General features: G+C 41.3%; 24 protein-coding genes across 48 annotated transcripts; 4 read left to right on the top strand and 20 right to left on the bottom strand.

Moving 5' to 3' along the window:
• Window positions 1-24306: 24306 nt before the first annotated feature.
• mst1rb (macrophage stimulating 1 receptor b) lies at window positions 24307-43269 on the bottom strand. Its single transcript, XM_040116141.1, has 21 exons — window positions 43164-43269; window positions 38055-39361; window positions 35200-35376; window positions 34966-35088; window positions 33683-33853; window positions 33366-33526; window positions 31735-31870; window positions 31458-31594; window positions 30912-31091; window positions 30535-30634; window positions 30231-30449; window positions 29953-30099; window positions 29373-29526; window positions 29099-29188; window positions 28759-28971; window positions 28553-28633; window positions 28160-28341; window positions 27924-28033; window positions 27593-27758; window positions 26701-26837; window positions 24307-25527 (listed from the first exon to the last, which is right to left on the bottom strand). The coding sequence occupies exons 2-21, from the start codon at window positions 39258-39260 to the stop codon at window positions 25296-25298; spliced, it is 4122 nt and encodes a 1373-aa protein (XP_039972075.1). The 5' UTR covers window positions 39261-39361; window positions 43164-43269; the 3' UTR covers window positions 24307-25295.
• A 717-nt stretch (window positions 43270-43986) lies between these two features.
• On the bottom strand, window positions 43987-51241 carry mon1a (MON1 secretory trafficking family member A). Of its 2 annotated transcripts, XR_005706338.1 has the most exons (7): window positions 51088-51241; window positions 50463-50614; window positions 47301-47687; window positions 46432-47197; window positions 46026-46173; window positions 44902-45133; window positions 43988-44149 (listed from the first exon to the last, which is right to left on the bottom strand). XR_005706338.1 is itself a non-coding variant. In XM_040116483.1 (6 exons), the coding sequence occupies exons 2-6, from the start codon at window positions 50584-50586 to the stop codon at window positions 44993-44995; spliced, it is 1566 nt and encodes a 521-aa protein (XP_039972417.1). In that variant the 5' UTR covers window positions 50587-50614; window positions 51088-51241; the 3' UTR covers window positions 43987-44992. The 2 variants fall into 2 exon arrangements, 1 of the variants encoding a protein (XP_039972417.1); XM_040116483.1 differs by having other exon boundaries at window positions 43987-45133.
• Window positions 51242-51928: 687 nt separating this feature from the next.
• Window positions 51929-56881, top strand: LOC120782916 (TRAF-interacting protein). Its single transcript, XM_040115475.1, has 16 exons — window positions 51929-52140; window positions 52353-52471; window positions 52567-52624; window positions 52737-52820; window positions 52982-53021; window positions 53106-53233; window positions 53332-53426; window positions 53779-53892; window positions 54030-54117; window positions 54226-54315; window positions 54420-54508; window positions 54623-54778; window positions 54933-54978; window positions 55074-55178; window positions 55263-55313; window positions 56196-56881. Exons 2-16 carry the CDS (start codon window positions 52374-52376, stop codon window positions 56301-56303), a joined length of 1350 nt encoding a protein of 449 aa, XP_039971409.1. The 5' UTR covers window positions 51929-52140; window positions 52353-52373; the 3' UTR covers window positions 56304-56881.
• A 1378-nt stretch (window positions 56882-58259) lies between these two features.
• On the bottom strand, window positions 58260-69703 carry grm6b (glutamate receptor, metabotropic 6b). 2 transcript variants are annotated; one of them, XM_040159789.1, is made up of 10 exons: window positions 69140-69703; window positions 65427-65643; window positions 64535-64670; window positions 64242-64396; window positions 63727-63867; window positions 63424-63624; window positions 62508-62647; window positions 61331-61954; window positions 60945-61256; window positions 58260-58565 (listed from the first exon to the last, which is right to left on the bottom strand). In XM_040159789.1, exons 1-10 carry the CDS (start codon window positions 69674-69676, stop codon window positions 58326-58328), a joined length of 2703 nt encoding a protein of 900 aa, XP_040015723.1. In that variant the 5' UTR covers window positions 69677-69703; the 3' UTR covers window positions 58260-58325. The 2 variants fall into 2 exon arrangements, with proteins under 2 accessions (XP_040015723.1, XP_040015722.1); XM_040159788.1 differs by having other exon boundaries at window positions 65424-65643; window positions 69140-69676.
• A 2331-nt stretch (window positions 69704-72034) lies between these two features.
• comtb (catechol-O-methyltransferase b) lies at window positions 72035-77091 on the bottom strand. Of its 2 annotated transcripts, XM_040158703.1 has the most exons (7): window positions 76900-77091; window positions 76201-76227; window positions 75578-75749; window positions 73001-73118; window positions 72690-72883; window positions 72471-72602; window positions 72035-72386 (listed from the first exon to the last, which is right to left on the bottom strand). In XM_040158703.1, the coding sequence occupies exons 3-7, from the start codon at window positions 75746-75748 to the stop codon at window positions 72207-72209; spliced, it is 795 nt and encodes a 264-aa protein (XP_040014637.1). In that variant the 5' UTR covers window position 75749; window positions 76201-76227; window positions 76900-77091; the 3' UTR covers window positions 72035-72206. The 2 variants fall into 2 exon arrangements, with proteins under 2 accessions (XP_040014637.1, XP_040014636.1); XM_040158702.1 differs by lacking the exon at window positions 76201-76227 and having other exon boundaries at window positions 76900-77090.
• A 1917-nt stretch (window positions 77092-79008) lies between these two features.
• Window positions 79009-86965, bottom strand: LOC120783315 (SRSF protein kinase 2-like). 2 transcript variants are annotated; one of them, XM_040116215.1, is made up of 15 exons: window positions 86694-86965; window positions 85115-85407; window positions 84927-85035; window positions 84723-84810; window positions 84265-84352; window positions 83889-83995; window positions 83576-83741; window positions 83384-83409; window positions 83212-83268; window positions 82134-82500; window positions 81907-82004; window positions 80117-80224; window positions 79911-79980; window positions 79736-79828; window positions 79009-79512 (listed from the first exon to the last, which is right to left on the bottom strand). In XM_040116215.1, exons 2-15 carry the CDS (start codon window positions 85341-85343, stop codon window positions 79328-79330), a joined length of 1791 nt encoding a protein of 596 aa, XP_039972149.1. In that variant the 5' UTR covers window positions 85344-85407; window positions 86694-86965; the 3' UTR covers window positions 79009-79327. The 2 variants fall into 2 exon arrangements, with proteins under 2 accessions (XP_039972149.1, XP_039972150.1); XM_040116216.1 differs by lacking the exon at window positions 83212-83268 and having other exon boundaries at window positions 86694-86964.
• Window positions 86966-89901: 2936 nt separating this feature from the next.
• ccdc120b (coiled-coil domain containing 120b) lies at window positions 89902-104119 on the bottom strand. The gene is made up of 11 exons (XM_040116340.1): window positions 103930-104119; window positions 97321-97472; window positions 97135-97234; window positions 96049-96179; window positions 95150-95251; window positions 94934-95054; window positions 94761-94820; window positions 94321-94474; window positions 94061-94162; window positions 92714-93751; window positions 89902-91734 (listed from the first exon to the last, which is right to left on the bottom strand). Exons 3-11 carry the CDS (start codon window positions 97181-97183, stop codon window positions 91638-91640), a joined length of 1854 nt encoding a protein of 617 aa, XP_039972274.1. The 5' UTR covers window positions 97184-97234; window positions 97321-97472; window positions 103930-104119; the 3' UTR covers window positions 89902-91637.
• A 2459-nt stretch (window positions 104120-106578) lies between these two features.
• On the bottom strand, window positions 106579-120148 carry mbd1b (methyl-CpG binding domain protein 1b). 7 transcript variants are annotated; one of them, XM_040116334.1, is made up of 18 exons: window positions 119895-120148; window positions 117049-118902; window positions 116147-116745; window positions 115245-115385; window positions 113987-114128; window positions 113619-113905; window positions 113399-113481; window positions 113222-113265; window positions 112780-112920; window positions 112599-112682; window positions 112117-112137; window positions 111919-112011; window positions 110378-110539; window positions 110113-110292; window positions 109896-109973; window positions 109733-109816; window positions 107591-107692; window positions 106579-107490 (listed from the first exon to the last, which is right to left on the bottom strand). In XM_040116334.1, exons 3-18 carry the CDS (start codon window positions 116536-116538, stop codon window positions 107017-107019), a joined length of 2508 nt encoding a protein of 835 aa, XP_039972268.1. In that variant the 5' UTR covers window positions 116539-116745; window positions 117049-118902; window positions 119895-120148; the 3' UTR covers window positions 106579-107016. The 7 variants fall into 7 exon arrangements, with proteins under 7 accessions (XP_039972268.1, XP_039972270.1, XP_039972269.1 ...); XM_040116336.1 differs by having other exon boundaries at window positions 116147-116579; XM_040116335.1 differs by lacking the exon at window positions 117049-118902 and having other exon boundaries at window positions 116147-116579.
• Window positions 120149-121442: 1294 nt separating this feature from the next.
• cxxc1b (CXXC finger protein 1b) lies at window positions 121443-127201 on the bottom strand. Its single transcript, XM_040116341.1, has 14 exons — window positions 127013-127201; window positions 125913-126028; window positions 125708-125808; window positions 125455-125591; window positions 124697-124852; window positions 124317-124463; window positions 124084-124191; window positions 123786-123964; window positions 123000-123207; window positions 122720-122830; window positions 122561-122610; window positions 122386-122482; window positions 122056-122208; window positions 121443-121843 (listed from the first exon to the last, which is right to left on the bottom strand). Exons 1-14 carry the CDS (start codon window positions 127013-127015, stop codon window positions 121697-121699), a joined length of 1713 nt encoding a protein of 570 aa, XP_039972275.1. The 5' UTR covers window positions 127016-127201; the 3' UTR covers window positions 121443-121696.
• Window positions 127202-129628: 2427 nt separating this feature from the next.
• tfe3b (transcription factor binding to IGHM enhancer 3b) lies at window positions 129629-138414 on the bottom strand. The gene is made up of 9 exons (XM_040116342.1): window positions 138215-138414; window positions 135467-135692; window positions 135141-135365; window positions 134579-134674; window positions 133667-133778; window positions 133498-133554; window positions 133123-133198; window positions 132781-132928; window positions 129629-131918 (listed from the first exon to the last, which is right to left on the bottom strand). The coding sequence occupies exons 2-9, from the start codon at window positions 135656-135658 to the stop codon at window positions 131460-131462; spliced, it is 1365 nt and encodes a 454-aa protein (XP_039972276.1). The 5' UTR covers window positions 135659-135692; window positions 138215-138414; the 3' UTR covers window positions 129629-131459.
• A 444-nt stretch (window positions 138415-138858) lies between these two features.
• gnl3l (guanine nucleotide binding protein-like 3 (nucleolar)-like) lies at window positions 138859-143540 on the bottom strand. The gene is made up of 15 exons (XM_040158638.1): window positions 143438-143540; window positions 143300-143343; window positions 142459-142569; window positions 142241-142357; window positions 142054-142137; window positions 141775-141910; window positions 141534-141637; window positions 141256-141400; window positions 141075-141162; window positions 140808-140985; window positions 140576-140718; window positions 140347-140483; window positions 139669-139835; window positions 139366-139540; window positions 138859-138990 (listed from the first exon to the last, which is right to left on the bottom strand). Exons 1-15 carry the CDS (start codon window positions 143448-143450, stop codon window positions 138923-138925), a joined length of 1710 nt encoding a protein of 569 aa, XP_040014572.1. The 5' UTR covers window positions 143451-143540; the 3' UTR covers window positions 138859-138922.
• Window positions 143541-144184: 644 nt separating this feature from the next.
• Window positions 144185-146743, bottom strand: LOC120807286 (red-sensitive opsin-like). Its single transcript, XM_040159069.1, has 4 exons — window positions 146726-146743; window positions 146136-146375; window positions 145970-146031; window positions 144185-144197 (listed from the first exon to the last, which is right to left on the bottom strand). Exons 1-4 carry the CDS (start codon window positions 146741-146743, stop codon window positions 144185-144187), a joined length of 333 nt encoding a protein of 110 aa, XP_040015003.1.
• A 4775-nt stretch (window positions 146744-151518) lies between these two features.
• LOC120807490 (red-sensitive opsin) lies at window positions 151519-156128 on the bottom strand. Of its 2 annotated transcripts, XM_040159604.1 has the most exons (7): window positions 156104-156128; window positions 153653-153730; window positions 152614-152910; window positions 152315-152483; window positions 152051-152216; window positions 151727-151966; window positions 151519-151623 (listed from the first exon to the last, which is right to left on the bottom strand). In XM_040159604.1, exons 1-7 carry the CDS (start codon window positions 156126-156128, stop codon window positions 151525-151527), a joined length of 1074 nt encoding a protein of 357 aa, XP_040015538.1. In that variant the 3' UTR covers window positions 151519-151524. The 2 variants fall into 2 exon arrangements, with proteins under 2 accessions (XP_040015538.1, XP_040015537.1); XM_040159603.1 differs by lacking the exon at window positions 156104-156128 and having other exon boundaries at window positions 153653-153755.
• A 9544-nt stretch (window positions 156129-165672) lies between these two features.
• LOC120807146 (blue-sensitive opsin) lies at window positions 165673-168475 on the bottom strand. Its single transcript, XM_040158870.1, has 5 exons — window positions 168097-168475; window positions 166946-167114; window positions 166633-166798; window positions 166212-166451; window positions 165673-165777 (listed from the first exon to the last, which is right to left on the bottom strand). Exons 1-5 carry the CDS (start codon window positions 168473-168475, stop codon window positions 165673-165675), a joined length of 1059 nt encoding a protein of 352 aa, XP_040014804.1.
• A 7541-nt stretch (window positions 168476-176016) lies between these two features.
• LOC120807135 (blue-sensitive opsin-like) lies at window positions 176017-177932 on the bottom strand. The gene is made up of 5 exons (XM_040158852.1): window positions 177554-177932; window positions 177275-177443; window positions 177016-177181; window positions 176462-176701; window positions 176017-176118 (listed from the first exon to the last, which is right to left on the bottom strand). Exons 1-5 carry the CDS (start codon window positions 177930-177932, stop codon window positions 176017-176019), a joined length of 1056 nt encoding a protein of 351 aa, XP_040014786.1.
• A 1291-nt stretch (window positions 177933-179223) lies between these two features.
• Window positions 179224-185588, bottom strand: opn1sw2 (opsin 1 (cone pigments), short-wave-sensitive 2). 5 transcript variants are annotated; one of them, XM_040116250.1, is made up of 9 exons: window positions 185508-185588; window positions 184576-184691; window positions 183490-183523; window positions 182149-182295; window positions 181001-181373; window positions 180737-180905; window positions 180478-180643; window positions 179926-180165; window positions 179224-179445 (listed from the first exon to the last, which is right to left on the bottom strand). In XM_040116250.1, the coding sequence occupies exons 5-9, from the start codon at window positions 181359-181361 to the stop codon at window positions 179341-179343; spliced, it is 1041 nt and encodes a 346-aa protein (XP_039972184.1). In that variant the 5' UTR covers window positions 181362-181373; window positions 182149-182295; window positions 183490-183523; window positions 184576-184691; window positions 185508-185588; the 3' UTR covers window positions 179224-179340. The 5 variants fall into 5 exon arrangements, with proteins under 5 accessions (XP_039972184.1, XP_039972181.1, XP_039972180.1 ...); XM_040116247.1 differs by lacking the exon at window positions 183490-183523 and adding an exon at window positions 183524-183581 and having other exon boundaries at window positions 185436-185572; XM_040116246.1 differs by having other exon boundaries at window positions 185436-185572.
• Window positions 185589-186538: 950 nt separating this feature from the next.
• On the top strand, window positions 186539-200322 carry hcfc1a (host cell factor C1a). Of its 2 annotated transcripts, XM_040116243.1 has the most exons (28): window positions 186539-186670; window positions 187847-188047; window positions 188630-188778; window positions 190056-190216; window positions 190333-190541; window positions 190823-190907; window positions 191035-191141; window positions 191244-191423; window positions 191534-191776; window positions 191910-192058; window positions 192162-192344; window positions 192432-192656; window positions 193057-193161; window positions 193276-193492; window positions 193865-194001; window positions 194118-194265; window positions 194395-194615; window positions 194881-195793; window positions 196112-196260; window positions 196398-196532; window positions 196636-196843; window positions 197138-197413; window positions 197504-197610; window positions 197717-197851; window positions 197947-198132; window positions 198282-198579; window positions 198678-198741; window positions 198847-200322. In XM_040116243.1, exons 2-28 carry the CDS (start codon window positions 187852-187854, stop codon window positions 198884-198886), a joined length of 5226 nt encoding a protein of 1741 aa, XP_039972177.1. In that variant the 5' UTR covers window positions 186539-186670; window positions 187847-187851; the 3' UTR covers window positions 198887-200322. The 2 variants fall into 2 exon arrangements, with proteins under 2 accessions (XP_039972177.1, XP_039972178.1); XM_040116244.1 differs by lacking the exon at window positions 193057-193161.
• A 214-nt stretch (window positions 200323-200536) lies between these two features.
• On the bottom strand, window positions 200537-209255 carry si:dkey-13a21.4 (uncharacterized protein LOC494576 homolog). The gene is made up of 5 exons (XM_040116251.1): window positions 209167-209255; window positions 208716-208842; window positions 208368-208586; window positions 201383-201508; window positions 200537-201275 (listed from the first exon to the last, which is right to left on the bottom strand). Exons 1-5 carry the CDS (start codon window positions 209220-209222, stop codon window positions 201189-201191), a joined length of 615 nt encoding a protein of 204 aa, XP_039972185.1. The 5' UTR covers window positions 209223-209255; the 3' UTR covers window positions 200537-201188.
• Window positions 209256-214130: 4875 nt separating this feature from the next.
• On the top strand, window positions 214131-220858 carry gata1a (GATA binding protein 1a). 3 transcript variants are annotated; one of them, XM_040115950.1, is made up of 6 exons: window positions 214131-214244; window positions 216051-216281; window positions 216379-216882; window positions 217312-217457; window positions 217563-217688; window positions 217823-220858. In XM_040115950.1, the coding sequence occupies exons 2-6, from the start codon at window positions 216068-216070 to the stop codon at window positions 218108-218110; spliced, it is 1278 nt and encodes a 425-aa protein (XP_039971884.1). In that variant the 5' UTR covers window positions 214131-214244; window positions 216051-216067; the 3' UTR covers window positions 218111-220858. The 3 variants fall into 3 exon arrangements, with proteins under 3 accessions (XP_039971884.1, XP_039971883.1, XP_039971885.1); XM_040115949.1 differs by having other exon boundaries at window positions 215967-216281; XM_040115951.1 differs by having other exon boundaries at window positions 214131-216281.
• Window positions 220859-222530: 1672 nt separating this feature from the next.
• LOC120783176 (bcl-2-like protein 1) lies at window positions 222531-225668 on the bottom strand. 2 transcript variants are annotated; one of them, XM_040115958.1, is made up of 3 exons: window positions 225536-225668; window positions 224180-224836; window positions 222531-223179 (listed from the first exon to the last, which is right to left on the bottom strand). In XM_040115958.1, the coding sequence occupies exons 2-3, from the start codon at window positions 224702-224704 to the stop codon at window positions 223039-223041; spliced, it is 666 nt and encodes a 221-aa protein (XP_039971892.1). In that variant the 5' UTR covers window positions 224705-224836; window positions 225536-225668; the 3' UTR covers window positions 222531-223038. The 2 variants fall into 2 exon arrangements, with proteins under 2 accessions (XP_039971892.1, XP_039971893.1); XM_040115959.1 differs by lacking the exon at window positions 225536-225668 and adding an exon at window positions 225333-225514.
• A 716-nt stretch (window positions 225669-226384) lies between these two features.
• On the bottom strand, window positions 226385-230467 carry adnpa (activity-dependent neuroprotector homeobox a). Of its 2 annotated transcripts, none has more exons than XM_040115948.1 (4): window positions 230356-230467; window positions 229709-229821; window positions 229282-229374; window positions 226385-229180 (listed from the first exon to the last, which is right to left on the bottom strand). In XM_040115948.1, exons 2-4 carry the CDS (start codon window positions 229814-229816, stop codon window positions 226847-226849), a joined length of 2535 nt encoding a protein of 844 aa, XP_039971882.1. In that variant the 5' UTR covers window positions 229817-229821; window positions 230356-230467; the 3' UTR covers window positions 226385-226846. The 2 variants fall into 2 exon arrangements, with proteins under 2 accessions (XP_039971882.1, XP_039971881.1); XM_040115947.1 differs by lacking the exon at window positions 230356-230467 and adding an exon at window positions 229965-230051.
• On the top strand, window positions 230031-238603 carry mafbb (v-maf avian musculoaponeurotic fibrosarcoma oncogene homolog Bb). 5 transcript variants are annotated; one of them, XM_040115953.1, is made up of 4 exons: window positions 230691-230825; window positions 231106-231241; window positions 231341-231501; window positions 236530-238603. In XM_040115953.1, exon 4 carries the CDS (start codon window positions 236610-236612, stop codon window positions 237594-237596), a length of 987 nt encoding a protein of 328 aa, XP_039971887.1. In that variant the 5' UTR covers window positions 230691-230825; window positions 231106-231241; window positions 231341-231501; window positions 236530-236609; the 3' UTR covers window positions 237597-238603. The 5 variants fall into 5 exon arrangements, with proteins under 5 accessions (XP_039971891.1, XP_039971887.1, XP_039971889.1 ...); XM_040115955.1 differs by having other exon boundaries at window positions 231338-231501; XM_040115954.1 differs by lacking the exon at window positions 231341-231501 and having other exon boundaries at window positions 230693-230806.
• On the bottom strand, window positions 230929-233746 carry si:dkeyp-97e7.9 (DEP domain-containing mTOR-interacting protein). The gene is made up of 9 exons (XM_040115960.1): window positions 233661-233746; window positions 233334-233512; window positions 233076-233199; window positions 232690-232868; window positions 232267-232479; window positions 232048-232170; window positions 231856-231926; window positions 231327-231431; window positions 230929-231222 (listed from the first exon to the last, which is right to left on the bottom strand). Exons 1-9 carry the CDS (start codon window positions 233741-233743, stop codon window positions 231097-231099), a joined length of 1203 nt encoding a protein of 400 aa, XP_039971894.1. The 5' UTR covers window positions 233744-233746; the 3' UTR covers window positions 230929-231096.
• An 18702-nt stretch (window positions 238604-257305) lies between the features above and the next one.
• fam83d (family with sequence similarity 83 member D) lies at window positions 257306-261772 on the bottom strand. Its single transcript, XM_040116594.1, has 4 exons — window positions 260894-261772; window positions 259165-259332; window positions 258868-258992; window positions 257306-258695 (listed from the first exon to the last, which is right to left on the bottom strand). Exons 1-4 carry the CDS (start codon window positions 261380-261382, stop codon window positions 257798-257800), a joined length of 1680 nt encoding a protein of 559 aa, XP_039972528.1. The 5' UTR covers window positions 261383-261772; the 3' UTR covers window positions 257306-257797.
• Window positions 261773-262220: the final 448 nt, after the last annotated feature.

The raw sequence follows: 262220 nt of genomic DNA, 5'->3' as shown, positions 1-262220 counted from the left end.
TATATTACATTAGCATATTCCTCTTACCAAATCAAGTAAGCACTGGTTGATAAAAAATATTCATATTTTTCACAAATAATTGAAATGCATGTGTTTTTGAGGTATCTAAAATCTCCCACCCTTCCATCTGGATACATCTACTTTTTTCCAAGAATATCCCAAGAATAGATAATTTCAGGTAACATATTCCAAAATCATGTAGTCTGTTTTAGTGTAAGCTAGGTACGTATACTATTATTATCTACTATATGTCACTAGCCGGACTTCACAACAACAGGACGACCACATTTAGCATACAGACCTGAGTGGTGTTTTATGTAACTGTGTGGAATAACCTGAGTAATCCCGCTGTGGAGTCATTAAACTGACAAGTGCAATGAAGAGCCCCCACACCAACCCTCCCCCCTCCTGAAAAACCATTAGCACCACAATCACCACCTCCGCTCCACAGGTCTGCCTACCATCAGCTCCGGCATCCCACCCACCCACATGCCCACCCACCCCACACCTCTTGCACTTTTGACCCCGCTGACATCAGCTGTTTCCATGGCAGTGCACAATAAATTTCATGCAACCTGGATCTGTTGTTAGGGAATCGATTGATCCTCATCATCCTCATCCTCATGATCTTCATCATTACCATCATCATCATTGTCCTCTTCTCTTATTCTATATGTGGGCTCAAGAAGACACTCATCTCCTGTTGTTTTTGAGTGGCTACTTTATTATATGGGCTGATCTGAGAGCCTCTCTTGAACTGAGAAAATCATCAGTGAAAATTGATGCTTGGGAGAAGCTTTAGAGCCCTTGATTATGGATGCTTCTCCAGTGGTACAGCAGAGGTCATTGAGAAGAGCCGTTAAGTCCCTAGTTGGTCCAGTGAGTATAAAAGGGGCTGGAGGAGATGCCCAAATAAATGTTGTCCACCTATGCATAAAAAACATCAATGATTGTTAATGAGATTACTAGCCGCTGTATTTCAAGTTGTTTGTTGATAATAGAAACGTACAGTAAATGTTGATGGATACTGTGAGCTGGGAAACTGATTAAGCGTAAAAAGTTAAGAGAAGGGTTAAAAGTATTAAGGCCAGGGGTTAGGAATCATTACAGGTGAGATGCCTTTTAGTCCATTGTTCGAACAAGGCACTGATCTGTAACTAAATGTCTCCTGCTGTTATTCACATGGTCACCATTTTGAACACTCACAGTGGGAACACTCGCCAAAAGGCATATAAAAAATAAAGTAGGTTACACTGTAAGTGTTACTTTTATGCAGTTGTCAGATTGGCTTGCAGTCTCAGAAACAACTACTTAAATGATTCAGTCAAGTTAACTAGCTTAGAGGTTAGCAACCGACTGGCCTCGACCACAACCATGCCCAAAAAACGGAACATCTGGTTTGTTAGTGTAGCTAATAAGTATGTTTCCAAAGATGTCAAATTATTCTTTTAACAATGGCTATAGACCTTAACATACTATGAAAATACTGAGCAAAGTGAATCAAAATGTTAATTTTTAGCAGGAAGTAAATTATTTAAATCTGCACCATACTATCACTTCTGACCTGTACTTGAATAAGGCCAGCTCCTGAAAGGGAGCTGTTTTGCTTTTCCTTATTTTCTGTCATACTGTATATATATATATATATATATATATATAAAATGTAATGAGGTAAACAGAATGAGGTAAACATTTGTAAAAGTGAGACAAAAGCCCAGGCGTCAGACTGCTCTGAACGCTAGTTTTCTAACGGGTTTTTCTACTTCCGCGACGAGCTGACGTCAGCACGTCACAGATTTCTTTATACCATCATCTGCTCCAAGCACAGCTCGTCCTCCCAAAACAGTCTACTTGAGTAGTATTATGGGCATTTAAGTATCCACATTTTAGCAAATTTCCCACACGTACAACTATTAACAGGGGCATATATTGAAACATTTTATATAGGGATTACGCCACACAAAAGGGAAGGAAATGGGCGTAATATTTACAGAACAGAGACATCCTGATATAATCTCGCTGCAGATATTCGTGCTGCCCACTCTCATATTCCAGATCGGATCCAGGCTTGAACATCGATACATGGATTTGAAAAGTTGCCATTTCCAATCAATTATGCTGTTACCTAGTTTTAGTGACTAGTTACTTGGTTTTACGGTTTACTTTCAGAGCCTCCACAGAGGATGAGGCGTTGCTCACACACGCTGGCTGTGTTGCCCCTCGGCAGGCTTTCAGATGTTCAGCCAATCAGAAGAAAGCGGGCCTTTAAGGATGCCTGAGCTAATATTGTTTTTCACTGTTTCAGTGAGAGGCTCAGCTGAGGAGCTTTGTAACAGGCAGTTTGAGATAAATAAGGACTTTTTTGAACCATGAATCATGTAAAGCTACTCTAGTGGAGTTCCAGAATAAAAATATAGAGCTGGAAATGAGCGTAATGGGTTCCCTTTAATCACTGACACAATTGTTCTTATCCTCAGTCCTCATAATTTATGAATACTTGCACACAACAGTGCAACAAAGAAATTGTTACCAGTAAATTTCTAGGAATCCTCCAGTTTACTTTATCATTTTCTAATTTACACCACATTTGTGAGTAAAAATGCATTTCATGACCCAATGTAGCTTACATAACAACAGCATTTCAGAAGAGGTTCAATCTTGCCTGGGGTTCAGATTGTCCAAGCACACACAATATACAGTATGTCTCATACTGATCCTAATCCATTATTCACTACATTTCTTCTTCTCACAGAAGCAATCAGAACAGGTTTTTTGATCTGTTTTCAGAAGAAATTCCTTCACAAGTCAACTGACTTGGTTGCATGGTCTTACTATAACTGGAGCCATTTGTAATACATATCCATTTTTTAGCATATCTCTTGCAATGTGCAAGTAAAGCCTGGGTTATCTATATTGAACCAAATTCTGGCATTGCTTCTGGCATCCTACACATTCTCATTGTGAAAACAGCAGTTGCCTTGGCAACAAGCACACCACAATAAGGGCATCTTAGGAGACAAACAAATCATGCTGTGCCGTGGAGGCAGGGGCCGTGTGATAGATTTACGTAATCAAGGACATTTACTGTACAGCCACTCTTACCGTGATCCACAGCAACACTCTTGGAGGTTGTTCTGTTATACGGACACATCCCTGTCTCTAATGGTGCTTAGATCATAGAGATTTAATTCTCACTGACCAGGACAGCTTTAATTCAGTGGAACCTTTCCATAGTTTAACAAAATAAAAAATTATATAGTCAGTAGTATTGACTCTAACACATGTCATGACAAAGTTTCCTCAACAACGTAACTGCACATCAGTATTTTCCACGTGCATGTATGCCTGGAGTAATCTTGATGGGGGTAATTGGATGAGTTTGTTCACTTAACCCAACAGATGTTCCTCTGCAGTCACAGCTGTTAGCTTTATTTGGTAACTTAAGACTTTAGGGGAGATCGCAGAGCTGTTATCTCAACAGAAAAATGGTACAAATTCACACATCTGAATATCTTGCTTTGCTTCAATGGGCTGTGAAGAACTGCGATTTGCAGTTGTCACAGCCTGTACTCCTATGCTTTTGTTTTTGTGACATTTTGTTACATACTATTATCTGGAATTGTCTTTCTGGGTTTGGATCTGTCAGTGGTGGCAAGCAAGAAAGCTGCTCTGCTTTCTACTCACACCTGCTAAATGAGAGTACAGCTCTAGGACTACTGTCACATACATGCTGTATAGTGGGTTTCATTAGGGGACCAACACATAGGACTTTATGAGTGTAACTGTGCGTGTGTGTGTGTGTGTGTGTGTGTGTGTGTGTGTGTGTGTGTGTGTGTGTGTGTGTGTGTGTGTGTGTGTGTGTGTGTGTGTTCCAGTAAAAAGGGAGCCATGACAGTGGCCACTCACTAAAGAAACAAACCTTGGAAAAATGTTGATGACCTACATTCTGTGTGTCTGGAAGTAAAACAGTCATCCAAAATCTAATTACCACCAACCTTGCTCCTCTGTGTAGCAAATAAGATTTGGCCTGTGGCCACTCCATCACTGAGAAAGTTCATCTTCAGGCCATTATCATGTTCCTGCCACCAGGACTTTTTCTAGTTATTGGCATTTTTAACATAAGCTTTGTTATCTTTCTGTTATGTTGATGTCTGATGTTGCCCAAGAGGGATAAACAGGCAAATCACAGCATTACAGTGATGTCAATATTCGATTTTGCCTTCAATACAAATTATCGAACCATATTTGGGACTACGAGTCAGGGTACCACAGCCTCTCCTGCACAGAATTTAGCCGTTCCTTTTTTTAATACAACTCATTAAAGCTCTCGTTAATCCCCTGAACTTTACGAAAGTACAATACTAAATCCCTGGAGCACCAATTTAACAACTATTTGGTTGCTAGAACTACCCAGAAAATGTAGTTTTGTAGTACCGTTAAGTAAATAGCCATTAGTTTTTAATTATCCAGTGTCAGAGGTTTGCCAGATATTTCAGTCGAATCTCTGTTCTTGTCTATTGTGTAGACAATATGTTGTCAATGTTTGACTTTGAATGTGTCCATTACAGAACACCAAAAGATTTACCAGACACCTCTTGAGGTGCTTGGTCTCTGACACACACCAATAAAAGTCAATAAATCATCTAAATAAGGAAATTATATGATCATATTCATAGCTATGAAAATGACATATCAACAGTCAGTGCTATTAAATTGAAATGGATTTGTGTCTGACACATAGAGTCTGTCACACTCGAATGCATTTCACAATCCAAAGCTGTATCTCAGTAATCAGAAGTTTCCAGTCTGTGGAAGTGAAATGATTTACGGTCTAAGCCTCAGCCCCTGAAGACATGACTAAATTGGTTTTATGACAGTGACAACGTGTAGAATTACTCTGTCATAAAGCTGTCACCTAATACAATCATGTTGTGAGGCTACATACGGGTACGGTGCCCTGTCCATGCCACTAGGTACTAGGCACAAGATGTTTTTTCTGTTTGTTTTGCAAAGCTGAGTTGGATGTGATCCGGGACCAAGCACATTAGACTTAATACAGCCTGTTTGGGTGGTGGAGACACAATATTAGTGAGTAAGCCAACTTTCTCTGAAAGCACAACAGTGAGGAGATAATATAACTGAAAAAATATTGAAAATTGAGATTAAAGGTCATTGTTTGAAGATAAACTCTCTGTCAATATCTGACATGATATCGTCTTGGTGCTGCTAGGTCTATAAGAATCAAAATCTACATTATATTTGTGACCCTGTTTCTGTATTATTCTGTTATCACACTTCTCTGTCTTGATCTTTCCACTGAGTGACCTGTTGAAACTAACTCAGCAGACCATCATCTATAAAGTCACATTTTAAGTAAGCATATAGAGGAATATGAAAAAAAATAATAGCTTATCTGCTCAAACACAAAATGCATTAGGGAGTCTATGGGCAGTTTTCTATGTGAGTAAACATGGCAGCTGGTGGAGGGTTGAGTTTACTGGCTGGGATAAAGCAGCGTTTTAATTGGCTCATGTGGAGAACAACAACATTTTGTGAAAGCACAGTGAGCAGATTGAGTTAAAATACAAAAATGAGACTGAGCAGTCCTCTGTTCTTCTGTTTTGTTTATTACCTTCACGTACAGTCTTGGATAAAAGACATGTGGAGCTGTCCATTGTGCTGAACATGCTGCTGCTGCTGCTTCTGCTGAAAAAGAAATATCTGTTGGTTATATTATTGCATTTCCTGTAATGTAAAAAAAAAAAAATGTGAAAAGGGCATCACTGGAAAAACAGCATGAATTTCATGAATGTTAATTTGATTTGTTCTTTCAGTGAGATTTTCATTATCAATATCACGCCAGCTGCTCATTATGGGTTTTTCTGTAATTCATTCATTAGTCCAACTACAGGCGGTTAATGTGGACTTTCCTTCCTTGCTGAAGGAGATGCACCAACACTGAGTCTCTAAACAGACAAAATGATCACCTGAGCTGCTACCAATTACAGTAAAAGACAGTATTTATACTGCAGTGTCTGCACTGCATGAAGGCTTCTTGAAAGTGGCACATATGACTCGTCCAAGCAGTGAGCATCTCAGGCCACATGAAGATTTTATTATGAAAATATTTATTGTACACAGTCAATAAAGAAAAAAATCTCAAAGTTAGATGGAGAGACTTTAGATAGATAGCACACTGCAATGGAAGTAACAGATTGGGTCTGGAAATAGAGTTTTAAGCTCTGGCCTGCATGTCTTTCACTTGTTTAATCTTTTAAATAGAACATCAGAACAACCTTTGGATTTCCTCTAAACTCGAAAAAGAGATGATCTCTCGATACAACTTTCCATATTTCCATAATTTACAAAAGTAAAAAAGAGAGTGAAAATAAGAGAATGATAAGACAGAGAATAGTAAAATAGCAGAAAATGTGAGATAAGAGATCAAAGGAAAAAGATGAAAAATGGCTACTAACCACCTAAATACAAGCTGCCCATTGAGACAATGTTGACACTCCTCCCTTCAAAGTCTGTGCGTATCACTGTTTTGAACTAAAAGCTAAGAGATATTTAATAGTATTATCATTAAAAATAGTGTCATTCTAAATAGACAGGAGATCATCAAAGATTAGAGAAGATAGAGAGGAACCAAACAAGTCTGAAATCAATGAAGAGGTTATAAGGAATATGTTGAGATGACATTTGTATGTCCAAAGATATTCAGGAGATCTCTTCCAACGATCTGTCCTGCGGCGACAGCTGACTAGCAGCTCATCCCCTCCCATGATCTGACCTGCCAGACCTTCCTGCAATTTTAAGATGAAGAATCTTAGGACTGATTTCCATGGTTTTCTGAGCAGACCTTTTCAATTGAATTTATCATTTTCCCATAGAAATGTCATTTTATGGTGGAACTCGTTTGCCTTTTGTCTATCTAGCATTATCGCAAAATGAAATCTCATTTTCACCTCTGGTTATGAACCAGATTGTCTAGCATTAGTCTGCACTAAGCATCCAGATACACAGTTCTCATTATAGAATATAGGCCACACTTCAATATTGTGCAATGGCATGGAGGAGCTGTAATGCTGTAATACACTGTTATGAAAAGCTTAAATGTGATTCAGAATGACACATCAGGACCAAATCCACACCGAATATATTAAAGTTTTAGTTTAATTTATGCTTTTGGAAAATCCCTCCTGCATATATAGGTTTCCATGCCTCCACAAACTACAGTGTGTTATGTGAAACCTTTTAATATGTTGTTATTTAAGATGTATAATGCACCAGATACAGTTTTCAAACACAGAACTTTCTTATCGATAAGCATAATTTACAGTAATAAAATCTACAAATACTTAATGAAGTTCAGCTTTCTCCAGTTTAGCATATGATTTATTTCTGAAAGGCGGATTATGCTGTCAGTTTTTCTGTTACAATACCTAAGAGATAAGCAGTGTGTCTTAAAGGTAAAACATGCATGGTATGACTTCAAGTGATACCTAAGAGACTGCTTACTTTTTCAGTTTTTGGTGCGTCAGTGTCCTGATGGTTAATTAATGTTGGTTTTTGGTTTAGTAACTTGCCCAGTTTCCATAGCAAAATGGTCATTGACACCCATTACATCAATAGATTAGAAACTGCGGTTTTATTAATGCAGCAAGACTGTCCTCCCAAGAAAAAGGGCAGAATCAGTCATTTCAGCAAATGCACCAAAATGATATATGTTCACATTCAAGTTCTAAAGTCCTCTACCAGCCATAGGAATTATGACTCTTATCCAACAGGAGGAAAGGTGACATTGTTATAGCATGCATATAAAGTCCGCAGTGGGAAGCAGGGGTGGATGGATGGGTGAACAAAATGTTGGTCTTTAACATAAGAGACTGTTTTCCCATTTCTAACACTGGTTTCTTTTAAAGGTGCTATATGTAAGTTTTTGCTCTCACTACATAGCCAGCGCTAGCATTAACAGCTGTTTACTTAACAGTCTTGAAGAAACGTGGAGAGTTCAGCATCAAACTTCATTCCTTTACTCGCCAAGAGCTGTCTCCAGTGGTGGAAAGCAATGCCAATGTTAACTCTCAATGTTTCTCAAAACAGTTTTTCCTCTCTTGAAAAATGCATGTTTTCCAGCTCTTTGATTTTCAGTTGCCTTAAGCAGAATCCCAAGGCCCCATTTTTCCTCTCTGGAAGAAGAACCAGCAGCCAATTACTGCAGCACATTGACAAATGCAGAGCTCATCTTGTGACACACAGACAATATCAGTCACGCAATTTTATGACTCCAATCAGCAGCTAAAAAAACTCACAAACAAAACACATGTAGTGCCTTTCTTCTACTTCAAAATGCCTTTCTCTGAACTGTTACCTCACGAATTATATGTTTGTACCGCAGAAGAATTCTCATGAACGTCTGCTGCTCTGCCCAAGAGCTGATAAGCTTATGTGAAAGTGAAGCTATATTACATGCCTCTCCATTCCAGCAAACAATTTGAAGTGTAGTGACACCAAGGCACTTATGTGACAGCTCCAAGAAGCCAAAAGGAGTCAGGTTAGTGGGGACAGACAAACTTCTGGTAGTTTCATTTTCTTCTTGCAAGGCCGTTGCAAACTGAAGGTAGTTCACTGCACTGCATTATTGTTACACCTTCTTTTTCTTGTGTATTTTATTTATTAATTTTTTTTGGCTTGTGCAAGAGAGCAGGCTGGTAGATGAACACAAACTCCCAGTGCTCTGTAAGAAGCATATCAGCAGCCAGATTTACAAATTGTTTTGGTGAAGGAACAAAGTTGAGGAAAGTTGGCAGGTGTACAGTGTAAATCTAGTCTAGTCTAGAACATTATAACCTTCCTAAAGCTAGGATTTATTGCAGAACTGTTGTATTAGACAGCATTGGTTTTTTGCTAGGTGTTTCTAGTAAACAGGCAACTAAATATACATCTCTCCGATGTATTTTTCCTAGTAATATTTGTGATTGCCTGTCTGTTAACTGGTGCAAACCAAAACAATGAGCTGAAAGTTGCTAACATGCTTCATAGCACTAAAGGGAAACTGCAGAGTCAGATGATAATTCTCAGTGGGTTTGTCACTATGAGCAACCCCTTTCACATACTGTACATGCTGTAATTTGATCCATTGTTACCATAACAACAATGAGGGCATAACTTTGAATAATGTTTACAGAAAAAATTATTAATTGCAAAAGGGATTTATTAAGACTGCTAACCCTCGCACTGAAGACTAATTTTCACTTTTGTGCTTCACTTTTCCTGTCACTCTTTGGTATATCTACACTGATGCTAGGAGGGAAATTTACTTGCCGTATATCAAATTAAAGCTTCAAATCCTAAACGACCTTATAGTCACTTTGTTTTTGAGGAAGTAGGTGCTTAATAATAGCAATTTTTATAAAGCCAGAGTTATAAATACTTGCTCTCTGAATGAAGATGATTAATGGACCAAACATACACATGTAGACAAATCCTCTGCAATTACCATAAAAATAACCAGGGATGGACCTACTAAATAACTAACAACACTTGTCATCTTTGCCTAAATGTGAAAACCAAAAAGAAATGGTCTGAAACCGAGATTAGGAGGAACGATGTGGGATTTTTAGGTAGCTGTTGTTGCTGAGTGCCCAGCTGCTCGTCGTCTTGATGATTGACAGGAGGGTTTTCAGTGGGAGATAAGAAGCGAGACTGTGTGAAGCAAGGTGTCTGTGGAGCTGGAACAATAAGTGCAACGGAGATGGCAGAGGCAATGCTGCCAACACAGCACCCAAAAGAAAATGGAGCTGGAGTGTCTGTCTGTCCTGCTGTGCAGTTAAATAGGTGATGTTCACCAATTAATGTGAAACCATCTGGTGTCATCTGTAGCCTAAAATTAATGCCACTTGACTGAATGCTGCAAGAAGTGTTAGGTTCATGTGGTCAGTAATGGGGAACCAGAGTTCAACAGAGGTGTGTAAAATGGACCCACAAAGGACACACAGAATATTTACATGCTGACTCTCACTGTGCCCTTTAAGAACCACTGGAGAACAGATATGAGATTGTCATATTCAGCTGTGGAGTCAGCCTTCATGAAAAAGACCAATTCTGGCCTCCTGAGTCTCTACTGGGTGAACTGTAACCTCTGCCTCTACACCAATAATCTGTCCAAACTAGCAATGATAAACCTAGAAAGAAGCCATTGCTCTCTGATTCTTTAGGGCTGACAACTTCTTACATTTACTGGTGCTGTTTAAGGTAGCTCTTTTTCTCTGTTGTCAAGTTTTATTGTAGCTTGGCCTGGAATATGTGGTCCTGACATTGTGTTATCTACATTTGGCCAGCCATCTCAACCCTGTCTCCTAGAAATTACTTTTATATACAACTCATTTGCAACAGCAAATACATTTTTGAAGGAAATGTAATTGCAAATGGTTGCAAAAAATGTTGATACTGAGGCATATCAGTAGTATGTTCACAGACAACGTCTTTGTTTTCCACCAAAATGTCAGATCTTGCAGTACAACATCAACCTTGTAGTGACCACAGCATTATTAAACTTTTTTACGGTTATGTTTAGGCCCTCACAGCATTTGGTTAAGGTTAGAGAAAGATCGTGGTTTGGTTTGATACAGAAAAAACTTCACAGTGACTTAAGACACAATGGGTTTATTTACATTTAACCAAAACCACCATCTTTCCGTAACTCTAACCAATGTGCTTTTGGACGCGACTCCAGATCTGAGCCCTGTTCTCTGGTGTGACAGTCATGTTCTTTGTATGCCCAAAATCCACCCCAACCACCTCCCAGTGACTCCGCAGCCATTAATAAATGTACCCCTTCATTCGTTTAAAAAAAAAACCTTGGTTCTGAACACAAAGCAGCCATCTGTTACATTGCCACCACAACATCACTGTGAAAACAGTTAAGTAGTATATGAATGTCATTTCTAAGAGACAGGGTTGGCCATCTATATGGCGTAGTAAAAAATACACCACCAAGCGTGGTGTACTACGTTGATCTCATCCACACTTAAGGACATTTTTCTGTCGCTGTTTCTTGTCAATGTAGCTCGGAAGACTGAGTCCCAATTTATCGGCACAAAAACAGACCAATTCAAATCGATGAAAAAATGTGAGGTCTAGCTTCAATTGTTACTATTCATGTCACATCAGCCTCCAACTTGCGATTTTGAGTTGGCGATATCGGGAATTTCTGACACCGACTACATATCCCACTTGGCGAAAAGTACAGACAGATGTGTCAAAAAACTGCAGATGCACCACCGCTGGCCATTACATGAAAATAAAATCCAGTATCTCCACTAATACAAAGCAACACTAATACAATCCATAGTCTTAAGGCTAGCCATCTTGGAAGAATGTGTTCTTCCTATTCTGCCAACATTGCGCGAATGCAGCATAGAAATTATTGATTTGCATTATGGGAAGTGTAGGATCCAGCATCTGAGCCATACTCTGGTCTAAAAGTCTGGATATCTTGGCCTCTACTTCACTGATTTTAACAATTCTTTTTAATCTGTCTCTTGAGTCCTACAACTCTATTTAAGTGCAATATTAAATCACAGGAGTAAACTCCATTGTTACATGGACATCCCTCCAGACACATGTGGACAGCTATGGTAATCAAGTAGCAAAACAAAATGTGGAGGCTTGACTCTATTAGGAAGAAGCCAGAGCTATTTTTACTGTACGTTGAATTACACTTATTTAGCTGGTAGGGGTTTGTTTTGCTGTCCTCCCCCACTGTCTTTGCTATGTTGTAATTATTATGCAAATTGCCATCACAGGGATTGAGGAGCTTCAGGTTTTCATTAGTTTTGGAGATGAGTGCTAATTTTTTTAAGGGGTGGAAGCCTCACATAGCTAATCTTGTCTATAGATGGATCACAAATGGCTTTTTTCACACAGACGTGGGCAGGCAATGTTTCTTCCGAGGAGCAGAAAAAGCATCTACAATATGTATACGGCCCCCTGTCTTTAAGCTTGATGATGCAGCGGGCTTCACTGTGCGAGCACATAATGAATTTTTTAAAAGATGATGTCAGTGTTTGGCCACTGGTTGCGTGTAACTTTTGCTCTTGTCTAGTTTGACATCTCTATACAGCCAGGGAGGTAGAAGAAGCACAAACACACCAGGGCCCTTTGACAGGTCATTGCCTTTATCCTACCTTTCATGATGTCTGTCTCCATCCATCACCTGTTTCCATGACTCCCACTGCTGTCTCTTGTTCCCACTGCATTGGCTGGCACCTACAGTATTTTTGAAAGACATTCTTTTAATTACACTCTCTGTTTTGTGACTATCTTCTCTCCCAGTGGACTCGTTGTAGCACTGTCAGAGAGAGCCAGCTCCAGACTAAAGCATTTAAAACAAGCCTTAATGTGTCTAAATTGATGTATATGGTGCTGTTGATTACATATATATTTCATTTGTTTATAGTTCCCTACAGTCATCTCCTTAATCTATGTGGATCAATAAAATTATCTTTTTTTCATGGAGTCTTATTACTCTGGATATGAAATTAGTATTAAGTCCTAGGTAACCAGTTTACACTGTGGTGTTCTCATTTTGTATATTATTGTAAATTACTATGCTATGAAAATTGAGTATGATTAAGTATGATAAATTGGGGTAAATAGGCTTGAGGAAAAGAGTAAGAATTAAGAATTATCGTCCATCTAAACTAGTGATCATTTTAAATTTGGCCCATATGAAATATCATTATAAATACATAATAGCAAATAAGGAGTAGGGACACTATTTGCCTTCAGACGTGCTTCAGTGTCCCTGGTGCAGCTGCCACACAACATCCTCATCTGTGTGTAGTGGATGCTGGATCTTTCATCATAAAAAAACACTCCAGAGTCATCACCATGGTGTTCCTGGAAAACTACTTTTGCAGTTTGAATGGGACCATTATCATCTGAAAAATGGGACCATCATTCAGGAACAGCGTTTACACCCCAGGGTGCTACTGGGTGTGTAAAATGGCGTCATGTTCCTTGACTGATATACAACTATGCACAGCACTTATCAGACGTAAGAAGCCATAAGATGGCTCCCCATATCATAACAGATCCATTGCCAGGTTTAACTGCTGCAGACAGACATTGTGGGCTGGGCAGATCACGCTAAATGTAACATACACACACACACACACAACTAATTGAGATTCAACTTATTATTCTGCAATGCACACTTTATTATACTTAGTACCACAATAATTATTCTCAGGGATAGCCGATGACAACCATTGTGTCAGGTCATAACGTGTACTGTATTAGCTTTAAAGTGTGAAAGTAATAAACGTCATAACACTGCTGATACTCCAGAGCACTCTTGAAAACTTCTCTATTTGATGTCTTAGTGAGAGTTACATGAGAATATCAATATCAGTTTCATGTGTTTAGACTAGCTTAGCACATGGAAGCCGAAGTATTTTGATCAAAAGTGAAAAAGAAGCAAGGCAGAAGATTTAAAGCTGCAGTAATTAATATTCTAATATTAACTATGGTTTACATGACTACTTGTGTGTGACAATGGTTGCTCTTAGTGATGAACCCACAGGGAATTATTACCCCTCGTTGTTCACCTCGTATTTATTAAGCTTCATAGCATCTTTCAGGTCATTGTCTTGGTTTTCCAGCTCACAACTTTACTGTATAGGTTCATTGTCAACGCTCTAATCAGTTTCATTTTGGCCATAACAGGAAGCTGGAAAAAAAAAGAAAAGAAAAGAAAAAAAAAAAGCCGGAAAAACCTACTGTACACTACCTGCTCAGCACCAAACAGTAGACAGACAAAGTTAGCAACCAGCTGGTGAACACAACGGAGCAATCAGCAGCTAAAGTGACAGATATTTCCCTCAGGAGCCGGCCAAAACAGAGCTAAAAGTAAGCGTGGATATAGACTTAGATTCACCAGTTTAGGCAACTGTTTGCTAACATTTTCACCATATCAACTTAAAAGGTCACATCATGTCAGTGTTGTTTTCATAGCTTGTTTCCACTGCTCCCAAGTGCTCAAAAAAAAATCTGTCATTGTCATTATTGTAATCTGTTACAGTATTTTTTTTCATTACTCTATAGGGCACACTCAATCCAGCCTCAGATTATCATGCATCAGCTACACAGAACATTTTTCTGTCTTCACTGCATCATAGAACATAAAAAATACAAAATTGTGAATTGTATCTTAATACTAGTCCAGCATTTGATTTAAATGCAGAGTTACTGGGACATTTCATCTTTACTTTAAAGGAACTGCAGAAAAGTCAAAAATAATGCAAAAAAGCCTTTTTTCACAAAAGGTCTGCTGTATGACGGAGAAAGTAATTCGACGCAAAACTTGAGCCACCTGTATGCCAAAACTGCCACAAACAAGACAACAACCTAAAAGTAAAAGACCAGTTTCAGCCAGAAGAGCTAGATACTGAATAACAAAATGCAGTTAAAGACATTTCGAGAAAGAAATTCAAATTATTTGAAGTACTTGTTTGCATAATGTGGGAAAGAGAGGGCCTGTTGTGAATGCCTTATGTAATAGTTACCCAGCACTGCCACTCCACAGATGGTCCAGGAGAGGTAGGCAGTTGTACCAGCACATCTATTTCCACGTAGCAGCAGTAAGAGCTCTTATCCCTCTCTGCGAGCCCACACTCTGACAGGAGGCTGAGGCACTTGACGAGCAGCAGCGAGGCCAGATACCATGATTAAAAATGGATGCTGAAGCGAGAGGGAATGTCAGCATGATGCTGTCATAACACACTCTTATAAAAAAAAAAAGAAAGAAAAAAAAAAAGGCAGTCAGATTGCTGTCTCTGGATGTGGCGCTCATCGGTGGGCTATTGATTATGGTGAGTCAGTAGAGTTTGCTAAGAGACAGGCTGGTCCCAGGAGCAGATTTGCATGATTGATGCTTTCTTTACGAGGTTCGTACCCTGTGCTTGTCAACTAGTCAGCTCAGCATAAAAAAAGACATATACTGTACCTGATGATAAATGGGAGCTTGTTGAGATGCGATCTCTAAAATACTGAATACTTGTGCACCTACATATATTATATGGCAGGTATAAATAGCAAATAGTTCCTCATTATCAAAAGTTTCCATGTGTGACGTTTGAGGAGAGGAAAGCATTAGTTTCCATGCATGAGAATACAGCTGGTTCTGGCTGTTTGTGTATGCAGATCGCACACTCTCACACAAAGTTCAAATGATTAGAGAGAAACACCAGAAAATGTGCTGCAATGCTTGCTCAGATGAGCATTATACAAACTTCCAGAGATGTTTAACGTTTGCAGCACTGGCCTTAATGAGAAAAAAATCATAAGACTATTCCATGAATAAGGACTCATACACATCCAGAGGGGGAAAAAATATTTAGCTTCTTGCTTTTGTAAAAGTAGCATTAGTAAAGTGTAAAAACAATCCATTACAAAAACCCCTGCATTCAAAATACATTAGTTTTTGTTATGTAAAAGTACAGAAAAATTAACAGAAAAATGTACTCGAAGCAGCTATAATTAATATTTTTACAGTTACAGTGGATCAAATAACTACATGTGATATAAAAGGGATGAATTGTAGTAATGAACCAACAGAGATTTATCACCCAACTCTGCAGTTCCCCTCAGCTGTACAGAGCATTTTAGCTTGTTTCAGCTCATTGTTTTGGTAAATCTGGTCCACAATTTAACCCTTTTTTTGTTTGTTTGTTTGTTTGTTTGAACTCTAACTGCTCTCATAATGTTCGGTCATCATTTTCCACTGTTTCCAGGCATTGCAGTCCTATAGACTCACGATGGACAGTTTAAAATTCCCTTAGACCTGTAAACAGACTTTGATATGTAAAATCGGTGATTTAAATGATATAATGCGTCAGTGTTGTGTTTACAGCTTGTTTCTGCTGCCATCAAGAGGCCATAAAATCTATTAAAAATCCGATTTTGCAGGTTAAAGTATTAAAATTAAAAGTACTGATTATAAAGACTGGCTCCCTTAAATTTTAAGTAGCATTTTAATATTGTAGCTGGTTGAGGGGCAGCAAATTTTAATTATTTAATATATGGTGGGTAGCTATATCTATAACAACGTATCTTATTTTTTTAAGATGATCATATGTTTTGCATTTAGAATTTAATCAATAGCTGTCAAATTAATGTAGTAAAGAAAAAAGAATAATTCCCCATAGCCGATTGGAGATGCATAAGTAAACACATGTGAAGTCCTTGTATCTCAAATGTGTACTTTAGTATGTTTGTTAACTAAATGTTCTTAAGTGCTTTTCACCACCGCATCCACCTCCAAAATCCATGCAATCAGTGTCACTGGCTACATTTTAATTCACTCCACTATTTTCAGACCATTTCATTCAGTGTACTTTGCAATGCGTTTATGTTCAGCAAATAACATATCCCAATTCCTGATCCACAGCAACAGTTTAAATAAGCAAATACCAAGAGGCTGAATCCTATCCAATAGTCCTAAACCAGCCTAATAGCTTTACACATGCACCCTGCTGTCACTGATTAACTGCTATGATAATATGATTACTTGAGAAAATTGGGCTCTCTATCACATCATCATTTTCCTATAAGATAAAGGATACATAGTGAAAAGAACATTCCATCAAAGTCAGTAAAGAGGCACAATAGCTGAGAACCTCCATTACCAAGTGTGACAGTTATACAGATGAGTAAAATGTGTTCCCTCTCGTCTGCTATTGTGTTCCAGTGTTATCACCCTGGACACCCCTAGACACAAATTAGTGACACGGACGTCCAAAAAAGATGGGTTTATCATTAATTTTGCTATGTACTGAAGAAATACAATACAAGACTTAAGGAATAGAACTTGCACAAAGCCTGCTATAATTGAGCTCTGCCTCCAGCTGCTGGTACCAAACTATTGTCCCACTGGAGGCTATTCTTGATGACTTATTCCTATACTGGTGCCCAAACAAAGCACATCTTAGCCGTTTGGGTTGGTAAAAAAAAAAAAAAAAAAAAAAAAAAAGCGGTGAGATGTTGAATGGCTAAATGTTTAAGGGAAATATTTCTGGATGCTGTTTGGCTTGATACTCAAGCTCTTTCAGCTCCTCTACTTTGGTGTAGATGCTACTAAATGGGTTTCTTTAGAGAAGTGAGGAAGCAGAGATTTCATGAGAGGAATACAGATGGCAGTGTATTTTAGAGACAGCACTGTATCACATTATATGTGCAGTTGCAACCAAAGGGCATAAAAATTAAGTGGAATAAGTTTTAGCATGTGGGGAAAGGTTGAACTTTCCTTGACCCTGGAGATAGATGCAATGAGGTAAACACTGGCAGGCAGATCCTGCGGAGAATTAGAGGTTTAAATTTTCTCTATGTTGATCAATTCACTACCATTTGAGCTTGTGTTTTTCTTTTTTTTACAAACCACTTTGGCTAGAATGATAGGTTGTCTGTTATTGATAAGCCGAGCTTTATTGGTATTCTGTTTCTCGTTATCATAAGCAGAATCCCTCCTTTTACTATGCAGTCTTCGGGATAAGACAACCAAATGAGACGAAAAGATGAAGCTGCCTTAAACCAAAGTCAAGGTGGTCAAAGTATTGTTGATAACAGAACTCTTTAAACATCATCTGCTTTGGGCAAGGTATCTTTAATTCAATATGTTGCACAGACTGTGATGTATTATGCAAAACTTTTTCTCTATATTTATTTGCCCAGGGAAGATTTACTGTAGATGTTTTTTCAGCAGTCCCTTGTGTTCCGCTCCTCCAGCCTTCACAGATGCACAGGATGGCACTGCTCAACCGATGTTAACTTAGATGTACCTACTTATTCTGGTCAAGGACAGAGACATACTTATGCTGATACATATCCAGCAAGAGGCTCACCTCTGATCCTGGTTCAGTGCTCTCACACTGCACTGAACTGAACTTTATTACCTTCACCTTGGCTTTACTACTGTAAGTAGAAGCTACTTTACCTTCAGAAAAGCCTGAAGAGATGGGTTCGATGATTCGATGAGTTCCTGTATCTGTATATAGATATACAAATCACAACCACTCCTTTTTCAATATTCCTCAAGGTAATTTCTTCTTCGAAGGACAGCTGTAATGCATTTTTGAATATTACATGAAGTGCTAATGGAGAGGAGGAGACTTTAATCAACAACAGATTCAATAAATGTTTTGCTTGGGGCAATGAATTATTCAGAAACATGTTGACTTTGTCATGCTGACATTACATTTTTACAGATATTGAGTTTTGGGTGATAACAAGAGGTAGATACAGGTTTTTCACTCTCTTGTACCAGAAACCATTTTTAGATAATCACAGCTTAGTTTGGAACCCTAGTCTATACAACTAGAATCCAAGATAATGTAGGTCCTCAGGTGCAGACCAGACAGTTCAGTCAGGCTGTACCCACCCCTTCATGCCAGTTGGTGATCAGACTGGTTCCAAAAAATCCCCTTGAAACCATTTCTACCCATGACGTGAGCTGTACTGCAAAGAAAAGCACATAACCATCTGCAAGTCAACCCACATGTCAATACCATACATGTCCAGGGTAATATTTAGAATCATTTATTGATCTTATCTTTTCCTCCTGTAAATCCTAGGGTCACTGGTTTTGTCTTTGCTCAATTACAGCCTCCTCATGTTAACAGAACATCCATCAACTAGTATTTGAAACATGATTAATCAAGTAGAAATTAGCTGAGTAAAAGTCTAAAAGGTAAATAGCTCGCATAGCATAGCACAATTTTTCTTCCATGTTTTGAGATCATCTTCTTATGCAATTTTAACCAAATTGGTTGATACTACAGCTGTTGTTGAGCTTATTTAATGTGTAGCTACCCCACAGGCAGCAAAATCATGATGTAAACCCTCAATTGCTAGAATTATGTTAATGCAAACTGTACTGTCAGTAACAAATTATCACAGAGACAAAAAAAACCCCTTGAAAGACGTGAACATGGCAGTAGTACAAGACTGCAGGGCCTCACCAAGGAAGATACCAAGTGTCTGCTGATGTCTGTGGGCCGAGAGCTTTAGACAGTCCCAAACTGCAAAGGATTTGCAACCAGATATTAAATACGATGACTTAAAAGGTTCATCTTAATTTTCTCGGTTAATTCTGGTCAATACATGATTAAGCGTCTACAGCCATGCAGAAGGCTTTGTTGGGCTGTACAGTGGCGCTAAATGGTAATGTCAGCATGCTAACATGCTCACTGTGATAATGCTAATGCACTGATGTATAGCAGTTTACCATGTACACCATATTAGTTTAGCATGTTAGCATGCTAACATTTGCTAATTAGCACTACGCACAAAGAATAGATGAGGTGGAAGGGGAATGTCATTAGTTTTGCAAGTATTTGAAATTTTTACATGATGATGGCATTGGCATGGAACTGTTGTTGAGATAATATACTCAGAACTACAAACTAAATAGAACATCAAAGCCATCGGGCTATATCCTCCGAAGACCATGTCTAAATTTTGTTAGACATTTTTTTAAGCTATTCCACAGGACAACTGAAAAATTTCCTGCTGGTTTAAACTAACATTTAAACACCTCAAACTAAATCTTTGTTTCCTTCTCTAGTTAAATCTAGTATTTTGTCGGACTGCTTTGCATGATATACAAATTATAAAACTATAAAGGAGTAATTTTTTATTGTTGGTGCAACCAAAATGATCAGAGTAACCCAAGCCTGTATTCATTTATTAGTCATTTCTATATTTACGAGGGACCCTGACCACTTTAACGAACAGTTCACACTTCAACGATTTAATACACTCTGCACCGTAGCACAGAGGTGTGAATGGACTAAAAGGACACTCCTCTTTGCTTTCCTGTTTACAATTTACTACTATCTAGGGACAACTGGTAAGCCTGCCACAGCTTTATAAAGATTAACGGCGGCAGGAAATCATTAATCCCACCTCCATTTGATCAGGACACAGCTATAAGTATCACACCAAGTGCCTTAGAGTTGAGAAGTAGGGAGCAGTCCAAATTTATGTTATTTTTAAACTGTATTATTTTGGATTTTTTTATTAAAAAGAAGAGGTGAGTTGAAAACTGCTGAAGGAGCCTGGCACATTTTTCCCAAAGTATCATGTAGTATATTTATAAGCACTTGACAATAAATTGATGACCACAAGGAAGAGATCATTTAAATGAAATTTGCATCAGACTGAATTTGCTTGTGCTTATATTTTTCTAATATACCTTTTTTTGGCAAATGTGAACAAGTTGTTTAGAATTATTTGGAGATAGAAAGGACTTTCACACCCTTTACACAAGTTTCTCTCTTCACCTTCTTCAAATCTATGCAGAGTCCCCTCAGATAAAAAACATCAACAGTGTGCCTTGACCTAATATTCTACCTACTGGCTAAAATAAGTCAGGCATTATGCTGTAAAATCAATAGCTTTTAACATCACTATATTTCAAGCTCAGGTACTTGATCAATATCAGCTTAACAGAGTGCATATCCTCTCTGCTGTCAACAAGGGCTGGGGAGAATAATTTCGATTTCCCTTCTCTCTGTAAAAAAAAAAAAAAAGAAAAAAGGGTGTAAATTATTAATAGCTTGAATTAAAGATGCGGGACAGATCTCTCAAGGGAGTTAATTTTTTCCTTCCCGATACAGGACTAACATCGGCATAACAACAGTTTGCATTCTTCTCGTCTGCTGCAGCAGGCAGGGCCACCTTCAGCAGAGCCGGGCCTGATTTCTCAGAATGTGAGGCTACTGATGGATGTCTCATATCTACATTGTCAGGTTACAGGCAACATAACTACTGCAAGTCTCTTACACAGTCAACAAACAGGTCAGCAGCAAAAGGGCAGTTTCTAACGGCAGAGAAGAGAGTGTATTTGTTTTACTTAAGAAATTCCAATCAAGATCAAACCTACATGCAAATCCAGAGTCCTCTAAAAGCATAGCTTTTGGTAAATATTAGTGAGCATGTTTCAAATACCCACTGCTTCCAGTATGATGGTCCACAGGGATCCATACTTGGTCTACTCTTTTTATTTTCATTATACATGCCTCCACTAAGCCAGCACAATGTGTACTTTCATACCTATGTGGACGCCCAATGACCACAACACAACTGTATTAAAGATTTAAAATATATTACAGCTTGGATGTGCAACCACTATTTAGAACATTTTTTAAATTAAAAGTGGACCAAACCAAAATTATAGCTACTGATGGTGGTTCTATAAGAGGCAAAAATCTGTGGACTCAAAACCCTGGCAAAGCAGGCTCAGTATGAGGCAAAAAAGTTAGATGTCCTCATAGACAAGGATTTAACTCACAGTCATAACAGCATATTGACTATGTCAGTAAGACCATTTTTGCAACCTGAGCAAATTTGCAAAAGTTAGTCCTTATCTTGCTCTTTCTGATGCAAAGGAATGAACTTATGCGTTCTCTTTTCTGGACCATTGCAATACTCCTTTAACTGGACAAAAACACGTAAAAGAAAGCACATCACACCTGTGTTAGTATTTTTGTGTTGGCTTTCTGTCTCTTTTAGAACTGATTAAAAAAATGTACTGCTAGTTTACAAGCCTCTGAATGTTTTAGCATCTCACTTTGTCAACTGTTTCTCCCTGTATTCTCCCAGCTGCGAACACGACAGCTTTAAATGTATCACCAGGTAAGAAACATTTTAATTTGTTTATTTGATTAAATGTTTTTATGGTTTTTTCATACAATTTGATGTTAAGCACTTTGACCTGCATTGTACCTATGGCATACACCAAAAAAATTCAAGCTTATTATCATTATGTTATAATTAGGCACTATACAACAATTACAGGTGTTATTTGTGAGGTTTCTTGCCAGCTAAGGGGCTGGTCACTTACTTAAAGCTTCAGCCATCGTTGTGTTTACAAAACAAGAGGTTATAATACGCCCTATGAGCAGCACTACATCTTCAGGGCAGACCAGACAAGCCACCAGGGCCAGGGCTAGCTGGTTAGCATGCTAAACTCAGTAGAAGAAAAGAAGTGATAGAAGCAAAACAAGAGTTAACATTGGCATTGCTTTCCACCACAAGGAAGAGCTCTTGGCAAGTAAAGGAATGAAGTTTGATGCAGAAATTGCAGCGTTTCCTGTAAGCTGGTAAGTAAACAGCTTTCTAACGCTAACGTTGCCCATGTAGCAATAGCAAAACTTACAAATAGCCCCTTTAAATGTGCAAATAGTGCTCTAAACTATACATTTGGCCTGCAACAGAGAGCAGCAGCCTTGCTCACTTAGTGAGACATACTTTATTTTATTAATCTCATTTAGCAAGTGTAATTTATGGTGTGCAGTGTTTGGTCACAGGAAATCCTCTCAGCACACAGGAAGAAATAAAATGAGATATAGCAGCAAGTGCTCAGGGCAGGGAGGGAGGGATGCACCAGTTATGGCTGAACTACAAAAATATTTTCCTCTCAATGTCTACTGCTAAAAGCCACTACAAAACATTAAGGTCCAACGAACGTGCAGTTTAATAATGTTGAATGATTCCTCTGTAGCTCTCAGACAGAATGATTCCTCTGTAGCTCTCAGAAATTCACGTTTGTTGTTTGAGGCTGAAAGTGCAAGGTCGTATTATTTAACAGATTTTTACTTCCTCAGGTTCATTTTTAGTGTCTTTACAGACCCGTTTAAAGGAGAACAGTGCTAATCTTCAACTGAGATGGTTTTTCAAAAAATATGTCCAAAAATAGCTTTATCTCACCAACGTACCTGTAATGTCACGATGACACTATTCTGCAGAGGATGGATGGACTGAGGATGAATTAGAAAAGCAAAGAGGTGACTCAGACAGTATTCAAGCTATGTTTCTACAGTTCATGAGAGTAATACCGCTCTCATAAAATCAGCTATTTGAATGTAAATGCTCAATGTGGCCGAAAAGACATCTACTCCTAGTCATTTTAGCTGCTTCCGACTGCACATATGATGAGTCTTGCTTCACTGTTTCCATAGGGTTTAAACAGGAAGCCTTTTATGCCAGATCCTACTGGAACAGAATCCAAGAGCTCCCAGTTCTGCTCCCACACTTATTTGTGAGGGTCTGCCATCATCACATAGCAATGGAAATAATTAGCCTTCCACTTTCAAAAAATCTTGTTCAGATGGCCAATCTCACAGATTGCTTTTCCTCTTTCAGGACTTGACAGAGCACTTGAGCACTGGTTATTCATGTTCTCTCTGATGAGGCTGCCATATAACACATACGGTATACAAGCATAAATCGCGCACACTCCCTGCAATATGATCAACCAGCATAAGCCGTTTTATTTCATAGTCTCCGTATTTGTTTTGAAGTCCATATAAAGAATCCCAACAGGAGAAGGGAAGGAGAAAATGAATGTTAATGTGCGTGAGGTACCGTCAAAAGGCCTGCAGTTTGGAACATAATGGTGAGCCCATCTAAGGAGGAGAAAAGCTCCTCTGAGCTAACCAGGCTTGAGATGGTCTCACAGCTGATAGCAGCAGTCGTCACAGGTTCTGCACTTTTTATAGCCCAGATAATACAACAGGGAGCAAGAGACTTAGAGAGAAAAGGAGACAGAGAAAGAGGGGATCATGGCTGTCTTGATTCTTCTCTCCTGTCTATCTTGTTGGCTCTGCTCTGCAAAATGTGGCCTCACACACCAACACACACATATTTTGACAACGTAGGCTGGGCTCACTCTCTCTGCCTATATCAAAGGCCTACCACGAAGGGATTGACTTTTGTTCTTGGCAGCATGGAAAAAGAGAAAACTTTATGATGTTTATTTCCCTCTGGTTTTATTTGACTCCGGTTTTGTTGTGGGGGAAGTGTGCTCGATGTGTGTGACGTTTGTTTACACACAGTTGCTACTGTATGTTGGTGAGACTTTTGTTTGGTATATTGGTGAGATTGACAGACTGTTTGTCTATGTTGGCTGTTCCTTCAGCTCATTTAATTGCAATTGCAGTTATTTGCTCCTGCCAACTGTCTGAACGCAGAACCAATGAAAAAGAAGAAAAGAGAGATGCATCCATGTTGCTGGGAACATCCTCAGGAGCAGATCAGTGGCAATGCAGAGAACTTTTAACAAACGCTGCCCTCTAGTGGAGAACCTCAACAAAGATGAGTGAGCTCCGTTACTTTGCACAGCAGCTACAAAAAAAAAAAAGTTTGACCATGCAACATAAATTGACGGCAAATGGCGGACTTTGCACAACTTCTCATATTTACTCAAAGTCCATAGCATGAGAACAAATCTATAAACAAATAAATATTTTAATTTATTACACTATCGCAAAGACATTGTGTCAGAAACACACGCAACAGAGTGATTTCAGATTTGTTTCAGGACCTTGAGTTCGAAACTTTGCCTTACAGAAGTATGATACAATATACAGAACAATCACTATACTGCAAAAGAATTAAGCAAATATGGGGCACAGTACACTGTGTTGTAGGTGGTTAAAAAAAAAGCTAATGTGCCACTGAATTTCACAGATTTTACTTCATCATAGCTCTGCTTTTTGAGACTCCTCTCCTCAATAATGTAACCAACACTTTTAGCCATGGACATGGAAGATCTGACTCTACATTCATAATATCTACATTAATGCTAGCTGGGTGAGAAAAAAAACAACAACATCTGAAAAAGACTCCTGTAGTGTAGGAACAGGTCAGTTCTGCAATGAGTACAATTCGTTTCACTACTTAGCCTTGGTCAGTGCCTTTATTTGCACAATACTTAAGTGTTTGAAAACCCGTACTTTGCTTGATCTGAACTGACTCTGTTTTATTTACCATTGTCAGCTAGATAGCTAACCTGCAGGCTAACTGAACTGATTTAGTGTAATGCTAATTAGCTTCTAATGGGTAACAAGTGTTAACAAGACTTGTTTTGTTTGACTAGCTAACAAGCTAGTGCTACAAAAGTGATTACATGTATGATGATATTATCTGTTACCATTGAAAAATAACACAAAAACTAAATGTCTGTTAAATACTTTTAGTTTTCATGGCCAAGTGCTGTTTACAGTTAATTGTTGACAGAGTAACGAACCTCCAATATGGCTGCCTAAGTGTGTGCTAAGTCAGCTGAAACCATCTTACTACCACTTTCATACGCACATACAGTAGGCAGTATCTCTGTTTCACATGCTTTGTGGTAAAACACAACGCTGTGACCTAGCAGAGGTTTTTTTGTGCTCTTGCTGTTAGCACCAGTACTGGTTTAAAGTCGAGTGAGGGGGAGGAGGAGTGGATCAGGAGGAGACTGAGGCTGAGTCTTCAACATCTGTGGAGTCATATTCATCAGCAGACTCTGTGAGGGCTGGGTAGGGCCGCGGCTGGTCCAGGTTGACGTAGGTGACATTCAGACTGATGTAGTGTTCTCCCTCCAGGCCCGACAAAATGTTGGAGACGGCCGACACTAACGTAGCGAAGCCTGGCCTCAGCTCTGGCTCAGGGTCCCAGCACTGGAGCATTATGCTATACCTGGAGAACATGGACAGTCTGAGTGAAGAGCAAATGGCCAACTTTGTCACTATATTACAGGCTAGCACACATTTTTTTAACTCTTCATGCCAAATTATAACATTCTATAACGACTTTCATAATTAGTTACTGTGTTAAAATGATGAGATTCCTGACTTCATTTACTTTATAAACAAAATACTTTGTGTCCTGTTTCAGCCATTTTAAGCTGGAGCTCGCCACTCGGGGTGTTTTTGATCTGTCTGAAGGCTACTGGTTTCCTAAGATACTAAAAGTCGGGCACATAACCTGCATTAAAAAGTGAATTTTCTTTTTTACACTACTTTTGGTACAGATTAAACAAACAAGATATAACCTGTTATTTAGTGAGATTTAGAGGTGCTGGTGGGCAGATTTTGTGTCCTATGCCAGGCTAGCAGTTTCCCCACATTTACAGCCTTTATGGTGAGCTAAGCTAACTGGCTACTGGCTCAATCACCTAACGCTTGGCAATAAATTGAATGAGCTGATTTCCAGAAATGTCAAACTATTCGTCTAACTCCTTTAATTGTTCTACGTGGGCCCCTTTTTGACACTTCCATGAGCCCTTAACCTACGTTGGATGGGATGTGAGACAAGGCCTCAGTGGACAAGGTGTATGAATGGTTGATTTATTCTCCATCACTCTTTAAGTTATTGAGCAAAAGGGATTTATCATTAAAACAGCAAAAACATGTCAGCCTTTCCTTGTGCAGTCACACCAGCGTGTGTGTGTGTGTGTGTGTGTGTGTGTGTGTGTGTGTGTGTGTGTGTGTGTGTGTGTGTGTGTCTGTGTGTGTGCTTGTGTGAATGAGAGAAGTAATCTTCGATGTGTTTGGCAGACATACACATTAACTCCCAAACAGCATTGCTTAACCATGTTGGAATACCAACTAGTGGACAATTTACGGTTTTCACACTACTGAGTGACCATTCGAACATCTTGTTTTTACTTCTTGGACTTTGTGCCAGTACTTTTTTTCTTCTGCCTTATAAATCTGTGTCAGTGTTATCTAGTGTAGTGTGGTAATGATGCAGCCCTTAATTCTGGGAAGTTATACAGTTGCTTTATCCAAACTAAACAACACCATTAAATTTTAAATACAGTTATTCTTCAGACTGATCAAAAAGGTGACCAATATTCCTGCTACTTACAGAGGGTCAGGGCAGTACTGCGGCTGGGGAAGCCTCCTGCCCTTAAGTAAGTAATGTGTTATGTCATAAGGGTCGACCTCTGGGTAGGGGCTCGCTCCTCTGGTCAGCATCTCCCACATCAGCACACCAAAGGACCACTGAAAAGGATGAGAGGCGAAACTTATCCAGCAAGTACCAGCACACAGGTGCAGGCCTGAACTACCATTCAGTAGCTGTTGACTGGTGTGTCCCTGTGTTAGGATCTTGCTCATATTTAAACAAAAGTTTTAAAATGCTATATGTGAGTTTAAAGGTGTTATATGGAAAAACTTCACCCTGCTTAGTATCACCCTGCAAAAGGAGCGAGAAAAATAGTACAGCTTTGTACACACACAATAGGGCCCCTAATGAGGCTGGCTAACGTTGAGTTGAAAATGTGCCGTTGGGATGGTGAAACTGGAACAAATTTGTGAAACAATAATGTTTCCTGTATTGTACCTTTAAACCAAGATAGAAAATTTAGTGCAAAATAAAATCAAGAGGCAAACAAGTGGAGCTTTATTTCTGTCACTTTTTGGCTTATGACCCCTTATTATAAATTCATGTCTATTCGGAACCTCTTGGCATTACATAAGTCTACTGTTCAGTTGAACCAAAAAGTTATTTTTTCTTTTTTATTTGAGTAATGCTATATATTAAAATGGTAATGAATTGATGTTAAAAGGCAACACGTACTTTAACACCTCAAACATTGCTGAACTTTTGGGAAATTGACAAATACTTAGTCCCTTTACAGATAATACGAATTTTCACAATCTTACCTACAAAACAAATGTCCCATGCATTTAATATTGATTCCCATCCATTCTGTATGTTCTTTAGAACTAACAAAAAAAAATCTTTATTTGCTCACCACATCTGACTTGGAGGTGAATTTCTGGGTCTGCAGACTCTCAATAGCCATCCACTTGACAGGCAGCTTAGCCTTCCTGTGGTCCTGAACACTGTAGTATTCCTTATCAAAAACATCTCTGGCCATGCCAAAGTCTGCCACCTTCACTGTATATGACTCGTCCAGCCTAAAGATGGAAAAAGTAAGTGGATATCTTTGTTGCAAAACATAAGTACTGTGATTCAACCAACCCAAAATATTTTGTACCATGAAACATCACCCAACACTAAAACAAAGAGCACTTTAGGCCTAATGACACTGAATAAGTTCTCTGTATATCTCAGTGACTCACATGCAGTTGCGTGCTGCAAGATCTCTGTGCACAAACTTCTTCTGAGCCAAATACTCCATCCCTTTGGCAACCTGAAGCCCGAAGCCAATCAGATCCTTTACAGTGGGGTTCTAAACAAATCCCACAAATACAGACCAAAAACACTGAATTAAAACAGTTGTAAATGTTACATAGTTTGCTAGGTAGTAAACAGATGGTTGTACATAAAACATATGATCAATTTTCACTGCTTTAACCCTCTTCTCGCAGCGTATGAAGTGCCGCAGGTCCCCGTGTTTCATGTACGGCAACACCACTAGAGGGAGCCCTTCGTGCGGCAGGAGGATGCCCAGCAGAGAAAGGACATTGCTGTGGTGGAAACCCTTCATTATGATACCTTCCTTCAGAAACTGCTCCACCTCCTCAACATCTGTTATTCCTGATGACACACACACCCACAGAAACATTATGGACTCAGATCTAAAGGAAGAGAGAAACTGAAAACAAAATTTTGAAAAGCTTCTTTTAAAGGAACTCAAAAAATATCTTAGATCCTGTGGCAATTTCTTCAACTACAGAGGAAGTAAAGAGACTTTCTGGTGCATTCCTAAGCCATATAAATCGACTCTAAAGAAGCCGTTATCACTCACTGTTCAAAGACTTGACAGCACAGTGGATTTCTCTGTTGTTGTGGTCTGTGAAGTAGCCATGATAGACAGTGCCAAAATGACCTGCAGGAAAAACAACAAAGAACGAAAGACAGAGGACTACTGATGCCCCTCCAAAATATGATATAGCTTTCACAAGGCTCCATAGCAAGCTTTTCATTGCAGACAAAGACAGACAAATTTCTTACCCTTGCCTATGATCCGATGGTGCTGCACAATAAGCATCTCAGCAGGAATAAGAACATCCTTCACCTCCTCCAGCAGCTCTGGCCTGAAACTGGAGATGGAGATTTTTTCCGGAGGCATGAGCGGAGTGAGGGTCGGATCTATGCTGCCTGCAGCATAGGCGTGGCTGGGGAACACCACCGGGCCCACCAAGGGGGTGGGAGGACTCAGGGATACTACTCGTAAAAGTCCAGGGAGAGGGTTTTATCAATGACAATTACAAAGGAATGTGATTCAGAAGCAAATTAGCTATACAGAATAGCCCAACAGTGTAGTATGATAGGTGCTTAGCTAGACAGTCACCTCCCCTGTAGTCCCCAGCAGGTGACAGCTCCACATTATTTGTTCGAGAGTGGTTAGCACTGTGGGCCAAACGGGTCTCTACCATGGCGGCTGAAAAACATTTCACAACACTTATAATCATCAACCCTAGAGGAAGAACACACGTACATGGTACGCAACACTAGGGATGTTCTAGTTGAAAGATTTGTGTAATTCATCCCAAATTCCCATCCACAGCCGGTACCAGATGTACAAACAGGTCTCATCAATTTCCACATAAAAGAAAGGAGCCCACCTTTCTTCTTCTTCCTCAAGTGTTTCATAACAACAAAGGCCAGCACAGCTCCAGCCACCAGAGCCGCCAGGATCCCCAAAACAATCCCCACCATGTAGTGGTTACTCACTCTCACCACTGTGCCAACATTATGGACCTGCCCATTGATGGAGATCTGGAGAACAGAGTCCATCATAAACTGTGAATACCATCATTATGCAATATGAGACTTTTTCTTGTAACTGGCCATCTGGGAAAGCATGAACTTGTAAATTTCAAGCTGTTTAATTCTGACTGGCTGTGTTTTCTGTCACACATCGACCACTTTAGAACTCTGACGTCTGTTTGTGAAAGCAGATGGCTAACTGCCAAAAAATTCAAATTCAAAAAATTATTTACCATTATTATATTTATTTGTTTTGACTATGATTTGACCATCCTATCTCATGGCTGCTTGACAATTTAGTTGCAAAATGTACAGGTAGTGATCACTGGCCAAGCAGGGGGACCATATGACATGCATGACTGGGGCCACCTGTTAGATGTTGCATCCAGATAAGTCAGTCAGTTAATCTTCATCTAGACCACCAGCCTGACTAACCTTCACTGGAATTCCCTCACTGGGGATGGTCATGTTTTTAGGGATCCTGCAGGTGATCTCATTATCCAGGACTTTAGCATCACAATCAACGCCTGCCACTGTCATTGTGATGGTCATACAGGAGCTCACCAGGTTCAGCTTTTGGTGCTGTGGACAGAGAGGTCAAATCAAGACATGAGATATAAAATCAGTTATTTAAAAATCTGTAATAAATATTACAAATTCACACGTATTTTGTCATGAATTCAAATGCAAATACTCTCAGAGCTATCTCTTACATGTAGTGACACTTCATCAAACCCAGAGTACAAACTCAGCACGTGTCCTTCTGTTTCAAAAGGTATGGGCTCGCCGTAGGGGTGGTAGGAGAACTCTTTGTTCCAAAGTCCCAACGCTCCGTCCATGTCAAACGAGAGCACTCCCTCCTCTGTCTCATCCCTGTGGAACATAGGAGTGATACACTCCATCCTTGTGGGCAACGATTTGCCAATGCACTCCTGAAACCAAACAGTCGGGTAATTCTAAAACTCTACACTGATTAAAAAATTATTTTTCTTTTGTAAATTACAATGAACAATGTACCCTTGTCACAGGTTTTAGGTGGCTCTCATTGGGTTTAAAGCGGATGATGGTGCGATAAACAGAATCCAGGTTCTCCCCTTCAATTACAATCTTTGACCCCCTACAGTTGAGACAAATGTCAGAGACGGTTACATATTCATCATCATTCATCATGGGCAAAGGAAATAATTTCCTCCAACAACTGAGTATGTCACATGTTAGGAAAAAATGAGAATGTGTAATGTAAATACAGTATTTATCCAAATATAGTTCCTTTGTCTTGATAAAATGCATTGAATTCCAGATCAAAATCAAACTAAATTAATCACCAATGTCACTGTAGAATAAAAGAGAGGACAACACACAAGCTGTTTGTGCTGGAGGTCTCGCTGGCCTACCTGTCAAAGCTACAGTCAGGCAGGACAGCTGTAATCTTTGGCTTTTCTTTGTAGTAAAACACCTTTGTGGTGAGGACAGGAGACTTGTCAATGAAAACACTCAGAGGAACATCCCTCACCTCTGAGATGGGCTGGGACAGACAGATGATGGAAGACACATTGCCTTTAGGCTTTGTGACTCTGGAGAGAGACAGAGGTATGTCAATTACATGCCATAACAGATAAACTGTAGTAGATCAAAAAGCTTCATGCCTTTAAGTATATTTTGCATGTTCAGTAAGATAACATTTACAGAAGGAAAAAATTCAGATCTGGGTCAATCTTTGGATGCAAAGACCGGTATTTTCCCAAACCATAATTATTCTACACGTAAATTGGAACATGTTTGCTTAATAGGTCATGGCAATAAAAATGTTCTAAGCAGCAACTCATCTTCCTAATCTCTACAGAGTAGGGGAAGTACACAAGGCTGTATGCAAACAGTTTGCTTAAAAAGAATTTTAGGGTAAGTTTTATGAAAAAAGATGAGGAAATGTATATCCAGACCTCTTTATGGGACAGAGCACGTCATTGAGAGTGACTTTCCTGGTCTTCCCAGCATCCAAGTGAGGTCCAGTCACTGTGATGAGTGTGCCCCCAACACGAGGTCCAAAGTTGGGCTGGATATCTGTGATGTTGGGAATCTGGAGCGACAGTTAATCAGAGTATTTTGATTAAAAAAAAAGTTTGAGGAAAAAGTGGTTTTGACACTCAGTGGATGAAATGAACAATACTTTCAGCTTGTGATGTTGTAATGATCATGATATAAAATAGCTAAGATTACCACAAATGTGAACCCTGGCATTTCTGCCTTCCCGTCAATAGAGTAGCGTCCCTCCACCTTGCCCTCATGCACTTCCACTGTAATGTTGACTGGTTTGGACAGCTCAGTGGCCCCAGAGCGAATCTTACACACCAGGCTAAAGAGCAGCGCAAAAAAACACTGGTGTCAGCATGTCTATGGCAAATACAGTTACCGCAACACCAGTGCAATTAAATTTCACGGTGGATTAAAATTGGTGGACTTTAAACAACGGTGGGAGACACAAAAATAGCATTTGGTTACTTTTGCCGCTAAAATGCAGCTATCAAGTTAAATCAATCCACTGCTTATGAATGAGGTTGTCACTATAGAATAGAAGAAAAAAGTCTGCTCTTACATGTCTTGGCACTTTTTAGCAAGGATAGCCACATAATTTGACTTTGTCTGAAAATAATGATGGTAACATCAGTCTCAGCTGTACTTTTGTGTTCATTGCTAATTATTATGCTTATACGCTAAACTAAGATCTTGTAAACATATATGTAAAATTGAAAAATGGTACAAATGAACACTTTATTTTATGGTTCCTGTATTTTCAGTTAATTTCTCGGAAACATTCCTCATAGCATCCCTAAAAATTAGCTGGAATGGTATGTAAATTACTAGGATATTTCCATGAAAGGTCTACACAATTTGGTACCACTTATAAGGGAAATAGAGAACGTATTGCTCACTACAGGTATTAAGTACTATAATATCATTATATTCAAGTTTTCATGAAAAAAAAAACTAGGTTATGACTTAATAGTTAAGTTAAAAATAATTGTTGAGTTTCCTAGAAAGACTAACAAAAAATTTTAATTTTGATTCTTCATGACTTTGAACTGCAGTACTTTATAGATAATTTTAAGCTGCATATTGGTTGAATTGCATGCAAGTGTTTGAGTTTCTCTGTTGGTCGTTGCTCTTCCAAAACGAATTGGTGAAAACAGTTTCTGTTGCGTCATCAGGGTGGTGTTTAACGGCAGTGTTGCCGACTTAGCGCCTATAGCTGGTAATAGCTGGTAAAGTACAGGACCCGTGAAATAAACCAAATTAACTGCTAAACATGAGCATGTTAGCATTGTCATTGTCATGGTCATTATGAGAGTATTAGCATGCTGACATAAGCATTTAGCTCAAAACACTGCTGTACCTAAGCAAAGCCACACAGAGCCGCTAGCATGGCTGTAGATTTTTAGTCTTGTTTACACGTTAGTTACGTAGCCTGGAAAATGTTAACTACATGCTGTTAGCATTGAGATATTTTGACACCATCTGTAATAAAGTATCATAGGGCACACACCACGTTTTGGTCGGTCCATTAAAGTCTAGATTCATTACTTTGAACTAAATATCAACTGTCAGATGTTGTGAAGGAGTTTAAGATACCAATTTCTCCACAAACAACAGCCTCAATAGACCAGATCACAGTGCAGAAAAGACATGCTCTGTTTTTCTCACTTTCGCGGAGGGCTTCTGGAAAAGAAAATACAGGCCTTTAATTTTCTTTTTCAAGCAAAAGAAAATCCTAAGGGTGGATTTTCCAAAAAATGACTATCGTATGAACAGACTTAACTTGGAAACAGAGCAAGTCCTGGATGGTAACTCACTGTGTGTTGTTGCTTTTGACCGGAAGCACAGTACAGGCGGTCTGTCCCAGTCGGACCTGGTGGGTTCTAGAGGTGATGGCAGGTCTTACGGGCGATTGGAACTCCCATCCACACACCGTTACCTCTGTTTGACCATCAGGAGGAGCAGTCCGTGGAAAGAACTGCGTCAATAAAGCAGAATATAAACCGATCAGCCACAACATTAAAACCAGCTACCAGTTTGTGGCTGATCGGTGTATAGTACCAGCTTGAAATGAAATTTTTCTATAAGTTGCACAAAGAGATGTTTGTATCCTGGATTACAGAACAAACCTCACCCCAGTGATCCCAGGTGGGCAGGATTCATTCCTCCAGGAACTGTGACACTCACTCTCCCAGGAGCACACTCCAGAGCACCAACCACAGCCCATAAACTTAGGGGCTGTCAGACACATGGCGCAAGTCAGGAAGTGTTGACAGCCCGGCCCTCTCTGGGGCACCTGAATCATCTGGAACAGAGATAACCATTTTTAAGGTCACATATTCAAGAAAGATCACCAGCTGCTCTGCTATTTCATATTAATGTGGCTATTTATATATGATAGATGGTGATACTGGAGTCTTGCCCATTCGCAATTTACTTCTTGCCTTCCCATCCCTGTCGCATTTGTCATTGCTGGTAATCATACACATGATAACATTCAAAACAACTGTAAGGTGATAATGTAAATTGTACAAAGGGATTCTCACATAGTGGCATGTGAGCCAATAAATAAAATTTAAAATTTTCAGAAATTTAGATGCAAGAAAAGAAATATGCAGCTCTTTTAAATCCTGTTGTAAAGCCTGAATTTGCTACTTAATAATTGATTCTTTCAATGCAGACGGAAACACGTAAACTGATATTGGGCCTCATTCAGCATCAGGCTGTCTAACAACTGCCATGGATAGCTCCTGGTGTTGAACTGAGGTCTAATAAACTTATGTGATTACTAACAGATGAATAGTAAAACTATTTAATTTCAAATTAAACTATGTTTTATCGCTTTAATCCAGACACCACAGCATTATGAGATATTATACTGATGCCTGCTTGATTACGCATTAACCAGACATCTTTCAACCTATTTTTTATTAACCACTGTTTATCTGCACAGCTTTGAAGGATTTTAAGAAAAGGTGTTCCATTTTCTGGGAGGGAATGCTTTGACTGTAGCCTTGCTTAACCAGAATCCTGAAAAGATGATAAAATCGCTGTGCCCTGGAGTTTTCAGAAGAGCTTCATTTTCCTGTTGTGTCAAAATCTCTATCACAGAACGTTATTGGTCCTTACATCCCACAGGAGTACCGTGAGATCCATGTTATTACTGATCAAGTGCCAGCCTCTCTTATCCACTCTGCCCCAAACTACGAGTAGCATGAAGTTTATCGATTTTCTTTTGCCACTTATTCATTCTCAGGGTCATGGGGGTCTCACCAGATCCCAGAATGTAGGCAGGAAAGCACCCTCTCTAGAGCATCACAGGGTCATAGAGGGGCAATCGGTCACACTGCCAACTCATTTGTCACTGTAATGTAACCTGACCTGCATGTCTTTGATCTCTTGGGATTGCTGCCGTACCTTGTCTCCAACCACGAAAAGAAGATACTCTGATGAGTAAACAGCAGCAATGGACGAGACTCTCTGGTTCTCCTCCAAAGAGTAATTGGCAAAAATAATAGGACTGGATCTTGTCAACACAAGCTGCCAACACAGACACAACTGATTATTATTAGTAGCGGATCATACACAATTGTAAAGTGAAGACTGATACCAAAAATAGAACTCATACATTTTTTAAATCTTGCTGTATACCTGTAGCAGGCGTCCAGTCGAAGTGCCAATATGGGCTACAGTCTTGTTCTCTATGGTTGTGACCAGCAGAGACGTGAGCAGGACATTAGTCATCTGCCTGTTGAAGAGGTCCACTCTGTAGTAGGGCTTTGACACCATGGTAGGATGGTCTCTGCATGTGGCGTTGTTCTCCATGCTCTGGTACCAAGGCCACAGGCAGCAAAAGGACAAGGAAATTAAATAATGAGGAGAAGAAAGTTGAGGCAGAAAAGATAATCAACATTGTTTAAACTAGTATTATTATACTTCTTTTAACTAGGTTGACAGTAATGTCTACAAGAGGTGGCTAGGCCTTCAGATACAGTAAAGCAGACAGAAGACTGAGGAGTATGATTTCCTGTAATGCTGTTGTTTCAGCGTATCGAAAATTCTGTAATGTGCAAGGTAAAAAAAAAATAAACATAATTTATATCATGCATCTAAGTTTATTCTTGACCTTTGAAATCCGAACTCAAGGTCTCAAGTAGTAGACAAAACAATCCCATCTAAAATCCATTTATTAGGTTTTTCCAAAGCTTTCAACTATATTACACAGTCTTCAGAAGCGGATGAAGTTCGCCTTGTTGTAATGAAGATGGATCTTTAGGAAAGAGCTAGTAAGGGTTTTGTCAAATAAGGTCAAGAATGAACTTCCATGCTTCACATAACTTACTTGTCAACACAGACATCATAGAAGTGCTATGGATGAAATCCTAACAGCTACTGAGTTCACTTGTTGGCAGATCCACCTTCAGGACAACTGAGCAAACTCCATGTGCAGCTGAAAGTCATGTCAAAATTCCAGCATCCAATCTCATTTATAAGGCATCTCAAACTATTGCTCAACTAATTCCAGATAACACAGTAATAGTTACAGACAGGACATGTTAGGAGCTGCACTGGTCACCAGGATAACCACGAGGAACAAACTCAGTGGCAAATCAGAAGCACAAAGTTAATCTGTTATGATAATAAGATCATTTCATAATTTAAGAAGCCCTTGGCAGATGATTGCCTTGTAACTATAGACACAGAGCAGGGTAGATCACTGTTTGATTTAAGACAGTCTTCATGTAAACACCGGCTTTTATCCATAAAGCCAAGATTTAAAACCAAAGAAACAACACTTTATACTCAGTTACTTGTCAGAAAATCCAATCCAATGAACCTCCAATGTCTAAATAATTTGATTCCGTATTCAAAATATTAGTATTTATCAGGCAGAGACGAAGTTATTGGCAGTACAGGCGTTTTGATCTGCTGAGGAATGGAAGAACCAGGACTTCAGATTGTTGGACAATTCCACTAACAGGTTACTCAACACTTAGACCTGCAGCCAAAAGCAACAAAACAGCAAATGCCTCGGAAACAGAGGTCCCTAGTCCAAGTAGAAAGAACTACTCTGAAGGAAAATAGAGGAAACAGCCCCTAAAACAGATAGTGTTCTGCCAAACTTTATAAAAAATGCTTAGCTTATTTCAACTAGCCCCAAATCTTCATCAACTGCGAATGTAACTGCTGAAATAAAAATGGTGTTCATCACTTAGTTTTTATTGTTCTTACCTGACCTCGCCGTATTGTGTCTTAGTCACAGCATCTGTTTTCTTATCAAAAGTCTAAAGACACAAAACCAAACTATGAAATCATAGCTGCAACTTCAACACCAGCTTCTCAATTCTGGGAAATTATGGGGTCATACTTTCCAGATGATGTGCACGTTCTCAACCTGGAATCTGATTTACAGTTAGTAAATAGGGAATAGGAGGTCTTACTGCAGGCCTCCTACTGCCCAACTCTCACTCAAGCAGCCGAAAGGTGGCTAACTCACCATAACAAAAAGAATATTATGAGAAATATGTATGGGTTAGGGAAATACATAGCAGTTTTCCCCATAAAATTAACACAAGAAAGCACATATAAAAACTTAAATCCAGATGTATACTATGGCATTAAAAGCATACTGAGTACACTCACACAAGGAAGAAATGAGGCCAACTTTGTTTGACTGGTGTGGGATGAACTCTTGAGTTATTTAAAATATCCTCTTCCTCTCTGACCCAAGAAATTCATTCAACTGATGCAGAAAACAAGTCATAACGGCAGCTGCCCTGACTTCCCCTTGGCACCTGTCCAGTTTTTCTGAATAAGGACAAGTGCAAAAGCTGACTTTTCCATAATTATTTTTCGATCCAAACAGAAATTTCCTTCAAAATCCTTAAAGTTTAATTCATATTTCTGATGATGGTGGTTTCACTCTAACCTTTCATCTTACACAATAATCCACAGACAGATTTATCTGAGAAAGCAGTGAGTCACACAAACATCATGCATCTGGAGCTATCTCTGTGCTATGATAAAACCTTTTTACATTTTGTTTTTGGTTTCATTGCTTTAGTCATGTTTGGCTCTTTCTACCGCACAATAATAGTGATCCTGCCAGTATTGTGAGCAGAGTGTTGCTCTGTTTAGGGGTTTACACGATTTCATAAATGGATACTTCTCCAAAAATAAAACACATGCCTAAGGTATACAATTTGTCATTATCATTTTGGAACAACACCATTCCTCCAGGGAAGAACTGTACATACTTATTTACTTACCTCTGGCCTTCCCCTGTTCAGGTACAGACTGGCACATGGTAATATTTTTAACACCCCTATCAATATAACTGCACCCTGAGTCAGCCAATAGTTATATACATGACTGGGTGAAGGAAATTACCTTTGGTGTTTTCTATTTTAAGTGAGTTTACATTCTGACAATTAGTAAGTTATGCTGGGAATACTCACTTTACGTACTTTGACTTTTGCTCTGTGTCAGTGAACTGATGAGCTCACCTCGTGTGGACAGCTCTCACAGGGCTGGAAATGGCAGAGTCCTCTAGAGAGCTGCTCTGGTCCAGACTCACAGCAGTCATCCACCCCATCAACGATTGCTTTGTTCACATTGTCCATTGGGAAGGCGCACAGGGCCGAGTCATGCTCTGTGACGCCGTTGTCATCAGTAACCGCAAAAACCCCGTAGAGGATGTCATCCTCCTCCTCTGCCCCTAACTCCTCTGCAAGCTCCCTGCCTGCCTTGCCAAAATGGGCTGCCTGGACCACGTTGTACACCACATCCTTATAGGGTTCACTGGCTACATTCCTCCTCCGGCGTTTTGGTTCAAACCGACACTCCAGGATAACCTCACGATACCTCTTCATCTCCCATTCATTCCGTGGGAGGCGACCCAGACGGGTCTGAAACGGAGATGAGTCCTGATCGGGGCTCTCTCTCTGCACTGAGAGGAAGTAGACAAACTCCTGAGTGAAAAAGCTGTAGACATATTCAATATGGTACGTCCTCCGCAGGCCAGGAAGGACAGTTAAGCCACGTACATCACTGTAGAAACCATCTTCAGTGGCCAGTGGTCGACGAACTGATATAGACTTCCTGCCGTAACGCTGGGTCACACTCTCATTTACAGTGGTGGCAACAAAGAAGTAGACAGTTTGACCCTCTTCAACCATGGTGACTTTGGTTCCAAGAGGGCTTGCCACACAGTCAGGACAGTAGGCAGCAGAGTTGGAATCCTTTCTGAACAAACACTTAGAAAGAGAAGGCGGCTCTCCATTCGAGTTCAGTTGGTGGAAATAGCACACACCATACTGAGAACTTCCACATGAATATAAATACATAAAGAGAGTATCCAGCAACAAGATCTGATTGTTTGTATCTTCCAGGAAGTTGGGGTCTTTGTCAATGTCACACAAATTACATATCTGACACTCTGGGCTTCCCACCGGCCCAGTGCGGAGCTCCCACACCTTCTCCAAGCTTCTGTTCACAGCTTCGATCACATTCTGAGAGGCTACATACACCTCCTGGTAAAACGAGTTGTTGACAATGTTCTGGATGGGACCCCGGGCCTGGAAGAAGGGCATGGTGTAAACCACAGAGTAGTTGACAGGACTTGGGGCCAGTGAGCGACAGTTGGCCAAGGCAAAGGCCAGCAGAGTCTGGATCCAGACACATGTCCCCCACTGTGTGGTCCAGTGGACCATTTCCACTCCGAGGTGCACGACGGGCAACAGAACAGACAACGTGGGGTTACCTCCAGGTCTGATGTTGGGACCAAAGCATCTTAAGCACCAGCCAATGATACCTGGATTAGAGGAAATGACAGAATAGGGTAAGTCATTCAGTCATTAAGAAATTATCATCTTCAACATAAATGTGACTGAAGCCACAGTGTGAAAATTCATTTTGGAACTTGAAAGCAGTTTTGAAAAAAAATCTTAAAGAAAATGTTCAACATTTTGGAAAAGACACTTCTTTTCTTTCTTACTGAGATTTAGATGGGAAGATGAATACCACTCTCATATCTGTTTGGTTATTATGAAGCTGGAGCTAGTAGACCGTTAGCATAGCTTAGCATAAAGCCTGGACGGAACACAGCTTGTTTAATTTGTCGAAACTAACCGCCACAATTAACCGGCACCTCTAAATATCTAAAGAGCACAAACTGTAACATACTATTTTGGAGTATTAGAGATGCTGGTAACCCTTTTTTTTTTTTTTACCTTTGGAGAAAGAAGGAAGAATGCTAAAAAGCACATATCCCAAAATGTCAAACTATTCCTTCAACTAAAGTTTCACATGCTAGTTTTTTTGGAGCTTTTCATTCAACCACATCTCATGGTCTTTTTGTTAAAACATTATTTTTGAATCAAACTCCATCCACTGAGAAAAAGCAAGGCAAGGCTGAATTAACAACTGAGTGAAGCGGACAACTGCCCACAGGCCCCAGACTGGGCAGACTCCTGGGGGCCCAAAAATTTCTAAAAAATATTATTATTCACAAATTTGTTAGAAATTTTCACCACTGAAGAAGAATATTAGCTATGACAGATCCTCCATCTTGTAGCCTTATCTTGTAGATGGGCCCTGTCCCGTTTAGTTTTAAGACCTTTCCTCTTTTACTTTATATTCTGGTAGTTTGTTGTAAAGTTGTGTTTTCAAACAGCTTCCATTTTTCTGTCATTAACACTATTCCAACACAGGAAAACTGTAAGTGTACAATTATTTTCATTATCAATGCATCTGACAATAATTTTCTTACATAACTGACTGATTTTTCAGTTTATAAAAAGGCCCATCATTATTCCCAGAAGCCCAGGTGAACATATTTAAATTGTCTTTTTGACCAACAGTCAAAAATACAAAGATGTTGAGTTTACTATCATAGAAAACTGGGAAACTAGCAAAACATAATACATTCAATAAGCTGGTACCAGTGAATTTTTTGGCATTTTTGCTTAAAAAATTATTCAAACAATTAATCAATTATCAAAATTGTTGCCAATTAATTTTATGTTAATTGATTAATCAACTAATCATTTTGGTTCTGGAGTAGTGGTTGATTTCTAGGTGACTGGGGAAATAATGAAACTTCCATGTACAGTGGGGGTCAGTAGGGCCCCGACAAAAGATTTTGCCAAAAAGATTTTGTGCAAATAATGCACAGTCTTACGTAGCATCATGAAGAAACTTAAAAATCAGTATCAATCTGCTTAATTATGCTCTATATTGAATCCTAATAGAACTAAGGTGACAAACATCATCATCTTGGTTGAGCCAGATGATGATAAAAGTACATGTGGTCATAAAGATAAAGGCCTCCTCTGACTCTCCACAATCACTGAGAGGAGGGGTCTATATAATCAAAGAGAGATCTGTGTTGGTAGTGCACCACAGATGTAAACAGTGGATAAGACTACTTTGATTGCAAGTTGCAGCACAGGTCATTCATATCTGTCTGGTCAAGTTTATTCTTGTTAATCTGCTATCCCATTTTCTTTTCTCCAAATATGATTCATGTTCTTTTATGCAAGAGAAATGCTGGTAACAAACCAAGTTACGTCTTTGGTTCAACTTCGGTGCAACAAATTTATCAAGTAAAATTGAGCATTTTCCATAGCTCATCCAGATTGATCCCTCAACAATAACCAGCAAAATGGAACCATGTTTCAAACTCCGAGCCTTGTCTTCATCCCCAACGGACGTTTGTTTGGTGGATCATTAACTAGACACATAACAGTAAGGCTGTATTCAAAAACCCCAGGCCCCTCTACTTTGCATTCCTGTCACAACCACTACGTGCCTTTCAGGGGGAAAGATGTGCATGGACTGATGGTCATAAAACGACATGTGCCTTCTTAGGGCCCAGGTGAAGAAGAAACTGCTCATCTGCTCGTGCCAGAGAATCTCATCAACTCTGACTATTTTATTTAACAGCAGAGGAAGTTCTTTTTGACCAAATCTCTTTTAAGAAAACAGAAATTATCATTGCTTTAAGCACTCATATGGAAAAGTTTGAAGTCGAGAGTCTGGTGTCTTTACATCAATAATTTATAGATGTTGTGTTACATTTTAACATTTGCGGCTCCATGTGAAACTGAGGTTAAGGTTAGAGGACATGGGTGCACATAGTAATGGCACTGATTGACTTTGTTCATGTTCATGGTTAATAAAGCAAATGGTTGAAATTGAGTTTCCATTCATTGTGCTATTGCGCTATTTACACGCCGGTCAGCATGCAGGTTTTTACTGAGTGTATTCCCTCACGGGGGACTTAAAGGTGCAGTTATACTAAAACACCTACCTCCTTGGTTCTGTTGTCAGGACAGTATCAAACCAGCGACATTATATAAAATTCCGATTCACAATCAGCGTGTTATGTTCACACACATTTATCTTCCCTTTCCCGGCTTTCGTATTTTTATCTTGGCGTCTCATTTTTCAAATAGACAATGCAAAGTTACCCCACAACAACAATGACCAGTGGGACCACAGTGAGAGGCATGCAAACATTGTATTGGCTGCAGCATACCACAACTTCAATGGATCAGTGCCTAACTCACAGGCACTTTGACAGCAGTTGATCAGAGCAGGGAAGAGCACCCCTCTGCCATTAATCACTGCACAGATATCCAGAGAGATTTAAAGATCCAAGCTGCGGTGCAAACACAATTGAGGAAACTTATTGCCCCCCAAGGACACACTGAATTGATTCAGAGAGGCAAGCAATGGATCCCAAGCTCTTCGGTGTGGAGAGATGTTAGGTCTGCATTTATTTTATTTTGAAACACCTTTATTCCAATATTTGACTTTATTCTTCAAAAACAATCTGAGATGAATCCAAGTTGTTGAACATGGTTCAAGACCTGAATCAATTTTGTAAACATGTGGTACACAGAAGCAGCTTCCTTTTCAGCCCGTGTCTGAGCTTGCTTCTTGTCCTTCTTTATCTTTTTGGACGGAATTTTTTTTTTTTCTTTAATCTTGCGTTCACGTTCATGCTCCTGCTACACACTCTCGGAGTTGTGCTTAAAACCTCGGTGGAATCGTGCCAAAGCGTTCCAATCCACATGTAAGATGTTGTTTGACTCCAACAGCTGCACAAAACCTGAAAGGTTAGACGGGACCGCACCTTGCTCGGTGAGCTTTACGGGTGATTAGAGTCAGGCAGAGTTGTCTATTGAGTTGTAAATGTAAATGTAGCACTTCATAATATCTCTCTCACATTATAAATGTAGTAGTCAGTGAAAATGGATCCCCCACCCTTATGTTATCAGTGTTCAACACACCCTTCTCATTAATCATCACACATACACAGCGCACATCACACAATTAACGGCAGTTTCGACACCATAGCCTATCTGATAATTAACACTCTTACCAAAAACACTGAGATTGATGAGACTTTAACAGTTGTACACGGCAACACACTCGGCTGAACTCACTTACGCGCACTTGACGACATTTTAATTTCCTTTTATAGTATCACTGTATGATTCTCTTCGGCTCCAGCTGAAAGGCTTCGCACCGTCAGGAGTATAGTTCTTCCCTTATCTGTTGATAAATATCTCTGGCACGTGCAGCTGTTGATGTTACGACAAGCTTACCTGCCCAGGTTAGTCCCCGCGCTCTTCGGCCAGCTTCGGGTCCCGCTCCGACTGCGGGACGGCGCAGGGATGACCGTTCTGTCCCCAAGACAGTTTGGAAGATGGCACGAAGCAGCTGAGTTTCTGCTCAAAGGGAGAGCCCGCCTCTCCTCGCAAAGAGCGCCGGGACGCGGAGACCGTGTTGATTTCGGGTTTGACTTCGGCTCCCGGTATGAGTCGGTCTTCCTTGCGTCAGTGGAGCCCCCGCTCGCTCCTCCCCTCGCCGCGCCGGGCCGACGGATACCAGCGACGAACCCAACTGACTCGCGTTGCGCTGGCTTACGCACCTTTCGCGGAGGCGCGCGTCGACTTCAGCTGATGTCGGCCGCATGTGAAGGCGCGCTTTTCACGAACTCATTTCTGTTTGCAGCCTGCTGCTGCCTGTTGCTTTTCGTCCTGGCAGCCAATTCAAAGTGACCCGCTGTGCGACGCCCGTTTCACCGTACACTTCCTCACTTGAGCATCAAAGCCGCGTGCGCTATTTTCGCCGGGCGAGTGGTGCGGTTCACTGTTTAGGCAACAGACCAGCGTGTGTACAGGTGTGTCTCCAGAAATATGATGGTACTCGTGAAATACACTGGGGGGAAAAAAAGCAACAACAACACTAAGATAAAGTAAAAGTAAACAATAATAACTGTAAAATTATTATACTGGGACCATAATAAGGTTGTTCAAACTGGTTAATTTGACAACTAGATACAAACTACTAAGTCTAATGTTAGAATCAAGCGTGACAAAGAATCTGATTAGGAGTCTGTTTTATTACTAATCATTTATTAATATTATATATATATATAAAATCGTTTTCAAGCTGTGCGGCAGCAGTAAATCTGCACTGTTACAACCTCAAATTGGCTTTGCAGCATGACCATTAGTTAAGGCATGATTCCTGGAGGCAGATTTGGCATCGTAGATTCCTTAAGCACAGTCCGTGAAATACAATGAACCTTTATGGTAAGACACAAGCAGAAAAGAACAAATCACACAACACGTTTCTTGGTATTGATTTGTCCATATTATGGTAAATGCAATACTTGAGGAAAATGCTATTTGGCCAGTGGGGGAGTAAGAGACTTACATTACACTGACAATAACAATACATGTGAACACAAAAACTGACAGCAGTAAACATGTTACACACTCATGAACACATTTCTTAGAGTGCTTTCTGCATAAAGAAAGTGCGTAGAGGTAAAATGACAATGGTTATTACAGTTATTGGTCATCATGTAAAGCGAAAACACAACAGGGATGTTGGTAACTATATTTTGACAATATGTCATAATAATACATTGTACTGCAGGTCTTGGAAAAATATTCCAGTTTTTAAAATTCAAATTTTATTCTTGATTTTTTTTAAAGATTTTTTTTTTAAGAGTTGATAGCATTAAAAAAAAAAAGACAACATTTATCTTATTCTGAGTTGCATAAGGGGTCTGTTACAATAAAACAATTATTTATGGAACAACTTCAGCAGCATACAGACACCGCAAGGTTTTGTTATTAATGGTGCTGATGTTACTTTCATCTGTTGTTGTTATCCAAATCAAAATTTATATATAAAAAAAATAATAATAATAATCTAGCCAGCTCTAATTTACCTTCCTTGCACAACCTAATTCATTACTGGATCAGAGGAACCCAGAAGCACAAAATGTATAGCTTCGACAATCATACAGTATGTGGACACTGAACTGACCACTGCTTCATCCACAGCTGTTGTTAGCACCAGGCCAGTCGGCGTTCAAGGTGCAATTTTCGTTCCAGCAGGTTAGGCTGGCAGCGAGGGCTCAGTATGTGAGAGGACTCAGGATGAAGAGGCGATCCTCCTCCTTCCTGATCCACTTCAGCAGTTTGTTGACAGCAGAGACCGCCAAGGCCTTGGTCCCCAGCGGACTGAAGCAGAGGTAGAGCTCGAAGCCACTTGTCACCTGCAGGAAAGAAAACCAGAACAAGACAAGGCGCCTCATGAGCCCCTTCCAGGTGGTAACGTAGTATTTCGAGATTGATTTGGCTCAGTTTTGGTGTGCAAAACTCAAAGAGCCAAACTGGCTTGCTTAATTCTTACCTTTAAACACAACATGCTGTCCTTACATACAAGGTGCAAAACACTAAATGTCACGTCTAGTCCTCAGGATACAGACTACAGAAGTTTCAATGCTCCTCACTAAGCTTACACCAGCGATCACTGAATCTTTGCAGCGTGTTTTGCAAAAATGCCGTTCCTTTCTTTTGATTATAGTCAAAATGTTGCAATATACTTAGGCATCTGTTACAACAGTGTAAATTGTGGTTTCATATTTTATGCTCTCCCGCATTACATGATTACCACACCTTACTATATTTTTGATTATTAAACATACAAGTGCTTGAAATATCTAATGTTTAATGTCTTGAGTAAATACAGACTCTGTATTTATGCAGTAAAGTACAGTCACAATCATTGTTTTACCTTGCATGAATGAAGGATTTACTGTACTGTAAAGTCAGACTCTGCTTTCAAAGTCAAGTTTCCAAACATCATTCTTATTCTACATCATTTCAAATACTGACTTCTGCATAAGATGCACATTTTTTTCCTATCACTATTTTTATAATATTGAGGAACTGACGATTGTGCACTGTTTGGATGAGAAGCAGTTACTTTTAGACTGCATTTTTTGATTATGACCGTTTTATTGTTTACAAAACTCAGAGATGAATACAAACAATGTTGAGATGCTTTGATAAACTTTGAAAAACGGAGATTCTATTATGAAAATTGAGAAATTGTAAAATACTTTAAAAGACCACAGGCATCACATCTCACAATGGCAGGCTTACCCAGGCCAGCAGGTTTTCAGTTTCACTACAGCGGTAGAAGGAACGGAGGGGTCTGGTTGGATGGTGCAAGCAGCTGTGGAGGTCCTGGTACAAACCCATCAGCCTTTCCTGCTCTTCATCAGACTGGTACGCCACAGGAAACTCTGGACTGGAGGAGGAGAAAGATGAGTATCTTGTCAAGTGCAACACCTGAGGATTTGCACTGATAGAGATTTGTAATGAGCCAGAAGCCAAAAGTTAAAGAAAATAATGTAAACATTCACTCAACATTCACTGTTTTAAGGACTTGAGTGTTAGAGTGTTTGTTACATTATTCTCTTCTCTCATTTCTTGAAGCAAAAACACAATAAAATAAATTCCAACACTAGTGTAACTATTAAAATCTTTCTGCAGGCATCCTACCCACCTGGTGTACAGGCCCGAGCTCTTTGATTTGTACAGGAAGTGCCTGAGCTCTGGGATGCCAACCTGCGCCACAGAATAACTAGGACATTTAAGCGCCTCCTTCAGAGCCTGGTACGCATTGCGCTTACTCAGCCTCTCCAGGAACCGTTGCTTGCAGTCAGACATGTTAAAGAAGTCCTCTCTGTCTGTTGAGACCAGAATGAGGCAGAGCTCCGATGCAGGTTGCAGGTAAGAAATGTGAGCGTGGAAAAATCCCGCAGTGTTAAACTTTGGCAGGCAGATAGGCGTCCAGCCTTCACCCTCTCGGAAGGACGAGGAGGAGCCGACAAGGTTGAAGACCAGGTGCAAGTCTATGTGGTGCAGGAACTGGTCCTTTTTTCTCACCAGGGTAACCAGTCGGTCCCCCGCCAGCAGGATGGAGAACACCAGGTTCTTGGCTTTTGCGGCCTGCAGGCTCGATGAGACCACATCCCTGGCGGAGCTGGCCAGCGGCAGGCAGGTGACGGCGCTGAGCAGCAGGCCGGGGTCTCGGTCCAGCCGATGCAGCAGGTTGTCGGTGAGATACTCGGAGCCGGCCAGCAGGCGGCGCAGGTCGTAGTTCTGCTTGTGCTGGAAGATGTGGTTGAGCTGAGTGAGGGTGAGCAGGCTGACGATCTGGTAGTAGATGTACTGCAGCTCGCGCAGCAGCTCCTTGTCTGACTGACAGGTCCGAGACACGCCCACCAGGACCAGAGGGCTCTTGGTGAGGAAAACCACTTTACAGCCATCTGAAACAAAAGATGTAAACAAAGATTTCATTAACTGCACTTTTGACCCATTTATTTTTACTTATGAAACATACTGTATACTAGAGCCAAAGTATATTCTGACCAGCATGGATGGAGCGGATGATGTTCTTCTCAGCCTCTACAAAGGAGACGAGGGCCATCATCACTCCCATGGTGCTGGACAGAGCCTCCTCTGTGCCGTAGCGGGTGTAGATCGGCTTTCCAGCCTCGCTCAGCACGAACACGTGTTTTCTGTGGCTCCTCCACGCCTCACTGGACACATCCTCCTCCTTAGACCTGAACACTGACGAAGTGTTGTTGTTGCGTTGCTCCTCTATGGTTTTCTCCCCCACCAGCACCTTGAGCTCCTCTGCACACTCCCCTTCCGATTTGTCCAGATCAGTGTCCGTCCGAGCCGCTTCCTCAGCCTCCGCAGTCAGATCCTCGAAAGACTGTGCATGGACAAACATAGCACTCTTCTGACCGGCACCTGCATTGATGTAGGGATAAATGATGGTAAGATGTTTGGATGATGCATGGGTGTGTAAGGAATGAATAAGTAAGCCTATAAAACAATAAGGCCTGTTGGAGGCTGTCTTTTTTTTTAGTTGTTTTGCATCTTTTGGCCTTGCCCCGTTCAGGACTGTTTAAGCCACTGTGTCGGAGACAGCCCTGAACAAAATCTCAGGGAAGCTTGTAAATGTAAAAAGCATTGCTTGAGTCTGTTTTTATGTGCGATGTCTTCTTCGCATTATTGGAACACAAACTTCAACAAGCAACACAAATGTAAGCTTTTTACTTTCCTGGAAGTATTTTCAAACATTTTTTTTCGCTTTTACAAGAGAAAGGACTTCAGTTCTGAAAACTAACTGCTTAGTTTGACAAATGCACATCTGGTAAACCGCCCCATCCCAACTGTGATAACCACACACCCATTTCCTTGAGCTTTTCTTCTGGAACCATCCAGGACTGTCTCCCACACCGTGGGTGACACAGTCAGGAACATGTCTTTTTTGAACAGTGACTGATGTTAACCCCAGTCCAGAATCAGCAGCAATAACACTTTGACTTGGTCTGGTAAGGAACATTTTATTAGTGAAAAAAAAAAACAAGCATAGTCCTATTCTAAGCTGCCGCTTTTCAGGGAAGCCACAGTAGAGGAAAAGAACAACCTCCGGTCACGGCTTATTTAAAGGTACATTCAGCGATTCTAATCTAATACACTTTTTGTCAAATTCAGCGAATATATCTTCAGCTTTGAGCTGAGCTGTGAGTATCCCTGTCTGCAGCTGGTGTGCTGGAAACTGTCTCGTCCTCTCGGCTATGCCAGGTAAAGTTACCTTCCTTTACCTGGCATAGTTAGCTTAGCTTGTTAGCTTAGCTTGTTAGCTTAGCTACAAACCTACGGCCCTCTCTTCTTTCACTGTAGTTTTTTAAAACCAACCGAAGCAATTAATTCTTGCTCGTTTTTACTCCTTTGTGTTTTGGATGCTGTGTTTTTGTGCATGTCCTTTGTTTGATGACATTTTATGTTATAAGGTTTGTTCTGCTTCAATTATGAGAAACAGTATCCACTTCCACGCAATATATGATGCTCTGGATTCCACCATATTTCTCTTTTGGCCAGCTAGCCCAGTTGTTTACGTCGTTGCTGTTGCAGTGTGCGCCCATGTATTTTGGGGGGTCGGAGCTTCTGAAGGAGCACTGAAGGGAGGGGTGTATTTGTTTTGATATTGAGTTCAAATATCCACAGTCTTCTCTCAGAATCGCTTACTCCATCTTTAATTTAGATAAGGAAAAGTAGGAGAAGAATAGGACAACTGTGATAATGAGTCAGCCAGATAACACTGCAAAAATGTCCTGTTTATCTCCAGATTGGAAAGAGCAAATCCTGACAATGTTACATCATTTCTCCTGTCAGAGTTGGATTTATTAAAGCTGGATGTGACAGATGTGAGCTGCTGCAGAAAATTCCTTCTCCACATGCCAGTCAGGAGATGTCTGTATTATTACGGTTCTTGCAAAAGAATATGGCAGCGTTTCCTTCCTACATTGTTGTTATGACAATTTACTCCTAATGCACTAGTTTTTTTAAATCACATTAAGATAAAGAGATTATTACTATTATTACAGTCTAGTCTCATAGAGCCAAAACTGCAGTAAAAAAAAATGTCCAATTTCATCACAAGACCATTTCCCTAAAACAACAAAATCGCTGTTTGAGTGATATGCAGATTACAAAAGACACATTATTGTGATCATAATGTATTTTCAACACTTCTTTCCACAAACAGGATGTGGATATTCATGCTGTCACAGATGCAAACACGCAGCGCTCAGTATGAGTCCTAACCCTGATGTTGCATGGTTATAAAAATGTCAAATGGAGAACTTTTTAATTTAAAAACGGTTTCATTTCCAGATAAAAACAGGTCATTCTGGTGTTTGTGCCCAAATGTTGCCTAGCAACTACTGGTCAGCAGGATGTCTACTCACGGATCACTTTTCACCCATGAGGGAAGTTACAGAAAAGTATTACTCTCGCGCTTTAAGCATGCTCTGCTCATGGTACAATTATGTATCCATTAAAAATCATTATTATTGCAGGCACTGACCACTACAAAGATTTTCTCTTTCTATTTTTTTTTTTTTTTTTAATATGGTTGATTCAAGCAGCAGTCATAGAACCTACATTTTTCAGCGTAGCGCCATCATTGCATCATTGCATCTGTTGCAAAATGAGGAAATAACTGAAGGTTCAGTTACGTATCAATGACACTTTGCAGAAGAGCTATTACTTAGGATTAATGGCAGACGGTCTTATCCACAGACTGATGCATGATCAGCTCACATGGGGGCCGTTTCTTTGTACAAGGGACACTGGTGTACTGTAAACGTTATCCTCGTGTACTGTAAACGCGTTTGATGTTCTGTAAGATAATTCCATGAGGGATGGGCCACAAGATGGCATGACAGTTACATTAAATTACATGAAAACACAGAGTTTATTGATCCACTTATCCAAGCCCCAAGGCGTCCACGCAGGTCTACAGTCTTTGAAATAAGAGAAAGAACAAATGGTGGCAAAAATCCCATTAATTGTGGGATTGACTTGGTGCCGCAACTAAGGGTGGAAAGCGCCTGCAAGTGGGAGCTCACATACAACACAATTTCAGCATATTTGAGCTTTGGAAAGTTACACTGTAGATCTGCCTGAACATTTACTGACTCTCTGCAGAAAGTGCTGAATGTGGACCAGTCTCACCTGGTTCAGTTCCCTCCACCAGACCTGGTGTGGGGCTGTCCGCCCTCTCTGAGCGAAGGCGGTCCACAGGAGCCAGAGTACCATTCTCCCATGACACAGTCGCCCTTTGGGCTTCTCCGTCCATCACTGCTACTTAGGGCAGGGAGACACACCTGACAGGACAGACAGACAGACAGGGAGCTATGGGATCAAAGGTCAACAGCTTCATGCTTGTGGCTATGATTTAAGATCAAACTGGTTATGCTGCGTGTCTCATTCAAATTTTATGGTCCGACTTTAACCCTTTTTTTTTTTTTTCAGACAAGCTTCAGAGCTAAAGCTGAGTCTCCCTCTTGTTGCTACATGCAGTGACTGTTGCCAAACTAACTCCGAAAACAAAATGAGAGACTCCTGTGAGAGTGTAACCGTTCTCCTTCATGTTTACGCCCTCTTCTTTTCATAAATCATATGTCTTTTCCGGGTTCACACGTCTGGTTACACGTCTGACATGCAGATGCAGGACTTGAAAGGCTACTTTCGTTGCTAACTTTAGCAGATAATCGACAGCATCTAAAGCTAGCTGGGTTCGCTCTGACCGCCTTCACCCTGACACAGAGCTCTCCTTAAATGATTTCCAGATGATTACCTTTCATCTCCGGAGCTGTGTGCATTTGGCCGCTGTGCTCCACAAGTCGCTTGTCAGAGTCACTGCAGCTGGCTAACTAGCAGAGACAAGACAAGGGTACTTCTTGCTAGTCAACATAATACCCTGATCGCCTGCGGAAGTAGGAATTATGGGATATGAAGTTCTCTTCCAGAGCATGGCTCTAGAGTAGTAAACAGAGTAGTAAATTGGTCGATTTGATTGGAAATTAATAAAAATGAATAAAAAATTGGGTAAATTAATTAATTGGGAAATTAAAAAATAGGTCTTCGAATATTCCTGTATGTTACAAATTGCATTATGTAATAAGCGCTGTTAAATAGCCTGGTTCCTTATTTGATCTTGATGGTTAATTCTTCATCGAACCACGAAGCTTGTTCATTACCGAGATAAGTAAATTAATAGATGCCATTCGAGAAATACTTAATTTATTAATTCTAAAGGTTGCCTAATCTCTGAGGAACAACGGAACCCAGGGAAAAAAATTCTCTTTGGTCTGAAAATGACAATGCCGTTGGAATTAATTACGAAATTGTAAAAAAAAAAAAAAAAATTAAATATCTATAAAACTGTTTTCTTCTTTCATATATCCCTTCATAGTGAGTGTGCATGTGTGAGATATATAGGGATGGAAACTAAATTTTATTTCTAGCAAATGAATCGTGATAAATATGTCAGTCCCTGCTAAATGTTAGCTACTCTAATGAAAATGTAATTAGTTTCTGAATAAAGGGTTTGTTGTGACCCTTGAAAAAACGTATCGTCACAAAATTCCTCATAGTGTAACGAAAAGTGAACGACAAAGCTGACATGTTGGAGGAAATGTGGCTGCACCTGAACGCCGCGCTAGGGGCGGCGCTTGTGTTTGAACGTGCAGCGGGGAAACGGAGCAGCGATGTATTGTGTTTGTGCTAGCTAGCGAGGTTCTGTCCCAGACTATCGCTTTAACTGGGTTAAAATTACACACTGCGGATAAGATTGGGGATGTTTCACCTTATAAAGAAGATCTGCGCAGTAACTTAACGTCTTCGTTTGGTACGTATGGCGGCTGTAGAGAAGTCTAACGTTAGCATTACGTTTAGCTAACTAGCGTAGCTGTAAGTTACGGGCCACTATCGTTGCCTTTAGAGCTGTAGCCGAGTACTTTTATGTAACGTTACGAACACACGTATGGTTAGAGAGCATATAACGATGTTTGAGCGTTAAGTGTGTAGTTTATTTAATTTGGTTTTCTGTATTCATTACAGGATGATCTTTGTGACATTACGATGCCTATCCGAGCATATTGTACAATTTGCTCCGATTTCTTCGATCACTCCAAGGATGTCGCTGCCATCCACTGCGGACACACTTTCCACTACGAATGGTAACTTGATAAAGAAAGTCACGTCTTTAACAGCACTCTCTTTTCCGACGCACTTTAACCCCGGCTAATTGATCCCCCTCCCCGTCTCCTCTCAGTCTTCTCCAGTGGTTCCAGACAGCCCCCACGAAAACCTGCCCACAGTGTAGGAAACAGGTACAGTAGCTTACTCTCCCAGAAATCGCTAGTGCGTCTTACCTCAGACTGACCCAACCTGCCAAACGGGGGGGGGAACATAAACCTAAGTGCTGCGCTGCTCTGTGTGTAGGTCAGCACCCGACACATTATCAACAGGCTCTACTTTGACATTGCCGGAGAGGGAGAGGCCACAGCGGACCCAGAGAGCTTGCAGGTACCACACTTCCAACACCTTTATAGTGAGAGATTGTTTGAGAAAAGGTGCCGGAGATAATCTTTTACTCAGACTGATGCCACAGATAGTCCTCCTTGCCATTACATCATCTGGACTTAGGGTCATATTTTTTGCTCACACTGTGTTTCTCTCTTCCATAGAATGAGCTCGATAAAATGAAGGCACTTTTAAGCTCTAAAGGTAAGAGACTATGTTGGGTTATGGTGGCGCTTGATTGTTAAAAGTAGGCAGTGTTAGCTAACTATCGGTCTGCTCAATTTGCAGAGCGGGACTGGCGGGACAAACAGAAGGTGGTGGACAATTTGAAGGAGACTGTGGACAAGCAGAGGAGAGACTTGGACAGTGTGCGCAAGGAGATTGTGGAAAAGGAGATGCTCTGCTCTGCTCTCAGAGTACGCCGTCTTTTTCTTCATGGCTTAAACGCATTGTCTATACTGACTCTCACTGTCTCCGTTATTATGTGGTTACACAATATTTTGACGTCCCACAGAAACAGATGACATACTTGGAGACCCAACAGAATGAAGTTCAGGCTGCCAAGGAGGAGGTCCGGAGACTCAGGATTAAAATGAAAACTTTTGAAAGGTTTCTGCAGTCACATAATCATATATAGGCTTCTAGGGCCCCATTTGGATAATCCCAATATTGACTATGCTGCAAGTGTGAAAAGGGTTTTAGATGGTCTTGAGTACCTCCGTATTGTAAAGTATGGTATTTTGGATATGTCTATGAGCATAAATGTTCATAAGTTGAATTTGGAGTGGTTGGTTGGAAAAAATCATCTGTATTAGTAATTTGGATACACAAGCATGCAAAGAAGAGACATTCATTGTTAATTTACCTCAGCTTGCAAGATCTGCATGGTACCGTGTCTTGTTTCATGGTAAAGAAAAAGTCATACTCATACTGTGCACTAACACTGCCGGTTTGTCTCCAGCCTGGATGTGTTGTTACAGGGTCAGAGAGCAGAGGTGGACTCCATGATCACAGATATGGGTGTCAGTCAGGCAGCAGTGGAGCAGCTCTCCATCTACTGCATCTCTCTCAAAAAGTAAGGAGGCCAGTTTCTGTCAGTGGCGTCACTAAGCGACAGCTCGTTTTCTCACCACGTCATTTCGAGCCTCAGTCCTAATAACTGCAGTTCCCCTGTCTTCATTCCCTGTACGTTTATCCTCTCTCCTTTTTCAGAGAGTATGATAATCTAAAAGGAAACCTGAAGTCTTCAAATGAGCTGTGCGAGAAGCTGAAGAGAGAATTGCTCTCCTCAAACAACAAGGTAACTTTATGTTAGTGACTAATCAGCATCCAAAGGAATCGAGACATGAATGAGAAAACTCTAAATTTATTATGGTTTTTTTTTGTGTGTGTGTGCGTTTATATTTAGTCACAAAAAGCCTCAATGGAGGCGAATAAGACCAAAGAGGACATGAAGTCTCTGCAGAATGATCTGGCCAACGCTGACAAAGAGATCTCTGTAAGCAAATCCACCAAATTTGCTTTTCGTTTTATAATAATAGAAGTCCTTTTGGTTTTTTTTTTTTTTTTTTTAATGATGCATACATGCGTGTCTTTCCACAGAGTCTTAAGAAGAGAGTGCAATTTCTTCAGAAGACACTGAGCACGCCGACACGGACAAACGAAACCCTCAGCCGGCTCGTCTTTGAAAGGTGTGTGTCACCCAGCCACTGGACTAAAAATCTCCTCACACTTTGATGCATTTTTCAGGAAAACATAAGCCCTGTGTGATTTACCAATGAGGTATCTCTCTGTTCACCTGTCAGCCCGGCCCCTGTGGAGTTGAAGCATCCTCGCCTCCACCAACCTGCAGATAGCGAGGACGTTGACCTCAATATGACCTATGACATCACCACACCAGAAGATGTGGCCAAGAAACCAACACAGGTCCCATCCAAGAAGATGCGTCTTGACCCTCCATTGTAAGTTTTGTGTCATTCATGTGTGTTTAACTGTTCTAAGGAGGTTGTGGAAGCTAAAGTTGGTTAGTTGTTAGCCACATGTTGATAACATAGTGTGTCTTATACTGCTTGTTTTGTATCCTCAAATTGTATGTAAAATGTTTTACTTTTTCAGAACATCCATGTCCAAACACAATGAGAAAAGTTCATCTTTAACCAAGGTAGGTTTGTGAAAGTCACTTCTTAAGGTCCATTTCCAAATCGTGTGCGTGCGAGCGCCAGTCATTAAATGTGTTTTTTTTTTTTTGTACTTCAGGCACGAGATGAGGACAGATCCATGGATCTGTTTTTGAGGAACTCCCTCCTCTTCAGAAAGAAGACTTTTGGTAGCATGTTGGACCCTCAGAGGAAGCCGGGAGCTGTACGTGCAACACAACCATCTGCTGAAAGTCGTATTTCGTAGTTCTTTTATTGGGTTGATGAAAGAAAATATTTCTCGTTTCAGGTGAGAACTGGTTATGACGGATTGGGAGGACGAACCAAATTCATCCAACCTGTATCCTTTTTTCTGTTGTGGAATATTTGTGTTTACTAGATGTTTTTTTTAGTTGAATTACTTAATCATTAAGTTAATCATTGGTAGAAGAGTTTTTTTTAACTGGGTTAGTGTTTAATACAAATACACTAACCCATGGCTAATATTCCACATACTTAAGTGGAATACTAGCCCAAATAAAGTCCCTATTTATGGTGCACTGCAATAGCACCGTAAATATGCCTGAGGACGTTCAAACCTATCATTCAACAGAATTTAAAGCTGCACTAATTAACAATGAGCATCTTTTACTGCATTGTTTTGGCTTTTGGCCCCCAACTTGCCTCTTATCAACCCCTTTTTTAGCAGCAGCATTCATCTGTTTTCAGCAAAAAAGCTCTGATAGACCCACTGTACACTACCTGCTCAGAACCAAACAGCAGACAGACACAACCGACTAGCTGGTAAAGTTAGTCGTAAATTTAGCAGCTAAAGAGCAGGTTATTTTCCTCCGGAGTTGATGAAAATCAAAATGGGGTTTAAAGATAAGTAAATACTGGACTTAAAGTACATTTGTCAGTTGGCATAAACAACCTAAAATGAATGCTAATGTTGCTCCGTATCTGCTGGATGTGCAAACAGGCAGATACAGTATTTGCTAACACATTTCCCGTAACAGTATATAAATTTACACCTGAGTGTTGTTTTAACTTTGTGCCACTGATCCCATTTGACAAAAAGAAAAAATAATGCAGCTTTAATTAAAAATACATTTGGATTATATTATTTTTGGACATTTTTAGGTGCCAGAGAATAGTAATGGAAAAAGATAAAAGGCGGAACAGAAAAAAACATCAGTGTAAACCCGACTGCAACAATCCTTAACCAAGCGCTCCACTCCAGTCTCCTTTATCAGAGATTCGCCCAATGATGAAGGTTAGAAGGAAGAAGGTGACCCGGCCTCCGCCCAAGATTGCAACTTGCCTGACTCTGGACAGCTACCTGGAGTAAATTTCAGCATCCCCTTCCCTTGAAGTGGAGTCAGAGGTCAGGATGCTGCATGTGAAGTAACGTGTTGGTGCTGCTCTGGCGCAGAGAAACCAGCCTGGCAGCGGTTCTGCCACTCAGCACCAAACAGGACTTTCTGATTGAACTCTATTTAAAAGCAGTAACTGACCTCCCACTTGACAACTGATGCTGAGCCTTTAGTAACGTCAGGACACCTGCTGTACATTTTTTTTTTTTTTTGTCTGTGTGTGTTGGTGTCGACATGAACATGTATGTGGAGACTGTGTGTTGCCCAGCCTTTGCTTTGGAGCCTTTTCTTGTAGTTTTTATGTGGGTGTGTGTGTGTGTGTGTGTATGTGCATAAGAAACAAAACCATTCGAATGTCTCTGCTCTGCATTGTCCTTGATGATCACTGACATATCTATTTTCCATAAGCTCAAAAAAATTATTTTTTGTACATACTTAAAATCCATCTCCATGAACGCCTACATGTGGATATAATGTCGGTATTTTTTTAGTTTTAATAGTCTTGCCCGATGTAAACCCAACTCAAATAATAAACATTTTTTTTATTAAGGTTTGTGTGGGGTCTACAACCAATTCCCTCGTGCCTGTGCTTTTCATTCACAAACATTTCACTGAGGTGTGCTCTCCTGCAGAGGGCAGTACAGTGTTTTCTCACATGAGGACATGAATCTCACAGCCCTCCTGCACTGTGAGGGGATAATGCACTGCACGAATCAATTTGTATTGAAAAGGCTGCACCAGTACAGAGGGTAATCCTCAAGAAAAAACGTTAGTCAAAACACCTTCAGTAAAACCTGAGTTGTACATCGTGATCAAGTAACAAAAAGTACACTGCAAATAATATACAGGCAAATAGGGGACTGTTGTTAATTTTAGGAGTTGCCCCATGCTAGCTGTATTATAAAGTTTGCAGAAATGGGAATTTGCTTTGATAGAAGAGCTTTCATGGCACAAAATCAAATATAAGTGATGCAGTGCAGCTTTCTGACGACGTTCTCATGCATGGACATAACAGCAGTTTGTCTGGGATTTTGGCATGTTGCCAAACAGACTGACCCTTGATCAGATTTGCTGATATTTTGATGAACAATATGGGGAAAAGCCAAAGATTGTTTTCCACTGAGGAAAAGTAAAAGGACCAGTTAGAAGGTAAATATCCTGTTCTTTTACTTGTATCCTGTTTTCACCCATGAATTAACATTTTCCAGAGTGAAAATCAGTTTGTATCTCTGATCTTATACATAACACTAATTTAAGTCGATTGTTTTGTTGTATTAGAGATTGGATATTGAATGATTCTGCAGCGGGTGGTCATATTTTAGTGATTTTCTTTTTAGAAATAGTAACATTGACATGGTGGTGCATTTTAAAAGCTACTTCCTTCCAGTGCAATCAGAAGAAAAAGTCACGATACCCCATACAAACAATTTTTTCAGAACATTCATGTACACGTAAAACACACAATCCATGCAGTGCTTTTAGAGCCAGTTAACAACATTTCATTGATCCCGAGGGATTCCACATAAATGTACATCTTCCTGTGGGGCAAAGGTCGCCATTTGCGCTTAACTTATTTTTTCCTAAACAGCATTTCCCAGGGAGAGTTAAAACTAACAACGGCTCTTTGTCAGTTTGAGGTGTATATGTGGATACGACATCCAAAAAAAATCATAATTTTGCTTGCAGTCCATTCAGGATGGGTCAACATCCTCTCAGTCCTCGTGTAAGCGTACTCAAAAGTTGTCCATTTTAAGGGGGTGCATTTCTGTTTCCTTTAGTGCTTCATTCCAGGTTTAGTAGTTCTGAGGAATCTACATAAGTGCGAAACGAAACCAGGAGCGTCTCTGCTGGTGTTTCAAGCCATAGTTAAGGAAGAGAAGAAAAAAAACAAATCCAGTCAACAACAAGAGTAAATGCTGACTTTTCACTGATCATCAACCGGCTCATTGTGGGCTTGTTACGTGATGTGATGAAACATGGACCCATTGTGCTTCATTTCACTGTGATCTGTCCGGCTCGATCTTGGACTCTCCGTTCTGTTTGTCGTTGGACTTCTGGGACAGGTGCGTGGACACAGTGGCAGCCTGCACCACAGCTTTGAAGCTGCGCTTTCTCTTCTGGACGTTCTGCTCCGGATGGAAGATAATGACGTACACCTTGGGGATGTAGAGCATGCCCAGGGACACAGTGGCGCTCAGGCTCATGGACACCGTCAGGGTGGTGGTCTGGATGAACATCTGTGACAGAGAAACGGCAGGTCAGAAGAATTGCCATACAGTTGTGGTTATTACCACTGAACAAAGTATCGATTAATTTAAGCAAATTTCCTAAAGTATCCATCAGTGTGCAGTTAATAATTGATTCTATCATTACGCAGGATGAATAAAATACGCTATATGTAATCTCATAGGTTGTCACAATGCAGTCTTTACGATTTTCATCTCAAAGCACAGGCGGCTGTGTTTTTCCCCTGCTGAATGATTTATGAGCTGGTATATGTAGTCAGGAGAGGAGGCTCTATTTATGGACTTTGACCACGACTGCTCCTCGCTGCTCTTCGTCCTATGGCAAATACAACGGTAACAATCAGAAGTGACTTCTCCCGAGATCTGCCTCCAATAAATTATGAACTCATTATTCAAGCAAACTGTACAGGTCATAAATAAATCAAAACATAGGTGCCATAAATAAGATATATTTGTGCCATAAATAAATCATAAATTGTACACTATCCTCAGCAGCAGCACATCCTGCTGTCTCACACGCTGATGTCCACACAACAAAACTTCTATTATCATCTTACTTTTTATCTTGCCCCTCTCTCATTGACCTCTCCCTTTCAAAAACAAGCTGTGGTGATTTGTGAGTTAAATGGATCGTGTTTATGTGCCGGGCCGGAGGCGAGCAGACAACCTGACTCAGAATCAGTGAATGGTTCCTCCATAGCTACACACAGACGTCGAGCAGGTAAATCACCTCCTCCTACACGTGGTCCTACACATGATGGGAGGATAACAGCCGCTATTTTCATGAGCCAGACAAAAGTTAGAGTCTATATTTAGCTCTTTTTCTAACTGATGATTAATTAAATGGGTAGGCTGAATTGGTCTATGAGGGGCTCTTCCCATCCCTCAGCTCATCTGACCTCCTTTCTTTCCCTCCCTCCCTTTTCTTAATTCACATCAGTTCCATTCGGAGGAGGTGAAAAGACGTTGAAAGCACCTCGGGCTTTAATTGTTTCAGCCTGGGTGATTCATAATACGGCTCTCTATTAGTCAAAGCGTATCTCTGTTTTTCAAATATTCCCCCAACAGTCTCGTACTTTGTGACAGCAGAAAATAGCCCACAAGCTCAATTAAACTCTGAGTACAGTGGAGGCAGGATGTCCTGGGAGTACAGCAGGAAGCAAATATGAAATGACAGGCAACAAACTCAGATTTCTGAGGGATTTACTCTTTTACTACCAGTGCGTCTTATTTTGAATTGAATAATTTGATTCAATTCATTATTTAAACACTTCCGTCAATCCTGAGGATCCATTGTAAAGAGGAAGAAATTAATGTTCTAACAAACACCTCTACAAATGGATTAACTTATCCAAATTAAATCATTATTTAATGCAAAAATTGTTTATTAACATACGTGTTATATCCCATTGCAGAAATGTAAAGGTTTGGATAACACAACCCCAGAGTAGCACATACAGTACATAGAGGATAAACAAAGAACAAAAATGTCTTTTAATTTCCGCTTCAAAAACTGAACTCAACTTACTTTACTTGTGAATTCAACTATTTATTTCTCTTTTAAAAACAGCACTGTCAAATGTATCAACATACAATTTTTTAGGTAGAAATCTGTTTCAAAATTCCCTTAATATTTTTATATAGTTATTATTGGACACATTTTTTCATAAATTCCTTTTTTTATTTTCAAATTAAATCAGCTGATTTTTAAAAATGTATCCATCTTTTTATTGGCCAGTTAAATATTAGGTAATCGCTTGGCAGTTCATTCTTGATCATGGAAGCAGCTGACAAAACTAGAGCAAAAATGATTTACTGATTTACTCCTCTGACAGAAAATGAACCTGCATCTATTTTAATAATCAATTAAATTTTTATTATGTGATAGTAAACTGAATATCTGAGTTTTGGTCCGTTGATCGGGCAAAATAAGCAACATGAGGACGTCACTTGGGCTTAAGGAAATTGTGAAGGGTAGTGGTCGCCATTTTATAGAATGGACAAAATGATTAATTGAGACAACAATTAAGATTAATCAAGATTGCCAACGATCATTAGTTGCAGCCCCACAGAAAAAAATTTCAAGACAGGGTCAAGCCACTCACTTTTCCTAGAGTTTTCGAGCATATCACATGGCCTTCGTCAGCAGAAAGAGTTTGTTCAGTTATCATGGAATTGTAGGGATTGAAACTTTCCATCATTTTGAGCACTTTCAGGTCTAGACAAGCACTAGGACTAGGTTGAGAGCTCTAGAACAAGCGATAAAGTTGAGCTGAAAATGTACTTTATAATTTAAATCATTTTAAAGAATCTGGAGGTCAATCCCAATAATAGAACCTGTAAAGCCTGTGAAAATGTCGAATTTCCCACCTTCTCAGTCGACTGCGCTGTACCAAAGAAGATGGGTACGAAAGCCAGCCAGATGATGCAGGTTGTGTACATCGTAAAGCCAATGGGCTTGGCCTCATTGAAGGTCTCAGGAACTCCTCTGCTCTTGATGGCATACACCGTGCAGGTGATCATCAGTACAATACTGTAGCTCAGACATAAGATGAGGGACAGGTCGGACATGTCACACTTCAGGACTCCGCGGGCAAACTCGGGGTTTGGAGGCTTCTGCTCCTCGTAGTCGATGATGGTGTGGGGAGGCATCACACCAAACCAGATGAACACCCCAAGTAACTGCAGAGAAAGGAGCGTTAGAGTGGTACAAAGTATCCTGGCTATCTATGTAAAAGATGAATATGCACACTTACCTGCACTGAGATGAGTATAAAGGTGATGATCAGCTGAGAGGTGGGGCTGATGAATTTTGGGGGCGTGACCGACTTTTTGCCCTGTTCAAAGATGCGGTAGATCCGATTGGTCTTGGTAAGCATGGCAGCATAGCTGATGCACATGCCGAGCCCCAGCAGCAGCCTGCGGAAGGCACACACGGCCACACTGGGCTCAGCTATCATGAGAAAGGTGATGAGGTAGATGAGGAAGATGCCCGTCAGCAACACGTAGCTGAGCTCTCTGCCAGAGGCCCGGACAATGGGCGTGTCGTTGAAGCGGATGAAGGTGACAATGACTCCAGTGGTGGCCAGGATGCCCAGGATGGCCAGGAAGACGGGGATGATGGCCCAAGGAGAGCTCCACTCCAGCTTGATGATGGGCGTGGGCCGGCAGCCCGTCCGGTTCTTTAAGGGCCTCATGTCAAAGGGGCACATGTCACAGGTGAACTCGTCCAGAAGGTACTGGTAGCCGTCACAGAGCTCACAGTGCCAGCAGCAGGGCACACCCTTCACCATCTTCTTCCTCTCACCAGGCTCGCAGGGGAAACTGCACACTGACTCGGGGATCTTACGGTCACCACCTGACCACTGCATCTCCTCTGGCTAGGGTGGATGTACAAACACATGCATTATCTTAATTTACTTGAAGTAAGCAATGGCTAAGACTTTGTACAAGACTAAGAACTTCTGCCACTAGAGGAAACACAATCTATGAGAAGAAGGAACATGCTAAATCAATCATTTTATAGGCATAGTTTGACATTTTGGGAAATACAGTTAGCTGAGAAGACAGATACCACTCTCATATCTGTGTGCTAACTATGTAGCTAGAGCTAGCAGACACGTAGCATAGCTTAGCATAAAGACTGGAGTCGAGAAATCTGCTAGCCTGGCGCTTGCCAAAGGTAACACAATCTGTCTGCTAGGACCTTTAAAAACTTTGGTTTTTGTACACATCAGAAAACAAGATATTTAGATGTTTATTAGTGATCTTTAGGGCTGTTGGTAGACTGGCTGCTGGCTTTAGCTACATAGTTGGCCGAAAGACATGAGAGTGGTATCAGTCTCATCAAACTATCCGCAAGAAGGAAAATAAGTGTATTTTTAAAAAGTCCAACAATTAGTAGAAGTCAAATGGACCAAAACAAATATTTACATTGAGGCGCAGGTGGTTTGTCCATTGTCCGATATCTTGGTAACCAGGGTTGCTGACATTAGACAGTTGGTACTGGAAAATGTCATACCGACCAGGAGCATCTCCATTCTCATTGAACATCACTCCAGTTCCTGCGCTGCCTGTTTGATTGAGACAGAGTTTTAATGATCCATGCGCTATCAAAAAAACAGCAATAGAGTCAGAGGAGACGAGTACTTCGAGCTCTCTATGCTGGAGATATGCCCCCATCTTTAGTGGCAGGGAAAATACCCAAACAGCGATGAGTACAGCTTGTGTTTGCTTTCTCCAGACTTGTGCAATCATGTGAAAGCTGAGTGCAGGATTCTCTTTAATGAAGACAGTCCTCCATGCGTACAGTCTTTCAGTGCACTCTGCTCTGTTGCCCTAACGCGATTGAATGAATTTTCCTCTCAGGTCCCTGCAGGCGCTCAATCGGAAAATCTTCCATACAAGCCAAGGTCATCCAGAACAGTAAATAGGATGCTTTCATAGAACATTTTTTTCTTATTCCAAGCTGACTTTTTCATGAAAGAAGAGGATGAAAAGCGGAAGCGTTGTGTATAGGGAAGAGCAAGGACGCAGCCCTAGGGAGGGGACGTGTTTTGAAGAAATGTGCTGTGTTCTGTAGGAAGGTACATTAGCAGAAACATCTCAAGGCTTCCATCTTCAAGCTGACCTCCCTTCTACTGTTTTCTTTTCTAAATTTGCTTCTTTTCAAACCTTCTGCTTTGACAGAGAGCAGCAGTGGAAAAGCAAAGGTTTTGCCATCACGAATCTCATATAACTAAGGGTTTCTTGCCTAGTTTGGCCAAAGACATTAAATTCTTTTTAATCTAAATCATCACACGTTATGTGGTAAAGGAGAAAAATCACAGATTAAATGCTGAAAGCTCACCATTGAAGTTGACAGAGCGAATGTATTGTAGGAGCATCCGTCCTTCCACAGGGTCCATCTTCTCACAGACACCCATGGAGCCAGGGCAGAGGTCGAGGTGCATGCTGTGTAAGGCATGGGCCATGGCATACACAGCATCAATCACAAACTGCACCTTGCCCTCCTGTTCGTACTGAGAGTCTCGACTGATTCTTTCTTCCCCTGGCAGACAACAAAAGTGTCACACAAGGAAAAAGTGCTGGCACAGAAAATATTTAAAATTCCATATTCAAGGTCTTCCCTGTATGTTAAACTGTATCATACCTGTACATTTTCTTCTACCAGGTTCATATTTTATACCAGGGCGAGTTAGTTTGCACTTGAAATCGTCCTCCCAGAATTCTGCAAACCAGATGTTTCTCCTGTTGTTTTCTAGAGATCTTGAAGTGAAGTACTGGTCAAACCCTGAATTGTTTCACAAACCAGAATTCATTCATGTTTCATAAAAATGTCACACATCCTTTGAAATAACAGCACTCTGACTGATATGGTGGAGTATCAATAATTATACTGTGCTAAAATCGTTTAAAAAAAATCCCATTTTTGCACAACGGAATTTGGCTCACTTTACTCAATCTTTAGCGGCAGAGCGGAAATATCACTATCAGACTTGTCAGTCCCTCCTTTCCTTCATTTGTGCAGTGGTATTAGACTCATCCATCAACGTCGAATGTCAAAGGCTGTCTTAGATATTCCTATTGCACACAGCTGGTTTAGATGTAAGATGTAATATATATGTAATGTTAGATGTAATAATCTGATTTTATAAGTTGCCCTACCATCAATAGAGGCTCTTTTTGGAAGGATGGTGACGGCGCCCTCAGCCACCTCCTCCTGGTCTTGAATCGGGGAGTTTTTGGCCCCCCAGCTGTCGGAGCCAACAAACAGGAAGTGTCCTGTCAGGTTGGCCTTTTTGGCAGCCTGCAACACCCGCCTGAAAGAGGACAGAATATACTTCATAACACACTTTTGTACTTTATTCCTCTGCTAGCGGCCAAGTATGATTTTTTTCATTTTATTTATCTGGCTGATTTCCTTTGTCTGATACGGCATGCAGCAGAGCTTGACTCACTTGATGTCGTCCTCATTGGCAAAAATAATGACCCCACGAGCGTTGGAGGTTTCCATCAGTCTTTTGATGATTTTATCAAACTCCCCTGGTCTGGGCTCTCTGGGAATCTTTATGGACTGTGCAATACACAGCCCTCCTGTGTCAGACACATTGGAAATATGTTAGCATTACTGTACATTCCTGTTTTTCTCCTCACTGCAAAAAAAAAAAAAAATTATATGTATAATACTTCTAATAATCAGTATGATAATTGAAACCTGAAAAAGTGTACATTAATTTATCAAAAGGATGATTAGCATTAGGGTGCTATTACATAAACGTGGATATTCATGTTCCCCCGGAGGATGGATGGTGAAGAACTTCCATGCTAGCAGCTTTTTGAGGTTGTATTATGACACGGTGGTGCTTGCAGCTAAATGCTAATTTTAAACGGACAAATTGAGATTTTGACCTGATGATGGCGCTAAATGCAATTTAGGAGTAAACTGAAGTTATTAAAATTAATTCTGATGGGAACATGAATGTTTATCAAATTTAATGGCAATTCATCTAATAGTTGTCAAAGCATATTACTCAAAACCACAAATGTCAATCTCATGGTGGTACTAGGGGAAAGGTAAGGGGATCACCAACGTCATTAGGATGCATCCTCAGGCGACCATATAGGCCTGTACAGAACTTTGATAATATGAAATCTGAACCCTCATAATATCATTTGAGCTTTTAAACCCATATGATGCGTTCTTCTCTTTGCCCTGTTAGTCATTGTGTATTAAAGGATTTTTCTGTCCTATTTCCATTTTTTAATGAGTGAGGACAACATGGCTTGATAAATGAGTAATCCCTTATTGTCTGAGCAGTGAATTCACATTCATACAGCCAGAGACACGACCTGCTTCTCTGGATATCTGGAGGAAGGCATCAACGCCACTCTCTCCATAGTTCCCCTCAGAGGCCAACGTAGAGACGTAGTTCCAGCCCATGGCTTTGACGATGTCCACCATGGCCTGGGCCTGGTAGGAATCAGGAGGCACCACACGGGAGAAGAACTCGTAGCGGCTGTTGTCGCTTAGCTCCGGGGCAGTGGAGGCATAGCTGATCTGAGGGATCTGAGACACACGGGTGGGTCAGTGGTGACGAAAGAGTCGGGTCAAGTGGAAAACATGAGCAGCGCTGATCATTAGGCCAATAGCGAATTCAAAGGTAAAAGGAAGGGCAAGAGGAGGCGGTGAACCATGTCAGAGGATGATGAACCACTTACTCACAGACAAAACCTTTAACAGTGTCTAAATGTAGGCCTTCCACATTAATAATGAGAAGTTGTAGTGCATTCAAATCCCAAAATTGGACTATCATAGAAAGTTCATCTCCTGGACAGCCTGTGTTCTCAGTAATTCTCAGAACTGAGGCAATTTCACAGTGCGATCTGCTCAGAGATGGCTTGTGCTGAAGATATAGCCAACGCCACAGTGAAATACAGATGGTAGGAGCCACAGCTGTAAAAGCATTTGTTTTGGGGAAAAAAATAGATGAGAAGATTAATTTACTGGTGTGCTACTTCTTTAATGACACAGTTTATGTCGACGGCATCAACCCTGACCCTGCTAATGCTGGTCCCCCGGCGTGGCTTAACGTTGGGTCCTCTGGAGGGGACGAGGAGAAAAAGGTAGACACAAGGGGTAGTGAAGGGAGAAGGAGAGAGGAGCGAGAGAACCATTTCACAGATTATCTGGAAGGATTATAGGGGTTTTAGTCAAATTATGTTAAGCACAGACGGAGAGACAGAGATCAAGAGACTAGAAAAAGGTTAGCATTTCTCAGCTGTAAGCCATACAATATATTTAATTCTGATTGCCACATGCAGCTAAATTTGCTGCTCTGTGTTAACCACATCGTGATCAAATGTACTGGACATCCTCCATATTACAGAGCACACCTTCGACCAGGGTTGAACTTTCTCCGAGACAGAACTCTTCTACAGCTGCATGTAAGCGTGTAAGTGAGAGACATATGACATCAGTGTCCAGAAGAGTCTGAGTCAGCAGAGTGATTCAAAGGTTTGCATGCAAATTTGTAATGAACAAGACAACACATAATCCTCTCAAAATTAATCCCACAGAAGCATCTGCACCAATTTGCTCTCTAAAATCAATGAGCCGTATCAGTAACACAGGAAGTATCCTGTTACAGTCCAGTCCTGCTGAAGTCCTCTCACGTTCAGTAGGTGATTGAAACTGTTCACAGTATTCATGGAGCCAACCCAAGGCAATGTGAATGTAGATTAGCACTGACATAACGTTGCACTTAAACTTTACTAAACACTGAACAGACTTCTGCTGGGGCACAAGATAAAGAGATTGTGAAAAGCATGGATTTTAGATGCATGTATTTTTATAATCCTCAAGAATGAGTTACTAGAGAATGGACGGATGTGCATGCATTCCAAGAGGGTCAGGAGTGTTTTCTGATTAATATATTTTTATTACCTTACTGCAAACTTGAATTATTAAGGTAAAAGAAAATAACATTTAACTGATTTAACTGTGCATTTGCTGGGATTGGAATTATGGACAGTGCGTTGAAATACTAGATGATACAAAATTAAAGGGGATTATTAGGAATTGGGAAGCAACTAATCACTATTTTCCCTCTCGGTTAATCTATCGAGTACCTTTTCGATTAACTGATTAAGCGTTTAGGCTATAAAATGTCAAAAAAAAAGTCGTACAAAATTTCCCTTAAAATTTCCAAGAGACCAAAGTGTATCATCAGTATGGTTAATGTGGTCGGGGCAGAGGTCCAAAACCGACAGATATTGCATTTCCAGAGATGTAAAACAGAAAAGTAGCAAATTCTCACATTTAACTTGCTGCGAAACCAAAGGAATAACTGTCAGTGATAGATGCTGAAACATCTCCGGCTCTGGCTAAGAGCTAAGAGCATCAGTCGGAAGCATCCGCAGTCCGGAGAGCAGCACATATGGACAGTAGGCAGAAACACATCATTTAGCTAAATCTACTCCACACCGGCCACAAGTTACTGTTTGAACCAATGTCATCCCGCTGCCCTGATGCTCTATTTTCAGCCCAGGGTCCTGAGCTGCTGAGAGGGGCTTAGTGGAGGTTGGGATCTATAATTCTGTAGTTAACATCTGCCCTGTATACAAGCTTCCCCTCCTTGGCTCTCAACTCAACATCCTCGTCTAAAGAATGCTGCAACATGTAGCGTCCAAGCCAGTAGAAATGACATTTTTTTGGAAAATAAATTTGGCCAATTTGACTCAGGCTGGTGTTTATTTTTAGACATTTCTAGGTTTCTGGCAGACTCTGTCAGTCAGTCGATGAGAACATGACGTAATGTGGGGTTTACACAGACTCAGTGTCCCATCATCGCCATAAGCAGTGTAATCAATTATCAAAGGTCAATCATCCGTCAAAAAGCAACTGTACACTGAACACGTAACATGGATTAGCCTGCAGAGGCCACCCATGACAATGGATTCACAATCCTGTCAAGTGTACCTACCATCAATACAGAAACTCGTCCAAATTATTCAGGCTTCTTAAATGACTTGTTTCAAACTCGTATCAAGTTGAATGTGTGTCTGTACAGCAGCAATATAATATAATGTTATGTGCAATATTATCAATCCAAGTATCCAACCAGAATGAGACGATGTTATTAAATGTGAGGAGTACTCTGAATTAGGTTTGTAAAATCCTTAACTGAACTGCAACTGAACTGAACCACTTTCATGCTGCAGAAATAGACAAAACAATACCAAAACTCAATGACGACCAAGTACGCCATTCATCATCTGAGAGTGGTCTTAGAGTAAAATGAATAAGGCCTACATGTGCACCTTTACCTCTTAACTAGATCTGTTGTCAGCTAATTTAACGGTACAAACAAGCAGAGATAAGTTGATAAGTTCAGTCAGAGAAAACAGAAGTTGTGCTAGTTTGAGCCATAAGTCAACTTCAAAAGTGTGTGTGTTGTGGTCCTCTTTCTGAGCACAGCTGCTCACTGAAATACGTTACAAGATACTGATAGTTGCACCCACTTCGGCACAGTCTCAGCTGACTCCCAGCTTGAAAATCATTCTCTTAGTCAGTGATTCCTAATCTTTTTCCTAATCACTAATCAGATGTAATGGCCTTAGTGTGGACATGAGCTGGCGGCTGTTTAACCGAAAAAGGGATCCCCCCCCCCCCTTAAATTGTCTTATTTGGAGGATTTTTAGAGGCCTAATGAGGTGAAAGTATGCAGTAATTCATAGAAAATTGGAGAAAAGTCAGAAAAAAATAACCTAATTTGTTAGTTTTTGCTTTGTTTGGTTTCTTTACAATCCCTTTAATCATCTTTGGGATCCCTCAAAATGATCTTGGGGCCCAATGAGGGATCCCGATCCCCAGGTTGGGAACTACTGCTCAACTAATGTGGCTGTTTTCTCCTGTGAATAGATTAAAAAAGAGAAATCAGTGAGGGATAATGGCTTTCAGCTGGGTTTCACCTCATCAGCTTACTTTACTGAAAAGAGGGTCTGCCCCAAATATTCTTGCCATTTCAGTGTTTAATGAAGAGAGTTAGTAAAAGAAAGCTCACCGCGAACAGTCTGAGCACGTTGGCCACCATGATGGACACCGAGCTGCCAGATGCTCCAATCACCCCAACCACCCGCTCGGGTTTGGGGATGATGGGAGGCTCTCCATTTGAGCAGCGAACATCTGAGGTGTCCTTCTGGATGAGGGCCTGGACAAAAGTGAGTGACTGCTCCAGGGCGTAGGTGTCTCTGGAGCAGGTGTCCAGGATCCGGGCCCCCAGAGTGATGTTAGGCAGCAGGTCCGGGTCGCTGTTGATCTGGTCCATGGCATACAGCATGGCCTCCAGTCGGTGGATCCCCTTTTCTCTCTTAATCTCCCCGCAGGGCACCCCGGCAGGCCCTCGAGAGTGCACCGGGAACAGCCCGCCCAGGGTGATGTCGCCCTCAATTTTGATGGACTGGGGCTGGGTGCCCTGCTGGGCCCACGAGACCGGGCTGATAGCCACCAGCAGCACCCACAGCAGCCCAGACCATGTCCTGTATCCGGATGGTGAACCGAGCCAGGAGCACTGATGCGATGAGCGAGCCTCTGATGTCATGATGATGACCAGCAGAGGTACTGACAGCACCAGGCCACTCCCTCTACCTTTGACACCTAGGGACAGTTACAGAGGGGGCTTTAGGGTTCGGATCATCTTCTCATCATAATTCAGTATCATTTCAGTGGTCCCAGTCTTTTTACTGAGAAGAAGATTGCTACAAACTGCCAGTGCTGTTTACCCTATTGAACCTTTATCAATATCCCTTTTAAGTTTACTCTTAGGAGTTTTAAAGTCAGGTAAAAAATGTTTTCCACAATTTGACCACATTACATTATTTTTTGTATTTTTGTTTGGTTTTGACACACCACTGAAGGTATATAACAGTAAATCACTTGGTGAAAGAAAGATTTGAACGATTTTGCAGCTTTTCAAGCTTTTAAAACGTTTATTTAGGTTTGAACATTGCATCTATGCATAACATGATATTGTAATTGTAGACCTGCCAATGGGTCTGTGGAGTTGATAAGGTCGGTGCTTAAAACAATTCCCTTATCAGGAAACCCTTCTCAGTTCATAGATGCAGTTGGACCTCCAGAATTTTTGTTGAACCGCACCTGTAGTCCGACATCTGTTTTGGTGAATAGAATCAGAACAAAGAAAACATAGGAAAAGACAAAATATAGGCTAAATGTACACACTTTGAGAAAAGCTATGGCTGAAGAGAACATTTTAGGCAGCATGCAGGATGACACAGAGTGAATATTGGAAGCTTTTATCACAGAGAGCCGAGAGGCAGTGATGGAAAACATTATAAATTTTGCAAAACAGAAAACATCAACTGAACCTTTGCAGCATTTCATGCTCCAAAAGCTGGGGCAGGTTAATTATATCTTCATGAGGATCAGTGATCAACTGAGCTTAAAGAACCCACAGAGTGTAAACATGTTATGAGTGTAAATATATTTGTTGTTTCAAGGCAGAATTTGGACGCTAGAAAATATTTATGAGGCAACTTCATTTTGTTAAAATCTTGGTATTGAATTCAAACGTCTAACATGAATTAAACCTAAATAATACGTTTGCCTGCTTACATATTTTTATTCTTTCAAACTGCAATATGTACATATTATTAAAACTTAAACTCACATTTGTGATGCTGCATCTATTTTTCTGCACTGAGTGTGAAGTTTAATTCATGTAAAATACTTGAAAAATATTCTCAAAATCTATAAGAGCACAATGTGAATCAAATATAAGCTGCATAAATACCACAACCATTGCAGACAAATTTTCCCCTTTGAAAATACCATCACAGGAATGATGCAAGTAGAGGAATTCCTTCGTGTAAAGGCGCTGCTTACCTGCCCATTCTTCATCGACCAGTCTTTATTTTATCCATGACATGAGCTCTTCCACACAGGCCTCTGTCCATGGTCCAGAATGTGATTATATATCTAGAGGCAGAGCTCTCCTCACCCAAGGTAAATCCTCTATCATCTCAGACAGCCGCTGTACACTCCCAAAAATAACCACAACACAGTAAAAACAATGGTTTGAAAAGAAGTAATTGTGATTTATAAAGACAAAAGGAAAACACTGACTTTTGAGGCTTTAGGGTATAGTATCATGGCAGAGTCTGGGAAAAGTGATGAAAAAGTGCAACATTACAGCAGTGAGATTCTACAAATCACTGCCAAATCCCTTAAAAGCTCTCCCTCTCTCTCTCGTTCTTTTTCCTCTGTGTGCATCTCTGTCCAGGCACACACACACACCCCCCTGTCTCTGTCTCTCTCTCTCTCTGTTGAACCCTCTCCTCACTCGTTCTCTCAGTGCACTAATGGCCACAGATTGGGATTATCATGCAGGCGTCTGTGAAGAAAGCACTACGTGGACTAGCCTATTTTTTTTTTTTTTTTTTTTTTCAAACGGCTGAACCAAATGCAGACCCACCCACCCCCCTTTCCTGCCCCCAGTATGATGGAACTCTGTCACTTTGAGAGATTAGATGAGCAGCAATTTGATTCATACTCTCTCTCTCTCACACACACACACACACACACACACACACACACACACACACACACACACACACACACACACACACACACACACACACACACACACACACACACACACCACACATTGACTCTCTCCTTCACACACCTGTCAACACCGGCACAATGGTAGAGAATATCAGAGCAGAAAATCACAGAATGCAGCTGGATTAGATTTATTATTGATTTCAGTTGATGCTCTGGGAAAAGCAGCCCCCGGATCAGTTTGCAGCTCATCATCTGTCAATTAGGAGCTCGAACATAGCACCACTACCGCCGCCTACTGTACCAGTATATACAGACATGTCGAGTGCATCAACTTCCATCATTTGGTGTTATGAAAAATAAAGCACACAGAACAATTTATTTGTTTTCCCTTCAAATGTTATTTTTAATTTCAAGATAACACGCTCTATGACATATTAGAAAACCAGATTTAACTCCTGATTCTTAGTCTGCTCAGTGGACCCAAGATAACAGAGGTCTGAGGTTTTACTAATACCTGTGTAAAAGACGACACCATCTGTTAAAAACTACCCTAAGAAGACAGACTTCTCTAAGCCATCCTCCACTTTGGTGTACTCCAGGTGAGACTTGAAGTACCGGCTTTTGTATCGCGGGCTGCTACGGACGTACTCCAGGTAGTCAGGAGTTCCAGGGCAAATGACGTTGTCTGCCACCAGGACGCTGCCTTTCCTGAGGAGCCCACACTCCTGACAATAAAAGCAAAGTGAGTGTCACGGCAGAACAATCAAGAGTTTGATCAGTACAAAATGACTAAAACATCTAAAACTTGCCTCTATCAGTTTTGTGTCAGGAAGGTAGCAGTCCTTCCAGTGATCCAGGAAAACCATATCAAATGTTTGAATCCCAAACTGCTCCTTCATTCTGGGAATCCAGTCACCAGATGCCCCTTCGACCAACTGGACCTAGAAAGAAGAAAGACACCATCTTCCAACCTGTACACACTATGTAAACCATTCTTTTTCTGTTTACGTGGAGACATCAGATTTAACCTTTTCTTCTAGTCCTGCCCAAGCAATGACTTGACGAGCAACTGCAGCATAGTCGGGGTTAAATTCAAGAGTGATGAGTTTGGCGTGAGGGGGAAGCAGGCTGGCGATCCGCACGGTGGAGTAGCCACAGTAGGTTCCCAGCTCCAACACAGTTGCTGGGTTTACCTCAGACACCAACGAGTCAAGAATGCAGCCTGTGCCAAAAAAAAAAAAGTGAATGGAAAAAGAAAGTAGGCACCAAAAAAAAAACATCGAGAAAAAAGAGGATTTCACACATAAAAGCAAACGGCCATAGAATGAGAAATCAGTACCTTTCTCATCCCCCACATTCATGGCCCACTCCTTGTGTCTGCAGAAGTGATCAACGGCTTTGACCACGCTGCGAGGGTCTCCTCTAGTGGCGTTCTTCTTTACTGCACTCAGGAGCCGCTGAGTAGAGGGAAAATAATACGGTACCACTTTAGAATAGGGTACTTTTATAATCGGTGTCACTGAGCACTCATTGTTAATAATTCATCCATTTATACCTAAGAACTTTTGAGTTGCCATGTCATGACCCCAGAAGTAAGTGACAGGCCCCGTTGGTTGGTGTCTGTCGTCTTGTTCTTCGAACTCTTTTAATTTGGACATTCCAAAGAAGAATCAAAAGGATAGCATTAAGGAGCAATAATACTGTATGTAAAGCATTCTGTACATTTTTTCCTGCTTCCAACTCCGCCCGATGCCTCATCCTTTTTCCCGTTCAACTGTCACCCAGAACTCTGCTGGCAAGATAAACCAAACCTGGCCTTCCTCAGGCAAATGCATAACAACCTTTACCAAAGATTACGGATGTGATGCGATTCATCGCTTTCTCTCTCTCAGTCTCTCTGTTCCTTCATGTGTGTTTCTGCCTAAAGGAGACTGGTCGATGTCAAAATGTACCCAGTGAATCCCATTTTACATGAGAGCTATGATTCCAGCGTGAGGCCGTTTGTATCCAGGACCTGTCCCACTGAGCTTTGTGTGGATGGGAACACCCCCACTTTGATACAAATTTAGTCATTAACTGCAGTCATGGCAAGAAGGTGATGGATAATGGAAAAGTGGTATTTATCTTTTCAATTTAATTTCATTAAATGTGTTGATAATTCTAGGAAATACATTTATTTTCACGTTTCATAGATATTTGTTTTCTTATATAACAGTATGACCAGTAACTGAGTATTTTAAAAGATTTAAAATATCCCACATACAATGGGAAAATATTTCATGGCAAAATGTATGGTACTGACCTGCCTACAAATGTTAGTCTGGATATAAAAAGTAGAATTAGGGTTTGTAATTTTTCTGCTGTTATCATCTGTTCATTTGCTAAGCCACATTTCGTGCATGTTGTGATCATAAGACAAAGCCTAGGGCTTTTATTTTTATCCTATTTATTTATTTTTGCTTTCATTAAGGGCAGATGAAAAAATATCAGCCCAAATTAATTAGTAGAAAGAAAAGAAAGTTCTCCTCAGGAAACAATAAACAAGTGTGGATTCACACATTTGTACCTATGCATGTCTGCCTATTGGGTGTATGGGTGTATGCATGTGTCACAAGATTGTTATCTGCCCCTCCTTTTATAGTGTGTACTTTATATACACGTTGTCTTATTCACATAGCGTAGCAGTCATGTACATTTCAAAATCTACCTCTCCACCACCCTGGCATGTTTATTGCTGAAACCCATATGCCTTGCACTGTTCACTGTCAGATGCAAGAGTTGACCTCAGTCAGTGTTCATGAGAACAGATTTTTTTTTTTGCCCACCAGTATGTTAAAGGCTTTTGGTTCGACATAGCAGGAAAACCACAGGTGCAACTAATAACATTAACAATGGCTCGCTTACAGTCAAGTATCCCAGTGAGCCAGCATGCACAATAGTAAGGCAGTGGAACACTTAGATAATTACTATGAATGCTAACAGTTACAGGTGTGAAAGGTTTTATTGTTTCGTTTTAAATCTATTCCCGACCTACACCTGACTTGTTCTCTCAAAAGCCATCTGATTAGGAGTTCTTACATCGCTGTGTGAAAATGGAATCAAAGCTCAACAATGTCTTTCTTGTCGAACAAGAGATCATGTTTTCAAACATGCCAGATTTCATTTTTCTTTCTCAGTAAAAATGCAGCTTTTACTTGGTCACATTTTATTACATTCATGTAACATTACAATATCCCAGCAATTATTGGATGGAGTTTTGTGATTTTTTTTTTTAAACAATCATTCCTAGTCCCCAGAGGAAGAATCTCTCTAACCTTGGTGATCCCCTGACTCCATGCCCCTCTCAGGTGGAATTGTAATCACTTTGGTGATACCTTTACTCTTCATATGGGGCAATCATCAGGCCAAAGGTTTCATTTGTCAAATAAGTCCTGTGAAAATTATGACACTCCCAGCTGTACTTTGTGTTTAGTGCTAATTAGCAAAGGTTAGCATGCTAACACACTAAAATAAGATATATCTGCTAAACATCATGTCAGTGTGAGCACGTTAGCATTATGATGTTAGCATTTAGCTCAAAGCACCGCTGTGCCTGAATACAATCTCACAAAGCCTTGCAGAGCTGTAGACTTTTGGTTTTTTGTTAACGTATAAATGATTGAGGGTAAATTGGATTTTTGTAAGAGCATTTATAAAGATGCTTAGTTTATTTGAACTACCTTTACAGTGTACAACACAAATGCATGTACATGTACATACCTATACTTCAGTGTTACTGACATTTGACCAATGTGTAGGTTCCTCTGTTTGTTTGCGAAGCATTTTTTTCTGTCATCGTTACCATCATATAGTCGCTGGTCATTAGTGTGTTAGGGTTTCACTTGTGAGAGGTGAGTTTTCTATAGTGAAGGCACACCTGAGGACGAGTGGACTGGGTCAGGGTGTCCAGCATCCGCTCCACAATGACGTCATGCCAAATCAATGCCAATCCTCCATGATACTGCACAGCGGCGGGGATCACCCATCTGTACAAAGCATATAGAAGAGCTGCTCCACCGGTGCAACTGTAAAGAAGAGTCAGCCACATCCTGCGACCAAGACAGAGAAGATAAACATCAGTTCAGCATGGTGATATGGTGCTGGGCTACGGTGAAGCTTTGATAAACGAAGCACACACAACGGACAATAAGAACACATCTGCATGAGATTAATGAAAGCTCTAATATCGCCCCTCACTCTCTCTCTCCCTTTGTGTCAGGCTAATGATATGGGTGTTTACTATGCAGTGTACAATACTGTTATTGCTCCTGTTTTCATTATCAGCTGCTGCTGCTGCCAGGTCCAATCTGCACACCCACACGTCTCAAAGTCATATCACTGTAGGATAGCATTTAATATCAACTGCAATAAGCACTGGTAAACACACAACACAGCGCGTCGGGTGCAGCTTTCCATCTCTCAGAAGCAATTAGTCTGTTTAGATATTTCAAGCACAGTTGAAGCTGGAAGAAGAAAGCAAAAAGAAGAGGAGAGACTCACAGCCAGAGTCCTAAACAGGGGCTCCGTCTGTGGGAAAGCACAGAAGAGCAAGGCTGGAAACGACTCTACCTTGCACTAATAATGGAACTGTGAAAGACCAGTAGTGGTTGAGGTAATTCCTTTTGATTTGGAGTTTTGAGTTGCATGGCAACTAGCTGAGGGTTAAGAGCTGTGTCACAAAAGGTAGGACACTGGGACTTTAACCTTTCATTTGGCTTACTTATGCGTTCAACAGGAGATTCAGAAGCTGAAGTGCAGAATAGTCTTGGCACTGTTTGATAAATGAATCTTTTACCATTGTAGAGAGACACATCTGTGCAATACCATGTTACATGGCGTGCATGCTACCTAACTGAATTTTTCCATATTCAAATCACATCATAAAGAGCTCTCGAATAAAAGAACGGGAAGGAGACGGGAAGGAGAACAAGAATATTAGCATTATTAGAATATCCAAAACTTGCTTATTATTGAAGCTGTAATACTATATTTGGTATGAAACATGCATGACTGAGGAGTAGTGCAGTAATGTCAGTTTGGGAATAAATCTAATCTTTGCTCTTCCCATATTTCACAATACTATGAGTGCACACACTCTTCAACACAAGAGCAAACACTTGTAAGGCATAAAAAGAAAGAAAACACCTCATATATTCTTAAAGGGTCTCTCATTAAAATCTAACAGAAAATAAGACTTACGTGTTCAAGCAGTCGCTGCTCCCTGTGATCAGAAAATCAGTGAGTTTTCCAACAGCCGGACATATGCCTGCCTTCACATGAGACTAACTCCTCCCTCGTCTTCCTTCCATCCCCCTCTCAGAGCTCTGGTGAATGTGAGCATGCAAGGAATGCACAACCGACCAAATCGCAATGGTCAACACACACACACACACACACACACACACACACACACACACACACACACACACACACACACACACACACACACTCTCAGTCGGCGATTGCAAAAAAGGACTAAGTCCTGCTTGGTATTTAATGATTTGTTAGGGTTAACTCTCAGTTCTGCTTTAACCACTACAATGAATTATGTCTAGCTGTTTAAACTGATATTTTGGTGATTTGAGGATTCCAAATTCTAAATATCTCATTTCCATTGTGATTACATTTCCACCTAAAATGAGGTTACTGTCACAGGGCTGCTTTTTAATAAACCAAGATTATAACTGCTTTTTTCTCATACTCTTCGTCGATCCATCTCATACTTCAGACTGGTTTGCTGCAACCTTTCCCACATAGTTTAATACGTATTTCTTCAAGGTGATGTGCTCATTTACAGTGGTTTCAGAAAGTATTCAGACCCCTTCACTTTTTGTACACTTTATTGAGCTGTAGATTTTAATATTAAACTGATAAATCTGCCATTTTGTCAATCTACAAGTGAAAACATATTTTTAGAATTTTTTTTAAATTTATTAAAAATCAAAAATTGAAATCTCTCATTTACAAAAGTATTCAGACCCTATATGTTGTGACATTCCAAATTGTAGTCAGGTGCATCCTCTTTGCTTTAATATTTCTTGAGATGTGTCCAGAACTTTATTGGAGTCCACCTGTGGACAACTGAATGGATTGGACATGGTTTAAAAAAGGCCCACACCTGTGTATCTAAGGTCCCACAGTTCACTGCATGTCAGGACAAAATCCAAGCCATGATGCTCAAGGAACTCTCTATAGACCTCTGCGATAAAATTGTGCCAATGCATAGATCATGGCAAAGGTATAAAACTATCTGTAAAGCTTTGAGTGTTCTCAGGAGCACAGTGGCCTCGATAATTGTGAAACGGAAGAAATTTTGAACCACCAGGACCCTTCCCAGAGTTGGCCAGCTGGCCAGACTGAGTAACTGGGCAAGAAGGGCTTTGATCAGGGAGATGACCAAGAACCCCATGGTCATTCTCACAGAGCTTCAGAAGTCTTCTGCAGAGATGGGAGAATCTACCAGAAGGATGGCCATCTCGTTATGATAGAGTGGCAAGATGAAAGATACTTTGAGTAAAAGGCATGTGACAGCCTGCTTGGCAGCAAGCAAGAGGAAAAAGAGTCCCGGGTCTGATGAGACAGAAATTGAACTCCGATCACTATTTCTTGCAAACAGGACCTGCATCATCACCTGACTAATACGATCCCTCAGTGGCCGTGACCGGGAGACTGGTTAAGATTGAGGGAAGGATGAATGCAGCCAAATACAGAGGAGGTCCTTGAAGAAAACCTGCTCCAGGGTGCACGCAACCTGAGACTGGAGCGACGGTTCACCTTTCAGCGCGACAATGACCTGAAGCAAACAGCCCAGAAAATGCTTGAGTGGCTTCGGGACAAGTCTCTGACTGTCCTTGAGTGGCCCAGCCAAAACCCAGACTTAAACCCCATAGAACATCTGTGGAGAGATCTGAAGATGGCAGTTCACAGAAGCCTCCCATCCCATCTGACGGAGCTTGAGAGGATCTACGGGGAAGGGGGATTGGGATAAACAGCCCAAATCCAGGTTTGCAAAGCTTGTAGAGACTCAAGAAGACTCGAGGCTGTACTTGCTGCCAAAGGGGCTTCTACAGTGTGCTGAATTAAAGGTCTGAATATTTTTGTAAATGAGAGATTTTAGTTTTTTAGTTTTAATAAATTTGCACAAAAATCTAAACATGTTTTCACTTTGTCATTATGGGTTATTGAGTGTAGACTGATGGGCAAAAATGGCAATTTTATCCATTTACAATTAAAACAACACAAAAAAGTGAAGGGGTCTGAATACTTTCTGAAGCCACTGTACCCGTCTTATAAATAACGACTGGAGAATAAAAGCAATCTCATGTCAGTTTATTGAAATTCAAGAACTTTGTGATCATGTTTAAAAGGCAATTTTCCAGTAAGACAAAACTTCTCTTTGGTCATTGCTGTGCCTGAATTAGATGTGATGGCCGTTTAATCCAAGCAATCCAACTGGGGAAAGGCTCTTAGTCAGGCTAATAAATATTTATGAAAGTTGTGCTCATGATGCCAGCACCAGACTACTCCCACAGCCGACCCAAGTCCCATGTCACATCCGATATGTCTGAGTCTGCTCCTGAACAGAGAGCTAGTCCCCTGGGCTCTGAACGATACAGGGCTGGTTTGTCTAGGAGGCGATCCAGGGGTGTTTCAGACACTGGGCAGCTGTGGCTCTTTTCTCTGGCAGCAGCTCCAACATGGTCAAGAGGAAAGAGCTGAACTGGACAGCTTCCTCCCGCGGCCACTCGTACTTATCTCGTAGGATTTCAAACAAGCTCCATGGCTTGAGCTTTGAGATGTGTTGCAGTTGTCCTGGACAAGGTAAAAAATAGACTGATACACCGCTTTTGTCTTCTTTTAATTATTAAACTGTTTTTGCAAATAAATTGTTAATATAAAGTTCCTTACCATTGAACAAGTGTTAGAGAAAATATGCAAACTATATTCTGAGTATTGGAAAAGTGTCTGAGACCAAATATTAGATGCCGGTCACTGGGCAGCTTCACTTTCTTTTGACTAATTTATTACACTTTACCTTTACGGTTGAAGTATCGCTTGGAATTTCTCCCTGAGAGGGCAAACTGGGATGGGAGAGGTCCCAGCAGCTCAATGATGTGGGCAATGTGATCTGAGGGGACACGGGCAGGTACTGTATTATCAGTTCATTTGGTCTAATCAAGGACAAAAGGGACGTAGTGACCAGAACAAACCTTCCGCTCGGGAGAATGTGGCTCCTGATTGGGGGTCGAACAGATAGTCCCCTGTGGCCAGCTCAAAGGCCTACAGAACACACGGAGATGACAAATCTAGTAATGGCAATGTTGGAATGAAACTTTTTTTTTTTAAAAGAGATGAAAAACTTTTACATTTTTTTTCCTTTTTCAAAAACACACATCCATGCAGGCGTTTGTCTCACCATGCAGGCGGTGCTCCAGATATCAGCTGGAGTGTTGTAGTCAGCACCAATCAGGACCTCCACAGAACGGTACTGACATGTCTGGATGTCTTCAGTGAAGTGTTTGTGCTGACAAGAGAGATGTGATTTTAATGTTTTACTATTAAATGACCTGCATCTATTACTATTGCTTTAACAGTAAACAAAATGGATCTTTATTCTTGTTCAGCTCAGTGCAAATTAACTAAACTTGTATAACTTTCTACATGAAATTACAGACTTTTTACTCTTAATTACAGTATGTGCGTTATCTTAGCCAAAATTGCCAATGTTGGTACATGATATAATCTCAATAACTATTATATGTAATTGTAAAATATTACCTAAGTATGTCTTTAATGACCACAAAGCTACACAAATTAAAACGTATTTCTAATGACCACACTAAGAGTCCACAGCCATGCCAACAGCTCTTTGAGGTTGTACATAGGAAAATCTGACGCTTTAAGCTGAATACTAATGTCGGCATGCTAAAATGCTTACAGTGACAATGCTAATATACTGATTTTAAGAAGGTATAATGTTAATCGTATTCACCATCTTAGTTTAGTATGTCAGCATGCAAACATTTGCTAATTACCACGAAAAAACAAAAAACAAAGTACAGCTGATGCTGATAGGAATGCCATTAATTTTGTAGGTGTTTGATCGTAGACCAGTGAAATTTTGATCTGATGGAAGATGGGCTGGATGAAAGGAAGATCACTAAAGTGGTTACAATTCATCCTGAGGGGGACATTGATGTTTGTACCAAAGTGCAAATGCATGCTGCTAAAAAGTTGTTATAAATTATATTAAAATAACACCACTTTCTCTCTCTCACTCTGACAAATGAAACTAGAGGCATAACAACCAGCACTGGGTTTCACTGAAATGCACAAAATAATATTGTACATCTCGCTCAAGCTACATTTCAAATCAGCCCACACAGTTTCGTCTCAGTGGAAACATATGGCAGCTGTGATTCACTGGAGTGCATGGTAAATATGGCTATCATACTCTGCTCTACAGAAAGCACCTGTCGTACTGACTTCTGTAAAAATGAAGGGTTAGCAGTGTTTTATAAACAAGACACATTTACTAAACAGTTTGCAGTTAGCTTCGTAGCTCTGACAACCATGAGGCATAAAAGCAAAGCTGAACATTAATTTGAGACAAATCTTTCAAGATAGGCCCATACCATTTTTTTTACAGATATTGATTTTATTTAGATTTTTTTTTTTTTTGCTTGATTTGCTTTTTTTCCCCACCAGTCCTCCCAGAAATGTCATCAATTCTTCACTAATTGTGGTACATAACATATTTTGATTAACCTGAAAATAAATACATTCATTTGTACTGTTTTGTTTTGTTCTATAAGCAGCAAGCAGCTCTTGTAGCTTGGCCTTTCTGATGTAACACGTGAACCCAGTTAGCAGTTGCAGCTTCATTACGATGACATAAACACGTCACCTCCAAGCAATCCTGCAAAGTCTGATGGCATGATAAATATAAAAGGATATAACTCAGAGTCTGATGTGAGAATCTTGGCCAGTTACCATTCTCACTATTTGTATTGGGATGCGTAAATAAAGATGTGGATGGCGATTGAAAAATGCTCCATTCTCAAAATAAATTATGAATTGATGAGGATTACAAAGTCACGGAGGGGATATGCACTTACTGGGAGCGTTCTAGTTTGAGGATGAAACTATTTCATTGAAATTCTAAAGTTTTTCATGTTTAGTTTGCTTGTTGAATAAATCACTCACCACCCAACAGGCATTGCCCAGGTCAGCAATCTTGATGAGGATTTTATCAGCATTCTGTGGCTTCAGTAGGTCCAACAGTACGTCAGAGTCACTGATGCCTGAAATACATTGAAGAATTTGACACCTAAGAGGATCAGACTACTGTGGGATAAACTTCACACACAGTGTCATAAAAATCAAAGTTTACGGAGGTGGGGGAACAACTACACAAATGTTATGAGACTAACCATGGGGAGAGGATGGTGTAGGTGGGGGTGGCTCTTTGTCTGCAGTCTGATGTAACAACACTGATCTAGAGCCGGAAACAGGAGCATCTGTGTTGAGGTCTGGCCACGAGCAGAGGGAGTCTCTGTGGCTGTGCGGAGCCAAGTCCAGTCTGTCCTCCAACAGCAGGGTCTGCCTCCTTAACAGGAGGTCAGGACCTGTGAGCTTAGAGTGACAGGTGGAGCTATGGGTGCTAGAGGGAGGACTGGCGTCAGAAGATGACACAAGAGGTTTGTCTCTTTCTTTGTGGTCAGATGCGTTCTCCTGACCTCGTCGACTCCTGTCTTTCCTCGTCACTTGGTTAATTCGGCTCCTTGAGACCTTCCTGGACTGCAGGATGTAGACAGGTGGGGGACAAAATCGGAAGTGAGCATGGAATGAAAAAAAATGTATCCTAAAAAATGTTCAATGCATTATCACAACACTTTCATGCCTGTCTTGAAAGTGAAGCATATCATGCAAATTAAAGCAACTTTGAGTGAGATTGGAAAACATCTGACTTTGGTGTCCCCCACTGTTAGTATCAAAAAAAGCACTGTGGCAGACAGCAATTCATCCATGCTACTGCACTGTAATTCATATTCATACATCAAAAACATATTAAGAACCAGTATGTACTCTGACATTTCTTCAGCTTCTTTTCGGACATATGTTATATGGAGCTACAGACCAAAATCAGAAAATCTTAGCATGTTTGAGCCATGGACTCCAAATTTTCATTGTTTTTTTTCCCAATAGTTGTTTTTATGCACATGGTCTGTAGTTACTATAAGCCAACAGAGTTTTGCATGAAATCCATTTATTAATATCTAAATGTATTTTGGATCTGTTTTCTCTACACGTTGTGAAGCAGTAGGGTGCAACAAGAGGCTATGTTGAAACTACAGTGGGGGTTGTTGGAAGGACATCAAAATCTGAGGTCACGTCCCGGCCCCGGTCTCCTCTCTTTTCACAATCTGACATGTCCTCTAGTTTGTTCCAAGCTTTAGGTGTAGTCAAGATGCAATCAAGTGCAAAAACCCAACACAACATCTATCTTACCCACTCCCCAAGAGTGTGGAAAACTCCAGTCAGCTTCCCCAAAAAGTTGGACAAACTCTTAAGAAGTCATAGCAGGAAGGCACAGATCATAATGTGATTGTGAAAGAAATACAAACGTCTTAATAAAAGGAATTAAATAATAAAGAAAAGAGCACATATTCAGGTTACGCACCTGCTTTTCTCTGGAGCCTCTGTTTACTGGTAGAAAGGGAGTGGGGAAGGAAGCACAGAATGTTAAAAATACAAAAACAAGAAATATGTGAATATGTGTCAGATTACACTTATTCCCCTATAATTTAACCTTGACATATTGTACAGAGAATCAGTATCAAACCTATGTGATGTCTAACATAGCATCACTAACCTGGGGAGCTGTTGATGGAAGGGGACACTGGCAGCTGCCACAGCTTGGTGTTGGCCGCCAGTTTCTCTATATAAACCTCCTCCACTCTCAGGAGGATGTTTTCCGGCTTGATGTCAGTGTGGATGATCTTGCATTTAGTGTGCAAGTAATCTAAACCCTGCAGCACCTGTGATAAGGAATGAAAACGGAGTCACTGTCAATGCACGTCATGCCAACGAGGAGCAAAAATAGAAGATAATCTGTTCACAAAAGGAGCTCCGTCAGCGGTGAAAGACAGGGAGGATGATCTAAGATGGGACAAAGGGCACAACACCTGTGTGAGGATGCTCTTAACGCAGGGCAGGGGGAGGCCAGTGTAGTTGGATTTGATGATCCACCTCAGCAGCTGGTGGCCAAGCACCTCCAGAACCATGCACACATCTGGTGAGCAATTAAGGACCTTGTTTCATACGGTACGCATCCAGTATTCAGAGATTATTTGGAGAAATCTAAAACACATTGACATGATCCATATATTTTAAGTCCCACCACTTTGGTACAAGGTCTGCCTGTCTCTGTGTAGGCCCACTTGTAAACAGGAGGATTTAAAAACAACTTGATAGAAAAGCCATACATGCACAACGAGGTACAGCATAGGTGATTACAGCAGGACATTATGTGGCTTAACACTTTTTCCCTGTAGAGGATACGCTCTCCGTTCGCTCCACAGATCCTGAAGTCATCGATGAGGTGCACAATCCTCTCGCGTTTAGGATCTTTGGGGTCGCTGTCCCTTACCTAATGAGCATAGATTGAACGTATCACAATATAAACAAAAAGGTGGAATGCGTAAAAATGATAAAGACAATCGCACTGTAATCAAATGACGTCATAAATTTGATTTAAAATTTTGATTTAATGAATATAGTATAAGCCACAGTCAGAGATGCTGGTTGAGTCATACTGACGTGTACTTAAAAATGACGGAATAGGCTGAAAATTGCTTTTCATTCCACCATTAGTATTTTCTTTGTGTTGACCAGACACTCACATGCATTAACAACACTCTAGTTAGGTCCACAGCATATCTATTGTAAGAGTACCATAATATTACAAAAACAATTATTGAGTGCATAGCTAAAAAGAAAAGCCACGTGGTCACACTGACACATTTCAGAAGTTTGATCTCATCCAGTGCCGTCTCTGTGAATGTTTGAGCACTCTTCACCACCTTCAGTGCCACAAAACGCCTCTTCCTGCATGCAAACAATCAGGGTAGTTAGCCACTATTATGTTTATAATATATTATATAATAACTATACTATGGTATTATGTTATTTATGAAAGGTCCAACGACCAAACCACTACTTACACCATATCCCAGCAGAGCCACACAGTAGAGAAGTGACCCCATCCCAACTTTCTGACCACTTGGTAACGGTCAACAAAAATCTCTCCAATCTCAACGAGGTAATACCCACCTGCAACACAATGTGCCACCTGTATCAAAGAAAAGATCTCAACCAGCGTGTTGGTGTTTGGCATTGGCCCGCTGCCTACCTATGCCATAGTCTTCAGGGTTCTCCTGTTGCTCCTCATAAGATCCCAGAGCCTCAGGAGCTTGAGGATGTATCTGTACAGCTGGAGGATGGTGAGGGGGTTTGATGGGCTGGGGGGAGGGTTTAGAACTCCTCGCTGTGCCTGGGAAGGGGTGAGGGCTGGGTTTGACGGGTTTAGAAGAGCTGGTTGAGAGGAGGGCCGATATAGCGGCAGCATATGACGAAGACATGTTTAACTGGAGCCTGAGCACAGCTGCAGATGGGCCCAGATGACAGCAGCATTCATGGAGGAAGCTACGACAAAAATGCATTTGGACACTTCAAAATGGAAGGAGGTCTTGAGTCATGGCAACATGTCTGAAACAAGAGTTCACTGGCTGTTTGTCTCTGGCAGCAAGTTTGGGTTGATTGCAGTAACTTGTTTGCAATGACATTTCAAAGGTGCCAGTGAATCTGTATGTTTATTTTTAGCTGGATGAATGGCATGTCAACGTAAATAGCTCCTCACACTGACCCCGCTTGCAAATGAACTCTTCCTGAAACTGCATGAACTGCTACAGTGTGGGCACCACAGTTGTAAAAATGAAGAGCTGACAATTCAAAATTAATTCACCGTTTCAAGGGCCAGATATCCCTTATGTTTATGTTCCTGGCACTTATTTTGTTAAGACATTAAAGTGACTAGAAATAAGCAGTCTTTCAGACAGCTCTCACTGCCCTCAACAACTAGTAGGGTGCCCTTACTTTCCTGTGGTTGTTCACTTTATATGTTGGAAATGTCAAGAGGTACTAAAGTCTACAAGAGATCAAGTCATCTGACATTGAGTAAAAGAAATGGCAAGTATTACCGGCACTTCTAAATAAAAGTCCAGCCGTAAATCAGTCTTGGTAAGCTAGAAAAAAAAAACTCAGTGTGGCAGTCTTATCCTGTCACGTATTAACTGACAGTCTAGCTGGTAGCTCCTTTGTTTGCATATTTTTAGCCTTGCTAACTAAATGCTCCCGTTGCCAGTTTTTTTGCCGTCTTTTCCATTTAATGGAAAAGAGTTAATGAACATTTTAGAACTTCTTCCATATCTTTGGCACCAAACGACCGACTTTTGACAAACGACATGGCAAGGGAGCACTACGGAGGGGCATGCGGCCCAGTTTTTGCACCTAGGCTGGTTAACGGGTCGTGGTTATAGATCGCTCCTTCGATGTAGCTTTGTTTTTTACTTTGTCAGCTGTTAAGCCAACGTGTTTGTCCACTGTTTTCTGACACTTTACGGCTCTATCGCCAGCTAAACCGTGTACATTCTTCTGCGTCACTTGACAGTGAAGTCTTTTAATGTTTCCATTTCTTGTCTTATAAAATGTACCTCGTATACTGCCTATACCTGCCATTTCTCCGTTGACTTCTATCGCCTTTTGCGCCCGCATCCACACCGAGTCAAACATAGTATTATTTTGAAGGTTTTGGCAGGAAGTCTCGTTTATCCTAGTCCGGGACCACATGTTGCTTGTCTTGACGTTGACGATGGGTCACACAAAAACAGCGAGCCTTATTCGCTCCTAAGAAATACTCAATAACTACTTACCCCTTTGAGTGATATGCCCAATTTTAACATTTGCGACTCGGGAAACAAGACGAGCCGGGCACTCTCTGACTTTCAGGGTGGGCGGATCGATCCCAAAATACCGACCCTACAGTCCCTCTCTCCTCTGTGTTGCACTTATTTCATCAAAGAATTGGACTGTCTGTGTGAACAGTTTCGTTGTCGAGGGCGCACGCAAACGTAGGGGCAGCCGCCGCTTCTCCAGCGCAGTTGTGGTGTCGTGTGCACTCAAACACGAACACGGGGCACGCTCGCTCGCGCGCGCGCGCGCGCGCAGGACTCGACCGCGCGCCAGTCCGGCACGTGAATGGCCGAGAGAGAGAGTTGCCGCTACTGGGGCAACTCCGATGAGACCCCCCACTGTGAGCACCAACAGGGTACAATGGCACCGGGGTCTCTTCAGAGAGGCGAGGAATAGCCAGGTATATTGGTTAAATTAATATTGTAGTCAAATGGGATCTTCAGTATCGGTGTATGTTACATTTTCAAACTGTAATTGGTCATAATCTGATTAAAGCCCGATTAAATATTGACTATATTCAGACATCCAAATAATGATATCTAATTATTCATAATTATTTTAATATGATTGAAAAAGAATATACCTTGTGTATGTATTAAAATTTTGCCTATTGATGATGCATATCCTACTAATAAGTGGAGAAATCTGTCTGTGTTTCTGTCTGTCCTTCGATTTTCTCGACAACCGCTCATCTGATCGACTTCAAGCTTCACGTGCGCATTGTGTAGGACCCAAGGAAGTGCTGTGTCGACTGTGAAGGTCTTTGGATGAGCGGCTCTCGAGAAACATAAAATAACACACCCAGGTAACCGGCGTCATCGATTAAGACAACTGCGCGTCGCAAAGATGGCGGCGCCCAGTCAAAGGATGTCCCGCGGAAAACAACCTGCAGCTAAAAAACTTCGTTAATGCACCGCCGCTGTTACGATAATGTAACGTTACACCATGCCTCATCTAACCTGTATTTTCTGTTTCCTTTAACGGCCATGTATGAGTTAGAAAATGGCTTAAACTAATTTAAATCGTTTCAAATATTTTCCTTGCTGATGTGCAAAAATACATTTGCCAGTGATTTTCTTAACTGCAGATTACTCCAGTGATTAAATAAATCCATGTCATACCCACTTTAACTTTTAAATTAAGTTCTTCAGTAAAAATACCCCCTCCAGTTCAGGGAAGGGGTTACTAAAGCACACAGTGATTAAATTATACTACACTCACTTGCCAGTTTATTAGGTACACCTAGATAAAACTAATGCCGTATAATTCAACAACAGGCCTGCGATATATCCTCCCTTCATGAGGATTATAATGTTCAGTTTCTACTGAATCTGTTTGACAGAGGTGCTGAAGTATATTAACGGTCATTTTGGAGGCTGGAATTTGTGCTGCTGTTGAACTGAACTGGGTTATACTGAGAGGTGTTCCTAATATTTTGCCCATCCCATTAATATGAATTACGGTTGACAAAATACGAGGAACACCTCTCAGTATAACGCTGGCCCACTATTTCTTGGTATCAGGTCAAAAATAAATTTTGCGGTATCGCCCACCCCTATCTGAAAGACAGTCGGGTCCAGGAGTAGCAGGCCACTCTAATCTATTTATTTATTATTTATTTTATCTTTCACTGTCTTATAAAAACATTACTGTGTTGTGACGACAGGCCAGATTAAAAAACAAATAAAAAGATTATGTAATATAACTACTTTAAAGGTAACTCAACGTACCTCAAAATACCACAGATCACTACGAAAGAATTATGGCAAGAATGACAATATTAACTTACTCTTGTGTAGTACCATTACAGTTAAACTACACAAGATTTTTTTAAAATCATACATTAAAAAAAAATGTAAAATTGCCTCTGAGATTATAATAAGATTAGCAATTCTTAATTTAAGGACCACAATAAGGACTTCAAACAAACAAACAAAAAAAGCTTTTAGCCCCTTCATACCCAGGGTCCACCAACAGCTGTTTTCATGTTGACTGATCAGGCCTCCTCTCAGGACTGTATGGACTCATCCTGTTAGATTGTTGCATCTGTTGGTGTGGGACAACTGAAACCTTTATCATTTTTAACAGTACATGGTTTGCTGACATCACACAATTCACAGAATATGTCATTTTCTCTGTATTTAAGTATTTTCATGTATTTATTACAGACAGTAGAGACCGGATAGGACAACAGAGATGTAACAAAAGGCTCCTGGCTGCACTTCAACCAGGGATGTTGTGGCAGAAATTTTGAATTATCATGACACAAAAAAAACAAACGCACAGGTTTAATAAATAATATTTATAAGGGCTACGCTTCGCTTAGTTCAACTAGTTTCAGGGCTCTGCAGCTGTGTATGTTGGCTCACTGACATGGCTTACTGATGCTCGTAAACGGAGCAGAGCCATCATTAACAGTATTAATCACACCCGCGCATTTCCTGCCACGCTGTGAAAAAGCCGAATGTATGAAAACAAACATGTCTGACACATTCTGTGTTGACTGCAACATGACACTTTATTTAGTAGAATGAATGCACAATCTCATACATACAGTATAGGGCAGGCCTATTTAGCCTTATTTCATCGGCCTTATTATAAAGAGAGTGACAGAGAAAACAGCTGCACTCAAATATCTTAAAAAAAAAAAAAAGAAAGAGAAAGAAACAAATAAACCTGAATAATCAAATATTAACACGTCACACTGCTGAATGAAATGGTTTCAACATACATTACCAATTCCCGAACTGGTGAGAAAGAGCTACAGTAGATAGCTACAAAATGTTATAGGTTCATAAATATAGTATAGTTTGAATAAATTTATATCATGAGCTAAATTTATATCATTTATTTTAAACTTACAGAGTACATTATATGAAAAATACATTTATGACCCCCAGTGCACAGCAGTTTGGTCTTTAATTTCAGGTTTGAACCAGCTGGAAGAAGCTCTATGAAGCTGGATACTGAGAGGATGTGAACACATCAGACAGCAGAAGAAACCAGGTAACATTCCATGGTGTGCTACAGGTTGTAACACGGTGGATAACATCAATTACGACGCACGTAAAGAATTACATTAAAAATGAGTCGTAAGATCGCTAAAGATCAAGTACATGAAATGGAAAAAAAAAAAAAAAAAAAACCTTAAAAATATGTTAAGTTCTGTCTACACCAAGAAAAGAATTTTCAGTCTCCTTGAAGATTTTATTTCTTAATCTGATTTTTTCTCAGGTTTACAATGCAGAATGCTACACTCTGATTACAAAAACTCAGAGATATATTATGATGCATAACTGTTCTGATTTTTTATAAAAAATGCAAAGTTATTTTTTTGAAACAACACAAAAACCAAACACATGAAATGAGTTGAAATGATTACAAATACAAAAAACAGCCAGCATGGATTCTAATAAACAAATGTACTGGTATGAGACCTGCTCACACCGTCATTCACTACTGCAGCAGCCCTATTCTCTTCACACCATCAACCTCACTTTTTAAAACCAATTAAATAGTGCTCACTTGGGGGCGGAAGGACTGGGGGAGGTTATTGTGATTAAATACTTATTATGTGGTTAGTTTAAAAATTACACCGTTAGTATGGGAATAAAATATCAGCTTGAAACTCATCAGTACGATCCACACTATATACAGACTAACACTCAGATAGACCTTCAGCAGACGTTGACTTTCCTCACTTTCTTTAAGCTCGCCCCATTATAAACCCTGTCTGAACCTGTCATCTCTCATGGTGACAATTTCATAGGGAATTAAGGCTTAAGATGTTGATAAAGTGCCCTGTATGTCACTCCAATTTTCCACAAGTAAATGCAGAAAAAAAAAGATTTGATATGAGTAAATTATTGTCATACAGTCATGTGCTACTGCCATACAGTAGGTCTCGTAACAGCCCTCAGGTTTCTCTTAAAACTGGTCTAATTATTCTGGCAGGATCAGCACAGAGAAAGGTACATTTATCAGCCAGCACCGAGCTCAATCTAGAAAACAAAACTGAAAAAAATCACAATATATATATATGACATCATTCCAAATACCCTAATTTAGTGACATCGTGACCTGCTCTCAGTTTTTGATTAGACTAAGCTTACAGAAGCGTAATGCTAGCATTTTCGGTCATTAGAAAGTATTTTAAGGTTTTCTAACCAAGGTTTTGTTTTGAGATGAAAACATTTAGACACTCCCGTCCTGCTACACCCGTACGCTACAGTTCGTGATTTGTTTCATTCATCAAACATGAAAAACACAAATGGCTGTGAAATTAACGGCAGACGAGGACTGAAGCATGTTTTTACGTTTTCTAAAGTTTACAAACACACATTCACCGGCATGTATTGATACTTTTCAAATGTCGTGAGCTCATGTAACATGTTTGTATATCCCACGATTAATGAGCAATAAATTACCTCTTTAATATAACTGTTCTTTATATCTCAGAAGATACAAAATAGTGATTTAGAGTTGTATATATTCTGTAAAAAAGTATATCTTGGGAGATTTTTCAGGGTTATCGGGACGGATTTCACTGCTCGTGTTGAACCAGAGATATCGATATATGAAGTACCGCATGACCATATTGTTGTTAGATACTCCGGAAGTCAGCACCAGTGCAAATCCACGAGAACGCTGGGTTCGAATATCATACTGGTAGATTCAGTTATAACCCGGGGAACTGGCCAAGACTTTTTCACACTGCACAGCTACAGTTTGTCATTTATTCCAGTCTCTTTCTGCTGAGGTTGCCGTGTTTTGCTTTGCAATTGAGGTCACATTGTATCAGTTTGTCTGTGTAAGTTTGTGACTACATGAGTGAGTTAGTTTGTGTATCAGGCTACAGTGTTTTTGCTCAGATAATGTAGCCTGTGTATGTGTGTTCTGCTGCGTCAGACCAGGGTGCCTGGGTCTGCGCTGGGTTCCTTTGTTGTCACCTCTTGCATCTGTGGATGAGGAGTCTCCTGATAGAGAGAGAACTCCATCGACCTGTTGGGGAGGCAAGACAAATTAAAAGAGCATTTCACACACAAGAGGCATGCAGTGAAGCGTAAAACCACAGTGGGAATACATCTTCAAGAAATGAACAGTATGAATCATGGTCGGAGTATGACGGAGCTCAGAGAGGGGTGCCCTTGAAAGTCATAAAATTCCTATGAAATTAAAGAGAAATAAAAAATCCTGTCATAATTAAGGCCCCCATTAATGCATGTTCACATTTACATGTGTAAATGTGACTGTAGTTCTTTGTGGGCAACTGTAGGTAATTCATGGAGGCCTATGAGTAGTATCTGAGGGAGATGGAGTGTGTTTTTCATCAAGAAAACAAGCAAGAGCCTGGATGTTGGCATGATGTAGCCAACAGCGGGAAATAATGCTGACCATTCAAAAGAAAAACAAACATAAAACAGCCGCGATTGTAAAAGTCACAGGATGATGGTTGGATTGGTTGGGGAGAGGGTGAGAATAATGGAACTATCCTCTGTTGGAAGACTTGCTGCCAGCTTCCAGAGAGAAACATGAGTCAGACAAATCTCAGTAGTGCAAAGTGATTGAGTGACTGCCCTTGCAAACATGCATGTTGGGATTTGTAGACCAATAAAATGTATTCTTACATAGCCTCTAAAACATACAAAATGCCCCTTGAAATCAGACGAAATCACCTCTCTCAAAGTGATTGTCATATACAATACAACGAATGTCTGCGAAGATTCTCAGTCACCCAGGTCATGGTCTTCTGTAAGTTCTATGTGAAGGAAACTGGATTTGCATGAAGTTCTTGAAGACGTTTCGCCTCTCATCCATACCCTCATCCGGAAGATGAGGGTATGGATATATGAATGTATGTATGGTTTCCAGCTCACAACACTGTGATGATTTCCACCAACAGACATACGGGTGTAAAAGAGGTAAAGCATAAAGATTTAAAGAAAAAAAAACAAAAACAAAAAAAAACAAACGTACTGACCTTCCATGCAGTGGGAGACCATGGAAGCTGGCTGACTGGGGTATCTGAGACCTGTGGAGGTTGGCTACTTCACCTTGAACGGACTGGGCCTGGTGCACCAGCGGGTGGGGGTGTGAGAGGCGAGAGATCCCTGCCTCGTGGCCCTTTGAGGCAGCAGGTGGATACCCGAGGGCGTTCCTCATGTACCAGTCCCTCAGTCCCTCCAGAGCCAGGGCTTTATGCAGGCTTCTGGTTGAGTCTTCTGGGGTGGGGAGAGAGAACTGTGGTGGTCTGCAACTGAAGGAGGTGCTAGACATCTCAGTCTGGTAGGGGTGCAGGTTGGGGATAGAGGTGGTGGTGGTGCCGGATGCAGGAAGGGGAGACTCGTATGCTGATAATAGGATTGCATCCTGGGGATGTTGCTGCAAAGGAATAAAGGGTCCACAAGATTTGGTTCTGGTTACTTTGACCCTGCGCAGCTCGGCTTGGGACCCTCGGAGGACCATGGGGCTGTAAGGAGGTGCAGCGCTGGGGAGATGCACCTGGGAATGAGAAAAGCCGTTGGCATGGGGGGGCACCACTGCTGTGGAAGAGCGAGAAGAGGACATGTCCTGCCAGATCCTGCCTGTGGACTGGTACAGGTGGTGCTGCACTTGCATCCTCTGCTGTTTCCCCCAGATATAGTCCATTAATAGCTCATTGTAGCCTCCCCCAGCCCCTCTGCCGCCCATTGAGAGACGCATTTTGGCCTGTTCCACAGAGCTGTCCACATGTCTTTCAGGGCTGCCCAGGTGAATGTGTCGCAGTTTGCCATCAGTCAGTGTCTCTGAGCTCTTGTAGGGCCCTCCTCGGGGGGGCATCCCGTTTCTGGGCGCTGGATCATCAGGAAGGCTTGATCTATCCAACAGGGCCTCTGAGCTGTTACTGCGCCTGGCCCGGGAGCTGTACGGGCAGCCTCGGCGGTCAGAGGAAGAGCCCTCCTGGGCGAGTGGAATCATATATGGCACATCCAGACTGCCAGACCACTGCTTCAACCCATTACCCCCCGATGCGTCCGACCTAAGGCAGAGATGGGAGCACAACAACAGCTTATGTTAAGAGAGGACTCTGAGCGCTATGGATAAAGAGTGAGTGAAGGCAATTTTAATAAAAAACCATGTCACTGCATTTCACAGAAAATCACTTTAGAAGGGACAAAAATTTTATGCTTCAAGACCAAATGATAAGCTTGAGCACTTGCTGGTATCTAAATATGACACTAATTGTTGTTACAACTCTGACTCTATGTCTGCATTAAGCATTTTCGAACCCCACGGTTATCACAGTGGGAGAGAGCTGTAGTTCTGCAGCGTCAGTATCACAGATTACCTGACATGAACACTGATTGGAGCTGTTCGGGCCAAGAGAGGAGTCGCTGGAACACTTCTACCTTCAATGTTAGATGCACTTCTTGGTAAAGAGTGAGTTGGGCTGTGAGAAACAACAACGAGGAGGACATGGATGCGTTTCTGATTTATCACCCATACATAAAAACAATCATGAGCATGCGCGCACAATAATATGTAGAGTCTAAGACAGATCAATCAGACTGCGCAGCCTGTAGCATAAGGTCACTTTAAGATAAGTACCTAACAGAACTTGTGACAGAGTTGCGGCGTGTCCTCATCTCATAGTAGATCTCAACTGGAGACAGTTTCCTACTGATCCTGTGTTCAGGGCTGCCCACAGTGAGCCGGGGCTGAGACAGAGAGCGCTGGTCAGCGGCCACGCTGGGAGAAGACTCTTTTGGGGGAAGAAGAACAAGGAAATGATTTTTTTAGTGAAGCCCACTCACAGATGACAAAAACTGATCACCTTCATTTAGAGCACAACAAGCCATGTGTGCCCTTTTGGCAGAAATGTGTATGCGTATTCTTATCTGGTGTCTTAACACCAGAAGTGAAAATGAGCTTCCCACCCACTACGTGTGAGTGTTGAATATGAAAAGAATAACACAGGCAAATACATTCAGCTACTCACACCAGAGGCAGAGAGAGTTGTTGGAAGAGTTTGTATGCGGGTGACTCACCATTGTCATGGGATGTTGAATCGGATATGGAGCTGGTACTCTCTGACATGACAGTGTCCTCTGAAAGACAACAACCATTCAGGTCACAGACAACACGGCAGGACATTTGATGTCTTTGCTAAACCCAAGTCAAAAAATGTTTCTGTTGTGTGAGTGTTGCTGTGTATTTATACCTGTGTGACATCCCCGATGAACTGTCCTCTTGCTATTCGGGACATTTCGGTCTGATTCTGAGTGTCTGTACAGAGCACCAGTGAAGATGGCTTTCATCTGCTTTCTTTGGGCAGCCTCATCCTGCAGCCAGGGGTAGCCGCCCATGTTAGACCCCAAGTACACACAGCAATACAGCTGCTGCGTAAACACAATTGATATTCAAGGTGTTGACTTACCTCTGCCTTGGTGTTAGGCGCCAGGCCAGCTCTGCGCTGCACCAGTGGGGGTTTCTCTCCCGTCTCCAGGGGGAAAGCACGTGGCAACTTCCCAGTCAGCTCCTGTAGAGGACATTCATTAGCCTCTAGCTACTAAAATCTTTCTCACTGGCCTGCGAGCTCTTAAGTGTTACATAAAATGATACCACTTCACAGATTACCCTAAGGCTCAATAAAACCCTCTGACAAGTTGACTGCATTGAAATTGATATGCCAAATACAAGGTTGCTATCATAATTTAAAGAAAAAACAGGATAACACCAAATTAGATACACTAACAACAGCGTAGGCAATCAACACATGATAAACCTGTGCACGGCTGCATGCTCATTCACCTGCCAGGGGGCTGAGCTAGAGCAGGAAAATTGCTGAAAGATTCATACATTAGAAATTCCAGCACACACAAGGTATGTCTAGATCGTCGTCATTTATTAATTCTCGTGCATGATTAGAAATCAAATTACGAGGACAGAGTAAACAACGTGTGAATCAGAGAATAAAGCCCACAGAGACAGAGTGAGGCACTATACATCCAGTGGAAATCATAAGGATGTGTTAAACAGCTGTTAATGAAAAACTGTGGCAGCTGTGGCTTCATTAAGATGTGCTGACAAGTTCTCCAGAGCAGTGGAGCAAATATTAATATGCAACCCATTGTGTATGAGAAAAAAGATATCACTGATTCTCAACAAGTTTTCCGTTGCATCTAAGATTAGAGGTTCTCTTATTTTTGGATTTTACACATCATAAAAATATACTGTATTTAACACCATAAATGAAAAAACAAAATACAGTTATCATCTAAACACTTGAGGTTTATGGAGTGAGAATGTTGTACCCTGAACCGTGAAGCTACTCACCGCTTCCTGCAGACAGACTTGTTTGAGTTCTCCCACTCTGGTGTTGAGGAGAGCCTCCAGGGCCTGCTTCCTCTCTTGCAAAGCTGCAATTCTCTCAGCCTGCAGCTTGTTGTCCTGGCTGCCTTGAACATCTACATGTCACAGAACATGTAACCCATCAGAAAAAAATTGAGGAATTAAAGGATATGGCTGGATATATATATATATATATTTTATTTTTTTTTATTGTGAACACATCCCATGTCAGTTGTTGTCTAAAACCTATTAAAACACATCTGTGAGCCACACCATAGCACTAGGTGAAATGTTCCTTCATTACCTTGTATCTTGAACTGTAGTTTATTTTGAGTCACTCCGACATACATGGTCCTGCTTGTGTTAATATTCTTTAGAATACAAAATATATATTCATCCACAGCTACAAATAGTCCCCAACAAATACAGAACTTTTTAAGTAAAATTCACTAAAAACTACAGTGTGCATTTGTGGGAAATGATTTTTTTTTTAAATTAAACTTTATATTTATGACTTGTTTTTAAAGATTGACATCTTAAAGAAGCACTGACAATTTTGAGAGACAGACTAGCACATTGTTGGTTGTTGTCTTGTCATGGGATTTGTTGACCGTGAGAAAATTGTAGAAAAATGCCAGATTTCTTCTTTAACAAACGGAGACTGGCTATTTTAGGCCAAATCACTGGAATTGAGATGTGAAGGAATCAAACTAAGAAATGTTACTATTTAAAACAGTCTCATTAAGTTAAAAATTTAATCTTTTGGTAATGTTTCACTGTTTCACCATGGTTACATTTTAAAGTGTCCGTATCAAACAATATGCTGCCTGTTCACAGTAATTCAGTGCTCTGATAAGATTATCTGAGAGCTGTGGTGACAGCATGTGAACAAAAGGCCTTCACACATACAGCTGTTTTTTCAGATGGCTGTTCCCTTGAGAAAAACACTTTTGCTTTCCTTCTGTTGAACTGTCAGAAAAAACACAAGCTGAGAGATTTGCCAGACCGTTTCAGGCTTGTCCAGACAGGAAAGTGTGCATCTTTACACTGTGAGAAGTCATTATGACTCACCAGGAGCCCCCAAACCCATGGATGTGATCAGATGTCCTTTGACCTCCATGTTTTGTAATTCTGGGGACTTCACAACTCACACTCCCAACCACGCCTTCACCTGATGGAAAAGAAACTGAGGTTTAACTGCTGTTGAGACGCATCAACAAACTATATTCGGGCTTAGGTGTTTTTTTCCTCTCTAACCTTGCAGCCATATGTTGTCTTGAGGCGGAGAGTCAGTTGTTGCATTTCTAGCAAGTCAGCAGTAGATGAGCATGGGTGTCTCCTAGATCAGATTACGGCAGGTACCATCAGGGGGAGCACTGCACCTTTGCTCAGGTATCTAGAGATGAATCCTTGAAAAGATTATTTTAAAAAAAGTTACTAATTCAGCTTAATAAGAAAAGAATCATGTGACTTTGTAGTAAAGCAGTAACAATTGCTATTTCCTGCATTACAATTAAAAGCACTACAAACCCAGATTTGACTATACATATAAAACCATATTTAGGTTTATGTTTCCATCTGTGCCTGCTCATTTGTGTGTTTGTCAGCAGGATTACACAAAAATGACTCAACTAATTTGGACTGAACTTGGACTTGGTGGAGGGATAGGGCATGGGCCAGGGAAGAACCCATTAAATTTTGGGGCAGATCCAGATACTTTACTATGGATTTTAATTTTTTTTTCTCTGGAGTCTGGTGTATGTTGTTGGACATTGGCCTTGGCAGAGGTCTATGCTCTCTGAGTGCCTTTCTAGTTGAAATATGCAGTCTGTTAGCCTGTTTTATAGAACCTTTTTAAAATATCAGAAGTTCAACAAAAGTTTCATCACAACTTAACTTGCACCTTAAGGCATTTTGAAAGTGAGTAATAGTCTAAATTTAGCTCACAGACGTAATTAGTAACCAATTCATTTGCAAAGAGAACGAAAAATGAGACAGGATAAGTAACATTAATAATGTATGGAGAAAAATGGAATGAGAGAAACCTGTGTTTTATTTCTCAATAGCTCAACGGCTACGACTGCAAAAAAGAGAGGGAGCCAGAGGAACAGAGCCAGAAGCAAAGTGATGGAAAAAATAACAGAAGCGAGGAATAAATGCAACATTCAGTGGAGCTTCCCCTTCGCTGCTGTCATAAAAATCATGGTTTACATGACAATCATTTTGTAGACAATTACCTTTACTATATGTTATAGCTTTTACATATCTGATTATATTGGATAATTCTATAGAGAATTTAAAAAAAATTAACTGTTGCTGAAAACTGAATATAATGCTATTTTTTTACAATCTGAGACAAACAATACTGCTTCCCCCCAACTGTAACAAGTGAGCAATGTTTCATGTGCACTTTTCCGCACATAATGGAGGTTCATTACAAACAAAGCCCTCTCCCTAATACCAAACAGAGACTTGACATCCAAAAATAGCGATAGCGAGTTCTGCCAAAAGCCTCTCACTCAACGGTGCTCTCAAATCGCTGCCATAAACAAGCATCTTGCTGTCTCCTTGCCAGTCGAGTAAATCATAAAACAACTCCGTTCAACCCAAAAATCTAGATGGAAGGCCTCAAGGGCTGAATCAAATTTACCCATCCATGTGATGCTGGCTTCTGCCAGCATCACATCTTTCAAACAGAAACACTTATCTATCAGTTAGTCTGAGCAGCTGTCTCAAAGCTCTGCTCACAACTGACCAGCTTTTTGCTTTTTTGGGTCAGTAAGACATGGTGTTCTGTTTTCCTCACTCAAACAACATAAAGAATGAGGCTCGCTTTGTGTGAAGGCATACTTGAAATAGTTCTACTGAGTTTGCGTTGGCTCCTGTCCTGGAACTGAACCGGTAGCTGCCGTTTGGTCCTGTACGCGTGAAAACCCCCAGCATGCTTGACCTCCCACTGACAGACAAGTAGGAGCCTTTCACACAAACAAGTGGCAGACTTAGGACCGCTCAGACAAAAGCTCATCACATGAATCCTGTTACACAAAACCGAGCACATGATGATCAGATTTTAAGTTAATCTAATATACTGAGAAGGATTTTCACCTGGGAAAGTACATGCAGTGTCATGTCTGCGATCTGTTGAACAGTGGACTAGTACACCCACAGAGGAAAGCAGTCAAGACAAGACAGAGACATTTGGTAATCATCTGGACCGTCGCTGGGCAGCTCAATGCTGGAGCCAAAAGGCAACCATGCCTCTTAAGAATGGCTTTGTCCGGCAACCAAAACAGTTGCTTGGAAACATGGTGCTATCCTTTTCAGTTACTAAAATGTACCGTTTATCTCTTTATAAAACTAACAATCCTTTGACCATATTGCTCTGGGTTAACTAACGATGCCTAATTTTTGCTACTAAAACTGATATAGTCATTTAAAGCGAAGCAGTGTAACTTTGAAGAAATGAACCACAAATTCTTCCTCTTACAAATAAACATTGAAATTCAGCAACCATAAAACCCACCTTTTTTCATTTCAGTACACTCAGTGGTTTTGCTGCTACAGCCTTCCTTGTTTTGGTATGACCTGTAGCCAATGACGCTAATGTTAGCAAACGAATCTGACTTTACTAGGTCTGACTGAATCTTAATGACTCTCTTCTGGGTACCTCTCTACATGACAACACACATCAGTTGCGTCTAACTGCAACGTGTCGGGATGCGCTACTGTCCTATTTCCCAGAGTCGACACACAACCACTCTGTAGAAAAGCAGCTATTTTATTACATTTAAAACATCCTCACTTACCTTGACTACTACTTCTGCCTGTATGCGTACAGTGTGGTACTAGCCGTTCCATGACATGGCTGGTGTGTGCAGCATTTGATACTATGTTCTAGCATTTGCCATTATCCCGTTGCACTTGCACTGTGTATCTTACTTTAGATACATTAAAGTTGTATTGTAGTGTGACCTACAGTGTATCCAGTTCCTAACATTTACATTTGCTACTTGAAACATTATGTTAGGTCTTTCTGTGGAAAATTTTCCAACAATAGCTGTTGCTTTTTGTTTGGAATTAACAGGAAAGGGATTTAGTAAAGAGCTAGTAGCAATAGTTATAACAGCTAAATTGAAACAGAAACGGTGCCAGTTGTAGAAAGAAAAATGGGTCAAAATGCAATTCCAGAAGAAAATAAAAATAAAAATACGGAGAGACATTTCAATATGAGCCACAATCTCATCAATGACAATCAGCTGCAACACATCACCCTCTAACCACTAAGTCTAACAAATAGCACACCTGAAAGGATCAGCGGTCTCACTGGTTGAAGTCAAGCGTTGACTTCTTAAACATCTGCTGCGCAGATGTGTGCTGAGGTACAGGTACAACAACACAAGACTGTATCACATTCCAGAAAGAAGCCTGCGGTAGAGACGGCGGGACAATGAAGAACCAGATAAACAGAGAGCCGCGAAGAAGGGCATCAAAGGAAGGATCAGAGAAGATATGAATACGAGAAATGTGAACGCAACACGATCATCCAACACATGTTGACACAGCATGTGTAGGGGGGATGAGGCACAGGCTCTGGATGGTAGTGTAGATAGCGCTGAGGGACCCATGCTGATTAAAACATAAGCTGTGCATTGAGAGTGAGCTGCCCCTGTGCAGCTTGCATCACACGAATGCAAATCAGCGAGGAGTTTAATATTCAAGTCCGACAGGCTAAACACTGAAGCCTGTAGGGTCCAATCCTACCGTGTCCCAACAAGGAACTGCACTGCTCTATCCTCAGCTTAAAAGTCATACATTTTAAATCGCAGCATTCATAGCAATGCTACATTTCAGAATTTTCAGAAAAGGAAGGCTTCCAGCTCTTAAAGAGAGATTCACTCTTTGTGCCTTCAGCGTTTATCTGGCCCAAGGTCCCAGGAACAGGCTGCTGTTGTTAACAGCATTTACATAAATAACAGAAATATTCAAGACTTACAACTGAGTGTGTCTTAATATGTTACAGTGAACGCTTCGGCACCAACCTCATTTCCGTTGAAAATGGCTATGGATGCAAATTATGTAGGTTAGTCTCTTTCGACAGGCAATACAGAGCAGCTGAGATGTAAGAGAGCAGCTGAAATATCACCTCCGGCTCACCATGGACAGGTGAGGCTGGCAGCCCTCATGTTGACTGTTGGTGTTGACACAGCTGCTGCTGTTGTCAACTTACACATGGTAACCAGAGCTGGGTTACAACTACACAGCTCCTGTTAGACAAGCATGAAGGTCCCAAAACGAGTCACAACCAGGTCAATAGTATGACAGACTGTGTAGCTTTAATATTTCATATCACACGTTGCAAGTTTGACTCTCACAATGCCTTCAGTGACGTGCAACGATAACACTTCCGGTGGATCTTCCTGATGCGTCCGACCTCTGAAACCAGCTCTGTTCATTTGTAAAAGAACAGCAATGTGACCTTTATCTGCACGCCCTCTCTGCCGTTCAACATAAAACTCCAAGGATGTTATACAACCATTGCTAAGATGTGATGATGAGGATCAGGAACAGAAATGTCAGTGTCATGTTTTTAACCTAAAGAAAAAATAAAAACAAAAATCAAGGCATGCAATTCAGGTTTCATTTGAAAAAGAGATCAGTCAGCATCACTTACAGCTGATTCAAAGAAGAGGATTTACCACTGGACTACCTCCACCTGACCAACCCCAACCAGAGACCTGTCGAGGGCTTACGGAAGGTCAGGTGACCCCTCCCCCTACCCCCTACACTAATATGATCTCTTCATGTGCTCTCTATAAACCATGAAATACTGATTTATAACACGCTTATCAGCACACGGCAGGACAGCTTAGCTCGGACTCACCAATCGTATGGCTCACCGTTTCTCCTCCCTGGCCTTGACGCTCACCTTTGCACATTTGACACAAGTACCACGGGTGAAACAAAGCAATCTTAGTGATTACTATCCACCTGGATTCTGCTAAAATGAGGTGGGGGGAGTAATAAAGAAAGGAATGTGGCTCTAACATCCAATGGGATTATTCCTATACATTTTCCCTTTGCTCTGTAACACCTGGAGGGATTTCTGTATGTATTCCAGAGTCGTTTTCATGTTCCACTGTGGCTGTAATCTGTTTTTGTTGATTTTGGAGGGATTTTAGATCTGCTTATGATGTGCAACCACAGCCGTGCAGTTACATTCATTACTCTACAAACACTACAGCCTGATCCGACTCTTCTGTGCCCTTCAAGTTCTTTATAACTGAGCAAATGTGGGTGAATTCTCTCTCCTATCCATGGCACTACTGCTCTGGTGTATTTTCAACACTTGATAAGGTCTGGAACTTGATTCCCTGAGCTCACACACTAAACACCAAGACCCTTTAGATGAAGCCAGAAGCATACTGTCATTTTAAATCCACGCAAATGTCCAGGTAAAAGGGTTTGCTGAGAGATCCGAGATCTGGACCTGGGAGGCGAGTGTGTGACTTTACACACTGCCCACTAAACGTACATGTTTGTCGGTCAACTACTACTGAACCAGATGCTCAAATCATGTCAGTCCACGTCTTTAGGGTATCATAAAAGGAGCAGTGTCACCTTGACGAAACAAAGTGGCAGAAGAATACTATTGTATTTGATCTGGGACAAGGTCCAATTTTATAGTGTTTGATTGAATTGAACACTCAAAGCAGCATGAAAACTAAAGGGGAGCTCTTAATAGAAAAGTAGAGTGACACGCTACCGATTTGAAGACAACAGCGAACAGATAAGAGTGAAAGCAAACACCAAAATGTGTCAAAATCCCCCTGATCAAGACAAAACCAAGCATGAATGGTCTCTTGACCTCCCCTGCAATAAAACAGCTAAACCAAACCTCTCTGCTAATGGCCTAATGAGCCATGATTTCAAAGCCTCTGTAAAGACAAGAACCCAAACATAGGAACAATCAGCACTTTCAGAAATGCGTGGCAGCAAAAAGGAGAATCCTCTTCTGAAAACAGAGAGGTGTTTCCCAGAATCACCCTGAAGGCACTGACCGACCCACACAACCCATTTGGATGCGTTTTTGTTTTTTTTCCCCCCAGATCCAGACAGACAACCTTGTTCAGGAATCTGTTAATAATAGGGCTTAGCACTGCTGCATGAGAACAAGCAGCATTTATAAATGAGAACAGTGAAATCAATAAGGCCCAGCAGGCAGCAGTAGAAACATGCTTCTGCCTTTTTTGCTCCATAACATTGCAGCAACAGGGAGAAGTTGTGTATTCCCAAGAAGCATGACACAGATTTTTACTCCTTTAAAGCTGCCCGTTGAATCCACGCAGATGCGGCGGCCACCCTGGCATCCCCTGCCTTTCAATGAACGTCCCACACAAAACCATACGTCCTTGTTTACACGCGCAAACGCAAAACACACAATGGCTCTCATTTCACAACAGCCCTCGCATTACAGTCTACGGGCGTGTTACTGAACTCAGTGTGGAAGGCATGAAGCATGTGTTCCCACAATAAGCCCGGCTTCTGAGTCAGCCACCCTGCATCTGCATAGCCGTTGCAGACGGCGGCACCGGCTGGTAATGAAACACGCTGGACTGATTAACGGAAGCAATAACGTATCGCAGGAGCGTCACGAACTGACACGATGACAAACTCGGTTTTTAGGTGAATGCCCGTCACAGAAATAATAGATACAGTAGAAAAACAACGTCTAGTTGAGTCTTCCGTAGGCCAACCTATTTTTTTATTTTTTTTTAAACAGAGAAGATAGGTTGTGTCCACGGCTACTCATTAGTACGCCCATTTAGGATGAGAAGGACATCTTGGGGAAAAAAAACCCCGTCTTACCAGAGAGCATGACCGATGCCTTCGGAGGTCTCCATGGTCCTCTGTCGCACAACCAAGCCGAGGAAAATCATTCCTGCGTCGGATCACGGGCTGAAGTCATCCCAGGAACACAGCTCTTAATTAATGAAACCTGCGGCAATTCGTATTACAGGATAAAAGCCTCTCGTTCATGGTGGCTTCGTGTCCCAATTGTGATTCACCAGCAGCCTCGCGACCTCCGCTGCGTCGGAGCCCTGCGCATCTCAGCAGACCTGCTCCGAGAAAGCCGAAAGGTTTCCCTTCTGCACCGGATGAAAACACAGCCAACTGACTCAACGCTGTCACAGCAGTCCTGCCCCTCCCAGATGTTACATGCCTTCAGTGGGCAACACTTAATCCGGTCACACGAATATTGTTGCCCGGTTGCTGCACAGGCACGCGCGCAATGACGCTTAATAGTAAAAAAAAAAAAAAAAAAAAAGATTAGCATGGATTACTGTGTGTAGCACTCAAACGGTTCTTCCTCTGAGGCTTAGCTAACCAACTGTTTCTCTCAAGACAATTTAAAATAGTTATATATTTAGTGTAGTTGCAGGAAATTTTTATCTACTTGAGAGGCTATAACTCTCAGACTCTCATACTAACGTGTATGAAATAGTCCAAAACAGTAAAAATTAGCTTTCTGGCTAATAGCAACATTCACAGAAATGTTGATTAAAGTGCGTCGTCCTTATACATCCACAAAAATGAAGTGTCCATATTTATTAAGCTAAATTAGTTAGATTAACTTAGTCATTAAAAAGAATATTTTAAAAATTCTATTTAAAAAAACAACTATCTGTTTCTGTTCCCCGTGCATGCTAGCATACACAATGCAAGCCTTGTTAAAATAACAAACAAAAAAAAAGCACGGTTCTGGCCACAGGAAATACACCACGAAATAAAAAATACAAGTAAACATGATAAAACATTTTAGCGCTTAATTCTATAACAAAATTAAAAGCATTTCCTAGAGTGACCTGCCCTTTTGCTCGGGACCCCAATTCATAATGAATTTTTATGCCACGTAACAAGCTACTGAAAGTCAACTTAACTAACCTCGGGGGAATCAGAGATGCTTCACTTCAAACACGCAGGCCATGATGGACCACAGATCTTCTCAGGACGTGTCTCATGTGTCTACATTTTATAGATATCATGAAAAAGGAGTCAGCGAGAAAAGTTTATTTGCACACTGCCTTCACAAAGACAAAAGACAGGAAATAAACATATCTGTGTCATTTCATTAAAACACGTTTTAATTCAAAGACTAAATAACAAGTTTTAAAAAGAATAATCAACAGATCCCAGACATTTCAAAGGTTGCATTTACTTTAGGAAACCAAGATAACAAAAATAAATCTGATATATGTTAAGAATGCATAACCTTTCACATTGTTAATCGTCGGGGGGGTTATTATACAAGTAAACCTGCACAATTAAAACAAAATCCATCAAAAGTTTTAAAATACAATATAAACTACCATCATACTACTCAACACCAGAAATGGAAAGACGAAGCAAGTACTTTTGCCCACAACACCAGTTTTCTCCAGCTATCTTTTTGGAAAATACATTTAAGCATAGTTAAGATACTGTACCTGCCGATCAAAACCAGCCTATGTCTTGCTAAGTGCAAAAGCAACTGTCACAGCCACAGAATGATGATGGATGTGACCTTTTTCTTGGGTTTGTGCTTAGAAACAAGTCGTGTCTAAAACAGATTTATTAATTTTATCATGTTTCTTAGTTGTAACAAGAGCTTTACTGGCTGTTACAGTGCCTTTAAAACGCACGCCACCCTTTTCCAACCCAATTCCTAAAGCATAGGGTGAGATTGGACATCGGCTTTTGACAGGGATGATCTGAAAAATATTCAAATCCAAATATATAACACAAATTAACAATTCACTCCTGTCGAGTCAAAACTATGTAGAGGTACTTATCATTCTGTGCAAAACTCACCCTCTGTCAGGTTATGTGTGGAGCTGTAAATGTTGGCGAGAACTGATGTCTGGGCTTCAGGAGCCCATCAGTAAAAAACAGAACCTTCATTCACTTGCTCTCAATCTCCCATATGTCTTCTGGCAATCACCACCTCAAATGTCTTGAGTTGTTTTTTTCTTAACACTGTCTTTCTCTTAGCCTCTGACATAAAGCTGCAACTGCTGACGCAACAGTTGTTGTCTGAACACTGTCTCCCATCTCAGCAATGGAGTCATGTGGCTCATCATGACGGACCTTTATGCTCCCTGGGATATTGAATGCACTGAAAATACTCTTCTAGCCTTCTCAATTGGTACTGTTCAGTGTCTCTGCTGTTGATACCGTTTGTTATGTTATATTGTGTGACCTTTGGAACCAACTGGATACCCCTCTGATGAATATTAATGATAAAATGGGGAAAAAAAAAAAAAAAAAAAAAAAGGGGTGTATGGGTTTTTTACGCACTGTAATCAGTCTAATGAAATCAAAGTACAGTAATACAAGGTATATTTCATAGTCTCCTTTTTTAATTCTTTTACCTGAATATACTGACAGACAATAATTTAGAGGTTTTAAACATTAAGTTAGTGCCAGTATTTCACAGAAAATTATCAAAATTGTTGCTAAATGAACAGGACAAACATAAAACAAAATCACCCAGAAGTTTATTAACAGTGAAGGGGGTGAGGAATATTTATTTTTCAATTGACAGTGTGGCTCACACATGGATTTCAGCTCTATCCATCACACTGCCCGAACTCTGACATAACAGTCATGAAAAAAAAAAGCCCTACAGCAACCAACAACGAAAGACATCTGACAAGAAACAGGTCTGGTTTATAACGTCACAGCTCCTGGAATACCTTTGGTGATTCTTCAAAAATAATCAAATTATGCCAATACACTCCAGAGGTAAATCTGTAGAATGTCATATATATATTCCCACGTAAAACTAAAAACCTGAATGTAAAAAAAAAAAAAAAAATCTACACCAGAACAAAAAGAAATTAAATGGCACACGGTTGTACCAGAGAATCAGTGGTCTCCGCTGTGGTCAGAGATTTTCTCCTGTTTGTGCTGAAGTTAAAGTCCTTGCAGTGCTCTGCAGTTTGTACAGATGCTCACATTCCTCTTGACCAACAAATCACATGTTGATGCCCGCTCCAGTATGATTGGGTCTTTATTAGGAATTGGCTCTTTGGGGGGCAGTCCCTGGCACACAACATATTTCTCCAAGCCCAAAAGCAGATTGACCACCTCAGTTACCGAGGTTAAGCGTGCTGGGTAGTTGTCGTAAAGTGGGTGGGTTGGGAGCAGCGGCTGCTTTTGGACGGTGACCTGATAGCAGAAGCCTGGGTCGATCAGCACCATGGTGTCGGTCATGCTGGATTGTTTCGAACACTGGATAAGCTGTAGCTGTGGGCCCTCCACCATAATGGCATACCATAGGATTGGCAGTACAGAGGAGCGCAAAGAATGCAGCAGTTTCATTAGCTGGTTTTCTACGTCGGCTCCACTTCCTGCTGGGTTATCAGCCAAACTGAAGATCTGTGTGATCTGCAGACAACAACAGTATGAAAACCAACATACACACATGTTTACGCTCTCTGTTGTTATCCAGAGAACTAACCATGAAACGTCTCGGCAGGATACTTACCATGGGCAACTCTTCTTCCTCTTCTTCATTATCATCTTCAACATACCTTTGGCCATCTCTGCCTACGTGCGATCTCTCTGGATCCCATCTGCTTAGCAGGTCCTGGGTCAAAAAGGGTGAAATCATGAGCAAAACTTTCAACTACAACTACAGTCAGTATAAACTCAATCTGTACTTCATGTATAATTACCAAATGATATTCGAACCTAAGATGGACTAAAATACACAGCTGCATCAAATTGCATGAAATCACCTTTGAACTGCAGAATATGAGATAAAATGTATCTATTATTTTTGTTAGATTATGAACCATGTATCAAAATCATGAAATAAATTAAAAACCTCTAATATCAACCCATTGGCAATGTATAGAACTCAACAGCTACCAAGGTAACACAAGAGTAAGTGACATCTATCAGCAACACTTGCAAGCCCTTACTCTTAAACTCCACGCCTTTCATGCTTACTTGGACATGGAGGTGAAGCGGGGATTCTAGTGGTCAACATGGGAAAGTGGTCAGAACAGAAAGAAAATGAAGAGAAGATCAAGATGATTTACAAGGATTTGCTAGCCGCTGGGTAGCAAGCAAGTTTGGATCTCATCAGCCTGAAGTGGGTTTAGGATTGGATTTTTTAGGATTTAGAAGAGGATTTTTTTTTTTTTTGCTCAATTTAAAATCACCAAACTAAGTGTCTTTATGTTTCTGCCTCAGCAGCATTTAAAACATTGTATTTGATGCAATTACTAGAGGAAGAATTTGTGCACCGTCAGTAGAACAAAGAATATGAGGCTTAATTCCACAGCTTTTGCCTGCATACTATACTAAACAACACATACACTGCAGTTTTGTATTTGCAAGAGGCGGTGGGGCATTTTGCAAGAACCACTTAATCTCTTCCTAATATTATATACTGCAGATATTACAAAGTCAAGCTGTATAGCTAGACATAGTTCACACCAGCAAAACTTTATTTCAATTTTTAGTGGAGACACCCAAGTTTCCAAAGATAGCAAATATGTCAGGCTAAAGTTTGGGGAAATGTATACAAAAGTATGCACAACATATTTAGAGCATAGAATGGTTAAGCCATAAAAAACATTAGTCTTTGCATCATATAGCTTTAATAAAAAATGGCAACAAGCTGATACAGAATATATTCATGATACTGTCAGACAGTGTGAAACAAGAAGATTGTTTTTAAGCTTAGAGTTACTGAAAAGGAAATAAAAGGAAAAACTGATCAACTAAAGTACTGGCAATGTGTCTTGAAGCATCAGATATTTTCATCTGATCAAGTGAAAGGCAAAACAAGTGATCACAAGAACAAACTGAGGGACAGCCAAGAAGAAAGGGGTGACAATTAGAGAGAGCAAACAGATGGGCAGCGATATGCATCCATTACAAGAATATCAAATTAACTTTTGTGGGTGGCCTGGTGCTAAGTGGTTAAGACGCATGCCATATAAGTGCAACATCCCTAGTTCGATGTCGTCCATGGGCCATCGTTGTACATCATACCCCTCTATCTTTCTCTCTTCACGTTTCCTGTCTGCATCTACACTGTAAAACTGTCCAATAAAGGCAAAAATGTCCCAAAAAATGTACTTGTGTGCTGTCACATGCCACTCTACCTTGAGGCAAGACAAAAGAAATCTGCAAAAGAACACCCAATGCAAAAACATTCATCAGCCCTGAATGGAGCACTCAGATATGCAGATGGCATCACCGTACACTGGTTTAAAAAAAAAAAAAAAAAAAGTGGTCAAACAGAGTTTGGATCCAGGCCCCGTGGAATCACTGAACACAGCCAGAGCCCCGGGCCAAAGAACAGCATGACAACAGATATGTAAGGAAATGGACAAGGTGCCAGAAGCGTTTGTGAGGGAAAGTGTAAACAGACAGCCATGATGGCTCATGATCAGTCAAGCCTAGTGCAATTAAGCAGTGGGCAGCAAGAACTTTTCCACCATCAGCCAGAAAAGTGCAAATATCTACACCAGAGCAGTGGGACACGTAAAGCAGAAGGCTACTGAACTGAAAACACAAGACACACTACTGCCAATCACGAAAACATTTTTCCTAATGCAGAAATAATGTGCATTAATACTAAAACAAAAGAGAAAGAAGAATGTAAACTTACTAGTTGATAGTTGTTATGGTTGCTGATGTAAGGGACTCTGTCAGGCAGTCCATTCCGCTGTGCGAAATTTGAATAATTCAGCTGCTGAAAAACAAAATTAAGATGACATTCTGTTTGGGTATGAGATGAGCTTTAGCTGACGGATAAGAATCTATTTTCAAACCTGCATAAATGAGTGATGGTTTCTCGCGTTCAGTTCATTGTATCTGCTACCGCTGGCAGGCTCCAAGCTCCAACTCATCTAAAGCAGTAAAACATAAGCAAATGAACCTTTTACCAAAGTTTTGTCTGCAGGAGAGTACAACTTTCTTTAAAAACACTCACTACAAGCAAAGAGGAACAACAAAAAGATTTTGACAACAAAGGCATTTTGCACTCACTGCGTGTAAGTTACTGTCATCATCTTCATTGTCGGTGAAGTCCAAGCTTACTTGTGGTCCTTTGTTTTTTTTAAAATTTGACTTGCGGCTGTACGTGTAGTGAGGTCTGGGCCTGCCCGGCAGCACCGTGCCATCTGGCCCATAGTCTCCTTGTCCCATCTGGAAGGGCAGTAGGTGTCTCTATCAAATATAAGCACAGGAATCCAACACTATCACATCATTAGTGCAAGGAGCAACAAATTCATTAAAAACTGGTATGTCTTACCATTGCCTGTCTCTGACATTGCCGTAGACGACACTTCTGCCTCTTTTTGTTGCTGCCGCCAAACTTGGGTTTGTCTATACAGAAATCACATGTGCCGCAGTCTTTCCTGCAGAGACAGGCTTTGCATTCTCCACAGGAGCGTCGCTTCCGCTTCTTATGCCACTGTAAACAATAATAAAACGAGAACCTAGCACGAATATAAAGCAGGGTTTTCCCTTCCAATATAAGACTGGGGTGCTGCACCTAAACCGAATGAATGGAAAAAACTATGGTTCTCACCCGCTTTGGAGATAAAGGGTACCGTATTGGCCCTAATATAAGGCAATAGTAATTTCCTGAAACTTAGGTTTAAAAAAGTGGGAGTGGTCTTATATTTCAGAACTAGAAAATTACTTGTTGATTCATTACAAGAGATATTCTTTCTGAATGGAGAGAGTACAGGCGTAACTATGGTCTTTTAGAAAGTGTTGCATTATGGGTTACTCGTAGCCTTATTACGTTGCTAGGCTAATTAGTGTTTTCAAGTCCATCTACAGTGAGTCTTTCAGAGTTAATCAGCCTTAAAAGTGTTTGGTTAATCCAATTTAACCTGCAGGTGTTTCTGAAGGCTGATGTAACATGATCTGCTGCCACAGAGGAGATAAATTCATGACAAGTGAAAACGAGCTCTTAGTGTCTCCCGACGTCTTTACGACAGAAATAAACGAGGGAGAGAATCTGTTAAACAGCCAAGAGCTGAGCTGTCTATAGACGTTCAACTTTAATAAAAACTTTGGTAAGCAGCCAAACACTGTTATATTGTCAGACGGCTACAGGAGGATGAGAGAATTCCAGTTCAGAGAAAGTGGCCTCATGGTGAAGAGTTGGTAATTCAACTCAAAACCTTCTAAAATAAGTCTTCTAAACCTCAGAAAAATTCTGTATTAATACTGAAGAAAGAGATATTTTCTTAATTAATTAAACACTGCCTCTGGCAAAATTAATATTGATAATAGCAGGTGTGTGGGAACTTCTTTTGACAAACCACACACAACCATGGAAAAACTGAGAAGCCCAAATAATGTCTCTGAGTTAGCATAATAATCGCAACAGTATGTGCAACTTTTTGTCTATGAGAGAGTACTAAGGAAGGCGAGAGGGTCATTGTGACAAAACAGTTTTGGGGTATTCTGTATCGCTTTAAATAATGGTGTCTTCATTTCTGTAGGACAGTGGGTTTACAGGTGCTAAACTTCATTCCTTTACTCACCAGGAGCTCTTCCCAGCGGTGGAAAGCAACACCAATGCTAAGTTTTGTTTTGCTTCTATTCCTATCACTTAATTTTCTTCGACTTAAATTAGCATGCTAACCAGCCAGCCTTGGCCCGTCCCATCTCGCAATACCACTTTGCGATAGTGAGTCACTGTGGCGTATTCTAACCGCTTGTCTTTTAAACGGAATGATGGCTAAAGCTCTCGGTAAGCAAACAGCTGTTAATGCTAACGCTGGCTATGTAGCAATAGCCAAAAACTTACATATGGCACCTTTAAAAAACACTCACATCATCATCGTCGTCAGTTGACATATCATCCTCATCATCAACGTCCACGTTGACCGAAAAGTTCTCTGTGTCACTGCTTTTGAGACTCTGGAGCTGCGTCGATAAAACATTATAAGTGAGAGTGGGAAAAAGTCTATAACAATAATACTGAGGACTATGAATAAAGATATAATTTCATCTCATATTACAAAAAGTTACCTGTGAGTCTGCAACTTCACTCTGTAAAATAAAACAGTCGTTGTTAGAACTTAAATTAACTAAATGAATCTTTAAGTATCAAAGCCCCAGTGCATGATTATGCTGTTAACATTGTAATTACAACCCATGAAATGCAGTGCACACAGTCTGTATTTAAATTCAGACAATTTGGAATAACTGATCCTGACTGTAAACCTGTGGATAAATAGAATATTATTGACCAATAGTAGGTGTATTTTACAGATGTGTCCTTCTATAAATATAATTTCATTATAATCACATACAATAAATATTGAGATCTTAAGCAAGCAGTGGAAACTTTGCTTTAAATTCAACACAGAAGAAAATAGTTGTTGTGATATTATAAACAGGCAATTTACACGTGCAGTCTATGTGTTGTGAAAGCAGCACATGGAGATCTTGACGCTACAGCAAGCACAGTAAACATATACAATTAAATGGATTGTACAAGCTTTTCTTACCTGAAAACTCATGCACGTGTCATCAAAGATTTCAGGAATTTCATTATAAGGTCTCTGCTGCAGGAAACCTCCACTTCCAGGGCCCTGACGTAACATACAGAAACAAAAGGCATGAATGTAAAAGTAACAGAAACAATAAGCATCAACATAAACAATAACTATTATGTACCAGGCAGCTTACCTTGCGAATAGGACATATACATTTGCGTTTCCTGCATATGCGTTTCCGGGACTCGGGGCTCTGCAGTCCATGCTTGCAGTTGGCACACTGCCCGCAATTCACTGTGTTGTGGCATCCCACACACTGCCCACAAGGAATCCACTACAGTTGACATGAATAAAAATAAAGAGGCAGATTTTGTTTATATATCACTTTTAACACATCCATCAGCAGCCTGATTCTGGAGGAAACATACAGAAAACTTCTCTTCTTAGTGCTGGAGAATATAAATTTTCTTTTTGTTGAGATGAAAAAAAAAAAGTTGAAAAAAAAAAAATGTCTGAATTCATGGTCTCATTGCTCTATTCTGTTTCCAGTGGACCATATGCTGAAGTTTTGGCTAGTTAAAATGGCTAAAATTTAGCCGCTCATGCACACATCCTGTTCACAGAGAATGCTTTACCTTTCTGAAACGAATCATCGGATGCTCCTTTGTCTTTGAGGCTGCTGGAATTAAAAAGAAATAAACAGCATAGGATGAGTTAAACTGTTATTTCTATGATTTTTTTTTTTTTTTTTGTATTTCTGACACTGGTTTGGCCTAAGAATCATTATATAGCACATTCATGCCCTGACATACCCCAACAGGAGGGACAGCAGGGCCTCTTCCTTTGTTTGTCATACCATGTGCCTGTGAAGGAAATACCACATCTGGCACAGATCCTGCAGAGAAATAAGAGGAATATGATCATGTAAACCCTTATGATTAAATGGAAATACTCAAGTGTCCTGTTAGTTACATCAGTAGTTTTAATGATAAGGTTAAATAATAGAAATATGAACTGAAGTAATGGACTCACAGAGTACTGTCCTCTGACCCAATTTCTCCATTTATGGAGGGGAGCGGGAGCAGTTTGGATGATGAGGGAAAGGGAAGTTTAATTTTATCTTCCACTAGTGGCTCCTCATTGTAACAGACTTGGTTTGGAGTTCCCACTGTACTGTGCGAGGAGAAGCTTGACTGGTTGGAGTGGATGTTTTTGGGCCCCAGGCTGGGCGTGAGCCTGTGGTGAGAGTCAGGAGTGTCAGCCCCCTCTCCTCTCTCCATGAAGCTGGACTCTGAGGAAGAACGCTCCCGGATCCTTCTCTGGTGGATGAGACGGTGAGGAAAATGAACTGTAAGACATGCACGTCTTAAAAGTTTTTAAGTGATAAAAGATGCCAATACCTTCGCTCGGTTTCGAATTCTTGTGGGTGGTGCTTCGCCATCGTAGAACTTTCCTGTCTTGTATTCAAAGGCTGACAGGTCAAGAAGTCCCTCCAGCAATGAAGCCAGTTCTACTCTGCTTCTCACTCGATCACCTTGTGGACTGCAAGGGAGAAAAACAATGACAACTGCAAAGAGCTGGACAACCACCACTAAAAACACAACAACAACAAAATCCCTTTTGTTATCCACTCACATGCTTCTCTTTCTGAGGGCCTAATGCTAGTTACAAAATAATATTTATTTATTTTACCTTTTTTTTTTTTAATAGGGCTGCAACCAACAATAATTTTTATTGCTGATTGATCCGTTGTTGTTTTTTTGATTGATTGATTGCCTATAAAATATCAAAAGGGGGGCAAGAAGTGTCCAACACAAGTTCCCACATCAGTTAATGATATAAAAGAGAAAAAGAGCAGAAAATTCTGCCATTTGAGTACCTTTAATTGGCAAATATTTAGAAGTACATCCCTAACATGTATTATTATCAAAGTATGATTTGTGACAAATACGAACAGTTGTTATATTGATTATTTTTGTCAATTTACCAAGCCCTAACACACAAGGTTTTATGACTGCTACAAAATTACTAAGGTATAAATAGCAAAGACTAGACGCAGCGTCAGAAAGTGCTTAAAAAGCAGTAAAATCTCAACACTAAAATCTACATTGTTGAGCACCAGGTAGATATACACTCAGTGGCCATATTATTTGGTACAATCTATTGCAATCCAATACAACACCTCTGCCATAAATTCTACTTTTACCAAGTGTATAATGTTCAGTTTTTGTTGACATGGTCAGAAATGTGTAAATTCAATTAAATGTTCATTACTGATGTCATAGTTTAAGGTGTTGTTGTACTGGACTAAATTATATTGAGAGTTGTTTCTAATTTTTTCTTGCTTACCTATTTACATACATGAGGGGCGCAGAATATTAGAGGCACCTCTCAGTATAATGGCGTCCAGTACACCACCACCACACACTATGACCTCAATGCTAGAACATATTTGAATTAACACCTCTATGATAGTGTCAACAATAACTGAACATTATTGGCATCATAAAAGTTGACTTCATGGCAGAACAGCGTCGCAATACAGTACAGGTGTAACTAATAAAATGGAAAGAGTTTATGATAAAATAGCTTCTGCTCTCTGAATTGAAAACAACTCTACAATGGGATTTTTTATTTCTAATACTAGACTGTATTTACCTAAGGTAATACACATCCTTTTGGCCAATACTGCACCCTGAGCGCCGAACAACTTCTTTGCGTTTCCAGCCCTCTCCAAGTACTGGCCAGTCCTCCCATCCCTCGTCAGGATGTGATCGCTTACGGCGGGGAATATGAAGCCTGGATTTAAAAGAGGAGCTGGGAATTATACGTCACAAATCTTTATACTACCAGGGAAAAACAGACTGGGCAAGAAGCCATCCAAGAAAATGTTAACATAAGCTATGTTGTGTTTTGCGTTTGTTTTCTTTCAACAGATGGAGGCAAAGTTGCCTACAAGTCTGAGATGAGCGGATTCTTTCAGCAGAAGTTGAAACAAATAGCAAGAGCCCTCAAAAAAAGCCCTCTAACTTTTCACTGGCCGTTTTCTGAATATTGTTTAATATCATTATGTAACGTTTAAGAAAGATATTGTAGTAAAACTATGTGTGTGTATATATATATATATATATACACACACACACACACACGCGCACACACACATATACGTACACACGATATATACTCTATTTATTACCAAGCAGCTATCCACTGTAACCCCCCTGCTAGGTTGCTTTAACTAATTTCCTTTGATTAAAAACGCCCCCTGTTGAATTAACTCAGAGCATTTGTACAGCATCATAGCACTACACCACACTACTGCAGGCTCTATAATGGTAAAGGCAATGGTTATATGGTGATATCGTAGATGGTGATAATAATGTGCTTTGCACATGGTCATAAAAACCTACATCTAATCCTAAATTAATGCTGCTGATTATCAGGTTACAGTACAAGGGCTCTGCAGACAGCCAACATGTTAGAGGGAATTGTCTAAGTGACAGCAGATCGAAATATCATTTTAATGAACACACATTGGAGGAACACATTATTCAACCTACTGATATATCTTTTTGAAGGCCTTCTCGCTGCCCGCCACACTCTCATTAAGTTCACTTTCTCCTGCCAGACTTTCTTCCTCCGCATCATTCCTTCCAATGCTATTGGCATCATCATCATCATCCTCAAGGGGCTCAAACCAGTCAACAGCAGGGTCAATACCAAAGGCCTTCTCCTCCTCCTGGTCCTGGTCCTCCACTAGGGTTTCCTCTACCGGATCTGAGCTGTGGTTTGCTGTCGTATCAAGGCTGTCTGAGGGGGCCAAGGGCTCCTGTTTTGGTGCTTCCTCGGAGGTGTTTTCTTCTTTGCAGCTGAGCGTCTCTGTGCTTTGTCCCACATCTTCCTCCGCAGGCTCTTTGCCAGGGAGAGGGCTCTTAAGTGGTTCCTCGCTCATTGATGCACCAGTTCCGGCAACAAACGGCCCAAAGTATTTTCCTGGAGACAAATAAGATATCCTCTACAGTCGATCTTGCATCCCATTTAAAGTGGTGTAAAATTAGACTGTCCGTGGATATGGCCACTTAACCTTGGCCTCTGAGGTTTGGGCAAGCAGTGGAACCGTCAGAATGGTTCTCAACTGTTCAGTCTTTCATGACAGAGCCTGGAAACGAGGGTGTCATTTATAAACATAGATTGAACACGTCGTATGTCCAGTACAGTATGTCGTTAGCCTTGCTCAGTGTTGTGTTAGTATGGTGTTTTCTTTAAAAAAAACGAGCTGCTATTTTTACACGATGGCAATGACTGGGCGAGCAGACATTCAGCATTTACAACACAAACTAACTAAAGACACCGGGTGAGGCGTTATGCCCTCGTCTGGTAAACGCTAGTTAGCTTCCATAAATATATAGCTATCATTTTTACAGCAGTTAACTACCAGCACTGCGATGTCAGAACCACTTACGCAAGGTAGCTGGATTGGAAACAGAGTGAAAACGGGAGTATCGTTAGCCACCGTTAGCTATAGCGTCCCCCCTCCATGGTTCCTGTGCCACTATGCTGAAATGATTCCTCTGAGTTGAGAGCTGTGTTTCGCTACCACTTTACAAATGTATGCGGTTAGGTGGGCCAACAAACACACACACAGACACACACACACGGTTGGGTAATATTCCCCAGATGGTTCGCACTCTAATCACTACATGGACCACTTCACTTTACGAGGTAGAGCTAACTTAGCTAGCTCCCAAGCATCCAGCACTGACGGAAACGGTGGGAGGACAAAAGAAGGCAAGACACCAAAGATACAAATCCTTCTGGGCCATGGATGTAGGCTATGATCCCGCCTACAGACAGGACTACCAACATCAAGCATCACACAGCGCCGTTTGGATTTAACATATACTTTCCATTAATAGGTACAATGACTCAGTGACTTTTAATTTAAATGATTGTAGAATTATAATGCAACGGTAAATTTCAGGAACCACTAACATTTATTTTTAAAAACTCGGTTTTTGATGTCTCCAGTAAATTAATAACGTATTTATTTATTTCTGCTATAGATAGTTACTGCACACCATCGTATATATATCACCCATATAAGCCAGCAATACAGTATTTCCAGTATGCAACCGCTCAATGACACATTTTTGAATTCGAGTCGTTGTTCACTCATTTCAAACATTAATTCCACTTCTCTCATCTCATCCAAACATTCTGCTTGGAAACAAAAGTAAAAGAAAGATTCGGTCAATCAACATAACTGATCGTGGAGGCGAAGACACAAGGGGTGACATCTCTCATCCCCCTTTCACCCTCTTTGATAATCATCGTTGTCATTTAACTGCGATGCCTTCGCGGCTTATTAGAAAGAAGTGTGAGCGAACCACATCACTTGGAACGTGCAGTTCTTCGATGCTGATAGAAAACCCTGTGGTTGTCTTGGCAGCGTTGTTGTCAGTGCTTGACTTTAAAGGACCTATTTCAAAAATCGAGTTTCCCCCTGAGATGAGGGGAAACTGTTGGTTTTCCATTTCCTCAGCAAATCCTGGCACCAATTGCTTTTTTAGCTTAGGAAGGTTCCCGAGTGAAATGACCCAGAGGAACCTTAGTGGCGGCCAGTGTTACTTCACGATGTGAAGTAAACGGTTGACGACACGTAAGGGCCGCCATTTTGGACAGCTACTTCCGGTTTGGACCGTATTTTGCAAGTCAACAAATCACTGCATACTGTCGATCATAAAGCAAAGTTTATTTGGTTTCACGTGAATAAGCAGATGCTGGAGTCTAGCCAAATTTAAAGAACATTTGGGTAGCATACTGGATGATATAAAAGCATGGACCAACCTTCTTACATTCTTGAGTTTGGGGATTTTTGAAGAAAAGAGGATTTTTAATATAATATCGGCCAAACTCTCCTTCGATGTCACCATTTCAATCTGACACATAAAATATAATGTCATGATGATCCTGTAACACAAATTAATTAGCTCGTCTTCAACGCTCACATCGTTCTCTGTCTTAACAGGCAAATTAGGGGTGGATCGATGTCAAAATATCGATACTACAGATACTACGTCTCGTGTTTGAAGGTCGATTTTAGCGTCGATAGGACCGATACCAGCTTCAGTTTCTCGCTTCTATGTTGCACCCATTTCATCAAAGGGTAGAACTGTCTGTGCAAACAATGTTCCGATGTCATGAACACACATAAATCATGCATGCAGTCTTTGGCTGAATCCAAATGTCCTCCCTCCAGACCGGCAGACTGAGCCCTCCTGGGCCTCAGTTGTACGTACCGTCAATCACGTCCAGTCTGTGAGGGCGGGAGACCGCACGGCTTTATAAGCCACTGATAGACAGGCCTACAGGCTACACAAATTCTAATACAGGCAAGTTTGTAGATAAGGACCAGACTAAATAAATTGGGTATTTCTTATCCTATGTATTTGTCATTACACTAGATGGCTTTTATAGGCTATCACCATTTAAAGGACCACAATAATAAAAAGCATTTTGATTAGCTCTATGGCCAATAGTTCTACATATTTGTATATCATGATGTGGTTGAATATTGTTTCTGGCCTACACAATTCAAGTAAGGTTTTTATAAAGTAATTGTTTTACACATTCGTAATAAGCTCTTTTTGTTTTTTTAGTCGGGTGTTGGGAAAACCACAGTGAATTGTGGGTAATTGAATCGGTGAAATCTAGTGAGGTCTGCACCCCAAGTGGACTCTCTGCAGAAAGTCCGCTCGAGGCCCCTTGTGGACTGGATGAATTGTGGGTTTGGACGGCCCTCAGCACTCGCACCCGAAACAGGGTACACTGGCACCGGTGTTTTTTCAGAGAGGCGAGGAGGGGCCAGGTATATTGGTTAAATTAATATTTTAGTCAAACGGGATCTTCAGTATCGGTGTATGTTACATTTTTTTAATTGACCCTTCGCTAAGACCCGCCCCTTGGACGCAGACTGGCCAATCATAGCGTAGCACCGGCCAGCTCAGACCAGGGTCCGACATCTATACCGCTCCGTAGGACCGCCGTGTCGGATTTTCGTCGTTTTCAGGCTGGTCCTGTGGCTTTCGAGCCAGTCGCGGGTAAATGTGCCTGGGGCGCGTGTAACAGTGATACCGATCAAAGTAAGTCCGATCAGATGGGCGCAAACCCCCCCTGCGGATCTAACATTAGCAGACAACGGCACATCAATCATTAACTAGCACTCCTGTGCTACGCTAGCTACTTCAGGTATACTGAATGTATACACATGCTGATTTAGCTTTTTAATGATTTTATAAGTGGACCTACCCTGCTTTACCGGAACAGTGTTGATCCGTAATTGGATAGTCCTGTCTGGTGATGCTGAGGTTCACTTTTACGCCGTGATACGTAGGCTTTAGCTGACTTAACTTTGTACGTCCCTCAAACGCATACTGGTGACCCTTCTGCCTGCTTCTCTCTGAAATGGCTTTTCTGTTCGATTCCTCACGGAGTGCAGGTAGTGACAGTGTGGGCGCCGACAGCGGCGGCTAGTAGCAACGGGGCGGGGCTCGGCGAAGGCTCAATGGGTCATCACCAGCTGTTAGATTAGCAGACCGATTAAATATAGACTCTATTCAGACATTCAAATCATTCATTCAGTCCACTGACACGTGGAAACTAAATTAATTATTTTAATGGAATTGAATAAATACACCTCATGTACGTACTCAGCTTTAGCCTACTGGTGATGCATATACCCCAGAAGTCATGAGACACTGCTCTCCCCTACATGATAGTGCTCGAGCCGCTTTTAATATTAAAAAAGTATCGGTATGGGTGCAGATATCTGCGATTCTGGCCCTGCATCACTTGATATCGGATCGACAAGAAATTTACCGGTATTGATCACCGCCAGCGCAAATAGGCTGTGGTAAATTGTCGTAAAAAGGCGCATGCGCGACTCGCTTCCAATGCTGACTCAAAAGCTAAGGAAAGTTGCTTTAATGCTTCCTTTCTCATCTCCTTTAGCATAGGGTAAACCGAAGCATCCTTTACAAGAGGAAAGGAGATAATGCTGTGCCACAATTCCTTGCAGCAGCAACATTTAATCCACCTCAGTAAAACCATCCGTCACATAATTGCGTAGTTTTGTGTGGGTGCAATCGGATTCTCTTAGCACCACAGTTGTCTTTTGCTAAGTCCTTATGAATTCTGCTTCACATCTTCCCTTTGACATCATGACGTTTTCCATCAAGGTCAAGGAAAAGTTTTTTTTTTGACTTTCTTGACTGCAGCCTTCGAGTTTCCTATCTCAGGGGTCAACAACTCAGAGTTCAGGGTTAGGTTCAGTTTGTTGAGCCAGATTTCTGAAAACGGGCTAGGGACACACAGCTTGGAAACCGTTATTTACCGTTAATTACCAGAATTACGGTTACGTAAAATAGACTGGTTATATTCGTTGTTCCATTGGCAGTTTAAAAAACAAAAAAACTGACCTTTGTATAAAGTTGTGCAAATAAAAACATTTCATGCACTTCAGGCAATGAACAAATTAGATATAAGGTTTTGTGATATTTTTTTGTAAAGGCTTTGTGTTTTTTGTATAATGTAAATTTTTAGGTGTGGTACAAGCAAAGCTGAGTCTCACATTTATTATTAACAGCATGTCGGTACTTTTTATAATAGCAGTGTTGCATAAACTGCAACAGCCTTAAGTATTTAAATTCAAAGAAAGCACACATTCTTGGTTTACTTTCAGGCAAAGTTGTAATAGTCATAGTAATTAGAGTATCATGTGTGTATCGTATGTACAAAGGCCAACGGAAAGGACTGACCAAAAATTATGTACATCAATAACAAACACCTCACCTGGAGCAAGTTTAAGGTGTTTATTCAGGGACGTTCATTCCGAAAACAGTAGTTTTCAATCAGCAGTAGTTCATCTACCAGTCACGAAAAAATATATCCATTTACCACATAAAGTTAATTATCATACAAAGATTTTAAAATAATTATCTAGTTAGAAAACCAGTTTTCATCAAAATGGTAGTTATTGTTCTATAAGTTTGAATCCTTAACACTCAAATTTCATGTCCTGTACATTGATCCATAGGTGAAGACTAGGTCAACTACCTATCCTTGTTGCTACGGAGATCAGTTGTCAAGGGGTCGTGCTGAATAGTCTGATGCAACATGAGAGCGAGCAGACCAGCTCTGTTGGTCATAGCAGTCCTGACATTACGCTCCTGTTCAAAGAGCTCGTCCAACTTGTACCACTGTGGGGAGCAAGAGCACAGGTTACTTCTGAAGATTGGCTGTAATCGAAGTTTTAAGTTATCTAGCACTAGAAAGTCAGATAATTATTGCTTAACTTATTGTGGGCTCAGAGCAAAGAGGCATTTGCAATTGAAAATCTACAGAATTTCCAATAAATAATGCAAAGTTTTGTCATTTTAAATTCGGGCAACAATCATGAAGTTTGACTTACCACCCTGACTCGCTCCAAGTCCACCTCAGCTCTCCTAAGCTTTTCCCAATTGTAATGTCTGTTGCATTTTCTTTTGGAGACTCTGCAATATTCTCCTGTCAGCTCAAACACATTCTTCACCATAGGACATCCACACACCTCATCTACAGGGACCTGGACACCAGAAAAAGAGAGAAACATGAAAAATGGGAGACTAAACTCAAACACTACTTAAAGCTTTGACAGGGTACTTACTATCCATATTTCAAGTTTTAGACCAAGTTTGCAGTTTTTAGTGAGTCCTGGAAATTATATTGTAAATTTACAAATGACTGAAGAGGATTTACTGACCTTGGGATCTCTGGAATGTTCTGGACACAAAACCTGAAGCCTCTTGCAATACGTTTTGCTTTGGGGATTGTAAACATCACAGAAGAGTCTGGTTGCTCTGTGGAAAAAAGAAATTGTTTGTTAAGCAGGTGAACCAGGGTGAATTGCTGTGCACTTTGAGAGTATTTTTTCTTACCCTTCTATTCTTGTAGGATACATGGAACCAAAGGAGGTCTGACTCTCATACTGTCAAGACAATCATCAGGGAAAAAGATGTTACCAGTTGGCCATATGCTTTTGTTTGTGCTTATATCTGATGCTTAGAAGCAGAAACACAAATTAAAGAAATAATCACCTTGGCGTAGCACCTCTCCATATGTCTCAATGCCACTTTTGGATTGATGGGATGACTACAAGACACACAGAAAATCTGCAGATCTGTGTCCTCATTATCACCTTCATTCACCTGCAAACATATTAAAAAGTGTTATCTGTAACAAAGAATGCCTGAGATTGTAGTTTCAAAGCTGGCCTTCACTTTAACCAGACCCAAAGGGAACTCTTATGACAGAGCCGTTTCAACAGACCAAGTTGTGTAACTGAATGAACAAGCCTGCAGACTGCTGCCAGCTCACCTCCTCATCCTGCTGGACCGCCTGCTGCTTGGCCTTGGCGATGATGCCCTCCAGTTCGTGGAAGCGTCGCTCCATCTCGGTGAGGCGGAGCCGGGCGTTCTGCTGCTCCCGGCGGATGCGCTCCAGCTGCTTCTTCCCGTGCTCCTCAGCGATGCAGGGACTCTGCTGCCACTGCTGGATACGCTGGGGGAGGATCTCATAGATCCGGCTGACGATCAAAAAGCACACAGATGAACTCATTTCAGTTGTAAAACATTTCACGATGAGGATTTTCCATTGATTTTTTTTTGTGTGTTAGCTAGGCGGAAGAGCCACAGTAATGCTGTCCATGGGACACTACACCAAAGATAACGATCAGAGAGACAAAGAGGCAGAAGCAGAAGAATAACTACTGATAGATAGTGACAAACCTAATCAAATTATGAGTTGTGATTGTAATACTGACCAATCAGACAATACAAGTCATCAAAAAGCAGCACCATTTTACCAGCATTTAAACCTTCTAACACTAGGTAGAGCAGTAGTACTTTAATTTAAATACAAACAGGTGATATTTTTGTCCATGCCCTTTATACTAAGCAGAGGTATTAAACAAGGTTCCAATTATTTTTTGAGACAGTTTTGGTTAAAAAAATAAATCCCAGTGAGCAGCAAATAAAAAAAAATCTCTATTTAAATGCACTCGAGATATTGGCTTTGTTCTAAGCAAGTGTCTGGAATACAGCATCTATTCTAAGGGAAACACACTGATGCATGAAAAATTAAAGTGAGCAAGCGAGTCCTTACTTGGCAGCTAACTTCATGCCACAGTCCTCAGAGCAGTATTTAGAGTTTGGTCTTGCTGCCTCCACGCAGCTTGGCCCCAGACACTGCCGCTGCCCTCCGTTATCCCGCAGATCCCCCTTCTCACTGTGCCTGGTTCTGTCTTTGTGCTTTTGCTTCTGTTTGTGGCGACGGGATTCCTTCTGGATAGATTAAAGAAAACACAGGTCCATACCAGGTGTTCCCAGATGTTTCACTACCATTTACCTTGTTAACATCTATCTGCTTCAAATAACAATTTATATGAGAAAACAAGTCTTACTTTCTTGTCAAACTTCTTATCTCGTCTCTTGACGTGCTTCACCTTCACTGCTTTCTTACGCATGACAGGAGTGAATAGCTGCTCATCATCGTCATCACTAGCCCATGCCTGGGTGAGAGGAGAGCCATCAGTCACTCAACATACAGTTCCTGATAAATGTTTTAGTTGCTGAGAGAGTGCATCTAAAATTAGCAGGTTTATATGCAACAACATAACGTCAGTTGTTCTGCTACCATGCCGTCGTCAAGTCCTGCAGTCTTGTACTGCTGGTACAGATCTGCCTCACTGTCGTAGTCGTCGGAGTACCGTCTCCGTCTGTGGTAGGAATTGTCCCTCCTTTCCCGCAAAGAGAATTCCTCATCCTTCACGCGCAGCATTTTCTGTACAAAAACAGGAAGCAACAGGTAGTACATTTTGAACACAGCCACAAGGGAGTGCACAAATACAGAGATCAAGGAGTGCTAATGGCTTCAAAGATTGAAAAAAGACCTTGTAACATTCTGATTTACAGAAAATGACATTATGCTTATGAACAAAGTAATATATGAATGATGCATTGTTAGCACAAGGTCGTAATTTAATTTAAAAACAAGACAGAGATAAAGTCACTTACCCTGGCTCGAACCTCACACTGCCTAAACCTGCACTTCTGTCTGATTTTGTTGGGGCCTCCAAACTTCTTCATGTCCTTGCAGAAGTCACACTGGGCACAGTCCTCAGTCCGTCTGCAGGGCTCACATTCCCCACACATTCGGACTGAGCGCTTCACCTGAGGAAAATTAATATATGACAATAAGAGCCATTGTATTCTAGGAAATGTGCCAAGTTTTACATCCTACATCCTGGGTGAATATACCCAGTGCTTAAAAATGGGCAAGTAATGCTGTGACATAAAGTTTCTATATATAAACACACACACACACACACACACACACACACACACACACACACACACAGAGCTGCTCTCAAACATCAAATATAAAACTGAAGAAAGGAAGAAATGCAGTCAAATTGACTTATGACCAAAATGGACAACAAAAGTGTCATTATAACATTATTACATAAAAAATAAGTCTGTCTAACTTGATAATTTTATGTGATCGCAGTTTTTATGGATATGCAGTAATCATTTGCTTATTTCTTTCTTGAGAAAACTTGTTGCTGTTGTTCATTATTAGTTATTTCAAAAAAATCTAATTTAATTATTTATGTAAATATTATATAAGCATGCTGTTCATGTCAATGAAGAATGACTACATGTTAGAATCTAAATTTGGAAAATCCAGTTATCTACTTTTTCTACTTTTTTTATGCTCTTAAGATAATGCTGCAAAAAGCAAACATTTACCGTAAGTCAGAAATAAAACTTACTTTTGATCCACGCCTCCTTTCACTCTTATAGTCTGGAGTACTCGGGGTGCTGTATTGTCTTTCAGCTCTGTCAGTCTCAGAATCCCTCTCTCGGTTTTTCTTTGATCTGTATTTTATTTCCAACGAGGAGTTTTCATCTGGTAACAGGGAGAATAAAGCAATAATGTCCTGTTTATTTACATGGTTTTTGATATATTTTAATGCTAAACACGGCACTCTTAAATTGTTTGATTAAAAAGGAAGAAAAGATCACCTCTGCATCTCATGCAGTACCATTCCCGGATTGCCTTCGCCATCTTCTCAGTGATGTTAATGCAGTGGCCATGGAACCACTCATTGCAGTTATCGCAGCCACTGTGAGTGGGAGAAGCAAAAGTAGAAAATAAGGTAAGTGCATTTTTACGTCCTTACACAGTAATGGACTAACTGAAACAACAGCAGTAGTGTTGTGAACATACATCATGAAGCAGTTGATGTCTGGTTTCCGGCAGATACAGTAAAGTGGTGCATTCTCCCCCTCCATACTGCTGGTCTCAGGCCCTGGTACAGGGTCGATGTCAGACATTTCACTGTCCTGAGGAGCAGAATCACGTATCACAAACCACATTACAATTACAACTGATGGAGTTTTACCCAAGACAAATGATAACTAAGCTTAGCTTAGCCGAGCTGAGCTGCGGGACATTTTTCTCAAGGACAGCAGAAGACTTTATACGTGTACTCATGATGTGCTTACCAGCTAGCCACTTGTCACTGCGCTGTGCAGAGTATCTCTGCTGTAATACGCAGTCTGCTGCCCGATAACTGTTGCTACATGGGTTACACAGTACACTACTCCCCAGTACACTGAAACAAAGCCCAGTCTACCCATTGCTATCGCCACAACAAGTTCTACTCTTTTCTCTCCCGCACCCACACTCTTTGGAAAATCTAATCATGTTTATTACACTATAAAGACCGAGATGTGGTGTCTAACCGTTGTAACTAAGCTAAAGCTGTAGCAGCCATGTTGATTTTATAACGAACGTTAAGTTTAGGTTAAATTACACCAGGATGTTCCATCATGCACCGTTTCAGTGCCTGCTATTCAACGTTAACTAAATCATTAGCGTGTGAAGCCTGGAGAGAGAATTTGATGTGTTGAAATGCAGACACCGTTGAAAATAACAGGAGCTGGTCAGCATCCATAGTAAAAGGCAAAGTCCGTAATATTATCAGCTGCTTTGTTTACACACAAACCTAATTTCACTGTACGGGCTAAAGTTAGCACCAATAGTAGTTAGTTAGCATCAGCTAAATTGACATTTAAAGATAACATTTGTCAGCTAGCTTGCGTTGCAGTACTAACTAAACACAATGCTGTCAAAACAAATCTATATTCATAATAGTTTGCTTTAACAGGACTTATATTTAAACGCTATAACTATATTTGGTTTACAACAACCTTCTATCGGATATGTAGTTAGGGCCGTGTAACCTGTTAGTCGGCCAAATTAAATTAGCTAACTTTCCCCAATCGTTGCCTTGACAGAAATAAAAGTGTTTTCAAAATACATACCATTATATGAGATCTTATATTCTTTGGTCGTTATACAAATAAAGAAAAAAAATGCAACAAATATTACTCAAAACAGTGAAACTATAACCTCGAAAAGCTAGCCTTGTGCTAAGGTATACACGGATATAACATCGCTTACAATCGGCTGAACTCGTTCCTACTCGTAAAAATATCATCGGTAATTGGTCAGTGATCTTCTTCTCTGATGGCAAAATAACGTCCAGCTTTGCACTGTCGCCACCTGTTGGATTTGTTACTCATGGCGCGTCTTAAAGCAATAACTTACACTAGACACAACATCCCTTCCATGTGACTATTATTTGGGCCCAGCAGGACACGATATGTCATGTTGTCTCCTGCAGAGTAGGAATAGAAGTAGAATATGGCTGAAATACATGTAACATATAGTAACACTGCTTTATTTATAATCAAGTTAATATTTGCTTACATTAGATATAACTGTTATCTGGTATTAGATGTAGAACAAAAACACCTATCTTATTTAGTTAAGTTGTTTTTATAGGTGTTCCTGTTTTTGCACACATGCAGAAGGGGGGAGAGAAAGAGAGCGAGAGAGAGAGAGGCTGTGTCATGCAGTTACACTTCCACTGCTGAGAGCTGACGGGTACTGGAAGACTTATCTATGATTAAGGGTACACGCCGGATCGCCCACTTCTGAAATATCCCACGAAAAAGTAAGTGCAATTTGTTTCTTACAGAAACTTTTATCGTGCAAAGAGCAATAAGAAAAGATAAACACAGCAGGCTTTGTGGATTCCTGTACATTACAGCGATGAATCACTTAAAATGCATCTTAAATGCATTTAGAATGAATTTAGGTTTATTGAATGTACAAAACTTTGATTTGACTCTTTCAATTTGAACTATAATCTTTTTACATCCCTTATATTCCCCACAACTATTACGGTATACCTAAAAATATTTTTTTTAATCTATAAAAAATACTTTAAAATTGGAATAAAAATACATCAGATGGATGAACTAAATGTGTTTCCACTGTTTTACCTGCAAATTAAAAAAAAAAAATCTCTGCCAACATATCATATGAGGTAAGTATTACTTGAAGATATGCATTATTAATGACAGCAAACTCAAGATCTAACATTCTCATATAGCTGTCAGGATATCTGTGTGCTCCCTTTCATTTACATTATAAATGTTTCCAAAATGGAGATTAATAATAGATTAACTTCTCTGCAATTTCAAAGATGTCCACTCATCACTAACAGCTACGAAACCTCAGCTACAGAACTGACTCTGGGTCCGTGGTACACAGAATGATGAAGTCTGCTTTTTATTTTCAAATTACAATACTAATGAGTGAATTCTTTGAGTTTATACGGAGAAAAGTAGTAATTTTAAAGCAATGCAAATTCTCGTGTCATGTCAGTGGTTCTGTGTCTTTTGTCCTGAAGTAGATGATGCCCAACTGAATCCTGCAGATATGAATGAAATGGATGTTGACAAACCACAGTGCCATGTCTCTAAAACAGACTCACAGGCACCCGCTGAAGCTGACAGCATCCCTGCAGGTAGGTCCACGGAGAAGAGGCACTGTGAGTGATGGGTTGCAGTTGTTGATACAGGTCTTCCTGTTTCTTGTCATACAGGAGCTTTGACTGAAGTCACTCGTCTCTCAGAGCAGATCTCCACTGAGGACAATGAATCATTTTCAGCTGACATCTCTGTGAATGCAAACAAAACAGCAGGGGCCTTATCCTTTATCTTCTATCGTTAGAGTGGTGGCAGAAGCCTTCAAATTACTCCATCACAAGGAACAGTCCTGCATGCGAAATTTTACTTAAGGAAAAGGAGTATATATTATTGAGATAATCTACTTAGTTACTTCCCACCACCTGGTTATTACCGAGCAAAGCGGATTTCCTAATGATTTGTTCGTTTTTATGTCTGGTGCAGAGGTCCCTGTGGAATCTAGCTTGTACATTAACAACGAAGGTGGAGCAACCAGAGCGGCATCCATCTGTAGCCCAAGCTACGTACAGCAAGACCAGCAAAAGCCTCCAAGTGCCCAACTGCCACCCGCCATGGAGGCCCGCGCAGTCCTTGAAGTGGGTCGGTCATTCACACCGAAGAGCAGGAGTCAAGAAGGCCTCAAAACCACTAGAGTCCATCTTGAGCAAGACAGAGAGGGTAAGGACAATAAAATACTGAGTCCCGCTGCTTGATCTCTTCTCTCTTAAACTTTTTTCCTTTTTCTCACTTGTCTCTTCTCTTCCTCACTGTCTGTCCTACGTGAGACCTCTGTGCTGCAGTCCTTTTGGCCTGTCTCTTTTGCCATCCACTGGACTGTCTATTGGCCACCATGAGAGGGTGTAATGAGTGCGCCTGGTCGCTGTGCTCATCTCTGTGCGGCTGCGAGCCGAGCACCCTGGAGCCTCTCCTGGATGTCACCCACCACTGCGACCTCTGCGCGTGTCTGGGTGTCCGCCGCTTCCTGTGCGACTGTACCGTCTGCGACATCTGCCTCCAGGCTACAGAGTGCCTGGACCTCGCTATGGAAGTCTCTCAAATGCTCTATCACTAATGCTGTCCACTAGCACATAACCACTTCCAGACATGAACCAATGGGAATCATTTATTTGTTAAAATCTTCCAAAAGCCAACTTGTAGGGACAAGACACAAATGTTACGTATGGTTAACAGTCCATGTTAGCACTCAAATATGTATCAGGGTAAGAAATGTTGAATATTGTGGAGAGCAATTAAGTATGAGTGGAAAAAGCTGACCATAGGTATTCAATCCTGTGATAACACCATCAGCGTAACGGAGCTATTGAGTGGAGCTGCTTTTAGCTCAAAAACAAAGTACCTCAAAGTTCTGAATGAACAGGAAGGGACACCTTAAAATCACTGTAACCACCAATCAATGTCACTCAGTACTATGATCTCAAGTACAATGTTTTTGGGTAATCTGTTTTTATGTTACCACAGCTCAAAAAATAGTCTAAAATGTATGTGTCTGAATAACTTGGAGGTTTGGTTGAAAGAAAAAAAAATACAGTACATCAGTGTTACAAAAACAAAAACAAAAAAACAGCTAAACATATGCAGGTACTTTCTCAACATGTTCATTGACTGTACATAAAGTTGCGTTAAGCATCTGGACAAATTAAATGCCTTTCTAACTTTTGTGGCTATTTTATAAAACAATAATTGCATTGCAGGTTTCACACAACAAACAGTTATACCTTGTTATTACAGAGGTGAGACTAGTGGTTGGTTTAAAAGGAGGTCAAAGCCCTCTGAATTCATCTTCCATTGAGCAGTGAGCATTAATGTATTATTAGATATATCAATTTTGATCGTCCAAACAAAACATGCTAACCTGTAAAATCACTCAGTGATCACCACGGTTAATGGAGACAGAGAATTACTCACAACGCAGATATTAGTCAGGAGAAACTACTTATCAAACTATTATTCGAGTATCAAAAAAACTGAACTACAGTACTCTTGTAAAAGGATAAAATTGTTCTGCACTTCTCATACTGCCTTGCACTCCCACTGACTGAGTGCATATATTCAAAAACAAAAGGCTGATTTGTAATTTGTAGCTACTCTGGAAGAAGTCCTGCTTTGGCTAACTAGCTGCAGCAGCAAGTGATTTTCCACTGCTCTCAAGGTTTATTACAAATACATGCAACCTGGGCATTAGCTGTGCACTGTGTAAAAGTAATAAAAACAGACAAAAGCTCTCATAAAATGCATAGACTGCCATAAAATAAGGTGCAATAAATTGCTCAAAATAAAATATTCTTATATACAATATGCAGTAAATATTTCACAATGTGCCAATTCATTTTTACAAAGATCCCTTCTGTAGCTGCTGGTGAAACAACTCAACACAGATGAGCATGCGACTGCTATTAACAAACCCTGATTCCAGTCAGTTGAAAAAAAAAACAAAAAAATAAAACTACTGTGTGTTGGCATCTCTCAACAAGTTTGCTATGCCATTTATGTCATGAAAAAGAAACCTCACAGCTTTCCTCCCTATAAATGAACACATAATAAATTCAAGCAAACTTTATATCCCTCTTAAATCTCTGAAGAAAATCGTAAAAACTTTTGAAGAATGAATTATTTCTTAATGCTAAGTCCATGCCCCTATAATACAATATTCCATTTTAATAAGATTGCATTTATAAACCCAGACATAATCATCTGACCTGCTCCAGACAGGAACAATAATAATTAGGTCTGTATGGCAAGAAATTTCAAGAAGACCTTACTTTCGCCTGGTGCAACGTTTATGTTAGTTTTGATCTGTTGAACTTAGAAAAGCTAGTTTTGCTTTTCTACGTTGAATTCAGTCCTGTAAATAGACTCACGTTATTTAAGGATAGACTGCACTTCCTGATATTCTTGTCCCTACAGACAGTCTCTGACTGCCACACAGGGCTCATCACAAGTCCTCGTCCATTTCAAGGCTGCTCCTGCGACTGCTGGTTTTAGAGGCACCTGGTGACAAAGGAGAGAAGAGTGGGTCAGCCACCCTCTCTGAAGACAGGGTGCACCCATCGTCCATAAGAATGTCTCCCAAGCCCACGTCAGGGTAGAGCGCTGTGGCCGAGGTGTCGTCTAGCTCAGCGAAGCTCAGGCTGCCCAGGTCCAGGGGGCTGCTGATGGTGACTCCTGCAGGAGAGTCAGAGGAGGGCGGGGACAGGAAAGAGGGTGGCAGAGGCTGTCCAATGGCTCCCAGACTGAGGAGGTTCTGAGAGGAGGCTCCTCCTGCACTGGGAGGCAGAGACTGGCCGCTCTGTTGGACCGGCTGCTGCTGGAGCAGGGAGGGATCGGAGCTCAGACCAGATGAGATGCTGGTGGAATTGGAGAGGCCGTGGAGCCGTGCCTGCATTTCCAGTTCCTGAAAAAGAACAGCAGCACATTAACATTCAGATGCAGTGTCCGGGAATGACTGGAACTCCCAGCAATTGTCTATGCCTTTTGCATGTTAAAAGTAATTTCCCTACAATAAGTACATTTTAGGCCCCGCCACTAACACAACAGAGTTTTCTTGCAAACAAATGTGGTTTTGTTCTGATTTTTTTTTTTTTTTTTTTAATTCTACATTTTAAAGAATAAACAAAGAGTTTCCATTGGATAACAACCTTCTTTTATGCCTCCTTTATTGACAGACTGCTGGTTTATGGTACATTCCTGTGACCAACTGTCCATACTTGGGACTGCATGACTGTCTTACAGCCCCTTTCATTTAATACGACATGGCCACACTTTTAGGTAAATTTCTGTTTACTTTACCAACACATAAGATGATTAGACTGCAGGCCTAGCTGTCAATAGATCACATTATTCCAGACTAAGTAAAATGTCCTACAAACTTTAACTGATAAATATTTTAGGATCACAACTTGCGAAGTCTGCATAGAGGCAGGTTTAGTTACATGCTAATTTTAGGGATGGTATAATGACTCAGCAGAACAAATCTTTACCACAGAATGCTGATTCCCGCCACACATTTGCGCTATCATCTCTGTAGTATGCAGAAATGTGTGTCACATGTGCCCGTGGTGTGGCATGTGCATCCTCGTGTTTCAATTCAGGAACCCACTCATCAAAACTTTATTCTACAGCACCACTAGGGGTCAAAAACTCCACAGTGTGCCTTTAATTTAACTATCACACCTAATCAAGCAATAAACAGCTGTTGTTACTCAAGTCTTGGTGTTGGTGCTACCAACTAACAAAGCTGACCAACGTATACTGACCTGGATGCGTAACAGGAGACTGTGGTTTGCTTGCTCCAGCTTTTTCTGTCGCATCTCGATGTCCTTGGCTCTCTGCTGCTCCTTCTGTAATTTCCTGATGTAGTCCACAGAAGCTTTCAGAATGGTGCCTTTATTCCAACGCATTTCACTGTCGTTGTTGTCGTATCGGTAAATATCGAAGAGGCAGTGAAGAATAGAAACAACAGAAACAGAAAGCAAGATTACATTTTTTAATACACAACAGCTGCAGGGGGTCAATATTGAAGTTCAAAAACTATAAACTTTATCAGCACTGATTCAGCAGAACAAAATGACTAGCCTGAAAAACCAGAGAGCACTTACGGGTCATTTGACTTAGGTATTAGAGTACCCAGCTCCTTTATACGGTCATTGATGTTGAATCTGCGCCTCCTCTCGACTGTAGACAAGCAAATATGAGCAGGCAAGAGGGAAAATAATGACACGCAAGTTTACATCCAACAATCAGTTGTCACTGAGCAAGCATTATTTGGTAAACATGGACAAGAGTGGACAAAGAGATCAAATGGGTTGTCCTGGAGATTAAACAGATAAAAAGTGCATAAATTTAACGCAAAATTTTAATCTGCCTTGCACCGCATGTCATACATGATCTAAGTGTATTCCTTCTGTTATTACATTCAGATTCAACAAAGAAGTGCAAGTGCTCAAAACGGTGTTAGGTAAAGCTCAACTTACTGAGGTTATGATTGTCTTTCTTCTGCCTTTCTTTCAATAGCGCTTTGGCATCTGCATCTGAGAGACACATTCATAGTTTTTCATACACTGAAATTTTATCAACCAAAAAAGACGGTCCTCCTGAACATTAAAAAATAAGACATATGTCTGTAAAAGTATGTTACCGTACCAGTAATTTCCCTTTTAATTTTTGGAAGATCGGCAGGGCAGGAGTTGCTGACCGTGAGAGTAGGTGCTGCCATTCCAGGGCTATGGTATACATCCAACAGATTTCCTGGGAGCTACAAAAAAAAAAAAAAAAAATACGTGTTCAATATGTGTCCTAAATGGTCACTTATTGCCATAAGCCTAGAAGCAATTATGTAAAAAGGATGTCTTTCAGTTCACAACAGAATCAAAGTTTGTTTCTGTGGCGTCAGACAAATGCTACTAGATGTTGTACAGTGCAACCATGCCAAAAAGAAAAGGCAGTCATTACAATAACATTTTAAAACTGGCATTTTAATTATATTAGATGCTGTTTAAGGATAAAGGATGAATTCCAACCATTTATATAAAATTCTTGCATACTACAGCTGAACAACAATACCTGGTGATATTTCAAAAATCACAAAAAGGATTTACCTCACTGTACTTCTTTTTCTTTTCCTCCAACAGCATTACCATAATCCTCATTTTTTGTTTCACAGCAATTCTTTCTGGAAGCCCCCTCTTATCTGACAAAATTAGTTGTTAACCCGGCAGCTTTATAATGCACTTTTTTATGAGCACGATCCACTTTGTCTAGCTTCCCCCTGTTTTGTATCCTCTAGCTTCACCCCGCCCAGGCAGCACTTCTGTGACGAATAGTAGCTGAGTGCCAAAAGTGTATATTTACTCCCACGACTTCAGAATTCCACACGTAAAGGAGACGTCCATTCACAGAAAAAACACTGTGGGTATAAGAAGTTAGTACGATAGTGCTGCCTGATATCCACAGTGTTATTCTGTCACTGTAAAATTACAGAAGAACCTGTGATCTCTAGAGGAAACTTCAAGAAGAAAGCATTCAGTGATCAAATAAATACAGTGATCTTCATACCGTGCTAGGCAACTGAAGACCTGAGTCAATCAACGTAATGATGTCGTCATTAAAACTGGATTCAAGACTAATGATGTCGTCGATCACATCGTCAATCTAGATAAAGCAGATGAGAGAAAACACCGGTGGTACAAAGTAAGTAAAACCCTCAGGGCTAAATGTGTGAAAGTAATCAACATTACATTTATGTATACAGTGTGTATTGTAACCTTAAGCAATCTTAAATGAAGAGTGAATACCAACATTACACATTTAAACCAATTTAAACCAAAATAACAGCTCTAAAGAGGCAGATCTCAAAGGCAGAAAAGTGTGCAAGAGAAGTGCTGGTATGGTTAAACAGTGGGTGCAGTATTTAACATCTTATTGTGACAACAGGTCAACAAGGGTATGATGACAAAAGGCATGCATCATCACAGTGGGACCTTTGGGCATATCACTGCAGAACAAACAAAAAGTAATTAAGCAAGAAGTGAGCAGAGGGCTAAATATTTAGCTTCTCTTACAAAAGAAAAAAAAACACTCATAACAACCGCTGGTATCAAACATCAAATTCCCTTACTTCCTCCTTGTTGGATCCGATGTTAAGCAGAGCCATAGGACTGTTAGGGGCACTGCTGGCAGTAGGGGCAACTTCAGGGGCAGAACTGGACTGCGGCACAGGAGACACACCCAGGGTCTGAGTAACCGCCTGGTTGCCCAGTGTGGTGGAGAGGTACTGCTTCACCTGTTGCCTCTGTGCCTGCTGGATGTGGTACTTGGTGGGGTTCTCCAAGTGGGTCTGCACCTGATCATTTTAAACAGTTATTAAGGGCTAATGTTCTGACTTAGGCAGACTTCCCTAAATAAAGAACAAGAGTGATGAACATACAAACAGGACGCTCTTACTTTCAGCACCTCCACAGGCACCTGTGCTGGAGGGGGACGGGCAGCATTTGGGGGAAGCGTGACAGAGATGGCTGGAGTGGAGTCGGAGGCCCGGAGCTGAGAGGCAGAGGCCTGCTGCTGGGCCTCACGTCTCTCCTGCTCCTGGGCTTGTTCTCGCATCAGCTGCTGCCGCAGCAACACACGTGACGACATGGCTGAGCAGAGAGATCCAGATCTAGGGATGGAGCTGGAAAACAAAAACAGAGCAAAGAAGCATTATAGATAGGTAATATGACTATCACACAGCGTGTAATGTACCTAGATTATTACACTACTCTATCCCTAAAATCATCCACTATAGTATTCTAGTGAAGATGTTTTGGAGACCTATCCAGACGTTACTGTCACCACTGGTTTTTACAACAGCTTATCAATGGACATTCTGTGTTTGGTTTAGAATAATTTAAGAATAGAATAATAAGCCATCAAAAGTTTATGATATAATCTGGACAAATCAACACACTTTTTTATGACATCATTTGAACATCACATCCAACTACTACAATCACAGATCCAATATACCGTGACCCTGACCAAGACTAATTACTTGCCGAATAAACGTAGGAGATAATATTATACAACTTCAGAATTCAAAGTTGATGTATTAGCAGGTGTTACTCATATTATACAATAAGATCTCAAATTCACGTTGCAGTTTACTACAGGTCGTTATTTTCTGCATAAACTGAGAAGCTATAGGAAAGTAGATCGGAATTTTAGAAAGGGAACAATTGACTCAAAACTGCTGACTCACTTCCAGAATTACAGTCTCAAATGCTCTTTTTTCCTGAGCCGGTTATCTGAATTTGAGACTTCTGAGAGCATGACACGGTTTTAACCTGAACCCGTCAGAGATCAACTGCTCGACATCCTGCATTTTAAAATGGTTTTCCACACCACCTCCTCTACTGATCCTCCAGCGGCCTGGCTATCACAATGGTCAAGAGTGTGAATGAGGCGTCCTTTTGTGGGCACTGTCACCAACAACGATTGGTCCGACTACATGAAGAGAGATGCCTCATCCTGCCGCCCTGAATTCTGCTCTTTCTTTTAAACACAAGCAACACTATGTCCAACGGTCCAGATACAGATGACCGGTTGAGTTGTTTTTGTAATGTCTTACGTTTATCTACTCGGGCCAAGGCCGTCCCTATCAAAATTCAACTGTAGTCCACTGTCAAAGTATCCAGATGGATCGGTGGTGACCAGCATAACTGAACACAAGTGGACATCCAGTAAACTTCAGGTTCATTATTTACAGTTTTAAAGATTCATTCATATCATATAAGAGTGAAGCTAACCAGGCTAGAGACCACTATTTTCTGCCAGCCTCCAGAATCAAGGAATCGTGCCCAACACCATCGATCAGCCGGTCAAGCCCTCTCCACCTACTGCTGATGGTGCATCAGGTGCTGCTTGTGGTTGATGTAATGGATAGTGTGTAGCACATGAGGTCACCCTGCCCCTTTGACATCATCCTGGTAACTGGTAAAGCAGGTAATAGGGGCAAATGGCCCTGATCTGCAATTTTAAGATGGCTTGTGCCGTTGAAAATTCCACAGACTTTTGTTTGTGAGTTCCAGTCCAGTTTCTTTCTTTTGTTATCTTCAATGTTTCTTCAGGCCTTGATAATAATTTTTTTTTTTGTAATTTTTCCTTTTTTGGATTTCCATGAAATTGAGGGCTGTGTTACACCTGTACATCCTCTCATCTTCCGTCAGAACTGGTACTGTATCTTCTCTTCTTGCTCCAAAACCTTTCCAGTGGGAGATAGAGGTGACACACAAAGACCTCTCCAGGTTCTAACCAAGAGCTCTTAACTTACACACAAGCTATCCATTGCACCTCACATCTGCACCCATGTTCTGTAGCAAGAATCGCCCTCTTCATCCGCAACGGTGTGCGGACTTAAGTCATCATGTTTTACCGCGCTACTTGTTGCTAACTGAATGGTTCCTACACAGTTTCGCATGTCTTGTAGGGTCTGCAGAAATACAGACTCTGGACTTGGTACACCGTGACTTCTCAGTGACTTTTAATTATATTCACCCTCTCGAAGTAAAACTTATTCATTTCTATCCACTTCTCCAAAAGAGATGCGGTAAAACGATTGAAGAAACGCAGTTGCAAGTAGTGTGTGTGTGTCTGCACGGTGTATCTTCGGCTGTCAGTATTGCTTCCTTCTCTGGGTCAGTTATGTTACATTTAAGTGAACAGAGCCGTTGTGCCCGTGAAAAGTGGTCGTTGTCTCTTCCCGAGAACCATGCTGACAACAAACCATAACACGGCTGATTTACTGTATGTCATGTTAATGTTTGGTTGGTTTTGGGAGCCACTTAAACAGCTATATTAACTGTTTAGCCGGCCTGCTTTTAGCTGTTTTGTAATCTCTATTTTTGGCTCGCTCTAATCTAGCGCCATGAGTTAGCAGAGTTCACTTGACAGCTCCGTGTTGCTAACGGGCCCACACCACCGCTCTGAGTGTGGACACACAACTAAAGCTACCGCTTACACAGTAGACTTTTTACAGTGCCACCATTTACCAACCAGCAGCCACATGCTGCAGTGGTGTTTCAGCAGTGCTAAACGACACTGCCACTTCACAAATAAAAAGGAAGTTGCATCTTCGCTAACTAGCTAGCATTCGTGAGTTCCCCAGCGAGCTAAGCTACTTAGCTAGGTAATTTTAGAGTAAAGATAAAAACGTACTCTGGTAATACGGTTGTTTAACGTTAACACAGCCATAAATCCCTGGAGTCCTCCGTTTTCTTTGCCATTTCTCAAGTCGATGAATACAAGCTCTTCATCAGTCGCTAGCCACGGCACTGAACAGCGTTGTTTACCTCGGGCCGACGGGCTGAGTTCATCGGACGTCTGTTACCCGGAACTTGTTGACAGGTGCGAGGTTACTACATTTTCACAACGGCCTTGATGTTGCAGGGTCACCTGACGCACGCCGGGTAAATATAAACCACTGTTGCTCGAATGTGGTAAAACATTATTTAAAATCTTTATTTTATCTCACGAGCAAGAGCAATTTAAATATAGTTCCTAGAGGTGGAGAAGTGTCAAGGGCCCTGCAGGTGCAAACTGTGCAAAAAGAACAAACAAAAAAAAAAAAAAAAAAAACAAACAAACCTGCAATTCGTAATTTGTGCCAAAGCAAACCTTTCACGAGTGTTGTAAGGACCAGTGGCTGAACAGGAATATAATTTGACAAGTAAAAAACAATCATGAAAGACTTAATTATTTTTATTAATAATAATAATAATAATAATAATAATAATAATAAATTAAAGTATCAGGGGTCCCAGAGGCTAAGGCTCTTTACTTAACATCAAATACTGTAGCCACAGCCAATAAGGAAAAAACACATATGTTTTGTTTTTTTTATCTTTTATTTCAATCTTATTTCAATCAGCTGTCTGAAAATGAGAAGTCCATTGCAGCTGTCAAGGTGTCTGACAGTTTGGTGGCAATTTTGTCTACAGAGGAAAGGAAAAGAAAAACTGATCAATGTCATTTGCATAATATAATTAGCGTTGTGTAAAGACAAAACCACATTACAAGTAACAGAAGGCTGCCTATAGGTGTGTGTATGCATGTTTCAGTGTGAAACATCTCACATCTCAGGCCTGCTTAGCAACTTTAACACTAGAGAACAAGGTCCCCACTGTGAATTGGTGAAGCCACCAAGTCTTGAAAGGTCCTTAATACAATTTCTTTTTTCAAGTTTTTCCCAATGAAAACTGAGTAAACTAAATGACACTGATGGCAATATAGTGTATTGAAAGAAATTACAGACTGAACAATGATAAAATGATGTACAACGCTAGACTGGGGCTGATATTCATACAAACCAGCTCTTTTTTGTTGCTTTTTCCTCTTCTTGCTGGCAGCCAGGAGTGCCTGGCCCTGCTGTAGAGGATCTACATTCAAGATATCCTTCAGATCTGGAGCCCTGGCTGCAGCATCATTTGCAGGCGAGTCAGTCTTTGATTTCTGAGATTTTATCTCCACTGTCATCGGTCCAAACTATTTGGAGCAGGAAGAATATCAGAAATCAAAAGTGAGTTGAATGAACCGCATTTGACAAATGTTATGGGCACAACATGCTATAATTCAGTAAACACTGAAGCTGTAAATGCAGCACTGTTCCTCACCTCTGGGTCCTGGTCATCCTCCATAGATTCAGTTTGATCTTTAAATTCTGGCTTTTCCATGAACCTTTTTTCCATTACTATGTCAGAAGGAGTTTCACCCTGGCCACCTTGTGTCATTCCAGTAGTTTCCATGCAGAATCCCATTTGGATGTCAGGACAAGCAGACTCTGAAACACAGCAAAAATCGAATCCAACTGTGGGGAAACTACTGATTCTTTTTGGTTTTTTAAAAACACAAACCCGATAGTCTGAACAGATTAAGGTGATTTCAGTAACCCCCCCACCTTACTGTACCCCAATACCAAATTTACAATATGTATTATATTTCAGTTGTTACATTTTTAACAATCAGAAAATCTCTCAATGACAATGTTCAAAGATCAGTTTACAAAGAAAAAATCTGTCTTGAATCTATTGGTGTCTAAGCATGCAGAAGGATGAGGATTATTTCAGTTCCGAGGGCTTGAGATAACAAACTGAAAGACTTCTGAACATGTTTTCACTGGGACTACTTTCTAACAAAGAAATTATTCCCAATGAAAACTGTTGATAGTGATGTCTGTGAATTATCCTGAGTAGCAGGGTCACTGACTACAAGAGATTATTTTGTTGTTGTTTTGTTTTGGGGATTGTTGGGGTTTTTTTTGGTGATTTGGCCAAGCCGACCCTTTAACTTACCTGCAAGAGCCTCCTGATTTCCTTTTTCCAACTCATCCCAGTCAAAAGCTTTACCCATCTCCGTAACAATCTCAGCACTGACATGTGTGGGGAGGGTGTGCGTCTCTGGAGGGTGCGTGAAGTAGCTGATCCTTCCCCTAAATAACATAACATGCTGAAATTAACACAGTGATAAGAACACGGACTGAAAGTCATTTTTAACGCTTCCAAAATCCTAATTTTTACCCACCCTGTCCAGTCCATTAACACACTCTTTGCTGCTTTATCAGTATCAGGCAGTCCTCCCTTCCTTAGTTTGCCTTGGCGTTGGGCAAGCAATGCCAAGAACTCCAGAGCTGTATGAAAGTCTGGAACTCCATAGTGCTCCATAATCTGTACATCCAGCAGAAATACTATAAGACTACAGCGTGCAGATGACACAATCAAGCAACATTCAAAATGGTTGTAACGACATGATATACCTGTGCTGTGTTGCAGCGTCGGAGGATGGCTTCAACAGGTGGGAGGGGATCTACAAGCTGTTCAATTTTCACACAGTTACGAAGAATCATTGCTGCATCAGTGGTTGAGGTTGCCATAACAATGCCGGGGCAATCTAGAAGCTTAATGTGTTTGTCCAAATGCACCTCTTGAAGGCACCTGGAATCCATCAGACCGATCGGTTAAACAGGTAGATAACAAGCTGGGTTATGCAGGAGAACAGGATCAACATCTTATTGCATACTCACTTGGTGACACCAGGAGTAGCTCCAACATTACATGCTCGTGCCCGTTTCAGACTGTTTATCAAACTACTCTTTCCCACATTAGGAAAACCTACAATACAGGAGTGTAAAAAGTTATTTCACCTTAGACAACTTCACGTTATAAACAAGAAAAAACAGGTGTATTAATAGATGTGGTGCTTACCTACAACACCTACAGTGATGGCTGTCTTTATGTCCAGGTTGCGGCAGTAGTTGCCAAGTAGCTTCATTAAGCAGTCTGCACCAACACAAGCACTGCTACTGAGGAGCTCTGTGGTGGCTTGTGTCACTGGAACATTACTACGTTTCTGGCCATGTCAGGAGACAGAGGGGAAAAATGGTTTTGTGGTAATGTGAAATCATTTTACTCTGTAGCTTTAAGAATCTGAGATGAGATTGAGTATTTTTAGATGATATGAACAGAAATATTTAAATGCATACCAAGTTCTTGGTCTGTTGCTGAGTGGATGCTTTGAAAGCCACAGTAGGAAACTCATTACGAAGATACTTGATCCACTTTTCCACTATTTCCTTTGACACCAAATCTATAATTAGAGAAAAAAACATTCGGTCAAGCATCATATACAAGTCATGTTTTGACACAATAAATAAAACACTACTTTGTTGTCCAATCAAATATACTATATAAATATAAGCAATTAAGTATTTTTATCTAGCTTACCAATTTTATTAAGTACTAAAACTATCTTCTTGTTCGTTCCACTTTGAATGACTGCCTGCTCCACCTGAGGACATCTGCAGCCAAGAGGGTCCCGTGCATCCAAAACCTCCAAAATCACATCCGCAGCCTCCACTACCTTTATTACAAAAAAAAAAAAAAAAAAAACAATATTCATGTTCAAAAGACAGATAAGAGTGATAATTGTCTGTATAAACCTGTAAAATTGTAATATTCATCAGATATTGGCCAGGTTGTGGCATGCATGGATTGGCTGCATACCTTTTTAAATTCTCTGTAATATGCCTTTCTTGAATTCTCATTTTCAAAATTAACATGCTTCTCCAAACTCTGCATCTCCGTCTCCTGTGAACACCAAACAGAAAAGGCAAATCACTACAACAGAAACCTGCATAGTATGCAGGGATTCTAATTGGAGTCCATTTGCACTGAACAGGCTGACATTTACCCTCTGCTCAAACTCTCTCTGTCGCTGTAGGATGTCATTCTGAAAGCTTTGCAGATTCCTCCGCTTCATAAGCTCTCGTTCCCTGGAGATTTTCTGCTTTTCTTGGAGGTCTTGGAGCTAATTAGAAAAATATATTAATAGAGAGATTGGTTGACCTCAAGAAAATATCAACAATGTCACCTCAAATATGAGTGCAGACATGACATTCATAGATTTACCCTTTGCTTCCTGATTTCCTCTGGCTTTCTGTGGTCTTTGACATGCCGCACAGATGACTGCTCTGTAGTCTTTGTCCGCCCTAAAGTATCACCCTTCTGTCCATCTTTAGCCTGTAAACAAAAACATCCCAAATATGTTGCAAAATAATTTGTTTTATTTTAATTCATTAAAAAAGACATCACAAGGCGACTTGGGAAGCTGTACATTAAATGTGTCAACACACCACACAGGTGAGGCTGCAAACAATAAGCAAACATCAGAAATTATAATCAATAAGTCTGACAATCTTTTTTTTTTTTAATCTGATGTGTGAACAAAAACACACAGTACCATGTGCAGCAACAGATGTGTCAGCAGATGTCCAAATGTGTATCTTCACAAGAGTTTCCCGGCCATTCTATAAGCGTGTGTTAAGTATGTGAGCTTGAGCACTTTGAGAATTTGTAGTTGCCATACAGTACGTTTGACAGTATCTGATCTCTAAAGACTGGGTTGCTTATAGAGACACGCGCAGTGACACTGATACAGCTGAATGCCAAATGTACACCTTAGTATGGTAGTACCTTCTAGTTACTTTACAGCGCGAGCAATGTACCTGTCACTGATACTCTCTAAATGTCCAATTACAATGAACTATGGAAATATTCCCAAATGTCATTACCTGCAGGGATTCGTGTTGCCCTGACAGTGTAATGGGACATTTCTCGAAAGTAAAAGCTGAAAACACAATACTGTTATAGTCGTGTCAAACAGAACGGCAGACCGGCGACGGCCGTGATGTTGACTCGTATCTCCAGCGGTGGAGTTAGCCACAGACAACCTTAGCGAGGCAGCGCTTACCTTAAACTTTCCGAGGAAGCCGAGACGTTTGGCTCGTTTTTGTTCTGTAAAATGCAAGAAACGACAGAGTCAAACGAAAAGCACCCTGCGCTTATTTAGAAAGTGAATAAATTTAGTCAAAACCGGCACAATACGTACTAGCTTTGGACATAACTTCACCAGAGTCCTGCTGTTCTCCGACTTCACGTGTGGGGCAAGAGGCTGGACGTGCGCACGCAATGACGTCACCCACAACATCCGGCTAAATGTCAAAATAAAAGAGCACCTAGACTTTGGCCACGTGATCAGACAACTTGGTTCCCAAACTGGTACCAAGGACACGACCTCCACCCCAGCTGCTGTCCCAACCCAACCCAGGGAAGAGAAAATCTGGTAGAGGCATTTAATAGCCATCGTTATTTCACTCACTTAAACAGAAAATAATATTGTATGAAAACCACTAGCACTGAAAACAAAAGCACTTATGAGGTGGGGTCAGTGGTATTTGCTTATGTTCTTTTTTTTTTTTTCATATGAAAATCTTTTAGTCAAGCTACTAATTACTTCAAATTCCTCTGTGTACTGATTTTAATTTCACAGACCCAGACTAGAGTAAGGTGATAACCTAAGTCATTACGATTCATTGTCTAGGAACCATGAATGCACCAAATTTTGGGCCAATCAGTCCAGTAGACATAAAGTTATCTCACTGGATAAGTGAAAACTTTGACCTGCTGATGGCGATGGAGGAAATGTCGAGTGATTACCAAAGTCATTAGGATACATCCTCTGGGGACTTTGAATATCTGTATCAAATGGCAGTCCATTCCATAGTTGTAAACATATTTCACTCAAAAACAAAATTGTCCACCTTATAATGAAGGAATACACAGTGCCCCCTGCGAGCTATGTGAAGCAACTTAGGAAAACACATGCAAATAGACAAAACACAAGCAAATGAGGAAAACATTCTTACCAATTTGACAACATATTTGCAGAACATAGAATGAAATGCTGTTAAGAAATAAAACACAGGCTGCAAATCCAGAGAAACACAACCACAGTACAGAAACACAAGAGAAGGAGAGGAGTTGAGGGGGCTGAGAGAAAGATGGAAGAGTTGTGTCTTGTCAAAGAAGACAGGTGGCAAAAGGAGGCAACCAAAATGAAGAACAATAAGCACATAACCCAGCAGCACATTAAGCTTCAGGCGCCTCAGCTGATTTTTTTTTTTTTTTTTTTTGAGTAAGGGCTTCTTGGATTGGCCAGCTACCATGACAAATGACAACTAGTAGCATTATTAGTGTGAATTCTGAACAGTAATAGTGGTGTACTGAAAAGTAATATCGCTAGTGTGGACTACGTGAAGTTAACTCTTGCAAGTAGTGAGAATTGACCTGGTTCACAGGTAGTGTTGGGAAGTTTGAATCTTACTGTATGTGGATTCAGCTCATATCGACTTCTGCTCAAATCTGCTGATACTAATTTTGTATTAGAACAAATATGCATGTTGCATCATGAGCGTATCAGAAATAAGAAATGAATGGAGACAAATTAAATAAATGGCAAAAAACACAGTGACAATTAAAAATTAAAATGTGTTCATTCTTGCCAAAAATGATCCTAGACTGTTAATGGGCAGCATAGGTTCAGGCACAAAAGCTCCTTCACACTCAATATTACTAATGTAATCAGCGGGAATTCATTCGTCCATTACAAATGGATGGGCTACTGTGCCCTTGTGCAGGAAAACAGCAAGAATTTCATATATGCCAATGTAACTAGTGTGAACTTCTGTAGCCTTGATGGGGATACACACACAGTCCATTTCTTACTATCTGCAAGAGCTTATTCTGTGTAGCCTGGGATGACATTTTACTGGTACTAGTTGCCAGATTTTTCTTTTAGTCCATGTCATGTCAGCTAGTTAGAGCCAACAGATGTCTGTGGCTTGTAGTGAAAAAAGTTTTGGAAATGTGAGGACAAGTGCCACATACAATTTACCGATTACCTCGTACTGGTTTCCACCAAGTTGCTTAATTGCTAAATGCTCAAAATGTCCATATATAAGCTATCATGACATTGCAATGTGTTTTTCTAGCTGCCACCCTCTTTTACTGAAACTGCTTATTTTATTTCTGATTTAACACTAATAGCAACATATCATGATGTAAAGACATGCTTTTTTGCACCCTCTAAATATGAATGTTACTATTTTCTATATTGGCATCTTGTGTGAAGGATTTTTCCTTTCCTCAAAGCTGAATAGTGACAAGATAATTCATTAAACATATTTTGATCCTTACGCAGAACAAAAACTTCTCCAGGCAGACTTTGTCTGTGGTACCAGTTACCATGGCAATGCAGCTTAGTTTGAACATGAGCTATCCTTTCGAGACAGAAAAGCCAGAGCAGAGCCCATAGGTAGCTGCTAGTCCACTAATCCTCAGTCACGAGACAGGCCTTTTGTCTATGTATAGCGTTTTGTCGTGCTACTTCAGTGTTATCTGCTTTGTGAGCTTTTAAATTTTCCATTTTTTTTCTTTTTGTATTTTCAAGAAAGCTGCAATTTTGTTAAAAAATGGAGATAAAAAAAGAAACAATTCATATTTTCTGTATAAGTCATAAAGGTTCTCGTTTCTTTTCCAAAAGGTAATACTTGCAGGTTTATTCCGGTGTGAAAGGGGAGACCTCTGTCTTTCAGAGCCATCATCCACTTGTTTGCCAAAGAGCTGCATGATGCATGTGCGGAACTGAGAGGGAGAGAATAAAATAATGTGTTAAAAAATGTAAATCAAACACATTTGAGTTAGTCATGGAAAGTTGGTCAATGTGACACTGTGACTGTTGTGCCCACCTGTCGGTTCATGAAGACATAGATGATTGGGTTGTAGATGGTGGCGCTCTTTGCAAAGTATGCAGGCATAGCAGCAGCCAGAGGATGGAAGGCATATCCGGGGTTGGCCGCAGCAAAGCAGGCAAAAAAGGTATAAGGTCCCCAGCAGAAACAATATGCCAGGATCATGACAACAACCATTCTGGATACTTCTTTCTCAGCTTTCTGGGTTGACTCTGTCTCCTTCAGCTGCATGGCAACCTGTGATCAACGAATCAACACTGCCCACGTCCTGTCTGTTCCTCAGTCAGACGTCCCAGCCGACATCCTGCCTTGTTACTGAGTCCTGTCCTCGGTCGGGGTCCCAGCTGACGTTTCGTCTGTTCCCAAGATGGGGCTCTTCGCAGACGTCTCACCTGTTCCTGTGTCAAGTGTCCCTGCTGGTGTCTCGTCTGTTCCCAAATCAGCGGTCCCTGCCGACGACGAGCCTGCTCCCAACACCATTGTCTCAGCCCCTGATAACAAGCCTGCTTCAAATGCCGTCATCTCTGTCGACACTGTCTCTGCCGGCGCTGTCTCTGCGATCGACCAGCCTGTTCCTGAAGCAGCACCTGCTCGTCTCCTGTCATGCTACAGCCACCCTCCAGATTTCCCTGGACATTCTTCCTATATCCAGATCCACCTGCTCACCTGTTTTCCATTACAGTCCCATTTAGCTTGGGTCCTCCTTGTCTGTGCTCCTACCGTCAGCGTGAACAATTTCAGGTTTAGTAACTTTAAGACGTTACATACAAAATTTATGGTTTATTTAAGCCACACTAGTGGAACAATATCGAGGGGTACTAATGTCAGTCTGGCCATCCATCACTTTGGTTCAGACTGAAATATCTCAACAACTATTTGATGGATATCTGTGTAATTTTGTACAGATTTCATGGTTCCCAGCAGATTGAGATTAATGAATTTGGTGGTCCCCTGACTTTTCATCCAGCACCACCAACAGGTCAAAGTTTTCATTTCTCCATTGAAATATCTGAACATCCTTTGGATGAATAGGCACAAAAACAGACATTCAAGGTCACCAAACTTATTAAATCAATGCACCTCAGATGTATGTTCTGTGATTAAAAAAAGAAAGTGAAGTTCTATGCAAAACTTTGCAGTGAGTAACAACTATTTCATGATTCTGTTTTTATTGTTTACCAATTGAATATTAAAATGTATTGAATTTCATAGAATATATCTCTATTTGTTTGACTTTACGCTTTCACATTTTATCCAAACTGACTTAAAGCATTAGAGGGTACTTTTGAGGGTAGCAGCTGCCATCGCAGTTTCTCCCTGTTCTGCCACTTCGAGCACCCTAGATAATGCAGGTGAAGATTTCTCACATCCCCACTGACCAAATCAGATTACAGGGACACCTCAGGTTGTTCCACGAAATTGATAAGCGCAATCATCTCTGGCATGTTTAAATCTTAAATCTCTCCGCAGTGACAGTTCACTTCAGGGGAAAGCAGAGGTTAATCAACCCTGTTGTTATAATGGTTTAATCTGGTTTATCGGTGTTTTTCTCAGGTCCAGTTCCCTCATGACAGACCACCTCACAGATTTGTTAAGAGCTCCATGTGGGACAACCCCTTCACTTAAGGAAGAGGACAGATCCTGGAACTAAACTTTTCTTTTATTTTCCTTTTATTATATACCTGTATGCATATTAGTTCTTTAGTGTAGAAATAATAAATTTTTGCTATACCTTTAGATTTTTGCTTTTAGTATATAAAACTGCTGAGTGACACTAGATATTGTTGGTTTTTTTGTACCCCTACTGACTGCTATTTCCATGTGGTGCTCTGATGTTTCGAGAGTAGATCTGGAATTCTGATAGTGCTCAACTATTCGTGTTTGGTAAAAGTTCACCACTAGCAGAAACAAAGACCAGTATGAAAATCTGGTTTTCTATCCATACAGCGCTTTCTCAATATGTTCGACGGGAGGAGTGGGGATTGAACCGCTGACCTTTCTGATATTGGATGACCCATTCTACCTCCTGAGCCACAGGAGTATAGTGAATGTGTTTGTTACACCTGTGTGAAGTGAACTGAATTTTTTGTTCACTTCATCTCAGGTAATAATCCTATTCCCAGATTTGCATGATTAGAGAAATTGTAACTAGCGGAATCTTCTTTTTTTCTCTTCTCTTCCGTGTAACACAGATAACCCCTGACGGCAAAAAACCCAGAGGCAAGCCATTAACAAGTTGTTCTTTTCTGAATGGTATGCAAATGTATGTGTATTATACATGTGTGTGTGTATTCAGCTGCCAAGATTTCCTCTCAACTCTTCAAGGCAAAATCAGTAAACCTTGCAACTCCAATAGTGTGCACAACAGGAAAGAATGACCTGTGAAAGTGTTGACCTGCACACTGTGTAAAATTGGGATGATGTGAGGATCAATTATCATGAAATACTGTTACACTTGTACAGTGACTGCTGGCTATTTCTACATCCTTTGAAGGTCCATTTAGTAATGTTCCTCTGAATCTGAATTAGATTTAGCCTAGTTGTTGTTAGTTCTTGTATTAAAATTTTGTGTCCATTTTGTTTACATTTGGATCATTGATTGTTCTTTAAAACCATTAAAATGTTTGATTTGCATTGTTAATACACTTGAGAAGGTTATGTTGGCATGTCAGGTGGATTTTTTTGGATTGTGAGTATTCAAACTACAAGCACCTGTGCAAGTTGGACTACCAGTGCCTCAAGAAGTGCATTGTCCATCTGAAGATGACTGGCTCTCCATCTCTAACAACTCCACAACCAAACAGTGTAGCACATCCCCCTGGCTGTAATACACATTAAAGACTGGTGTATAATAAAGAACATCTCAAAGTGGATAACACCTGTAGCCGAAAGATTGCTTATGATTTAGTTTTAGACCCGTTACAAACTTTCACTGCATGTTACAATGTTTGAGTGTTAATTTAAAACTTTCACTGCAAATAACACGTGGAACATTATTTGTTTAGATATGCTGTACACGTAATTGCACGTTTTTTTTTAATAATCATTTGCTTCCAGATTGTATGTCATGTTTTAGGATTTGTTTTTAGGTGCTGAGTTCTCTTAGTTGTCTGGAAGATATGTTTCACTTATCCAGTGCAGTTTTCTAAACGGTTTTGTAAACATCGTTTTCTAAACTTTGTTGATTCTGTTGTAGCAACCAATAGTAAACCCAAATTCCATAATCTGGTTTCCAGCTCTCTTCGTAGGTTTAAAGTCAAAATAGTTAACAGTTGAGTTTTGAATAATCATCAGTGATCTAGAAGGACATTTTATAAAATGGGGACACGACTGGGCACTACAACAAAAGCAGGGAGTGTACATTTAAAGCTATATCTATAAATTTTGGCCACTAGCAGGCAAAGGAAACAAGTTTACACAGCCCTGACATGTTGCTGTCTATGGCTAACGCATTGGCATAACACTGCCTTCTTAGGCATCCAGCGGTCAACGGAGCAATGTTAAAATTGAATTAGGGTGGTATTTGAAGAGCATCTATTCTGACTTGCTAGTGGCTAACTTTTCTGTCTGTCATTAAGTACTGCACATTTGGCATAAAATGGGTTTATTAGAGTTTGCTTTCTAAAACGTGCTGCTGCAGCTGTTAGAAACAGACTAATAAGACTGCTGAAACTGAACCATATAGTAGATTTTCCTATTTTTAAACCAAAAAAAGGGCTGAAAGAGGCTTAAAATCTCAGTTGAGCTGCAAAGTAAGGTCATAATTCTCTGTGGGTTTGTTACTTAGAGCAACTCAGTTCACATTATATACTGTATGTGAACATTAGCATTTGATATCATATTCTTCTAAATGATGCTGGTTAATACACTTACACAGGGACAGAGATGGGATTGGCTTTGGCTTCTCTGTAAAAATGGTTTTAATAAAAAACAACTTTTCTTTGATCCTATTTTCACACCATACATTGATTACAGCACAGTATTGCTGTATTTCTCTCCAGCCAATAAGATCGACTAACTCGCAGTGCCTTCCTCTACATGCACTTCTTTCATTAGTGAGTAAGATTGTCACATTTTAACTAAGCCGATTTTGGTATGAATTGTGAAAATCATGCAGCCGACTTCGCTCCCAGGTGAAAAACAAAGAGGTCCGGGGAAGGTAATCTTGACTCTCAGAATGAATTCCCTAATTAAATCAAGTTCTTTTGCCACTGTACACGTTTGAAACCATGTCAACCCCTTTTGTTGTCTTAGTCAGTTTTTTGGCTTGACGGCAATATCGCAGCCAGCCCTATAAACGCCAATGTCTATGACTGACTGAGAGAGTGAGTGCTGAAGTTACACCATTGGTCAGACAGCCGAGTGTTGAAGTTTCAATATTGGCCGTTGCACTTTCAAAATGTATTGGTGCAAACAGTTTCTGCTGCGTCATCAAGGGGGCGTTTACAGACAGTGTTGCCAACTTAGCATCTTTGTCACTATATTTACAGACTTTTCACACTCTTTTGGTAACTTTTCTTCACAAAAGCACCAAGCGACAAATCTAGCACTTTTTGGACAAACTTTACCTTCTTTCCGTAGAAGACTGTCGCCAGTATTGCCTTGCAAGTGCTAGGTCGGGCTTTCACGTCGCAGGCACACGTCTCTGCCTCTCATTTAGTTGACCACAGGGCAGCTACATAGACGTGAATGAGCTTTTAACTTTCTCTCTAGTGATCATTTTACAAGTAAATATAGCCGAAATCACAGCACAGCCATTGTCTTTAACTTATGTGTATGGTGACAACATCGCTGTTATAAAATGAGGATTTTAGCAGAGCAGAGCAGCTTGGAAATGGCTTGAAAGGGACTGCTGGTTAACATGTAGTCCTAAAGGGCTGCGTTTCAGACACTATTTCATACTTGTTTCTCTGTAACAGAAACAGAAAATCCTAAATGAGAGCAGCTTTATTGGGAATTTGGCTGTAATAAATAACTGTATATGTGAGCACAGACACTAGGAGAGAAGCAAACAGATAAAGGGCGGTCCAGCCACATACTAGGTCTTGACCTTGTCTTGTATAAGACGATAAAATGGTTGTAAGGTATCTCACTAAACAGTAAAATTAACACTAGTGACAAGTAAATTGTTCAAGGTTGTAATGATCTCTACACCAGTAGTCATAAAAAACACCAAACAGAAAGCTTTCAATATGCTTGGTATTTTTATGTTCATCTGAAAAAAAAACAGTGATAGAATGATTCATTTGCTTTACGCATATTTTTTTTTTTTTCCATTTGCCAGAAAGCTATATTTACTAAAAAAGAAAAGAAATGAAACAATAAATATTTACTGTACAAATCACAATGGTTCTCAGTTTTTTTCCAAAACAGTGAACATGGAGGTTTATGCAGGAGCCACGGAGGAGACCTCTGTCTTTGATGTGGATACTTCAGAGCCATCATCCACTTGTTTGCCAAAGAGCTGCATGATGCATGTGCGGAACTGAGAGGGAGAGAATAAAATAATGTGTTAAAAATGTAAATCAAACACATTTGAGTTAGTCATGGAAAGTTGGTCAATGTGACACTGTGACTGTTGTGCCCACCTGTCGGTTCATGAAGACATAGATGATTGGGTTGTAGATGGTGGCGCTCTTTGCAAAGTATGCAGGCATAGCAGCAGCCAGAGGATGGAAGGCATATCCGGGGTTGGCCGCAGCAAAGCAGGCAAAAAAGGTATAAGGTCCCCAGCAGAAACAATATGCCAGGATCATGACAACAACCATTCTGGATACTTCTTTCTCAGCTTTCTGGGTTGACTCTGACTCCTTCTGCTGCAGGGCAACCTGTGATCAACGAATCAATGCAGTGTGAGAGTCGGCCAGGCAGTGATCTGCTTTAATTGAAGTATCAAACTTCAGGTAACTTACAGAATGGATAGCCCACCAGACGGCAAGGTAGCACAAGATGATAATAGCCAGGGGAATTATACAACATGTAATCATAAGAACGATCATGTAGGACTTGACTCCAGGGTCTTCACTTCCACTGAATACATCAGGTCCACAGGAAGTCTTCAGTCCATGGGGCCAGTACCTGATGCAAGAACATGTTTTGTTTAACTTTCCACTGATTAATTCAAAACTCAGTTTCTTCTTTTTTTTTAATGTCTTAAAAAGAAAACAGCAGGCTACCTGCTCCAGCCAAAGATTGGGGGAGCACACCACGCTGCTGACCAGACCCAGGAGAACACAATTCCAGCTGTGGCCCATTTGGCATCAAACTTGACGTTTCCAAAAGGTTTGCACACAACTATCCATCTCTCCCAGGAGATGATAGTCAGGGACCAGAGAGCAGCGATACCTGTGTGATCAAGTAGGATACTCAGAAAAGGTATTTCACAGTCTGAAAACATATGACCTAAAAATCCTCTCTTAACAAACTCTTTCCAAACACTTTTGCACCAAGGAGAAAAAAAACTTTGATCACTTACCACAAACTGAAACCGTGTAGCCCTCAAAGATGCACATTGGGTGTCCAAGAATGAAGTAACCAAAAAACTGGTTGCATACACTGATGGTGCTAGCAAAAACTGTCTCTCCTAGATCAGCAATTGCAAGATTGACCAAGATCCAGTTCAGTGGGTGACGGAGTTTCTTGAACTTTGCCGTGGCCACCAAGACGAGACCATTGGTGAAGACTGATGCGGCAACCACAAACAGCATCCAACATGTTGAAATGTTGTAAACCCAACGAGGAGCAATGTGGTAATTGGGACCCTCAAAGGGATCTGGAAAAAAAAAGGTAATGTTATATATTTTCACAATTTAGAATCTCTTGTGGTCTCACAAGTACACAGCAGTATACAGTACACAAGAATACTAACTGCATTACATTTGAAACACATTGTAGTTAAAGCTGCATTAGCTGCAGGGCACCAATTGCATATCTTCACATTGGTCAAGTTGTCTGGCTTAACGGCTTGGAAGTGAACTTTTATCTTTCTGTTTATGGGAGATAAAGCTCTGGGTCTCTCTCAGGTGAAATCTGAAATTCGTGTAATTGCACACAGTACAAGACAAATTTTTTGTTAAATAAAACAAGATTAATGATACTGTACAATAACATAGTCAAATGTAAATAAAATGTGATACAACACTACTGTATTACTTCTTGATATCAAATGATTAAAAAAAACTATTTTGGGTAATTCTGCAAAATATCATTTAAATCATTATTAATCAAATTATTACCAAATATAATAATTTTAAGTTTGTAAATTTCAGCTATACTTTGGACTTAGGAACTTTTCTTTAGTCAATGAATTGCCTTAAGAGAACAGAATACAGTGGTAAATCATTACATTTCTATTTGGTTCTAATCAAAAACTAAGACAACACAAAGCTATTTTGCTCTTGGTCGGCATTCTGCTACTGTATTTCCTTGTTGAAGTTCCTAATTTTTTGTTACAATCCCTCATATAATTACCTTGCCCATCGAATTTTTCAAAAAATAAATTGATAATACTGTACCTCTGGTATGGTTGCTGTTTGTGTAAACAAAGGCAGATCCCCTTGTTGTATCTTCATGGTACCGCCTGGCAGCAAACGCTTGTTTTCCCCAGTCTTCTGCCATTCTGTTCTCAGAAGGAGGTGCTCAGCAATCAGCCTCTCTTGTCACACACAGCCTCCTTGGGTGACTGGTGTTACACATCTGACTTTAGCTTTTATACTTGTGCTTCAGAGACCTCTGATTGGATTAGGTCAAAATCATATTACAGCCATGGTGTGCAAATTGGCAGTGATACTCAGCGGCAAAGCAATAAACTTATTTTGTACTGTAATTAAAACTATCAGCTAATTAGGTTAAGACACAAAATGCCAAAATAATCTTGTTTGCAAGCGGATTTCCGTCCACTCAGTTGAAATGGAGTTTAGTTGCCAGACCTTTGGCTAAAAGATGATGTAAATTTTGAGCCGTGATTTTCCTTCTTTGACCCCTGCACTAGCCAATATTGTTTATTACTTACAACTATAAATGTTGAATAGAAAGAGTAATGAATCAGTGCTGAACTTGTGTGTCAAATGATCATTTAAGCGTTAAAGCAAATGTTTCTTTTCTTATACTCTTAAATGCAGGGGAATTTTTCTACATTGGGACACTTAATATCATGAACTGCATCCGTTGCATGGTAATACGTTAATTTGGGAAATTAAAACAAACACTGGAAAATTGTGCACATCAACTAAATTTTATGTTGTGTATGATGATATGTATACATGTGGACCCTGGTGGGCATGAGGTAAGTCTTAAAGCTGCTTAACTGGACAAGTGGAGATCCACGGAACTATAATAGTGACAGTCGGAGTTGATGACATGTGAGGGAAGTAAAACACCTTTAATCCCTCCGGAAAGAGAGTTCACTTCAGAACACAGGATTTTTCAACACTCCTTTGATCCTACAACTCACGTCATAGTCCTCATGGCAAGGGCAAAGTGGACGGGGTAACACATCCTGAGTTATGAGGACTGACTCAGAAGAAAAACACTTTGGGGAGGATAGAACAATTAAACGGCATGACAGCAGGCATGCACAGGTTCTTTGTCTTGTCTTCCTTCAATTATTTGGCCAATAGTCAAAGTTTTAATATCAAGTTAGAGGCAATTTTACTGTTTGAGATGTCATTGAGGATATCTGACTTTTTAATACCGGTTTCCAGGATATTTCTTTAGCTGCCACTGACTTCTTAATTTGCTCAGCCTGCCATTTAGGCATATTCATAGTTGCCTGCATGTGTTGCTTTGAAATATAATTTAAAATGCTATTTAAATTCTGTATTAGGTTCAATTTTTATATCCATTTATTTGAAGTAAATGACAAACAGCTGCTGTTACTGATCAAATTAGCTTAAGATTGCATTTGAGAGGATTCAGTGTTTATAGAATAGTCATTTGCAGAAATCCCCTAACCAACATTTTATGTAATATGCTTCTGTTTTGAAAATCTAATTATTTCGCTGTCATATAGTGATAGCTTTACCATTCTCCTCTCCTAAAGTCCTCAGTAAATGCTTCAAAACAGATGCTTTTTGGATTGTCTAACTGCATCTGAAAACCCCCTGATGTCAGAAAGCCCTGATGTCTCTGATGTCAGAATTGGGTAAGGGTTACATCCGACAATTTTTATAACTTTCCAAAATACAAAATCCTACAGTCACACCCACTTTACGCAGAGATTACCTATGTATGTGGAAGTGTTAAAGTAGGCAAGATTTCTCTTAAAAACTCCTGATTTTGATTCTTCACACAATTACTTCTGCCACTTTTTCATGAGTACAACTGAGGGCAACAATATGAATGCCTTCGTGTAGAAGGTTTTCGCTGTCATGTCCCGCTCTTCTCCTTAGGTCATGTTTTTCTTAGTTTTGTCATTTGCTGTAGTGTTTCCTGTTTTATTTTGGTGTCACTAACTCTTCCTCTCGTTTCAAATCCCCACTTGCCCTGCCCCTGATTTGTGTCACCTGTGTTGAATTGTGTCCCCTCTCCAAGCATATTTGGTCTCTTGTGCTCCCTTTCCTCTGAGTCAGTTTTCATTGTTCCTTGTGACAAGCATTCCAGCCTTCTCATGATGTTAGTGTTCCTGGTTTCTTTTTTGTTCATAGCCTAGTCTTGACCTTGTCCTTTGCCGAGCCCTTTTTGGATTTGTTTGTCTGCCCTATGCTTCCTGCACGTGTACCGACTTGTGCGTTTCAGTCCTCTTGCACTGTGGTTACCAGTGTTTCGGTACGAACTGGCCACGATGGACTCTGCTGCTATCAAGTCTCAAACCAGAAAGATTCAGCGGCACGAGGAACAGATTACCTCGGTTTGTCATGGAGTTAGGGAGCTTAATGAATGTCATGAGGGCTTCCAGTCCCCCATCATCAGCCAGGTGGGCCATCTCAATGATCAGATGCAACAGCTGATTACCCCCTTTCATTCACTGGGTTCTATTGCTCCTGCTGCCATGAAATCTCAAGCTCCTGTGTCTGCTCCCCTGCCATCTTCTGTTCCTCATTATGTCCAGGCTACAGAGGTTTTCAAGTGACACCGACAACTGCCGCACCTTCCTGGTACAGCGTTGGCTGCACTTTGAAATGCAGGCAGCTGTGTTTCCCACTGAACGAGCTAAGTTTGTGTACATGATTACTCACCTGAGCAGTCAAGCCGAGGCCTGGGCAACAGCAGAGTGAGCCCTAAATTCCCCCATTTGCTACTACCACGACCTCTTCACTGACACACAGTAAGGTTTGATCACATCACCCTGAGTCGAGAAGTAGTACGAGCCATTATGGATGTGCTCCAGGACAATAGTCAGGTCTCTGACAACGTCATTGAATTCTGCATCATGGCAGCAGAATGTGGCTGAAACCCATCTTCGCTGCTTGACGCTTTCCATCACGGTCTCTCTGACCCCATAAAAGACTACCTGGTGTCCATGGACCATCCCCCAGATCTGGATTCATTCATTGCCTAGATCTGGATTCATTCATTGCCTAGCTATTAAAATTGATAATCGCCTGAGGGAGCAAGAAAAGGAGAGGTAGGGTACACCCCTCTGGCAGCAGACTACATCCTTATTGCACACATAGAGGGCACCTCTACTCTTTGTCAGCAATACATTTTTTTCTTGCTGGAAACTGGGATTATCCGTCCATCATCCTCACCTGCTGGAGTTTGATCATCTTTGTAGACAAAAAGGACAAATCATTCTGCCCCTGCATTGACTACTGAGGGCCTCGTTAATTTTGTTCCTGGGCTTCATTGTCTCTCAAAACTGCATCCAAATGGACCCTGCTAAAGTCAATACTGTTGTACTGCATTGTACAATTGGCTGATCCCCACTAGCAGAGAGCAGCTCAAACGTTTCCTATGTTTTGCAAACTTTTACAGATGTTTCATAAGAAATTTCAGTTCTGTTGCGGCTCTCTTGCATGCCCTAACCTCCTCATGTCAAGTTTCAGTTACTTTTTCCAAGTAAAGACCTTGATTTTTGCAGAACCCTGAACTGTGTCCTGAGTTGTGCATTTGAATCCTCTTGCATTGTGGTTACCAGTGTTTCATTTGCCCCTATCCTTTTTTGTGCAATTCATCTCAGGCTACGAAGATCTGCAAAAGCCAAGCTGTTCGCCATGCCTTCAATGTGGCCATTCGATCAGGTAAAGACACTTTTGTGTTAGACATGGTCAATGACACATTGTAGAACAGAGTTTGTCTCATGCATACTGAGGTCTTATCTCCTCTGCCTCACCATTTATTTATTTATTTATCTATTTATTTAAACATTTTAGTTAAGAGGTGAAACCAAATTGATCAGCAATATCAAATACTGTACATCACACTATACTGCACTGATTATATCATTTGTTTTACAAATCCCCAGAACTAAAAGTACATTCTACAAGTACAGTATGTAAAAGTACATTGCAAGTTAGAATAATACACAAAAACAAGAGAACTGGACAACCTATCACAAATTCAGACCACCAGCTGAAGTTACTTTTTTCTTTTTTAAATTTCTCTAGAATCTGTGATATTTTCTTCACAGTATAAAACAATTTCAGTCCTCGGTTAATTCTGTCTACTCATAACCATTACCATAATATGTAGGGCAAGACAAGAAAACAGTGAGAAAACATTATGGATTGTACAACAGTTTAATCTCTAAACAATGGTCTGGCTAAAGTGTTCTGCACATTTTTGTACATGTTTCAGATTGGATTCCAAAATAATCCCATCCAATAATATTCAGCCTCTTTTTTTTTCTTCTTTTTTTTTTAAATTCAGGGCGAAACAGAAGGGGGCATGCTACAAATCCATAAACTTCACACATTTTGTTAGTTGCTTTAAAGTGCTAGCACTAGCCCTGTTTTAGATCACAGTATCATCTGCACATATTGGGACTCTAGCTTTAGGTTTGTCTTCTGGTACACAGTTTAACAGCTCCCAAACTGAAGCCTTGTGAGGTATTGAGATTCATATTTTAACTTTTTTTTTGTAACAACCATGTGTTTCATGATTTTTAAACTGGGTCAATCATCACTCTGTTTGAAAATCTTAAATTAGTTTTGAAAGGGATAACCCAAACTTTGATTTCGTGACACTCTTATCCTTATCTAATGCTGATGATATCTAATAGTACCAGGTTTGCTGTTTTAGTATAATGCATAGGTCTGAATCCAAATGGGTCAGAAGTATCCCTGTTATAATTTTTTCAAGCTATTTAGATAAAACACTATACTATTTGTCCAATAGTATAATGTAATAGCTCCAGACCACTTTTCCTGACTTTGGGAAATTTACTAGCTTTAAATGAAATATTAATCAAGCAGTTCAATATGTGTGTGTATGTGTGTATATAGATATGTGTATATAGATAGATAGAGATATCTCTATCTATCTATCGATCTTAAAAAAAAATAAAAATAATCATTTTTTAACACAGCCACACAGGTTTGTAAGCATTGTGGGTCCAGGGAGCAGCCACTCATTCATATGCCTCCCTTTAAGCATGAATGAAGAGACTTTGAATATACTTCAGCCTTTTAAGCCTTTATGGATATGCTTTTCAATGTTACTCAAGTGTTATCTCAGCAGGTCATTAAGACCAACATGCTCAATGGATGCAGGCTACCAAGTAGTGCTGCTAGTGATGAGGTGGCTTTTAACAAGTGGCAAAATGCAACTTGAGGAAACTCTCCAGCACATGTAATGTGAACCATTCACTTGTTCTGTAGTAAGTCATTCCTCTTAGTAAAGTATGCTGACATAAGTGGATTATAGACAAATATCTAGGGAATAATGAAGAGTCTAAGTATATTATATTACTGTTAGTAATTGATCAGAAACTACATATCCAAGGTCAAGCAAAAGACCAACAGCTGCGTTCTATCCAACAGGAGTGTGTGAATACCATACATGCTGCTTTAGTTTCTGTAAACTTTCCAAAACTTTCCTAAAGTAGTCAGAAAAGACCTTTTCACAATAGACATTTTGGCTAACAGGAAAAGCACAGGTGTAGCTGCCAACATTATAAATGACCGCATTCCATTAAAGGTGCTAAATTTCTCTGCCGCCGAACGCGGTTTCTTGCCAGGAGCAGGTGGTGGTGATGGTCGCTTGGCAAGAGCTTCAGCCATCGTTGCATTTACAATACAAGAGATGGCCTCTGACCAGCGCTACTTCTAAAGAGCATTCTGGAAGCTACAGTGACAATTCTTCTAGACCGGTAAGTACACAGCTGTTAATGCTTACAGCAAAAATAACATAGAGCTCCTTTAAGATGTGCTAGTTCCAGGGTCCTGGTACTGTGCATGCTGCCTCACTGGCATGGCTTACTGGGCCACTTGATTTAACTTCAACAAATCCTGCTAAAAGCTGCTAAGTCGACGCAGGCCGGAGAGCTGCCCAGAATTGGGGGCAAGCAGTACTTTACCATAACTTCAAAACGAAGGCTCTTTTCTGAGTGTAAGCCCCGTTTGCTGCTGGAAGTGAAATTCTAGACTGGTAAAGTCAGCACGACGGTGTTTGTTCATCGCGAGTTGTCCCACTGCAGCAGGTGTTTTCGGCAGCTGAGATAAATACACCAAACAAAACCAGTAAGTCTTATGTCTTGCAGAGAAGTGTCAAATATGTTATGTTAATTTGGTAAAAGCTATGTGCTGTTGAAAGCTACAGTGCTTTTGCTGTAGATACAAAAAAAAAAAACTTTAGACTTCCACTGAAGTTTGGGGGTTGTACAGAGTTATTTGGCATATTTAAAATTTGATTGTCTCTGGCCATACATTAATACATTTCCACTTAAAATATTCAAACTTGTGTCCATGTAGTCAAATACCATGCTTTTTGTAACCACACCTCAAGCCTATGAACGTGGACAGGTATTGGAATTAACAGTAAGAAGCCACATATTGTTAGTACACATTTTCATAGCACAGTGGCAAAAACACCTCAAAACACAAGAAGTAATAAAGGGTGCATTCGCTACAAAACACATGGAGTTCTATTAGAATCTACAGGGGGAAGTGTGCTCAAAACTATCTAGTTCGACATGTCGTCTGACCACTTCTGAAGACAAAAGTATTAATAGCTGTTTCCTGAAAGGCATTTATTATTTAACAGCACTCATTCGTACATGCGAAAAGTGGCAGAAAGGGTTTTGTCAAAATCCTGCCTACCTCATCCCCTCCACACACTGGCCAATGGCTGCATGAGGTGGGCATGAACTTTGGTGTCAGAAAGTCACAGCCAACATTCAAAGACTGAAGGTTCCCCTTTTGGAAAGCAAGCAGTTGAAAATAATTTTCAGGCCATGCAATTTATTACCCCAAAGGCTCCTAACCTGAAAAGGTATGCTATGTGTTGTATTTCAGAAATATCTGCTAGCTACCTTTATAGCTAGCTATGCCATACCGTATATGGTGCAGGGTGTAGTAAATGAAGCCCCCAAGCTAGTTAGTGAGCTTGGTGAGTGAATAGTACAGTCAATTTTATCAAACTAGTATAAGCCAGGGGTAAAGCAAGTTCAAAGCTGGCATTGTGTTTGCTAGTTGTATTATTAAATGCTGCGGGTTAATACATCAACATTCTGCCCTATAGTTGCGTAAGCTACCATTGGCTAAAACTACTAGGCAAAATGGTCCTGATTAATGTAACTAATGACCCAATGTGTGAGGTTATATAAAACAATACGTGTCTTATTAGCCCACAGCTAAGGTGACATGCTTCCAATATGCAGTATATATCACGTCCGAAATTGCATTTGCCATTATGAATTCATTTAATTTGAAGACTCACTGGTGTTTTTTGCTGTTTTTGCTTTTAACCCATAGGACAGGCACTTATGTTGGAGTATAGGGACACTGTTCAAATACGCGTTTATATATTTTCTCACTGTTTTGTGCATTTTTCAAGGATTTTGCCTCAGTGTTTGTTTACTACCCATTTGCCCATATTCTTTAACCCCACCTGCCCACTAGTCCTGGTGTCCTCATCAATTTTCCTGCTAATATTTTTTACCTGACCTAATTATCTGCTTGCTCAGGGGCTTGTTCAGCTGTTGGTTGTTACACTGGCTGTGTTGTCCGGCCCCTGCTGTCCTCCTGCCAGCCGGCCTTGTGCCATAAAACCACCAATGATCACTAAACTTACTTCCCAGTTCGATTCCAGCCACGGACCCTTATATCATGTCATACCCCCCTCTCACTCGCCCCACGTTTCCTGTTTGTCTTACAATGTTACAATGGTAAAATAAAGGCAAAGGGGGGAAAAAAAATCCCCTTACAATCTTTTATCTATTGCTGTTCACTTTATCTTTAATATAATGTTCAAAACAGGTATGCCCATGCCCTTGGTTAGACTTTATCATTGTATCTTGTTTACGGCCTTGTAAGTTAGCAGTTGTTATGGCAGTTTCTCCCTTCTTAGTGTTGAGCCCTTAACCAGAACCTGGTTGACCCAGTGAAATACAGGTGAAGACTTTTCACGTCCCAGGAGACCAAAGTAGATTATGCGGACAACTCAGGTTCTTCCACAAAACAGATTAACAGAGAGTAATTACTTCTGGCATACTCACTCCGTAACACTTTAATCTCTCCGGAACAACTGTTCACTTCGGGAAAGCAGAAGTTAACCAAAGCTGCTATCACGGTTTATTTTAATCTGTAGATTCTGTGTTTTTTTTTTTTCTCAGGTCCACTTCTTCCACAGGGAGCTGGCTCGCAGATTTGATAAGAACTCCATGTGGGACAAGGACTGCACATCAAGAAGAGGATGGATCCGGAAACTGAAGATATCTGTAAACTTTTCTTCTATTTTCCAATATTTCCAAATGTATCTATATTCATAATAGTGCTTAACTTTACTGAATGTTCACTATAGTTGAATGAATATTGGTTTTCACAAACAGATTTTTCAAGTGTGACCTTAATATCTTGGGGGAGAGTATTTTGCTTTCAGTATCTTAATGTAACTTTAAATATCATCCAGGAGATGGAATAGATACTAGTAATAGTTTTTCTTTTGATCCTTTTTTTTTTTAAACCTCCTTTTGACTGCTTTTCCATGTGGTGCTGTGATATTTCGAGGGTAGGTCTGGAATTCCGCTAGTTCTGAACTATTCATGTTTGGTAAAAGTTCACTACTAGCAGAACTCGGATTTGCTCCCGACTACCGACGGGAATCTCCGTGGCCACCATGACCTGGGCTGAAAGTCTGGTTTATACACTGGCTGCCTGAATAGCAGGTGGTCTACACGAGTAGTGACAGTTAATGATGATGAATAATTACACTGGTGTGATGTGAGCCCAGTCCACCTTTGCTTCTCAAACGGTCTTGGGTTCACTTCATATCATGTAATAATCCTTTTCTCAGATTTGTGTATATATGTTGTTTGGGGGGCATGGTGGTGCAGTGGGTAGCACTGTCGCCTCACAGTAAGAAGGTTCTGGGTCCGAACCCCGGTTCGGCTGGAACCTTTCTGTGAGGAGTTTGCATGATGTCTGCATTCCTGTGTGGGTTTCCTCCAGCAGTCAAAACAAATACGTTAGGGAAACTGACGACTCGAAATTGCCGGTAGGTGTTAATGTGAGCGTGACTGGTTGTTTGTGTCAGCCCTGTGATAGACTGGCGACCTGTCCAGGGGGTACCCCACCTCTCGCCCAATGTCAGATGGGAGTGGGATGAAATGATAAGTGGTATAACTAACGGATGGATGGATGAATGTTGTTGAGCACAGATATCCCATGATGGCCAAAGCCCAGAGACAATTGTGACAGTAGTATTTCCATGTCTTGACTGACCGATTTCCATCTCTCCTCAGCAGCATGACCGGCAGACACTTTTATTCCATTTTCTTTTTAAATATGTTGTGTGGCATAGTTTTGTATACGTTCAGATTTATTGTATGAATTCTGGTAGGAATTTTACTTGTGCCTGCATGCCTATTCCATGATGAACATTTTCTATACAGGAAACGGTTTGTTGCAACTCTGAGGAATGTGTTTGGAGGAACACTTTATATGACAGCTTTTAAATAGCTTATTAGCAATATTTCATATATAAATCTAAACAGTATAGCCACATTTATTCAGACTAATGTTTTAAAAAAATCCCAAATCATGCCTTTTTCTTTTGTTGAATAGATGTTTCACATTAACTTTTGATCTTTGCCAAAACAGGGACTTGTGTAAGTGCCTAGACAGACGTTAATGGCTAATACTATTCCGCTAACCCCCTTGAGCTTTTTGTGCTAAACAAGTGCATATAGAAAATTTTAAACAGTGAGCCATTTATCATAATAACAGTACATTTTATTGCTGTAGCACTCTTTATAATGTATCAATTTGGACCCAAATTGAAAATTATGAAATGCTTGCAATCTTTGCACAAACCCAAACACTCTATGCAGGTGTGTATGTATGTGTGTGTATTTGCGTTCGTTTACCTGCTAAGTTATCCTATAAACTCTGCAAGGCAAAGCCTTTGAGTCTCTGCTTGGTGAGTAAACTTGTGATGTATCTGCAACATTGTGGTCAACGGGTAAGGATGACTGACAGACTTGATTAATCTGAGTCTGGCTGTGTGTTTCCATCAGACAGATTACCTCAAGTCAAAATAGGAAAACAAAATCAAGGCGTTGATTGCAGTACAAAAAACTGCAACCCTTGACTGCTGGTATTTTGATCTGATGATTCACAGTGGTACAATTACAGTAAAAATTCACAGGGCGACTCCGCTGTGAAGGAGGCCCACGCTTTGAGTTTGGCGCCATCTATAGGCTGAATGCTGAACATGTTTACATCTTTTACACCACCGCCATCTGGTATTTCGCACACATTTAAATTAACAGATAATTCAGCAGAAAATGGTGCATTTTCTCCAGATTAAAAAGAGCTAGAGAACTGCTGGTGCAATGGTGGCTCTGCCAGATGGACAACAGAAGTTCTGGTGGAGACGAATGGAGTTGATGCACATTCTCCTCGTGGATTTTTCCTTCTACCACATATCAGTGAAATTACCACATCGTTTTAGACCTTCTACAAGTTCATACTACGTTATATTATTTGGTTGGTGCAGTGTAGCCAACCATGTGTTTATGTTAGTATCACTAATCTTCATAAAACCTGGTCGTAGCAGTCATTTAACTTGTTGCAGTGTCATTATATCAAATGTACAATTCTGTTGAACACTGACATAATACAATGTTTTATACTCACACTCTGAAATAGTAATGTTTTTTATATTATCTTTGTCACATGTGCTTGAATTTTTCCTTAAAATACATTTGATTGCAAATTGTCTTTTCATCTCACTGCTGATGCTTTGAAACACAACCAAGGCCATAGCCATGGAGTCAACATTGGGGGGGACCAAATCTGCTGGGGGGTTGTGGCCCCCACAGGAAAAAATTCAAAATTTGAAAACTAATTTCATGCCATTCTAAAATATTTAAAAAAAAATCATTAAAAATGTACCTCCTCATGCTCTCTCCCTCTGGGCATTTTGAGGATATTTGAGTGTTAGCCCCCACCCCCCAATGAATATGTTATAATTACAGCCCTGAACACAACTATGATTAAGGTGGGATTTCAAAATATCCACAGTGACTTGAAAGTAAAGTTTTGAGGAGTTGCTGAGAGATATAACAAATTGAGGGAATGTAAATCAAGCAGAAATGCAGGTTTGGTTTGGGCGTCTTTGTCAAAGTTATAACATTTTCCTCCAGTCAGCACTATTTAAAAATCGCACATGAGTAGGAGCATGGTATTGGTGTGTTTGTCCCAAGTCACTGAGTTTGAATAATTTATATTGTGTTACTGTACATAAAGTGCTTAAGTTATTGGGCACATCAGCAGAAAATAACATACCAACGTGACATTATAGAAACATTTCATTTACTGGTATAGCAGAGAACTGCATTTGTGGACTTGACCTTTTCCCATGTACATCCTACTAATGTCACAAGCCCGAATATCTGGTGAGCTGATCCAGGGTGTTTTCTTAATGTTTGCCACATTGCCACAATAATTTCTCAAGCAGAGATAATAGCTGTAATGCTGTAGGTCAGCTGTTTATTAAATATTTTTTAGATTGTAGTTTTTACATACACATGCAAAATCCAACACAACAAATGCAGTACAAGTTTTCAAACTCGTTCACTAACATTCCTAATATCTTACAAGCATGTCCTTTCAAAGGTCAATTGAGTAATAACTACTATGGGTTTCCAGTGACCTGAAACTTCATTTCTTTTAAGACAAAGGAGATTTTAGAACAGAATACAAGACTAAAAGATTATCCTTTTTTGTCATGTACATCTGCAGTGAATATCCTTGTGAAGACACACATAATCACTTCATCACTGACATCATTTATTTATTTCTCCATTCGTTCGTTTTTTTTTTTTTTTACATTTTTCTTTGCATTTAACTTTTTATCTGTAACAATAACATAATTCCATTTGTCATAACATTTGTTCATTCAGTGCTATTTACAATATGTAAAAGTGAATAATTTAAGCAGGTCCGACTTTAGAGACTTCAGTTACTGATTGATTTGCTGATGACTCCTCATCATCTCCTCCAGACATTCCCAGTATCTTCCTTATACATGAGCGGAACTGAAAAATAAAATGATCACATTTGTTGCTGAGGGAAATATCTTTCCTTTACTGTATGTAATTTAATAGCAGTATGACCTCTGCAGGTGACTCTCTTTGGGGATACATACAATAATCGTATCTGATGTCTTAGTTATGACTCTGATTTTTTTTTGTCCACATAATTCAAATCGATCAAGAAATAAAAATCTGACGCTTTTAAATGTACATCAGGTTTTTTCTCTGAAGATGGGCAAGCTTTCCTTATGTCTTGAAAGCCACCATTAGAGGGCACCATTGGCCTTCTCACTAATGATTCAAATGAAATGCGCTTCTTTTTATTTGTGACTCTGTTTAAATTCAGAATAACTTCAGTTCACTTGAGTGAATTCAAAGCTGAACTCCTGCCCCTGAGAAGCTCTTAAATCAGACTGAATGCTTGACAATGAACCCACCTGTTTATTGAGGAGGATGTAAATAACAGGGTTGTAGACTGTGGAGGCTTTAGAGAGGCAGGAGGGTATGGTGGCCAGTCTCAGGTCGAACGGTTGCCCACGGTTGTTCACAACCCACAGAGCAAAACTGGCATAGGGCATCCAGCACACCAGGAAGCCCAGCACCATGACAACCACCATCCTGGTCACCTCCCTCTCTGCCTTCTGGGTGGAGGCAGACTCAGCTTGGGCCTTCGCTGCCTGTTGAAGGACAGAATCCAGTGGTGGTCTGAGAGTTACACATGCACACTCAGATCTATGAAACTGGTGAGATATTATTTCTTTCTCTTGGTTTTTTTTGTTTGTTTGTTTGTTTTAGAAAAATACATGCAATCTACCTAAACCCCCCAGAAAACAAGAGATAACGTGAAATATTCCTTACCGATTTCAGCACGAAAAGTAGCTGTGAGTAGCAGAAAACAATGGTAGTGAAAGGGACAGCAAAGCAGAAGCAGAAGAGGAACATCACATAGGACTCGTTGTTAAACTTGTTGTCAGTTGTGTACCAGTCTGGTCCACAGGAGCACTGCATGCCCTCTGGAATATACCTGGAGAGAAAGACGATGAATCAGTCTGTCCATGTGCTATATGTACTGTTGGACAATAAGCAAAAGTTGTAATTTCCTGAAAATAATAGGACTACTATAAAAAAAATAATAATAAAACTGTTGTATGTTCAGTCTTCATATACTGACCTGCTCCATCCAACCAGAGGAGGAACTGCAGCGAACATACCAAAGACCCAAGTCATTGCACAACAAGCTATGGCATGGTGAGGTTTGAAGGCGAAGTTCCCAAGTGGCTTGCAGACAACCAGCCATCTTTCAAAAGCTATCACAGCCAGAGACCAGAGGCTTACCATACCTGGAACAAGACAGAAAAGAATAAAAGACTGATACTGACTACAACTCCCTCACTGAGCTGCAAGTTATAATATTGCATGTCTGTAGTACAGATAACAACACGAAAAAGCTGTGTTTAAAATATAAGCACCATCTTGAATACATGCATGAAACAGGCTCTCGTTGTTGGTGGTCTATGACCCGCTATGCCAGACCTCAGGAGCAGATGCTTTTCTTTATATTTGGCCCAGATGTACACATAACCAGAAAAAATGTTTTTTAAAATAAGTCTTAAGATGATACTTCTAACTCATGATGTGCTTTCAGGCAGGTGAAACCATAATAGACAATCTAATGTAGAGTGGCCATCAACTTTTCAGTTCCTAGGTAAAGGAACAGTCTCTAGTCTTCTGCCGTGGGGATCTAGGGTTGCATTCACCTTCATGAAGAGCTGACAGGCCAGATATTCAGCAAAGGGCAGCCAGAACTGGCCTAGCTCTAAAATCTAGAAATCAGGCAACTTAAATATTTTAAAAAAGGCAACTGATTTAAAGACGCCGATTTGTGGCTAATATGTGTTTTTTAAAACCTTTTTAGCACAATCTAAGATTGTACAGTAACTGCAGCTTTGTACAAGATGAGACACAGGCAAACATAAGTTTAGTGCATTGGGAGCTATTTTCTCTTACCTTTGATATAAGAAAAACAGCACTTTAACACCACGATACTAACCTCTTACATACAAATAAATAGATCTTAATGGATTTTTTCTGTCATGGAAAGAAGAGACAGTTTAGTGTTGTTATTGAGCTGTTTTATTGGAGAAAAAGATTCCGAGATCCCTGTAATTGGGCTTTACAAGCAATTGGCATAAGCATATATCTCACATATATAAAAATCTTTCCCTTTACGATAATATTAGGGAAAATAACTGCGTCTGTTGTAGTATTGCATGTAACCCATTTTTGCTTAGTAGAATTTATCCAAGTCCTTATGCTCCTTACCACCAAGAGTTGCTGTAAATCCTTCGATCTTGCACCCGAGGGGACCAAGAATCATGTATCTGAAGGCAAAGCAGTAGAAGCAGGTGAAGGAGCCCACAGAGGAGACGAGGAGGTTCGCCACAGCCAAGTTCACCAGAATGTAGTTCAGATGAGACCGGAGCTTCTTATACTGAGCTGTACATGCGATAGTAAGCGTATTGATGGCCGTACCGGCCACAAACAGGAAGAACATAAAAGCTGACATGGAATAAAAGATTCCTAAGCTTCCTAGGTGATCCTGAGGAACCAGGTATGGACTGAGGGATGTAATGTTGTTGGTTTCCAGAGGGATAGGGATCCAGAAGTCTTCTGGGAACTCCACGGGACGATTTCCCCTCATTTTTCTCTGATTGTGTGTCAAATAAAAAAATAAAGATTTGTTCAAAAAGATGTTAAAATGATACTATTGTTCAAAGACTACAAATAATTCCCCTTATAATTTAAATACTAATACAATGTCTTCTGCTGGAGGTTTGTCTCTCTCTGACGGGGAGATAAAGCTGCATTTATAGGAACTTTAAATATTAGTCAGACTCAACTTAATTGGCTCAAGGAAGGGATTTAAAGCTTTGGTTCACAGACCACACACACAAATCACACATAAGTCTACATGTACACACATCACACACTCCCATAACAACACCTTTGAGCTAATATAAAGATAAGTATCTCGATTGTCAGAGCTGGAAGGGATCATCTCATTACATCCCATTGTAAAATCCCCGTATTTGTGAACCACATAATCTGATCCTCAGTGATGTTCAGGAGGTCAGTGCATTTGGCCCTCACTAATCCAGGTTGTAATGGTTTGCCTCAGGGCTTTTGTTATTTCTCTTGGCACAGTAACATTATTTTCAAAGAACCCGTTTTCTTGTTTCTTGAGAACTATCCGGATGTATTACAGGAGATTAGTTAACGTGGTAATGTGCATACTGAGGTTGTGTAACTAATGGTCTGTTTTATACTTCCTGTTTTTCTTTGATATACTCTCCTCTCTTGTTATTTCAGTTTCCTGCCCTTGTGTGTCTACCACCTTTGACATTCCACACCTGCCTCCAATAACTTACCTGCCCCTTGTGTTCCTCTCTGTCAACCCTGTATATATATGTTTCCCTGTTTCCTCTACTCTACGCCAGATTATTATTTCTTTGTTACCCAGTGTGTGCATAGATCTCTAGCATTCCTTCCCTGTTTTTGATCACCAGTTTTTGACTCAGTTTGTCTCTTGGTTTTTGGATATCTGCCTGCTCCCCCTTTGCCCTGTTTGAACTGCCTTACCTGTGCATGAGCTGTTTGAGATCTAGTAAAGACTTTTACTTTATACATCCACCCTCAACTGCTGTGAGTTTCTCTGCTTTTGAGTCTCTATGTCTACCAGAATTGTTACAGTACAATCTGGCCATGACAAACTCAGCAGAGAACGATGCCCTTCGCACCGCTCTTTAGTCTCAGGGGAAGTGGTTGCATGACCATGAACAGATGCTGACAAACCTGGTTGGAGGTGTGCAGGGTCTTCACGTGCGACAAGACACCTTCCAGGCTGCCACGATGGAGCAGCTCAATGCACTCACTGCTCAAACGCAGCTTGTTCTAGCCTGCCCTTAACCCTCAAGTTCCGGCAGCGGCTGCCCTGGTCACTACTGCCCCACCAATGATGCCTGATCTCCAGCTGGATCCAAGCCACGACATGAACCACGTGCCACTCCACTGACTTTTGGCCTCAAGCCTTTCTCCTACCCCATGGAGCGCTCCCAAGTTGCTTTCGTGACAACCAATGGGAAGGGCACAGGAGTGGGCCACATTGGAGTGGGACAGAAAATGTCCTGTCTGCCTGTCAGCGGAAGCCTTTTCAGGAATTCCACTGACTCTCCTCATTGAGGAGAGTTTTTGGACATTAGTAGCGACCCGGGGCCTGTTGGCCCTACGACAGGGAAACAGCCAAGTGGCAGATTATGCCATCCGTTTCCAGACTCTGGCTACAGAAAGTGAATGGAAAACCTACTCTATGTCCAACACATTCTTACATGACTTATCTGATGACATTAAAGACCAGCTAGCACCCATAGACCTACCCTTTGATTTTGAGTTATGTCCTTGCCAGAAAGATTGATTGTTTGAGAGAAAAAAAGAGAAGAGCTGATCTGAGAGAAGACTGCCTTGCCACTGGAGGCAGTCCTCTTCCTTGCCACAAACCAGTCGTCAGTGCAGCCCCTTGGCAACTTCCAGAGAGGAGATGACAGCGCTTCTTGAGGGCAGGGAGGAGCCCATGCAGGTGGGCTGCGCTAGCCTTTCTCTGGAGGAACAACAGCACTGACTGAATGAGGGAAGGTGCATGTACTGCGGCCACTTGGTTCATTTCCTGGCTGCGTGTCCAGTAAAAGGCCAGGCTCATCAGTGAAAGGAGGAGTATTGGTGAGACGATCTTCTTCTTCTTTTCAGCCCTCCCGATCTCGGACTCATGCTCGTCTGGTTTCCCTTGCTCGTTCCCTGGAGTTGGCTGTCTTCGTGGATTTCATAGTGGATGAAAATTTCATGAACCATGCACATTCCCACCAACTCCGACTGCAACTAGAATCTCTCCCCAGTTCTTTGCTTGCCACAAGTAAGCCTGTGTTCTGGGAGCGCAACATGTACAAACCAAAATCAATCTGATAAATAGGACTTAAACCAGCTTAATGTGGTTCCTTTAATGCCAATTAAATGTCCCAGTCTCTGAAGTAGGATGTGGTGGTCAGTGTTATCAAATGCAGCAGTAAGTTCTAACAAGAGAAGTACAGAGGGGAGTCCTTTGTCTGAGACAATTAGAAGGTCATTTGTAACTTTCAACAGTGCTGTCAAGTACTCTAAACCGTACTTCAACATCCTCAAATAAATTATTGTTCTGTAGAAAGTCACACAACTGATTGGCGACAGCTTTCTAAAGGATCTTAGACAGAAAGGGAAGGTTAGATTTGGGTCTGTAGTTGGCTAAAACATCTGGATCGAGAGTAGGCTTTTTAAGAAGACGTTTAATTACAGCTACTTTAAAGGACTGTGGACATAAAGGACATAGTGTTTTAATAAAGACAGATTGATCATATCTAGTAAAGAGGTGCTAACTAAGAGTAAAACTTCCTTAAGCGGCCTAGTTGAGATGGGGTCTACGCGACAGGTCGATGGCTTAGATGAAGAAAACGTTGAAGATAGTTGGTGAAGGTCCATGGGAGAAAAACAGTATACACTTGGGCTACAGTGCCGAAAGAAACCTAGGATTGTTTTCATTTTTCTCTATGAATTATCAGTAATAGGGAGCTCTGGCATTACAGAGGGCCTTCCTATATATTTTAAGACTATGTTGCCAGGCTATGCAGGATTCTTCCAATTTGGTGGGACCCCATATCCTTTCAAGTTTTTGCATTGTTTGCTTTATTTGCGGCTTTGGTTCTTAAACCATGAAGCTAACCTCTTATGTTTTATTGTCTTCTTATTTTTTTAGAGGGGCTATAGAGTTTATTGTAATTCGCATTGAGCCTGAAACACTATCAACAAGATGATCAATTTGGGAGGGACTAAAGTTAGCATAGGAGTCCTCTGTTATACTGACACATGGCACTGAATTAAGTGCTGATGGAATCACTTCCCTAAATTTAGCTCCAGCACTATCAGATAGACATCTAATAAAGACATTTTTGCTAAATGGTGTGTATTCCAGTAATAGGTAATTCAAAAGTTATATAATAGTGGTCTGATAAAAGAGGATTCAGTGGAAAGATTATTATTTTCAATTTCAATGGTGTATGCCAGAGCAGGGTCGAGGGTGTGGTTAAAACAGTGAGCGGGTTTAATTACACTCAGTAATTTACAGTACTTTAACTGTACTAAGGACAAATATTTGATCAAAACTCTGAGAATTCAGACTAGGGCCGGGAGCACAGTACATTATAACAAATAGAGAAGGCTTTAATGTTTTACAGGTTGGGTCTGTAAGACTAGGAACCACGTTTTCAAACAAGTTACAATTAAGTTTAGCTTTAGGGTTGATAAATAGAATTGAGTCAAAAATGGCTGCGGGAGGTGGTGAATTCTGTTCCAAATAGTTAGAATTTTATCATTAAAGAAGCTCATGAAGTCGTTGCTACTGAGAGCTATAGGAATACCTGGACCAAAAATGGCTGCAACTCCACCTGCACGGCCGGTGCCTCAAGGAATGTGGGTATTAATATGACTGCGGTGGATTCATTAAGGCTAACATATTCTTGTGACACAGTCAAGTTTCAGTAAGTCAAAATGAATGAATATGGTAATCTGATATTAGATCATTTACTAATGCGGATTTAAATGAGAGTGATCTAATGTTCAATATTTCAAATTAATCCTCCTATTTTGTTGCACTTTTGCAGTGGTGGTCTTAATTTTTATTAGCTTTTCATGAATTACTCCTCTTCTGTTTATTTTTGAGTTAATTAATTTAGGTTGTCGGGGGGCAGAAACAGTTTCTATGGGGTTTGGGGTGGGAGATTGCAGTGATAAGCGCAGAGAAATGTGTAAAGCTGCAGCTCTGCCTCCTGAGCTCAACTCTGGGTTGTCATGGTTTTGATCTACTAATAAACTCAATCAGATTCCTAGATATGAGAGCTGCTCCGTCCAAAGTGGGATGTATGCCATCTCTCCTAATCAGACCAAGACCTCCCCAGATAGTCTGCAAGTTATCTATCATTGTGCCACTCATCATGTCTCCTGTCTGCCTCGCCCACTGTTCTCCCCAAGCCTGTTGATTCCCCCTCAGAGTTCCCTGATCTGTCCAACCTGGAGACGGAGGCAATGGATCAATACACTTAACTCCTTAACTGTTTGGTGAGGTGTATGGTCATATATGTAGAATTGAAACCATGTGTTGAAAATAAAGGTATGGCTCAGAGGCCATAGGTCAAAGGTCCTCAGAAAGGGTCTTGCAGTTCGCAAAGGAAGTTAATGCTTTGTAAGTGAAACCATATGTGAGTGACAGTTTTTAGGAAAACAACTGTACTATTTAAGAGTCGCTGACCAAGGCTGATTTTCAGAGTGGTTCATCGGCTTCACACCCTCTTACAAGCAGATCTGCTGATGCTTGACTTGACGCTTTTCTTCTTTATAATAAATCTTTATATGCAATCAAGGCGGTGTCAGCGGAGTCTCCTTCATCCTCTTCACATCATCAACACCATCTAATAAATTACATTGGACAAGGACACAATCTCCGTAAACCATCGCAATCAATCTGAAACACAGCTAGCAAGATGTGATTTAAGTATGGACTTTCACCCGAAACTTCTTTGCAGTCAATGACTGCCTGAAGTCTGGAATCAGTGGACATCACCGAATGCTGAGTTTACTCCTTTGAGATGCTTTGCCAGGTCTTTACTGCAGCTGCCTTCAGTTGCTGCTTGTTTGTGGGTCTTTATGCCCTCAGTTATGTCTTCAGTAAGTGAAAAGCATGCTCAGTTGGTTTGAGGTCAGGTGTCTGACTTGGCCATTGAACAATATTCAATTTCTTTGCCTTGAGAAGCTCTTGGGTTGCTTTCGCAGTATGTTTAGGGTCATTATCCATCTATTCTGTGAAGCACCATCCTATCAGTTTTCAGCATTTGGCTGAATCTAAGCAGATATTATAGCCCTATGCACTTCAGAATTCATCCTGCTTGATGATGTGACCAGCAGTCACATCATCAATAAACACCAGTGACCCAGTTCCACTGGCAGCCATACATGCCCATGCCATAACACTGCCTCCACCATGTTGGACAGATGATGTGGTTTGCTTTGGATCATGAGCCGTTCCTTTCCCTCTCCATACTTTTCTCCTCCCATCATTCTGGTACAAGTTCATCTTGGTTTCATCTGTTCAAAGAATCTTGTTCCAGAACTGAGCAGGCTTTTTTAGAGGGTTTCTGGTAAAGTCTAATCTGGCCTTTCTGTTCTTGTGTGTTACCAGTAGTTTGCACCTTGTGTTAAACCCTCGTTAGTTACATTCCTGAAGGCGTCTCTTGATCGTAGACTTTGGCAATGATATGCCTACCTCCTCGAAGGTGTTCTTGACCTGACTAGATGTTGTGAAAGAGTTTTTCTTCACCAAGGAATGAATTCTGTGATCATCCACTTTAGTTGTCTTCCGTGGTCTTCCAGGCCCTTTGGTGTTGCAGAGCTCGCCAGTGCATTCCTTCTTTTTAAGAATTTACAAAATTGTGGATTCAGCTAATCCTAAAGTTTCTGCTATCTGTCTTATAGGTTTGTTTTGTTTTTTTCAGCCTGATGATAGCCTCCTTCATTTGCATCAACACCTCTTTGGACCGCATATTGAGAGTTCCCATGAACAGCTACCAAATGCAAATTCAGATTTTATTTTATTTTTTTGTGGTTAAGGAGGACAAGACTCTGCGGCCATGCATCGATTACCAAGGACTTAACGATGTCACCATCTTTTAACTTTTGCAGGGAGCCAATTCCAATTCATCGTCGAGGTCGATGCCTCGGATGTGGGGGTGGAAGCAGTGCTTTCTGAGTGCTCTACCAAGGACAACAAGGTACATCCATATGCTTTTTTTTTCCACGAAGCTGTCCCCTGCTGATAGGAATTACGAATTTGGTAATCTGGATCTGTTGGCCATAAAACTGGCATTGGAGGAATTGAGGCACTGGCTGGAGGGGCCAGAGCAGCCATTCTTGGTGTGGACAGACCACAAGAACCTGCGGTACATCAGGACTGCTGGGAGGCTGAACTCTCATCAAGCCAGGTGGGCCATGTTTTTCACTTGTTTCAATTTCACCTTGTCCTTTCACTCCAGCTCCAGAAATGTAAAACTTGATGCCCTCTCTTGCCAGTTCAAGCTCGATGACTCCCTCACGCAGTGGGGTCACTCCTCCAAGCTTAGTTGTTATCTGGGGTGAGTCGAACCATCAGTCTCCTCAAGCTTCAGTTTTGGTGGCCTTCACTGGTTCAGGTGGCATCTCAGCATGCACCATTTTTGCCCAGAAAAAGACTTCCCAGCAGCAGCCATCTGGAATGTGTTAGCTTTTCCCAGTACCACAATGACCATCGTCCCACATCACACTGAATTTTGTCACAGGTTTGCCACCCTCTGAAGATAACAGTTTCATACTCACCGTGATTGACCATTCTTCCAAGATGTCACATTTCGTTCCTTTGCCCAGACTCCTCTCTTGTCTCTAAGTTTTTGGATATTGGCCTGCTCCCCATTTGCCCTATTTGGAATGCCTTACCTGTGTATGAACTGTTTGAGCATTCGAAAAGACTTTTACTTTATACATTCACCCTTGACTGCTGTGAGTTTCTCTGCTTTTGAGTCTTTGTCTCTGTTACAGGTTGACAACATAAATCACAAGCCAAAAAATGTAATAAAGAAACACTGTTAAAAACACTTACTATGGAATATGAAAGGAATTTTCATGTAATACTCTCTAAATAATATGTTTAATTAACTTTGAAAAAAATGTATTTTGCCTTAATTTAATTTGAATTGGATTGTTTTTACACTAAATATCTTTCTGAAGGAGTTTAAAAGCAATAGAACGATCAGAACGTTGCATTTTGGAATTTCTCAGCAAGTAATGACTTACACAACACAACTTGTGTAAGAGCCTCTTGTGTTTTGAAAATAATATGTTCGTTGCAACACAATATCTACATAACATCCAAACCAGTGAATGTGTTGTTTTTCCAGTACCAACAATATACAGACACGTTTGTATTTTTTTTTATTTTTCACTTTGCAGATTTATAATTTCTTACTTGAATTACATCATTGTACACACATTTTTCATATGACAAAACATACGTATATTCATTGTTATTTACAATTCAAAAATCATTAGTGGCAGAGAAATCAGCAAGTGTTGATTTCCAGTTTAAGCCGGCCCAACTTTGGAGACTTCAGTCACTGACTGTGTTGTTGATGTTTCTTCCTCACCTCCACCCATCCCCAGCATCATCATCATACATGAACGAAACTGAAAGGGAAAAAAACGAATTCCTGATATTGTTAAAATGTATGTGCATTGATTTTATGGAACAGTCAATCCTCCCAACAAAAGAAAGTTTGCAAAATCTAGCATCTAGCTCCCTATTTTTCTCCATTCATCTTTATCATCATGCACTAACATAACTGAGAGGAAGAAGCACAAATGTAGTAAATTTAAATTTACCTTAAAGTATCCTGAACTATTAGGGAACATTTAGGCCCCAGAAGGTTAATGGAATTCCCTGTCATTTCCCCCTAAAAGTTGTCCCAATTGCTTTTTTGCAACAAACTAAAAAGTGCATCCCTTGTGTTCATCAAAACATTTAACAGACCTGTTTATTGAAGAGGACGTAAATAACAGGATTGTAGACTGCAGAGGCTTTAGAGAAGCAGGAGGGTATGGTGGCCAGTCTCAGGTCGAACGGTTGCCCACGGTTGTTCACAACCCACAGAGCAAAACTGGCATAGGGCATCCAGCACACCAGGAAGCCCAGCACCATGACAACCACCATCCTGGTCACCTCCCTCTCTGCCTTCTGGGTGGAGGCAGACTCAGCTTGGGCCTTCGCTGCCTGTTGGTGGAGAGGAGAGTTGGGTCAAAGACACAAGAAGTATCACTGGCGATTGCAGTGACAGTGCCTGTACAAAATATTTAGTTCAGTTTGTATTTTGATCTTAGAAATCTGAACCATGCTTGTCTGTCTTACGCATCTTTATCGATGGTACTGAATCTGTTCAAATCCATTCTACAGAAGCAGTCTTAAGCTGTGAATAATGATAGATTTTTTCTGTTAAACTTTTGGCTTTGAGAGGCTTGAGAAGTAGCTACCTTCAAGCTTTAGGTTGATTTAAGGCATTTTTATTTTGTGTCATTTGTTTGTCTCACCATTTTCAGTGTAATGAGCAGCTGACCGTAGCAGAACATAATGGTGAAAAAGGGAACAGCAAAGCAGAAGCAGAAAAGGAATATCACGTAGGATTCATTGTTGTATTTGTTGTTTGTGGTGTACCAGTCTGGTCCACAGGAGCACTGAAGGCCTTCTGGGATATATCTGGAGAGATAATCACAGTGTACTGAGTGTAGCCTATGTCCCAGCTTTACTTTACAATGAGTTTAAATGTAAGGGTTTGTGTATAATACTAACCTGCTCCATCCAACAAGTGGAGGAACTGAGGCCATCAGTGCAAACACCCAAGTGAATAGGCAGCAAGCTAAAGCATGGTCAGGCTTGAAAACAAAGTTACCAAGTGGCTTGCAGATGACCAGCCATCTTTCAAAAGCTATCACAGCCAGAGACCACAGGCTTACCATACCTGGAAAAACACAGACGGACAATGTAAGCCCCTTTTCAAATCATTAGAAGTTAGTCCAGCAAAAGGAAATTAGTCTTGAGTGGAATTTTTTTATTGTTCATATATCTTACCACCAAGTGTCGCCATAAAACCTTCAATTTTGCACGCTAGAGGTCCAAAGATGAAATATCTGGATGCAAAGGAGCAGCAGGCCGTGAAGGAGCCCACACAGGACACGAGAAGGTTCGCCACGGCCAAGTTCACCAGGATGTAGTTGAGGTGGGACCGGAGCTTCTTGTATTTGATGGTGCATCCGATGGTGAGGGTGTTGATGCCAGTACCCACAGTAAATACAAAGAACATAAATCCTGCCATGGCATAGAAGATGCCCGAGCTCCCCAGGTGATCCTGAGGAACCAGGAAAGGGCTGAGTGATGTGATGTTGTTGGTGTCCAGATTGATAGGTATCCAGAAGTCCTCTGGCAGCTCCATACCACGATTTGCCCTCATTTTGCTTTTTTTGTATGATTATTGATAAAAGCCGTTACGCCTCCTAAATGTTATCCTCGCTAATGGTAATGTTTTACCTATATCACATATATCATATAATTAGAATAAAGAATAAAAGTTTTAACAGGCAGACAGGAATGCTACAAGGTCTGCATCCCTAACATCTCTAACATCAGTCTCTCTGGAGGACTGACTTTTATAAATGGTCTCAGGATGTCACTCATCCTCATTAAGAGGTTAATTAATTCTATAATTGATTGATTACTTGCATTAATTGACATAAGTCATTTAGCGGTTTCCCCTTTTGACTGTGCTGCCAAGGAGGTCAGAGCTCAAAAAGAGTGTGGCACAGAGTTCTGATGTTACGGCTTATGTTAAGGGTTGAGGGCAACTTCTGCCACTCTTTCATAGAAAACAGTCAGGTGCTGCATGCTGCAACTAATAATAAGTGTTGCTCTCATTGGAAAATACAGAAAACACTTTGGAAGTGTGTGCTAATGGTTGGAAAGAAAGTGCTGACGCTTATCTAACTGCTGCTTAAGGGATATCATTTGTAAAGAAGAAAATATAAAGACAATGATCATAATTATAAATATGAATGCTGAAAGTTACCCACATCCCGCTGTTAAGAGCCTCACAATACTGGGGTCATAGTAAGAATTTGAAGATTTAGTCCTCTGTATAAACATTACTTACAGGCATCTGAATCATGGAACACACACACAAGCATGCACTTGCAAAAATGTGTACACCATGTGCCCGTATAGATATGCATGAACACTTGTTCTTAATATCAAAACCTTGTTAAACGGGTTAATCCTACTTTCTAAAGACGCGTGTAGCAGGTCTTTGCCCGCTAATCTGGTTTCCATTAACATTAAATCTGATAATCTCATGCTGTAGCCCTTTGTAATCCACTCTACAGGTTTAACTCAAGCTTTGTGTTACCTCTTTGGCATTTTGCCTCCCTTCCTGAAGCTGCGTAAGACATTGGAAATGCAGTCTAATAGCAGAAGGTGCTCGCTGTAACTCGGTAATTCCAAAGACCCAATGCAGAGAAGGACGTTATCATCAGCATATCCGAAGAGGCAGGTTATAGATATTCCAGAGGCCAGAGGATGAATTTGAAATGATATGGGTATTAAAAACAAAATAATCAAATAAAGCAGCAATATTAAACTGGTTTTGCTGAACACCTTGATCTGTACAATTTTTTATTTTTATTTTTTTCTTTTATATTTGCTTTGCAAAAAAATGTGTTAATCATTCCCTATAGGAATAAAATGCCATATCTATGCAATTAATTGCACAAAGCCTCACCATGTGTAAATAATTACAATACACAAATGATCAGTCTCCTGTGCAGCGGTATTTTGACAATAAAAAGAAAACAGCGTGGATGTTCAGATTAAGCAGGCCCAACTTTGGAGACTTCGGTCACTGACGACTGTGTCGACGACTCTTCATCTTCACCTCCACCCATCCCCAGCATCTTCATCATGCATGAACGGAACTGGAAAATATCAAAGGGGAGCAGATTTAGGGATATACCCTTAAAAACTCTTATTTTTGCTAAGCAAGTTTAATTACTGGCCATTCGGCATCCATTTGCTATTACTATTGTTGTTTATATTTAAGTTGTTAGCCTCCTTTTTCTAATCAGCCCCACTATCTGTTTTGCCATCCGTAACAATTAAGCATGAGCTGTTTACACAAAAGTCTCTCTATAGTCTAAGATGCTGGTTATTATTGCATTCATGTGTGTTGCTGTAAGAAGACATTTTCGTTTAAATTTGCAGTGCGTTTATATTATTTTTTGTTGTTTGGTAATTATAAATTACAATCCTGACAACAGGAACAACCACAAACTGTACTTCCCAAGCGCAGTATGACTCTTGCATGACTCCAAAACTTTAATCCTATTACCAAACTACCTTTTTATGCCTGCCCATAGCTGTAATGTGTTTTCAATCTCACAGGACAATCAACAGACCTGTTTATTGAGTAAAATATAGATGACTGGGTTGTAGACTGCAGAGGACTTGGAGAAGATGGATGGTATAGTAGCAAATCTCAGGTCGAACGGTTGCCCACGGTTGTTCACAACCCACAGAGCAAAACTGGCATAGGGCATCCAGCACACCAGGAAGCCCAGCACCATGACAACCACCATCCTGGTCACCTCCCTCTCTGCCTTCTGGGTGGAGGCAGACTCAGCTTGGGCCTTCGCTGCCTGTTGGTGGAGAGGAGAGTTGGGTCAAAGACACAAGAAGTATCACTGGCGATTGCAGTGACAGTGCCTGTACAAAATATTTAGTTCAGTTTGTATTTTGATCTTAGAAATCTGAACCATGCTTGTCTGTCTTACGCATCTTTATCGATGGTACTGAATCTGTTCAAATCCGTTCTACAGAAGCAGTCTTAAGCTGTGAATAATGATAGATTTTTTCTGTTAAACTTTTGGCTTTGAGAGGCTTGAGAAGTAGCTACCTTTAAGCTTTAGGTTGATTTAAGGCATTTTTATTTTGTGTCATGTTTGTCTCACCATTTTCAGTGTAATGAGCAGCTGACCGTAGCAGAACATAATGGTGAAAAAGGGAACAGCAAAGCAGAAGCAGAAAAGGAATATCACGTAGGATTCATTGTTGTATTTGTTGTTTGTGGTGTACCAGTCTGGTCCACAGGAGCACTGAAGGCCTTCTGGGATATATCTGGAGAGATAATCACAGTGTACTGAGTGTAGCCTATGTCCCAGCTTTACTTTACAATGAGTTTAAATGTAAGGGTTTGTGTATAATACTAACCTGCTCCATCCAACAAGTGGAGGAACTGAGGCCAACAGTGCAAACACCCAGGTGAATATGCAGCAAGCTAAAGCATGGTCAGGCTTGAAAACAAAGTTACCAAGTGGCTTGCAGATGACCAGCCATCTTTCAAAAGCTATCACAGCCAGAGACCACAGGCTTACCATACCTGGAATGATAGAAAGTAAAATTAAAGACATATTTCGGCTCGTTAAAACTCAAGTATCATAATCAAATATATCTGCGCCTCAAAAATCATCTTACCACCAAGTGTCGCCATAAAACCTTCAATTTTGCACGCTAGAGGTCCAAAGATGAAATATCTGGATGCAAAGGAGCAGCAGGCCGTGAAGGAGCCCACACAGGACACGAGAAGGTTCGCCACGGCCAAGTTCACCAGGATGTAGTTGAGGTGGGACCGGAGCTTCTTGTATTGGACGGTGCATGCAATTGTAAGCAGATTTATGCCAGTGCCCACAGTAAATACAAAGAACATGTATACGGCCATTGCATAGAAGGTGCCTGAGCTTGCTAAATGGTCCTGGGGGATGAGGAAGGGGCTGAGAGACGTGATGTTGTTGGTATCCAGCGCGATGGGGATCCAGAAATCCTCTGGCAGCTCCATAACCCGGCCGTGCTTCATTTTGCCCAGTATGTAGATAAGAAAAATCGAAATTTGCTTTTACATGAAATTTTGCTTTTCATGTAATGGTGAAGTTCAGTGCTTCCTGTAGGTGCGCTTGTGCATGTCTGTCCAATACAGAGGACATTGGGTAAATTTATAGGGTTGTCTGACTGAACCATTACCTAATTAAATGATTGAATAATTGATTGATTACTTGATTGATTGATTTACTTAGCAAAAAAGAACCCCCAGTTTTAGTGACGGAGATTACAATGAAACAGGAACCAATGCAGCATCTACAAACATGGTGCACAGTGGAATAAAAAAATAGACAGTAGCCAACACAAGATTTCAGGATATTATCAGTCATATTTTGTTCGTATCCGTGAGACACAATCTCCGGTCAAAAGAAATGACACAGAGTACACCGAAAGACCTACAGAAAATATTGTACATGTGCCAACATAAACATTTATGTATTCATAATTATTCAATAACAGTTTAGTCGAGTTTAGTCTCTCCTTGCCCAGGCTGGTTCAATTGGATCAAATCTGCAAGGAAGGACAAAGTTTTGGAATTAGCTAATCCAGTCATCAGAGCTAGTACGACTGCTGAGAACATTCAGTCTGCCCTTGGGTAACCTGCTTTCAGTTAGCATTAGAATGGATGATCTCTACTTTCGTTATCGTATCAGGATCAAGAAAGGATTACCCCATGTGGTGCATGGATCTTTGCACAGAGCAGAACCTTTCATTTTCCAGCATCAGAATCAGATATTGAAGGATACTGTTGTGTTGAAGATCTCTTCTAGGGACAGCCAGGTACTGACAATTACTTGTATCAAAGTAATTGAAGAATATTCTCATTCCATCTGCTAAAACTAGGGATGAATTACTTACTGTTGTGGAAGTGTAGCCTTCTAGGTCTATGCTTCCTGTTTTAAAGGATGGGAAGGGTTACAAACGTATTTTATGTGCAAATAAAATCATCATTACATAGTGACGCACCACTATTGGTTTATGTAGTACTACCCAAAGGCCAGTCTGTGCCAGTTATTTAAATTAGTCAGGCTTTTATTGACCAATGCAATAGGTGTACGAGAGATTCCAAATCTCCCCCTTTACTTAAATGGTTGATAAAAGACAGGAAGGTGCAGAGGAGATAAATAAATGTATCACAAATAGGATAATCAATATACATATATTTACACATGTATATTTGAAGTAAGTTGTTGCTCCTTATAAGTGGGCCAGAAAATGTATTTAGTTTAGTTTTATACATGCTTTATGTAATACATATATATATATATATACATACACACAAATACACATATATTTACACATTTATCTTTCTGTTTATCGTGTTGAAATTATTATTGGTATTACTACCATTGTTATTGATGATCTTAACCATTATTACAACTAGTTATAGTTGCTGAAATAACTCCGTTGGGAGAGAGTTAGACTCAAAATCTGAAGGTCCCTGGCTCAGTCTTGGGTCTCAGCAAGATGCAATCCTTATTTTTTAGTTTCATATAATCGTATAGATCATTGTGTAGAGAAAAAAAAAACGTTTTATTACCCTGAGACTGATGCCAAACCAATTGTCCTGTGTTGCTGCAAACTTTCCAAATAGAAGGTTGGTTAATGAAAATGACTGTAAAAGTTTATCAAACAATATCTGAAGTAAGTTGTTGCTCTTTATAAGTGGGCCAGAAAATGTCTTTAGTTTAGTTTTATACATGCTTTATGTAATTATGTTACTAGGTTTAGAGAATATTATCCACTCCTGGTGGATCTAAAAGGAAACTTTAAGGGAATTTGTAATGTTCATATTGCTAAAAGTTACATTTGGGGGAAAAGTCAGCCAACCATCAATATAAAAAGAATTTTGTACATTATTGTTTACGTCTTTCAGCAGGTCAATGAGGCCTAAAATATGACGACATCTAAAATAGTTTGAGGATTCAAGGGACACAAGCAATTAGGGTAATTTCCGTTTAGAAAAAAGGAGGCTAAGAAAACAGCAGGCTTACAAGAGCATTAGAATGAGACCTTTTTCTTTCATCATAAACACTCTGTTCTTCAGTTCATGTTCATGTGGTACACACTTTTGGGATTCTACTCACATAGTCACAGTGACAGGGGAAGATCCAACAATACCTGCAGCCGCAACAATGACATCGGTCACAAGTAGAAAGTGGTTTATGATGTAGTTTTACTGCAAATACAGCATTTGGCAGAAAAAAAAATCCATTAAGCTACGCTTTTTGAGACAGGAATCTGTTGACAGAAAATGTTCAGGAAGTGTGTGCACAAGAGTCTAGATATGATGTTAGGGCTTCTCTGTAATAATAATTCAATTGTTTAGACTTCTGTTTTTACAAACCTCGTTCATTTTGCTTGCCTTCATTTGTGAGAAATTCCTTAAAACATTGACATTGGGCTACAAAAAATAGGCTCTTGAATCCAGACAATCTGATGATGTAATAACACATTTTAGCCCACAAAAAAAAAAGGTCTGTGGCAAAAGGCTCACACACTTGTCTGCCGTGATGACTTAGTTGGGTGGAGACCCACATACGCCTCCTCAAAAAACCTCCACCTCGTGCTGCCATAATCCTCGATCCATGTCACTTGTTTGGCTTTACATCATGATCTCTTTAGGCTTTCAGAATTCAGTTCTCCAGCCGCTTCCTAAGACTCTTACTGTGTGTAAACAATTACCGGCAGCTCAGAGCATTAAGCAAGGTCAAGGTGTTTGTCTGAGCTCCACTGACCCGGTAAACCTGCCTCTACGCTCATGAACACACACTTGCATGAACGCATTACACTGACTGATTATGTGACGATGAAAAGGAATGACTGTATGTTAGAAATAGAAAAAGCATGTCTCCTAATAGCTTCAGTATGAGACTGACGAGCTGCATTACTGTAAATTAAAATATATGATTGTAGATTTGTCGGTTTCTTGGCCCAAAGCGATTCAAATCACCAAAACCTATTAGGAGTCATGTGGAAATGGCAGAAAATCAGTCACAATGACAATAACAACTTATGTTGCATTTCTTGGAATTTTCATTAATTTATCCAATCATTATCTCTGTCACTATGTCTCAAGATTGTACGTGGCCTGGTGAAAAAAATGAAACGAAAGGAAAACTTGAAATAATTTCATCAGGCTGGAAATTTTGATAAAATAGTTAATGTCTTACCAACAATGCTAAAGATTGTTTCTTCTTCTCTCTTGTTCTTTTCTTTTCCTGTCTTGTAATTTCTGCGAAAGGCACGTCACCCGTCAGGTGAAATGAGAGACCAAAGCAACAGCTCACTGCAGGAACAAAGGAAAGAAAATATTTTAATAATAAAGAGTACATTACTTAGAACTATATGTCACAAAGGTTTATGCCAGCCTGTAGGAAAAAAGTATACGCATGGTACAGCTTTTTGAAATATTTGTTATTACTGATTGATAATGGATGGATCAAGTATTGATCAGTACATGTGGGTTTTCATGAGTTTTAACAGGTTGTCTGCCTGATGCTGTTCTTACTAGCATGACAGTATGTCATTCAGTTAAGCTCTGAACCAGGTGGCTGCATTAGTGCTTACCCTCAAGCGAAGGGTGAAGGGTGAAGTATAAACTAAGAAGACAAAAATGATGTTAAGCTGTAGATATGCATTTAAAAAAAACAAAAACAAAAAAAAACTGCCACCGTAAATAGTTTACAATCTGTTTACAATACTTGAAAGCTTATGTGGTGTCTGGTCTTAAGTTTTACTCAAACCTTTTCATTATTCAGTCAACATATAATTGAGAGTAAGCTGCCTTGGCATTACCAAAATAAAGTCTTCTCATCCAAAGGCCCCGCCCAGCCTTGGTATACCCTCTCAGGTGGTATTAATTGGCAGGTGATGAGACCTGTTCTCAGGGCTGTGTGCACGTCTATAGACTGTGCTTGACTGACCTCTTCCTGACTTTCCCGTTAGCTTTATTGCACCTATTAGAGTGGGACAGGTTACAGAGTTATCTTTCTTACTGGTGCATGAACTCTGGTGGTGTCCTGTAACACACCTGTGTGGTTGTGCAGAGCCTTTAGGTTCTCATTTGGGTCCTTTACTCTATGGCCTGCATATGGATACGTACATTTTTGTAATTCCACGGGCAGCACACTGAATCACTGATAAAATATGTAAATGATACAACCAAAACCTCCTTCTTGCCCCTGTCGTACTAGGGCATGACTTGTTCACTCTTCAGACCATATACAAAAAAAAAAAAGTCTGCCATCTAATGGACTAATAATGTATTGCAACGAAGGACAACTGTGTTCCGAACAAAAGTAAACATTTGAATGAGCCAAACTGCGCTGTATACTGTACACGCATTCGTTTTATTTCTTAAGAGTATGTGGCTCATATCTGTCAGTGAACCAATAAATAATTCTAAATAATTTTTTAATCAAAAAAAAATAAATAAATCGTTTTTTGCCCTCCTTTAGAGGAAGGTCAGAGATCAAGTTCAGTTACTGTGAATAACGCAGCCAAATGTCAACAATTCCTGACGTTAGTGGATGATCAAACAGAACCTCCAACCCAGCCACAATTCTTAAGCAGATGTAAGGCTTTAAAATCAAAGCCGTGATCTGCATCAGTTAAATCGCGGGGGGTTGGGTGGGTGTTGGTACTTTATTATTAATGTTGAAGGTGTTATCTAGTAATGCAGTACTGTTATCAGTGGAGGGCGCCATAATGGTAAGTGTGGGCGTGGTAACTTGAATATGTGTGAGCGCTAAATCTGCAAATTAGTGCTTATACACTATTATTGTGCATGTACGGTCACATATAAGTGGGTTTAAAGCGGAATGAAATCAGCATCACCTACAATTTTTAAATAAAAGGGGTTTCAGCCCGGATGTCGCCATCTTTAGTAAGGGACAATAACCCTAGTACTATAACACAACTTATTGTAATTTGCTGAAACTCGTGATTTCTTTACTTCATATAGATTTCAAGTGTTCCTTGAAGAACCTCACTATACAGAGCACCCTATGCCGGTTCACAATGGCAAATAATAAAAACTGTGAATGCGTTTCTGTGTGAAATGGTCAGTGAGCGGGTCTCTGTCGCCATGTTTACTTTGGGTGACGCCAACTCTCTTCCATTTTCCTCCGCCTCTGGTTGTCAAGAAGATGGCAGCTTCCAGGCAGGCATGAGAGGAAATACTTCTTCACAAATCGAATGAATTTGGATTATAACCGCAAGATAAGACCACATACCCGCGTTTTTGCAATTACTGCATCGAAATAAGTAAGTAAAAATTTAAAATATGTCCGCCTTTTTCGGTTTGTTATGTTTTGTTGTGGCAAACCGCCCGGCCATTTTTCTTGTGGGAGCTGTAGAAGTAGGCCGATTGTCGAAAAGATGGCTGCTTCCAGAGACGGCATGAAACATAATAACACTCTGTTTATGCAGTTTAACTCCGTTTAGCTACGTCTTACGAGTGCTGTTGCAACTACATTTGTATCAGGTAAATTATGCATCTCAAAGGAACATGTAATCACATTGCATTTAATTGTAAAATTTAGCGACGCTTTGACAGATGCCAGCAGCACAGCTAACGCTGTTAGCTTGGTCAAATTAGGTTGAGCAACTAGCCGCTAGTGCTAACGGAGTACAGCTAACCTTAGAAACCGTTTGAATAGCACGATTGCGCTTAATTTTTTGTATACTTCACTAAATTGTTCAATGGGAGTTCAGACGCGTGGTTTTCATAACACCTACAACGATTCGAGTAAGGTTGAACAATTTTCTAATGATAATAACTGCGTTAAATGAGATGCAGAGAATGCTAGGCTTGCTAGCTACAATATGGCGACTCCCACAGAAGCATGAAAATAGCCGACTCTTGCTAACGGATTTAACTGTGGATTAAGCCTGTGTTGCAACTGTGCATTGTTCTGCTTCATTAGTCCGCTACTAATGTGTTGTATTTGTTGTTACTATAGCGTATTTCTTTGCCGGTGAGGTTGGCTAGCTATCATGTATTTTTCTTTTTCATTCGCTTCCGCCATTTTTCAGACTGGCAGCAGCGTTAGCGGGGGTTTGTTTGGTTACAAGATGGCTGCTTCCATGGATTGAATTCAATGGTCAGAAACAACTAAGACAAAACTTGGGTTTTGGGGAAGATTTCATGTTTTTCTTAGCTCAACTGTAACGTCGAATCACTATCAAGGATTATAAACCAGTAGTTGTTTGAAAGCTCCTACTTAAATTATCTTTTTTTTCCGATTGAATGTATTCATTAACCAAAGCTAACAGCTAACTGGTAAGGGTTTCACCCGCTTTAGCCACACAAACTGTTTCAGAAGTTGACTACAGTGTACAACCAGGTGCTACTGTTCAGGTTCTACGATCCTTAACGTGAAAACAAAACAACGAATTCAGCACTTAAGACCAATGCTTCTTTATTATTCCCTATGACAGTAGTCATGTCTGCCCCTGGCTCCGCGGTGTCTGGGACCACGGCGTCGGTTCTGCAGCCGCGGTGGAAACGGGTCCTCGGATGGTCCGGTCCTGTTCCCCGGCCCAGGCATGGACACAGAGCTGTGGCTATTAAGGAGCTCATGGTTGTCTTTGGCGGTGGGAACGAAGGGATTGTGGATGAATTACATGTATACAATACCGGTAAGATCAACTTTGTATGTATAACTTCAGCGATTGTTTTCTTCAGACAGCATTATTATCTATTTTACAAATCTGCGAATGTGAAATAACATAAAACACAATTTATTTTATTTTTTTTTAATCGACTCTTCGTCTATCAACAGTTCACTTCTATTTCTAAAGATCGACTCGTGATGTGCACAACTAAGTAGTGTATAGGCCTCAGTAGGCCAAGCGCATCCGTGTCTGGTTAAATTTGGCCCCCTCTGCTGGAAAAGGGTATTTAATGCACGTTAAAAAAGGCGGGCTAAAATAAAATGGATGATGCTGGTTGGTTTAAGCATATCCTCTGCCCCAATTTCCTGCACATAAACCAATAAGGAAAAACAAATTCAGCAAATCTTGTTTATTTATCCCCATCCTTAAATGCAGGTTTTGGTTTATGTTCCAATGTTAATAAGAGGATTGTTTACAGGTTATACTAGTCAGGAAGTCACTGCCTTGTTTAGGTCTTAACATAGACTTCCTTAATGATTTGAATGACTTGATAAAGGTACACATCTACTGATAACTTCCCTGTCTTTATTGTGCTTTAATATCTAGCAACAAACCAGTGGTTTATCCCAGCGGTCCGTGGGGATATCCCCCCTGGTTGTGCAGCGTATGGTTTTGTCTGTGATGGCACAAGACTGCTGGTGTTTGGTGGAATGGTGGAGTATGGAAAGTACAGCAACGATCTCTATGAACTACAGGTAATCTGTCTGTAGAAGAAATAACCCTCATCTTGTATTTGATTTACAAATTAAGATAATTAGATGTTCATAAATTAAACACGTCTGATGCACTCAACTAAATTAAATATAATTCACCTCATACCTGAATTTTCCAGATGTTAGTTTTATTTGAAATAGCTGCTAATGTAGTTCATGACAGCATAAAATGGACATGTGCATGTTTACAACACAAACAATGGTTATTGTCATGCTCATACTGCGGGATCAAAGCCAACTGGATGTTATCCGTTCACGTTTGTATGCATACAATTCAGTTTGTCTGTCTGCATCAGAGATTGCTGATATAGGGAAAGTAAATACAAAAAGTAAATGGCAAAGTTAGAATTTCAACTCGTAAGTTTCCCCATTGTACATGTTAACATGAACGTACTCAGTGTGGTTCAGCTCCTAGACAATAAGTTTATGAACACGATTGAATAAAACCCCAAGTCCCAATTTGTCAAAGGCAGAGTGGGAGGTGTGTTGCATAGTCGTAAGGGTTGCATTGAGTCTGTTCATTCTGACTGAGAGACTCGGATAACTAAATTAAATGGCTGATACAGTCAGAAGGCTCTACTCACCACTCACTACAGTCCATTCTTTGTTTAACTGTCAGGCGTGAGACAAGTAATAGATTTTTAGATTCATACGGTTGTTTCCTGATTGGTTTGCAGAACTCCTTTTTATAAGAATTTAGAGTGTTCCCCAATTAAAAACAAGCTGACTAAATAGTAAATACTCAGCAGCAAGAGAGAGAGAGAGAGAAGGGAAGAGTCTTAACAAGGTAATAAAGTTATTGACTGAATGTGATGTTAATCAGCATGAGTTATTCTGTTCCTTAATTATGTTTAAACAATTAACAATTGTAATTAACCAATCCTGACAAGTTTGCGGTACATTCTGACAAAATGTCTTTACTCACCTACTTACAAAAGTTAAAGTTAGAAATATACTCTGTTCTTGGACATGATATAAAGAAAGTGTATCCCAACCATATTTTGTCACCTGGTGTCCAGGTGGATTTTCAGGTACTGGGAAATGGAATAGACCAAAAGAATAATGGAGGGGAAAAAATGGAAAATGGGGGTTATTCTGGGAGAAGTGTGTATAGTTTTAGCTACAGTCTTGACTCAGAATTTTAACCTTACAGTCAGATAGAATAGGGAAAGAGGCCAACATGTGACTTGTTTTTTACAGCTTCTGCTATGACATAGTTAACTGATAATATGTTGTTTTGCCCATGGTTTCTACTACAGGCCAGCAGATGGGAATGGAAAAAACTGAAAGCAAAAAACCCGAAGAATGGGCCCCCTCCTTGTCCTCGACTTGGCCACAGTTTTTCCCTGGTTGGCAACAAATGCTACCTGTTTGGTGGATTAGCCAATGACAGCGAGGACCCAAAAAATAACATTCCCAGGTACAGGTGTTTTTATTCCAGCAGGAGCTAGCCGGGTCCTCATATGCATGACTGCTTGAGATTCTGCCTTAACCAGCAACATAAGTGTGGCTAATGTCTGTGTTTTTCATTCTTAGATACCTTAATGATTTGTACACACTTGAGCTTCGTGCTGGTTCCAGTGTGGTTGGATGGGATATTCCAATCACATACGGAGTTCTGCCTCCTCCCCGTGAGAGCCACACTGCTGTGGTTTACACAGAAAAGACGAGCAGGAAATCTCGCCTGATAATCTATGGCGGGATGAGCGGTTGTCGTCTTGGAGATCTGTGGACACTTGATATTGGTAGGTCACTAAAGTGTGAATGGAAAAATAACAGCGCTAAAATTATAAATGCCCTGCTGGCAGCCCATAACAATGATGCTGTCATTCACACCCAGTCAGACCAAATGGGATTGAACATCATCACTCTTAGACTTCCACACTATCAAGAGGGGATAAAAAGTTAATGTTTGACAATAATGTGTGTGGATTTGCCTGAACTGTAATGCTGTATTTTATTTGGTTGCATGTCAGAATGAATTGGTACTTCTGTATAACATCCTGCTGCTTGTCATTGTCTCCAGATACACTGACATGGAACAAACCATCAGTAAGCGGCACAGCACCACTTCCCAGAAGTCTTCACTCTGCCACCACCATCACAAACAAGTGAGACCACTGCTTCACTTTGCCAATAACACATTGAATGATGCTTTTAATAATGTTTGAATTTCCCTTAGAACAGGCTGTGTTTTATATCATCATATTACTCTGGTTTCATTTTCTCACTGTGCAGGATGTATGTTTTTGGAGGATGGGTTCCTCTGGTAATGGACGATGTCAAAGTGGCCACACATGAGAAGGAGTGGAAGTGCACAAACACTCTTGCCTGCCTAAATCTTGGTTTGTCTAGCTCAATTTTTATTATACCAGTTTTCACTTTGATAACATTTGTTTAAAATGACCTTCACTGATGTTAATTTTGTTCCATATGTTTGTTTGTAGATACCATGTGTTGGGAGACGGTGTTGATGGATACTCTTGAAGACAACATCCCTAGGGCCCGTGCCGGCCACTGTGCTGTGGCCATCAATTCCAGACTTTATGTTTGGAGTGGCCGTGATGGTTATCGTAAAGCTTGGAACAACCAAGTCTGCTGTAAAGACCTCTGGTACCTGGAGACAGGTAAGTGCGCAGTAACAGTGCTGATTGGTTTGTCATTAAGAGTGACTTCAGTGGCTCAGTTTGTCAAACAGTGTCATTGTTGTTAAATATCTTGTCCTCTACCTCCCCAGAGCGGCCACACGCTCCTGCCAGGGTGCAGTTAGTCCGTGCCAACACAAACTCTCTGGAGGTGAGCTGGGGTGCAGTCTCCACTGCTGACACCTACTTACTGCAGCTACAGAAGTATGACATCCCTGCAACTCCAGCTGCAGCCTCACCAGCCATGAGCACAACCCCCTCACAGCCTGTGAACTCTCCAAAGAGCCCTGCACCGGCTGCAGCAGCACCCTCTGCTCAGAGCCTGCCACAGACAGGTATAACATTAGTGACTGATGACTCCTCCTTGTTTCCAATTCTTCCTGTCCATTGTTGTCACTACACCAGGAAGCCAAACAACTACAAATACTCTGTGCATTAAGTCTTATCATTGGTTCCCTTATTTTACAGCTGTTTTGAAGGTTGCAGCTCAGCAATCTGCCACAGGCACATCTGTTGTCACAGTCCGCCCCAGCCAGCCTGGAAAATCTCCTGTCACTGTGACGTCCCTTCCTCCAGGTGTCCGAATGGTAGTGCCTGCCCAGACCACCCAAGGATCGGTATGAGCAATTTTGCACAGTATCTTATGTTTAAAACTTTTTGTGAGGTATATAATCAAATGAGTAAATATGTTCAACAGCTGTTTGCTTTTTCTGTTTTCAGCCAATTGGCAGTAGCCCTCAGATGAGTGGCATGGCAGCTTTAGCTGCAGCAGCTGCAGCAACACAGAAGATCCCGCCCTCCTCTGCAGGCACTGTCCTCAATGTTCCTGCGGGTGCCACCATTCTTAAAACAGTAGCCGTTTCTCCTGGCACAACCACTGTGAAAGTGGCTTCTCCAGTCATGGTACAGTGCTCACTAAACTCTCGTTTCTAACAATGTGTGCATTCTGACGGTCACAGGTCTATTGTTAAATCAATGTTGTGCCTGTAGGTCAGTAACCCAGCCACCCGGATGCTGAAGACTGCTGCAGCTCAGGTGGGCACTGCAACTGCGTCCTCTCCCACCACCACCACCAGACCCATCATCACTGTGCACAAGTCTGGTGCAGTCACGGTGGCCCAGCAGGCCCAGGTGGTAACCACTGTGGTGGGAGGAGTCACCAAGACCATCACCCTGGTCAAGAGTCCCCTCACCATGGGCGGCAGTGGCACTCTGGTAAGAAAACAGGACTCTTTAGCACAATGTAATACTGAAGCACCACTCTGAGAGCACCCTTTGTTGCTTTCACACGCATGCTGTTAATCATGGGTTCTGTAAATTGCTTTCCACACTTAGTGTGTGTTATTTTTTTATGTCTTGTCACAAGACAGTGGCAACATGCACTGAGTTAGAACCAGTGGGGGAGGGAGTAAAGGTTGGCCTACAGTGACTGTTGGAGAACTCTACTAAGAAAACAGGGAGCATGATGCTAGTGATTTGCATGACTGTCAATCAGTTAGAACTGGAATGATTCTTAGAGCCACCAGTTTAGTGGTCCATTTTCCCAATGAACTCCCTGTACTGTCCGATGTTTTCTGGTGACTCATGAACTTGAGTCTCTCTCCTATGTCGGCAGATCTCCAACCTTGGCAAGATGATGTCTGTGGTACAAACCAAGCCAGTGCAGACATCAGCTGTCACAGGCCAGGCTTCCACTAACCCTCTCACACAGATCATACAGGTCAGCTATCTGCATGAGTGCAGGAAAAAAACAGGAGGTAGCTTAAAACTCCTGAGACAGGCACCAGATGTCTTTTCTCCAAATGGTTTGCGTAACATGTACCTCTCTCCCCAGACAAAGGGTCCCCTCCCAGCTGGCACCATCCTGAAGCTGGTGACCTCTGCAGATGGCAAGCCCACAACCATCATCACCACTTCCCAGGCAGGAGGCACAGGAAACAAGCCCACTATCCTCAACATCAGCGGCGTCTCTCCTACCACCACTAAGCAAGGCACCACCATTATTAAGACCATCCCCATGTCGGCCATCATGACCCAGCCTGGAGCCACAGGTCTAAATTTACTCCAGTTTACAGTGTTAGAACTACATATCTCAACGGCCTGCAAGTTGTGATTGAGATCCGCACAATGAGTGATGTTCATACTATTTTTGGAGTAGGAACAAAACCCAAACCAGATGAATATCTGAAAGAAATGGTTTTCCGTTTTTGCCACTCAGTTGATGTTCCACGGGGATGGTGATGGCATGACATAACAGAAGGAGTGATAATGTATGCTTACGTTTGGTAATTGGTGTAGATGAAAATGAATAATAATTGTTTGCAGGTGCACATTAACCGAGGTTTGGGAATAGGGTACTGTGTCTTGACTTGTCATACTCGGGCGAAAATTGATTTCAGACATTCATGGTTTTGTCCATGCAGGTGTGACAAGCAGTGCAGGCATGAAAACGCCTATCACTATCCTTACTACAAAGGTGATGACCACTGGAACACCTGGTAAAATCATCACTGCAGTGCCCAAACTTGCCACTGCAGCTGGCCAGCAAGGATTGACACAGGTAAATTGACTCCATGTGTGCACTAGGCTTTGTAAATGCCATCTTTGTGTTAGAGGACTTGTTCTGCCCATTTATGTAGCACCTGACGAGACTAATCCTGTATTGTGTGTCTTTAGGTGGTTTTGAAGGGTGCTCCTGGACAACCAGGAACTATTTTGCGCACTGTGCCCATGAGCACAGTGGGTGGGGTTAGACTTGTTACACCAGTGACGGTGTCTGCTGTTAAGCCCACTGTCACCACGCTGGTTGTCAAGGGGACTACTGGTAAGAATAACCATGCCCTTTTTTTAAGTGATTTGTTATTGGGTGACATTAATGTCATTATAACAGATTTTGCACTTTGTACATTGTACTATGGATCTTTTGGTTTAATGTCACTTATCTTCCCTCCAGGTGTCACCACTCTTGGAACTGTCACTGGTACAGTTTCTACTAGCCTGGCAGGAGGCACGGTGGACAGTTCCAATGCCTCACTGGTTACGCCCATCACCACACTGGGAACCATCGCTACCCTATCCAGCCAGGTCATCAGCCCAGCTGCCATAACTGTGTCAGCTGCTCAGACCAGCCTGACTTCTGCCTCCACACTGCCCTCCTCTACCATCACAGTGCAGGTAAGATCCAGCAGCTTGTCATCCATCAGGCTGTATTTGGCATTGTAATCATTTGGACATTAAATGATGGCAGCGGTATGCACCATAAGCTTTTAATTACTACATTACAGCCTAAGAACAAAGACTGCAAAGTTCACAACATTGACACTTATTCCTGTTGCTACAGAAAAATCAGAGCTTTTGCCAGAATAAAATGATTTATTTTGAATCAGAAACATTATGTATGACTCATACTATGACTAAACTGAAATTGCTGTCTCCCCAGAACCAGCCCACCCAGGTGACTCTAATCACAACTCCCAGTGGAGTAGAAGCTCAACCAGTACAGGATCTACCAGTGTCCATCCTTGCTTCGCCAACCTCTGAGCAGCCCAGTTCCACTGAGGCAGGAGCAGCAGGAGAGGGTTCTGGGACCGTCACTCTGGTCTGCTCTAACCCACCCTGTGAAACCCACGAGACAGGAACCACCAACACAGCCACCACCTCTTCTGCCACCATCGGAGCAGGACAGGTCTGCTCTAACCCACCCTGCGAGACCCACGAGACCGGAACCACCAACACAGCCACCACCTCATCTGCTAACATTGGAGCGGGACAGGTCTGCTCTAACCCACCCTGCGAGACCCACGAGACCGGAACCACCAACACAGCCACCACCTCATCTGCTACAATTGGAGCAGGGCAAGTCTGTTCTAACCCACCATGTGAGACCCATGAAACAGGAACAACCAACACAGCCACAACTGCATCGTCAAACATGTCTGCACTCCGTGTGTGCTCCAACCCACCATGTGAGACCCACGAAACTGGGACAACTAACACAGCTACCACAGCATCCGCTAACATGGGAGGGGTACAGCAGGTGTGCTCCAACCCGCCCTGTGAGACCCACGTGACAGGCACCACCAACACAGCCACCCAGGCATCGTCTAACATGAACGCAGGCCAGACGAACACCGTGCAGAGGGTGTGCTCCAACCCACCCTGCGAAACCCACGAGACAGGGACCACCAACACCCCGTCCACAGCCACCTCCAGCATGGGAGGTGACCAGACCAGCACAGGAGCAGGACTGGTCCAGAGGGTGTGCTCCAACCCACCCTGTGAAACACACGAGACTGGGACCACCAACACAGCCACCACTGCCACGTGCAGCATGGAGACAGGCGAAGGCACAGGTATACCATCAAATACTGTACTATGTCACGTCATGTCTTTTTTTTTTTTTTTTTTTAATTACTAAAAACATATTAAAAGGGAGTGATTGATTCAGCCATGCAACTGTACATTAAAAATCATTAGCTTTTTAATTTTTCTTGATGGTATTTCATCATCTTAGTTTGTTCCTGCTCTACAACTAACAGACATAGCAAAAGCACTTTGATATCCAGAAGTGCTGAACTGCCACATGGTAGATGCCCGGCTTACTTTCAGGTAATGAAACAGAACTAATGGAAATGAAGTCAAACCTAAATTCTGTTTTTGTATCCTATCAGCAGCCCAGCAGACAGAGGAGGGAACCGAAGGTACCAGCAGCACAGAAGTTGCCTCTACCACTGCAGCAGCTGGCATGGTCACAACCACCCAGGGCAGGGCCATCACGACTGTAACTCAGTCTACACCAGCTCCTGGACCCTCCGTACCTGTAAGAATTGCGCATACTTACTATCTGTCTTAAGGCTGCATGTGTGTATCTGATGTCATTATGTAAGAGAAATGTATAATTTTGAGGGGGGGAAAAATTTTACTTTTTTTTTTTTTCCCTTCTCCGTTTCTGTCCAGTCGATTTCATCAATAACAGAGGGCGTGAGTACTGCTGCCAGCTCCACAGAGGAACCAATGCAAACTGATGAGGCAGCATCAGCAGAAGCTGCACCCGCAGAGGAGGGAGCTACTGCTATGGAGACACAAGCAGAAGTAAATGCAGTATAATGTTGCACAAAGCCAGTGTTATGAAATTCCAAACTATCAATGCATTTTTGCAGTCTTTTAAAGAGAATTCTGAAATGTGTTCTCTCAGGGAGAAGCGGCAGCAGCAACAGCACTGAACCTGCCCTCAGAGCTGATGTCTGAGGGTCAGGGAGCCACGCTCATGGTGACAGGGCTGTCGGACGAGGAGCTGGCTGTGACTGCAGCAGCAGAGGCTGCAGCTCAGGCAGCAGCCACTGAAGAAGCCCAGGCCCTTGCTATCCAGGCTGTCCTCCAGGCGGCTCAGCAAGCTGTAATGAGTGAGTTCAACCATAATCTTGTATAACTAGATGTTTCTGCACACTTAGTTAATTTCGATTTTCAACATGGGCATCGTGGAACAAGGTCTGGCTGTAGTTATTTGGAGAAAAGGCAGGGATTGCTGGAGAGTTAATTTTTTCTCTTCCAGTAAACAACTTTATGGTCGTCAGTAGAACCATAAGTTGGCCCAACCTCTGCAACTACTGCAACCTCAACAATGCTTCTGTAGTTTCTAACGAAGCTGCCACGGTTGTGGTATAAATGGAATTCCTAAATATTTTGTATGTTTACAGACGAAGGTGATTCCACTGGAGAGAGCCAGCAACCCACCAACATCCCCATCATGCTGACCCAGCAGGATTTCGCAGCACTGGTACAGCAGCAGCAGCAGCTGCAAGAGGCTCAGGCTGCAGCCCAGCAAGCTACCGTGGACACAAGCTTGCCCACTGAGGGCCTTGCCCCAGCTGACAGCCTCAACGACCCCTCTGTCGAGAGCAACGGACACAACGAGATGGCTGCCGCAGTCACCAGTGCCGTAGCATCTTTGCTGCCACGTACCACTGCTGAGAGTAAGACTTTGTGCTTTCTTTTAATGATTACTTTGGATGTCATTTTGTACTGTAGATTGAACTTTTCAAATTACTCCTTTCACTATGCAGCACTAGCTCCATCAAGCACCTTCGCACCTTCTGTATCAGTGGCAAGTCCAGCTAAGCTGCAAGCAGCAGCCGCTCTAGCAGAAGTCGCCAATGGCATCGAGGGAGAGGTGAGTCATTGTAGTAATACTGAACATCTGGTTGGTCTGTGCAGGTCAAAGAGAGAGAAAAAAGTAGTCATTTTTAATTGACTGTGTATTTTTTCTTTCCATACAGAAGCAAGCCCCTCAGCCAACCCCAGTGAAGCCTGTAGTAAAGAAAGAGAACCAGTGGTTTGATGTTGGAATCGTAAAAGTGACAAATATGGTTGTCACCCACTTCTATGTGCCAGGAGATGATTCTCAAGGAGATGTAAGCGTCTCAGGAGGCTTCCTTCATGCTCAGATGACTGTACATCAGTGTGCTCAGTGCATCTCTAATAGCCCTTTGATTTTTCTGTTTGGTAGGATGACTCTGGCATCATGCCAGACTACAGCCAGATGAAGAAAATGGAGTTGCAGCCTGGAACAGCTTATAAATTCCGTGTTGCTGGAATCAACGCTTGTGGTCGTGGAGCTTTCTCAGAGATATCTGCTTTCAAGACTTGTCTACCAGGCTTCCCAGGGGCACCTTGCGCCATCAAAATCAGCAAGGTAAACACACCAGTGAAGCATTTTCCCTCATTGTCTTCTGTTTTTTGTTGTGGATTTGACACACAGGTGTCCAACCCTAATAACACCAGCTGTTCTCGTGAGCCATGGTGTCAGGCACTGAGTAGTATCTGTTCACTGTCCCTCTGCAGAGCCCAGATGGTGCCCACCTGACCTGGGAGCCACCCTCGGTGACATCAGGGAAGATCATCGAATACTCAGTGTACCTGGCCATCCAGAGCAACCAGACAGCTGAAGCCAAGGCCTCCACCCCAGCCCAGCTAGCCTTCATGCGCGTGTACTGTGGACCCAATCCCTCATGCTTGGTACAGTCGTCCAGCCTCTCCAACGCCCACATCGACTACACCACCAAGCCAGCTATCATCTTCCGCATCGCCGCCCGCAACGAGAAGGGCTACGGTCCTGCCACCCAAGTTCGATGGCTGCAAGGTGAGCACAGCACATCATAAGCTAATAGTCAAATGGTAGAGAATGAGCAGTTAATTGGTGGATAGAGAGAGATATTTTAACCATTTACTGTTTTGTAGAATCTGGCAAAGATGCTGCCTCTGCAAAGCCGGCCCCCAAAAGACCAGGCACCTCTCCTGATACGTAAGTAGTGTTCATGTTTCATACTGTGCATGTAGGCTCCACGTTAAGATGGCACTGATGAATAAAACATGCAATACTTATTCTGATTTTATGTGTGCTTTACAGTAAGGCTACTGGTCCAAAGAAAGCAAGAACGGACCAGTGAGGTTGCCCAGAGACCCCTCCCAGTCTTTTGTCCTTTTTTCCACTCGCTGTCCTTTTATCAGGAAGACCTGACCTTCACCCCTCCTCCACCTCCTCATCCTCATCCTAATTTCATCTTGCACCCTCAAGTCTCAGATCAAGACAGCAGTGGAGGCAGAACAACCGTATGAAGCCGAGATGAAAGTCAATCTGAGAGATGTTTCTGTAGATAAAACCCTCCCTCCTCCTTGTTCTGTTGGTCGTACTATTTTTAGAGCAACACAAACTTAGAAGCACATTATCTTTTTCAGTCACATCCCCTTCCATCCTTTAACATCTATTTTTGGCTTGTTTCAGTAGTTGAGCAGTATAGAGAAGCATTTACATCTTTCACAAACTGGGAGCCAGCCTGAGCGCAATGTTACCTTTTTTTTTTTTTTTTTTTGTCTTTGTTTTGTGAATCCTGGGGGGATGTAGAGAGAGACTACATGAAATGATGTACAGTGTTGAAAAGGCTGTGGAGGCATTAGTGTAGATGGGAGGAAAAATCAGTATGGAAACAAATAAAGCACTTGTCCTCAACGACAGAGGACATCATTTTTTTCCTTTCTTTTTTGCTCAAAACAAATTTGCTTCATCAAGAACCAAGTCTGTACAGTCATCGTACAGGACTACAGTCTCCTGGTAATGTCATCACTGTGCGCTTTTTACCCCAAGATGAGGACTGGTGGCCGACACTTCGAAGTGGACAAAAAAGAATGACAAAGGAAGAGATTTGTAGAGAATGAATGACAGACTTTGCTAGGACTGAGACTTGCAGCACACACAGAAAAAAAAATCTTGCAAAATCTTCCCAAAAAATTAGCAAGCAATGACGCAGAAGATCTTTTGTGTAGTTTATTTTTGTATTTTTTAAGCTTTTTTTTCTCTCCTGTGTGTATGTGTATGTTGTGTGCATTTTTAAAAAACATCACTTTTTTTAACTGTTGTTCATCCCCATAGTTTGTGTTCGTGGGAAGACGGGTGGCTGTGTTGAGGTTGCCACTATATTTTTAAAAACCTTCATTCAGTTGGTCATATGTTCCTGTTGTTAACAGATGGTGATGAAAGAGAGACTTTTGTATTTGTTCCAAGTAGAACCGCAGAGGTTATAGGACTGAAGGGAACTTTGAAGTGGACCCAGGGAGAGGAGAGTTTTTACTTTGTTTACTACTCAATGCTTGTGTTGCTTTGTTTGCCAAACATGGAATTTCACGGGGTATGTGGAAAATAACATCAGATCTTTTCATACCTTTCCCCTTAATATCCCAATCAGTTGTCCTACGCTTTTTATGCTCATGAATGTGGTGTCTCACCTCTTCTTTAATTTTTAGAATGGCAAATTATATTAGTAGACCTATTTTCCCTATCCTATTGATGTATGTGAATCCATTTAATAAATTTTAATTTTTTTCCTTCCACGGCTCTGTATTTCAGACTACAGATGGTGTGCAAGCTAACTGTGACGTGTAAACCCGTATGTCTTTGAATGGGGATGTCTTGGGAAGAAAGCTTACATAGCCGGAGTGTACTCACTTGTAAATTAGTTCGTTCATAGAGCAAGAATAAAACAAAAAAAAAAACAAAAAAAAAACATCTTGGCCTTTTATATAATTACCTGTAACAAACTGTTTTTACATGTTGGTCATCTCTTGATTGCCTTTTGTGTCTTTACTTATAAAAGAAACAAATATATATATAAATATATATAGTCTCCCTGATTGTTCTAATTTGCTTCTGTCAAGCTGATTCACTGTAGGAGTCTGAATCACTGCTAGGTTCATTACAATACAAACTTGTACAGGGAGGAGGTTTTTGACTGGACATGAGTGTATATCTACTTTTTAAGGGCGAATTCAGTTGGGATGGTAACAGCCAGGAAGGAAGATCGGGGCCGAGGTTTCCGCTTGCCGCCTTTTCTCCGGCTCGCACCTTGGTTTCCGTTTGTGGTTTCTCCTGATTTCTTTCTAGAAACGAACTTTCTCTTCATATGCATTCATAATTTTGTGCGTGTCAGTGTGTCTGTTGAACAAAACTAGACATGCATGCAAAAGCAGTGTATTTTAGTAGTGATGCCTTAAGTTAGACCATAAGCTGAAGGTTCTCAAAAAAAGAAAAAACATTTAATGAGTTTGTTCCTCTCTCCATGTGGTATACAATTGTGTCCTTTCCTTCCATAGTACCTTTGCTGGGTCACTATTTTTGCACCCTCGTTAGATAGGTCATCATCAGCAGTGCCGAGGTCTCTCTGAACTTTCCCTCCCACACTGGGACGAGTGCTGCTCTCAGCACTCACAGGTGTTGCGAGTTTCTGTCGGCTGTTTGCAGGTTATCTGGAAATGTCCTGTATTTTCCAATGTGTGTTTTTTGTACTGTAGGGAGTAATGTATCTTTTATCATCAAAAATAAACATGTTAAACATAGAGAGATTTGGTGTCTTTCTTCTCGTAAAATTCAAACAGGAAATGAACTAAATCACCTGTTGTAGGCCGCTCTGGGCAGCTCTCAAAAACGGCTTCTCTATGTCGAGGTCTTCTTTGGCGCTTCCTTCAAAGTACTCAGCTCCTATTTCCTCGCACCACTGCAGAGCCTTCCTGCCGGACACCTGCAAGGACCGACATATGTTGCTGTGGTGTGCTGCTGGCAGCAAAGAGCGAAAAATGGATTGCCACGCAGTCTCATGTCACAAATCGGGGCTCTTCAATAAAGATGTAAACAATGTGTGTTGGTGAGCTCCAGCACTGGAAAGTGATCAGTTCCACCCTTGGCACTGGGAAGCTTTTCCATGTATGTTTTTACCAATACATTCAAAAATCAGTAATTCTACTTTCAGATTAGTGTTTTGTTTTTTTTCAGTCAAGTCTTAACTGTTTTTGCTGCTGCTGCTGCTGCTAAAGTTACTCTACGCAGTTACTCGTTTTAATCTTTTAGTCTATAAAACGTCAGAATATAGTAATAAAAGGGTTCTGAACTCCTGTGTAACATCTTGAAGTCATCCAGCAAAGAGAAAAAAGCATCAGATCCTCACGCTGAAGAAGCTGCAACCAGGGAATGGCGGGATCTTTTGCTTTAAAAAAAAGACTTGAAATTGTCGTATGAGAACTGATTCATTTTAATGTGGACTAAACAATGAATGAACTGTTGTCCCAGCTCCAGCCGCGACTGCATGTGACTTCATAAAAGGCTATTAGAGTCCTGTCGTTTCTTTTCTCAGTAGTGCCCCAGTCAATTTACTGTGCGGTATTTCTACTTAAATACAACGTTGTAATCTTCCCTCCCCTCCTCTGAGCCCCGTGTGTGTGTGTGTGTGTGTGTGTGTGTGTGTGTGTGTGTATGAACGATCACTTTAAAATGCAGCGTATTTTACTCGGCACCCGACACGTCGTTTTCACCCTCCTCGCGTCTAGAAAAGCTCCGAGTCAACCGTCTCCAGCCGGGTGGGCGCCGGCGCTGCTGACGTCGCCCCGGTCCCCGTCACGTTTTCCCCTGCGACGACCCGCCTGGTTGGTCGTCACTGCCTCTAGCTGCCATGTGAAGCGGCAGCCAGGCAGAGCTACGGCTCACAAGTGATAAAAATGGCCGAAAATGATTCAACGTTCGTGCTTTTCCTACTATGACGAGTCAAAATGCCTGCTGGGGGGAAAGAGAGCTCTTTGGCTTATTAGAAAAGTGGGAGGAAGCAGGTCATTAAAAAGGTCCTGACTCTCTCACTTTACAATGAACCAACTGGTCTGCAGATATGAACGTCAACGAAGCGTCGTTCTGCTAAACGACGGAGGGATCCCCTCATGGGGGGCCCTCGCGTTCCCCCATTTCCACGCTACCGAAACGTCCTGTCCTGCTGCGGCCTCAGGTGGAGGGCGACGACTACGACATCCTGAAGGGGCGGGGCCTCCAAACAGGGGCCATGATTATTAAAGCGAAAGTGAACTTCCCCGATTGATTGAAACGTCATTCATTTGGGGAAAAGGTTTGGGCTGACTGTCCACTTTGTTCCATCTATCTAAGACATATAATTTAAGAGGAGATTTTGTCTTTGTCATGGGATCCGTATAAAGCACATCATGGTATAGATTGACCTGCTGAGGGCCCCAAGGTCCAAGGTCTACCGATGGACCCAAACTGACCACCCGCACATCCTGCCCTCTGTGCATGGTCACGTATCCGGTGTCCCCCAAGCTCCCATCAAAGAGAGAGCAGACTGCACACACTGTAGCACCTCATTATTTGCCCTCACGCTCGGGGCTCTGATGCTGTGCCATTTAACTAGAGTGACGGTTGAATTGGAAGAAAAAAAATCTCAGCAATCCAAACCAACAGCTTCCACATCATGCACAAATGATGGAGTGTTCTGGCTGGTTTGATCAGGAAAAATGACCAATTAGGCAAATTGTTATAGTGACAAATTCATTTTCTGGATGATAATTCAGACACACATTTAAATAAAAAGACATTCAAGTTCATATTCTGCGTAATTATTGCAGACATATTAAAGCAGAACACCTTCAGAGTGAACACCATCAGAACACATCGGAGTCACAGAGGTGAGATGTGACTGTGAAAAACAGATGTGCACAAGATGGAGGTCACGGATTGCATGGTTGCTATGTTTGTCTCCGGGTGCATCATTTACATGAGATAACCATTTAAACACAAACCAAACCTCCGACTGTCAAGACAAGTTTCTTTCTGAAGTTCCACTCCATCAGCGCCTCTGCTGAGGACTTCCTCCACCCTGAGGAGGACCACAGAGTCACAGAAACTGACCAGAGCCGCACGACGAAACTTCCATCGTGGAAAATGTGAGATGTGACGTTTCACCAATGAGCTCTGCCTCATGGTGCAGGAAATACACTGAAGTGGAAATAAGGATCAATAAATGAAAAGTAAAAGAAGAACACACACATGCGCGTCGTGAACAATGTAGGAGAAGGTCATTATTACTGTAATGATGCACACTGTCAGTACTGGACCGTACCTGCTCATATTGCTCTTTTCATTAAAAATACAACCAGAAATGTGCATAAAAAAATTAAAATCACCACCTTATTGACTATAATGTCGTCCTCTTATATATCTAATAAAGTAATTTATATTGCAAATTTATATAATCTGGCTCCCAGCTGGGATACATAGTACAGAGTGATACTGTGTCTCTGTAAGTACAACTCTGAAGTACTTGAACTTGATATATAATTCGCAACAGCTATGTCACATTATAATTTCATACGGAATATGGCAACATACTAGTCTGTGGTATTTGCAGCACTAAAGCACAATATCAGCTGACCTGATAAGGACCTAAAGATGGCTCCTGCTGTACTACCTGACCTTGAGGTCCTGTCTTTAGAAGGTTTTAACACCTTCACTATTTCAACTTTGTAATTACATATTCCTGGAGTAATATTTGCACTCGGATTTGCAGCAACGCTGCAGAGACGCTGTACATCTTTGGATAAAAAAGTGTTTATGCTCCAAACTTTCCACAATGTAATCTCAGAACTAGGGAATTAGACAGTTTTACGAGATGTCAAACACATTGCACACTGTCATTATTAAATGTTCTGGGTCACAGTCTGTACGTGCCGACTGTAATCTTTATTGAACTGTCCTGTTAAGTTCCATCAAGTTTTACTGATTCACAGCTTCACTCTGTGAATTCAGTTTTCAATGTCAAGTTCATTTTTATTATCCTGTAATGTTTAAATTCTGTTTGCATCCAGGTGTAAAAAAATTCAGGTTGTACCTCTAAAATCTTACAAAATGGACAAAGTGGTCCTCTGCAGTGTATCTGATGTAGACTTTTTTCTTGTTAGATTATAAAAGTATGTTTTTAAATAAGAAGTTGACTGGAGTCCGACATCTTCTCGTGTGTTGCTGACTTTCTCCAGGTGGCAAATTCACAACCGAAGCGTAAAACCTCTGCTGCTGCTGCTGCCGACCTTCCCCAGAAGAGCAGGCGGACCTCTGTGACTTGTCCTGCTAGACCGTCTGCTGAACATCTAGCGGTGCTGAATTTGGCTCCCGCTCCTGGGCCCTCCATCCCACCTGCTGACCTACTAGTGGTCTCACATCAAGCCCGTGGGAAGGGACTTCAGCCTAACACTGCTCCACTGCAACATGACAGCCCTCTTAGAATCCGCAGCCGCTCAGAGGAAGAGCACCAGAAACTCTACCATGAAGTGGTAGATGATTTGCTCAGGTATGTTTGTATTAAAAGTCATGAGTCTTTCAATGGTCAGATGGTGACATTTTTTCAATCTATCACTCCATTTTTCCGGTATAAGCTTTTGAATCACATTTATATTTGTGATAAAAATTTCTGCTTCTTCCTCTCCTCACAGGTGTAAGAACGGCCGGGTTCGTCTACACACTTTGGCGCGGGGACGTCATATCAAGCAGAAACTGTGGTAGCGACTGAATCGTCCCATGTTTATGACACGAAGATGGGCTCGAGCATGTGGACGTATCATACGGGGTTGGAGTCAGTCCTCCCAGTTATGATGTTGATGCTGTGGCAGAACCAGAGCCCAGGAGGCCGCCAAAGAAAAGAGCCAAGAAATTTTAACGAAAATTCATGCTTTGCCACCTCCACCTGCAGATTCTAGCAGACAGCTGAAACCAAATCCTCCACCAACAACCTCTGCCAGCAACCTGCACCACAGTCTCCACATGCAGCTTCTGGCAACCTCCACCTATAGCCTTTGCCATCGACCTGCAGTCACTACCTACTCCTGCAGATTTTGGTACGCAGCTAAAGTGGGAACCTCCAACTACAGCCTCTACCAGCAACCTGCACCTCCACTTCCACCTGAAGAGTCAGCCACACAGCTGGATCCCAAACCTCAACCTACATCCTGTTTCAGAAACATGTATTGTTGTCTCTAGCTTCAGATTCTCTCGGACAGCTGCCCCCCGATCCCCCACTTACCATCTCACCCAGCAACATATAGGCCCTCTCCACCCACAGATTCTGGCCGACAGCTACAGCCCCTACCTCTGCCACTACACCTCTGCAGCCCCACTGTCAAGCTGCAAACAGGGGTCTGATTACATTCATTCAGCTTTCATTATTCAGCTCCAGCACCAGCCCTCAACTTCTGTCAGTTGTATTATGCGTCAGCCTTCACATCCACTTACGGCCCCCATCAGCCAGCTGTGGTCCTAGCCGTAACCTGCCGCCTCTGTTAGCCCGCTGTATCCCCAGCCACCAGCTTCAGCCTCTGCCAACCACTTCCATCCGCAGGCTCTACCTGCAGAATCTGGCCCATGCAGCCCTGTCACCTATTTCTAAGTAAAGGGTTTCACTCAGTTTTATGTGGTGCCACTTGTCTTTCCCAGGCAATCTCCCCGTTGGAGTTCACGTTCAAAAATGAGAGGATCAGCTTTATGTTTTGTCAAAGACACCATCTACACACCAGTGCTCGCCAACGCAGCACCTCCAGCAAGATGAGGGTGTTTCCAGGGGAGCAGATGTCCATACAAAGGGAAGCTGGTGGTAGGACTGAGATCCATGTACAAATGAGGTTTTCCCTGACAGCCAGAAGGACAGATCTCTTTTTTACTTACCTTTGTTTCGATTTTAACTTTAAATTGACAGATGACCTGTGCAGCCAATGAAGTGGTAAACTACAGAAAAGGACCTAAACTACACGTGAGAGGCACAATAGCACATTAACAGTTTTCAATTTGTTCTGTTTTGCATCACTTCAGGCAGCTCCTGTTGCCATGTCAAGACCTAAGTGGAAGAGCAGGGCCCGGGGATACACTCACTATGTGTTCAGATAACATGATTGCATGTGTGGTCTGATTAATTAAAGCCTCCTTACTGTTGAAATGTAAAGCGTTGTATTCTTCTCACAGGTATGTCCACATGTTGTGTGAAGGAGGAATGCACAGCTTTCAACGTGAACCTACATCATCTAGAAAAATCGAACTGTGGTGCTGAGCTTCATCTACCAGAAAAAGCTTTTCTTCCTCATCGGGCTGATGTATAAGCAATAAGCGATATTTGGTAGTGCCTCAGTGTCTAGTCATGCATTTTCAGTTGAACGGATTTTCTAATGCATGTTAGAAATGATCGAGCCTGTGGAACGCATAGTGTGAAGACAGGAATGTTATACATCTATGCAACATAACACTTTAGAATATCTGAGGTGTAAACTCTTTTCATGAAAGGACAGACCTCAAATGTTAATAGGTCTGGCCCCATTCTGAATGTAAACAGTCCTTCGGTTGACTCTGGGTGCTATCGCAGTATTTTAACTGAGGGTTGGTGACGTATGGTATTTTAATACAACACATTTTCTTTGTGGATTTCTCCAGGCCCTGGTGGACTTCACAGACTTCAGCATCCACCGGGAGCTGCTCAACGACCGTGACAACAATTCTGACGTTAACCCGACGGAAATATTCCCCTCGTCTCTTACATACTGGAGGCTCCTTCATGCGCCTGTCCTAACAACTAAACTCTACCTGAGAAGTAGACGATGCCAGCAAGCCCAGCCTTTAATTGTACCGTGCCTGTCATGCCCAAAGGGAGTGTCCCTGTTTATGGAAATAACAGAAGTGATTAAATGACGTCTGCTCTCCTGATATTATCGATGTGAAGATGGTTATGAACCAATCAACAAGCCCTCTGGGAGTTTCTGAATGACAAAAGACGTCCGTCCATATCAGTTCCAACAGTCTCTCCCCAATCAGATTAATGGATTTATTTCAGTTTGCCAGCAGATCTCTTTACTTATTAGTTTGGCACAACTTTCTAATAAGTCACCCTTTATAAAGTGCTTATAGGCATTATTTAATGGCTAACAAATACTCATCTCCTCTCACTTTCTGGTAAGCCATCATATCTGCAATTAGAAATGTTGGTAGGTCACTCTTAAGGGGTCATCATTTTCTCACTTTCTAATAAGCCATCGAGTTTGCAGATATAAACATGAGTAGGTCATTAGCAAAGGGTCATGACTTTCTTAATTTCTAATAATCCATCAGCAGAAGTTCAACTGCAATCATAACTGTTAACACAAATCGCTAATGAAGGATTCTTATAGTGATCCATTCATTTCGCAGTTGTAAATGTTAATATGTGGCTTATAAATGGATTTTCATACAGATGTTCTGCAGCCCAGATCATCCAGAAAGCAGTCAGTTGTCAGTAGTAGGGGTCTTTCTGATTAATTAAATAGTTAGCTAAAAAGACAAAAGTGTCCTACTGGAGGACATCCAAGAGGAGTTTGACCTCTATGGGGCCATTATCAAGGCCGTTGACGTCTCTTGGTTCGCGGATGTTCCCGGCTGCTGTGAAGACTCTAACGACTTCTACAAGTCCAGTTGCCACTGAGTCAACTCTTCTTGGTGACCATGACCTGGGTCACTGAGAATCTTATGAATCTGCCCCCAGATTTATAAGCCCCCCTGCCCCCTGGAACAAGTGTTATTTGTCAACTTGTTTGACTGACCTCCCGGTTGCTCAGGTCAGTCTTGTTGCCCAGAACAATAAAAGGGAAGTCAGATGGCTCCTGGGGCTCGCCCTGGACCAGGAACTCCTTCCTCCAAACCTCCAAGGCAGAGAAACTGGCCTTGGATGTGACATCAAACACCAGCAGGCAGCAGTGGGCTCCTCTGTACAGAGGTGTACCCAGAGACTGGAACCTCTCTGTACCGGCTGTGTCCCAGATCTGACACACACACACACAGAGGGGGGAAGATAACCGAGCATGATACAGGAACGCGAACATGCGTCAGTGTCTTGCACCTACAGTTGGTTTTTGATTCACTGGGACTGCACAGGTGGACAGAAGACTTACCTGCAGGGTGACTTTGTCCCCATCTATGCCGACTGTCTTTGAGAGGAAGTCAGTCCCTATCGTGGCCCGGTACATGTTGGTGTAGCCATGATTCACATATCTGTTCATGAAGGAGGATTTTCCCACCCTGAGTAAACAAACACACACACACACACACACACACACACACACACACACACACACACACACACACACACACACACACAGCAGGTAAAGGTACATCAAATCTGTCTCCCCTTCACCAGAAACTCAACGCCTCTTCCTAACTTACTGCTCCGATGAAGACAAAACTTTCCCACGTTTGAGACTATCCAATGACATTTACACCTCAGCCTCACCATAAATCAAGGAGTCCCAGTAAATGAAAGTTCACAACTCTCGATGGAGCAGTAAAGCAAAACATTTCAAAAAAATTAAATACGATTTTAAAACAGACGCTAGTTGACGTTACCCAGAGTTTCCTAAGAGGATTATTTTCAGGGTCACAGGTCCTTTCCCTTCGCTCATGTTCACTGTTGGCTTCACCGGAGCTGCAGCTGCTGATGCTGCCTTCTGGTGCTCCTCGTAATTTTGCCTTTCCGTAATGTGACGTGTGTCACAGTAGCAGTAGGCTAAAGTGTATTTAATCAGGGCCGTGGCCAGGATGTTAAAAACTACTGAGGCCATAAATCCAAGCTCCAAAGAAATGTCTTTAAGAAAAAAAATATTATTTTGACCTTTTTTTATTATTATATTTTTTCAACTATATGTTTGTCAGCAATAAAGGAAACCCCCCCCCCTTTTTTTTCTCTTTTGGTCCTCAAATAGTCAAATTTAAAGATAGTAAATCTTAAAATACTAGAATAGCCAGTTAAACACCGGACGTGTAATCCTTTAAACTGTTTGTAAACGCCCTCTATGCTTCCCCAAACTCCCAAATTCTACAAATTCCAAAAATACTGAGCATCGGTGACATCGGTGTCCTCGGTGTTTTTCACAGGAAAAAGTACATAGGTGTAGCTACTGTGGCATTTCGGTTCCTTGTGCTGTTGAAGGCATCGTCAGGACAGCAGCTTTGTCTGTTTGGCACATGACTGACCTCTGTTCCCCTTTTCCTTTCTCAACCCAGAGACACAGCAGATTTAAGATTCATAGCTGGAAAAGGCCACAAACGATCATAAGCAATGGGGCATTTTAACAAAGAAGATAGATAGATAGATAGATAGATAGATAGATAGATAGAGCTAAGATTACTAATAATACGTGTAGATACATGTCTCCTGTTCTTATAAAGTTGTACTACATTAATTAGAAGCATGAAAATGAAGTTTATTTAATACTACGACCTGAGACTGTTGTTGTGTTACACTTGCAACTCTTGCTTGTTTTATTCCTTTTGACTTCGCTGCAAAACAATAGTTTTGTATTAAAAGGCAAAACCTCATTTAACATGTAATTTAGTGGAAATTAAATGTGATACTATTTTTAATTTCACCACTAGAGGGCAGTATAGGCCTCAGGTGTTCCACCTTTCTTCCAGGATTTACTTTCTGTTAGAGCTGGCAGGTGGTGTTATCTAAGATATGTCTGGTGATATTTAAATATTTAAATGTTTGACATGTAAACAAATAAATTTCCATTAATTTGAATTCAGTGACATAAATTAAATGAATCTTTAAAGGCATCAGTACAACACTACACATGTGTCACGGTGAAGCTGTACAAATATTATTAAAGTTAAAGCACACCAAATATCCTATAGCAATAGGGCATTTAAATAAACTAAACCTCATTGACCCACTAGTGAACCAGTCAGTTAACCCATCTGGTGCAGCCAAACTTTGATCAAACTCACAGAACTTTATTTAAAATTCAAGTGGAGATACCAAAGTTTCCACAGATAACAAATATGTCAAGTGGAATTTCGGAGATTCGGGTAAAAAATGATGTACTGGACTTTTAGAATATTTACATTTGATGAAAAACAGAGTCCTGGGTTTGAATATTTTTACTCAATGGTTAACATTTTCAGACAATGTGGAATACTTTCCAGCCTTATGGCTACTTAATTACACTTAAATATGACATAAAGGGCTAAGTTGGATCTTAAGGGGTTAAAATAATTCCTTAAAGCATAATAAGATTACAAGTGATGACCAAAGACGCGGACACAAAGAAACATAATACAAAATATGTACAAATGATTCTACGTTGGTGGTAATCCAAGAAAAAGTTCAAAACTAAATAAAAATAAGCAACAGACCAATATGAAAGTTCAAAACAAAAAAACACCCGCTTTTTCATATGTGTCCTGTTGAGGCTGTCAGAGGCGCAGCAGAATACTGAGATTACACAAAATCAGCAATATACTGTATAAAGCTATGATATCTCAGTTAGTGGTGCAAGCTTTGGCCCCTCAACCACCTGACTTTATTTGTCACTGCAGAGACACGTATTCATATCGCACTGCTGCCACACAGAACATCACATGTAGATCGACACAATGTGCCAACAAAAGCACACAGAAACCACATAGTTATTCTTTGTGTACTAAAAGTGTAACTGCTGAGAAAAAGGAGTAAAATAAAGAATGATGGCGGGGACGGCGTGTGTGTGTGTGTGTGTGTGTGTGTGTGTGTGTGTGTGTGTGTGTGTGTGTGTGTGTGTGTGTGTGTGTGTGTGTGTGTGTGTGTGTGAGAGAGAGAGAGAGAAAGAGAGAGAGAGAGAGAGAGAGAGAGCTCTCCTGGGTATGTCACTGCAGCCCTGCATGGCAGAGATAAGCCCACTGCCTACCCAGAAGCCTGCTTCTTGGGAATTATTAAGCTCTCCCCAAAGTCCACTGGTGACACACAACACCATCCGTCACCCAGCTACAACAGGCTCACACGACCTCCCAACTGTCCAACGAGACATTCCAGTGTCAGATCAAACTGCTTCTGTTGAGATACTGTCAACAAAGCAGGCATGTTGTGTGTGTGCGTGCGTGCGTGCGTGCGTGCGTGCGTGCGTGCGTGCGTGTGTGTGTGTGTGTGTGTGTGTGTGTGTGTGTGTGTGTGTGTGTGTGTGTGTGTGTGTGTGTGTGTATGTCTGTCTATGCCTGTGTGTGCACACACGCCTCTGGGAGCTACATGGCACGACCACAGACATGCTGCAATGTCCTGTAGGTCTGTGTGCACGGCTGTGCTGCTGTATGACAGTGAGCAGCGGGCCTGTAATTCCTGGCCCCTTTCTTCCATCTTGATAGCCTCTTATCAGAGCAGAGCAGCCCGCTCACACAGCGGCAGCCGCCACATCCCTGCCCAGCTGTCCACACTGCCGCGGGGAACTCATGTCACTTTTCCACTCATAATATTACTCTCATTCACACAGACTGCTGCGCCTCATGTGCAGATTAGCTCATTCTTTTTCAGTTTTGATGTTATTGTCTCAAAACAAAAAGGCGCATAGAGACGGATGCCTACCAACCATTTCTCCGTATATTTCCACCCATCCCGTTCAGGGTCATGGCAAGGTGGAGCCTACCCAGGATGCACTGGGCGAGAGGAAGGCTACATCCTCCACAGGTTGGCAAGTCCATCCCAGAAAAACACATGCAAACCTGCAGGCAATGTAGAGTTTCCATTCCATCCGATCACCACAGCGATAAAAACGAATAATACTCGGGGTGTTGTGGCGACCTAAGTGTTATTTTCTCATCTCTTTCTTCTGTCACCTCTTTACTTCCTTTCTTTCTAATTGAGGCAAAAATGCCCAAAATAATATTCACATTATTACCAACAGCCTCCTTGCAATACTGCAGATAATGAATTAATGAGAGTAAATAAAAGAATTCCTCGTCCAGTTTGATTTTCATTTCAGTGCTCTAAACCATCCTGTGTGGCCATAAATTTAAATTAATGATTTAAAAAAAATAATTAGGTCATGAATCCTGGATGGAGCTGGTATAGATAAGAAGTGTGGATTTTGTTTTGTTTTTTTGTTTGTTTGGCTTGTTTAGAAGAAATGATTACCCAGTATTATACAATTTGGCACATCTTAAAAACGGTCTAAACGTCAAGGATAGAAAACCAATCTCCACTAAAAATTCTACTAAAAATTAAAACATTTAACATGTTTCTAATCCTCCGCATTCCCCGAAACACAGAGGACATAACTACAGCCCTGATAAAGAGGAAATTTCGGTTCAGCTCTGTGTTTCCTGACACCCATCTGGTCAAATATTCAGCGGAGTTGTTTCTAACCCATGATCTCACTGATCTTTATACTGTATAGAGTATACAATATTAAGCAGTTTTTTTTTCTGTTGGCGTAGGATGGGAATTTTAGGCCAAGCAACTGTAGAAAGTGAAAGTTTCAATAAACAGGTGACCCGATTACAATTTTGTGACACAGTTAGCAAAACTTATTAATTGATTTGCATCTGGCCTAACTGATTCAGTTTATCAGCCCGCCACTAACTTATGAGGATATCATGTTAATTTAACTGCTGCAGGTTCTTAAATGGCAGAAAAAGCCTCAGCGTTGCAAATAAAAATAGGGCCTCAATTCTTCCCAACTGATTTCCCTGAAAACTGTAAATGAACAAAGACAGAGGAAAGTTGGGGAACTGCTTTGACTAGCAAATGACTGGGACAGTGACGGGCTTGTGCACAGTCAGACCGTGTCCAGACCATATCTCTCCCCCTTGATTGCTGCTCTTCTCCTGATTTGCATTACTGTGTTCCACTATAAGCATTACTGGACCACTAATAAATTGAGTCTTTGCATTTTATATTTGCTTTGTTCAAATGTCTGTCAAACTCTTTTCCATGTGGGCTCAGTCTTATCAGGGGCTGTATGCACATTTCATCAACAGACAAAAAGGACCCATCCTGTGTGCTGACTGCCCTCCCTGGAACTGCTGTGTAGCATCCTTTATAACGCATATTGCATATGTGTATATCCGAGGAAACATGAACTCCTACAAACAAGGATACATCACATAAATTAAATGTGGTCTGCTCCTTTCTGTCCACCAGCTATAACTAACTGTTTGATAATAGCCTTGGTTTGGTGCGGATATGCTTTTTGTACTTGGAGCTTCCTGTGTGGAAATCATCAGAGATGCAAACATGTTATCAATACTACACTGCAGCGCACACGGCTATAAAGGAAAAGCAGAGGAACCAAGATTTGAAGCGGGCACCTTCACCTTTCGCACATGCCTCAGAAACCAAAAAGACTTTGATAAGACTTTATGTGTAGTATTTTCAAACAAATTACCCAGTTAAACATCACTTTAAATCCAGGGCAGTAAATATGTTCAATTTGCCCTCATATGTGTTCTTTCTCTCTGGACAAAAGAGGTGTGTCTTTCAAAAAAAAGTTGTCCCCAACCCCTCCCACGAACTGTCGCTTAGCCCTAAACTTTGCTGGTGGTTGGAGAGGTTGTTCTTGTAACCATCAGCCCATGTTGAGGGAGACAGTCAAGCTGTGCCACCGTCCACCTGGCTGCGTAAATTTAACCCTGAGTCCTGCTTCTCAGCTCGCTCATCCGAGACATCTACTCAGGTAGGTGGCCCCCTCCGCTCCTCGGTCTCCCGTTGGTCTTAACATTCTCAAGTGAACACCAGTGTGTAGTCTAACGCATCTGGCGGACAAAAATATCTGGATTATGAAAGCACATTTATGCATTTGAGACTTTTACTGTTGAGGGTTAAATAACACCTCATGCCATTTACTGCTTGATTTACTGTGACTTGTAGAGATATGAGAGGTGAGGACTTTGCTTTGGGGTGATAGAAATTCTGCTTCCTTCTCAATGAAATGGACACTTTCTCTTCAATATTTCGTTCAGATTTTTATTATTTTTTCATCATTTTGAAATGTTTTATTTTTATTTAGAGTTTGGCTACAGGTCTATAGCAATGAGTGATCAAATGAACTTGGATCAGCTGTTCCTGACTCTCATGCTTTTATTAAATGTCTTGGAGTTAAATCAGTTTAAAATTAATCAAATTAAATATCTCATCCTGTTTATGTTAAATGTTATGTACAGTATATGTATTAATAGGAATAACTGTATTAAATTCATACCCATTTACCTTTCAATTAGGACAAGAATTAAACCTCTAGGTTAATTACACACATTTCTTTTTGAAGCTTGTGTCTGAGAATTAGATTACTTTAAAATGATTCAATCTAAATGTAAATGTGATTACTGTCACCTGTTTTAATCTTTTGATTTCTCAGTACAGTATTCTTTGACCGACTCTCCACAACATGCTGCTGCACTCTTCCGTGTTTTTACATTTGTCGCATTTCTCATCTAACAGATTTCTATTAATCAGATGAGATTAGGGTCGTGTTGTATCAGTGGCGCTGGATATATTTAGCATTACAATAATGCTGTCTATCAGATTTTCTCACAAGTTATCGGACACTATGAGCCTCTTCTCTTTCCTCTTCTCTTTCCTCTAAAGATATGGAGCTAGAGTGGCCTTGTCTGTTATTGCAGTTCCCGTAATAACTGCTCCACCATCCTGAGCTATCACAGTTGATATGTTATTTATTAATTATTATTATTATTATAATTATATTGATAATTTTTTATTTTGTAAAGGACACTAAATGTGCTTTTCATGCTTTATTTCCTCACCACAAGGTCTAAAAATTGTATTACAATCACTTTTTCTTGAAAAAGTGAATATTGGCTTAAAAACACCCACACAAACACACACGCATGCGCACACACACACTAGAACAATAAGTTAATTAGGAACCGCACACAAATCGCAAAAATATAGGACACTGGTGGGAAAACGTCACATGATCTCCCAAGTGTGACAGAGGTTGCCAGCAACACTCTCACTTAGGAGAATCTTCCTGCACACACAACATCCAGGTGTTTTTTTAATTTCATTTTATTTTTAGCCGGAGTGTCGTTCTGTTTGTCCACTCTGCAGAGCCTCCCTGAGGGTGTATATTTTTTGCATTCCTCTAACTGACACACCTACTGTAGAAAGGCCACTTAGTAGCTGTTTGCATCACTACATTTATACACCCATTTATTTTTAGTTTTTACTTTCAGCCACAGTCAAATGAGGATCCTAGAAAAGGAAGTTTGAAGAAACCTGTTGTCGAGAGATCTTGTCCTTGACACTGGTTGTTATGAAGTGAAGAGCTTGTTGATAATGTATCTGCTTCAATCAAAGTTCCTGTAAATCTGTTACTTACTGCGGTCTGTTCCTTTCCACTGTGGCCAAAAATATAAAATCTGAATTCACATTTCAGTTTAAGAAAAATGAGCCTGAGAAGACGCATTTGACAGAAAAAGTCCTCTTGATTTCTTACGTCCATACCATGGTCTTGCTTCAGAGTCTTTCCCTGTCAGCATGGAGGATTCCTCAGAGCAGTCCCACTGGGTGTCTCCAGCTCTGCTCGGCTCAGATCCTCTCGCCGGATTCTCCTCCGAGCCCGGTCTGCTGCCCCCAGGGGAAGAGGGTGAGGCCTTCTTCTCCAGCCAGGACACGGACTACACCGGCCTGTCCTCTTTCTTCTCCAACCCAAGCCACAGCCGAGCGCCATCCACCTACAGACACAGCTCGGGTCAGTGCTCCCGCCCACTGTCACCCACCCAATTCACCTTCACATCCACCCTCTAAATCATGATCTGACTTTATCAGTTCTGTCCCTCTTTTCACAGTTCGACAGGTATTCACCTCACCCAGCCTCCTCAGTAACTTCCAGCTGCTGGACGGGCCTGCCAGCCACTCCCTTGGCTCACCCTACAACCCCCCAGCCTCCACCTGGAGCACCAGTCCTCTCACCAAGACCCCGCTGCACTCACAAACCCCAACTTCCCTCTACACTCCCGGAGTAACCTCCTCCTTCATCACCTCCAGAGATGGATACTCTTCTCCAGGCAGAGAGGGCAGGGAGAGTCCTCGGCTGCAGGAGGCCCTAAAGGCTGAGCGCCTGAGCCCTCTGGGGGGTTCGGGGGCCAGCAGCAGCTTTCTGAATCTGACCCCTGCCGGGGGTGTGTACACACCGTCGTCCCACTCTCACCCGCACATGCTGAGCCCCTACAGCTCGTACATGACCAGTCCGCAGGAGTACAGCTCTGCTGCAATATACTCCAGCCCCGGGGCTTGGATCAGCCCCTCGTACTCTCCTAAACTCCGCAACAAGATGAGGATATCCACTCCAGGTGAGGACACGCTGAGACACCAGTGGACGAGACAGTCTCACCACAAGGTCCATTTAGAGGCTTTTCTGGACCTCTCAGTCACATCACATGACATCACGTGGTCAAATTCACAGGAAATTTCCAGGTCAAAAATCAACTTTCACTTTCAACTGTAAAGCCAACATGGATGAGAAGTGTTCAGAAAAATGGAAATTTGAATGTCTACATTTCCATGACAACTGGGCATCTGGAAATACATACAAATAAATGGACTAAATGTGGGGCAATATTTCTGTCAAATAAAGGATTTTGTTCAATAATAAGATATTAACTATATCTACATTTTCTGTATTATGAGTAAAGGTCAATATTTTTCAGAATATTTTTCCAATATTTTTTTTTATATCTTAAAGTATTAAGTAATAACTATGTATTTTTAATTCTGAACAGAGGCCAGAGAGTGTGTCAACTGTGGAGCCACAGCTACCCCCCTGTGGCGTCGGGATGGTACAGGCCACTACCTGTGCAATGCCTGTGGACTGTACCATAAAATGAATGGCCAAAATAGACCTTTAATCCGGCCCAAGAAAAGACTGGTATGAGCCACTGATGGCCGTTGATTGGTTCCGTAGTGAACAATGAAATGAATAGTTTGTCGCTGTCAAAGCTATTTCAAAAATCCGATTATTTCTGTGTTTCAGATTGTCAGCAAGCGGGCAGGTACAATGTGTGCCAACTGTCACACAAGCACAACAACCCTGTGGAGACGCAATGCCAATGGAGAGCCCGTGTGTAACGCCTGTGGGCTCTACTTTAAACTGCACAATGTGAGTCACTCACTCAGATAAAATCCACAACTATATTCTTCACAGAGGAATCCAAAAAACTGCCACAGAGCACTTTACCCTAAATCTGCTTGTACATAAAGAAGTCCGAAAGTCTCGTTTCTTTCTTTTCCCAGGTCAATCGGCCCCTCACCATGAAGAAGGATGGCATTCAAACGCGCAACAGAAAGGTCTCCAACAAGAACAAGAAGAGCAAGAAGGTGGCCATGTTGGAGCAGTACTCGGAGGTAACTCAGCCGTCCTCTCTGGACGACAACGGTGGGCCCTTTTCCCTCGGCCACGGGACTCTCCTGACCTACAGCCACGCACCGCACCTCATCCCAGCGCCCTCAACTCTGCACCCCTCTGCCTCCTTACCCTACACACACCACCTCAACGCTGGCATGGTGCCCACACTAGTGTGAAACGACAAAATGGCCACCATTGTATATTCGGGAATCAGCACACTTGCTTGCTTGCCACTTATTTTTGTGGATTTGTACATATGTGTTTCTACGCTGGATGTCCTCTGAATGGAGTTTTCTTTTTATTCTCACTGTATTTTATTAGAAAACAAAATTCTGTTGATATTATCTTAATCGGGCCCTAGTTTGAAGTCAGATAAAATCGCTTTGCTGGGGATGCTGCACGCACTGATAAGGAAATTCTTTCTGCTGTAAATACAAACACAAATCTGATTTGACAACCATATCTGTGCCTCTTCTTATTCATAATGTGAAATTATTCTTTAGTTTCTTATTTCATGGGTCTGTTTTGTATTTGCATAATTGATATTGCCATATCGAACTCTGCAGAGAAAATAATAAATGTGTGACTTATTCTGCTGGAGTTATGAAGGCTTTTGTTCTTAAAGTCATTTGAATTCTCAGTTCATCAGCTCGGCTCAGTGAACTGACTGCAGCAAAGCCTCGTGTGTGCTGGTATTGTACTCCCCTGCTTAGGTATAATAGCTCCTTTGTACAGGCAGAGCTCCACTTTGACAGTGTAATTGTGCATAGGGGGTATGCAAATCCTCCATTCTGCAGAAGTGACAAATATTCACGTAAAGTGCAACACTTAGGCCTGGTTTTATATTTAGACCAGTGCTGTCAGTTGGTGACCAATTAGGCTCCAACTTCAAATGGACACACAATGTCATGTTTGTGTTTGTTTTTTGGTCATCGGTGTTTGTATGCTCATAAAGGGGGGGCTCCGATGCATAAAATTTCTACGCTCATGTCATGCTTGAATGCAAAGGTCAGAGGCTTTCTGGAAGTGGGTTTATAATGACAAGTCACAACATATTTCATGACACCATAGCTCTTTACAAGGTGGTCTGTTTCTTCCCAAAGACAGAAACCAGAAAGCTGTAGACTCAAAGCGGCTAAATTATATCAGAAGCCTCTAACTGCCCTGAGGTGAACTGTGTTTATGTCATTGTTCTGTTTGCTGCCCACAATAAGCATTCGGATCCTTTACTGGAATGAAAGTAGCAATACCATAATGTAAAAACACTCCATTAAAAGTAAAAGTCCTACATTTGAAAATCTTACTTTACTGAATGTATGATAGTATAATCAAAAGTTACTTAAAGAGTCAAAATAAAATAAATGTGTTTATTACGCGGCAGAATAGCCCCTGACAAATATATAAACACGAGACACAATTTACTTTTGTAGCCTGTCAAATTGCATTTTGGTCTGTAATATGCATCATGTTCGTATAACTGCAAATAAGTATTTGTATAAAATCTTAATCTGGCAAGAGACAATAGCTGACAAATAAACAGAGTTTGGTACTGTATTCTCCTATAAAACGAAGTGGATTAGAAGTATAAAATAAAGGAAAATGAGATATACAACTAAAGTACAAGTACGTCAAAATTATACGGACTTATCATGCAATTTTGTGGTGATTTTAGTGATACTTTTACTTCTTTGCCTTAATTTTCAGACATGTTGGACTACTGTGATTGTTTAAATCCAGCTCTGTGAAGTAGATATAAGTGTTTCTTATTGATCAAACGTATGGCCATGTCTTCATCGCTGATTAGTTTAGACCTTATTAGGGAAAGTTCTTTGACAGAACTCGCAGCAAAAGGAAACTGAGGATCCTTACAAAGAAAAAAATCAAATGCGTTATCCTTCAAGTGCCATTTCCTTGGCATTTTGTTTAAAATGCCGTGCAGTAAACACAGCAAAGCGGTACATATGTGTAGTGTATTTTTTTTATGGTAGGCAGCAGGGCAGGGGTAGCTCACTCGGGACTGGGGGATGACTGATAAGTTATCATTGAGGCCACAGACACCAAACCATCCACCTGCTGCTGGCTCCGCCACTCTCACACTCCCTGTCAGTTAGTCAGAGGGGGGCCCCGAATGCACTTTAGATATTTAGACATGACACTCAGAGGAGTTATGATAAACAAATAAATATATCGGTGCTATCATCTGAAGGCCAATAATGGCCGTATGTTCGCACAAAGGTTGAGTTTACTGATACTTTCAAAAATCAGTGTGTCATGTTTAGGCTGAATGAATCCATCTAGGTTTCATAATCTGTGGCCGCACACACAGCGCCACTCGAGACAAATCTATAAATGGTCACTTGCATCGCTGTGTGTGTTTTCATAGCCGATTTGTACACGCTTCGGTGCAGACGTCAACGAGATATAAGACCTTCATTTATGCACATGGTTTCAGCTACATGAGCACAGCCCTGTGAACATCTGGGTACAGCAACCACTCAGGACACCATATGACACCCACACACACACATACACTTCTGAGGTGATTGGTGATAAACCAGCTCTGAGGAAGAAATTTTGATTATAACCATTTTGTCGAGTTGCAAATGGCTGAGTAGAAAAAAGCCATAAAAATTGCTTATATATTCCTTCTTAGTCTCTCTTCTCTTATCTCACCAGCAATCAGCCATTGTTACGCGTAATACCTTGTGATTCCCCAAGGACCTTGATGATGGGAATTTAATGTATTGATGCCCTGTGAAGTAACATAGTGAGACGAGGGGTTTTTCTATCATAATCCATGTACCATATCTACTCAAAGTTTACCATAAATCACACTTAAGCAGAGAAACCCCATCATTTCCCTCTGTAACAATTAGCAGAATCAGTAAAAGTCATCCTGAGACAAGCAAAATGAGTGTTAAAAAAAAAAAAAAAAAAAGACATGAAATGTAAAAATTCACTATTGCTTGGCAAGTGAGTCCGTAATTTATACTCTTCCTTAACTGTCTCTATCTGCTGTTTATCTGCTGCAGCCGCCAGCTCTGCTCTGGGGAAATGGCAACAAATGACAGGGACAGATTAGCAACCACAGGCCTGCTCCTGTTCACTCACATGGCCATCCGTTAGTGGCCTTCTCTCTCTGAGAGAGTGCTTCTTTCTTTTCCCATTCAGCCGGTTTTGTCCCTAGTTGTAGGAGGAACATTTACAACAGGGAAGCAAGTGATCTGATAACAGACTTGTCTTATCTTTGACTAAGAGACACTTCAAGATAGACTGAACCCACCCCTGTGCAAGCTCGTGTTTCGATTGTGTGTAATTTAAAAAAAAAAAACCTTCCTGAAAGATGAAACAGATGCACATGCCAACACTACACTGTTACATCAACAGTGAGAAAATAAATTCTAACCAAATACAACTCCCATAGCTTGATGTGTAATAATGTCATTTTGAAATATCTGGTGCACATGCACCCCCAGATGGTAAAAACACATCACTGCAGCTCCAGTTCTTCCCCAACTGGCGCCAAGCACAGGACGTAACACCCTGAACACTGCAGTTTAGAGATAACACGCATTGATGTGCACGTGTGTAGTCTTCATCGTCATCTACATTGTTGATAAACATTATAATGAACTGAATGTGAACTGAGGGGAGGGCATTGTGTCTTTACTCTGTAAACTGCACACATGTAAACTGAGACTTTGTAAATTTAGACATGTTTTGGGGAGAGCTTTCTTGTGTAGTATCCATGATTACATACATGCATGTTAGTGCATGTGGGCAGAAAGAATATGATGTATAGGAGTGGATTTTTTCTGGTTAAATAGGTTATTAATGCATTCCATCATGTGCAGTATTTTACTTTAAACTCTTCCAGATATTTCGCAATTATTTGAGATTTTTTTTTTTGGACGTACTTGATATATTTGATGGATTCAATTTTGTATTTATCACCATATTTATATATATCGTATACAGGTGTGGTGACAATTTTTAAACATTTTGACCCAAAAGGATCCGGCGGGGATCGACACCTTGTCTGCTTGAATAAATTTTATTGTTTGGAGACAGTGTGCAGATGTTATTCTCTTCATCGATGATTTGTATGGATTAATCCATGAGATAATAAAATCAAGAGTTTTTTTTGAGAATTCATTACATTTCCCAAAAGATTCACAACATTGTCATCTGCTTTTGTTACGATTCTGCATTTATTTAATGTAAAACTGTTTCCTCCTTGCCTGAAAAAAAACAACAATTTGTGCTAAAATTTTGTACTTTTCCAGCCTGATGATCACAACTGAATTGCCTTTTCTTTTCACTTCATTCTATGAATTTGAATCGCTGAATAAATCAGAGAATTGGAACATGATTCACAAGGCTGGAGTGTGGAGAGTACTTTCTTTTTGTAATAAATAAGAAATCATAAGGGGAACATATGACAGTGCTGTGAGCCCTAAGGGAAGATATATGGCACAATTACAATTTGTCGGACTCAGGATTGAGTTTGGCAATATACTGTAGATGTTGGTGCATTTTCACACTGATTTCACACAGTCTATACAACAAAACAAAATAAAGACACAAGAAAAACATAAATATATTTATTTTTTTGAAGCATGCCTTAAACTCCAGTACAGCCAACAAAAGGAGCTGAGCATTACACAGTGAAATGGAAATATAACTTATATTTTCAGTCCGTTGTCAGTTTATAAGTAATAAAAATTGGTCCTTGGATAAAACACAAAGAAAAAAAATAAAAATAAGCAGTCTCATCAAACCACTTCAATCTTTTTCACTGTTTCTTAGCTTATCAGGTTCATTTAAAGCACTTCCAGTCTGGCGAGTTAACAGCCTTTAACAACTGAAACTCTCTGCTGTGTGTTAAAAAAAACAAAACAAAAGACAAAGGACAAAGCACGGTGAGAAGTGTAAGAGCTCACCAAGCTACATTTTAAGGATACTCCCACAAACTGCTTTAGCCAATCCACATTCTGTCAGTGCACAAGCAGACCAGGCTTTTTGTAAACATGAACTATTTAGTTGTATTTCTGTTGGCGTAGCATTACACAGGGCGTGCCGCGGTGAACGAGATGCAGCGCCTTCACTGTTTCTTAGCGATGAGCACGCCCATCAGCACTCCTGTTAGCAGCGCCACTCCAACTAGCAGCCATCTCCTCAGAGACTCCCGAGAGCGCCTCGCTTCAGCAGCGGCGTCCCGCCCAAAAATCTCAGCAAAGCAGTCCTGGAATAGAAAATTTAATTCACACAAAAAAAAAAAAAGGGGGAGAGGAATTTTGTTATTAGGCTATGTTTAAGTTTCTTTCCATCCACATTAATAGAATACTCCACCAAAAATCTAAAGTTGCACTTTTGTGTACGTATATTTTTCATTCTTTTTTTCTAATATACATTTTCTGTTTGTGATCTAATGTACTGTGAATGATAAAAAACAAAATCTTCCAAAAAAATTGTTGAAAATAAATATGCAAATGTATTTTATTGGTTTGCAGTTGAACAAAACAAGGAAACTAACAAAAAAAAGAATCTTACAATGTACTAGATAATATTAAAAATATGAGTCCATTTTAGAAGTTGTAACAAATCATTTAATCAAGCATGAATATAAAGATCAGTGGCAGAGAAGTGCTGCAGGAGAAGTTTGGGACATTTTTAGGGACATTTTTAACATGTGTTTTTCACATTACTCTGAGTCGCCTTGGAATTATTTATGACTGCTCCGTATCCAAACTAACTGCAGGTGTTGTCCTCTGTTAGAATCGTGCTACAAACTTTTCCTCTGTGTGGTGAGAATTTGATTTTACAAAAAAAGTAGACTTTCAGTGGAGTTGTACTTTTAAATTGTGTGTCACATACAGAGATCCACGGATCCAACTTTTTCACTCAAGATAATTCCAATACCAGAACGCAGGGTATCTTCCAATGCAGCATACTGATCTGATAGCAGTGCTCTCTCTTTCCCCACATTTAAAATCCACACACCTCACTTTATGGAACTCATGTTGGAACATTTTTATTTAAAGTATCATCTTTATCATCTCAATGAATTTAATTTATAGCAGACACACTGAATTTTAGAATTATATAGACAACGATTGTATTGTATCAGTCACATTATGGCCAACACCAAATCTGCTTCATAGGGTCAGTATTGCCGCAGATTCCGACACAGTCACAGTGACACAAATAAAGCTGCATGTTGAGTTCACCCCCTAGAGACTCACCCAGCCTCCTTGGCTCTGGATCCACAGACTGATGTGCTCATCCAGGTACATGGTCATCCAGTCTGCGATGCGGGACACCAGCTCGCTCATATTCTTCTCAACGCATTCCACACACAGCACACCCCCAAAGGCAAACAGGCCCACTATACGCCCCCAGTTGACGCCATCCTTGAACACCTCATCCATCACACTCTTAAAGCTGTGGTAGGCTGTTTCAGGAGTGATGTCAAGCTGTGAGGAAAGGTCACTAAACGCTTGCGTGAAGAGCCATTCAAACTCGTCAGCAGAGTCCCTTAGCGCTGCCTTTATAGCCTCTCTGCCATCGCGAGGGGGCAATGACGTCCCCGGCTGACCACACCTGTTCCTAGTGTTGGCCAGCAAGCCATTACTGGCAGCTGAGTTGCCCTTGTCTCCATCAGTCCTTTCACCAGCATCCTCTGATCTCAGCAGTGAGGTTGGGTAGTTCCTCTGAGACAGCTTGTAGCTTATAAAGAACTCCACAAGCTCTCTGTTACTGGACGACATTATTTCCACACTGTGAACCTTCAACACACGGCCAGCCTAGTAACACCCCAAGGTTCCTCCTGCCATTCCTCTCAGTCTGTCGGCTGTCACATTAGAGCTTCTTCGCCTTATGTTGCAGCTTGCAGCAGCAGCCTGGAAACACATAGTGTTGAGAAGAGGTTACATTAACTCATGTCAGCAAACATTTTGCAACCTGTGCTGCTGTATGTTGACAACCACTGGTTACCATTCATTTCTGTACCATATGAAAATCTACCAGGAGACTCTTGAAACTTGCTCGAGATGTTTCATCCATCAAATCTGCATACATTTTAGTCAGTCACACCATCATTGCTGGGTATTACAGTTTCAGTGCAGATTGATTTGAAATATCTGCACTGCATTAGCACACAACGATCATGTGTAAAATGACCAAAAAAATAAGAATGCAGACTTGATGTGCCCTGCATGATTCAGCAGTCTACCGATGGGTTTCCCTGATGTACAGAAATGAATGGAAACTATTGGAAAACTGGGGTGGCGAGAAAATCGCATCCAAAAACTGTAGCAAACATTTGAAAGGAAACACGAGTTAACAAACATTAGCTAGCTAGCTGCCTTGGTGGATTAGCATTATGAAATCAAGTACCAATGGATCGTTCCGATGTGCGTTCAAATGCCAGCCTGCCACCGCTGACAGCTCTGGTTGCAAGTCACGTAGATACTACCAGTTTTAGCTTCAGGGGCTAACTAGCTGTTTATAAACACTCCACAGGAAACGCATCAAAAACAGCTACAAAACTACGTTCATGGGACTAGTCAGAGGCAATAATTATTGACAGGTATACTTACAGCTGCTTAAAGGTTGTTTCCCCCCCCTAGATTGCAGCTATTTAGTTAATTAAAGCTGTATACGTGCATGCAGACACACTATGAACATTGCTGCAGCTGCACTCTGTGGCCTGGACAGTGATGCACGCTGGCGGTTGGCCAATTCTGCTACTGTACCAGGCAGAAGTCCCGCCTCCTGCCGCTCCTGCACCAACCAGCGCCTGGGACACACCGGAAATTAGGGGGCCCGTGCATGACATCGGTATCATTCGAAAAGGATGTAGCTGCGTCTGTTGTGTTTAAATTTTACACCGGCAAAATTAACATGGACGGACTCCAAACCTGCTTTCATCGTTTTATCTTCGAAATAAAACAGTATGGCAGCTTAATTAAAGTGTTTCTACAGCCTTTTTTTTTTTTTTTTTTTTTACTATTGTTCTACCACCTCTTGTAAATAAAGAAAGCTTATTTAGCTTCAAGCACATGCATTTTTCTTTATTTTGTGAAAAAATGAATCAAAACAGTGGCGGTCATTGATAAATTTCGATTTAAGTAATTGTTCATCATAACACCCACTTAACATAAACGGACTTTTACAAAAGCATGTATTTGCAAAAAAATATCATTTTCTCTCCCTCTCAAGTTACCCTGTAAAAACCTGACTACAAAAGTGACTTAGGTTTATCTTCCATTAGCTTCTGAGATCAGGCATCAATTAGAAACCTTCCTAAGAACCTACTTCGCTGCTCTATTTAACTTTTAAAGCTCCTTTATGTTCTGGGCTAAATGTTTTAAAATTGTCTGTTTTCACAAGACCTGGCACAAAAGATAGGTGACTGAATGATTGGTGTAGAAAAAAAATAAAATGTATTTATTAAACAAACATATTTATTAAAACATGTACATAAGCAAGTAGCATATCCTACACTTTCTAAATGTGAAATGACAACATGACACAGTTCTTTGTCACAATTGAGGAACAAAAAAAACTATGGAAGTAGGTAAATTGGCATAATCATAAATCTTGTGACCGTTATCCAGTGAATAACAGATTTTATGAAGAGACTAACAAAGAACAATGGCTAAAATATATACAATGTCACTTACATATGTCATATATTTATGCATTATAACGTATCTTCTTTCCTTCTTTCCAACACTGGTAACAAGGTCAAAGTGTGGAAATAAGAGTTTTAGTCACCCATGCCATTAGACCAAATATTTGTGATTTGTAACTGTCTGTAGACCTGTTTTTTTACCCTCATCATAGTTAATACACTCCTTTTAAAACTGAACTGTTACTCAACCAAGGCCCAACACCAAGCAAGGACACTAACAGAAAGTCATCCAAGCATTTGTTTTCCCATCATGCAAAGAGCTCTCCTTCTCTCTAGAAGGATCGTCCGTCTTCACAGATACTGTCTCATCTGTCAGCTTTGCTGGCTCCTGGGATTTTACATTCTCGCATTGATTTGTCTCAACACTTCCATTCTCAGTAGGTCTATCTTCTGTTTCTGGTTCACTGTTTGAATCAACAGAAATGGTCTCTGTGCATGTACTGAGTTTTAAGGTACAGTTTAGTGTCTCAAACTGCTTGTTTTGGTCTGTGTTTGGAGTGCCAGACTTGAGGCCTCCAGTTCTCCCCACTGAGGAGCCCTCAACCCTGCTCTCCTGAAAGATCAACTCATGCTTAACTTTCTTGAGAGCGTGCATGTCAAAGCCGAGCAGCACAGACAACTTCTTGGTCTCACACTGTCTCTCACACATCATTTGCTTGTTTGCAAAGTGACTAGAAATGTCAGATTTCCACAGCCACAGACTTGCAGATAGCTTTTCCTCTTCCTGAGGAGAAAGGTATGGTCGCCGGTTGAAGTAGGCCGTCAGGAAATCTTTCCTGGCCTCGTATGTCTTGTGCTCATAGTTTCTCGGATCCAAAGCAAGGCCATCTGATTCAGCCTGATTTCCAATGGCGGTAGTGGGGGAAATCTTTGACTCCTTGCTCAGTTTTATTCTCTTAGGGCTGGATGTGGCCTGTATTGGAGGCTGCCTCTTGAGGAAGCCAGCCCCGGACGAGTTGAGAGTCAAGGCAGACTTGAAGCCTTGGCTTGCCTGATTCCTACCAACAGCTCTGCACTGCACGAGATGCAGTGTTATTGTGGAGGCAACCATGTTACTGGTGTACACTCCTAAGCAATGAATGCACTTGTATGTCATCTTTTTTTCAACAGGATGCATTGTTTGGAGCACTTGGTGTCGCTCCCTCAGATGCATGGCCAAAGCATCAGAGATGGGACCTTTGAGGATGGTGAAACACAGTGGACACAGCGTCTTCCCTACCTCACTCTTGTTCGTCGTTGAAGGGAAACTTCTAGTAAGGGGTTCACTTTTCTTCTCAATCATTGTTGGAGCGGTAAGCTTGACCAGAGGTGGAACAGTATTCTGAGCAGGTCCTGACTGATCTTGACCATTGATAGATTCCTTCATGTTAAAAGTGAGAACAACAAGCTGAACATTACTGGACTTATCTTGTTTAATGGTGAGATCAAAGGTTAGTGGTGTTGCTCCAGGGGGTCCAACAAAGTCATCAGGATGAGCCTGAGCCACATGCTCCATGATTTTTTCAACATTGTGGAAAGCAGAGTGGCACTGTGGACAGGTGAGCCCATGGATTAGCATGTGGTTAAGCAGTGTGTCACTGGGCAGATATCGGTTGCAAAGCAAACACTTGCTGGTGAAGTTGTGGATTTTCATGATGTATTTGGCCAGTGCCCACACTTTCTTTGCCTTGTGCGCACTCTCAAAATGAGCACTATAGAGGTTTTCAGGAAAAAGCTCATTGCAAACTGTACATATCTTCCACTTCTGTGTCTGGGCTGTGCATACACCAGTGGCATTATTTTCAGCCACAGTGCTGTTGCCAGGAACTGTCACACGCACCTGATTGGCTACGATGGGGGACTGATTTTTCACCACGGGGACTGCTGGCTTTAAATAGCCAATCACTGGTTGTGCTGTCGGCTCAGATCTAAGTGGGTTGCCCCTACTAACGATCAGAGGTGCAACGGGTAAGGTTTGAGACCTGGAAACAACAATATTAGCATGTCCAATCATGGTGGTTACTTGAGCACCAATGCGTTCGTGGTACTCTATAACATGCTGTACTAGAGCCTCGTAGCTACGAGTGGAAAACTGGCAGCGTTTACAGAGGATGTTGTTACCATTGACAGAATTAGCACCATTTTTGACAGAAGATTCAGAAACCATACCAAGATATGGTGAGACAATATGCTGAAAATGTTCCCTGTAGATGTGCCTTCTTACAACGTTGTAGAGACTGTCCCGGAACGTGCATTTTTTGCAAAAGTACATCGCTCTCTCCACACCGTCTGCCTGTCTGGCTCTATCCAGATATGTTTTGTCCTTCTTTCGCAGTGCAGTTCTTTGTGAGCTCCCATAGTTCTGCCGTGTTGTACTGGGTATATGGAATATTTTAACATGCGTCTCCAAAGTTCTCTTGCTTGCAGTGAATGTGCAGTATGGACAGTTGAGCAGAATTTTACTCTCAAAGATTTTCCTGTGTACATTACGGAAGTGATTCTTGTAGCCTGAGTAGTACTTTGAAGAAAATGGGCACTCTGTGCAGCAAAATGGCTTTGATCTGTATTCCTATCAGACATCGGGGGGGGAAAAGCAATTACATTAAGATAAATATAGTAATCTGTGCCTAAGAAATTGAAAACAGTAAGGAGAACAAAAATAAGATTTACCTGCGTTTTAGAGTATGTTGGATCCCATGCGCAGATATCAAGGCAAAGAGTACCCTTTACAAATTGCTCATTAGGGCAAAACTCTTTGAACTCCTGTGGAAATAATAGTTATTCTCAGTAAGTTTTTGTTTATGTACAAAGTGGCAGGTTTGACAGCATACAATACTTGGCAATTATTAGCCACTGTTTTTTTTTTTTTTTTTTTAATTCTCCTGAGCTTACACAGTTAAGTTACTATTTCCTTCTTATTTGAGATAAATTCTTCTCCAAGCAGACCTTTAAGACTGTCACATAATTTAAGAATAAACAACAACACACACTTGCAACTATATTTTAAAACGTGAATTATAATCACCTATAAGCACCTATATAAGTTATGTTTCCAAATTGAATTTAGAGATTCTACAACACAATACATGCAACTCACCTCTGCTGCCTCCTTGCAATACTCCAGGCCAATGTCTCCAAGTGCTTTTTTCACTTGTTTTCTTGCTCTCCTGATTCTTGTAAGGTTATTCACTGGGAGTTGATACATCTCTCCTGACAAACAGCACACTGCTGATTAGTCTGAGGTTGGATTCATGTAAATTAATGTGTAAAATATAATTTGACACCATAATTCAATCACTGACATCATAGGGAATGACTTCATAGAACAGGCGACATGCCCTTTCAATACTTGCCTCCATTCAATAAATTACTGTCAGCATATTTACTTATGATGACAAGCGTTATCCATGTTCAAAGCTCCAGTCTCTTCATGGGCCCGGTGCTGTCTCAGTGGACATGCTTCACTTTTAGCCTTCTTCGCTGACTGAGTGCTGGTTTTGACCAACAATAGTGAATCTGAGAGTAGGTCTGTGACCTTTCCTGCTCCACTATGTCCAGTGATTTCGGGAATCAAAGTTTTATAGAACATGTTGTGGTTTGCTTTGTGTGCTAACGTTACTGTGCTAGCCTAAATTAGCACTGCTGCCTGCTGTTGTATAGCATTGAAGCTAGCGATTCACAGCAGGCTAGCTTTATTTATTTCTTCATTCTCACAGACGAAACCTATTGATGTGTTTTACCCACCTTGTGATACGTCTGAAGTCTAGCTTTGCACAGGTTGCCTCGCTACATAAATGGCTAACAAAGAAGTTAAGTTGCTGGTCGGGACGTGCAGACTGATGGTGATGTTCGCTCTCCTCAAAGCCGGTGCTGATGCTCTGCAGCTCCACAGCTAGCTAACGACGCTGGCTAGTTAGCTGTCACATCTGCTTTGCTGCTGCAGCTGCTAGCTAGCTGGGGGGGGCAAAATGCAGGGCAGGATTGTGCATATCTCATGAAAACGGTAGACTCCAAAACTGAAGAGTGCCAGCACCAGCCGGTGTCCTCTGAGTACTTATTTTACCTACACCGGTGGTCAGGCAAGCCTGCTAGCTACCGTTATCTATTCGTAGTGAGCCAACTCTCAATCCAAAATGGCGACGACAAAAAGACGGAAGTCGTAGCAGGGACCAGGGCAGAGGATGGATGGCCAAAAGTTTGTACTCATTGTGGTGGTAATATTACAATGCTTTATTATCAATTATAGAAGAGCTAACGTTATTGTTCAGGAATTTGTGTTTTTTAAAACACAACCCTTTGTGGTTTACTTAGTCTTGCTTCACCATGATAAACATTTTCTCTGATTTGTTTGTTTCCCATAAATGAGCAAATTAACTCTGCTCCTGTAGTCTACAGCTCGAAAAAAGGCGTTTCGTATTATTATATTTCATTTCCAGCAAATGTAGTCTTGTCCTAAACAAGAAGCAGACTTAAAGACAGTTGTTGTCATTCCAGTGGTTCCATAACTTCCAGTACAACAGTACGCGTTCCTGTCATCACCAGTCTGGAGATGGTCCTGTAGTCCAAGTGGAGAACACACTGTCCATTCACCTGGCACACAAACTGCCGCACCTAAGGAAGATTATGTCAGGTACATAGGTCATGGGTTTGTCTCCTTATAATGTCATTTTCTCTCTCGGTGCCATGTTAGTAACAGACGGCATACAGTATCTAACCTTAACTCCAGCAGCCGCCGCGGGGCTTCCGGGGTCAACAGCCTGCACATAACAGGGAGCGATGCCTCTGATGACAATGCCCCAGCCCAGGGCGTCTCCTAACACCTGGGATCACGGCAAGAGATAAATTACACATTCTGTTGGGATCAAATGGAATCTGCATTGTTCAGACTCGGTGAGATACAACTCCATTAGTTCCGAGGGAAAAATAATGTGTACAGAATAAGATGGACTATGAAGGGCGCCTAAGTGTGTTACTGCTTTGTTTTAAATTGGTAATAGATTACAATGGCTTCATGTTGATATCACAAAACTTGTAGGCAAAAGCTCACCCTAAATAAGTCTCCATTTTAGAGAAGTAGTTCAGTTTTGTATCTTAATGGCATCACAAATAAAGGCTTTAATTATCCACTTTTAGACTGGGGGGGAATGTCGTTCAGGTTATTCTAAATTAATGCAATAAAATTCCTAGATATTACATAAATTTAAAATCATAAGTAGCCCAGATTAAGCCATTACAGTAACTCACTGTCAACACTCTTTTGATGAAGGGTGCACCTGGAGCCTGTAACTCTTCACATGTAAAATTTCTCCTGAGGACTGTAAAATCAGGAAAAGATGTTGTTTATATGCTTTCAAAAGCAATCCCGAATACACTAACTACTAAGGCTTTAATGACATTTTCAAACATTTCTCAGTTGAATATTAATTACACACTTGCCTGATTTAGGATTGTATCTCGTCAACTGGACAAGTGGTGGAAATCCAGCAGAGTGAAGCTGAAGGGAATTCAAGCTGCCTTGACGCCCACTTGTAACCTGTTTCAAGTCTTTAATCGAACCCACTATAATTAAATCAGTAGTGAAATTATTATGCAATAATTACAATTCACAACAAAGTGTATAAAGTGCAGAGTGCAGAATTTTTTTCTTTTTTTTACCAGACTGGAAAGCATTGTTGCTCTCCTGGGGTGGGCTTTTGCGCACAACAAATGGACTGTCTGAATGGTTGTCCTCTTGTGTTAGCACTGCCACACCTTCGTCACTGTCTTGCCCACTTTCACTTAACAGTTCAGATAGGCGGCGGCGGCGGCGAAAATTAATGCAGAACTGATAGAGTAGTCCACTGTCAAAAAAATCATGCTTCTTTGCCACTAGTGTTTGGAAGTGAGAGAGAGAGAGAGGGAGAGCACAAAGCAGCCGTGGATTACGTTTTAGAATTAATGGAATTTTTCACAAAGAATCGATGAGTGAATTTGCTTCAGATTGCAGAAGTCCCAGTTGGCCAACCCCTGCTGGCAGCCGCTGACGGCCCACTCATCGCTAGTATCATACATCAAAGGGCAAATGAGGGCTCTCCTCACCGTGCTGAATGATGCCATGCTCCTGCAATGCGCGGCACAGCTCCAGTCCCCGACGCCGGCTCTCTGCCTCTCCGTTCTGAAGGAGCCAGTCAATCAACTGGCAGCCAGGAAAGGAGCGCTGATATGCAACACCATGCTCCTCTCTCAGCTGCAGAATGGAGTTCTTGTCCCCTATGAGACTGAAGAAACAGATACAAAAACACGAAACCGGTTTCTCATAACAGACAACATAACCAAAATACAGTGTATCTGGCTGGGTAATTTTAACCCAAGCCTGTTAATCACATTGGTATGTATCTCATCATTAGTATCATTGACATTAAACTTCAAGGTCAGGTGATTCTGCTGAACCAAGAGACTTCCAGTACAAACAGAGCAGCTCTTACTGTTCATACAGCCGTTGTCCCCGCATGAAGATTTTCACCTCCGTATTAAAGGGAAATGTCCCATCATCCTTGCGGAAACGGTAAAGCAGTTTGGCATCTTTGAATACTGGCCTCTTATCACAGACTAAGAAAAGGCGTCATACAATTTCAAACAAGACTTGAAATCATCGAGTGTCAAAACAAAAACTATAATTATATTTGTACAAAAGGTCTTTAAATATCTCTTTGCCGAGGTTTGCTTTTGTGCTTCCTTCTTACCGTGATGAACGATGTCATGATCCATGAGGTGCTGCATGAGACTGACCGCTGTTGCTCGATCTGGAGCTTCCTTATGGCTCACAAGCCAGTCTATAAGCTCCCGTGCTACAAAGCAGTTGGGATACGTGCGCAGGTGGTAGCGTCGGTCCTTAATCAGTTTTCCATCGTGAAGTCTCAACCTTGAAATGAAGTTTAAATTAACCATAATCCTAACTTGAAACTTAACATCCGCCACGTGTCTAAACTTAAATGTCAAATCTTATATCTTGCATTTTATATATTTTAAATGGTTATTTTCTGAGTCTGTCCTCCCCCCTCTTCTCATACCTGAGTTGTTCTCCAGCAATCATGACTTCAGCCTTATGTTGTCTAGACATGGCTTTTCTGCTAATGCTACTTGCTCGCTCCATGTTTGCTATCTCTGGATGGAAAAGTAAGTGAGGCTCACTTTTAGTTACGATCCTTTGTGTTTACAAAATAGGCTCCGAAACACACAGAAGCCCATTGCCATGTGGGATGGATGTTGTGTAAACAGAGAGAAAGAGAGAGACAAAAGACACGGTGCATTTCCCTCAGGATGCCAAAGAGAGAAGGCCTCCTGACTCAAGGCTGTCCATTTCTGTCCATATTTTGAGAGTAACAAATGAATGACTGTTGAAATTCACATGATAACCCTTTGCTAATTGCCTTCATGGTGCCAATCAGCCAGCTACAGCCAGTTAACGGATGTTGTGGCGTAAGCTGGGTTTACTGGAACTGGTTTTGAACGGTTTGATTGTTTTTAGTGTAGAATTCTGCATGGAAAGTAGCACTTCAGAAGCATTTTGTACTCATTTGTGAAAATTTCAAAAACACAAAATTTAGGATTATCCGGGGTGTCTACGGATGTTACAGCTTCCTAGAAGACACACTGTTATGCGTTAGACTGCTATCACTGGACGAATCTGAATAAGGTCGCATTAAATATTAACCAAAGAGTCAAAATTAAAGAGGCATCGCATGATTGTCTATTAACAGGAAAACCAGAAAGACATGTCAGTGACAGTACTTGCTATGCACTGTTTATACTCAGAGTCGGTGTCGTAACCAATGACAGCACAGGTGGTGTTAGTGGGCCTTGTGAATACAAAAAGGGACTGCTGCCCCTTAGTTCAATGGATAGGCTGACCTACACCCCGACCGTAGCTCCAACCTTAAAGGATTCTGGTAATACTTATTTACCAGAATAAGTATACTTACTTATTCTTATTGTCAGTAAATCCCACGAATAGACTCAATCCAACAATCCTTTAACTTTAATCACCTGGTACATAGGTTTAAGCTAATATCTATGTTCTTAAACAAGCTTGTTGAGCTATCGATGTTCTGGTGATGCATAAAACATTGGTTATACTGGTGTATGGAAATTAAGTTTTGTTTATGGAGGTGTGACTGTTTTCAGGCCTGCGTGTTGTGGCGAAATATGATCTGACGGTCTGCTGATGACGTGCAGCTAGGCTGCTAGGATCCTATCATTAGCATAAGTTTTACCACATAATGTGACCTTGCCCTGCTGGCATGAATCCGAATATGTGTCCCTGAGCCATCCTCGCTCAGTCACACTGTCTCCTCTTTTCCGCTCTTCCCAGCAACGAAAACTGCCCAAAACAATTACTCGCTGTTCTTGGGCAGCAATTTCTATTGGTTTTGGCTTGAGTCCTATATCTTGTCAATGAAGCTTTCACTATCTTTGGAGTAAGCACTGCCAGACAGGGTCACCTAGGGGCAGGAACATTGGTTAACCCTTTGATGTCCTGTGCAGTTGTGTCACTTGTGGACACCACTAGGGGTTGCAACCCCAAACCAAACGGGGGACCCTGGAACAGGCTGGATATTTATTGTGTCAGAGCTGTCGCTGAGCTGCTTCGATAAAACCTTCAGCCACTTCTGTGGTTGTCAGGGCTCAGGGGGGACCTACTGTAAAATAAGCAAGTGGCTAAGGGGGTCTCCCACAGATGGTTTAACCCCTGTGTGCACGTTCCACACCTTATGTGCACAGTCCTACAGGCTGTGAGAATAATCCAGAGTTCATAGCATTGTATCTGTGAAAATAGGGGTGATAGAACAAGTCTGGAAATATCCCCAAAACAAAATAAATCAAAACAGCAATAAATATATAAGTAAGAAAAACAGAACGAGGAAGGCGCTAGAAGGCCCTGCGATATGATGATGGTTTCTTGTGAAGACTCATTTTGTTAGTTTATATATGAAATATGAGCCTCAGTTTACTGGCTTCAGAAATACAATTTCTCCGTCTTGCATTCATGCATGCCTGCAATGCTTCAGGCTGTAGAACCATGTGTGGATACCGATATTGAGACGCCTGTAGTGTAGACTTTTGGCCACAAGATGTCCCCGTTTACCTGTAAACTAACGAAGGAACGCGTGCAACCACAATAGTGTCAGATGAATTGTTTTGCAGCCTCCTTCTTGTTGTCAACGAGAAATCATGCAGTCGTGGCAACGCGTCAATCATCATGGATTCAGAAATAAATGTACACCAAATTGAGATCGAAAGAATAATTCAAATTGTAGTCCGGTTATATTAGTATAGATTTGTAGTAGACAAATGTAATCCCATATGTTTAGTGAATTTGCTTAAATAATCAAAGTAATGCACAGAGCAGTCTGGGTGTGCAGGGGAGTTGACTGGACCTAATGCACCCTGTGTAAATTGAAAAAATCTCTGTGGGATAAATAGGCTAAGATGTGTAATGGAGGACAAGTCAAATAAGAAAAGAAAACCCCCTTACAGGAGAGAATGTGTGCCGCTGCTCGTTTAGAGGCTTCGTCCAACGATCCTCTCGAACAACTCGCGGGGACAGACCGGTTGAAGCTTTTATGCAAATGTCCCCCTTCAGCGTGTTTCCATTGGAGAGGAGCGTGGAGGTGTAGTCTGGAAGGCGTGACATCATGCCAATGCAGCTTTATGAAGAAAGTGCGCTTCTCCCGACCAGGCAGAGGTGCGTCCGGTCCTCTGGCATCAGTGGGCTTTTAGTTTGTGGCCCCAGACCACCAAACAGGCTGCGCGGTGCACAATCGCCACTCGGTACAGAGTGTGACAGGCTGGAAGCCTTTCCACGCACGCATGTGTGTTTTTTTTCCCCCTTCTGAGCTGAAATCAAAGTTTGGAATTACTGTCGTTTTTTTTTTTCAGAGCGCGCTGTCACCGACTGCATGAAATAGCTGTGGACATCTAGAGCTCTTTTGAAGAGACTATTTTGCCATTTAACAGCTATGACCGCCGAGGCGCATTCGCATCTGGGACTGCAGAAAACTCCCATGGATTTCGTCAGCGACTTCGACCTAATGAAGTTCGGTGTCAAGAAGGAGGCGATGCAGGGGATAGACCGCTCCTTCATCGGGCCGTGCACCCAGCTCCCGAGACCCGACTCTGTCTCGTCCACCCCCGGCAGCACACCTTGCAACTCGGTACCCTCATCACCAAACCTCAATCCAAACGAGCAGAGAAATAACCCCGGGGGCGACCAGTTCTGGATACCCAACAACGGGGGTTACCCTCAGCAAATGTACCCTCAAGCTTTTGGCCTGACACCCGAGGACGCAGTGGAGGCCCTCATCAGCGCCACGGCGCAGCAGGGACACCCATCTGCGCCCCACAGTCACCATCCGCCACCTTTTCAAGCTGAATACGAAGGGTACGGCCACCTGAACGAGCCTGTCCAGCACTACCCGGGACTGCCGGGTCACCCCGACATGCAGGGCATAGCCAGCAGTCACTGCCAAGACCCCTATCTCAAAGATGACATGGGGAGTGTGTCCCCTCAGTCGCCGGAGGCCCAGCAGGTCCTCGGCGCGCACCACCATCTCCAGCAGCAGCACAGCCGCCACGACAGGCGATCCGGCGCCGACATCCACTTCTCAGACGACCAGCTGGTGTCCATGTCCGTCAGGGAGCTCAACCGGCTTCTCAGAGGCCTCAGCAAGGACGAAGTGATGCGTCTGAAGCAGAAGCGAAGGACCCTGAAAAACAGAGGTTACGCACAGTCCTGCCGCTACAAGCGCGTCCAGCAAAAACACATTTTAGAGCACGAAAAGACCAGCCTGGTGTCACAGGTCGAGCAGCTCAAACATGAACTTAACAGACTGATCCGGGAGAGGGATGCATACAAACTGAAATGTGAGAAACTGTCCGGTGCTAACTGCTACCACGAAACAGGGTCTACTAGTGACAACCCTTCCTCACCCGAGTATTTAATGTGAGTTTGTTAATTTCCTGCAGAACAGATTCTTTTTCCATAGGGAGCCATTTATGTTGACAGTTGGCCTTGCTCCTCAACAAACAATCTCGTGGATTCATCAAGTTTTAATTAACGTTGGACATAAGGATATCACTGAAATAATTGTATTAGACACAACAAGGCAACAAGTTGTGAATGGAAAATTACTATGAAGCATGCATGCAGGACATGTATGAGATGTTTTTTATTTTATACAGGCATATCTGCATTTTGTCTGAAAGGAGATACTTGAAATCAGAGAATATTCCCTTATATTAATATACAACTTTAATCCTTGTGCTTCAGTTACTGCTCAGTTTTTATTTTGGTGATTTTGTGTTGCTTAGTTTTTGTAGCTCAAATTATATTTTGTGTTCGGCTTCCTTAAAATAGAAAACATACTGAAAAGATTGATGCTAGAAATGACGTTCATATTATTTTTATGAAACTGATTCTGCTGGACAGATGTGTTCCTTATTTGCTTTTCTTTTAAATATAATATACATTTACGAAAATTGTTTTTCATCCACTATGTTTTTCATTTACTATGGATCAATAAACCTATTGTGACTTTTTAAAATTGTGTCTCATCTGCTGACAAATTACTGTCCCACAAAAAAACGGTCTGTAGGGTAAAATATTTGCCTCACATGCACAATTTTCTTTGCAATTTCCATCAAGGCAGTGTAATTTGTTATACTTATGAGACCTATTCCAACATTTTTTATCATCACTTTCACAAACTAAAAAGAAAAGCTGTTTTTAAATTCCTAAATCGATATAAGCAGAAACATCCAAGATAATATTTGTGCACACTGCATAAAATCAGGGTATTGAAGTCTATCAGTAAGAAGGCTACATATTATACATAAATGAGGAAGTAAATTGACTCATTTGTGCAGAGTGCATTCTACAAGGATACAGTCACAAAACATTGTCTCCACTATAAATCCATTTTCTAAGCTTACATTATGACCCTATAAAATTTTAACACACTCTAAATTCACAATGCTAGTTTCAAGAAGTCACGTTTCTTCCTTATCGTGTTAGAAGTATTTTGCTGGACAGCCAAAAGAACAAGAACAGTAAAAATCACAGTGTTGTCTGTTTGTTAGTTTGGTGGTGAATGAAAGGACGAGTGGCTTTCTCTCCTTCTCTGACCTTTGCCCTTCATGGAGTGCTGCTTCCTGTGGGACCTCGGCATGTGAAAGCACAGGGGGCTGACTGGCAGGGGCTGTGGGGCACAGATAAAATGGAGTGGAAATCAGGCTTCCCCTCTGCTCTCTTCCTCAGACAAACAGATCACCTCTGCATTCATTAACAGAGGAAGAGAAAAACAACAACCAGGGCAGAGTGCTCGCTGCCCCTCCGGCCGGCCGCAGAGGAATCTTTTCATTTGATATGTTTTTTTGTTGTTTTCTTGTTTTTGTTTTTTTGTTTGTTTGAAATCCTCAATCAAATTTCCTGAACACAGATCATTCTCAATTTGGGACTACAATAATATTTTGATGACCGTAATAGTTCCAAGGCCAGTGTGATAATGTGTGATAAGTGGTCACATTGTAAATTGAGTTTATAACCTCTGTGATGGCCTGTGTGCAGAAAATCTTTGAGATTTTTTCGCCGTCAGAGGAGACTTTCTCACTCTTCCCCCGCTGCAAGGGTTCAGCTGGGCAGGTGGCTCGGATAAAGGCACCACCCTTTAGCCTGGAAACCAGGGTCTCTTTTCAAGTGTGACCCCTGACAGATTTGACCTCACCCTCTGTTGAGGGAAAGCAGCTCTAAAATCCAACCACAGGTGTAAAAGCACTTTCCTTCTGAAAACAGGCGAAATCCCTGAAGGTCAGCCGGCTGCGCTGGGAGTGCATGACGTAGATGGCTGCGTTCGTGAGCATTAAGGATGAAGTGGAAAATAACCAGATGGTTATAGGAATTAATAATGCTCTTCTGTATTTTAATGTTATCGGGAAGGCATCATTAATCAGCGGCCACTATACTGTATATGGCATAAGACTACATTTACATGCAAGGTTTAATTTCAAAATGAAGGTATCCTCTATTTTAAAACGGTACTCTTAATTATACTCAGGAGCAGTAAGCCTACTCACATGACTGCTGTCCAAAAAGTAAAATTCACCCTCAATTTTTATTGAAAAAAAATTGTTTTAAAGAAGTTGAGTTCAATTATTTGTTCATTAACTTTTTGTCACAGATCAATATTGTTTTACATGTCATGATGTCATTTGTAAATGACATAATCTGTGTAAACATTAAAATGCTGCATGCTTAACATCAACTAAAACGGATAAGAATTATGTAGCACTTGAGATTGAACTACCTTACGTCCAAGTGTATATTCACAGATACTGTACCGGAGAAAACTAAATGCATGGTATGCATTGATATGTATACTTACATATATTTTACATTGTATATAGTGATGCGTTTTAGTAGTTTGGTTTTTCAAACTGTGTAGTTCCTTGTTCAGTGTCATATATTTGCGCACTTGCATATATCATATGTGGTTTTCCAAGCAGCAGCGGAATAGTACAGCAGAAGTGTTGGCGAGGAGAGTGGTTTGTGGTACTGTGTGACAGTGTGCAGGGTGCCATTGTAGAAACGATTAGCCAGCTCTTTTCCCTCACATGTGATAGGCTGGTGGACCTGATGTGGGAGCCTCGCACTCCCCACCTCCCTCCTCCTCCTCCCCGCCACCAACACCCCAAGCCCACAGCGCCTGAGGCTGGCTACTGAGTCAGCAGGAGGGAAAGGTGTCTGCACGGCTGTGGCATCAGAACAAGAGAGAAAGCCAAATAGCTGGAGAAGGATAAAGAGCGGTGAAAATGGTTTAGAAAAGACACGGTTACATTTTTTTAACAGATTGAGAGAGGGAATGGTTGAAAAAAAAAAAGTCCGAACAAGATGATGAGGCAGGTTAAAGAGGAGGTATCATCATCTCCTGAATTATTTGACTCTAATTTTTCACAGTGACTAATAAGACAAAGTGGTCACTCCTAAGTTAACTATAACACACTTTAACCCAACGAATAACACTTATGAATGACCGGTGTTCAGTGAAAATACTCAAACGTGTCCCTCTGAAACAGTGGAACATGGTGCCAACCTCTTGGCTGAGTCCTGGGCTTTGCCAAGGCCTGGCTGGGTCTCAGACAGCGGACACAGACAGAGGAATGCTGCAGATACTCACCATTGTGTGGGGAGAGGCAGAGGAATGCAGGCTGCCAGGCTACGTACACTGACACCAATGAACACAGCCAGAGGCCTCGAGCCATGAGGGAAGGCCGGGCCACAGTCAAACATCACTCACCACTTCCATGTGTGATATCATACCCATCTCCCCTGGACGGTATTGGTTTGGTCCAGCTCGGCTGTCTAAACACTGAGTATCTTGTTGAAGACCTCCTGACTGACTGACACAAAAAACTATTAGAGATTAGATACAAAAAAGGGCTGGCCAAATAAGAATCAGTTTATCAGCTAAGTAAATATTCCTTTGTTCCAAACAAACCCTGTTGATCAACCAGAGGATTCTCCATTCACAATAATGATTGTCACTAATCTTCTGTGGCTAAATGTCACCTGACCAGACATTTGACCCCCAATAGCAAGCCATTTCCAGCCCCAGCCAGTTCTTTCACCGTTGTTTTGCAACAGTAAAGTGTCTCATACTGTGTGATTGTCTATAAGAGTGGCTTCACGTGAAGTGCAGAGAAGAGATTGGGATGGAGGACAGGATGGACGAGAGGCTTCCTCTTTCACTTCCTATATGAGGGTCTAGTCAAGTGACTCTTTGTGAGAGTGTTAGGTTGTATGTCGCAGGAAAACGCAGCTTCGACGGCTGTGGTTTCCGCTCAGGATGTCCAGTCGTTTCTGCGTGCAGTTGTGACACTGTGAATCATGCAGTGATCACACACGCACACAGATGTCTCCATGGACATGGCACACAAACACACGCAGACATGTGTATGCAAACACAGATATTCATGTGTATGTGCACGTTCTAGCTCTCTCACACACAGGCACATATTTTTAAAAAACTTGTGATTGTGACGAATTATGTTTTTGTCATCAATGTAGCTTTTTCTCTACTGATTGCCTTAGTTCCCACATGGTCTATGGAAGTATTTTTGTGCCTGTTGCTACATTCGGAAAGATTACAGTAATTATGATTGTACTAGTGGTAATGACGAAAGTTATCACATGATGGACTCTGCAGGATCCAACAGAGTGGATTAATGTGTAGCCTCGGAACTACGATAAAGCTTGTCCTGCTAACTTATTGGCTGTAATAAGGAATCTGGCTTCCTGGGGACGTTGCGTTCAATGTGTTTGTGCATGAACTCCAGGGGATCTGATAGGAAGGCACTCTGATAAAGTGTTTGTCACGTTTCAGTGGACACCACGGAGAAAAGTGTGACAAAGTCCTGTTACATTACAGACCCTGGACTTTGGTTACAGAGTAAAAGGTGAGCCACTGTATGTAATAATTATACAAGTTCCTCCCAGTGTGACAGAAACATAAAACACCCTAAGCCTCTTAACAGAGGTGAAAAGCAGAGGGGTTTTACTGGCATACACAACAAGGTAAAGGAACTAGTCAGCCGATGTGACAGTGACTAATTGTTTTATATACATTTCAGTAACCAAACCCTCAACACCTTGACTTTCGTTGCTACAATGGATACTGTATTTTTACAGCATAAAAAAAGGCCAAAGAGTGGAGAAAGGATTATTGAATAAGAGAAGAGAAGAGAGGAGATCTCTTTCCCTTTCATTCCCTGCTAGGATTTCCTGTCCTGTTTTATGGGGGTCATGCAGCTGGCAGGCGCCCTCCTGTTTCTGTCCATAATGATGACAGGCATCCATTAGTGCACAGTAGAAACACGAGACACAGAGTTTAACTCACCCCCCCCGGACAGCCTCTTCCCTTTCCATAGCCCCTGCACCCCAGTATACAACCTACCTATCTATAGGGCAGATAATTGTGGCTCTCAGTTGCTGTTGGCAAAGCTTCACTGATTAAGGGTCAGCTCCTGCTCAGACAACAGCATGTGCACCCTGGCGAGTTTAACACAACCTGGAAAGCAGGTCCAGCCCTCGGGGACCATATTGTGTCTCTGGTATATAACATACTCGCATCCGGGAAAAGTAATGGTGGGACTCTGGTTTTTGGGAAGAGCGCTGCAGATGAGAAAATAAACATCTGGCTGCCGTTAGGAAAGGAAAGAGAAGACAGCATGTTTTGGTGGTTTTAAATCTGAGTGATTGTGTGTGTGTGTGTGTGTGTGTGTGTGTGTGTGTGTGTGTGTGTGTGTGTGTGTGTGTGTGTAGGAGATAGATCATTTTATGTTTTTGGGATAATGTTACTGTGTTACTGTGAGTTTAAATGAATGGTGGCCCAAAAAGTGAGAACAGCAAAATATATCCTATAAATTAAGGCAATCATATATTTTGATTAGATTAGTTGGAGATTCCTTAAAAAATAAGATGCAATTTTAGAGTAGATTTTCCTGACATATTGTTGGTAAAATATAGATTTCACCAAAAAGAATAAGAAAAGTTGATGGGAACAGATGACGGGTTTTGACAAACTACAGTTGTTACGACACTTGCACCATTCAACACCCTTCTTCATAGGTTTCTATGGGTGTCACTGACATTAGAATATGGCAGTAGTGTCATCATGGTGAAGTCTAAAAGGCCTCCTTGGAATTGGGTGTGTAACTCTGGCACTAATGTGTCATGTTAACATCTCCCTTATGTCATAACTCTTCCTTTATGTTTCTCAGAAGCACTGCGCTAAACTTAAAGCCATATTATTTTTCCTTTCGGCTGATTTTAGCGCAGCCGTAACCATCTGTGCCCTCTACGCAGTAGGAGGATTTGGCAGAACAGGGTTCACACGCCCATTCTTTGATTTTCTGGCCATCTTTCTCATTGTGCTCGACGTTAAGCCTCTGCTAAAACAACTGAGGAACAACCAACTGTGTGCTGTGGTCGGACTGTCAGGGAAAGAAGCTTGTTGTGGGCCAACACATGAATATAAGGGTTCTATTTAAGGGGATGCAAGCCTTTATACAACAGTGAACCCATGTACTTGTTTGCTCTTCTTGTGGTCAAGATACAGGAAGTACTTTGTACTGGGATTTAACGGCAGAGAAAAAAGAAACCCTAACTTCTCAAAAAAATCAAATGAAAGGTTACAAGAAAACAACGAAATTTAATGAGGGTGTGATAAGAGTTCCCTCTGAATTTAAGATACAGTTCACTTGTAAGACAAACATCATTTCACACAACCCGCATTCAATCTGTTTTTTGAGACTTGATCATCGCAAACAGAAATCTCATGATTACTGGCAAATAATAACTTTGACAAATTTGTGAACTATAACCTGCATTCATTTATTTTCTGGCCACTAGCTTAGCTAGCCTTCCCTGTTCAAAGGTAACAAAATCCACCTACCAGCACTATAAAGCTCACAAATTAATACGGTGCAATATGTTTTTTTCAATCGGTACGAACACCAAACTATAACCACGGCAAGTTGAGGAATTACATGACAGTGACGATAGGACTCAAAGAAGCTTCCTATTTAGCGTACAGACATGACAGTAGTATCAGTCTTCTCATCTGAGAAAGCGAGTGAGCACATTTACCAAAATGTCAAACCATACCTGTAAGTTGAAATCGAAAACATTTTAGCAGTTGCTTATTTACACATCCAGCAAATGGATATCCAGTATTCATTCTCTTTTTCCTCTGGCTCTTTAGCTGCTAAATACTCCACTATGTTCACCAGCTAGTTGTTATGTCTGTCTGTACACTGTTAGGTGCTGGACAGGTAGTATGAAGGTTTTGTTTTTTCTTTAGTTTTTTCAAAAAACAGCTGTCTGCTGTGTCTTAAAACGATTCTGATGAGAGCCTTGAAAAAGAATCAAAACAGTAATGTTGTGGGCCATAAAACCAAAACAATAACCTCAAAGATGCTAAAATGCTCTGTTGAGCTGAGGGGAACTGCAGAGCCTGGCGATAACTCTCTGTGTGTTCATCACTATGAGCAACCTCTTTCACATTATACAGTCATGTGATCCCTTGTTATTATAACAAGACTAAATGTCTAGAGCTGAGCTGTTTACCATACTCACCATTTTAGTTTACCGTGGTAGCATGCTAGTATATGCTAATTAGCACTAAACAGAAAATACAGCTGAGACTTTTGGGAGTAACAGTAGTTTTGCATGGATTTGGTCATGAACCAAATTATTAGACAAATTCAAATTCTGACCTGAAAAGTCAGGGGTTCACCAAAGTTGTTCTGATTCATCCTGAGGAGTACATGAATACCTGAACCAAATTTGATAGCAGCTGTTGAGACATTTCATTCAAAACATCACAGTCAACATCATGGTGGCGCTAGAGAAGAATTCAAAGGATTATCAGGTGTCCTTAGAGTACATTGTGTGGGGACAATGGTATCGAATGTCTATACCAAACTTTGTGCAAATCTGGTAGATTTGAGACATTTCACTGGATAATTGAAAATATTGACCTTATGATGGCACTTGCCATCATAAGGTCAAGTCATGGAACCACAAAAGTCATCAGGACTCATCCTCAGGGCACCATATTTATCTGTACAAACTTTCATGGCAATGCATTTTTCAGTTGTTGAGATACAGCAGTAGTCCAGAGACAGAGAAGAGAAAGTGAAGTGTGTAAAGGAACACACCGCCCACACGTGGCCAAGCCGTGGCCTGCAGCCCTAACCCCTCCAAGCCATCCAACAACACAGGTTGGTGGTCTCTGACGTGTAACCCAACAAATTCTGACCTCAGCCTGCACATCAGGTGTTGAGAAACGTTCAACTGTCCGCCTGTTGTGGGAACACCCCATCTGCCTGCTTCCTGTGTGTTTACACTGTTCTCTGGAGCACAGATGAAACCTAAGACAAAATCAGAAAAATGAGTAAAAACAATACCACCACCAACTATCAGACTGATAGCATCGAAGCCCAGAAAAAAAACTGTCATAGAATGTGTCTCTGTTTGGCTGCACTGGTGAAAAACATTTGGAGTGAGTGTGTCAGCTTCAAGTCTCCTTTGTACAGGCGAGGTCAAAAGGTCACTATAACTCTGTGAGTGACAGCAGTAATGGTGAGTGGGGCTATATTTAAATCCCAAAGGAGAAGAACAGCCTTGACTCCTGTTTCCACACAAAAATTGAAACTGCTCTTCTTCTAAGGTTGCCTTGTATAAAATTGAGAGCATAAAGATGACTGAATGGCATTAATTATTTTAAGACACTGATGTGTAGTCTTTTTCCTGATCTAGTAAATAATTTCAAACAAAAACTTTTGAAATAAAAGGCAGAACCAAAGAGGCAAGTGAAAGAAGCAGAAAATAAGCTTGGACAATGTTCTCGTCCCTTGATAAGTTACAAAGTAGGTTACGTTTTATTGGCAAGAGTAAAGTATCATTGCCTGGTTAAAATAGATTTTATTGATTCGTGTGATAAAGTGAACCCTTTCTTTAAAGATTCTTTCCCAATGTCCAGCTGAGAAGTGCTTGCTTTGTTGTCTGCATAGATCTGGAGGCTAACTGTGTTGATTCGTTGTTGGCAGCTGAGGTGTTTGGTAAAGGCTGCTGTGGTTGATTGGTAGAAGCAGTGGAAAGCAGGAGCATTGGGCTTTCCCACAGAACCAGAGGAGAAGACTTTGAAATAGGAGCAGCTTCTCTAAAGCTTTATCAAACCCTGATCACCTGATAAATCTGTCAGAAGCCGCAGCCCCTCCATAGGAACCTGTTATTCATAGTATGTCCTAGTAAAACAAATCTTTGAAGGACTAATCCTTTAATCCTGATTCAGTGTTTCATCAGCAGAAGAAACACTTGTGTTTGCTGCAAAGACTTACACTTGTTATCTTGAGCTTCCCAAATCAGTTTTAAGTGTCACATAAAGGTTTGAGATGAATGAGGAAAGTGTGCCAGATGAGTTGTGTGTTATCCCTTCACCCTTTGTGTTTTCAGACCGGCTCACCCCCAGGGTTACTTTGACATGCACATGCATGCATCTGTGCTGCTATCTCTTTACAGTATATCTGTGTCAGCAGCGGGCTGAGGCGGGAGCATGAGAAATGGAGGCGAGCTCGGTCCTCAGTCCCACAGATAGGGGCTGTGCACTCAGCTGTAAACAGTTTCTCTGTGTGTGTCGGTGTGTGTGTGTGTGTGTGTGTGTGTGTGTGTGTGTGTGTGTGTGTGTGTGTGTGTGTGTGTGTGGTGCCTGTTTATTTCCATCTGTTTTCATCACCTCTGGAAAGGTGGCATGACGAGTCTTCCCACAGGAGTGGCGAGAGCGTTGCCGTCCCGCACCTCCCTCCTCTCCTCACCTTACTTGATGACATGGGCCTTATCACTGCATCTGCCTGGCCAGTTAGTCCTTCCCCTTTGTTTTGAGGATTAGGGGATGCTGCTGCACCAACTGTGAGCAACGGAACACTGAATTGGGAGCCTTTTAACACGGGCAAGGCATATATCTCTTCCTCTGTGAAGAGGCCGTATTTACCGATTTCAAGTAATCTAAACTATAATTAAATCATCTCTTTGACTGCTTAAGTGAACTCTCTCTGACTGCTAGATATGCAAATATCTTCTTTTAATCCGCACTGCATTAAATCATCAGTCTGTTTGGCCTTGAGCTGTGCGGGGAAAGAAGTGGCTTGTTTATATCCGCAAGTCAGGAAACTGTGAAACTATTTTTAACATTACTCCGATAATAAAAATAAAATGAAATATGAGTCCTCCACAATATTTCGTGCCAATAAAAGGTCACAATGTAAAACATTTCATTCAGTTTAACTTTAAGAAGAAATGTTTCACAAGAGCTCTGACAGCATCAAAGAGGTGATGCCTTCACTCCATAGTGAGCCATTGTTACAAAGAGAGGTTGACCTTGCCTTTGGCCTCTTGGCTGTCTGACAAAGCAGTCCCAATGCTCTAGTGCAGTATGGCTGTCCTCTAAATGAAAGTAGCTGAGAGGCGAAGGGCACAGAGGCCTATGGAATATCAATGTGCGATGCTCTCAATTAAGATTAAAGCTTCGAATAGAATCCTATGGAGCTGCTTCCCTAAGAAATGCTTGACATTTTACCCTTGCTGACTCTGGATAAAAAAAAAAGTGTCCTGCGCTACCAGTACCACCACCGCCGCCGCCGCCGCCGCCGCTAACTAGCTGCCCCTCCCCAGCAAGCCCTCCTTTCGCTGAATTCATTCTGTAGATATTGACTTAGGCTACAGTCACACTTCTAAGAAATAAGTGAAATGGATCATCTTACTGCCAGTGGATGATAAGAATACAGAAATATGAAAAAGCGTCTGGATCAGCAAAATGACAAACTAGGGGGGGGGTATGAGGCAGTCATGATAAACCCTTAGAGACAAATTCCTTACAGCTAGACAGAGAAATGAGGAGAGGAAAGAGAGGGGCAGAAGAAACGGAGAAAAGAAAATATACATCTGCAACATGCACGTTTTAAATGTATGTTCAAGAGAGAGCCTCATACACATATATTGTAAATTAACAATATGTTTATCCTCTCTGAATGCCAAAAACATGGACAGAAAGCATTTTTAACACATAAAGCACCAGACGATTTTTTATAAAAAAGGCCAGTATGATCTGATCTAATACAGATTCATCATAAAGGAACATCACTCAGTCAAGAATTTATTCTACATATTGTACTTTCAGTATAATTAATACATCACATCTTTTGTCAGCATATTTTCAACCATCAGACACTCCTCATTTATAGGAAACAGCCCGTTACAGAGCTTCAACTCTGTGCTTTATTCCCTTTAATTAAAACAATGTTTGAGATTTATTTTGCATTTTGTTAAGATTCAGCAGATGTTGTTTCTAGGCCCACGGCTTCATTGTGAATATAAAACATGAGTCGGTATTTACTTGGAATGTGCAGCACATTTCCTGGTGATTTACACAACATGATGTCAGTGGTTTGCATCTGATCCTGTAGATTAATACAGATTATGCTGATGTTTACCGTGTGTATCTGCCATCATCACATCTGAGCAGCTGCGAGCATTTCTAGTAATGTTTTTGGTAGAGAGACGTTTAATTCGAGACACTAAATTAGTAAGGAACACATATGTGTAAATTTTACTGAAAATAATATGTAACTCCAGGTGGAGCTAAACTACATGTACAAGTCTGATCTAATAGTTTACTGCTGAAAGAGAAGGAGCAGGGACTGATTATGAATGCGATGTAGAAAATAAGATCAAAATGGAGCCTATCGTGTAAACTCCACCCTTGATAAACAGAATTCCACATCACGCTCCAACTCTGCAGTTAACTGAATCAATGCAATTCCACTTGTGCTGATCTTGCAGACTGAGGCCCTTCCCCCATCCCCCCTCTCTCTCTCCCTCTCTCTGTCTCTCTCTCTCTCTCTCTCTTGCTCTGTCTTTCTCTCTTTCTCTCTCACACGCGCACACACACAAACACACACACACACACACACACACACACACATACACACACACACACACACACACACACACGGCTGTCTCTCTCCCCGTGCAGGTCCACCTATCGTAACACATTAGCAGTAGAAGCCATCACACAATCAAGACAAGGCAGTGTATGAGATGTCAGGCCAATTTGTTTCCTTCTTGGAGCTACATCACATTAGCAGGGTGGCTATACCCTTGAGCTAAATCCAAGTTCGCACAGAGGGAGCGGGCTGCTGGACAGGAGGGCAGCGATGTCAGCACTTTTCAGATGGCTGCTGACATGTATCCAGCAGACTGACATGTATGAAAAAAGCTTGATAGTTTGAAATATGGTCCTTTCGATGTTCCTTTTTTTTTTTTGTACGCTTATGATGGAGTTTCCTGAGGCCTGGAAGAGAAAACGTGCACATTCAGAAAACAAAAAAAAATTTTTCAGTCAGAGGTCAGGACATCAAATGGATCTTTTCAAGTAAATAAAATGACTGGATTTTAAATAATTTTTTTATATAACTCTTGTCTGGATCTCATGCCTCCTAACAAATCTGACTTCAGCTGTGCCCTCCCTGAATCATAAGACAGATGTGACTCAGAGGGACAGTCAATAGTTCAATTATCTGACATCTGTCTTGCTTAATTAAACATATAATTGACCATCCAAGGACTAATGATAGCTGTCCCATTACCCATGAATCCAATGGATTTGGCATAACCACCACTTGACCTCGCTGTGGATTGCCTGGCCTTCAGTACAGGGTCAGAGTGTATCCACTGTTCACCACTGTGACACTCCTCACCACTGCTTTCCCCGTCACATGTCTCGGGATGTGGCTCTCAGCTCTGCCAAAAACAGTTGGAGGGAAAAATGCAATTACTGCAAGATTATCATACTGCTTCCGTTTGACTTTTCTGACTGAATTCATGAATATATATGAATCCATCTTGCATCTCAATCTGAAACCCCTCCCGTCTTAGCGCCCCACATCTATGTTTGGCTGGTGGCATTTTCTTTGTTTCCTCAAAGTGTGTTCTTAAAGGAAGATTAAAGTGTTACCCTGAAAAACCCACACCATAATTCAAAAAAGCATGAAACATCAAAAATCCCAGCATGTGTAAAAAAAAAAAAAAAAAAAAAAAAAATGCCTGTGAAATAAATTTCCACAACTTTAAAGAAGAGTGCTGGAAGAGTTCTTCCTAAATATTGCTGTTGTTAGGTGAAAGCCTCCAAAATGTCAGAGGAAACACAACCTGTTTTTTTAGCTTGATGACCAAGCATTTTCAAGTTTACCCAATTGAAATCTGAAAGGTTTTAATGAGCTTCAGGCCTGTTACATTTCTTCCAACCATAGAGGACAATTCAAATAGAAGGAACGGTCCAGCATTTTCTCGCCAAGAGTTAGATGAGAAGATTGATACCACTCTCCTCTCTGTCCGTTGAGTATGAAGCCGGAGCCAGAAGACGATTAGCTTAACCGTAGCTACATCACTGCGCCTGGCGTGTAACTTCCTGTAAATGGTTGTTTTTATATTTCAGTTTGTGTACAGATTAAACAAACTAGATGTAACGTGTTAATTTGCGACATTTGGAGGTGCTGGTAGATGTATAGCCATGCTAGCTTTCTATCCCTGCTTCCCCTTTTCTTTATTTCAAGTTAAACTAATCGCCTTTTAGCTGAAGCTTGATACTTGACGGACAGACATGAGAGTGGTATCCATCTTCTCATCTAACTCTCAGCAGGAACACAATTATTATTGTCAAATATTAATGTCAAACTCTTCCTTTGAAATTAGGTTAAACAGGAAAATCAGTCACCTCCTAAACTGGACTTCGGTATCATTTGAAAATTTTTGATATAACAATTCCAATACTTGTATGGGATATACAAGTGTTGAGGTTTGATACCTCGCCCTGCCTATTGTAGGTTCTACTCTAAATTTAGATGATGTTACTCTGTAATCAATAATGTTTATGAGGTCTGGACTCAGTAATGCAGTTGTGTAAATTTCATAACGCTGTGTAACACACTTCTAAATACCTGACAACGCCTATACCCAACCCCCAAGCACACGGAGAGAGAGAGAGAGAGAGAGAGAGAGAGAGAGAGAGAGAGCACCCCTATCTCCCTGAATGTATCACCAACCTTTGGACTTAACCACTACTCCTCTTAATAGCTCAATCCGATGGATCATTTAAAAGCCCGCTGAAACAGACAGATGGGTAATGGATTGCATGGCAAATCAATGCTGGGATCAATGAAAGACATGCATCAATAAATGGATAGAGAGCTGCTGAAATAGACACCAGAGTTAATGTGGAACAGCGTAGAACATCATTGTGTGGAGCACACAGTGCTGAAGGCTAATACAAGTTGCCCCGGCTGATAAGGTGTCCTTTTGAATAATGCAGACAACAAACTGACAGTGATAAGCTAAACTTAAGCTTAGCCGCTACAGTGTGGCTGGAGGAGCTGCGCATTTAGTGCCCACCCCCAAAACACACACACACACACACCACACACACACACACACACACACACACACACACACACACAAACACACACACACACACACGTTTTCTCCCTCCCATAAAGGCAGCCACCACCAGGACAATTTCTCTGCCGACTGTAGCTCCACAGCAGTTTCCTACCAATTTACACGAGTATAATCATGTGACAGTCCCGGTCTGACGGAGGCTGTGGTGAACTGGACTGTGAATGCAGTATTAAGGGAACAGCGTGGCAGAAAAACACAAAGTCTCAAGAATCTTTTCTGTCTTCTGTCCTCACTGGGGAAATATGAGCAAACACCGGGCCACTTTTATTGAGAACGGAGTATTTCCTGCTAATAAACAAACCATAGCGTTTATTTTTCAGCTTTAAAACATTATGTGGAGCTAACATGCTGGGACACATGGTGTTGTGGGGGAGCAGCTCACCACAAGTGTTGAGCTTATGTTGCACTCAGGTGGCGTTGGGACTGAGGCCTGACTCATCGCTGCAGCTCCAGACTCTTGGTTTAAACATCCAGCAATGTGAGGCATCCCACTCACTGATAACTACATTCAATACTGGTGTCAGCTGTCGTGAATAGGCATCACAGTAAATAAAATAAATATAATTCTTGATAGACCTCAGCTTGCACTCCTTGGACAAGCAAGTGGCACGACACTACAGCTGTTTCTCATGGGCTCGAGCCATAAATCTCTGGTGAATGGCTGGTTTAAGGCTGGGTGCTAAGGAGCAGCTGTACCCGTCTAAAAATAGTGGCAAGGCTGCTGCCGGACAGCGTGTTTTTAAAGCTCAACATGCAGTTTAGCACAAAGAGCCTATCAACAATACCTTCCACCTGCATTAGCCTGACTGCGGCCTGGCATCAGCATTACAGCGTAGGAAGTGAGTGACTGTTGTGCAAACTGAACGTCCGCGCATGTCACTGTGTCTGACTCACACACCCAAACAACGGCCAGATCCTGACCGCATAATTCCGATGCACTTTATTTTCCAATGAGCTGAACATTCATTATCAGTGTGTCGTGGCCCGAGGCAGAACGCTCCCTCCTCAGTGTAGTGACAACCACCGGCCGCCCTGATGGAAAACAAGGCCAAGATGGCACAGCAAACACGAAATCATTATGACAGGCACAGTTCAAAAAAGTAGGACTCAGCACACTAAGCACATTTTATCAGTGTTTTCTTTAAGTCAGGTTCTTTCCCTAAATTAAAGAACGGACTGAAATTCCTGCATCCAGCCCTGCTTGTTCAGGCTGATAATAAAACGTGTTAGTGCACATACATGAGCTCGTGTGTATTGGGGTGAGCGCACCTGTCTGGGTACTATAGGGTAAATGTAATTGCTAAACACAGAGGCTGGCGGTGTTTAGAGGTGCCAAATTGCGCCTCTGGGAGTCACTATAGCTCACAATCTGACTAATGAAGGCCAAGTAATCAAGCTTCAAACTCATCAACCATGTCTGCAGTAATTAAAAGGTTTATGCTCAGCATCAGGAGAGCCGTTTGACTCCATCAGTCGGTGTCAGAAGCCGAACATGATTTTTGTTACTTCCAGGGGCCAGAGACTAATTCTAAACATTTGACACAAATTCAACTGCTCTAAATGGTCATTCAGTGTATATGATAACAAAATGTCATAACATATTTGTTGTGAAAAAAATTAGAAGTCCAGTCTGTGCATTCACGCCGAGGCACCGAGGGAGCTGACATAAATGTAAACGGTGATGGATATTAATCCGATAATCAACTGTAGGACAAGTGCTGTCTGTCTGCGTCATCCTGATCTGTGGGACTCTGTGGAATTGGGTGGGGGGGGGGGGGGGCGCTGTTAGTGTAAAATACTGCCAACAAAATTACACACATCCTGGCCTTCAAATAGATATTTTTTCATACGCTAAAAATTGCAAAATATTCCAAAGAAATAAACACATAATATACATACAGACGTGCATATGTAATGAAGGCATAGCAGTTTTTGAAAACAAATTTGCATTTACATCCCTTTGGCATCCAGCATGTACTATAACCTCCTGAAACAAGTCGCTGTTGTTGTCCCTGGTTCTACACAGCTGCAGCTTAAAAGTTAATTTACATCCTGATGGATGTGATTTGTCATTATGCACAATAGCTATATGTGTGCTGACTGACTGGATTAGGCCCTAACACAATATTTGTTTGGATATAATGTTACACCTTCTGTCAGACATGCTGACATCCACAAAGATTGTAGCCAGCATGCAGCAGGAGAGGTAGTGCCACATTTCTCCGTGGGGATCTCAAGTGACTCGAAGAGGACATCAGACGGTGGCCGTTTGTTTGGTTATGCTATGTCCACCTTAAGTCAGAAATGAACATTTTCCCCACTGTAATGTAATGAGCTTACAGTCTAAGACAGTGTGAGACAGCCACCAGAATAACAAGTGAATCTAAAATTTGGATTAATTTGTGGTAATTCAGCAAAGTCTTTGTGGACAAAAGAACTGCTATGGTGCTGTTTCATTCTAAGAGATAAATCTTAGGTATTTTGCAGGGTTCCAGCACTCCCCTGTGAGGGGACTAAAGCAGGACAAACTGGGCAAAATAAAAATAAAAAAAGAACACTGAGCATGTTTTAGGTAAGGACAGGGCTCTCTCTGGTGGCTGATTCCTGCCAGTGTCACAGCTAATGCACATCACAAGTGGGATCCCAGTAAATGTGTAAAAATAGGCACACACAAAAAAAAAAATCAGTTAAAAAGTAAATCACAGTTATAGTTTTTTAATTGTCATGAGTAAAGTGGAATCTGTGAGCCTCTCTATTTACCAGTGAGCCGAGCCTAATAGATGCAGACTGTGGTGTTGTGGATCCCCCACTGCTTCCTTGATTACAGCCAGTGGCTGCTTTGCAGCAACCACTTACAATCAAATACCATTCTCTCACACCGTTGTATTTTCTTGTAGATCAATTCTCTTCAGCTATGCCATTTTACATAATGAATGTAGAGGCTTTTGATGTGTTTGCCTGGTAGGAGATGCATGCACCACAGGAGGAGTCGCTGAAGGGCTTGCTGTTCTTACCTTATTGCCATGTAACAGTTTGAGGTGTAGGCTGTATTATTATCAATTAATAAATAGATACTGGGTAAGCCATTTCTGTGGCCATTAATAGAAATAAGAAGGTAAATTATTTCATGAATAAGTTAGTGGTGGAAGAAGTACTCAGTATGTTATGTAGTAAAAGTACACAGCCAATTGCACTTAAAGTATCAAAAGGAAAAGTACTTGTTGGGGAGGCAGAAATGGCCCCTGGTGTTTACTATTTTCTGATGTTTAATAGGCCAAACAGTTAACATATTAATCAAGAAAATGATTGGCAGATTAATGGGCAATGAAAGCATCATTGGCTGCACCCCAGATTTAAAAGATCAGTTGATCTTTTGCTTAGAAAATCTTATTCTGCAAAGTAACTGGTAATTGTAACTGTCAGATGAATGTAGTCAAGTAAAAAGTATAATGTCTGCCCCTGAAATGTAGTGGAGTAGAAGTGTAAATATAAAATGAAAAAACTCAGGTAAAGTACAAATACCTCAAAAATTGTACTTAACTACAATAGTTAAGTAAGTACCGAGTTACTTGGTTACTTTCCACCATTGGAATAAATTACTAATAAGCCATTACAAAAATGATGACTGACTTGATTTTGAGAAGTGTATTATTCAACATCGCAATAAGCTTTTGTTAAACGTTTCAAAATATCAATTATATTAAATGATTTTGAGTATCAAAAGTAAAAATACTGTCTTATTCTGTATTGTGTTTTTCATGCGAAGAAGTGTTCCATCATCAATTAGTTGATCTACAGTATCTCGAAATACGGGCTAACCTGTCCAATCAGTTCCCCAACTGCATCCTGTTACAAAAGCAAAGATGTTTAAAAGGCGACTACATTGTGTTAAATTCACTGTCTCTTTGTGTCTCTATGTACAACGACTTGTCAAATAAATACACTGTTTGCTTTGAAATGCGATCCCATAAAAGTATCTTACATTTGATAATGCTGAAGCGCACGCGAAAAATTGACTTCAGCTTAATAGTTAACTCCATTATTAAATGGTTCTTAATCTGTAAGCACAATCTTTTGACCACCATCTGATTCCTGCTTCCTATCGTGTACCTGAAACCACATCCAACAGGTCTCCTTCCTTTGTCAATAAAGCTATCTACATCTTGATATGGAATAGTTACACCTCTCATCTCCTCAATATAGTTCAACATTAGTCATATAAAGCTCAGAGTGAGTAATACATTTATAGCAGGGCATTTGGAACACTCTTCTCACCAGAGCCAAGACACTGACATGCTTCGACCTTTGTGCTTAAGTGTGAGTTATGAAGAGTGAAACACTCTTAGTGCCATGCCCAGAAGCACTTGCCATGCCCAACTTTAATGCCAATATAAGAACCAATCAATCAAAATGTATTTGTTTAGCACATTTCATACAAAGTAATCTCAATGCAGTTTGCACACAAAAATACAAATAAAATAAATCCTGTATACATATTCACATAGAGAGCGTGTCGGAGAGAACAGGTGGGTCTTTAGCTTGCGCCGAAAGACAGCACAGTCGTGGTACATCTTATATCATCAGGCAGGTTGTTCCAGAGAGCGGGGCTATTGTGACAGAGTGCACCTCCTCGAGATTTGGTCCTGATCATTGGCACAGCCAGGAGACCAATGTTTGATGATATGAGGGTTCCTGAGGGTTTGTCAGCACCGAGCAGGTCAGAGAGGTATTTCGGTGCTAGGCTATTAAGCGATTTTTAGACGGTGAGCAGATTTTTAAAATCAATTCTCTATTTTATTTGCAGCGAATGAAGTGATCTGACAATAGGAGTAATATGTTCAGTTTTTCAGTACTCTGGTGGCAGCATTTTGGATGGTCCGGATGTCCCACAGTCTTTTGGGAAGACCACCAGAAAGGGCATGACAGTAGTCTAGACTCAAGGACGTGAATGCATGAACCAGCTTTCTGGCATCTGCCTGAGACAACATGGATTCAACTTTGGAAATATTTTTAGGTGGTAAAATGCTGTCCTAGTTATACTTGTAATGCGGCTTGTAAAATATAGAGCTTTACACAAATGCCAATTCCCTATTTGACTGCTGCATAAAAATAGCTGGGTTTTTTTTTTGGCTGTTAAACCATGCCTTGTTGAAAGAATCTGTGTGGAAAATGAATATAAAACGTAACAGCAAGGAATTGGCAGTTGTAGAATCCCATCTGTGTTTAAAGAAGTCTTCATTTAACATCTACCCTAATCTATGCTTGTAATCTGTGACAGAGCTTCTCCAAATTCACCCTGAACCGAGACTGTGATTGGCCACATAACCAGCAGAGGTGCCAGTATCACAGATGCTATCTCTAAACTAATTGCACAAAGGCACTGCAGTGGATAAGACGCAGGTGCTCGTTCTTTTTGTGAAATCACTTCGGAGCAGGTTGCTTCCTTGTGCATCCTGGAATTCTGAACAGATATTTTCCAACACATTTTTTCAGGAGGATTTAATTGGAGTTTAAAAACAGTGACGTTAAAATGGAACACAAAGGGTGCACAAGTAGAAAGGGCGAGAAAAGACAACGACAAAAAAAAGCCCCGGTCAAGCAAAACACCACTTTATTTATTAGCAAGGCACGGTGAGAGTCAGCTGCTCTCTGGAATGATGATCAGATGCAGTTACAGCAGCCAAATGTGATTTAAATAACCAAAACAGCACTTCAATGCATTTTCACTCCTACCACAGCAGCTACAGTGTACTTAACCACCTCAGCAAATGATATTCATTAAAGTGACATTGTCAAAAAAATGACTATTGCACCGTGTGTCTTTGGTCCAAATTATTCTCTGAAAGATGTTAGTGTCAGTTACAATCAGGCATTACCATCTCACCAAACATTACTTCGACGTGGACGGGACACAGCGTGCAAAGGGAGAAAAGTGGGCACGGTGGAACAGAAGACAAAGAAAAAAAAGCTGAAATTCTACTGCATAAGCCAAAAGCATTTATTTGAAACAAAAGGTCTCCAAGAAAGCTTGCAACAGCTCTTTGCCCACTACCCTCCATCACCAAAATCCCTGAAGACAAACTAGTGTACACATCTGGCTCTTGGCCACGTGCCCACGCCCGCACTTTCAACAAGCAGTCTGGGGTTTGGTTCCTGCTCCCAGTCTTTGTGTGCCCTCTGCCTGCTGTGAGCGCCAGGCCCCTGAGTCATGTTGGTGACGTCCGCTAGCTCTCGCCTCTGGGACAGGGCGGTCACCATGTGTTCCAGCTTGGAGCGGATGGTGGAGTAGTGGTACTGGCGCTCGTTGGTCAGCTTGTGGAAGCAGTCCTTCAAGGTGCCGTCTGGGGCTGCCTGGGTGGGCGAAGCCTGCCTGGGCGACACCAAGGAGGGAGAGCTGGCCTGGTTTGGTCCTGTGCTTGTACATGTGACGGGGTTGGGGTGTTGGGTGTCTAGCTGGAGGTCGGTCTGGGTGTCCGTCTCCGTCACTGACCGGCTGGTCTGAGTGGAGGCGTGGCAGGAGACCGTGCTGGGGATCACTGGTTCTTTTTCTGGTAGATGCTCTGCAGGGAAACGCAGAGTCGTGCTACCAGCCAGGATCTCATCCTGCATGTGCTGCTGCTCCGTCCAGGCCTCACCTATGGTGGAGGAGTCAGACACTGGGCTGGTTTTATGACGATCTGGAGTTGAAAGTTCAGACGTGTGCTGCGCCACTAAGGTGCGGGGCTTGCGGCTGGGTGTGCTGGTCAGACACACTGGCTCCACAGGCCTCTCTCTGGCCACGCGGGGGGAGGAGGTGACTGAGTGTTTGATGAGGAGGTGATCGTAGATGCCGCTGTTTCGGACACTTGGAGGTCCTCGAGAATTCATGGGCAGAGACTGGGCGTAGAGGATGCGGAACTCCTCATCAAACTTCTCTGTTATTTGGCCAGAAAGCTCGATGAGGTTGCTGCTGTTCAGTTTGCCATCAGTCCAGTTGAACCTGCGCAGGAATGGGATTTAACAACATGCATGACTGAAAGCAAGCAGCTACATCTGTTAAACTGGGAAGAAAAATGTATTAATTTACAGTCTGGTAAATGTGGGCGTTTTAGGCATTCAGCCAGCTAAAGTCAGCTGTTTGTCTTTAGGTAAAATGGTTAGCAGGATGTTACCTGTAGGAACCTGTAGCTACTCTGTTTCCATCAATCAGCATGAACCGCTCATGAACCTTCCCAGTAATCCTCGCTCCTGATCTCATGTAGTAAGTCGTTCCAGTTATGGTTCGCACTCTCATTTGCTGTGCGGATCAAAAGAGAGAAAGAGCTGGAGTGAGAGATAAGTGCAGCCTCGCCCAGTCATATCAAAACCTAAGGAATTTATTTTAATTGGATGCAATATGATGTACTGTGGTGTGCACACGGAGCCACACCCGACGCTGGGTTCAGCTTTTTACTGAACCAACCACATACCCGAAGGTCATCCAGCCGAACGCCGACATTTCTGCACATCTTGAGAAAAGCGGGGGCACATGATAGGTCCAGCAGGATGTAGACAGGGACTCTGCGTTGGGAACATGCCTCCTGAAGATCCTTAAAGATATCCAGGTCTGTCAGGGAGTCTGTAACTATGGCAATCACCTGCAGTGGAAAATTACAGAGGTAATATAATAGAATTCCTTTTAGGGCTGCAGCCGTGCTCTCCCAGATGTAGCACATGATTGTGTTTTCATTATTATCAAATGCAAGGCCTTATTCAAACAGAGCTGCGAATCTCTGTCAGACACACTCACTGTAATGTGTGTGCTGATGAGCTTTCTATTGACTGTGGTCTGTTACCATGGCAATCGGCAGTAATGCTTGGTCAGCAAACAAATGACTTTTATACAGGAGACAAGTAGGTGCACTGTAGGGCCTGCCTCCATTTTTTCTGAGCTTTGTTTTGCACTGAGATTTCTCTTTTTCACGAGGAGGAATGGAATTTCACATGCTCTGGTAAAGGTTGTGTGAGGAGGATTACATATCTCAGATTTATTGCTTCAAACTGGTGTTATCCACATGCAGCTTTGTCAGGAGTTCCCCACCTTATTTGGATGATAGTGTCGTGCTTATTTTTTGGGAAAATGTGTAAAATCGGAGTTAAGTTTCACAGAAATACAGGCCCAGACCGTTTCGATGAGGTGACCAGTGACAATGCATGTACACAGTGTGTTTTTACAGTCAGTGACTTTTGTGTACAATAAAGTCTGTGTGCAGTGTGTGGTTTAAAAATTACAAAAGCACAGGCAATCTCTGAATGAGAATATTTTCCTAGGGTTTCAACTGGTTGCAAGCCAGAAACTGGTCGTATATACGACCATCTTTTTAGCTGTAAACCAGACAGGAAATCTAGAGCTTAAAGCTTTCCAGTGAGAGAGAGAATGCAAACTTTCATGTAGAGCAAAGCAAGTCGAGGCACATCTGGTACGCAGGCCCTACACAGGCCTGAGGTGCTGCTGAAGCCGCAGACTCCCTTCACGCTCCTCATGCTGGAATGTTTCTTTTCAAAACCAGAGGCTGGACTGACAGCTTCCGTCAGGAACATCAGCATGAACCTTTCTTGCTTTTGTTTATTGTGTTTTATCCTTTGGTCACAGCTTTCATTCTCATCAAGATTTCAAAAAAAAAAGAACTTCTAATATTCAGACTGATCAAGGAAATTCCATGGGGACCATCTGGCATGTATTTTAAGGATGATCCAAAGAAGATTTAGAAGTTGAGTTTTCCCCCCAAAGTCTTTTCATAAGTGACTATATATAAACACACTCACTTATTTTGTGTTGGGTGGCCTATTTGAGAGAATATAAATCTGAATTGACACGCAACCAAAATAAAAGTCTGTAGGGTAGGTCTAGGGTATTTTCACAACAGATTTCACAAATCCACGTTGTATCAGTGGAGCCTTTGGGCCTGGAAAATACTATGGGAATTCTAGGAATATTACCATGTGAAATAGAGGGGGATTAGGAAAAAACAAACAAACTAAAACTAGTTTTTATATGTATGCCCCGTTAAGGCTATCAAACTGTGAAGAATACTGAGACACCTTGGCACCAGTGCCTGCAGGATGGTGATTTTTCAATGAAATTACAGAGTCTGTTCGCAGCTTCTAATGAATGGTAGAAGATCATTCTTATGAAACGCTTTTTTTCTTCGTGCATACCTCTCGGGCACTTTTAATCATACGCCTCGCAGCCTCCTTGCAGCTGTAAATGCACTCCCCGTAGCTGGGCTGGAAGTGCGCCACGGCCCGTGTGACTCCCCGGTAGGACCCCGCGGTGAAGGCGGGCCAGCCCATCTCCAGCAGCGGCGGCTCCACGTCCGACACCTCGGGGAAATAGGTGACGGAGGAGCAGTCCTGGGAGCTGCTCAGCGACTGCTCCAGCGCCTGGTCCTCCCCGTGGAAGGACACGCACCGCGAGGGCACGGCGGTGCTCCTGATCCGCCGAATCTCGTCGTCCGACAGAAAGTTGGGGATCTTCTCTCTCCTGAGGAAGTCCAGAAAGTTGTCGAGCCCTCCGGAAAGCAGCTCCTCCAGGGCCAGCCGGTGTCTCTCGTTGTAGACCTCCTGCGGGTTCAGGTCGTCGAGTGCCCCGGTGCGTTTTGGACCCAATCGCAGAGGTGAGTCGTCCAAGCACTGCGACAGAGCCATGGTTGCGGCTGTTGTCCTCCCTTTTCTTTAAACAGGATCCACTATTCTACAGGTGGCCGCCAACGGCTTGACCTCCAGGAAGGCAGATTCGTATTTTCTTGTTTCCCTCCGTTCCTGTCCGTCGCGGATCCGTATTGGCTGTCGCGCAGCCGTTAAACCCGAATGGCGTCTCCGGGCTCGCGGAGCCAGGCTGTCAGTCTAATGTAAAGCCGGCCTCATTGGCTCGTTCGGAGGCAAACAAGCCTCCTGTACGTCCTTCTGCTCTGCCCCGATCCGGTTACAGCGCACAGAGCCGGGGGAGAGCGCCGAGCGCTCACTCTGACACTTTTCCGCGATACCGCGGACGTTGTGAATCCTTGAGGACGTTCCGTTGCTATCTGGCGAAGGGGTTTTCTCGTGCACTTTATAGGAAAATAAACGCCTGGGAAGTGATTATCCCCATCTGCCCGCTTGTCTGTCATCCGCCAGAGTGCGGAAAGTTTGCGTAGCTGTTTGCAATCACGAGGAGCGGGACTTTCGTGCTCTCTGCCCGCACGTCCCCCGCTGAATCTGAGCCGGTGGCCCGCGGTGCTGGAACGCACCAAGCCGCCGGCTCGTCACGAGTCTTGTTTTGTTTACAGAAGTGAAAAACAATATCGCGTAATTGTTGTGGCTCAGCTTTTTTTTTTTTTTTTACTGTAAAACGCTACCAGGCCTGGGGCGTGCTTCCACTGCGGCCTAGTAAGCACAGTGGTTTTAAAATGTCCAAATTATTCACAGAAGGAGTGAAAGTCAGCAAAGTCACTTTTATCGACGGTGTTGTGGTAACAAAAAGAAAAGGAAAGAAAAAACACGGTCA

The sequence above is a fragment of the Xiphias gladius genome, chromosome 21, assembly GCF_016859285.1.
Source record: "Xiphias gladius isolate SHS-SW01 ecotype Sanya breed wild chromosome 21, ASM1685928v1, whole genome shotgun sequence".
Lineage (NCBI taxonomy): Eukaryota > Metazoa > Chordata > Actinopteri > Istiophoriformes > Xiphiidae > Xiphias > Xiphias gladius.
Note: the sequence above shows the minus strand (reverse complement) of the source record. Positions and strands in the feature narration are given on the sequence as shown.

Excerpts from the sequence above, each read along its gene's own strand:
- adnpa (XM_040115948.1), bottom strand. The coding sequence starts at position 229,816 with ATGTATCAACTCCCAGTGAATAACCTTACAAGAATCAGGAGAGCAAGA. Across the intron at positions 229,375-229,708 it reads ATTGCAAGGAGGCAGCAGAG|GAGTTCAAAGAGTTTTGCCC; the intron begins GTGAGTTGCATG and ends TTATTTCCACAG. Across the intron at positions 229,181-229,281 it reads CAACATACTCTAAAACGCAG|GAATACAGATCAAAGCCATT; the intron begins GTAAATCTTATT and ends GATGTCTGATAG.
- si:dkey-13a21.4 (XM_040116251.1), bottom strand. The coding sequence starts at position 209,222 with ATGAGCGAAGGGAAAGGACCTGTGACCCTGAAAATAATCCTCTTAGGA. Across the intron at positions 208,843-209,166 it reads ATCCTCTTAGGAAACTCTGG|GGTGGGAAAATCCTCCTTCA; the intron begins GTAACGTCAACT and ends TTGTTTACTCAG. Across the intron at positions 208,587-208,715 it reads GGGACAAAGTCACCCTGCAG|ATCTGGGACACAGCCGGTAC; the intron begins GTAAGTCTTCTG and ends TGTGTGTGTCAG.
- opn1sw2 (XM_040116245.1), bottom strand. The coding sequence starts at position 181,379 with ATGAAGCACGGCCGGGTTATGGAGCTGCCAGAGGATTTCTGGATCCCC. Across the intron at positions 180,906-181,000 it reads TTTTATGGCGACACTTGGTG|GTATGGTAAGCCTGTGGTCT; the intron begins GTAAGATGATTT and ends CTATCATTCCAG. Across the intron at positions 180,166-180,477 it reads TGCTCATTACACTGAAAATG|GCAGCGAAGGCCCAAGCTGA; the intron begins GTGAGACAAACA and ends CTCCACCAACAG.
- mon1a (XM_040116483.1), bottom strand. The coding sequence starts at position 50,586 with ATGGACGGAGAAGCCCAAAGGGCGACTGTGTCATGGGAGAATGGTACT. Across the intron at positions 47,688-50,462 it reads GGTGGAGGGAACTGAACCAG|GTGCCGGTCAGAAGAGTGCT; the intron begins GTGAGACTGGTC and ends ACATCAATGCAG. Across the intron at positions 47,198-47,300 it reads CATCCGCTCCATCCATGCTG|ATGGCTGTAAAGTGGTTTTC; the intron begins GTCAGAATATAC and ends CTTTTGTTTCAG.
- LOC120807135 (XM_040158852.1), bottom strand. The coding sequence starts at position 177,932 with ATGAGGGCAAATCGTGGTATGGAGCTGCCAGAGGACTTCTGGATACCT. Across the intron at positions 177,444-177,553 it reads TTTTATGGCGACACTTGGTG|GTATGGTAAGCCTGTGGTCT; the intron begins GTAAGATATATG and ends GTGTTTTTCCAG. Across the intron at positions 176,119-176,461 it reads ACGTCCTCTTCAATAAACAG|TTTCGTTCATGTATGATGAT; the intron begins GTCTGTTAAATG and ends TTTCCCTTTCAG.
- mafbb (XM_040115957.1), top strand. The coding sequence starts at position 236,610 with ATGACCGCCGAGGCGCATTCGCATCTGGGACTGCAGAAAACTCCCATG.
- fam83d (XM_040116594.1), bottom strand. The coding sequence starts at position 261,382 with ATGGCTCTGTCGCAGTGCTTGGACGACTCACCTCTGCGATTGGGTCCA. Across the intron at positions 259,333-260,893 it reads TGATTAAAAGTGCCCGAGAG|GTGATTGCCATAGTTACAGA; the intron begins GTATGCACGAAG and ends TTTCCACTGCAG. Across the intron at positions 258,993-259,164 it reads TTCGGCTGGATGACCTTCGG|CAAATGAGAGTGCGAACCAT; the intron begins GTATGTGGTTGG and ends TGATCCGCACAG.
- LOC120807286 (XM_040159069.1), bottom strand. Across the intron at positions 146,032-146,135 it reads ATGTCTTCATGAACCGACAG|TTCCGCACATGCATCATGCA; the intron begins GTGGGCACAACA and ends TCTCCCTCTCAG.
- mbd1b (XM_040116334.1), bottom strand. The coding sequence starts at position 116,538 with ATGAGCGAGGAACCACTTAAGAGCCCTCTCCCTGGCAAAGAGCCTGCG. Across the intron at positions 114,129-115,244 it reads AAGGATGTGTATTACCTTAG|TCCACAAGGTGATCGAGTGA; the intron begins GTAAATACAGTC and ends TCTCCCTTGCAG. Across the intron at positions 112,138-112,598 it reads ACACGTGCATGAGTTTTCAG|AGTGAAGTTGCAGACTCACA; the intron begins GTAAGAAAAGCT and ends TTTATTTTACAG.
- LOC120782916 (XM_040115475.1), top strand. The coding sequence starts at position 52,374 with ATGCCTATCCGAGCATATTGTACAATTTGCTCCGATTTCTTCGATCAC. Across the intron at positions 53,427-53,778 it reads AAAATGAAAACTTTTGAAAG|CCTGGATGTGTTGTTACAGG; the intron begins GTTTCTGCAGTC and ends GTTTGTCTCCAG. Across the intron at positions 55,314-56,195 it reads GAACCAAATTCATCCAACCT|TCTCCTTTATCAGAGATTCG; the intron begins GTATCCTTTTTT and ends GCTCCACTCCAG.
- gnl3l (XM_040158638.1), bottom strand. Across the intron at positions 141,638-141,774 it reads TTTAGTACTTAATAAAATTG|ATTTGGTGTCAAAGGAAATA; the intron begins GTAAGCTAGATA and ends CTCTAATTATAG. Across the intron at positions 141,401-141,533 it reads AGCAACAGACCAAGAACTTG|AAACGTAGTAATGTTCCAGT; the intron begins GTATGCATTTAA and ends TGACATGGCCAG.
- LOC120783315 (XM_040116215.1), bottom strand. The coding sequence starts at position 85,343 with ATGTCTTCGTCATATGCTGCCGCTATATCGGCCCTCCTCTCAACCAGC. Across the intron at positions 83,410-83,575 it reads TTCCATCAACAGCTCCCCAG|TAAACAGAGGCTCCAGAGAA; the intron begins GTTAGTGATGCT and ends CCTTTCTACCAG. Across the intron at positions 79,981-80,116 it reads TCTGGAGCACCGCCTGCATG|GCCTTTGAGCTGGCCACAGG; the intron begins GTGAGACAAACG and ends TGTGTTCTGTAG.
- grm6b (XM_040159788.1), bottom strand. The coding sequence starts at position 69,676 with ATGACATCAGAGGCTCGCTCATCGCATCAGTGCTCCTGGCTCGGTTCA. Across the intron at positions 63,625-63,726 it reads TGGTAGAAGAAAATGTACAG|GGGAAGAAAGAATCAGTCGA; the intron begins GTATGATACAGT and ends GTTGTCTGCCAG. Across the intron at positions 58,566-60,944 it reads CAGCGCAGTCGACTGAGAAG|ATGTTCATCCAGACCACCAC; the intron begins GTGGGAAATTCG and ends TCTCTGTCACAG.
- mst1rb (XM_040116141.1), bottom strand. The coding sequence starts at position 39,260 with ATGGTCCACTGGACCACACAGTGGGGGACATGTGTCTGGATCCAGACT. Across the intron at positions 30,635-30,911 it reads CCTGACTGTAGCTTTGACAG|GGGGTCAAAGATTGTAATTG; the intron begins GTAGGCCAGCGA and ends TCTCAACTGTAG. Across the intron at positions 28,634-28,758 it reads CCATCGGATCATAGGCAAGG|GTCATTTTGGCACTGTCTAT; the intron begins GTAAGAAATTTG and ends TTTTTCCTGCAG.
- LOC120807490 (XM_040159604.1), bottom strand. The coding sequence starts at position 156,128 with ATGGCAGCAGGAGCAATAGAACCCA. Across the intron at positions 152,911-153,652 it reads AAACAGCAACCATACCAGAG|ATCCCTTTGAGGGTCCCAAT; the intron begins GTACAGTATTAT and ends TTTTTTTTCCAG. Across the intron at positions 151,967-152,050 it reads TCTGGTGGGCTATCCATTCT|GTTGCCCTGCAGCAGAAGGA; the intron begins GTAAGTTACCTG and ends CGTTGATCACAG.
- gata1a (XM_040115950.1), top strand. The coding sequence starts at position 216,068 with ATGGAGGATTCCTCAGAGCAGTCCCACTGGGTGTCTCCAGCTCTGCTC. Across the intron at positions 216,282-216,378 it reads CACCTACAGACACAGCTCGG|TTCGACAGGTATTCACCTCA; the intron begins GTCAGTGCTCCC and ends CTCTTTTCACAG. Across the intron at positions 217,689-217,822 it reads TCTACTTTAAACTGCACAAT|GTCAATCGGCCCCTCACCAT; the intron begins GTGAGTCACTCA and ends TTCTTTTCCCAG.
- ccdc120b (XM_040116340.1), bottom strand. The coding sequence starts at position 97,183 with ATGGAGGTCAAAGGACATCTGATCACATCCATGGGTTTGGGGGCTCCT. Across the intron at positions 94,475-94,760 it reads TTCAACATCCCATGACAATG|AGTCTTCTCCCAGCGTGGCC; the intron begins GTGAGTCACCCG and ends TTCCCCCAAAAG. Across the intron at positions 91,735-92,713 it reads GGTCTCCCACTGCATGGAAG|GTCGATGGAGTTCTCTCTCT; the intron begins GTCAGTACGTTT and ends CCTCCCCAACAG.
- cxxc1b (XM_040116341.1), bottom strand. Across the intron at positions 124,853-125,454 it reads AAAGGAGGCGTGGATCAAAA|GTGAAGCGCTCAGTCCGAAT; the intron begins GTAAGTTTTATT and ends AATTTTCCTCAG. Across the intron at positions 122,209-122,385 it reads AACATTCCAGAGATCCCAAG|GTCCCTGTAGATGAGGTGTG; the intron begins GTCAGTAAATCC and ends TCTGGTGTCCAG.
- LOC120783176 (XM_040115958.1), bottom strand. The coding sequence starts at position 224,704 with ATGTCGTCCAGTAACAGAGAGCTTGTGGAGTTCTTTATAAGCTACAAG. Across the intron at positions 223,180-224,179 it reads TCCAGAGCCAAGGAGGCTGG|GACTGCTTTGCTGAGATTTT; the intron begins GTGAGTCTCTAG and ends TTTCTATTCCAG.
- tfe3b (XM_040116342.1), bottom strand. The coding sequence starts at position 135,658 with ATGTCGTCACGTGTGTTGCTGCGGCAGCAGCTGATGCGAGAACAAGCC. Across the intron at positions 134,675-135,140 it reads TCGGATCCAACAAGGAGGAA|ATTGACGATGTGATCGACGA; the intron begins GTAAGGGAATTT and ends TGCTTTATCTAG. Across the intron at positions 133,779-134,578 it reads GTCTTCAGTTGCCTAGCACG|CTCCCAGGAAATCTGTTGGA; the intron begins GTATGAAGATCA and ends TTTTTTTTGTAG.
- LOC120807146 (XM_040158870.1), bottom strand. The coding sequence starts at position 168,475 with ATGAGGGGAAATCGTCCCGTGGAGTTCCCAGAAGACTTCTGGATCCCT. Across the intron at positions 166,799-166,945 it reads CCTCTGGTTGGATGGAGCAG|GTATATTCCAGAGGGCATGC; the intron begins GTCAGTATATGA and ends CTTTCTCTCCAG. Across the intron at positions 166,452-166,632 it reads TACTTTTCGTGCTGAAATCG|GCAGCGAAGGCCCAAGCTGA; the intron begins GTAAGGAATATT and ends GTCCTTCAACAG.
- hcfc1a (XM_040116243.1), top strand. The coding sequence starts at position 187,852 with ATGTCTGCCCCTGGCTCCGCGGTGTCTGGGACCACGGCGTCGGTTCTG. Across the intron at positions 190,542-190,822 it reads TCTGTGGACACTTGATATTG|ATACACTGACATGGAACAAA; the intron begins GTAGGTCACTAA and ends CATTGTCTCCAG. Across the intron at positions 193,493-193,864 it reads GACCCAGCCTGGAGCCACAG|GTGTGACAAGCAGTGCAGGC; the intron begins GTCTAAATTTAC and ends TTGTCCATGCAG.
- comtb (XM_040158703.1), bottom strand. The coding sequence starts at position 75,748 with ATGTGGCTGACTCTTCTTTACAGTTGCACCGGTGGAGCAGCTCTTCTA. Across the intron at positions 72,603-72,689 it reads GGGCAGGACTAGAAGAAAAG|GTCCAGTTGGTCGAAGGGGC; the intron begins GTTAAATCTGAT and ends TCTTCTTTCTAG. Across the intron at positions 72,387-72,470 it reads CTGACACAAAACTGATAGAG|GAGTGTGGGCTCCTCAGGAA; the intron begins GCAAGTTTTAGA and ends TTTTATTGTCAG.
- si:dkeyp-97e7.9 (XM_040115960.1), bottom strand. The coding sequence starts at position 233,743 with ATGGAGCGAGCAAGTAGCATTAGCAGAAAAGCCATGTCTAGACAACAT. Across the intron at positions 233,513-233,660 it reads ATTGCTGGAGAACAACTCAG|GTTGAGACTTCACGATGGAA; the intron begins GTATGAGAAGAG and ends CTTCATTTCAAG. Across the intron at positions 231,223-231,326 it reads CGGCGGCTGCTGGAGTTAAG|GTGCGGCAGTTTGTGTGCCA; the intron begins GTTAGATACTGT and ends AATCTTCCTTAG.